At 48.1% G+C, this 284,402-nt stretch overlaps 4 protein-coding genes across 12 annotated transcripts; 2 read left to right on the top strand and 2 right to left on the bottom strand.

Annotated features, from left to right (window-relative positions):
* Window positions 1–6,560: 6,560 nt before the first annotated feature.
* Window positions 6,561–44,957, bottom strand: TRIM23 (tripartite motif containing 23). Of its 2 annotated transcripts, XM_038765550.1 has the most exons (11): window positions 44,830–44,956; window positions 37,604–37,766; window positions 27,297–27,418; window positions 24,753–25,031; window positions 19,045–19,227; window positions 17,710–17,925; window positions 16,763–16,897; window positions 13,356–13,485; window positions 13,166–13,276; window positions 10,540–10,664; window positions 6,561–8,837 (listed from the first exon to the last, which is right to left on the bottom strand). In XM_038765550.1, the coding sequence occupies exons 1-11, from the start codon at window positions 44,908–44,910 to the stop codon at window positions 8,658–8,660; spliced, it is 1,725 nt and encodes a 574-aa protein (XP_038621478.1). In that variant the 5' UTR covers window positions 44,911–44,956; the 3' UTR covers window positions 6,561–8,657. The 2 variants fall into 2 exon arrangements, with proteins under 2 accessions (XP_038621478.1, XP_038621479.1); XM_038765551.1 differs by lacking the exon at window positions 24,753–25,031 and having other exon boundaries at window positions 44,830–44,957.
* A 3,193-nt stretch (window positions 44,958–48,150) lies between these two features.
* On the top strand, window positions 48,151–99,462 carry TRAPPC13 (trafficking protein particle complex 13). 7 transcript variants are annotated; one of them, XM_038765538.1, is made up of 13 exons: window positions 48,151–48,183; window positions 72,401–72,469; window positions 73,605–73,704; window positions 77,600–77,684; window positions 79,058–79,185; window positions 80,703–80,775; window positions 81,195–81,239; window positions 87,846–87,863; window positions 90,323–90,456; window positions 94,646–94,844; window positions 95,161–95,261; window positions 95,396–95,546; window positions 99,255–99,462. In XM_038765538.1, exons 2-13 carry the CDS (start codon window positions 72,403–72,405, stop codon window positions 99,360–99,362), a joined length of 1,209 nt encoding a protein of 402 aa, XP_038621466.1. In that variant the 5' UTR covers window positions 48,151–48,183; window positions 72,401–72,402; the 3' UTR covers window positions 99,363–99,462. The 7 variants fall into 7 exon arrangements, with proteins under 7 accessions (XP_038621466.1, XP_038621461.1, XP_038621460.1 ...); XM_038765533.1 differs by lacking the exon at window positions 48,151–48,183 and adding an exon at window positions 50,283–50,505 and having other exon boundaries at window positions 79,070–79,185; XM_038765532.1 differs by lacking the exon at window positions 48,151–48,183 and adding an exon at window positions 50,283–50,505.
* Window positions 99,463–105,530: 6,068 nt separating this feature from the next.
* On the bottom strand, window positions 105,531–147,861 carry SGTB (small glutamine rich tetratricopeptide repeat containing beta). 2 transcript variants are annotated; one of them, XM_038765794.1, is made up of 11 exons: window positions 147,828–147,861; window positions 143,664–143,794; window positions 132,719–132,822; window positions 122,576–122,645; window positions 119,053–119,152; window positions 115,896–116,000; window positions 112,969–113,107; window positions 112,742–112,804; window positions 111,108–111,145; window positions 110,653–110,736; window positions 107,861–107,972 (listed from the first exon to the last, which is right to left on the bottom strand). In XM_038765794.1, exons 2-11 carry the CDS (start codon window positions 143,761–143,763, stop codon window positions 107,861–107,863), a joined length of 915 nt encoding a protein of 304 aa, XP_038621722.1. In that variant the 5' UTR covers window positions 143,764–143,794; window positions 147,828–147,861. The 2 variants fall into 2 exon arrangements, with proteins under 2 accessions (XP_038621723.1, XP_038621722.1); XM_038765795.1 differs by lacking the exon at window positions 147,828–147,861 and having other exon boundaries at window positions 105,531–107,972; window positions 143,664–143,763.
* A 568-nt stretch (window positions 147,862–148,429) lies between these two features.
* Window positions 148,430–225,477, top strand: NLN (neurolysin). Its single transcript, XM_038765923.1, has 13 exons — window positions 148,430–148,640; window positions 155,911–156,170; window positions 160,221–160,369; window positions 179,792–179,899; window positions 186,008–186,110; window positions 188,386–188,546; window positions 192,713–192,848; window positions 196,401–196,767; window positions 200,683–200,884; window positions 211,600–211,786; window positions 212,666–212,794; window positions 216,863–216,999; window positions 225,087–225,477. The coding sequence occupies exons 1-13, from the start codon at window positions 148,600–148,602 to the stop codon at window positions 225,219–225,221; spliced, it is 2,115 nt and encodes a 704-aa protein (XP_038621851.1). The 5' UTR covers window positions 148,430–148,599; the 3' UTR covers window positions 225,222–225,477.
* Window positions 225,478–284,402: the final 58,925 nt, after the last annotated feature.

Below are 284,402 nucleotides of genomic sequence, written 5' to 3'. Positions count from 1 at the left end.
CAAAGGAAAAAAAAAACAAAACATGAGTAACCACTTAAGTAAGCATGTAGTAAGCGTTATGTAAGTGAAGTACTTGACAAAGACCATGAAATGCAAAGGAAAAAAAAACAAAACATGAGTAACCACTTAAGTAAGCATGATGTAAGAAGTACTTGACAAAGACCATGAAATGCAAAGGAAAAAAAAACCAAAACATGAGTAACCACTTACGTAAGCATGTAGTAAGCATGATATAAGTGAAGTACTTGACAAAGACCATGAAACGCAAAGGAAGAAAAAACCAAAACATGAGTAACCACTTTGTAGTAAGCATTATGTAAGTGAAGTACTTGACAAAGACCATGAAATGCAAAGGAAAAAAAAAACAAAACATGAGTAACCACTTAAGTAAGCATGTAGTAAGCGTTATGTAAGTGAAGTACTTGACAAAGACCATGAAATGCAAGGGAAAAAAAAAACAAAACATGAGTAACCACTTTGTAGTAAGCATTATGTAAGTGAAGTACTTGACAAAGACCATGAAATGCAAAGGAAAAAAAAGCCAAAACATGAGTAACCACTTAAGTAAGCATGTAGTAAGCGTTATGTAAGTGAAGTACTTGACAAAGACCATGAAATGCAAAGAAAAAAAAAAACAAAACATGAGTAACCACTTAAGCATGTAGTAAGCGTTATGTAAGTGAAGTACTTGACAAAGACCATGAAATGCAAAGGAAAAAAAAACCAAAACATGAGTAACCACTTAAGTAAGCATGTAGTAAGCGTTATGTAAGTGAAGTACTTGACAAAGACCATGAAACGCAAAGAAAAAAAAAACAAAACTTGAGTAACCACTTACGTAAGCATGTAGTAAGCATGATGTAAGTGAAGTACTTGACAAAGGCCATGAAACACAAAGGAAAAAAAACCCAAAACATGAGTAACCACTTTGTAGTAAGCATTATGTAAGTGAAGTTCTTGACAAAGACCATGAAATGCAAAGGAAAAAAAAACCAAAACATGAGTAACCACTTAAGTAAGCATGGAGTAAGCATGATGTAATTGAAGTACTTGACAAAGACCATGAAATGCAAAGGAAAAAAAACCCAAAACATGAGTAACCACTTAAGTAAGCATGTAGTAAGCATCATGTAAGTGAAGTACTTGACAAAGACCGTGAAATGCAAAGAAAAAAACAAAAAACAAAACATGAGTAACCACTTAAGTAGGCATGTAGTAAGCATGATGTAAGTGAAGTACTTGACAAAGACCATGAAATGCAAAGGAAAAAAAAACCAAAACATGAGTAACCACTTTGTAGTAAGCATTATGTAAGTGAAGTACTTGACAAAGACCATGAAATGCAAAGGAAAAAAAAAAACCAAAACATGAGTAACCACTTAAGTAAGCATGTAGTAAGCGTTATGTAAGTGAAGTACTTGACAAAGACCATGAAATGCAAAGGAAAAAAAAACAAAACATGAGTAACCACTTAAGTAAGCATGATGTAAGTGAAGTACTTGACAAAGACCATGAAATGCAAAGGAAAACAAAACCAAAACATGAGTAACCACTGAAGTAAGCATGTAGTAAGCATGATGTAAGTGAAGTACTTGACAAAGACCGTGAAACACAAAGGAAGAAAAAACCAAAACATGAGTAACCACTTAAATAAGCATGTAGTAAGCATGATGTAAGTGAAGTACTTGACAAGGACCATGAAATGCAAAGGAAAACAAAACCAAAACATGAGTAACCACTTAAGTAAGCATGTAGTAAGCGTTATGTAAGTGAAGTACTTGACAAAGACCATGAAATGCAAAGGAAAAAAAAAACCAAAACATGTGTAACCACTTAAGTAAGCATGTAGTAAGCATGATGTAAGTGAAGTACTTGACAAAGACCATGAAATGCAAAGGAAAAAAAAAACAAAACATGAGTAACCACTTAACCATGTAGTAAGCATTATGTAAGTGAAGTACTTGACAAAGACCATGAAATGCAAAGAAAAAAAAACCAAAACATGAGTAACCACTTACGTAAGCATGTAGTAAGCATTATGTAAGTGAAGTACTTGACAAAGACCGTGAAACGCAAAGGAAAAACAAAACAAAACATGAGTAACCACTTAAGTAAGCATGTAGTAAGCATGATGTAAGTGAAGTACTTGACAAAGACCGTGAAATGCAAAGGAAAAAAAAAAACAAAACATGAGTAACCACTTAAGTAAGCATGTAGTAAGCATGATGTAAGTGAAGTACTTGACAAAGACCATGAAACGCAAAGGAAGAAAAAACCAAAACATGAGTAACCACTTAAGTAAGCATGTAGTAAGCATTATGTAAGTGAGGTACTTGACAAAGATCACGAAATGCAAAGGAAAAAAAAACCAAAACATGAGTAACCACTTAAGTAAGCATGTAGTAAGCGTTATGTAAGTGAAGTACTTGACAAAGACCATGAAATACAAAGGAAAAAAAAACCAAAACATGAGTAACCACTTAAGTAAGCATGTAGTAAGCGTTATGTAAGTGAAGTACTTGACAAAGACCATGAAACGCAAAGGAAAAAAACACCAAAACATGAGTAACCACTTAAGCATGTAGTAAGCGTTATGTAAGCATGATATAAGTGAAGTACTTGACAAAGACCATGAAATGCAAAGAAAAAAAAACCAAAACATGAGTAACCACTTAAGTAAGCATGTAGTAAGAGTTATGTAAGTGAAGTACTTGACAAAGACCATGAAATGCAAAGAAAAAAAAACCAAAACATGAGTAACCACTTAAGTAAGCATGTAACAGTGCTTTGCGCACAGTAAGCGCCTACCAGATACCATTATTATTATTAAGACCATGAAATGCAAAAAAAAAAAACCAAACCTGAGTGACCACTATAAGTTAACACTTAAAGACCGCGAAATGCAAAAAACCCAAAACACGAGTGACAAGCGGACGCGGACAGGTCCGCCCCATGGGAGCTGGAAGGCGGCATCTGCGGGGGGAGAGGAGAATCATCATCAATCGTATTTATTGAGCGCTTACTATGTGCAGAGCACTGTACTAAGCGCTTGGGAAGTACAAACGGGCAACATCTAGAGACAGTCCCTACCCAACAGTGGGCTCACAGTCGAAAAGAATAATAATAATAATAGAATAATAATGATGATGATGGCATTTGTTAAGCGCTTATTACGTACAAAGCGCTGGGGGAGATACAGGGTAATTAGGTTGTCCCACGTGGGGCTCACAGTCTTCCCATTTTACGGATGAGGGAACTGAGGCCCAGAGAAGTGAAGGCAGAGGAGGGAGAGCGAGCGTAGGGGCAGGAATAATAATAATAACAACAATAATAATAATGGCATTTATTAAGCGCTTACTATGTGCAAAGCACTGTTCTAAGCGCTAGGGAGGTTACAAGGTGATCCCCCCCTTCTTACCTCCTTCCCTTCCCCACAGCACCTGTATATATGTATATATGTTTGTACAGATTTATTACTCTATTTATTTTACTTGTACGTAGCTATTCTATTTATTTTATTTTGTTAGTACGTTTGGTTTTGTTCTCTGTCTCCCCCTTTTAGACTGTGAGCCCACTGCTGGGTAGGGCCTGTCTCTATATGTTGCCAATTTGTACTTCCCAAGCGCTTAGTACAGTGCTCTGCACATAGTAAGCGCTCAATAAATACGATTGATGATGATGATGACCTCAACCCAAGAACAGGGAAGCGGAGAGTCCGGCAGGAGCTGGGCCGAAGGAGGGATGGCGGGGCCAATCCGATGGAAGTTTTCCGCCGCCGCAGATGGTTCCCCCTCCGTCCGTCTGCTGCTCCTTCCTCCCCGGAGGATTTTCGGGCAAGCGGGTGGCGGGCTGGGGCGCCGAGACCCCGTCCCCCCAGTTAGTTGTGGAGTTAGTCCCATCATCATCATCATCAATCGTATTTATTGAGCGCTTACTATGTGCAGAGCACCGTACTAAGCGCTCGGGAAGTCCAAATTGGCAACATATAGAGACGGTCCCTACCCAACAGTGGGCTCACAGTCCCACAAACTCTACATTAAGACAAATATATAAAACGATAAATTACAGATATATATAGTTACCCACACAGAAGCAGCAAGGGTTCGCGTTTGTGGTGACCCGACAAAGTCTTCCAGACGGTGAGCCCTCTGTCGGGTAGGGACTGTCTCTATACGTTGCCAACTTGGACTTCCCAAGCGCTTAGTCCAGTGCTCTGCACACAGTAAGCGCTCAATAAATACGACGGAATGAAAGAGACGGCTCGAGCCAGGCGGACGCCAAGAGCCCAACCGGCAATCACTGTACATGTACGATACAGAAGAGTTGGGAGACACGTGCTCTGCCCCCAAGGAGCTTAGTCGAAAGACTTCCATTCATTCATTCAGTTGTATTTGTTGAGCGCTTACTGGGCAGAGCACTGTACTAAGCGCTTGGAAAGTGCAATATGGCAATAAAGAGACCATCCCTGCCCACAACAGGTTTACAATCTAGAGGGGGGGAGCCTCCAAAACCCACACCAGCCCCGTGTTCCCGTCCCGCCAGTACTTCCGACTCCTCTCCCTTCCGTGTCGCCTAAGTATTTGGCTCTGTACCCTCTAAGCGTGTGGAATTAGCCCCCCAGCACTTAGGAACATAGCCAAAATTTATATTAATGTCTAAGTATTTGGCTCTGTACCCTTTAAGCGTGTGGAATCAGCCCCCCAGCACTTAGGAACATAGCCAAAATTTATATTAATGTCTGTATTTGACTCTGTACTCTTTAAGCGTGTGGAATTAGCCCCCCAGCACTTAGGAACATAGCCAAAATTTATATTAATGTCTGTATTTGACTCTGTACTCTTTAAGCGTGTGGAATTAGCCCCCCAGCGCTTAGGAACATAGCCAGAATTTATATTAATGTCTGTCTCCCCGGAAAACTCACGGGCAGGGAACTCCGCTCTCCCAAAGGCCGAGAACAGCGCTCCGCACCCAATAAATAGGCCCTCAAATAGCACTGACTTGGAGAGATGGACAATAGAAATAAATTACAGACATGTCCGTGGGGCCGAGGGGTGCATAGCAAGCGCTTAAAGGGTATCGATCCAAACCCATAGGTGATGGGAAGCAGCGTGGCTCAGTGGAAAGAGCCCGGGCTTTGGAGTCGGAGGTCATCGGTTCAAATCCCGGCTCCGCCACTTAATAATAATAATAATAATAATAATGGCATTTATTAAGCGCTTACTATGTGCAAAGCACTGTTCTAAGCGCTGGGGAGGTTGCAAGGTGATCAGGTTGTCCCCCGTGGGGCTCACAGTCTTAATCCCCATTTTGCAGCTGAGGCACAGAGCAGTGAAGCGACTTGCCCAAAGTCACACAGCTGACAGTTGGCAGAGCCGGGATTTGAACCCATGACCTCTGACTCCAAAGCCCGGGCTCTTTCCACTGAGCCACGCTGCTTCTCCGCTTAGCTGCGTGACTTTGGTCAAGTCACTTCGCTTCTCTGTGCCTCGGTTCCCTCATCCGTAAAATGGGGATGAAGACTGTGAGCCCCAAGTGGGACAACCTGATCACCTCGTAAACTCCCCAGCGCTTAGGACAGGGCTTTGCACATAGTAAGCGCTTAATAAATGCCATCATCATCAGAAGGGTTTGAAGGGGGTGGGGGAGAGGGAAGGGTCTGTGGAAGAGTGATCGGTCGCCCCTAAAAAGTCTCTTCCTTACACGGAAACTTTCCTTCTTGCCCTGGGCAGTCTCTTAACTTCATCAGCACTCTCTTTGATTGGGCCTTTGATTGGATTTTGCTGGTTTCCGAGCCCAATTCCCGCTTTGGGAAGGACCGCGGACGAGTCCCTTAACTGCTCTGGGCCTCGGCCTCCTCGTCTGGAAAAACGGGGATCGATACCTTCCTCTGACTGAAGCAGGGTGGCCTAGTGGAAAGAGCGTGGAGAGTCCAAAGGACCTGGGTTCTAATCCCACCTCCCGCGTCCCTTAGCCATTCTGCGACTCATTGTGTAAAATGGGGATTAAGACCGTGAGCCCGACGTGGGCCGTGTTCAACCTGATCAATTTGTATCTCCCCCAGTTTTGGAGCAAGGCGCCTCGGAGACCTTTCACCCTATCCCCAGAGTTGAAGGACTCCCTAAATACTGCTTTTAATTCACTCTTTCCCTAAACTGGGTCCACTAATTTGCTTACCGTTGAAAACCGGCCGAAAAAGCGGAATGGTTTGGGTAAGACTAAATTGACAATTGGGAGAGAATATTAACCAAGGTGCAAAGAAACGGATTTAGGTATTGCCAAAACAGGGCTCAAAACCTGTTTCTTTTTTTAAAAAAATACACACACTTCATGTAGTTTCTAACCAGGTTTCAAGCAGAGAGAGAAATACGGTTGAATCCTCTTTAAAAAAAAATACACACACTTCATGTAGTTTCTAACCAGGTTTCAAGCGGAGAGAGAAATACGGTTGAATCCTCTTTAAAAAAAAAAATACACACACTTCATGTAGTTTCTAACCAGGTTTCAAGCAGAGAGAGAAATACGGTTGAATCCTCTTTAAAAAAAAATACACACACTTCGTGTAGTTTCTAACCAGGTTTTAAGCAGAGAGAGAAATACGGTTGAATCCTCTTTTTAAAAAAAAAAAAATACACACACTTCATGTAGTTTCTAACCAGGTTTTAAGCAGAGAGAGAAATACGGTTGAATCCTCTTTTTTTAAAAAAAAAATACACACACTTCATGTAGTTTCTAACCAGGTTTTAAGCAGAGAGAGAAATACGGTTGAGTCCTCTTTTTTTTAAAAAAAAATACACACACTTCATGTAGTTTCTAACCAGGTTTTAAGCAGAGAGAGAAATACGGTTGAATCCTAACTTAACAGTAACAAGTTAAAAATGTGAATTACAAAGTGAAAACCGAAGAAACGAGCTTATACGTTACAACCAAAGCAGTATTAAATTCACAACGACAAACCTCTGCGCCTATCGGGGATAAAGCAAACACTCCAAGGGTTCACTGGCAAACGCGATGTCTACTTTCACAGTTACCGACACCTTTCCCATATTAAATAATTTACATGTTTCGAATAATACTTTTATGTCACCGAGCTACACGCGTGGCGGAGCTGTGCTGTGAGCCGGCCGGGTGACTACAAGGGTTACTCCAACGCGCGTTCCCTGTGCTCTCTGGACGCTCGGGCGGGAGGAATAAAAGCCGCGGAGGCTTTTTCCAACGGAAAGATTTCATCCCGGGACGCTGAGGGAGAACGTTGGACCCCGCGGTGTGATCCCGGCTAGCGGGAGCTGGGCCTGGAGCTGTGAGGGTGGGAATAAAAACAAGGCTTCGGCCTGAAGGATCCAGGCAAAGCCAAGGAGGCAAAAGTGGGGAGGGAAATGACAATTCCGTTTATACACCTTTAAAAAACATGCATCCAAAGCCCGGGAACAACCTCGAAATCAACTCCTTTTCAAAGTTTTACTCAGAACGCTATAAGACGAGTTTCAGACGTGAACGTTTTCAATGGTTTCCTCGCAATACGCCAGCCTTTTCTGACTGCTTTCCCGAGCGTGTGTTTTCAAGAACGACTTCGCAACTAGAGACGGGCTCCTAGATTTCTGCCGGCGGTTTGGACCGTTGGTATTTCTGCCAATGGCCGTCTGTCGCTTTGCTATCGATTTTTGTTTTCCCCTCCGCCAGAGGAATAAAATTGCTAAATGACCCGGAGGAGCCTTTGGGAAGTAGAAGCAGTTTGTGTAATGGCTCGACTCCGGTCCTGATAGCAGCGCTGAGTTTGCTGTATTTTAATCGCTGCCCGCGGCACGAAGAAACCGCGTTTCTGGGGGTTCCCGGGTGAAAAAACGGGGGGTTGCTAGCTGGATGGAAGAACCGGGATATAAAGATAGGGGAACCCAGCTTTAGAGGTAGGCCCAGGCCGAGCAGCGAACATCACCAGGTCCTCCCGGGTCAGAGAGAGGGGTTCTGGTCCGGCCGCCTGGTCGAGCCAACCCCGGGGTACATCCCAACTCCACTAAAATCCCCTTCGTCGCTGGTGACCGAGGTCCGCGGTGTAGCCGCACGCTTTCGGCAAGAATCGCTATCAAATGGAGGAAGCTTTCAGGTTAAGGGTGTGTTTTCTAGTGTTGAGGAATTCCCATCCCGCTGGACGGTGTAAAGGGAGGCGGAGGGGTCCCGCACGCGACAAGGTGGATCCCCCGGGAGCGTCGGGGCTGCCCCTTTCTCGTTAGTGTCGCGGCCCAGGAACAGAGGAAGCAGCAAGGGGTTCGGAACAATGACAGCCCTCTTTCTCCTCCTCCTTCAGAGGGAGACTAGGGCCTCCAGGTTTGGAAGCCTTTCTCCTTCAGTGACCTCTCCGGTTCGGCGCATCTGCTGGCTCAGGGCATTCGGAAAACCAAACCCGAGGCCCAAGCCCTTTCCGTGTTTGGGAATCCCAGGCCCTCCCGGGATCAGGTCCCACCCCTCCGGTAGCAGCGAGAGAAAAGACGGTCGCGCCGCGCCGAATTCCCCACGAGCCGCCGATCAAACCCCTCTCTTGAGTGAGTACGCCCCCGCCCCGCCACGTTACCTGTCACGTTGGAGACATTGGACTTCTTAAAACTACCTAGTACGTGCAAAGAACAGCTCGCCGCGAACTTTAAAGCCCCCGCTCCGGCTGAGAACTACGCCACGTCCAACACGCCGGCGGCCACGAGTTGCCTCGAAAGCCAGTCCAGTCCTTCGTAGAGGCCCATGCCGCTGCGGGCATCGCAGCCTTGGATATACCAGCTCCGCCCGCAGCACAGTTTGTGGAGACTGAGCAGTTCTGTGATTTCTTCCACGGACAGGGCCCCCGCCACGTCCTGGAAGAAAAGAAGGGAAGCCCGTCCCGGCCCTCAGGGTTTGCCTGGGAGGAATTCCTCGCCGGCCCGCTCCCCCGGCCCCCAGTCGGATCGCGAGCTAGTCAGGGCGAGCAGATGGGCAGGCCGGTGCCCTGGCCCCAAAATGCCATTTTCATTTAACCTGCCTTCTCCCATGGCTGTCTGGACTCCGCTTTACTTCTCTGTGCCTCAGTTACCTCTTCTCTAAAATGGGGTATATAACTGTGAGCCCACGTGGGGCACGGACTGTGTCCAACCTCATGACTTTACAGCTACCCTGGCACTTAGGACAGTGCCTGGCACACATTAAGCGCTTAAAAAAAAAAAAATGTTAGTGTCGCGGGCTGGGTTCCCAGAGCGGATAGGGTTTGGTGGTTTGGACACCCAGAGGGTCTCAGAGCAGTTAAGGTTCGGGGGTCCTAGAACAGCTGGGCTTGGGGGGTCTGACCTCTAACCTGGTAAAACATTACGCGGAACGATGTGGTTCTCTAATCACCGCTAAAATCCACGCACTTAATGAACCAACTGGAAAAACTGGCCAACTCCTGCAAGCTGGGGGCGGGAAGAAAGGCTTCTCCGACACATCGAAGGCAATGCAACTTGAATTCAGGGGACGACTCCCTGGATCACTTGAGCGCTCGTGGTGATAATAATAATGATAATGATGGCATTTATTAAGCACTTACTATGTGCAAAGCACTATTCTAAGCGCTGGGGAGGTTACAAGGTGATGAGGTTGTCCCATGGGGGGCTCACAATCTTCATCCCCATTTTAGAGAGAGGGAACTGAGGCCCAGAGAAGTGAAGTGACTTGCCCAAAGTTACACAGCTGACAATAGGCGGAGCCGGGATCTGAACCCACGACCTCTGACTCCAAAGCCTGGGCTCCTTCCACTGAGCCACGCTGCTTCTCAAAGGCAATAATAATCATAATCATGGCATTTATTAAGCACTTACTACGTGCAAAGGACTGTTCTAAGCACTGGGGAGGTTACAAGGTGATCAGGTTGTCCCATGGGGGCGCTCACAATCTTAATCCCCATTTTACAGACGAGGTAACTGAGGCCCAGACAAGTTAAGTGACTTGCCCAAAGTCACACAGCTGACAATTGGAGGAGCCGGGATTCGAACCCATGAGCTCTGACTCCAAAGCCCGGGCTCTTTCCACTGAGCCACGCTGCCTCCCCAGTAATAACAATAGTGGTATCTGTTAAGCGCTTACTATGTGCAAAGCACCGTTCTAAGCGTTGGGGAGGTTACAAGGTGATGAGGTTGTCCCATGGGGGGCTCACAGTCTTAATCCCCATTTTCCAGATGAGGTCACTGAGGCCCAGAGAAGTTAGGTGGCTTGCCCAAGGTCACACAGCTGCCAAGCGGCAGAGCCGGGATTCGAACCCATGGCCTCTGATTCCCAAGCCCTCGCTCTTTCCACCGAGCCAAGGGTTCTTTTCGAGCGCCGCGGAGCCCTTCGCGGGAGTCCATCGTCCCCTTTCCCACTCGGAGGGCCGAGCGCAGCGCGAGACGGACACCGGTGCCGACGGGCCGCTAAATGATCGATGGCGTCTACTGAGCGCAGAACCCTGTATTCAGCGCCTGGGAGGGTACATTATAGCAGACTCGGCAGGCACATCCCCTAATTATTGGGAGGGTGGGATGTGGCCTCGCCCCCCGCCCCCGTCAGTACCTGCTTGTTGGCGAAGATGAGGAGCAGGGCGTCCCGCAGCTCCTTCTCGGTGAGCAGCTTGGCGAGCTCGCTGTGGGCCTCGCTGACCCGGTCTCGGTAACTGCTGTCGACGACGAACACGACGGCTGCCGAGACAAGCGTCCACCCCGGACGGGGAGGGTCAGCCTTGCTTAATAAATACGACTGAATGAATGACTCCCCACAGCACATATGTATCTATCTGTATACATCTGTAATTTATTGCTTTATCTATTTGTCTTAGTGTCTGTTTCCCCCTCTAGACCGTGAGCTTGTTGTTGGGTAGGGACCGTCTCTAGATGTTGCCAACTTGGACTTCCCAAGCGCTTAGTACGGCGCTCTGCACACAGGAAGCGCTCAATAAATACGACTGAATGAATGTCTGTCTCCCCCTCTAGACCGTGAGCTCGTTGTTGGGTAGGGACCGTCTCTAGATGTTTCCAACTTGTACTTCCCAAGCGCTTAGTGCAGTGCTCCGCATGCAGTAAGCACTCAATAAATACGACTGGATGAAAGACTCCCCACAGCACATATGTATCTATCTGTATAGATCTGTAATTTATTGCTTTATCTATTTGTCTTAATGTCTGTCTCCCCCTCTAGACCGTGAGCTCGTTGTTGGGTAGGGACCGTCTCTAGATGTTGCCAACTTGGACTTCCCAAGCGCTTAGTACAGTGCTCCGCACGCAGTAAGCGCTCAATAAATACGACTGGATGAAACACTCCCCACAGCACATATGTATCTATCTGTATATATCTGCAATTTATTGTTTTATCTATTTGTCTTAATGTCTGTCTCCCCCTCTAGACCTTGAGCCCATTGTTGGGTAGGGACCGTCTCTATATGTCGCCAACTTGTACTTCCCAAGTGCTTAGTATGGCGCTCTGCACACAGGAAGCGCTCAATAAATATGACTGAATGAATGACTCCCCACAGCACATATGTCTCTATCTGTATAGATCTGTAATTTATTGCTTTATCTATTTGTCTTAGTGTCTGTTTCCCCCTCTAGACCGTGAGCTTGTTGTTGGGTAGGGACCGTCTCTAGATGTTGCCAACTTGGACTTCCCAAGCGCTTAGTACGGCGCTCTGCACACAGGAAGCGCTCAATAAATACGACTGAATGAATGTCTGTCTCCCCGCAAGACCGTGAGCTCGTTGTTGGGTAGGGACCGTCTCTAGATGTTGCCAACTTGGACTTCCCAAGCGCTTAGTACAGTGCTCCACACACAGTAAGCGCTTAATAAATATGACTGAATGAATGACTCCCCACAGCACAAATGTATCTATCTGTATATATCTGTACTTTATTGCTTTATCTATTTGTCTTAGTGTCTGTCTCCCCCTCTAGACCGTGAGCTCGTTGCTGGGTAGGGACCATCTCTATATGTCTCCAACTTGGACTTCCCAAGCGCTTAGTACAGTGCTCTGCACGCAGTAAGCGCTCAATAAATACGACTGGATGAAACACTCCCCACAGCATATATGTATCTATCTGTATATATCTGCAATTTATTGTATCTATTTGTCTTAATGTCTGTCTCCCCCTCTAGACCGTGAGCTCACTGCTGGGTAGGGACCGTCTCTGTATGTTGCCAACTTGTACTTCCCAAGCGCTTAGTACAGTGCTCCGCACGCAGTAAGCGCTCAATAAATACGACTGAATGAATGAATGAATGAATGAAACGCTCTAAACTTCAAAATCACATGGAGCAGTCGGGGCACTGCCACCCCTGCCCTTCGTTACTTTCTGCTCGCCACCGGGCTGCCGGCGACGGCTTTCGGACAAGACTGAAGCGGGATGGGATGCGGAACTGAAGCGGGATGGGATGCGGAACTGAAGCAACTTGAACCCATTTCGCACAAGACGGGAGGTCTGAAAAATGACCGCTTCGACAGAAATATTTCCCATGACAGAAATCCCAGAGTGTTTTCAAAATCTCTTGGGCCTCTACCAACAGCGGGGGGTACAAGTCATTCTGGACCAAATGCATCACGAAAAATACAACCCTGATGCATCATGCCCTGCTCTTATCCTCGTTGTTGGGTAGGGACCGTCTCTACGTGTTTCCAACTTGGACTTCCCAAGCGCTTAGTACAGCGCTCCGCACGCAGTAAGCGCTCAGTAAATACGACTGAATCAATCGTATTTATTGAGCGCTTCCTGTGTGCAGAGCACTGGACTAAGCGCTTGGGAAGTCCAAGTTGGCAACATATAGAGACCGTCCCTACCCAACAGTGGGCTCACAGTCTAAAAGGGGGAGACGGAGAACCAAACCAAACATACTAACAAAATAAAATAAACTGGGTTTGAGCGGCTATCTTTCTACCACACTTAATATGGATCGTCTGGGGCTGGTTTTCAGGGTCATCAAATTGAGCAATGAAGAACACACCGCACGTCACAGGTGATAGTGTAAAAGCACAGCGGACTCTTTCGCGTCTACTTCCTCCCTCCCTCAACTTTTAAAAAGAAAAAATGGACACCGTCATCGATAACGTCTTTCTAGTAGCTACGTATCACCGTCATTGGGCCACCCGTCTGGGGTTGGGAGAAGGCAGCCCGGAGGGAGCGAGGTGGAAACAGAAAGGTCGAGCCAGTCCTACCTTGGGTGTTGAGGTAATAATGCTTCCACAAGGGCCGGAGCTTGTGCTTCCCTCCTACGTCCCAAATCGTGAATTTTAAATTTTTATACTCCACCGTTTCCACGTTGAAACCTGTCGGGAGACAATTTCAAGCCGTAGTTTCGTCGCGACCGGCGCGGAGGCGTACGAAGCGGCCGGCCCTCCTGCTTACCGATGGTTGGAATCGGCTGCATGAACTCATCCTGCTTCAGCTTGAACAGAATGGTGGTCTTTCCGGCACCGTCTAAGCCCAGCGTGACCACCCGAATTTCCATCTTGGGCCCAATGTGGACTCGGTTGTCCTGCAACGGGAGAAGGCCGAGGGTTTACGGAGGCCTGAAACGGTGGGCTTCCCCGGCCCCGGGTTTTGCCTTTCTCGGTGGAAAGGTCCCCGTCGCATTAAAAAGGGCGAGAACGAATTTCGAGCTGCCGCTCCCGGGGCTGCGGCCTTCTTTCGCCGGAGCCCGCTCTATATCCTGGTATTCCCGCCCCCATCTTCCATGTCTTCGGGCTCCAACCCCACCCGGGTCCATCCTCTCCGTTGGCAGCGGGGACGGTAACTATGACCGTCAGGAGTCCTGGGAGTCGGGGTCTCCCCCAGCGCTGCGGAGCTGAGGGCGGCCGGAGCCGAGGGCGGGAAAGGGAGCTGGAATCACCGCTCCCGGGATCAACCGGGATCGAGAGGCCACGTGAGACTTGCCCACTGCCTACGGCCTGGACGAGCCCTGCCACTCTTGAGAAGCAGCGTGGCTTGGTGGAAGGAGCCTGGGCTTAAGAGACAGAGGTCGTGGGTTCTAATCCTAGCTCCGCTACCGATCAGCTGTGTGACTAGGGGCAAGTCACTTGACTTCTCTGGGCCTCAGTTCCCTCATCTGTAAAATGGGGATTAAGGCTGTGAGCCCCACGTGGGACAACCTGATTACCTTGTAATAATAACAATAATAGCCTGCTGTTGGGTAGGGACCGTCTCTATATGTTGCCAACTTGTACTTCCCAAGCGCTTAGTACAGTGCTCTGCACACAGTGAGCGCTCAGTAAATACGATTGAATGAATGAATGGGTGACTTATAATAATGATGGCATTTATTAAGTGCTTACTACGTGCAAAGCACTGTTCTAAGTGCCGGAGAGGTTACAAGGTGATCAGGCTGTCCCACAGGGGGCTCAGAGTCTTAATCCCCATTTTCCAGACGAGGGAACTGAGGCCCAGAGAACTGAAGTGCCTTGCCCCAAGTCACCCAGCTGACAATTGGCAGAGCCGGGATTTGAACCCACGACCTCTGACTCCAAAGCCCGGGCTCTTTTCCACTGAGCCACGCTGCTCCTCATATCATCATCATCATCATCAATCGTATTTATTGAGCGCTTACTATGTGCAGATCACTGTACTAAGCGCTTGGGAAGTACAAATTGGCAACATATAGAGACAGTCCCTACCCAACAGTGGGCTCACAGTCTAAAAGGGGCAGACAGAGAACAAAACCAAACATACTAACAAAATAAAATAAATGTCTACCCCAGCACTTAGAACAGTGCTCGGCACGTAGTAAGCGCTTTACAAATGCCATCGTCATTATTATTACTATTATGATTATTAGGGGATTGGGGATTCGGATCACCCGGCCTCACAGCTGAAGCATCGCCTTAAACACTCAAGCGCTTAATAAATGCCATTATTATTAGCTGATGCTCCCAGGTGGTCACCTACTTGTTTTGTCACCTGTCTACATGTTTGGTTTTGTTGTCTGTCTCCTCCTTCTAGACTGTGAGCCTGCTGTTGGGTAAGGACCGTCTCTATACGTTGCCGATTTGTACTTCCTAAGCGCTTAGTCCAGTGCTCTGCCCGCAGTTGGTGCTCAATAAATACGGTTTGAATGAATGAAATATGGGACAAAGAGGGAAGGTACCTCATTTGCACGGAGGCTGTGGTGACCCTCCCAACAGGGCGACTGATCAGACACAGAGACCCCGCTGGGCCCAATCTCCTCAAGAGCATCGCGGGATTCAGAGGAAAAGCGGCCCCGCTCACGGTCCGGTCCATCCCGGCTGGGATCAGCGGGAGAGGGAGCCGAGGTGGGGGAGAATGGCCAGCTCTGCTCGGGGGCTCAGACCTTCAAGGGGCTCAATAAGCGCTTAGAACAGTGCTTTGCACATAGTAAGCGCTTAATAAACGCTATCATTATTATTATTATTATTACTAATAAACCCGCGGTCTGTTCCGCCACCGTCGGGGAGGGGCCTGACCCGGGAGTTGGCTCGGCTGAATCCCGCGAAGCCCAAACCGAGGCCTTTAAAAACAGGACGCCCCGAGCTGCTACGGAAATGTGAATTCTGGGAACCAAAAAGACCACAACTCGGAAGAGACCGTGTCAAGTGAGTCTTTTAGACTGTGAGCCCATTGTTGGGTAGGGACTGTCTCTATATGTTGCCAATTTGTACTTCCCAAGCGCTTAGTACAGTGCTCTGCACATGGTAAGCGCTCAATAAATACGATTGATGATGAAGTGAGGGCGACCCGGACGGGCCCTTTGGCCGGGATTCCTTAAAACGGCACTCTTGGGAAGAAATCCGGCAGGGAGGAACGGCTAAAATAGAGCACGAATGACTCAGAAGTAGCAGATAGCAGTGCTCCTGAGAGTCCCGGCTCCTGAATCAATCAATCAATCAATCGTATTTATTGAGCGCTTACTGTGTGCAGAGCACTGGACTAAGCGCTTGGGAAGTACAAGTTGGCAACATATAGAGACAGTCCCTACCCAACAGTGGGCTCACAGTCTAAAAGGGGGAAGACAGAGATACGTGCATACATATACACCTGTATATATGTATGTACATATTTATTACTTTATTTCACTTGTACATATCTATTCTATTTATTTTATTTTGTTGGTATGTTTGGTTTTGTTCTCTGTCTCCCCCTTTTAGACTGTGAGCCCACTGCTGGGTAGGGACTGTCTCTATATGTTGCCAACTTGGGCTTCCCAAGCGCTTAGTACAGTGCTCTGCACACAGTAAGCGCTCAATAAATACGATTGATTGATTAATTGATGGAAGGGACATCAGCTGGACTTTCTGCCTGGGAAGGACTGACAATTCTGGTTAGACGGACCCCCTTTCCATCCCGAAAGAAAACAGTGGCGCTTTTCAAAAGCCTCTCACGATTCAGAACAGTGACTCTCCTCAAGCCTGGGCTCTCACGGTTTTGAGGGGGAGACAGACGTTAATAGAAATAAATAAATTACAGATTGTATAAAAGCGCTGCAGGGCTGGGAGGGGGGATGAATAAAGGGGGCAAATCAGGGCAATGGGGGAAGAAGAAAGGAGGGCTTAGTCACGGAAGGCCTCTTGGAGAAGCACGTAACCCCCACGTGCTCGGAGAACTGAGTAGCTGCCAGCCCAGCACTGCGTAATTTAAAATGTGCTTTCAGCCTTATATTGAAAAGATTGCAATAAAGCCTGGAAAAATTCATTTACAACAACACATGAATGCACATTTACAGATAGAAGGAAAGCCAAATCATCTGTAAATAAATACCTCATGACCTCCGATACTGGGTAGCCGGCGCTAAAACATTATACCTTGGTGAATGTGACGGGAATGCTGGCATCCAACTGTATGTGATCTGCAAGCTCGGTGAATTGCTGCTGCTGTTTCTGCAACGTTTCGAGTAATCTCGTAATTTCCTGTTTGGCCAAAACTACTCTGCAGTCATCCTAGAACAGACACAGAAACAGAGGACCATTTTACTGTTTGACCAAAAAAGAAAAAGGTGTGGGGAGGGGGGCGGGCAGAGGAGAGGCTTAAATTGCCCCGATATATTAAAGGTTCGTTCAAGCGCTTAGTACAGTGCTCTGCACACAGTAAGCTCTCGGTAAATATGATTGATTGATTTAAATGTCCAGCACAATGAATTCGCTCTGCTACTTATTTTCCGGACCATCTCGTTGGGACGTTGAGAGAAACCGTCTCGTAGGAGCTCGGTTGAGGGAAGCAGCGTGGCTCAGTGGAAACAGCCCGGGTTTGGGAGTCGGAGGTCACGGGTTCGAATCCCGGCTCCGCCGCTTGTCAGCTGTGTGACTTCGGGCAAGTCACTTCACTTCTCTGGGCCTCAGCTCCCTCATCTTTAAAATGGGGATTCAGACTGCGAGCCCCCCGTGGGACAACCTGATCACCTTGGAACCTCTGCTTTGCACATAGTAAGCGCTTCATTCATTCATTCAATTGTATTTATTGAGCGCTTTCTGTGTGCAGAGCACTGTACTAAGTGCTTGGGAAGTACAAGTTGGCAACATATATTCATTCATAAATGCCATCATTATTATTACAGGGGCGAAGAGGCAAGTTTTCCTCAAGTCGGCCTCTCTCCTGAAATTCCTCAGGTTGGAGTCTGTCAGTTAGGGACGGCCTAGGGAGCCCGGCGGCGCTAGCAGATGGTTTGTGTTTTTTTCCTGAGCATTTCATCGTCACTTGTGGGGGGATGGAAGGGCGCCCAGCACACGGGCCTTCGCCCATGTCGCCCGCTTACCTGCTGCAGCGTCTTTTCACAGTGGAGACAGGCTGCTGAAACCTGGGACAGCAAGATGGTCATGTCTTCCTGCTGCTGCCTGAGCCAGATCAGCTTCTCCCGCACGTGGGCGTCCACCACGCTCAGGGCCATCTCCTCCTGGCGACACAGGGTCTCGTGGAGGTCCGAAAAGTAGGCCCGGACGCACGAGCGGGCACTCTCCGCGGTCCCCGGGACCTGCACGGAATTCGCCTTTTCATCATCAACATCATCAATCGCATTTATTGAGCGCTTACTGTGTGCACAGCACTGGACTAAGCGCTTGGGAAGTACAAGTCGGCAACATATAGAGACGGTCCCTACCCCATAGTGGGCTCACAGTCTAAAATTCCTTTAGCCTTTAATTCCCATTTTGTGAAATACCTTTACCCGTCTGCCTTTGCCCTTTGGACAACTCAGGGTTTAATCAGTCACCCTGCGGAGCTACGGAGCACATTGCATTGCAGTCTGTGGTTCGTCTTTTCAATCGATCTCAATCAATGGTATTTATTGAGGATTTACTCTGTGTGTTCGGGAGAATACAATGGGATTAGGAGACACGTTCCCTGCCCGCAAGGAGCTGACAGACTAGAGACGAGCTTGCACCTCCTTCTCCTTCTAGAAGGGAAGAGGTTCCCGAATCCAATCCTCCTACAAAAACAGCTTTAATTGAGAAAGGGGAAATAAATTTATTTATTTTACTTGTACATATTCTACTCATTTTATTTTGTTAATATGTTTTGTTTTGTTCTCTGTCTCCCCCTTTTAGACTGTGAGCCCACTGTTGGGTAGGGACCGTCTCTATATGTTGCCAACTTGTACTTCCCAAGCGCTTAGTACAGTGCTCTGCACACAGTAAGCGCTCAATAAATACGATTGAATGAATGAATGAATGAAAGAGAAAAAATATCTCACATGCTCCGTATGGGCCATTCTGATTCCGTCTTCCACGATTTGCTCTCCCCCTTCTAGACTGTGAGCCCACTGTTGGGTAGAGACCGTCTCTATATGTTGCCAACTTGGACTTCCCAAGCACTTAGTGCAGTGCTCTGCACACAGTAAGCGCTCAATAAATACAATTGAATGAATGAATGAATGAGAAAAAATATCTCATGTGCTCTGTATGGGCCACTCCGATTCCGTCTTCCACAATTTGCTCTCCCCCTTCTAGACTGTGAGCCCACTGTTGGGTAGGGACTGTCTCTATATGTTGCCGACTTGGACTTCCCAAGCGCTTAGTACAGTGCTCTGCACACAGTAAGCGCTCAATAAATACGACTCAATGAATGAATGAATGAAAGAGAAAAAATATCTCACGTGCTCCGTATGGGCCATTCCGATTCCGTCTTCCACGATTTGCTCTCCCCCTTCAATGTGCTGGACGATCCCCACGAGCTTTCGGGAATACTCCGAGATCTCCTCGGTAAAGGTCCGGATGCAGTGAGCCATATCCAGAATGGACGCCCGGATCTGGTTGGCTTCGGGTTCCAACACGGAATGCTAGAGGAAGCGACGGCAAATATACAAACAAATGTATATATGTTTGTACATATTTTTTTACTCTATTTATTTATTTTATTTGTACATATCTATTCTATTTATTTTATTTTGTTAGTATGTTTGGTTTTGTTCTCTGTCTCCCCCTTTTAGACTGTGAGCCCACTGTTGGGTAGGGACTGTCTCTATATGTTGCCAATTTGTACTTCCCAAGTGCTTAGTACAGTGCTCTGCACATAGTAAGCGCTCAATAAATACGATTGATGATGATGATGTGAAACGGCCCAAGCCGCCATCCCCGATTCACGCCGAAGATGGTGGCGGAGTATCACACAGCCGCTGTCTGCTACGATTCTGCCCCATTATGATTATGATATAATTGTATTATATCATAATCATATATCACATATCATAATCATTATTATAATTATGCTTCAGTCATGGTGGAAAAGGGGACCCTCGGGCGGCTAAGCTGAGGTAGATGATGTGCCCCTAGCTTTATTTCTATTTATTTTGACGACTTGACTTCTGCCACGTGTTTTGTTTCGTTGTGTGTCTCCCCCTTTTAGACTGTGAGCCCGCTGTTGGGTAGGGACTGTCTCTATATGTTGCCAACTTGGACTTCCCGAGCGCTTAGTACAGTGCTCTGCACACAGTAAGCGCTCAATAAATACGATTGATTGATTGGTTGATTCAGTCACGGTAGAAAAGGGGACCCTCGGGCAGCTAAGCTGAGGTAGATGATGTGCCCCTAGCTTTATTTCTATTTATTCTGACGGCTTGACACCTGTCCACATGTTTAGTTTCGTTGTGTGTCTCCCCCTTTTAGACTGTGAGCCCGCTGTTGGGTAGGGACTGTCTCTATATGTTGCCAACTTGGACTTCCCGAGCGCTTAGTACAGTGCTCTGCACACAGTAAGCGCTCAGTAAATACGACTGATTGATTGGTTGATTCAGTCACGGTAGAAAAGGGGACCCTCGGGCGGCTAAGGTGAGGTAGATAATGTGCCCCTAGCTTTATTTCTATTTATTCTGATGACTTGACACCTGTCCACATGTTTTGTTTCGTTGTGTGTCTCCCCCTTTTAGACTGTGAGCCTGCTGTTGGGTAGGGACTGTCTCTATATGTTGCCAACTTGGACTTCCCAAGCGCTTAGTACAGTGCTCTGCACACAGTAAGCGCTCAATAAATACGATTGATTGATTCAGTCACGGTAGAAAAGGGGACCCTCGGGCGGCTAAGCTGAGGTAGATGATGTGCCCCTAGCTTTATTTCTATTTATTTTGATGACTTGACACCTGTCCCCAAGTTTTGTTTCATTGTGTGTCTCCCCCTTGTAGACTGTGAGCCCACTGTTGGGTAGGGACTGTCTCTAGATCATCATCATCATCAACCAAGCTGTATTTGATTTCAGAGAGCAGAGATAATCAATCAATCAATCAATCGTATTTATTGAGCGCTTACTATGTGCAGAGCACTGTATTAAGCACTTGGGAAGTCCAAGTGGGCAACATCTAGAGACGGTCCCTACCCAACAGCGGGCTCACAGTCTAGAAGGGGGAGACAGACAACAAGACAGAACATATTAACAAAATAAAATAAATAGAACAAATCTGCACAAATAAAGAGTAATAAATACGTACAAACATATATACATTCATTCATTCATTCAATCAATTGTATTTATTGAGCGCTTACTGTGTGCACAGCACTGTACTAAGCACTTGGGAAGTACAAGTTGGCAACGTATAGAGACGGTCCCTACCCAACAGCGGGCTCAGGCGCCGCCACGTGCCTGCGGTGTGACCTTAGGCCAGTCACTTCTCTGTGCCTCAGTTCCCTCATCAGCACAATGGGGATTCAATACCCATTTTCCCGCCTATTTAAACTGCAAGCCCCATGTGGGGCCTCATTATCTTGTTTCTATCCCTGCGCATTGAGCGCTTACTGCATGCGGAGCGCTGTACTAAGCGCTTAGGAAGTCCAAGTTGGTGACGTCTAGAGACGGTCCCTACCCAACAACGAGCTCACGGTCTAGAGGGGGAAACAGACATTAAGACAAATAGATAAAGCGATAAATTACAGATATATACAGATAGATACATATGTGCTGTTGGGAGTCATTCATTCAGTCGTATTTATTGAGCGCTTACTGTGTGCAGAGCACTGTACTAAGTGCTTGGGAAGTCCAAGTTGGCAACGTACAGAGACGGTCCCTACCCAACAACGAGCTCACGGTCTAGAGGGGGAGACAGACATTCATTCAGTCGTATTCATTCAGTCGTATTTATTGAGCGCTTCCTGTGTGCGGAGCACTGCACTAAGTGCTTGGGAAGTCCAAGTTGGAAACATATAGAGACGGTCCCTACCCAACAACGAGCTCACGGTCAATCAATCAATCAATCGTATTTATTGAGCGCTTACTATGTGCAGAGCACTGTACTAAGCGCTTGGGAAGTACAAATTGGCAACACATAGAGACAGTCCCTACCCAACAGTGGGCTCACAGTCTAAAAGGGGGAGACAGAGAACAGAACCAAACATACCAACAAAATAAAATAAATAGGATAGAAATGTACAAGTAAAATAAATAAATAAATAAATAGAGTAATAAATATGTACAACCATATATACATATATGTATATATACATATATGTATATATACATATATACATATGGTCTAGAGGGGAAGACAGACATTAAGACAAACAGATAAAACAATAAATTACAGATAGATACAGATAGATACAGATAGATACATATGTGCTGTGGGGAGTCATTCATTCAGTCACATGTATTGAGCACTTCCTGTGTGCGGAGCGCTGTACTAAGCACTTGGGAAGTCCAAGTTGGCAACGTCTAGAGACGGTCCCTACCCAACAACGAGCTCACGGTCTAGAGGGGGAAACAGACATTAAGACAAATAGATAAAACGCTAAATTACAGATATATACAGATATATACATATGTGCTGTGGGGAGTCATTCACTCAGTCGTATTTATTGAGCGCTTACTGTGTGCAGAGCACTGTACTAAGCGCTTGGGAAGTCCAAGCTGGCAACGTCTAGAGACGGTCCCTACCCAACAACGAGCTCACGGTCTAGAGGGGGAGACAGACATTCATTCAGTCGTATTTATTGAGCGCTTCCTGTGTGCGGAGCACTGTACTAAGCGCTTGGGAAGTCCAAGTTGGCAACATCTAGAGACAGTCCCTACCCAACAACGAGCTCACGGTCTAGAGGGGGGAAACAGACATTAAGACAAATAGATAAAACGTTAAATTACGGATATATACAGATAGATACATATGTGCTGTGGGGAGTCATTCATTCAGTCGTATTTATTGAGCGCTTACTGTGTGCGGAGCACTGTACTAAGCGCTTGGAAAGCCCAAGTTGGCAACATCTAGAGACGGTCCCTACCCAACAACGAGCTCACGGTCTAGAGGGGGAGACAGACATTAAGACAAATAGATAAAACAATAAATTACAGATCTATACAGATAGATTCATATGTGCTGTGGGGAGTCATTCATTCAGTCGCATTTATTGAGCGCTTACTGCGTGCGGAGCACTGTACTAAGCGCTTGGGAAGTCCAAGTTGGCGACGTCTAGAGACGGTCCCTACCCAACAACGAGCTCACGGTCTAGAGGGGGAGACAGACATTCATTCAGTCGTATTTATTGAGCGTTTCCTGTGTGCGGAGCACTGTACTAAGCACTTGGGAAGTCCAAGTTGGCAACGTCTAGAGACGGTCCCTACCCAACAACGAGCTCACGGTATAGAGGGGGAAACAGACATTAAGACAAATAGATAAAACGCTAAATTACAGATATATACAGATAGATACATATGTGCTGTGGGGAGTCATTCACTCAGTCGTATTTATTGAGCGCTTACTGTGTGCAGAGCACTGTACTAAGCGCTTGGGAAGTCCAAGCTGGCAACGTATAGAGACGGTCCCTACCCAACAACGAGCTCACGGTCTAGAGGGGGAGACAGACATTCATTCAGTCGTATTTATTGAGCGCTTCCTGTGTGCGGAGCACTGTACTAAGCGCTTGGGAAGTCCAAGTTGGCAACATCTAGAGACGGTCCCTACCCAACAACGAGCTCACGGTCTAGAGGGGGGAAACAGACATTAAGACAAATAGATAAAACGTTAAATTACGGATATATACAGATAGATACATATGTGCTGTGGGGAGTCATTCATTCAGTCGTATTTATTGAGCGCTTACTGTGTGCGGAGCACTGTACTAAGCGCTTGGAAAGCCCAAGTTGGCAACATCTAGAGACGGTCCCTACCCAACAACGAGCTCATGGTCTAGAGGGGGAGACAGACATTAAGACAAATAGATAAAACAATAAATTACAGATCTATACAGATAGATTCATATGTGCTGTGGGGAGTCATTCATTCAGTCGCATTTATTGAGCGCTTACTGCGTGCGGAGCACTGTACTAAGTGCTTGGGAAGTCCAAGTTGGCGACGTCTAGAGACGGTCCCTACCCAACAACGAGCTCACGGTCTAGAGGGGGAGACAGACATTCATTCAGTTGTATTTATTGAGCGTTTCCTGTGTGCGGAGCACTGTACTAAGCGCTTGGGAAGTCCAAGTTGGAAACATCTAGAGACGGTCCCTATCCAACAACGAGCTCACGGTCTAGAGGGGGAGACAGACATTAAGACAAATAGATAAAACAACAAATTACACATATATACAGATAGATACATATGGGCTGTGGGGAGTCATTCATTCAGTCATATTTATTGAGCGTTTACTGTGTGCAGAGCACTGTACTAAGCACTTGGGAAGTCCAAGTTGGCAACATCTAGAGACGGTCCCTACCCAACAGCAAGCTCACGGTCTAGAGGGGGAAACAGACATTAAGACAAATAGATAAAACAATAAATTACAGATAGATACATATGTGCTGTGGGGAGTCATTCATTCAGTCATATTTATTGAGCGCTTCCCATGTGCAGAGCACTGTACTAAGCGCTTGGGAAGTCCAAGTTGGCAACATCTAGAGCCGGTCCCTACCCGACAACGAGCTCACGGTCTAGAGGGGGAGACAGACATTAAGACAAATAGATAAAACGCTAAATTACAGATATATACAGATAGATACATATGTGCTGCGGGGAGTCATTCATTCAGTCGTATGTATTGAGCACTTCCTGTGTGCGGAGCACTGTACTAAGCGCTTGGGAAGTCCAAATTGGCAACATCTAGAGACGGTCCCTACCCGACAGCGAGCTCACGGTCTAGAGGGGGAGACAGACATTAAGACAAATAGATAAAATGACAAATTACAGATATATACAGATAGATACATATGTGCTGTGGGGAGTCATTCATTCAGTTGCATTTATTGAGCACTTCCTGTGTGTGAAGCGCTGTACTAAGCGCTTGGGAAGTCCAAGTTGGCGACGTCTAGAGACGGTCCCTACCCGACAACGAGCTCACGGTCTAGAGGGGGAGACGGATGAGGGGGTAGAAGGGGGGGGAAGAGCGTTACCTTATGGCCTTGGTGTTTCCCGTACTCTTTGCAGACACAACACATGAGGGGGCTGGCCTGGCACCCTTCCTCCAGGCACACAAATTCAATGGCGTGCACCTGGTGCTGGGGGCACAGGGTCTTCTCGTGGGGTTTGTCTGCCAGGGGGACCCTCCGGTGCTTGGCCAGCGTCTTGGTCGAGTGAGTCAGCTGGGAGCAGTGGGCACACAGGTGCGTGGCGCACACGGTGCAGTACACGGACGCCACGTGGGCCTCGTCTTCGTCGCAGCGCACGACGCTCTGGCGGGGCGGGCGGGGGAGAGAGAGACCCACGCGTTCAGAACCCAACGGCCGCCGGGAAACCAACCACCCCAATCGGCCCCCAAAACGGACCCGCCCCCACCCCCGCGCTGTGTACGGCTCAGCGGAAAAGAGCCCGTACTTTGGAGTCGGAGGTCGTGGGTTCAAATCGCGGCTCCGCCAATTGTCAGCTGGGTGACTTCTCTGGGCCTCATCTGTCAAATGGGGATGAAGACTGGGAGCCCTCCCGTGGGACAACCTGATCACCTTGGAAGCTCCCCAGCGCTTCGAACGGTGCTTTGCGCATTGTAAGCGCTTAGTAAATGCCATTATCATTATTATTTCGTGGCTCACAGTTCCCCCACCTGTAAAATAGGGATGAAGACTGGGAGCCCCCCGTGGGACAACCTGATCACCTTGGAAGCTCCCCAGCGCTTCAAATGGTGCTTTGCGCATTGTAAGCGCTTAGTAAATGCCATTATCATTACTATTATTATTTCGTGGCTCACAGTTCCCCCATCTATAAAATAGGGATGAAGACTGGGAGCCCCCCGTGGGACAACCTGATCACCTTGGAAGCTCCCCAGCGCTTCGAACGGTGCTTTGCGCATTGTAAGCGCTTAGTAAATGCCATTATCATTATTATTATTATTTCGTGGCTCACAGTTCCCCCATCTGTAAAATAGGGATGAAAACTGTGAGCCCCCCGTGGGACAACCTGATCACCTTGGAAGCTCCCCAGCGCTTCGAACGGTGCTTTGCGCATTGTAAGCGCTTAGTAAATGCCATTATCATTATTATTATTATTTCGTGGCTCACAGTTCCCCCATCTGTAAAATAGGGATGAAGACTGGGAGCACCCCGTGGGACAACCTGATCACCTTGGAAGCTCCCCAGCGCTTCGAACGGTGCTTTGCGCATTGTAAGCGCTTAGTAAATGCCATTATCATTATTATTATTTCGTGGCTCACAGTTCCCCCATCTGTAAAACAGGGATGAAGACTGTGAGCCCCCCGTGGGACAACCTGATCACCTTGTAACCTCCCCAGCGCTTAGAACAGTGCTTTGCACATAGTAAGTGCTTAATAAATGCCATTATTATTATTATTATTATTATTATTACCTTGGAACCTCCCCAGTGCTTAGAACAGTGCTTTACAATCAATCAATCAATCAATCGTATTTATTGAGCGCTTACTGTGTGCAGAGCACTGGACTAAGTGCTTGGGAAGTACAAGTTGGCAACATGGATAGAGACGGTCCCTACCCAACAGTGGGCTCACATAAATGCCATCATTACTATTATTATTATTATCTGCTCGGGCAGGTATCCTGGAACAGAAATTAATTCATCTCTATTTTTACTTGTGCATGTTTACTATTCTATTTATTTTATTTTGTTAATATTCATTCATTCATTCACTCAATCATATTTATTGAGCGCTTACGGTGTGCGGAGCACTGTACTAAGCGCTCGGGAAGTACAAGTTGGCAACATATAGAGACAATCGCTACCCAACAGTGGGCTCACATAAATGCCATCATTATTATTATTATTATCTGCTCAGGCAGGTATCCTGGAACAGAAATTTATTCATCTCTATTTTTGCTTGTGCATGTTTACTATTCTATTTATTTTATTTTGTTAATATTCATTCATTCATTCATTCAATCATATTTATTAAGCGCTTACTGTGTGCAGAGCACTGGACTAAGCGCTTGGGAAGTACAAGTTGGAAACATATAGAGACGGTCCCTACCCAACAACGAGCTCACGGTCTAGGGGGGAGACAGACATTAAGACAAATAGATAAAACAATAAATTACAGATAGATACAGATAGATACATATGTGCTGTGGGGAGTCATTCATTCAGTCGTATTTATTGAGCGCTTACTGTGTGCGGAGCACTGTACTAAGCGCTTGGGAAGTACAAGTTGGAAAAATACGACAATGAATGAATGAAGTACCTGAGACATAGTTAAGTGCTTAACAAATACCGTAAAAATAATAATAATTATTATTATCACTGCTATCATTTATTTGCCAATTTGTACTTCCAAAGCGCTTAGTACAGTGCTCTGCCCATAGTAAGCGCTCAATAAATATGATTGATGATGATTTGAAAAAACAGGTGGGGGAGAGAGTTTCTGTAACCCCCTTTGGGCGCCGAAAAGCCCCGGTTTCACGTTTCCCGGCAAATCCACCTCTACTTTTGCTGAGTATTGGGAAAATGAAAGCATTCGAGTTAGGCCAAGTCAGTACCTCTCCGGATATCCCAATCGCTTCCTCCACGGTTCCGTACTGACCGACGGGGCCATTCTGGAGCCGTTCCAGAAGTTCCAGCAAGGCGAAATTCTTTTTCAAACCCCACACGCCGGAATCTCCTAATGGTAGGAGGAAAGAAAACCAGTTAAGCCACCGAACGCCCACATCTTTTACCCCATCATCACCAGTGGAATTTACTGAGCGCTTACTCTGTGCAGAGCACTGTACTAAACGCTCGGGCGAGGACAATGCAACACACTCGGTAGGCACGCTCCCTTCCCGCAGCGGAACGGTAAAAAGCAGCGTGGCTCAGTGGGAAGAGCCCGGGCTTGCGAGTCGGAGGTCGTGGGTTCTAATCCCGGCTCCAGCACTTGTCAGCTGGGTGACACCGGGCAAGTCACTTCGCTTCTCTGTGCCTCAGTTACCTCGTCTGTGAAATGGGGATTAAGACGGTGGGCCCCTCACGGGACAACCTGCCTCGTATCTACCCTAGCGCTTAGAACAGTGTTTGGCACATAGTGAACGCTTAACAAACACCATCATCAGTGACTTTAACAGTCCAGAGGGAGAGACAGAAATTGATGTAAATAATTTGATATAATAATAATAATGATGGTATTTGTTAAGCGCTTACTATGTGCAAAGCGATATGTAATTTAAAGATCATCATCATCATCAGTCGTATTTATTGAGCGCTTACTATGTGCGGAGCACTGTACTAAGCGCTTGGGAAGTACCAATTGGCAACATCTAGAGACAGTCCCTACCCAACAGTGGGCTCACAGTCTAAAAGGGGAAGACAGAGAACAAAACCAAACATACTAACAAAATAAAATTAATAGAAAGATGCGCACCTAAGTACTGTGGGGTTGAGGGTGGGGCGAATATCAACTGCCCAAACGGAGAGGGAGCTGGGGAAAACAGGGCTTAATCACGGAAGCCCTCTTGGAGGAGATCAATCAATCGTATTTATTGAGCACTTACTGTGTGCAGAGCACTGTACTAAGCGCTTGGGAAGTACAAGTTGGCAACATATGGAGACAGTCCCTACCCATGACCTTAATAAGGCTTTGAAGGTGGGGAGTGCGGGGGTGACGGGGTATACGGAGCGGGAGAGATTTCAGCAGATATGTGGCGGGGTTGGGATTACAATGAATAACTCCCCACAGCACATATGTATCTATATATATCTGTAATTTATTGTTTTATCTATTTGTCTTAATGTCTGTCTCCCCCTCTAATAATAATGTTATTTATTAAGCACTTACTGTGTGCAAAGCACTGTTCTAAGCGCTGGGGAGGATACAAGGTGACCAGGTTGTCCCACGGGGGGCTCACAGTCTTAATCCCCACTTTACAGATGAGGGTACTGAGGCATAGAGAAGTGAAGCGACTTGCCCAAAGTCACACAGCTGACAATTGGCAGAGCTGGGATTTGAACCTACGACCTCTGACTCCAAAGCCCGGGCTCTTTCCACTGAGCCACGCTGCTTCTCTAAGTATCTGTCTGTATCTATCTGTAATTTATTGTTTTATCTATTTGTCTTCATGTCTGTCTCCCCCTCTAGACCATGAGCTCGTTGTTGGGTAGGGACCGTCTCTAGATGTTTCCAACTTGGACTTCCCAAGCGCTTAGTACAGTGCTCCGCACACAGTAAGCGCCCAATAAATACGACTGAATGAATGAATGAACCCAGGTCCTTCTGACACCCAGGCCCGTGTGATCGGACGCCGTTCCTCTCCCACTCGGGACGCCCACTCTCAGAAGGAGGGAGAGGGGGTGTTTGATTCCCATTTCACTGGCAAGGAAACTGTGGCACGGAGCAGTCAAGTGACTTGCCCGAGGTCACACAGCAAGCCAGTGGTAGGGCTGGGATGGGGACTGGATTCCCAATCCCGGGCTCTTCACGCTAGGATTCTCTCTCTCTCCTCATCTGCCTCACCAGTTGTTCTCCGACCGGTCTCCGGACAACGGGTGAGCACGTGGCGGCTCGTTCCGTTCTTCCCTCCTCGTGCTCCTGCCTCTTTCCCAGTTTTCACGCCTCCGTAGGCATCCGGAGGTCTCCCGATCCCGCAGCCTCGGCATACAGCCCCGCACTCCCTTTCCTGCTCCAAACCCACGCTGCCAGGCTCCTTCCACGGGTCTCTCCTCGGAGGCCGAAGCCCCTGAGAAGAACACTATTACTCTATTTATTTATTATATTACTCTATTTATTTATTTATTTTCCTTGTCCGTATCTATTCTATTTATTTTATTTTCTTAGCATGTTTGGTTTGGTTCTCCGTCTCCCCCTTTTAGACTGTGAGCCCACTGTTGGGTAGGGACCGTCTCTAGATGTTGCCGACTTGGACTTCCCAAGCGCTTAGTCCAGTGCTCTGCACAAAGTAAGCGCTCAATAAATACGATTGATTGATTGATTGGCCAGATCCTCTCCCTCTGCCCTTAAACTCGGCTGATGGGACGAATCCCCTTATTCGGAGTAGGCTGAAATTCCATCATGGCCATCATTCCCGGTTAAAGAGAGGCTGGCTCTGGTTAGAGGCCTCTGCGGCCGAAGGAGTTGCCTCTCTGGGGTCCCTGGGCCGAATGTGGCCCACTAAAGGGCTCCAGTGAGCGCTCAATAAATACAATTGATGATGATGATGATGATGATGACGACGAAGGCCGAGAGTGGGGTCGCCGGCTCCCGCCCCTGCCCTCGGCCTTTCAGGGTCACCCAAATTTGGGAGTGGAACGGTTTGGCGCGTAAGAAGCAACGGTTTGAGAAGCAGCGTGGCTCGGTGGGAAGAGCCCGGGCTCTGGAGTCCGAGGTCAGGGGTTCAAATCCCGGCTCTGCCGATTGTCAGCTGTGTGACTTTGGGCAAGTCACTTTAACTTCTCTAGGCCTCAGTTCCCTCATCTGTGAAATGGGGATGAAGACTGTGAGCCCCATGTGGGACAACCTGATCACCTTGTATCCCCCCAACGCTTAGCACAGTGCTTTGTACGTAGTAAGCGCTTAACAAATACCATCATTATTATTATTATCCAACCTCCATCCAACCTCTGGGCCAGAGGGCACCTCGATCCCTAAACTCCAGATGAACTGGAAGCAGAGTGGCCTAGTGGATAGAAGCCGGGCCTGGCCGTCAGGAGGACTTTGGTCCATTCATTCATTCAATCAATCGTATTTAGTGAGCGCTTACTGTGTGCAGAGCACTGTACGAAGCGCTTGGAAAGCACGATTCGGCAACAAAGAGAGACAATCCCTGCCCAGATGGGCTCACAGTCTAGAAGGGGGGACACAGACATCAAAACAAGTCAAGAGGCATCAATAACATCAATATCAATAAGTAGAATTATAGATATATGCACATCAAAACAAGTAAATGGGCATTCATTATAAACAGAATTACAGATATGTGTGTATATATATATATATACACACACACAAGTGCTATGGGGTGGGGGCGGGGAGTAGAGCAAAGGGAGCAAGTTGGGGTGATGGGTTCTATTCCCAGCTCCGCCACTTGTCTGCTGGGCGACCTTGGGCAAGTCACTTCACTCCTCTGGGCCTCAGTTTACCTCAAGTCACTTCACTCCTCTGGGCCTCAGTTTACCTCATCCAAAAAATGGTGATTGAGACTGTGAGCCCGACATGGGACAGGGATTGTGTCCAAACCGATTTCGCCTGTATCCACCCTAGTGCTTAGTACATTGCCTGGCACATAGTAAGCGCTTAACGAATACCATAAAAAAAAAAAAAAACAGTTAAGGGGTGCCCAGGGAGAGGGGGACATGGCCGAACTGGGGACGACAGGGTCCAGGGCCCACCACCACATGTAACAGCGGAAGGAAAGCGGGGGCAGCCTCACACACCCAAAAACTTCCAGCCGCCGAATCTCACCGTTCTAAAAAATCTTAAGAGAATGAGCCAGCTTCCTCAGCTTCTCTTAATAATAATAATAATAATAATAATAGCATTTATTAAGCGCTTACTATGTGCAAAGCACTGTTCTAGGCGCTGGGGAGGTTACAAGGAGATCAGGTTGTCCCACGGGGGGGGGCTCACAGTCTTCATCCCCATTTTCCAGATGAGGGAGCTGAGGCCCGGAGAAGTGAAGTGACTTGCCCATAGTCACCCAGCTGACAATTGGCAGAGCCGGGATACGAACCCACGACCTCTGACTCCAAAGCCCGGGCTCTTTCCGCTGTGCCACGCGGCTTCTCTGCTCTACAAAAAGCCAACGGCCTCCGACGGGAAAGACTGGGTAAGCAAATGAAGGGCAGAATTCTTGGTGTTCCCCGGGAGTCCGGTAATTTTCCCATTTCTACGCTGGCGGTCGTTTCGACGTGGCGGCTTGAAAACGTTACCCTGGGATGCCTTGTGGAGCATAAATCTGATTGCCGTTTGGGATGCGAATGGCTTCAACTCCTCTCCCAATAAATGTACAAAAGGGTTATTGAGGGGGGGAAAAGGGGGACGGTTCTGGAGCCAAGGCCTCCGGCACTCTAGAGGTTACGGTCTCAAAAACTAAGCTTTCTCTTTGCTGGACTGGAGCCCGAACTCTTTTGGGTGTGTTCCATGTCAAATACAGTTATCATCATCAATCGTATTTATTGAGCGCTTACTATGTGCAGAGCACTGTACTAACCGCTTGGTAAGTACAAATTGGCAACATACAGAGACAGTCCCTACCCAGCAGTGGGCTCACAGTCTAAAAGGGGGGAGACAGAGAACAAAACCGAACATACTAACAAAATAAAATAAATAGAATAGATATGTACAAGTAAAACAGAGTAATAAATATGTCCAAACATATATACATACATACAGGTGCTGTGGGGAAGGGAAGGAGGTAAGAAAGGGGGGATCATCATCATCATCATCATCATCATCATCAATCGTATTTATTGAGCGCTTACTATGCGCAGAGCACTGTACTAACCGCTTGGGAAGTACAAATTGGCAACATACAGAGACAGTCCCTACCCAGCAGTGGGCTCACAGTCTAAAAGGGGGGAGACAGAGAACAAAACCGAACATACTAACAAAATAAAATAAATAGACTAGATATGTACAAGTAAAATAAATAGAGTAATAAATATGTCCAAACATATATACATATATACAGGTGCTGTGGGGAAGGGAAGGAGGTAAGAAGGGGGGGATCATCATCATCAATCGTATTTATTGAGCGCTTACTATGTGCAGAGCACTGTACTAGGCGCTTGGGAAGTACAAATTGGCAACATATAGAGACAGGCCCTACCCAGCAGTGGGCTCACAGTCTAAAAGGGGGAGACAGAGAACAAAACCAAACGTACTAACAAAATAAAATAAATAGAATAGCTATGTACAAGTAAAATAAATAAACAGAGTAATAAATCTGTACAAACATATATACATATATACAGGTGCTGTGGGGAAGGGAAGGAGGTAAGAAGGGGGGGATCACCTTGTAACCTCCCTAGCACTTAGAACAGTGCTTTGCACATAGTAAGCACTTAATAAATGCCATTATTATTATTATTATTATTATTGTTATTATTATTATTATTATTATTATTACAGGGCACTAAGGCTGCACTCCCACGTGGACTGGAGTTAGTCTCCAAAATGAGATATGGCCATGGAGCAAAAGACACTTTACACACCACCCAAAACCCACCAACCTTTGGACGAGGCACAGCGCGTAGCGGTGCCAGAGAAAAAAAAAATGAATCTTTCAAGTCTGTTTTGTTTTGTTGTCTGTCTCCCCCCTTCTAGACCGTGAGCCCGTTGGGGGGTGGGGACCGTCTCTAGACGTTGCCGACTTTTCCTTCCCAAGCGCTTAGTACAGTGCTGTGTGCCCAGTAAGTGTACGTGCTCAATAAATATGATTGAATGAATGGTACCTTAAAAATGGTACCTGTTTGAAATATTTCCAAAATACTATGAGCGTCAATGAATCAATCAATCAATCATATTTACTGAGCGCTTACTGTGTGCAGAGCACTGTACTAAGCACTAGGGAAGTACAAGTTGGCAACATATAGAGACAGTCCCTGCCCAACAGTGGGCTCACAGTCTAGAAGGGGTAACCCTAAAACAACCTTTCTAATTGGGTGGGGACCGTCTCTAGATGTTGCCGACTTTTCCTTCCCAAGCGCTTAGTACACTGCTGTGCGCACAGTAAGCGCTCAATAAATACGATTGAATGAATGAATGGTACCTTAAAAAGATACCTATCCTGTTTGAAATATTTCCAAAATACTATTAGCATCAATGGATTAATGAGTAACCCTAAAACAACCTTTCTAGGTGGGTGGGGACCGTCTCTAGATGTTGCCGACTTTTCCTTCCCAAGCGCTTAGTACAGTGCTGTGCGCACAGTAAGCGCTCAATAAATATGATTGAATGAAAGAATGGTACCTTAAAAAGATACATATCCTGTTTGAAATATTTCCAAAATACTATTAGCATCAATGAATTAATGAGTAACCCTAAAACAACCTTTCTAGGTGGGTGGGGACCGTCTTTAGATGTTGCCGACTCTTCCTTCCCAAGCGCTTAGTACAGTGCTGTGCGCACAGTAAGCGCTCAATAAATACGATTGAATGAATGAATGGTACCTTAAAAAGATACCTATCCTGTTTGAAATATTTCCAAAATACTATTAGCGTCAATGAGTAACCCTAAAACAACCTTTCTAGGTGAGTGGGGACCGTCTCTAGATGTTGCCGACTTTTCCTTCCCAAGCGCTTAGTACAGTGCTGAGCGCACAGTAAGCGCTCAATAAATACGATTGAATGAATGAATGGTACCTTAAAAATGGTACCTGTTTGAAATATTTCCAAAATACTATTAGTGTCAATGAATTACTGAGTACCAACCTTTCTAGCTGATGTTTTAAACTTGGAAATAATGAGATCTAAGCATATTTAGCCTTGGGAGCCTTCTGCTTTCAAGGACAGCTGTTCCCCACTTGCAGTGCAATGAAAACATTAGGAGAGAGTCACAAATGACCTCATTGTCCTTTCATCATTTTTAATTGATGGAGGCCGTTAATTTATCAGTACAGGAAACATCAGACATGAAAACACCGCTATTAAATCGGATTCATATCCTCGTGGAATTATTTGCTTTTAAACTGAGTCAACTGCAATAAATATTCTTTTATTTGATTAACGTATTCCCCGACGTCTGCACAACACAAACAACAACTAAATACCTCAGAGACGAGACTGCAACCTCAGAACTGAAACTCCTGCACTGGCGAAGGTTCAAAGACTACCATTCTTACTGAAAATCCAGAGTTGTTTTTATATTTTTTTCTCATCCTTCTTGTACCCAGATTATTAGGCATTATGACGCTTGAAGAGGAAGATGATTTTCCAGTAACGAGCAGCGCCACGCACAGCGCTTAATAAATATTCGTAACGATAATGAGAGCTCACTTGCAGTGCAATGAAAACATTAGGAGAGAGTCACAAACGACCTCATTGTCCTTTCATCATTTTTAATTGATGGAGGCCGTTAATTGATCAGTACAGGAGACATCAGACATGAAAACACCGCTATTAAATTGGATTCATAGCCTCGTGGAATTATTTGCTTTTAAACTGAGTCAACTGCAATAAATATTCTTTTATTTGATTAACGTATTCCCCGACGTCTGCACAACACAAACAACAACTAAATACCTCAGAGACGAGACTGCAACCTCAAAACTGAAACTCCTGCACTGGCGAAGGTTCAAAGACTACCATTCTTACTGAAAATCCAGAGCTGTTTTTATATCTTTTTCCCATCCTTCTTGTACCCAGATTATTAGGCATTATGACGCTTGAAGAGGAAGATGATTTTCCAGTAACGAGCAGCGCCACGCACAGCGCTTAATAAATATTCGTAACGATAATGAGAGCTCACTTGCAGTGCAATGAAAACATTAGGAGAGAGTCACAAACGACCTCATTGTCCTTTCATCATTTTTAATTGATGGAGGCCGTTAATTGATCAGTACAGGAGACATCAGACATGAAAACACCGCTATTAAATTGGATTCATAGCCTCGTGGAATTATTTGCTTTTAAACTGAGTCAACTGCAATAAATATTCTTTTATTTGATTAACTTATTCCCCGACGTCTGCACAACACAAACAACAACTAAATACCTCAGAGACGAGACTGCAACCTCAAAACTGAAACTCCTGCACTGGCGAAGGTTCAAAGACTACCATTCTTACTGAAAATCCAGAGCTGTTTTTATATCTTTTTCCCATCCTTCTTGTACCCAGATTATTAGGCATTATGACACTTGAAGAGGAAGACGATTTTCCAGTAACGAGCAGCGCCACGCACAGCGCTTAATAAATATTCGTAACGATAATGAGAGCTCACTTGCAGTGCAATGAAAACATTAGGAGAGAGTCACAAACGACCTCATTGTCCTTTCAGCATTTTTAATTGATGGAGGCCGTTAATTGATCAGTACAGGAGACATCAGACATGAAAACACTGCTATTAAATCGGATTCATATCCTCGTGGAATTATTTGCTTTTAACTGAGTCAACTGCAATAAATATTCTTTTATTTGATTAACGTATTCCCCGACGTCTGCACAACACAAACAACAATTAAATACCTCAGCAACGAGACTGCAACCTCAGAACTGAAACTCCTGCACTGGCGAAGGTTCAAAGACTACCATTCTTACTGAAAATCCAGAGTTGTTTTTATATTTTTTTCTCATCCTTCTTGTACCCAGATTATTAGGCATTATGACGCTTGAAGAGGAAGATGATTTTCCAGTAACGAGCAGCGCCACGCACAGCGCTTAATAAATATTCGTAACGATAATGAGAGCTCACTTGCAGTGCAATGAAAACATTAGGAGAGAGTCACAAACGACCTCATTGTCCTTTCATCATTTTTAATTGATGGAGGCCGTTAATTTATCAGTACAGGAGACATCAGACATGAAAACACCGCTATTAAATCGGATTCATATCCTCGTGGAATTATTTGCTTTTAAACTGAGTCAACTGCAATAAATATTCTTTTATTTGATTAACGTATTCCCCGATGTCTGCGCAACACAAACAACAACTAAATACCTCAGAGACGAGACTGCAACCTCAGAACTGAAACTCCTGCACTGGCGAAGGTTCAAAGACTACCATTCTTACTGAAAATCCAGAGCTGTTTTTATATTTTTTTCCCATCCTTCTTGTACTCAGATTATTAGGCATTATGACACTTGGAAGAGGAAGACGATTTTCCAGTAACGAGCAGCGCCACGCACAGCGCTTAATAAATATTCGTAACGATAATGAGAGCTCACTTGCAGTGCAATGAAAACATTAGGAGAGAGTCACAAACGACCTCATTGTCCTTTCATCATTTTTAATTGATGGAGGCCGTTAATTTATCAGTACAGGAGACATCAGACATGAAAACACCGCTATTAAATCGGATTCATATCCTCGTGGAATTATTTGCTTTTAAACTGAGTCAACTGCAATAAATATTCTTTTATTTGATTAACGTATTCCCCGATGTCTGCGCAACACAAACAACAACTAAATACCTCAGAGACGAGACTGCAACCTCAGAACTGAAACTCCTGCACTGGTGAAGGTTCAAAGACTACCATTCTTACTGAAAATCCAGAGTTGCTTTTATATCTTTTTTCCCATCCTTCTTGTACCCAGATTATTAGGCATTATGACACTTGAAGAGGAAGACGATTTTCCAGTAACGAGCAGCGCCACGCACAGTGCTTAATAAATATTCGTAACGATAATGAGAGCTCACTTGCAGTGCAATGAAAACATTAGGAGAGTCACAAACGACCTCATTGTCCTTTCATCATTTTTAATTGATGGAGGCCGTTAATTTATCAGTACAGGAGACATCAGACATGAAAACACCGCTATTAAATCGGATTCATATCCTCGTGGAATTATTTGCTTTTAAACTGAGTCAACTGCAATAAATATTCTTTTATTTGATTAACGTATTCCCCGACGTCTGCGCAACACAAACAACAACTAAATACCTCAGAGACGAGACTGCAACCTCAGAACTGAAACTCCTGCACTGGCGAAGGTTCAAAGACTACCATTCTTACTGAAAATCCAGAGCTGTTTTTATATCTTTTTCCCATCCTTCTTGTACCCAGATTATTAGGCTTTATGACACTTGAAGAGGAAGACGAGTTTCCAGTAACAAGCAGCGCCACGCACAGCGCTTAATAAATATTTGTAACGATAATGAGAGCTCGGAGAGTTGATGGGAAGGTCTGAAAAGCAAACAGAGGTGGAAAAGTTGGACATACCGAGCTCCGTCACCTGTCGGTCGAAAGGGCAGCGAATTGCTCTCCCGTGGAGAGGAAGTCGGGTGAGGCAGTCGTGACAGACAGTGTGGCCGCACAAAAGCAGCCGGGGAACTTTGTCTCCTTGCAAGGAGAATACATCTTCACAAACACCACATTCCAGCACCTAGAAAATGAGGGGGGAAAAAGGTTGGGATTCATTTTCGATATACTTTCGACGTAAAAAAAAAAAAATCGTGCCACTTTTTGGGCGGGTTTACATCTTTACACGGAGACCAGGGAAACTGGCTAACGGCAAGATGACGTCTCCAAGGGAAGCAGCACGGCCTAACGGACAGAGCACGGGCCTGAGGGTGAGGAGGACCTGGGTTCTAATCCCGGCTCTTCTGCCACTTGTGTGCTGTGTGACCTTGGGCAAGTCACAGCTTCTGTGGGCCTCGGTTCCCTCATCTGTCAAATGGGGATTAAGACTGTGAGCCTCACGTGGGACAGGGATTGTGTCCAACCCAATTTGCTTGTATTCACCCCTCCCCTCCCTCAAAGAGCATAGTACCGTGCCTGGCACATGGTAAGCGCTTAATAAATACCAGAATTATTATTATTGTTAGGAGGCCTTCCCAGACTGAGCCCCCTCCTTCCTCTCCCCCTCCCCATCCCCCCGCCTTACCTCCTTCTCCTCCCCACAGCACCTGTATATATGTATATATGTTTGTACGGATTTATTACTCTATTTATTTATTTTATTTGTACATATTTATTCTAATCATTTTATTTTGTTAATATGTTTTGTTCTCTGTCTCCTCCTTCTAGACTGTGAGCCCACTGTTGGGTAGGGACCGTCTCTATATGTTGCCAACTTGGACTTCCCAAGTGCTTAGCACAGTGCTCAGCACACAGTAAGCGCTCAATAAATACGATTGATTGATATTATTTGTACATATTTATTCTAATCATTTTATTTTGTTAATATGTTTTGTTCTCTGTCTCCCCCTTCTAGACTGTGAGCCCACTGTTGGGGAGGGACCGTCTCTATATGTTGCCAACTTGGACTTCCCAAGCGCTTAGCACAGTGCTCTGCACGCAGTAAGCGCTCAATAAATACAATTGATTGTATTTGTACATATTTATTCTAATCATTTTATTTTGTTAATATGTTTTGTTTTGTTCTCTGCCTCCCCCTTCTAGACTGTGAGCCCACTGTTGGGTAGGGACCGTCTCTGTATGTTGCCAACTTGGACTTCCCAAGCGCTTAGCACAGTGCTCTGCACACAGTAAGGGCTCAATAAATACAACTGTATTTGTACATATTTATTCTAATCATTTTATTTTGTTAATATGTTTTGTTTTGTTCTCTGCCTCCCCCTTCTAGACTGTGAGCCCGCTGTTGGGTAGGGACCGTCTCTAGATGTTGCCAACTCGGACTTCCCAAGCACTTAGCACAGCGCTCTGCACACAGTAAGCGCTCAATAAATACGACAATGAATGAATGAATCTCACACTCACATTGGCAGTGCTGTGTGGGTATTTCTGCTGCTTTGCAACTGGCCCTTTTCGGCACTCCACCGGCCCTGTCTCCGAGGGAATCAATCCGTGGTATTTATTGATCGGTTACTGGGTGCAGGGCACTGTACTAAGAGTTCGGGAGAGAACAGCTCTGCACACAGTAAGCGCTCAATAAATACGATTGAATGAACAGCACCGTAAATTAGATCGACACGATCCCTGCCCTCCATCAGCACACAATCTGACAAGACACTGAAATAGACAGGAGAAGCAGCAAAGTATAAAACAGCGCCGACCCCCCCCCGCCCAGGGGCTTCCACTCCATTCGGCAGCGGAAACGAAAACAAGGATAATAGGAAAAGAAGTTCAAATCTATCCGGATGGAAACCGCTAGAGGTATACAGAAATCAATCAATCAATCAATCATACTTATTGAGCGCTTACTGTGTGCAGAGCACTATACTAAGCGCTTGGGAAGTCCAAGTTGGCAACATATAGAGACAGTCCCTACCCAACAGTGGGCTCACAGTCTAAAAGGGGGAGACAGAGAACAAAACCAAACATACTAACAAAATAAAATAAATAGAATAGATATGTACAAGTAAAATAGAGTAATAAATATGCACATACATATATACAGGTATTTACAACAACAGAAATATACAAACAACAAATTCATAGGTGCTGGGAATAGAAAGGAAAAATATAGAAGTGAGCCCACTGTTGGGTAGGGAACGTCTCTATGTGGTGCCAACTTGTACTTCCCAAGCGCTTAGTCCAGTGCTCTGCACACAGTAAGCGCTCAATAAATACGATTAATTGAGTGATTGATTGATAGAAGTGCTAGTGTTGGTGCTGGATGGACACGACTGGGAAACGAGAACGAATAAGGGAAGGCGCTCAGAAGGAGGATTTCCAAAGAGCTTTAAAGAGGAGGGGAAGCTGAGGGCTGGTAGTCTGGGGGGGACATAGGTGCCAAATGTTTTCGTTCTAGGGTGACAAAGGGGTAGGGATTTGTTTTGATGCTATTGATACCTATTTGTTTGGTTGTCTTTCTCCCCCCTTCTAGACTGTGAGCCCGTTGTTGGGTAGGAATCGTCTCTATTGCCGTATTGTACTTTCCAAGCGCTTAGTCCAGTGCTCTGCACACGGTAAGCGCTCAATAAATACGACTGAATGAACGAACGGACGACTGGGCGGCGACGAGGAGGTCAGCAGGGCAGAGAGCCGCCACTCTGGAGCTTTCGGTCCTGATCGGAAACGATCGGGTCATCATCATCATCATCAATCGTATTTATTGAGCGCTTACTGTGTGCAGAGCACTGTATTAAGCGCTTGGGAAGTACAAGTTGGCAACATATAGAGACAGTCCCCCCCCACCTTGTCCCTCTCTCCATCCCCCCCATCTTACCTCATTCCCTTCCCCACAGCACCTGTATATATGTTTGTACATATTTATTACTCAATTTATTTTATTTGTACATATCTATTCTATTTATTTTATTTTGTTAGTATGTTTGGTTTGTTCTCTGTCTCCCCCTTTTAGACTGTGAGCCCACTGTTGGGTAGGGACTGTCTCTGTATGTTGCCAATTTGTACTTCCCAAGCGCTTAGTACAGTGCTCTGCACATAGTAAGCGCTCAATAAATACGATTGATGATGAGGATGAGTCCCTACCCAACAGTGGGCTCACAGTCTAAAAGGGGGAGACAGAGAACAAAACCAAACATACTAACAAAATAAAATAAATAGAATAGATACGTACAAGGAAAATAGAGTAACAAATATGTACAAACGTATATACATATATACAGGTGCAGTGGGGAAGGGAAGGAGGTAAGATGGGGGGTCACGGCGGAGATCTGAGATGAACCAGATTGAGAAAGAGTTCGGCTTCCAAAAGACGTCAGGGCCACCGGCCTGAGGGGTCCCACCAAGGACGCGCCAATATTTGGGGGAGCGGGGGGAGTTTGGGGTGGGAGAATTGAGAGCGAGGCCCAGATGGATGGTAACCTGGCGAAGGAGTGAGGTGTGGAAGCTGAGATAGAGGAAGAAAGCGGAGGAAGAGAGTTTCTGCTTGAAGGGGATGGAGATTTCTCGGGCATATATATACTTTGCAACCGCATTCACCGTGTAAGTACACTGCACCCCAGAAAAACTTAAAAATACTTCCCCAACTTACCACAATAAGATGGTTACTAAGATGCTTATTTTTAAAGTCCCAGACCCTGGAAAAACTACAGCACGGAACAAAAGGGGGAGGGAAAAAACCAACGGGAAAAACAAACTGGACGCATTTCTTCAACCTAACATAACCTCCGCAGGTTTAAAAGAGGAAGTCATCAAAATTAGAGCCTGCGAGCACCCGCTGAAAAGCAACACCGTCAGGATTGGAGAGTCTCTTGAATATTTCAAACCAACACCCAGCACCCCAACAACTCAAATTGCAAATGGACAACTATCGCACTGTAAATAAACTTTTAAAAGGGGAAAAAAAATCCCTTAAGTATTTGTTAAAGTTTTGTTTCCAAAGCCCATCTTACCGGATTTGACTTAGATCTGACAGAGCCTACAGTTTATATAAAATGCTCTATCATCGCTGGATAAAAATTTGACCTTCCGTACTCACCGCCCCCCAAGTTCCTCAAAACCATTTAAAGAATGTGTAAATGTCTGTCTGAATTGTGTTATTCCTCAGGCAGGCAAGACGGGAGATGATTTCTTCCTTCAATCCCGGCCCTGACACTCGTCCGCTGTGTGACCCTGGGCAAGCCACTTCACTTCTCTGTGCCTCAGTTCCCTCATCTGTAAAATGGGGCTGGAGACTGTGAGCCCCACGTGGGACAACCTGATCACCTTGTCTCCCCCCGCCCCCGCCCCCCGGCGCTTAGAACAGTGCTTGGAACATAGTGAGCGCTTAACAAATACTACAGTTATTACTATAATAATGATTATTATTCTCTAGGCCTCAGTTCCCTCATCCGTCAAATGGGGATGAAGCCTTTGAGCCCGATGTGGGACAGCCTGATGACCTTATATCTACCCCAGCGCTTAGAACAGTGCTTGGCACCTAGTAAACGCTTAACACATACCATTATTATTATTATTATTTTGTGGGCCTCAGTTTCCTCATCTGTAAAATGGGGATGAAGCCTGTGAGCCCCACGTGGGACAACCTGATGATCCTGTTTCTACCCCAGCGCTTAAAACAGTGCTTGGCACCTAGTGAGCACTTAATATCACAATTATTATTATTATTCTGTTGTGCCTCAGTTCCCTCATCTGTCAAATGGGGATGGAGACTGTGAGCCCCCCATGGGACAACCTGATCCCCTTGGAACCTCCTCAGAGCTTGGAACAGTGCTTGGCACATAGTAAGCGCTTAATCAATGCCATCATTATTATTATTATTATTCTCTGGTCACCTTGTAACTCTAGAACAGTGCTTGGCACATAGTAAGTGCTTAATCAATGCCATTATCATTATTACTATTATTCTTTTGTGCCTCAGTTCCCTCATCTTTAAAATGGGAATGGAAACTGTGAGCGCCCCGTGGGACAACCTGATCACCTTGGAACCTCCCCAGTGCTTAGAACAGTGCTTGGCACATAGTAAGCGCTTAATCAATGCCATTATTATTATTATTATTATTATTCTTATTATTCTCTGGGCCTCAGTTCCCTCATCTGTCAAATGGAGATGGAGATTGTGAGCCTCCCGTGGGACAACCTGATCACCTTGGAACCTCCCCAGTGCTTAGAACAGTGCTTTGCACAAAGTAAATAAGCACTTAATCAATGCTGTCATTATTATTATTACTCTCTGGGCCTCAGTTCCCTCATCTGTCAAATGGGGATGAAGACTGCCAGCTCCCCCTGGGACAACCTCACCACCTTATAACCTCTCCAGCGCTTAGAACAGTGCTTTGCACATAGTAAGCGCTTAATAAATTCTATCATTACTATTGTTATTATTATCTGGGCCTCAGTTCCCTCATCTGTCAAATGGGGATGAAGACTATGAGCCCCCGGTGGGACAACCTGATCACCTTGTATCCCCCTCCAGTGCTTAGAACAGTACTTGGCACATAGTAAGCGCTTAATCAATGCCATCATTATTATTATTATTCTCTGGGATCAATGCTATCATTATTATTATTATTATTCTCTGGGCCTCAGTTCCCTCAGTTCATGGGTTCAAATCCCAGCTCCGCCAATTGTCAGCTGTGTGACTTTAGGCAAGTCACTTAACTTCTCTGTGCCTCAGTGACCTCATCCGTAAAAAACGGGGATTAAGACTGTGAGCGCCCCGTGGGACAACCTGATCACTTTGTAACCTCCCCAGTGCTTAGAACAGTGCTTTGCACATAGTAAGCGCTTAATAAATACCATCATCATCATCATCATCTGTCAAATAGGGATGAAGACTGTGAGCCCCTCCTTGGGACAACCTGACCACCTTGGAACCTCCTCAGCACTTAGAACAGTGCTTTGCACATAGTAAGCGCTTAATAAATGCTATTATTATTATTATTATTATTATTATTATTCTCTGGGCCTTAGTTCCCTCATCTTCAAAATGGGGATGGAGATTGTGAGCCCCCCGTGGGACAACCTCATCACCTTGGAACCTCCTCAGCCATTAGAACAGTGCCTGGCACATAGTAAGCGCTTAATCAATGCCATCATCATCATTATTCTCTGGGCCTCAGTTCCCTCATCTGTCAAATGGGGATGAAGACCGTGAGCCCCCCGTGGGACAACCTGATCACCTTGGAACCTCCTCAGCGCTTAGAACAGTGCCTGGCACGTAGTAAGCGCTTAATCAATGCCATCCTCATTACTATTATTATTCTCTGGGCCTCAGGTTCCCTCATCTTTCAAATGGGGATGGAGACTGTGAGCGCCCCGTGGGACAACCTCATCACCTTGAAACCTCCTCAGCGCTTAGAACAGTGCCTGGCACATAGTAAGCGCTTAATCAATGCCGTCATTATTATTATTATTATTCTCTGGGCCTCAGTTCCCTCATCTTTAAAATGGGGATGGAGACTGTGAGCCCCCCGTGGGACCACCGGATCACCTTGGAACCTCCTCAGCGCTTAGAACAGTGCTTGGCACATAGTAAGCGCTTAATAAATTCTATCATTATTATTGTTATCATTATCTGGGCCTCAGTTCCCTCATCTGTCAAATGGGGATGAAGACTGTGAGCCCCCAGTGGGACAACCTGATCACCTTGTATCCCCCTCCAGTGCTTAGACCAGTGCTTTGCACATAGTAAGCACTTAATAAATGCTATTATTATTATTATTATTACTCTCCGGGCCTTAGTTCCCTCATCTGTCAAATGGGGATGGAGACTGCGAGAGCCCCGTGGGACCACCTGATCACCTTGGAACCTCCTCAGCGCTTAGAACAGGGCTTGGCACATAGTAAGCGCTTAATAAATTCAATCATTATTATTGTTATTATTCTCTGGGCCTCAGTTCCCCCATCTGTCAAATGGGGATGAAGACTATGAGCCCCCCCATGGGACAACCCCAGCACCTTGGAACCTCCTCAGCGCTTAGAACAGTGCCTGGCACATAGTAAGCGCTTAATCAATGTCATGATGATGATGATGATGATGATGATGATGGGGAGGCCAGGGCGGCCATGACGGGCCTGAGAGGAGGAGGAGGAAGGAGGGGGAAGGAGGCGGCGGAGGGTCGAGGTCTCCTCACCTTGACGGCGGCCGCGGCCCTGCCGCCCACCCTGGCGCCATCGGGCCCCGCTCCGGCCCTGCCGACAAGCAGGGCGGCCATCCCGGCGGCAGCGCCCCCCGCCCACCTCCGCCGTCGCCGCCTCAGGCAGCGACGACGACAGCGGGGCGGGCCGAGGGGGTGGAGAAGGCCGCACTTCCGGCCACGCACGCGCGCTTCCGGTCACGCACGCGCGCGCCCTGACCGACCGTTAGCGGGGCCCGGAGCATGCGCAGTAGGGGCGGCTCCCATGGCGGGCCGACCTCAATGGCGGCCGCTGAGGGAAGCAGTAGGAAGGGCCTGTTTTCGCCTTGTTCGCCCCGTAAACCCGCCCAAAAAGCTCACAAAAGTGGCTCAGTAGAAAGAGCTCGGGCTTGGGAGTCTGGTCATGTGTTCAAATCCCGATTCTACCAATTAGCTGCGTGACTTTAGTCAAGTCACTTAACCTCTCTGGGCCTCAGTGACCTCATCTGTAAAATGGGTGACAACCTGTCACCTTGTAATCTCCCCAGCGCTTAGAACAGTGCTTTGCACATAGTAAGCGCTTAACAAATGCCATCATCATCATTATTATTCTATTCTCTGGCCTCAGTTCCCTCATCTGTAAAATGGGGATGAAGACTGTGAGCCCCCCCCATGGGACAACCTGTCACCTTGTAATCCCCCCAGCGCTTAGAACAGTGCTTTGCACATAGTAAGCGCTTAACAAATGCCATCATCATCATTATTATTATATTCTCTGGGCTCAGTTCCCTCATCTGTAAAATGGGGATGAAGACTGTGAGCCCACCATGGGACAACCTGTCACCTTGTAATCCCCCCAGCGCTTAGAACAGTGCTTTGCACATAGTAAGCGCTTAACAAATGCCATCATCATCATTATTATTCTATTCTCTGGCCTCAGTTCCCTCATCTGTAAAATGGGGATGAAGACTGTGAGCCCACCATGGGACAACCTGATCACCTTGTAATCTCCCCAGCGCTTAGAATAGTGCTTTGCACATAGTAAGCGCTTAACAAATGCCATCATCATTATTATTCTACTCTCTGGCCTCAGTTCCCTCATCTGTAAAATGGGGATGAAGACAGTGAGCCCCCCCATGGGACAACCTGTCACCTTGTAATCCCCCCAGCGCTTAGAACAGTGCTTTGCACATAGCGCTTAACAAATGCCATCATCATTATTATTATTCTATTCTCTGGCCTCAGTTCCCTCATCTGTAAAATGGGGATGAAGACTGTGAGCCCCCCCCGAGGGACAACCTGATCACCTTGTAATCTCCACAGCGCTTAGAACAGTGCTTTGCACATAGAGCTTAACAAATGCCATCATTATTATTATTATATTCTCTGGCCTCAGTTCCCTCATCTGTAAAATGGGGATGAAGACTGTGAGCCCACCATGGGACAACCTGATCACCTTGTAATCTCCCCAGCGCTTAGAATAGTGCTTTGCACATAGTAAGCGCTTAACAAATGCCATCATCATTATTATTCTACTCTCTGGCCTCAGTTCCCTCATCTGTAAAATGGGGATGAAGACAGTGAGCCCCCCCATGGGACAACCTGTCACCTTGTAATCCCCCCAGCGCTTAGAACAGTGCTTTGCACATAGCGCTTAACAAATGCCATCATCATTATTATTATTCTATTCTCTGGCCTCAGTTCCCTCATCTGTAAAATGGGGATGAAGACTGTGAGCCCCCCCATGGGACAACCTGTCACCTTGTAATCTCCCCAGCGCTTAGAACAGTGCTTTGCACATAGTAAGCGCTTAACAAATGCCATCATTATTATTATTCTATTCTCTGGCCTCAGTTCCCTCATCTGTAAAATGGGGATGAAGACTGTGAGCCCCCCCCCCATGGGACAACCTGTCACCTTGTAATCTCCCCAGCGCTTAGAACAGTGCTTTGCACATAGTAAGCGCTTAACAAATGCCATCATCATTATTATTATTCTATTCCCTGGCTTCAGTTCCCTCATCTGTAAAATGGGGATGAAGACTGTGAGCCCACCATGGGACAACCTGTCACCTTGTAATCCCCCCAGCGCTTAGAACAGTGCTTTGCACATAGCGCTTAACAAATGCCATCATTATTATTATTATATTCTCTGGCCTCAGTTACCTCATCTGTAAAATGGGGATGAAGACTGTGAGCCCCCCATGGGACAACCTGATGACCTTGTAACTTCCCCAGCTCTTAGAACAGTGCTTTGCACATAGTAAGAGCTTAATAAATGCCATTATTATTATTATTATTATGTCACTTCACTTCTCTGGGCCTCAGTTCCCTCAGCTGTAAAATGGGGATGAAGCCTGTGAGCCCCCCCGTGGGACAACCTCATCACCTTGTGTCCCCCTCCAGCGCTTAGAACAGTGCTTTGCACATAGTAAGCGCTTAACAAATGCCATTATTATTATTATTATTATTAAGGGAAACATTGTGGTTCAGTGGGAAGGGCACAGGCTTGGGAGTCAGGTCATGTGTTCAAACCCCAACTCTACCAATTAGCTATGTGACTTTAGGCGAGTCACTTCACTTCTCTGGGCCTCAGTTCCCTCATCTGTAAAATGGGGATGAAGCCTGTGAGCCCCCCGTGGGACAACCTGATCACCTTGTGTCCCCCTCCAGCACTTAGAACAGTGCTTTGCACATAGTAAGCGCTTAACAAAATGCCATTATTATTATTAAGGGAAGCGTCGTGGCTCAGTGAGAAGAGCACGGGCTTTGGAGTCAGAGGTCGTGGGTTCAAATCCCACTCCGGCCACTTGTCAGCTGTGTGACTTTGGGCAAGTCACTGAACTTCTCTGGGCCTCAGTTCCCTCAGCTGTAAAATGGGGATGAAGCCTGTGAGCCCCCCATGGGACAACCTGATCACCTTGTTTCCCCCTCCAGCGCTTAGAACAGCGCTTTGCACATTGGGGAAGCAGCGTGGTTCAGTGGAAAGAGCCCGGGCTTTGGAGTCAGAGGTCATGGGTTCAAATCCCACTCCTGCCACTGAGCTGTGTGACTTTGGGTAAGTCATTGAACTTCTCTGGGCCTCAGTTACCTCATCTGTAAAATGGGGATTAAGACTGTGAGCCCCCCCCCTTGGGACAACCTGATCACCTTGTAACCTCCCCAGCGCTTTGAACAGTGCTTTGTACATAGTAAGCGCTTAATAAATGTCATTATTATTATTATTATTATAGTAAGCACTTAACAAATGTCATTATTATTATTATTATTATTAAGGGAAGCAGCGTGTCTCACTGGGAAGAGCACGGGCTTGGGAGTCAGAGGTCATGCGTTCAAATCCTGACTCTACGAATTGTCAGCTGTGTGACCTTGGGTAAGTCACTTCACTTCTCTGGGCCCCAGTTCCCTCATCTGTAAAATGGGGGTGAAGACTGTGAGCCCCCCGTGGGGCAACCTGATCACCTTGTAACCTTCCCAGCGCTTAGAACAGCGCTTGGCACTTAGTAAGCGCTTAACAAAATGCCAGCTAGTTTGTCCCGACTGGCTTCCGTAGCGGCTGAGGCAGACAGATTCATTCATTCATTTGATCGTATTTATTGAGCGCTTACTATGTGCAGAGCACTGGACTAAGCGCTTGGGAAGTCCAAGTTGGCAACATATAGAGACGGCCCCTACCCAACAACGGGCTCACAGTCTAGAAGGGGAAGACAGACAACAAAACAAAACGTATTAACAAAATAAAATAAATAGAATAAATATGTACAAATAAAATTAATAGAGTAATAAATACGTACAAATATATACATATATACAGGTGCTGTAGGGAGGGTGAGCCCGCTGTTGGGTAGGGACTGTCTCTATCCAGCGCTTAGAACAGTGCTTTGCACATAATAAGCACTTAACAAATACCAACATTATTATTATTATTATTATATGGGCAAGTCACTTCACTTCTCTGGGCCTCAGTTCCCTCATGTGTAAAATGGGGATTAAGACTGTGAGCCCCCCGTGGGACAACCTGATCACCTTGTAACATCCCCAGCGCTTAGAACAGTGCTTTGCACATAGCAAGTGCTTAATAAATGCCATTATTATTATTATTATTATTATTATGTTGTCAACTTGTACTTCCCAAGCGCTTAGTACAGTGCTCTGCACACAGTAGGCGCGCAGTGAATACGATTGAATGAATGAATGAGGTGAGGAGGGGGAGAGAAAGGAGGGGGCTCAGTGTGGGAAGGCCTCCTGGAGGAGGTGAGCTCTCAGTAGGGCTTAGAAAGGATCTGGTTTGACCCAACCGGCCCCCGTAGCGGCTGAGGCGGACGGATCATCCCCCGGGCCTGGAATGCCCCCAATCCCTCTGCCCATCCGCCAAGCTCGCTCTCTTCCTCCCTTCAAGGCCCTGCTGAGAGCTCACCTCCTCCAGGAGGCCTTCCCACACTGAGCCCCTTCCTTCCTCTCCCCCTCGTCCCCCTCTCCATCCCCCCCATCTTACCTCCTTCCCTTCCCCACAGCACCTATATATGTTTGTACATATTTATTACTCTATTTATTTTACTTGTACATATCTATTCTATTGATTTTATTTTGTTAGTATGTTTGGTTTTGTTCTCTGTCTCCCCCCTTTTAGACTGTGAGCCCACTGTTGGGTAGGGACCGTCTCTATATGTTGCCAATTTGTACTTCCCAAGCGCTTAGTACAGTGCTCTGCACATAGTAAGAGCTCAATGAATACGATTGATGATGATGATGATGATGATATCTATTCTACTTATTTTATCCTGTTAGTATGTTTGGTTTGTTCTCTGTCTCCCCCCTTTTAGACTGTGAGCCCACTGTTGGGTAGGGACCGTCTCTGTATGTTGCCAATTTGTACTTCCCAAGCGCTTAGTACAGTGCTCCGCACATAGTAAGCGCACAATAAATACGATTGATGATGATGATGATGATATCTATTCTATTTATTTTATTTTGTTAGTATGTTTGGTTTGGTTCTCTGTCTCCCCCTTCTATACTGTGAGCCCACTGTTGGGTAGGGACTGTCTCTCTATGTTGCCAATTTGTACTTCCCAAGTGCTTAGTACAGCGCTCCGCACATAGTAAGCGCTCAATAAATACGATTGATGATGATGATGATGATATCTATTCTATTTATTTCATTTTGTTAGTATGTTTGGTTTGGTTCTCTGTCTCCCCCCTTTTAGACTGTGAGCCCACTGTTGGGTAGGGACCGTCTCTATATGTTGCCAATTTGTACTTCCCAAGCGCTTAGTACAGTGCTCCACACATAGTAAGCGCTCAATAAATACGATTGATGATGATCTAGTTTGTTCCAATCGTCCTCCTTAGCGGCTTGAGGCGGACGGATCTAGTTTGTCCCGAACGGCCTCCGTAGCGGCTTGAGGCGGATGGATCTAGTTTGTTCCGAACGGCCTCCGTAGCAACGGAGGCGGACGCACCTAGTTTGTCCCGAACGGCCTCCGTAGCGGCTGAGAAGGACGGATCTAGTTTGTCCCGGACGGCCGCCGTAGGGGCAGAGGCGGACGCACCTAGTTGGTCCCGACCGGCCTCCGTAGCGAATGAGGTGGACGCACCTAGTTTGACCCGAACGGCTTCCGTAGGGGCTGAGGCGAAGGGCCGCCGGCCAAGATGGAGGTCAACCCGCCCAAACAGGAGCACCTGTTGGCGCTGAAAGGTAACGTCCGTCCGTCCGTCAACAGCCCCGGGGCTCTTCTCTATAGGGACCGTCTTTAGATGTTGCCAGCTTGTTCTTCCCCAGCGCTTAGTCCAGTGCTCTGCATCATCATCATCAATCGTATTTATTGAGCGCTTACTGTGTGCAGAGCACTGGACTAAGCGCTTGGGAAGTCCAAATTGGCAACATATAGAGACAGTCCCTACCCAACAGTGGGCTCGCAGTCTAAAAGGGGGAGACAGAGAACAAACCCAAACATACCAACAAAATAAAATAAATAGGATAGGTATGTACAAGTAAAATAAATAAATAAATAGAGTAATAAATATGTGTAATAAATATAAATAAATAATAAAAATAAATAAATAAATATGTGTAATAAATAAATATTATTCTGCACGCAGTAAGCGCTCAGTAAGTACGATCGATGATGGAGTCTCCGGGGCGGGGGGCGATGAGGGCCTGGACAGCGAGAAACGCCGCAGAGACACCAGCATCGTCTGGAAAAGGGGGATTCGTTCATTAATGCTGCCAGTTCATGAATCTGGAAAGCGGGGATTCATTCATTAATGCTGCCATTTCATGAATCTGGAAAGTGGGGATTCGTTCATTAATGCCAGCTCATGAATCTGGAAAGTGGGGATTCATTCAATAATGCTGCCAGTTCATGAATCTGGAAAGCGGGGATTCATTCATTAATGCTGCCATTTCATGAATCTGGAAAAGGGGGATTCGTTCAGTAATGCTGCCAGTTCATGAATCTGGAAAGCGGGGATTCATTCATTAATGCTGCCAGTTCATGAATCTGGAAAGCGGGGATTCATTCATTAATGCTGCCAGTTCATGAATCTGGAAAGTGGGGATTCATTCAATAATGCTGCCATTTCATGCATCTGGAAAATGGGGAGTCATCGCTCTCTTCCTCCCTTCAAGGCCCTGCTGAGAGCTCACCTCCTCCAGGAGGCCTTCCCACACTGAGCCCCTTCCTTCCTCTCGCCCTCTCCACCCCCCTTCTTACCTCCTTCCCTTCCCCACAGCACCTGTATATATGGATAGATGTTTGTACATATTTATTACTCTATTTATTTTACTTGTACCTATCTATTCTATTTATTTTATTTTGTTAGTATGTTTGGTTTTGTTTTCTGTCTCCCCCCTTTTAGACTGTGAGCCCACTGCTGGGTAGGGACTGTCTCTATATGTTGCCAATTTGTGCTTCCCAAGCGCTTAGTACAGTGCTCTGCACATAGTAAGCGCTCAATAAATACGATTGATGATGATGATGAGGATGATTCATTCAATAATGCTGCCATTTCATGAATCTGGAAAATGGGGATTTATTCAATAATGCTGCCATTTCATGAATCTGGAAAGTGGGGATTCATTCATTAATGCTGCCAGTTCATGAATCTGGAAAATGGGGATTCGTTCATTAATGTCGCCAGTTCATGAATCTGGAAAGTGGGGATTCATTCAGTAATGGTGCCATTTCATGAATCTGGAAAATGGGGATTCATTCATTAATGCTGCCATTTCATGCATCTGGAAAGTGGGGATTCATTCAATAATGCTGCCATTTCATGAATCTGGAAAGCGGGGATTCACTCATTAATGCTGCCATTTCATGCATCTGGAAAGTGGGGATTCATTCATTAATGCTGCCATTTCATTCACTCGTATTCATTGAGCGCTTACTGTGTGCAGAGCACTGGACTAAGCGCTGGGGAAGTACAAGTTGGCAACATCTAGAGACGGTCATTCATTCAAGCGTATTGAGCGCTTACTGTGCGCAGAGCACTGCACTAAGCACTGGGGAACTACAAGTTGGCAACATAGAGAGACGGTCGTTCATTCATTCAGTCGTATTTTTTGAGCGCTTACTGTGCGCAGAGCACTGGACTAGGCGCCTGGGAAGTACAAGTTGGCAACATATAGAGACGGTCATTCATTCACTCATTCATTCAATCATATTTCTTGAGTGCTTGCTGTGCGCAGAGCACTGTACTAGGCACTTGGGAAGTACAAGTTGGCAACATCTAGAGACGGTCATTCATTCACTCATTCATTCAATCGTATTTATTGAGCGCTTACTTTGTTCAGAGCACTGCACTAAGCGCCTGGGAAGTACAAGTTGGCAACATCTAGAGACGGTCATTCATTTATTCATTCATTCAATCGTATCTATTGAGCGCTTACTGTGCGCAGAGCACTGTACGAGGCGCTTGGGAAGTACAAGGTGGCAACATATAGAGATGGTCATTCATTCAGTCGATCATATTTATTGAGCGCTTACTGTGCGCAGAGCACTGTACTAGGTGCTTGGGAAGTACAAGTTGGCAACATATAGAGACGGTTATTCATTCACTCATTCATTCACTCATTTCTTGATCGCTTACTGTGCGCAGAGACCTGGGCTAGGCGCTTGGGAAGTACAAGTTGGCAACATCTAGAGACGGTCATTCATTCACTCATTCATTCAATCGTATTTATTGAGCGCTTACTGTGTTCAGAGCACTGCACTAAGCGCCTGCCAAGTACAAGTTGGCAACATCTAGAGATGGTCATTCATTCACTCATTCAGTGGTATTTATTGAGTGCTTACCGTGTGCAGAGCACTGTACTAGGCGCTTGGGAAGTACAAGTTGGCAACATATGGAGATGGTCATTCATTCATTCGATCGTATTTATTGAGCACTTATTGTGTGCAGAGCACTGTCCTAGGTGCTTGGGAAGTACAAGTTGGCAACATATAGAGATGGTCATTCATTCATTCAATCGTATTTACTGAGGGCTTACTGTGCGCAGAGCACTGCACTAAGCGCCTGGGAAGTACAAGTTGGCAACATCTAGAAACGGTCATTCATTCATTCAATCATACTTATTGAACGCTTACTGTGCACAGAGCATTGTACTAGGCGCTTGGGAAGTACAAGTTGGTAACATATAGAGACGGTCATTCATTCATTCAATCGTATTTATTGAGCGCTTACTGTGTGCAGAGCACTGGACTAAGCGTTTGGGAAGTACAAGTTGGCAGCATATAGAGACGGTCATTCATTCCTTCATTCATCCATTCAGTCATATTTATTGAGCGCTTACTGTGCAAAGCACTGCACTAAGCGCCTGGGAAGTGCAAGTTGGCAACATATAGAGACGGTCATTTATTCACTCATTCATTCAAGCGTATTTATTGAGAGCTTACTGTGCGCAGAGCACTGTACTAGGCGCTTGGGAAGTACAAGTTGGCAACATATAGAGATGGTCATTCATTCAATCGTATTTATTGAGCGCTTACTGTGTGCAGAGCTCTGTACTAGGCGCTTGGAAAGTCTAAGTTGGCAACACCTAGAGACGGTCCCTACCCAACAGCGGGCTCACAGTCTGGAAGGGGGAGACAGACGACAAAACAAAACATATTAGTAAAATAAATAGAATAGTAACTTCTCTGTGCCTCAGTTCCCTCATCTGTGAAGTAGGGATTAAGGCTGTGCTTAATCTTCCCAGCGCTTAGAACAGTGCTTTGCACATAGTAAGCGCCTAATAAATGCCATCATCATTATTATTATTACCATTACTGCTCTCTCCGGCCCCTTTCACCCCGGCTCCGGCAACCTCACCCGACTGGGCCACCTTCTCTCCTGGCCTTTAATCAATCAATGAATCAATCAATCGTATTTTATTGAGCGCTTACTGTGTGCAGAGCGCTGTACTAAGCGCTTGGGAAGTACAAGTTGGCAACATGTACAGACGGTCCCTACCCAACAGTGGGCTTAGTCCTCCCGCTAGCCCGTCTGCTCCCTCCCAAGCGTTTAGTACCCAGGTATCCGTTCAATAGCATCAACTAGTCGGCAAACATTCATTCAGTCGTATTTATGGAGCGCTTACCGTGGGCAGGGCACTGTACTGAGCGCTTGGGAAGCAGAAACACGCAATCGATCCCAGTCGGAGGCTGCCGTGCCGTTCCGGGGGAGAACGCGTGCTGTGTCTGGAAGTCTGTCGGGGCATCCTTAATCATCATCATCAACCGTATTTATTGAGCGCTTACTGTGTGCAGAGCACTGTACTAAGCGCTCGGGAAGTCCAACTTGGCAACGTATAGAGACGGTCCCTACCCAACAGTGGGCTCACAGTCTAAAAATCCTCGATCCTCGGTGTCGTCCACCAGCCTGGAAGTCGCTTCTGCCCCAGCAGGGAGGTGCCCAAAAAGTACCCCCCCGCCGAGCCGGGGGGTTTGCGTCCAGTACAGCAGGAGTTGTGTTGGGAGCCGTGGACCAGCTGCGGTGGCGGACGAGAGCGTTTTCAAGTACCTCTCGGCCGCTCCCGCTTCTTCCCAGACTGAGCCCCTTCCTTCCTCTCCCCCTCGCCCCCCTCTCCATCCCCCCATCTTACCTCCTTCCCTTCCCCACAGCACCTGGATATATGGATATATATTTGTACATATTTATTACTCTATTTATTTATTCTACTTGTCCGTATCTATCCTATTTATTTTATTTTGTTAGTATGTTTGGTTTTGATCTCTGTCTCCCCCTTTTAGACTGTGAGCCCACTGTTGGGTAGGGACCGTCTCTCTATGTTGCCGATTTGTACTTCCCAAGCGCTTAGTACAGTGCTGTGCACATAGTAAGCGCTCAGTAAATACGATTGATTGATTCTAAGAGGAGAAACCCCGTCGGTCCCGTCAGAGAAGCAGCGCGGCTCAGCGGAAAGAGCCCGGGCTTTGGAGTCGGAGGTCGTGGGTTCAAATCCCCCCTCCGCCCCCTCTCAGCTGGGTGACTTTGGGCCAGTCACGTCACTTCTCTGGGCCTCAGTTCCCTCATCTGTAAAATGGGGATGAAGACTGTGAGCCCCCCGTGGGACAGCCTTGTAACCTTCCCAGCGCTTAGAACAGCGCTTTGCACAGAGTAAGCGCTTAACAAACGCCATCGTCATTATTATTATTCGGTTGCGCGTTCGAGGTTGCGCTTTCACGAGCCGGGTGCTGATCGGGGCGCGTTCCCGGGCTCCCGTCGCGAACGCGGTCGGGGCTTTCTCAGCGGGAGCGGACGACAGCGCTTAGTCCAGTGCTCCGCACGCAGTAAGCGCTCGATTGAATGAATGAATGAATGAATGACGCAGGGGAACTGCCATCAATCAATCAATCAATCGTATCGAGCGCTTACTATGTGCAGAGCACTATACTAAGCGCTTGGGAAGTCCAAGTTGGCAGCATATAGAGACGGTCCCTACCCAACAAGCATTAACTACCCTACCCAACAGGCAATTCAAGCGCTTAGTACAGTGCTCTGCACATAGTAAGCGCTCAATAAATACGATTGATGATGATGAACAGCGGGCTCGCGGTCAGTTGAGCGCCGAACCTTGCACTGAGCGAAACTCGCGCTGGGCTGCCCGTGCCTCGATGGCACTGCCCGGGGGGCCGGGACGCGCGGACGTTTTTCCGGCATCACGTCGCCCTCGATCCGGACGCACAATTCCACGGTGACACCGCTGTCGGCGAAATTCCCCTACGAGAGCATCCGTCTGCCTCGCCGCCGACCTCTCCCCCACATCCTTAGAGCAGTGCTCAATCAATCAATCAATCAATCGTGTTTATTGAGCGCTTACTGTGGGCAGAGCACTGGACTAAGCGCTTGGGAAGTCCAAGTTGGCAGCGCTTAGAACAGCACTTTGCACATAGTAAGCGCTTAATAAATACCATCATTATTATTTTCATCATCATCATCATCAATCGTATTTATTGAGCGCTTACTATGTGCAGAGCACTGTACTAAGCGCTTGGGAAGTACAAATTGGCAGCGCTTAGAACAGCACTTAATAAATGCCATCATTATTATTATTATCATCAGCAATCGTATTTATTGAGTACTTACTGTGGGAGAGCACTGGACTAAGTGCTTGGGAAGTACAAATTGGCAGCGCTTAGAACAGCGCTTTGCACATAGTAAGCGCTTAGTAAATGCCATCATTATTATTATCATCAGCAGCAGCAGCAATCGTATTTATTGAGTGCTTACTGTGGGCAGAGCACTGGACTAAGCGCTTGGGAAGTACAAGTTGGCAGCGCTTAGAACAGCGTTTTGCACATAGTAAGCACTTAATAAATGCCATCATTATTATTATTATCATCATCAGCAGCAGCAATCGTATTTATTGAGCGCTTACTGTGGGCAGAGCACTGGACTAAGCGCTTGGGAAGTCCAAGTTGGCAGCGCTTAGAACAGCGCTTTGCACATAGTAAGTGCTTAATAAATGCCATCATTATTATTATCATCATCAGCAGCAGCAATCGTATTTATTGAGCGCTTACTGTGGGCAGAGCACTGGACCAAGCGCTTGGGAAGTCCAGATTGGCAGCGCTTAGAACAGCGCTTTGCCCATAGTAAGCGCTTAATAAATGCCATCATTATTATGATTATCCTGGAACATCCTCCTCATATTTACTATTCTATTTATTTCGTTCACAATGTGCATCTAGCTGTCGTTGTATTTGTTCTGACAGCTCGACACCCTTCCACGTGTTTGGTTTTGTCGTCTGTCTCCCCCCTTCTAGACCGTGAGCCCGTCGGTGGGTTGGGACTGTCGCTTTACGTTGCCGACTTTTCCTTCCCAAGCGCCTAGTACAGTGCTGTGCACACAGTAAGCGCTCAATAAATATGACTGATTGATTGATTGATTCACTTCTCTGGGCCTCATTTCCCTCATCTGTAAAATGGGGAAGAAGACCGTGAGCCCCCCGTGGGACAACCTGACCGCCTTGTAACCTCCCCAGCACTTAGAATAATAATAATAATAATAATAATGGCATTTATTAAGCGCTTACTATGTGCAAAGCACTGTTTTAAGCACTGGGGAGAGTACAAGATGATCAGGTTGTCCCCTGGGGGGCTCACAGTCTTCACCCTCATTTTACAGATGAGGTCACTGAGGCCAGAGAATAGACTAATAATAATGATGGCATTTGTTAAGCGCTTACTATGTGCAAAGCACTGTTCTAAGCGCTGGGGAAGTTACAAGATGATCAGGTTGTCCCACGGTGGGGCTCACAGTCTTCATCCCCACTTTACAGATGAGGTCACTGAGGCCCAGAGAAGTGAAGTGACTTGCCTAAAGTCACGCAACTAATTGGTAGAATCGGGATTTGAACACATGACCTGACTCCCAAGCCCGAGCTCTTTCTACTGAGCCACTTTTGTGAGTTTTTTGGCGGGTTTACAGGGCGAATAAGGCGAAAGCGGGCCCTTTCTACGCCTTCCCTCAGCGGCTGCCATTGAGGTAGGCCCGCCATGGGACCTTGCGCATAGTGAGCGCTTAATAAATGCCATTATTATTAATTGGCGGAGCTGGGATTAGAACCCACGGCCTCTGACTCAATCAATCGATCGGATTCATCGAGCGCTTCCTGCGTGCAGAGCGTTTGGGGAGTCCAAGTTGGCAACATCTAGAGACGGTCCCTACCCAACAGCGGGCCCGAGCGCGGGCTCTCTGCACTGAGCCGCGCTGCCGAGGCGCTCAGTAAGTACCATCGGCTGGTAAGGCGGGAGAGTGAGCGTGTCGTATTCGTACCCCGCTGTAGGTCGCGTTCCCTCCTGATCGGTGCCCGCCGTGGAGGGGAAAACGAGGCCCCGCCGCCCCCTCCCTCCCTCCATCCGTCCCGAGGATGGCCGCGGAGGTCATCGTGCACCACCGGCCGGGCGAGGCGGCGGATCCCGCCCGCTTCCAGAGGATGGCCGAGGAAGCGGTCGGGGCCTTTCCCGCGCGGCCGGCCGGGAAGTTCACACCCTGGTTCCCGGGCGGGCCGGACGCGCGGCCCCTCAAGCCTCAGCGGTCGCCGCCGCCCGTCGCGGAGGAGGACGCCCGGCCCCCCGAGCCGCCCGGCCCGGCGTCCGCGGCCGGACCCCGCAGCTACGACTGCACGGACCACCTCCTTGAATTCCGGCCCGACGTGGCGAAGAGGCGGCGGCTCGGCCGGGCCCGGACGGAGGGGGACCGCGGCCGGCCCGGTCCCCCGGCCCCGAAGCAGCTGACACGGTCCTGGAGCATGTCCGGCCCCAGGAGCCGCCCCGGCCAAGCCACGTTTGGCCTTTCCGAAGGACTGCGGAGCCGTTTAGCGGGGCTCCGGCTGCATTTGCTCAGCCGGGCCCGGTGGACCGTGGAGCCGTCGGCCTGCGGCGGCCAGGCGCTCGAGGACGTTTGGGTGAAGCTGAACCGGCTCATCAGGCGCGGCCAGCTCCCCTCCTGCAACGCCACCATCCAGAGGCCCGTGGGCCAGATATGGGTGTTCTGCGACCTCGGCTGCTGCGAATACGTAGGGAACCTTCTCAGAGGACGGTTAGACCTCACTGGAAGGATGAATTTGTTCGTGCATAAACACGGAGTCATTTTTAGCATGTAATTCATTCGTTCATCCATCGTTTTAGACTGTGAGCCCACTGTTGGGTAGGGACCGTCTCTCTGTGTTGCCAACTTGGACTTCCCAAGCGCTTAGTACGGCGCTGTGCACACAGTAAGCGCTGAATAAATACGATTTATTCAGTCATATTTATTGAGCGCTTACTGTGCGCGGAGCACTGTACCAAGCGCTTGGGAAGTCCAAGTTGATTGCTCTTTAAATGTCGGCGGGAGTCCAGACAGATGAAATCTCTGGGTCTTCCTGGGGAAATCCAAGGTGCTCTTTTTTTAACCAACTTGTACTTCCCAAGCGCTTGGTACAGTGCTCTGCGCACAGTAAGCGCTCAATAAATACGATTGAATGAATCAATCGTATTTATTGAGCGCTTACTGTGCGCAGAGCACTGTACCAAGCGCTTGGGAAGTCCAAGTTGATTGATCTTTAAACGTCGGCGGGAGTCCAGACAGATGAAATCTCCGGGTCTTCCTGGGGAAATCCAAGGGGGTCTTTTCTTAACCAACTTGTACTTCCCAAGCACTTGGTCCGGTGCTCTGCACACAGTAAGCGCTCAATAAATACGATTGATTCATTCCTGGAGCGTGTCCGGCCCCAGGAGCCACCCTGGCCAAGCCGCGTTTGGCCTTGATTGATTCATTCAATCGTATTTATTGAGCGCTTACTGTGCGCAGAGCACCGGACCAAGCGCTTGGGAAGTCCAAGTTGATTGATCTTTAAATGTCGGCGGGAGTCCAGACAGATGAAATCTCTGGGTCTTCCTGGGGATATCCAAGGTGGTCTTTTTTTTAACCAACTTGTACTTTCCAAGCGCTTAGTACAGTGCTCTGCACACAGTAAGCACTCAGTAAATACGATTGATTGATTCATTCAGTCGTATTTCTTGAGCGCTTACTGTGTGCAGAGCAAGCGCTTGGGAAGTCCAAGTTGATTGATATTTAAATGTCGGTGGGTGTCCAGACAGATGAAATCTCTGGGTCTTCCTGGGGAAATCCAAGAGGGTCTTTTTTTAATGCCCGTGCGAGTGAATAAACTGGAAAATGAGTTGGATTTTAGCACGCGTTTCTCCCGTAGTTGCTACGAAAAGGAGAGTTATCGGACCGCTTACAGCGTGCGGAGCACCGTAGTTAGCATTCGGGCAAGGCAGACACGATCCCAGCCCTCAAAGGGTGAATAAACTGGAAAATGAGTTGGATTTGAGCACTCGTTTCTGCCGTAGTTGCTACGAAAAGGAGAGTTATCGGACCGCTTACAGCTTGCGGAGCACCGTAATTAGCATTCGGGCGAGGCAGACACGATCCCAGCCCTCAAAGGGTGAATAAACTGGAAAAGGAGTTGGATTTGAGCACATGTTTCTCCCGTAGTTGCTAGGAAAAGGAGAGTTATCGGACCGCTTAGCATTCGGGTGAGACAGACACGATCCCAGCCCTCAAAGGGTGAATAAATTGGAAAACGAGTTGGATTTTGGCACGCGTTTCTCCCGTAGTTGCTACGAAAAGGAGAGTTATCGGACCGCTTACGGCATGCGGAGTTAGCATTCGGGCGAGGCAGACACGATCCCAGCCCTCAAAGGGTGAATAAACTGGAAAAGGAGTTGGATTTTGGCACGCGTTTCTCCCGTAGTTGCTACGAAAAGGAGAGTTATCGGACCGCTTATGGCGTGCGGAGTTAGCATTCGGGCGAGGCAGACACGATCCCAGCCCTCAAAGGGTGAATAAACTGGAAAAGGAGTTGGATTTTTAGCACGCGTTTCTCCCCTAGTTTCTACGAAAAGGAGAGTTATCGGACCGCTTAGCATTCGGGCGAGGCAGACACGATCCCAGCCCTCAAAGGGTAAATAAACTGGAAAACGAGTTGGATTTGAGCACGCGTTTCTCCTGTAGTTGCTAGGAAAAGGAGAGTTATCGGACCGCTTAGCATTCGGGCGAGGCAGACACGATCCCAGCCCTCAAAGGGTGAATAAACTGGAAAACGAGTTGGATTTTAGCACGCGTTTCTCCCGTAGTTGCTACGAAAAGGAGAGTTATCGGACCGCTTACAGCGTGCGGAGCATCGTAGTTAGCATTCGGGCGAGGCAGACACAATTCCAGCCCTCAAAGGGTGAATAAACTGGAAAATGAGTTGGATTTGAGCACGTGTTTCTCCCGTAGTTGCTAGGAAAAGGAGAGTTATCGGACCGCTTAGCATTCGGACAAGACAGACACAATCCCAGCCCTCAAAAGGTGAATAAACTGGAAAATGAGTTGGATTTGAGCACGTGTTTCTCCCGTAGTTGCTAGGAAAAGGAGAGTTATCGGACCGCTTAGCATTCGGACGAGACAGACACGATCTCAGCCCTCAAAGGGTGAATAAACTGGAAAATGAGTTGGATTTTAGCACGCGCTTCTCCTGTAGTTTCTACGAAAAGGAGAGTTATCGGACCGCTTACAGCGTGCGGAGCACCGTAGTTAGCATTCGGGCGAGGCAGACACGATCCCAGCCCTCAAAGGGCGTGGCTCGATGGGAAGAGCCCGAGCTTTGGGGTCAGAGGTCATGGGTTCCAATCCCGGCTCCTCCACTTGTCAGCTGGGTGACTTTGGGCAAGCCACTTCACTTCTCTGGGCCTCAGTTGCCTCATCTGGAAAATGGGGATGAAGACTGAGAAGCGGCGTGGCTCAGTGGAGAAAGAGCCCGGGCTTCGGAGTCAGAGGTCATGGGTTCGAATGCCAGCTCTGCCGATTGTCAGCTGGGTGACTTTGGGTGAGTCACTTCAATCAATCAATCAATCAATCGTATTTATTGAGCGCTTACTGTGTACAGAGCACTATACTAAGCGCTTGGGAAGTACAAGTCGGCAGCCTATAGAGACGGTCCCTACCCAACAGCGGGCTTACAGTCTAGAAGGGGGAGACAGAGAACAAAACCAAACATACTAACAAAGTAAAATAAATAAATAAATAAATAAATGCACTTCACTTCTCCGGGCCTTAGTTGCCTCATCTGTAAAATGGGGGTGAAGACTGCGAGCCTCCCGTGGGGCAACCTGATCACCTTGTAACCTCCCCGGCACTGATAACGGTGCTTTGCACATAGTAAGCGCTTAACAAACGCCATCATCATCATCATCCAGGTCGCTGGGCCTGGAGGAGGCCGCCGGAGCGATGACTCGTGACTTGTCGTTCCGATCGACCACATGCCTGCTGTGTGACCTTGGGCAAGTCGCTTAACTTCTCGGCGCCTCAGTTCCCTCATCTGTAAAATGGGGATGATGACTGTGAGCCCCACGCGGGACAGCCTGATCACCTGGTCAACTTCTCTGTGCCTCAGTGACCTCATCTGTAAAGTGGGGATTAAGACTGTGAGCCCCATGTGGGACAACCTGATCACCTTGTCACCTCCCCAGTGCTTAGAACAGTGCTTTGCACAGAGTAAGCGCTTAATCAATCAATCAATCGTGTCCAGTCCATTGCCTCGCAACCAGCGGCCCCTCAATCTCCGCATTGTTACCCGGCTACCGAGCCGGTGGCGGCACGGAAACTCTGTAACCCTCAGCGTCTTCCAGGAGCCGCTGCGGCCCCGGGCCGAAGAAGGGCAGCTGGCCGTCTGGAATTCCCAAACGGGAATTTTGTCGTCCGTCTCCCCCTTCTAGACCGTGAGCCCGCTGTTGGGTAGGGACTGTCTCTAGATGTTGCCAACTTGGACTTCCCAAGCGCTTAGTACAGCGCTCTGCACACCGTAAGCGCTCATTAAATACGAATGAATGAATGCCCTGTGGCCCGAGGGGCCTGGACCCACGGAGGTCACGCGATGGGAGATTTTCGTCCGACGGAAGCCGCCAGGAGGTTGCGCTTTTCCCGGCCGGACGTTGTCCGGCCCGGCTCCCGAGCAACCGAAAGGCAAGATCCGAACGGAGGCCGGCGGGAGCTCTGGAGATGATAACGGCGTCGAGTTTCGCGCCCACCCGAAGGCCCCCTCGCCGCCTTGGAAATCGGCATCCTTCCCGGGATGCCGGGTGACTTCTCGAAGAGGGTCGTCGAGTCCCATTCCGGGCCAAACCGCGTCCAACGGCCAGGCGGGATCGTCGCCGATGGGATCTCGGTGTTCGCCCGGGCTTTGAGGGCGAGGGTCAACCCTCCCCACCCAAGCCGGGCTAGGCCGTCAGTCGAGCTTGAGGCGAAGTGGCGAGGACGGTGCTCTGCACACAGTAAGCGCTCAATAAATACGATTGAATGAATGAATGAATGAGTACTTTGAAGGAGGAACGGACGGACATCTTACTTAGAGCTGGAGGACGGGCGTGACGGGCGGAATCGCCCCCACCTCGAGGGCCCAGCAGTGAGGAGAAGACCCCCTTCTAGACTGTGAGCCCACTGTTGGGTAGGGACCATCTCTATATGTTGCCAACTTGGACTTCCCAAGCGCTCAGTACAGTGCTCTGCACACAGTAAGCGCTCAGTAAATACGATTGATTGAGAGGGGCAGTGCCCTCCTCAAGCCGAGTCTTCCGGCAGACCGTCGGCTTCGGTGGCAGCATCCAAACCCGCGGCCCCGGATGGCCAGCGGGTCGTCTCGGTGTAGGTCTTGCGGGTTTTAGGAACCGTAAATCAGCCTCGTGCCTTCTTTTTTTTTTTCCAAGACCTCTAGTCCGTGAAGCAACCTAGAATTTTCCCCGGCTTAAAAATCCACCGGCAAACGCGGTTGTTGGCGTGTCTTGAGTGGTAGCCTTGTTCGTGAGGCCACGTGTCTTGAGGGGTAGCGTGGTTTGTGAGGCCACCAGCTCTAGGGAGATGTGAAGACATAATAATAATAATAATAATAATAATAATAATGGCATTTATTCATTCATTCATTCAATCGTATTTATTGAGCGCTTACTGTGCGCAGAGCACAGGACTAAGCGCTTGGGACGTACATATGCCGAAGGGGGCCCATAAAAATACAACATTTTATTCCTGTCTCTATTAAGACAGTATACTGATCATTTGAGGATATAAGAAAGAAAAGAAAAGTCAGTGTGTGCCTGGAAAGATGAGGCCAACTGACTAAGACAGACCACAAATGAGCAGCATTGTTTACAACTTGAAAAAATTAACAGTGATAATCACTACATCATCATCATCGTCATCATCAATCGTATTTATTGAGCGCTTACTGTGTGCAGAGCACTGGACTAAGCGCTTGGGATGTACATATGCCGAAGGGGGCCCATAAAAATACAACATTTTATTCCTGTCTCTATTAAGACAGTATACTGATCATTTGAGGATATAAGAAAGAAAAGAAAAGTCAGTGTGTGCCTGGAAAGATGAGTCCAACTGACTAAGACAGACCACAAATGAGCAGCATTGTTTACAACTTGAAAAAATTAATAGTGATAATCACTACATCATCATCATCATCATCAATCGTATTTATTGAGCGCTTACTATGTGCAGAGCACTGTACTAAGCGCTTGGGAAGTACAAATTGGCAACAAATATATACAAATCAAATATATACAGCTGGTATTTCCCTCTCTCTCTCTCTCTCTCTCTCTCTCTCACTCTCACTCTCATCTTAATCGCTTTAATTTTTGGATTTACGTAACTCAGCCAGGACTTCCCCAGATATGCTCAAAATCAAAATATGCTCAAAATAATAATAATAATAATACTGGTGCTTTGTGCAAAGCACCGTTCTAAGCGCCGGGGAGGATACAAGGTGATCAGGTTGTCCCACTTGGGGCTCACAGTCTTAATCCCCATTTTGCAGGTGAGGGAACTGAGGCCCAGAGAAGCGAAGTGACATGCCCAAAGTCACACAGCCGACGAGTGGCAGAGCCGGGATTTGAACCCATGACCTCCGACTCCAAAGCGCGGGCTCTTTCCACTGAGCCACGCTGCTTCTCTCCTAGGGGACACTCCTAGACCCCGCCTGATACACTAGCAGGGATGTCACTGGATCAGGAATTCTAGTAGGTTATCAGCTTCTTGTTTTGGGGGACGGTATCTGATTTGTGGATGGTCATTTGCTTAATAATAATGATAGCATTGATTAATCAATCAATCGTATTTATTGAGCGCTTACTGTGTGCAGAGCACTGTACTAAGCGCTTGGGAAGTACAAGCTGGCAACATATAGAGACAGTCCCTACCCAACAGCGGGCTCACAGTCTAGAAGGGGGTGACAGAGAACAAAACCAAACATACTAACAAAATAAAATAAATAGAATAGGTAGGTACAAGTAAAATAAATAATAAATAAATTAAGCGCTTACTATGTGCAAAGCCCTGTTCTAAGCGCTGGGGAGGTTACAAGGTGATCAGGTTGTCCCACGGGGGGCTGGCAGTCTTCATCCCCATTTGACAGGTGAGGGAACTGAGGCCCAGAGAAGTGAAGTGACTCGCCCAAAGTCACACAGCCGACGAGTGGCGGAGGCGGGATTTGAACCCATGACCTCCGACTCCCAAGCCCGGGCTCTTTCCACTGAGCCACGCTGCTTCTCTAATGGGGTTGCAGCACCAGGGGAAACAGACTTCGTGGAAGAGCCTTTTCGCATCTTCTCCAGTGGAACCTGCCTGAGTCCAGCAAATCCCCCACTTTGATTATTAGGATTTAGCCTGAAAACCTTTCCGTTATAAGAAGTTTAAGTTTTCTTCCTAGTTCACTGCCCCAAATCGATTAGGGAAGCAGCGTGGCTCGGTGGAAAGAGCCCGGGCTTTGGAGTCAGAGGTCATGGGTTCAAATCCTGGCTCCGCCACTTCATTCATTCATTCATTCAATCGTATTTATTGAGCGCTTACTGTGTGCAAAGCACTGGACTAAGCGCTTGGGAAGTCCAAGTTGGCAACATCTAGAGACGGGCCCTACCCGACAGCGGGCTCACAGTCTAGAAGGGGGAGACAGACGACAAAACAAAACATATTAACAAGATAAAATAAATAGAATAAATATGTACAAGTAAAATAGAGTAATAAATATGTACAAACATATATACGTATATACAGGTACTTGCCACTTAGCTGGGTGACTTTGGGCAAGTCACTTCATTCAATCATATTGAGCGCTTACTGCGTGCAGAGCACTGTACTAAGCGCTTGGGAAGTCCAAATCGGCAACATCTAGAGACGGTCCCTACCCAACAGCGGGTTCACAGTCTCGAAGGGGGAGACAGACAACAAAACGAAACATATTAACAAGATAAAATAAATAGAATAAATATGTACAAGCAAAATAAATAGAGTAATAAATATGTACACGCATATATACAGGTACTTGCCACTTGTCAGCTGGGTGACTGGGCAAGTCACTTCACTTCATTCATTCATTCAATCAAACATTTATTGAGCGCTTACTGTGTGCAGAGCACTGTACTAAGCGCTTGGGAAGTCCAAGTTGGCAACTTCTAGAGACGGTCCCTACCCGACAGTGGGCTCACAGTCTAGAAGGGGGAGACAGACGACAAAACAAAACATATTAAAAAGATAAAATAAATAGAATAAATATGTACAAGTAAAATAAATGAATAGAGTAATAAATATGTACAAACATGTATACATATATATAGGTACTTGCCCTTGTCTGCTGGGTGACTTTGGGCAAGTCACTTCATTCATTCAGTCGTATTTATTGAGCGCTTACTGTGTGCAGAGCACTGTACTAAGCGCTTGGGAAGCACAAGTCGGCAACATCTAGAGATGGTCCCTACCCAAGAGTGAACTTACAGTCTAGAATGGGGAGACAGACGACAAAACAAAACATATTAAAAAGATAAAATAAATAGAATAAATATGTACAAGTAAACTAAATAAGTAAATAGAGTAATATGTACATACATATATACAGGTACTTGCCACTTAGCTGCGTGACTTTGGGTAAGTCACTTCCCAAGCGCTTAGTACAGTGCTCTGCACACAGTAAGTGCTCAATAAATGCGATTGATTGATTCTCTGGCCCTCAGTTCCTTCATCTGTAAAATGGGGATGAAGGCCATGAGCCCCCCGTGGGACAACCTGATCACCTTGTAACCTCCCCAGCGCTTAGAACAGTGCTTTGCACATAGTAAAAGCGCTTAATAAATGCCATTATTATTATTATTTCTGAATTCACCCGGGTTCTCCACAGTCGACTCTCGTCAGTCGTCATCAGCTCTAAAGAAGTCAATCCCCTTGCCCCTTCCTACGTCACCTCGCTGCTCTCCTGCTGCATTCTATTTTATTTTATTTTGTTAATATTCATTCAATCGTATTTATTGAGGGCTTACTGTGTGCAGAGCACTGTACTAAGCGCTTGGGAAGTCCAAGTTGGCAACATCTAGAGACGGTCCCTACCCAACAGTGGGCTCACAGTCGTCTAGAATGTTTTGCTTTGTTCTGTCTCCCCCATCGAGACTGTGAGCCCACTGTTGGGTAGGGACCGTCTCTAGATGTTGCCGACTTGTACTTCCCAAGCGCTTAGTCCAGTGCTTTGCACACAGTAAGCGCTCAATAAATACGATTGAATGAATGAGTGAATGTATGATGGATTGCATTACCCCTGTGCCTGGATTTGCAACGTCGATTCACCCCTCCCTCACATATTTACTATTCTATTTATTTTGTTTTGTTAATATGTTTTGTTTTGTTGTCTGTCTCCCCTTTCTAGACTGTGAGCCCACTGTTGGGTAGGGACCGGTTCTAGATGTTGCCAACTTGGACTTCCCAAGCGCTTAGTCCAGTGTTCTGCACACAGTAAGCGCTCAATAAATACGATTGAATGAATGAATGAACCCAGTCCACCCATTTCGCTTTCCCAATGCCACCCCACTCGCTGTTCCTCGATCTCCCGCGGCTCGTCACTGACCTCTTATCCACGTCCTCAAGCGCTGAGCACAGTGCTCTGCACACAGTAAGCGCTCAATAAATACGACTGAATGAAATCCCGCCTCCGGCCTGGAATGCCTTCCCTCCTCATTCCCTAAAGACATTTAGTCTCCCCTCCTTTAAAGCCTTATTGAAGGCCCCTCTCCTCCAAGAGGCCTTCCCTGACCAAGCCTTCATTTCTCTTTTCTCATTTCTCTTCTCCCTTCTGCAGTACCCTGACATGCTCCCTCTGTTCACCTGTCCCTCAACCCCACAGCACTCATGTACATATCCCTGTTCATTATCAATCAATCAATCGTATTTATTGAGCGCTTACTGTCTGTCTCCTCCTCTAAGCTGCGTTTGTTGTGGCAGGGATGCCTACCAGTTTTGTTGTACTGGTAGATGTTGAGCGCTCAATAAATATGACAATGAATGAATTTATTTATTTTATTTGTACATATTTATTCTATTTATTTTGTTAATATCATCAATCGTATTTATTGAGCGCTTGCTATGTGCGGAGCACTGTACTAAGCGCTTGTTTTGTTTTGTTTTGTTTCGTTCTCTGTCTCCCCCTTCTAGACTGTGAGCCCACTGTTGGGTAGGGACCGTCTCTATACGTTGCCAACTTGGACTTCCCAAGCGCTTAGTACAGTGCTCTGCACACAGTAAGCGCTCAATAAATATGATTGATTGATTGATTGATTACTGTGTGCCAGGCACTGCTCTAAGCGCCGGGATGGGTACGAGCAAATGTTGTTGGACGCCGTCCCACGTGGGGCTCGCAGTCTCAATCCCCATTTTTACAGACAAGGGACCTGAGGCCCAGGGGAGTGAAGTGATTCGCCCAAGGTCACCCGGCAGATGAGCGGCAGAGCCGGGATTCGAACCCGTAGAGAAGCAGCGTGGCTCAGTGGAAAGAGCCCGGGCTTTGGAGTCGGAGGTCATGGGTTCAAATGCCGGCTCCACCAATTGTCAGCTGAGTGACTTTGGGCAAGTCACTTCACTTCTCTGGGCCTCAGTTCCCTCATCTGGAAAATGGGGATTGACTGCAAGCCCCCCGTGGGACAACCTGATCACCTTGTAACCTCCCCAGCGCTTAGAACAGTGCTTTGCACGTAGTAAGCGCTTAATAAATGCCATCATTATTATTATTATTATTATTATGACAGTTCCCTCATCTCTAAAATGGGGATGAAGACTGTGAGCTCCATGTGAGACAACCCAACTACCTTGTATCTACACCAGTGTTTAGAACAGTGCTTGGCACATAGTAAGCGCTTAACAAATACCATCATTATTAAATGGGAATCTTATCCCATTTATTCATTCATTCGTCCAATTGAATTTTTTGAGCGCTTACTGTGTGCGGAGCACTGTACTAAGCCCTTAGGCGAGTACGATACAACAATAAACCGAGCCCCCTTTCTCCTCTCCTCCTCCCCATCCCCCCCGCCCTCCCTCCTTCCCCTCCCCACAGCAGCTGTATAGATGTTTGCACAGATTTATTACTCTATTTTACTTGTACATATTTCCTATTCTATTTATTTTGTTAATGATGTGCATCTAGCTTTATTTCTATTTGTTCTGACGACTTGTCCACATGAGCCCCTTCCTTCCTCTCCCCCTCGTCCCCCTCTCCATCCCCCCATCTTACCTCCTTCCCTTCCCCACAGCACCTGTATATATGTTTGTACGTATTTATTACTCTATTTTATTTGTACATATCTATTCTATTTATTTTATTTTGTTAGTATGTTTGGTTTTGTTCTCTGTCTCCCCCTTTTAAAAGGACTGTGAGCCCACTGTTGGGTAGGGACTGTCTCTATGTGTTGCCAATTTGTACTTCCCAAGCGCTTAGTACAGTGGTCTGCACATAGTAAGCGCTCAATAAATGCGATTGATGATGATGATGATGATGTTTTGTTTTATCTTCGTCTCCCCCTTCCAGACTGTGAGCCCGTTGTTGGGTAGGGACCGTCTGCGTTGCCGACTTGTACTTCCCAGGCGCTTAGTCCAGCGCTCTGCACACAGTAAGCGCTCAATAAATACGACTGAACGAATGAATGACCTTCTGCTTCCCAGGCCGGTGCTGTATTATCCACCAGGCCATACTGCTCCTATAGAGTCCGGGAGGGCCTAATGGGACCCAGGAAATACCGGCCCTGCGGGAAGATGAGTGTAACAAAAGAGGAAGCTGAAACCGGGAATGCTTCAAGCCTAACAGTTAATTTATCCTAATTAACAGCGCCCATAAATCCCCATTTTTTTTTAAAGTCCGCAAGACCGGACGTTACCCTTCACGCTGAGAACCCGGAACATCTGAGAGAAAAACGGTCCTAAACATAGCCGCAGCCACGCTCCATCTTCTCATCCCTAGACAGGCTGCGGGCGGCTTCGTGGGGCGGCCTGGGAGTCGAAGGGCCTGGGTTCTAATTCCGGCTCTGCCGCGTGACCCTGGGCAAGTCACTACGCTTCTCTGGGCCTCAGCTACCTCATCTGTAAAATGGGGAGGAAGACTGTGAGCCCCATGGGACAGAGGCTCTGTTCAACTTGATTGCTTCGTATCCACCCCAGTGCTTAGTGCAGTGCATGGCACATAGTAAGCAGTTAACAAATACCACTGTTATCATTATAATTAATAATAATAACTGGTTTAGGCTTCCTCTAGGGTCCCAGTGCTTGTGGCCAATATGTTGCCAATTTGTACTTCCCAAGCGCTTAGTACAGCGCTCTGCACATAGTAAGCGCTCAATAAATACGATTGATTGATTGATGTGGCAAGTGATTACAATCAATCAATCGTATTTATTGAGCGCTTACTGTGTGCAGAGCGCTGTACTAAGCGCTTGGGAAGTACAAGTTAGCAACATATAGAGACAGTCCCTACCCAACAGTGGGCTCACAGTCTAAAAGGGGGAGACAGAGAACAAAACCAAACATACTAACAAAATAGAATAAATAGAATAGATATGTACAAGTAAAATAAATAAATAACTAGAGTAATAAAAGACTGTGAGCCCACTGTTGGGTAGGGACTGTCTCTATATGTTGCCAACTTGTACTTCCCCAGCGCTTAGTACAGCGCTCTGCACACAGTAAGCGCTTAATAAATACGAAGGATTGATTGATTGATCGGAATACTGGCAATGCGCTTTTCCTCGTAGGAGGCTTCGAATTCCTGCAGGTGAAGTGGGCTCTCATTTGCCTTCAATCGATCAGTCGATGCTATTTATCAATCAATCGATCAATCGTATTTATTGAGCGCTTACTGTGTGCAGAGCGCTGTACTAAGCACTTGGGAAGTCCAAGTTGGCTACATATAGAGACGGTCCCTACCCAACAGTGGGCTCACAGTCTAGAAGGGGGAGACAGAGAACAAAACCAAACATACTAACAAAATAAATAGAATAGATATGTACAAGTAAAATAAATAAATAATTAGAGTAATAAAAGGCTGTGAGCCCACTGTTGGGTAGGGACCATCTCTATATGTTGCCAACTTGTACTTCCCCAGCGCTTAGTACAGCGCTCTGCATACAATAAGCGCTCAATAAATACGATGGATTGATTGATTGATTGGAATACTGGCAGTGCGCTTTTCCTCTTAGGAGGCTTCGAATTTCTGCAGGTGAAGTGGGCTCTCATTTGCCTTCAGTTGATGCTATTTATTGAGCGCTTACTATGTGCCGAACACTGTACTCAGCGCTCGGGCAAGTATAGTACCACAGAATTAGCAGATCCGTTCCCTGCCCACAACGAGCTTGCAGTCTAGAGGGATTATCTTGCCTTGGGACTACCCGAGTGATGTGGTTTTGAGCGGCCGCAGGCGAGAGACGGTGTAGACGTTCTCTCGCCCTCCATTCGTTCAGTCGTATTTATTGAGCGCTTACTGTGGGCAGAGCACCGTACTAAGCGCTTGGAAAGTCCAGTTCAACAGTAAAGAGAGACAATCCCTGCCCACACGGGGTTTACAGTCTAGGATTGCCAGACACCCTTGCTAAGAGAAAGTCAACAGAGCAGTGCGGACGATCCCATTCGGAAACTTGTTCCCGCGTCTTCTCTGATGGAGGGAAGCCTTCCCTGACTGAGCCCTCCTTTCCTCTGCTCCCACTTATTATTATAATGACATTTATTAAGCGCTTACTATGTGCAAAGCACTGTTCTAAGTGCTGGGGAGGTTACAAGGTGATCGGGTTGTCCCACATGGGGGCTCACAGTCTTCCTCTTCATTTTACATGTACATATCCTATTTATTTTGTTAATATGTTTTGTTTCGTTGTCTGTCTCCCCCTTCTAGACTGTGCTCCCTTTATTCATTCCCCCCTCCCTCAGCCCCACAGCATTTGTGTCCATAACTGTCATTTATTTATTTCTACGAACGTCTGTCTCCCCCTCTAAACTATAAGCTCGTTGCGGAAAGGGGATGCGTCTTGTTATGTCGTTGTACCGGACTCTCCCAAGGTCTTAGTACGGTGCTCCGCACACAGTAAGTGCTCCATAAATACGATTGAAAGGACTGAAAGTGGTTTTCCCCCTCCGGTGATTCAAACCGGGCACTCGCTGCTGCTGAACGATGGATTTGGTCCTCCTCTTAGCGATGTCATTAGGAGGGGCTCGTCAACGGGCCCGAAGCCATCGCCCGAATGGTTCCTAACTTTTCCCTCCGGCTTTTCTGAATTTGCAGTGATGCGGCTAACCAAGCCCACGCTTTTCACCAATATTCCAGTGACCTGTGAAGACAAAGACTTACCGGGTATGTCCCTCCGTCCCGCCCCGCTCTGCGAGGTGATGTTTTGAACCCGCGTGCCGCATAGACGGCCGCGGTTCATTAGATTTTGAACTCTCGGGATGCGTCCCGGTTCGCGTGGGTGCGGTGGGTCTCCCGGTGGACCGCTCGTCTCGGAATCTGCCCAATCCCCTCGCGAACCTGCCGATATCCTCGGGATATGTCCCGGTTCACGTGGGTGCGATGGGTCTCCCGGTGGACCGCTCGTCTCGGAATCTACCCGATCCCCCCGTGAACCCGCCGATATCCTCAGCTGCAGGACGTCCTCCTGAACAACTTCCATGCGCCTCCCCCTTGTTGGGTGAAATTTCCTTTTTTTTTTTAGACCTTCTCCCCCCCGCCCCAGCTTCCCCTTGTCTTTGGGCTCGGGATATGCCCGACAACAATGATCTTTTCCGTCCACCGTCTTCACGGTGCCGTCAATTTCAGCCCCGATTCTTCCTTGCCACCGCCATTCCAGACTGAAGAGCCCAAATCCCTTTCATTCCTCCCACTCCAGCGCCTTAATAATAATAAATAATAATGATGGCATTTGTTAACCGCTTACTATGTGCAGAGCACTGCTCTAAGCGCTGGGGGGATTACAAGGTCCCACATGGGCCTCAGTTTTAATCCCCATACTATACTTGCCCAAGCGCTCAGTACAGTGTTCGGCACATAGTAAGCTCTCGATAAATAGCACCGACTGATCGATTGAAGGCAAATGAGAGCCCACTTCACCTGCAGAAATTCGAAGCCTCCTAAGAGGAAAAGCGCACTGCCAGTATTCCAATCAATCAATCAATCCATCGTATTTATTGAGCGCTTACTGTGTGCAGAGAGCTGTACTAGGCGCTGGGGAAGTACACGTTGGCAACATATAGAGACGGTCCCTACCCAACAGTGGGCTCACAGTCTTTTATTACTCTAGTTATTTGTTTATTTTACTTTCCACTGAGCCTCGCTGCTTCTCCTTCTCCGTAGCGAGCGGCCCCACGGCGACTCGAAGGGACCCGAGGGCCGTCCGTCGAAAATTCCCTGCCGTTTCTCCCGTTTCTTTCGCCCCTGAATTGAAGCGGCGTCGGGGTGGTTTTGACACGCGGGTAACCCTCCGTCCCCGCAGGCGATCTCTTCAATCAGCTCATGAGGGAGGACCCTTCCACCGTCAAGGGGGCAGAGACGCTGATGCTGGGCGAGATGCTCACCCTGCCCCAGAACTTCGGGTGAGACCAGAATGTCTGGCGCGGTCGGCGAGCCCCGTCCTTGGCCTCGACTGGCAGCGGGCGGAGTCGGCAGGGGCAAGCGCTTAGTACGGTGCTCTGCACACAGTAAGCGCTCAGTAAATACGATTGAATGAATTGGATCCTATTGAAGGGGTCGCGAGTGGCCCCCCGAGCGAGAGGTGGGCACGGCGGGCCTGGCTGGGCTCCATCCCGGCACCGTCGGCCACCCTGCGGGTCCGCCGTGACCCATGGTGGTTCTCCGCAGCGGGGGGAAAGGAGAAGCTTTTATTATAATGGCATTTATTAAGCGCTTACCATGTGCCAAGCACTGTTCTCAGCGCTGGCGAGGTTACAAGGTGATCAGGTTGTCCCACGGGGGGCTCACAGTCTTCATCCCCATTGTACAGATGAGGGGACTGAAGCACAGAGAATAATAATAATGATGGCATTTATGAAGCGCTTACTATGTACAAAGCACTATTCTAAGCGCTGGGAAGGTTACAAGGAGATCAGGTGGTCCCACGGGGGGCTCACAGTTTTAATCCCATTTTACAGATGAGGTCACTGAGGCCCAGAGAAGTGAAGTGACTTGCCCAGAGTCCCCCAGGTGACAAGTGGCGGAGCCGTGGTTTGAACCCACGACCTCCGACTCCAAAGCCCGGCCCCTTTCCGCCGAGCCACACTGCTTCTCCCAGAGAAGTTAAGTGACTTGCCCAAAGTCACACAGCTTTCTTGCCGGCCCACTTGCTTTATCGGGCCGTCAAACACGCGGTGCCCCGGCCGAGTGGGGAGCGCTGTAGTAAGCGCCTAGATGAAAGACACCACCCCTACACTCAAGGAGCTGACGGTGGGAAGCGGGAGATGGAAGGGCATGATTATTTGACATAGAGAGGGAGCAGGAGAAATCATCATCATCATCATCAATCGTATTTATTGAGCGCTTACTGTGTGCAGAGCACTGTACTAAGCGCTTGGGAAGTACAAGTGCTCGAGGCCGTAAGCTCCTCGAGCAGGCGCGTGTGGATTTTCCCCGTGAGTTTTTGTACGGTGCTTGGCACTCGGTGGGTGATGAAAATTGTTCACAACAGGAGTTTGGCAGGGTAGCCAGATAAACGACTTTTCATCCCCGTAAATCGAAAAGACGAACAAGCGCCCGACTGCCTACTAGGTGCCTCAAGCGTGTCGGATGTTGAGCGGGAAAGAAATTACCGGGACAAATGATTCCAGCCCGGTTTCTGGTCCACGGCGGAGAGAGACTAGCAGGACCACCCTCAACCCCACAGCACTTACGCTCGTACCTTCCGATGGCTAAATTATTTCCGTTAATATCCGTCTCCCCCTCGAGACTGAAAGCTCGCTGTGGGCACATAGGAAGTGCCCGATAAGTAACGTCGATTGATTTATTGATCGATCGACCGATGAGTTTAAAAAGAGAAAGGAACATTGGCAGCAGACGCAGCCGGAGGTGAAGGCTCCCAGACTGAGCCCCTTCCTTCCTCTCCCCCTCGTCCCTCCTTCCCTTCCCCACACCACCTGTATATATGGATATATGTTTGTACATATTTTTTTTTACTCTATTTATTTATCTATTTTATTTGTCCATATCTATTCTATTTATTTTATTTTGTTAGTATGTTTGGTTTTGTTCTCTGTCTCCCCCTTTTAGACTGTGAGCCCACCGTTGGGTAGGGACTGTCTCTAGATGTTGCCAATTTGTACTTCCCAAGCGCTTAGTCCAGTGCTCTGCACACAGTAAGCGCTCAATAAATACGATTGATGATGATGATGAAGGCCGGGACGGAGTGGCTCTCCCACGCCCGTTAACGTTGCAGCTGTTGACCGCCTGCCCTCCTCCTTCGTCCGGGAGGGTTGAGGATTTGTTTGGGAAGACGCAGAGGGCAGCTTCCCGTTCCTAAAATCAACCGATCGTATTTATTGAGCGCTTACTGTGTGCAGAGCACTGGACTAAGCGCTTGGGAAGTACAAGTTGGCAACATAAAATGACGTTCCCTCCCAATCTACCGAGGCCCAAAGCCACCCACTCCCCCGATTCAGGGTCAGGGCCCTGAGTCGTACCGAGGGGCTGAAAGGGACGGAGAGGGTGGTTCCCGGAGGGGAGATTATAATGATAGCATTTATTAAGCGCTTACTATGTGCAAAGCACCGTTCTAAGCACTGGGGAGGTTACAAGGGGGGCTCACTGTCTTAATCCCCGTTTCGCGGATGAGGTCACTGAGGCACAGAGAAGTTGTGACTTGCTCAAAGCCGCACAGCTGGCAATTGGCGGAGCCGGGATTTGAACCCATGACCTCGGACTCCAAAGCCCGGGCTCTTTCTACTGAGCCACGCTGCCTCTCGCCGGATTGTGTCGGACTCCCCCAAGCACTTAGTACAGTGCACTGCCCACAGTAGGCACTCGGTAAATACCATCGATCGATGGACTGATTGGTGGTGGGGGGAAAAACACCACCTCTAAATGTCCAGGTTATCTTTCCGGCAACGGATGATGCGTTCGGGAGCTCTGGAGACTTGAGGAGTTTAGAACAGTTCTTTGCACATAGCAAGCGCTTAATAAATGCTATTATTATTATTATTATTGTTGTTATTATTATTGTTATTATTATTATTTCTGGTTCTCCACAGTCGACTCTCGTCAGTCGTCATCAGCTTTAAAGAAGTCAATCCCTTTGCCCCTTCCTACGTCACCTCGCTGCTCTCCTGCTGCTTTCTATTTATTTTATTTTGTTAATAGGTTTTGTCTTTTAGACTGTGAGCCCACTGTTGGGTAGGGACCGTCTCTGTATGTTGCCAACTTGTACTTCCCAAGCGCTTAGTCCAGTGCTCTGCACACAGTAAGCGCTCAATAAATACGATTGATTGATTGATTGATTGTTTTGTTCTCTGTCTCCCCCTTCTAGACTGTGAGCCCACTTTTGGGTAGGGCCGTCTCTAGATGTTGCCAGCTTGGACTTCCCAAGCGCTTAGCACAGTCTGTGCACACAGTAAGCGCTCAATAAATACGATTGATTGGACTTCCCAAGCGCTTAGCACAGTGCTCTGCACACAGTAAGCGCTCAATAAATACGATTGAATGAATGAATGAATGAGGTGGCGTCCCAGCGAATGCCAGTGATTGATTGAAGCCGTCTCTTATTCATTCATTCATTCAATCGTATTTATTGAGCGCTTACTCTGTGCAGAGCACTGTACTAGGCGCTTGGGAAGTGCAAGTTGGCAACATCTAGAGACGGTCCCTACGTCTTAGTTATCAGGCGGCGCCTGCGATTTAGAGAAAGCTAACTCCAAAGCAGGAATCGTGGGAGCGGGTGGCTGGGAGGTGACACGGTTTGAGAAACCGCAAGCCGCCGTCCCCTGAATCCTCCCGGACAAGGGTCAGGGCCGCACGCGCGGCCGGATCTCGGATCCCAGCTATCCCCGCCGCGTCCGGGGAGGCCGGCCGAGGCGGAGGGGAAGCGGTGGCGATGTACTGAGCGCGATGCCCCAGCGCTTAGAACAGTGCTTTGCTTATAGTAAGCGCTTAACAAATGCCATCATTATTACTATTATAGGGAGGGTCTGAATCGCAGCCGCATCTCACTTATTTCTCTTAACATGCGGCCTAGGTCTTTTAGTTCTACGAGTGCCCAAAAGTTCACTCCCTAACCATTCTTAACCAGTCCTTATCACATCTTCTAAACCGTGAGCCCGCTGTTGGGTAGGGACCGTCTCGATATGTTGTCAACTTGTACTTCCTAAGCGCTTAGTCCAGTGCTCTGCACACAGTAAGCGCTCAATAAATACGATTGAATGAATGAATGAACCAGGCCGAGCTCCCCGCGCTCTTGGAACTGCCGCAAGGACTGGACCTTGACCCGAAACGCCTTTTCCCCGACAGGAACATCTTCCTGGGAGAGACCTTTTCCAGCTACATTAGCGTCCACAACGACAGCAGCCAGATGGTCAAGGACATCCTGGTCAAGGTGAGTGGCCATCAGCTGGAATTCTAGCCTGTCAGCCCGCTGTCGGGTAGGGACCCTCTCTATATGCTGCCAACTTGTCCTTCCCAAGCGCTTAGTCCAGTGTTCGGCACACAATAAGCGCTCAATAAGCTTCAAGGCTGTCCATCCCCTCGCCCCCTCCTACCTCACCTCCCTTCTGTCCTTCTCCAGCCCAGCCCGCACCCTCCGCTCCTCCGCCGCTAATCTCCTTACCGTACCTCGTTCTCGCCCATCCCGCCATCGACCCCCGGCCCACGTCCTCCCCCGGGCCTGGAATGCCCTCCCTCCGCCCATCCGCCAAGCTAGCTCTCTTCCTCCCTTCAAGGCCCTGCTGAGAGCTCACCTCCTCCAGGAGGCCTTCCCAGACTGAGCCCCTTCCTTCCTCTCCCCCTCGTCCCCCTCTCCATCCCCCCGTCTTACCTCCTTCCCTTCCCCACAGCACCTGTATATATGTATATATGGTTGTACATATTTATTACTCTATTTATTTATTTATTTATTTATTTTACTTGTACATTTCTATCCTATTTATTTTATTTTGTTGGTATGTTTGGTTCTGCTCTCTGTCTCCCCCTTTTAGACTGTGAGCCCACTGTTGGGTAGGGACTGTCTCTACGTGTTGCCAATTTGTACTTCCCAAGCGCTTAGTACAGTGCTCTGCACATAGTAAGCGCTCAATAAATATGATTGATTGATTGATTGACTGATTGAATAAGCTCTGGGAGAAGCAGCCTGGCCTAGTAGATAGAGCCAGCCCAGGCCTCGGAGTCGGAAGGACCTAGGTTCAAATCCCGGCTTCGCCCCTTGTCTGCCGCCGGACCTTTCATTTCTCTGGGCCTCAGTTTCCTCATCTGTGAAATGGGGATTAAGACTCGGAGCCCCACGCGGGCCAGCAGCCGTGTCCAACCCGATTTGCTCGTATCCACTCCGACGCTCAGGGGAGTGCGTGGCACACGGCAAGCGCTTAACCAGTACCACAATTATGATTATTACCACTTCGTTCCTTCTTCCCGGGAGGAGTTTGTTTCTTTTCTTCCTTCGGCGTTCGGTTGGACCGTCTCCCATTTCCTGGGGGGGCCTGCCGCACGGTCGTTCGGTTCGGTTTGAACGCTCTGGGACCGCCTGTTAACGTGGCACTCGATTCCTGCCGGTGGCGAAGGCAGGATGGCGCCGCCGCAGTCTCCAGCGGCCCCGGATACGCGACCATTGCCAGTGAAGATTGCATGGCCGGGGGGAGTCCAAATAGTTAGATAAGCGGGAGGAGGGAAGGATGAAGTCCTCTGTGGCAAAAGACAGTTCAGAAATCGGTCTCTTATAACTCGCGGGGTGGGGTGGTGTTCTCACCCGCTCTCCAGGCCGACCTGCAGACGAGCTCCCAACGCCTGAACCTGTCGGCGTCCAGTTCTGCGGTGGCCGAGCTGAAGCCGGACTGTTGCATCGACGATGTCATCCACCATGAAGTGAAAGAAATTGGGACGCACATGTAAGGGCTTTGTTTCCCCGCTTTTCCTTTCAGGCAGCGGGCTTCCGCGGAGAGCGGCGTGGCCCAGTGGAAAGAGCCCGGGCTTGGGAGCCAGAGATCTAATCCTGGCTCTCTCACTTGTCGGCTGTGTGACCTTGGGCAAGTCACTCAGCTTCTCTGGGCCTCAGTCTTCTCATCTGTAAAATGGGGATCCAATACCTGTCCTCCCTCCTAATTAGACTCACGGGGGACAAGGACTTTGTCCAGCCTGATTTCCTAGGATCTACCCTAGTACTGAGTGCAGTGCTTGGTACAATCATTCATTCAATCGTGTTTATTGAGCGCTTAGTGTGTGCAGAGCACTGTACTAAGCGCTTGGGAAGGACAAGGAATCAATCAATCAATCAATCGTATTTATTGAGCGCTTACTATGTGCAGAGCACTGTACTAAGCGCTTGGGAAGTACAAATTGGAAGGAAGCATGCATTCCGGTCCCAGCTCCGCCCCAACTTGCTGTGTGGCCTTGGGTGGGTCTCTTAACCTCTCTGGGTTTGTTTCCTAATCAGATGGGGCTAAGTGGTGTAAAGTTGCCTCAAAAAATTCAGTGTTATTGTTGTCATTCTTGTTTTGAGATTTGCCCAAAACATTCAGTTCATTCAATCGTATTTATTGAGCACTTACTGTGTGCAGAGCACTGTACTAAGCGCTTGGGAAGTACAAGTTGGCTCTTTGTGGGTGGGAATCGTGCCTATCAGCTCTACTATATTGTACTCTCCCAAGTACTTAGGACAACGTCTTCTAGACTGTGGGCCCACTGTTGGGTAGGGACCGTCTCTATATGTTGCCAACTTGGACTTCCCAAGCGCTTAGTCCAGTGCTCTGCACACAGTAAGCCCTCAATAAATACGATTGAATGAATGAATGAATGAATGCATAGTAAACCCTCAGGAAATACCACTGATTGATTGATTGATTATGTAAGCATCTTAGAGATCTTGAGGGACCCATATCTTGACTGTGAGCCCACTGTTGGGTAGGGACCGTCTCTATATGTTGCCAACTTGGACTTCCCAAGCGCTTAGTACAGTGCTCTGCACACAGTAAGCGCTCAATAAATACGATTGAATGAATGGATGAATGAATGCATAGTAAACCCTCAGGATATACCACTGATTGATTGATTGATTATGTAAGCATCTTAGAGATCTTGAGGGACCCATGTCTTGACTGTGAGCCCACTGTTGGGTAGGGACCGTCTCTATATGTTGCCAACTTTTACTTCCCAAGCGCTTAGCACGGTGCTCTGCACACAGTAAGCGCTCAATAAATACGATTGATTGATTGATTGATTGATTTCCCATTAAACAGCTCAGCTTCTCAGATGAAGTGGAAGAGTTGCCTCACCCTTTTGACCTCCTGCTAAGAAAGGCCAAACGTGCCGGTTCAGAGGTGATGCGAGGCGCTCAATGCAGCGCTCGGTACGCGGTAGGCGTTCAATAAGTACGACTGAATGGTTGGTTGCCCTGCCTGTCTTTCAGCCTGGTCTGTGCAGTCAGCTACACCACGCAGAGCGGGGAAAAGATGTACTTCAGGAAGTTCTTCAAGTTCCAGGTATGAAGCGGAAGGGTCTGGCGGCCGCGATGGCCTGCTTTTCTTGGCCCGCGCCAGGGTAATCGAGTGAGAGGGGAAGAGGATCCGCCTTGGAGGGATGACGGGCTTAACGGTGCTCAGCGCTTAGAATAATAAGCGCTTAATAAATGCCATTATTATTATCTGCTCCCCTCTTCCCGGGATGCCCCTCCCTTGCCGCGGCGCAAAGCAGCCACTTGGTAGCCATCGGAGAAAACGGTCTCCGGACCGTCCCGGGCCATCGTCTCGATCCTCCTCCCCTCGGGAAGGAGAATCGGGTTCGATTTGCGGGGAAGCTCTGAGGCCGCAGCTGCGGCGGCTTAGAGGTCAAGCTCCGGCCCGAGAGGTGGATTAGGAAAGACAGCCCTCTCGCTCATCCGCGTTCTTTTTTTTTTCGCCAGGTTCTCAAGCCCCTTGACGTGAAAACCAAATTTTACAATGCCGAGGTAAGCGTCGGATTCTCCCCACCCCTAGCGCCCTTTCAGAGTGATCGGGCAGAGTGGGAAAGGTTTCATTTCAACGGCAAAATCTCAATAGATTGAACAGAAAATCAGGCATTCCCCCCCCCCCCCGCCGCCCTCCCCCGCTTTCAAATAATAATATAATGATGGTATTTAAGCGCTTACTATGTGCAAAGCACTTTGGATCACTTTGCCGCACTAATTATCGGTGGAAAGCAAATGTCCGTTCAATCAAAGATCAGTAATCCGGACACCAGGGCTCCAAAATCAGCTGCTTCCGCTTCCAGTTTTCGGTTCCCTGAATGTGGACCACATCTCTCGGGGAGAAGGTTTACGTTTTGACGTCCAGTTTGCAGTTCCTCGTTCCCTTGTCGTGAAGCCCGACTTGCCTTTTCGTAGACTGCTCTGTAACTTTACCTGCTTTAGAGATTAGGAGGGCCAGCTGTAATCCTAACAAATGGAGTAAATCCCATCCACGGATCCAGATTGAAAGCCCGGTAGCTTTTGGAGATCAGCCGACTCCGGAGCGATTCTTCAAGGTGCTCCGTGGAGAATGTAATGTGGAAAACCATACTAAACAGACGCTGGGATGGTCACCCCTTCCGGGGAGACCCCCGGGATTGGCAGGACTCCTGCTGAGAACAGAAGGGAAGCCAGATCTCTCTCCCGGACATCCGGGCTCCAGGCCGGACCGTAGCTCCTCTCCCGGGCACCGTTGGAGGGAAATACCCCAACACGCAAGGAGAGGGAGGGTTTTTTCTGGGAATAAGTGGACGGGAGAAGGAAGGAAGGCGTTGTGTGGCGGAGGGAGAAAGAAGGAAGCGGTGGGAAGCCTGAGTCTCCGGGAAACCGGGGCGGGATTACTGGTCCTTCATTCGATTGTATTTATTGAGCGTTTACTGTGTGTGAAGCTTGGGAGAGTACAATATAACAATAAGCAGACACATTCCCTGCCCACAACGAGCTCACAGCCTTGGGGGGAGACATTAATAAAAAAATAAATTACAGATATATAAATGTGCTGTGGGGCTGGGAGGGAGGATGAATGGAGGAGCAAGTAAGAGCGGCGCAGAAGAGAAGAGGGCTCAGGGAAGGCTTCTTGGAGGAGATGGGCCTTCAATAAGGTTTTGAAGTGGGGGAGAGCAATTATCGGTCCGATAGGAGAAGGGAGGGCATTCCAGGCCAGAGGTAGGACGTGGGCGAGAGGTCGGCCGTGAGGCAGACGAGTCGGAGAAGCAGCGTGGCTTAATGGAAAGAGCCCGGGCCTTGGGAGTCAAGAAGTCGTGGATTCGAATCCCAGCTTTGCCTCATCAGCTGTGTGACTTTGGCCAAGTCACTTCACTTCTCTGTGCCTGTTACCTCATCTGTAAAATGGGGATGAAGATTGGGAGCCCCACGTGGAACAACCTGATTACCTTGTATCCACCCCAGCGCTTAGAAGAGTGCTTGGCACGTAGTAAGCGCTTAACAAATACCATCATGATTATTATTATTGGAGGTACAGTGAGGTGGTTACTGTTGCCAGGCAGGGACCGACATCCAAGCTGCCACTGGGCTGCTCCGAGCACTTGTCCGATCCAGTCCATTCAATCGTATTTATTGAGCGCTTACTGTGTGCAGAGCACTGGACTAAGCGCTTGGGAAGTCCAAGTTGGCAACATATGGAGACGGTCCCTACCCAACAGTGGACTCACAGTCTAGAAGGGGAAGACAGAGAACAAAACATATTGACAGAATAAAATAAATAGAACAAATATGTACAAGTAAAATAAATAAATAGAGTAATAAATCTGTACAAACATATATACAGGTGCTGTGGGGAAGGGAAGGAGGTAAGGCGGGAGGGATGGAGAGGGGGACGAGGGAAGAGAGCTAGCTTGGCAGATGTGCGGAGGGAGGGCATTCCGGGCCACGGGGAGGACGTGTGCCAGGGGTTGATGACGGGACAGGCGAGAACGAGGCATGGTGAGGAGGTTAGCAGCAGAGGAGCGGAGGGTGCGGGCTGGGCTGGAGAATCAATCAATCAATCAATCGTATTTACTGAGTGCTTACTGTGTGCAGAGCACTGTACTAAGCACTTGGGAAGTCCAAGTTGGCAACATATAGAGACAGTCCCTACCCAACAGTGGGCTCACAGTCTAGAAGGGGGAGACAGAGAACAAAACCAAACATACTAACAAAATAAAATAAATAGAATAGATATGTACAAGTAAGATAGAGTAATAAATATGTACAAACATATATACATATATACAGATGCTGTGGGGAAGGGAAGGAGGTAAGATGAGGGGGATGGAGAGGGGGATGAGGGGGAGAGGAAGGAAGGGGCTCAGTCTGGGAAGGCCTCCTGGAGGAGGTGAGCTCTCAGTAGGGCCTTGAAGGGAGGAAGAGAGCTAGCTTGGCAGATGGGCAGAGGGAGGGAATTCTGGGCCCGGGGGAGGACGTGGGCCGGGGGTTGACGGCGGGATGGGCGAGAACGAGGTACAGTGAGGAGGTGAGCGGCAGAGGAGCGGTGGGTGCGGGCTGGGCTGGAGAAGGAGAGAAGGGAGGGGAGGTAGGAGGAGGCGAGGGGATGGACAGCCTGGAAGCCGAGAGGGAGGAGTTTTTGCCTGATGTGTAGGCTGACTGGCAGCCACTGGAGATTTTTGAGGAGGGGAGTAATGTGCCCAGAGCGTTTCTGGACAAAGACAATCCGGGCAGCAGCATGAAGTATGGATTGAAGTGGGGAGAGACACGAGGATGGGAGATCAGAGAGAAGGCTGATGCAGTAGTCCAGGCGGGATAGGATGAGAGCTTGAACGAGAAAGAGAGAAAGGAGGTGAGGTAGGAGGGGGCGAGGGGATGGACAGCCTTGAAGCCCAGGGGGAGGAGTTTCTGCCCGATGCATAGGTTGATTGGTAGCCACTGGAGATTTTTGAGGAGGGGAGTAACATGCCCAGAGCCGCCTTGACAACTGCATCAGCCTCAGTCAGCGCTATTTACTGAGTACTTAACTATGTCCGGAGTACTGCACTAAGCGCTTGGGAGAGTGCGATACAACAGAATTAGCAGGCGCGCACCCTGCCCATAACGAATTTACAGTCTAGAGGCGAGCTTACGGTCCGCAGCCTCCTTGCTGACCTCTCGCCTCTCCCCACTCAGTGCCCTTACTTGGCTCTGCTGTCCGGATCGTTTTTCTATAAAAACGTTCAGTCCACTCCCCAAGAACCTCCAGTGGCTTCCCATCCACCCCCGCACCAAACGAACTCATTAGCTGCGGCGTTAAAACGCTCCATCAGCTCCCCCCCACTTACCTGACCTCACCGATTTCCTCCTGCAACAGTCTTCTAGCCTGTGAGCCCACTGTTGGGTAGGGACCGTCTCAATATGTTGCCAACTTGGACTTCCCAAGCGCTTAGTCCAGTGCTCTGCACACAGTAAGCGCTCAATAAATGCGATTGATTGATTGATTGGTACTGAGCGCTTACTATGTGCAGACCGCTGTTCTGAGCACTTGGGAGAGCACAATACAACAGAGTCAGTGGACGAGCTCCCTCCCTGCCACGAGCTTACTTCCCAAGCGCTTAGTACAGTGCTCTGCACACAGTAAGCGCTCAATAAATACGATTGAATGAATGGTAGCAAGCGCTTAATAAACGCCATCATCATTATTATTATTATTTCTGAATTCACCCTGGTTCTCCACAGTCGACTCTCGTCAGTCGTCATCAGCTTTCAAGAGGTCAATCCCCTTGCCCCTTCCTATGTCACCTCGCTGCTCTCCTGCTGCTTTCTATTTATTTTATTTTGTTAATGGGTTTTGTTTTGTTGTCTGTCTCCCCCTTCTAGACTGTGAGCCCACTGTTGGGTAGGGACCGGCTCTAGATGTCGCCAACTTGGACTTCCCAAGCGCTTAGTCCAGTGCTCTGCACACAGTAAGCGCTCAATAAATATGATTGAATGAATGAATGGAGGGGGGAGATGGATATTAAGATAAATTCTGGATATGGACATAAGCTCCGTGGGGTCGAGGATGGGTGAATAAAAGGTACAAATCCAAGTGGAAGAGAAAGGCGGAAGACGGGAGGTAACTTTGTCCCAAAATAGCGTTGTTTTTTTTTTGATGGCATTTATTAAGTGCTTACTATGTGCAAAGCACTGTTCTAAGCACTGGGGAGGTTACAAGTTGATCGGGTTGCCCCATGGGGGGCTCACAGTCTTAATCGCAGCCCCGTTTTACAGACGAGGTAACGGAGGCCCAGAGAAGTGAAGTGACTTGCCCAAAGTCACACAGCTGACAGTTGACGGAGCCAGGATTTGAACCCACGACCTCTGACTCCCAAGCCCGGGCTCTTTCCGCTGAGCCACGCTGCTTCAAGGGCAAACAGAAGGTCCTGGAAAAATAGTAATAATAATGATGATGGTATTTGTTAAGCGCTTACTATGTGCCAAGCGCTGTTCTAAGCGCTGGGGGGGATACAAGGTAATCAGGTTGTCCCACATGGGGCTCACAGCCTTAATCCCCATTTTACAGACGAGGGAACTGAGGCACAGAGAAGTGCAGTGAGCCGGTGGTTGAGTAGGGGCCGTCTCTATATATTGCTGCCTTGTACTTCCCAAGCGCCTAGTACAGTGCTCTGCACACAGCGCTTAATAAATATGATTGAATGAATGACTTGCCCAAGGTCACCCAGCTGACAAGTGGCGGAGCCGGGATTAGAACCCATGACCTCTGACTCCCAAGTCCAGCCTTTTTCCACTAAACCACGCTGCTTCTGCTAAAAAGGGCAGCCGGGTGGTGTAGTGAATAGAGCAGTGGCTGGGGCTTATCATCATCAATTGTATTTATTGAGCGCTTACTATGTGCAGAGCACTGTACTAAGCGTTTGGGAAGTACAAATTGGCAACATATAGAGACAGTCCCTACCCAACAGTGGGCTCACAGTCTAAAAGGGGGAGACAGAGAACAAAACCAAACATACTAACAAAATAAAATAAATAGGATCGATATGTACAAGTAAGATAAATAAATAAATAGAGTAATAAATATGTACAACCATATATCCATATATACAGGTGCTGTGGGGAAGGGAAGGAGGTAAGACGGGGGGGATGGAGAGGGGGACGAGGGGGAGAGGAAGGAAGGGGCTCAGTCTGGGAGGAGGGAGGCTCAGAAGGTCATGGGTTCTAATCCCGGCTCCGCCACCTGTCTGCTGTATGGCCTTGGGCAAGTTCACTTCTCTGTGCCTCAGTTACCTCACTTGGAAAATGGGGATTGAGATGGTGAGGCCCTTAAGGGACAGGGACTGTGTCCGACTTGATTTGCTTGTATGCACCCCGGCGCTTAGTAAAGTGCCTGGCAAATAATAATAATAATAACAATAACAATAATAATAATAATAATGGCGGCATTTATTAAGCGCTTACTATGTGCAAAGCACTGGTAAGCGCGTCACAAATACCATCGCTAATATCATTATTATTATTATTCTGTATACCTCAGTTATCTCATCAGTAAAATGGGGGTTAAGACTGTGAACCTAATGTGGGACAGGAACTTTGTTCAACCTGACTATGTTATATCTACCCCGGCACTTAGTACAGTGCCTGGCGCGTAGTAAATACTTAACAAATGCCATTTTATTCATATCTACCTATCTATCTATATATACATCTCTATATATATATTTATATCTCTGATATGCCATTATCATCATCATATATATGTATCTAAGATATATATATATATATTTGATGATGATGATGATAATGGCATTTATTAAGCGCTTACTATGTGCAAAGCACTGTTCCAAGCGCTGGGGAGGTTACAAGGTGATCAGGTTGTCCCGTGGGGGGCCCACAGTCTTAATCCCCATTTTACAGATGAGGGAACTGAGGCAAAGAGAAGTGAAGTGACTTGCCCGAAGTCCCACAGCTGACAATTGGCGGAGCTGGGATTTGAACCCATGACCTCTGACTCCAAAGCCCGGGCTCTTTCCACTGAGCCACGCTGCTTCTCTATATAATATAATAATATAATATAATATTACACGATATAATATATAATATTATATATAATATTATATATAGATATCTATATATAGATGTATTATAGAGAGATAGATATATATAGAGAGATAGATATATAAAGAGAGATATATATAGATATATATGAAAGAGGGGTAATCCTTCACCCCCAGAAAGATGACTTGGAGGTTGGCAAAGGCAGGCTGTGGGCTGGAGATGACCAGTTGGGCTGACAGTTTGTCCGTCTCGGGGTTTGTACTTCCCAAGCGCTTAGTACAGTGCTCTGCACACAGTAAGCGCTCAGTAAATACGATTAAATGAAGGAAGGGTGCCCGGTTAGTGCGTGGGTAAAGTCACAGCATCCTGGGGCCTCAAGGAGCCAGGAGGGATCCCGGGGCCCACGAAGGCACAGACCGACCCCTGTCCTTTGCGCGTGTCTACCTCAGTTTCCATTCTCGGGCACTAATGCCGCCGTGCATAGACGGGACCAAAATGCCCGGGCGCATTTTGTTCGGAAGTGCGTCGCCGTCGTCCTCCTTCGTTAACATTTAACGCCGATTTTTCTGTTTTTTATTTTCCCGTTAGAGTGACCTCAGTTCTGTGGTAATTTCATTTATTTTATTAGCGACGAGTCCGCTTCCCTTGGTCTCTTCTAATGGTCTCGGTGCCTCTTAACATCTCTGGAAAAACGCAGTGGGAAAGCAAAGTCGGTTCTGAATCCGCGTCCCCCCGGCACCGTTTGGCCGAAACCTAGAAGTAACCGTTCCAAATTGCGGAGGGTGGATGGAGGCCAGCCTCTTTTAGGGTTGGGGAAGCGCGTCGCCATCGTCCTCCTTCGTTAACATTTAACGCAGATTTTTCTGTTTTTTATTTTCCCGTTAGAGTGACCTCAGTTCTGTGGTAATTTCATTTATTTTACTAGCGACGAGTCCGCTTCCCTTGGTCTCTTCTAATGGTCTCGGTGCCTGTTAACATCTCTGGAAAAACGCAGTGGGAAAGCAAAGTCGGTTCTGAATCCGCGTCCCCCCGCCCCGGCACCGTTTGGCCGAAACCGAGAAGTAACCGTTCCAAATTGCGGAGGGCGGATGGAGGCCTGCCTCTTTTAGGGTTGGGGAAGCGCGTCGCCGTCGTCCTCCTTCGTTAACATTTAACGCAGATTTTTCTGTTTGTTTTTTATTTTCCCGTTAGAGTGACCTCAGTTCTGTGGTAATTTCATTTATTTTACTAGCGACGAGTCCGCTTCCCTTGGTCTCTTCTAATGGTCTCGGTGCCTCTTAACATCTCTGGAAAAACGCAGTGGGAAAGCAAAGTCGGTTCTGAATCCGCGTCCCCCCGGCACCGTTTGGCCGAAACCGAGAAGTAACCGTTCCAAATTGCGGAGGGCGGGTGGAGGCCTGCCTCTTTTAGGGTTGGGGGCATCTGATGCCCTGGGCTGACCCTCCCGTCGGCCGCTCGGCTTTCGAGAAAGACGGGAGCTGTGAGAATTCGGTGCCGGCCCGGCGATGCAGGCCTCGGTAGACCCCACTAGACGGGAAGAAGATCCCTTTCCTCTCCTTGGCCCGGCGGGGCAGTTCGGAGCCGCCTGGATCGGCAGACCCCCGATTTCCGCGTCCCCTTGGAGCCAGCCGGCGGGGGGACGGACCCCGCCTGCTCGCGGGGCGATTCCGACCAACTTCTGCTTCCCCACCGGGCTGCTTCTTTCTCTCTCTCTGTCCCACCCGGCTCTTTCTAAACCCAAGCCGGCAGTCAGCGCCCAGCCGCCCAGTACCTCGGTGGCGTCCCAAACAACGGATGGGTGGGATGCCGACCGAGTCGGTGGGGAAGGGCGAGGGGAGCGATGCCCTGGGCTCCGGTGACACTTGGGGCCTGGGTCTGAGAAGCCCCCAGCGGGCGGACCCCCTCCCTCGGGGTTGGCGCGACCGGGCGGCGCCCGGGGCTGGTTCCCTGGGGGCTTTTCCGGAACGAGGCCTGGGAAACGCTGAGGCGGGGCGAAAGCGGATGACTTGTGCTCCAGTGATCCGAACCCAAGGCACCCGTTAGGAGAGGGCCGGCCGAGCTCCCTAAGGAGAGGAGGCCAGCCTGGGAGCGGGCACGGCCCTCGCTCACCCGTAAGTCTCCATCAAGCTTCAACAGTCAAAGTGTCACCCGTTGCGGCAGTCCCCTGCCCGTGCGTGGGGCCGAGATAATAATGATTGTATCCGCTAAGCGCTTACTATGTGCAAAGCACCGTTCTAAGGGCTGCAAGGTCATCAGGTTGTCCCCCGGGGGGCTCCCAGTCTTCATCCCCGTTTTCCAGATGAGGGAACCGAGGCCTAGAGAAGCGAAGCGACTCGCCCAAAGTCCCACAGCTGACAGTTGGCAGAGCCGGGACCTGAACCGACGACCTCCGACTCCAAAGCCCGGGCTCTCTCCGCTGAGCCGCGCTGCTTCTCTGGAAAAGCCAAGTCGGTCCTCGGGAATCACAGAGTGAACCCCGGGCGGAGTAGCGGGGCGCTTTGGTGATCGATCAATCCATCAATCGTATTTATTGAGCGCTTACTGTGTGCACAGTACTGTGCTAAGCGCTTGGGAAGTCCAAGTTGGCAACATAGAGAGACGGTCCCTACCCAACAGCGGGCTCGCAGTCCGCGTCAACCCGCGGCCGGCCGCCTCGGCGGGGCCGGAGCCCGATCTCGGCTTCCCACCTGGGTTTTGGCTTGGTTTTTTTGCTCGGTGGGCGTCCGCTTTTGGGCCCCCCGGTTTGGCTGCCGGTTTTGGTTCTTCCGCCCCGCCTTCCCCCCTTCTTTTTCGAAACGGGTCAACCGGCCCGGGAGGGGAAGCGCCCGCGTCCCGGGCTCGCCGAGAGAGCGAGGCTTCTCCCCCCCGTCCATCGTCAGCTGGGGCCCGACCTCTCCGCTCCCAGGGTCCGCGCTGGGATGCTCGCTGCCGGCTTTCTCGCACTAATCGCCGCCGTCGCCTTGATTTGCAGGCTGAACTAATCACACCCGGGGGGGTTGAGCGGGGCGGCCCCCTCCCCGAGCGCGCCCCCGTAGCCGGCCTCTCCTCTCTTGCCGCCCCCGCAGACCGACGAAGTCTTCCTCGAGGCGCAGATCCAGAACATCACCACGTCCCCCATGTTCATGGAGAAGGTTTCCCTGGAGCCTTCCATCATGTACAACGTCACCGAGCTGAACGCCGCCAGTTTCGGCGGACGAGGGTGAGGACGCCGGGGGGCCCGCGGGCGTCCCCGCGGCAGCTCGGCTTCGGCTCATCGGGCCCGTTGGCGCATCAGTAGGTCGACCGTAATTATCGAGCGCTTACCGCATGCGCTGTGCTAAGCGCCTGGGAGGGCGCAGCGTGTCTGCTCCTCTGTTGAAGAGAAGCGGCGGCGTGCCTCAGTGGAAAGAGCCCGGGCTTTGGAGTCAGAGGTGGTGGGTTCAAATCCCAGCTGCCCCACTTGTCAGCTTTGGGCAAGTCGCTTCACCTCTCTGGGCCTCAGTTCCCTCATCTGGAAGACTGTGAGCCCCCCGTGGGACCGCTTGATCACCTTGTAACCTCCCCAGCGCTTAGAACAGTGCTTTGCACATAGGAAGCGCTTAATAAGTGCCATCATTATCATTATTATTGGGCCTGTTTGCCCATCAGTAGGTCAACCGTAATTATCAAGCGCTTACCGTGTGCGCTGTCCTAAGCGCCTGGGAGAGTGCAGTGTGTCTGCTGTTCTACTGAAGAAGAGAAGCAGTGTGGCTCAGTGGAAATCAATCAATCATCAATCGTATTTATTGAGCGCTTACTGTGTGCAGAGCACTGGACTAAGCGCTTGGAGCCCGGGCTTTGGAGTCAGAGGTCCTGGGTTCAAATCCCGGCTCCGCCACTTGTCAGCTGGGTGACTTGGGGCAAGTCACTTCATCATCATCATCATCATCATCAATCGTATTTATTGAGCGCTTACTGTGTGCAGAGCACTGTACTAAGCGCTTGGGAAGTCCAAATTGGCAACATCTAGAGACAGTCCCTACCCAACAGTGGGCTCACAGTCTAAAAGGGGGAGACAGAGGACAAAACCAAACATACTAACAAAATAAAATAAATAGAATAGATAGGTACAAATAAACTAAATAAATAAATAAATTCACTTCTCTGGGCCTCAGTTCCCTCGTCTGTAAAATGGGGGTGAAGACTGTGAGCCCCCCGTGGGACAACCTGATCACGTTGTAACCTCCCCGGCGCTTAGGACAGTGCTTTGCTCATAGTAAGCGCTTAATGCCATCATCATTATTATTATTATTATTATTGTACTCTCCCTAGTGCCTAGTAGAGTGCTGTGCACACAGTAGGCGCTCAATACAGAGGACCGACTGAGTGGGCTCTGATGATTCTGAACCCCTTAACAATCCCCAGCCGGAGCCGGAGTGGAGAACGGGGGCGACGGGACCCCCGAGGTCCCTGCAGGGGAGGCCTGGGTTTTCTTTTCTTTTTTGTGGTATTTGTTAAGCCCTTCCGATGCGCCAGGCACTGTACTGGGGTATCTCTCCGCTGTATCCACTCAGGTAGATACGGGTTGAACTCAGTCCCTGTCCCACCTGGGATTCACAGTCTTAATCCGCGGCTCGGTGGAAAGAGCCCGGGCTTGGGAGTCGGCGGTCATGGGTTCGAATCCCGGCTCCGCCACATGTCTGCCGTGTGACCTCGGGCAAGTCACTCCACTTCTCTGAGCCTCAGTGGCCTCATCTGTAAAATGGGGGTGAAGACCGTGAGCCCCATGTGGGACAACCTGATCACCTTGAATCCCCCCCCAGTGCTTAGAACAGTGCTTCGCGCATAGTAAGCGCTTAACAAATGCCGCCGTTATTATTAGTATTTTACGGATGAGGTCACTGAGGCCCAAAGAAGTGAAGTGACCTGCCCAGGGTCAAACAGCAGAGCAGTGGTGGAGCCGGGATTAGAACCCAGGTCCTTCTGACTCTCAGGCCGACGGCGGGGCCCGCTTCGTGGCTCGACCCGGGCTCCGGCGCCCAAGCCACTGTTTTTTTAATTTTTATGATAGCGTTTATTAAGCGCTTACTATGTGCAAAGCACTGTTCTAAGCGCTGAATGGCACCCACAAGATCCGGATAGCATTTATTAAGCGCTTACTATGTGCAAAGCACTGTTCTAAGCGCTGAATGGCACCCCCAAGATCCGGATGGGCGAGGCGGGGGGCCCTCGGCCGGGCGTCCGCGGCCCGTCCCTGGGGGTTCCCCGGCCTACGAGACTGGCACGGAAGCCCCCCCGGGATCCCGTCTCATGGGCAAGGCGGGCGCTGATGTACAGATAGTGGGAAGCGCTTAGCACAGTGCCCTGCACACAGTAAGCGCTCAATAAATACTATTGAATGAAAGGAGGGGGAAGAATGCGAAAGCGGATGGTTGCCTGAATATGCCAGGAGAGAATAGCAGAATCAGCATTTTTTTTTAGTGGTATTCGTTAATAATAATAATAATAATAGCATTTGTTAAGTGCTTACTATGTGCAAAGCACTGTTCTAAGCACTGGGGAGGATACAGGGTGATCAGGTTGCCCCACGTGGGGCTCACAGTCTTCATCCCCATTTTCCAGATGAGGGAACTGAGGCCCAGAGAAGTGAAGTGACTTGCCCAAAATCACACAGCGGACAAGTGGAGGAGCCGGGATTTGAACCCACGACCTCTGGCTCTCAAGCCCATGCTCTTTCCACTGAGCCACGCTGCGTTAAGCATTTACTATGTGTCGGGCGCTGTACTAAACGCTGGGGTAGGCACAAGCTAATCAGGTCGGACTCCATCCCTATCCCTGAGAAGCAGCGTGGCTCAGTGGAAAGAGCCCGGGCTTTGGAGTCAGAAGTCATTCATTCATTCATTCAGTCATATTTATTGAGCGCTTACTGTGTGCAGAGCACTGTACTAAGCGCTTGGGAAGTCCAAGTTGGCAGCATATAGAGACGGTCCCTATCCAACAGTGGGCTCACAGCCTAGAAGGAAGGTCATGGGTTCAAATCCCGGCTCTGCCACTTGTCAGCTTTGTGACTTCGGGCAAGTCACTTCACTTCTCTGGGCCTCAGTTCCCTCATCTGTCAAATGGGGATGAAGACTGTGAACCCCTTGTGGGACAACCTGATCACCTCATAACCTCCCCAGCGCTTAGAACAGTGCTTTGCACATAGTAAGCACTTAATAAATGCCATCATTATTATTATTATCCCACGTCGGGCTCATATTCTTAACCCTCATTTTACAGATGAGGTAACTGAGGCCCAGAGAAGTGATGTGACTTGCCCAAGGTCGCAAAGCAGACGAGCGGTGGAGCCGGGATTAGAACCCAGGTCCTACCGACTCCCGGTTCCAGGTTCTATCCATTAGGCCACGCTTCTTCTCCTGTCTCATTTCTACCCACCTGACGATTCATTCATTCATTCAATTGTATTTATAGAGCGCTTACTGTGTGCAGAGCACTGTACTAAGCGCTTGGGAAGTCCAAGTCGGCAACATATAGAGACGGTCCCTACCCAACAGCGGGCTCACGGTCTAGAAGATCCTGTAAGGGAGGTAGAAAGGTGGGAATTATTATTCCCCCGATGAGGACGTGAGGTTCAGGGAGGGCCAGTGAGTTGCCCGAGGTCCCGCACGCAGCAGCGGGCCGGTGGTGGGGCTCAGATTCATTCATTCATTCACTCAATCGTATTTATTGAGCGCTTCCTGTGTGCAGAGCACTGTACTAAGCGCTTGGGAAGTCCAAGTTGGCAACACAGAGAGACGGTCCTTACCCAACAGTGGGCTCACAGTCTAATCAATCAGTCAATCAATCAATCGTATTTATTGAGCGCTTACTATGTGCAGAGCACTGTAGTAAGCGCTTGGGAAGTCCAAGTTGGCAACACAGAGAGACGGTCCTTACCCAACAGTGGGCTCACAGTCTAATCAATCAGTCAATCAATCAATCGTATTTATTGAGCGCTTACTATGTGCAGAGCACTGTACTAAGCGCTTGGGAAGTACAAATTGGCAACATAGAGAGACAGTCCCTACCCAACAGTGGGCTCACAGTCTAAAAGGGGGAGATGGAGAACAAAACCAAACATACTAACAAAATAAATAGAATAGATAGGTACAGTAAAATAAATAGAGTAATAAATATGTACAAACATATATACAGGTGCTGTGGGGAAGGGAAGGAGGTAAGATGGGGGGGATGGAGAGGGGGATGAGGGGGAGAGGAAGGAAGGGGCTCAGTCTGGGAAGGCCTCCTGGAGGAGGTGAGCTCTCAGCAGGGCCTTGAAGGGAACGCGATAGCAGGTCCTCCGGCTTCCAGACGGTCGCCCCGCCACCCCTCCACGGTGCCCGCGGGGCGTCCCCCCCAGGACCCCGGTCGGCGGCCTCTTCTCCTTCTAGGGTGTCGACGTTCGGAGCCCGGACCTATCTGCAGCCCCTGGACACCCGCCAGTACCTGTACTGCCTGAAACCCAAGCGGGAGTTTGCCGAAAAGGCCGGCGTCATCAAGGGCGTCACCGTCATCGGGAAGCTGGACATCGTGTGGAAAACCAACCTGGGAGAGCGGGGCCGGCTGCAGACCAGCCAGCTCCAGAGGATGGTGAGGAGGGAGGGAGCAGGGATGGGGCTCCGCGGCGGCGAGGAGGAGGGGATGGGGCGCCTCTCCGGGAGGACGGACCCTCGCCGTCCTCCTCTGGGCTCGGTCGGGACGGGGACCGGCGGGAAAAGCGACGGAGTTGCGGGGAAGGGGCAGCGGGAGCGGACGCCCTCCGTCCCGCGCGGTCGTCCGGAGTTGTACTTCCCGAGCGCTCGGTGCGGTGCTCTGCACACAGTAAGCGCTCAGTAAATACGATCGATGATGATGAGGAGCGTGACAACCGACTGCGGGCCGCGGGGGCCGTCTCCCGTCCGCACAGGCCCCGGGCTACGGCGACGTGCGGTTGGCCCTGGAGACCGTCCCGGACACGGTCACGCTGGAAGAGCCGTTCCACATCACTTGCAAAATAACCAACTGCAGGTAACGTCCGGGCGCGAGCGCTGGGCCGCGGGAGGGAATTGCCCTCGCGGTCCCCTCCGGGTCCGCGTCCTCCCGGCCCTCCTCCTCGGAGCGGGCCCAGGCCGGACCGGACCGCGGGTTTCCGTCCCCTTCAGCAGCGAGAGGACGATGGATCTGGTCTTGGAGATGTGCAACAGCCGTTCCGTCCACTGGTGCGGGGTCTCCGGCCGCCAGCTCGGGAAGCTGAGTCCCAACTCGTCGCTCCACCTGGCCCTCACCCTCCTGGCCTCCGTGCAGGGCTTGCAGGTAGGAGGAGGAGGAGGAGAGGGGTCTTGGGGCCGGCCCCCAGTTTCCTGGGAGAACTCGCACCCGCCGCCCCGCCCTCTCCCCCCTCCCTGCCTGTGCGCGGCACGTTCGTTTAACGCTATTCCCGAGGCGGCTGCTTGGGAAGGCATCCCCAGCGCGAGTCTGTCCATCGATGGATAAGGGCAGGGTGGACAGGGATAATAATAATAATAATAATAATGATGACGGTATTTGTCAAGCACTTACTACGTGCGAAGCACCGTTCTAAGCGCTGGGAGGGTACAGGGCGATCAGGTTGTCCCACGTGGGGCTCCCAGTCTTCATCCCCATCTGACAGAACTTGTACTTCCCAAGCGCTTAGTACAGTGCTCTGCACACAGTAAGGGAAGCAGCGCGGCTCAGTGGAAAGAGCCCGGGCTTTGGATTCAGAGGTCATGGGTTCCAATCCCGGCTCCGCCACTTGTCGGCTGTGTGACTTTGGGCGAGTCACTTCACTTCTCTGGGCCTCAGTTCCCTCATCTGGAAAATGGGGGTGAAGACTGTGAGCCCCCCGTGGGACAACCTGGTCACCTTGTAAACTCCCCAGTGCTTAGAACGGTGCTTTGCACATAGTAAGTGCTTAATAAATGTCATTATTATAAGCACTCAATAAATATGATTGATTGATTGATTGACAGATGAGGGAACTGAGGCCCAGAGAAGTGAAGTGACTGGGATTAAGACTGGGAACCCCGTATGGGCCAGGGACTGTGTCCAACCCAATTGGCTTATATCCATCCCAGCGCTTAGTACAGTGCCCAACACATAGTAAGCACTAGCGTGGCTCAGTGGAAAGAGCCCGGGCTTGGGTATTTATTGAGCACTGTGTGCAGAGCATTGTACTAAGCGCTTGGGAAGTCCAAGTTGGCAACATATAGAGACGGTCCCTACCCAACAGTGGGCTCACGGTCTAGAACAGAGGCCGTGGGTTCTAATTCCGCCTCCGCCACTTCATTCATTCATTCATTCATTCAGTCGCATTGATTGAGCGTTTACCGTGTGCAGAGCACTGGACTAAGCGCTTGGGAAGTCCAAGTTGGCAACATATAGAGACGGTCCCTACCCGACAACGGGCTCACAGTCTAGAAGGGGGAGACAGGGGCAGCCACTTGTCTGCTGTGTGACTTTAGGCAAGTCACTTAGCTTCTCTGTGCCTCAGTGACTCCGGCTGTAAAATGGGGGTGCAGACTGTGAGCCCCGCGTCGGATGACCTGCTCACCTGATATCTACTTCAGCGCTTAGAACAGTGCTTGGCACATAGGAGGTGCTTAATAAATACCTGGGGATGCAGGCTGTCACATAGTAGGTGCTTAATAAATACCTGGGGATGCAGACTGTGAGCCCCACATCAGATGATGTGCTTGCCTGATATCTACTCCAGCGCTTAGAACAGTGCTTGGCACATAGTAGGTGCTTAATAAATACCTGGGGATGCAGACTGTGAGCCCCGCGTCGGATGACGTGCTCGCCTGATATCTACTCCAGCGCTTAGAACAGTGCTTGGCACATAGTAGGTGCTTAATAAATACCTGGGGATGCAGACTGTCACATAGTAGGTGCTTAATAAATACCTGGGGATGCATACTGTGAGCCCCACATCAGATGATGTGCTCGCCTGATATCTACTCCAGCGCTTAGAACAGTGCTTGGCACATAGTAGGTGCTTAATAAATACCTGGGGATGCAGGCTGTGAGCCCCACGTCGGATGACCTGCTCTCCTGATATCTACTCCAGCACGTAGAACAGTGCTTGGCACATAGTAGGTGCTTAATAAATACCTGGGGATGCAGGCTGTGAGCCCCGCGTCGGATGACATGCTCGCCTGATATCAATCAATCGTATTTATTGAGCGCTTACTGTGTGCAGAGCACTGTACTAAGCGCTTGGGAAGTACAAGTCGGCAACATCTGGAGACAGTCCCTACCCAACAGTGGGCTCACAGTCTAAAAGGGGGAGACAGAGAACAAAACCAAACATACTAACAAAATAGAATAAATAGAATAGATATGTACAAGTAAAATAAATAGAGTAATAAATATGTACAAACATATATCCATATATACAGGTGCTGTGGGGAAGGGAAGGAGGTAAGATGAGGGGGATGGAGAGGGGGGCGAGGGGGAGAGGAAGGAAGGGGCTCAGGCTGGGAAGGCCTCCTGGAGGAGATAGGCCTGATATCTACTCCAGCGCTTAGAACAGTGCTTGGCACGTAGTAGGTGCTTAATAAATACCTGGGGATGCAGACTGCGAGCCCCGCGTCGGATGACCTGCTCGCCTGATATCTACTCCAGCACTTAGAACAGTGCTTGGCACGTAGTAGGTGCTTAATAAGTACCTGGGGATGCAGACTGCGAGCCCCGCGTCGGATGACCTGCTCGCCTGATATCTACTCCAGCGCTTAGAACAGTGCTTGGCACATAGTAGATACCATCATTGTTAATTATTATTATCAACAAATGCCATTTGAGATTGGTTTTTTATTTTAATGGTGTCATTCATTCATTCAGTTGTATTTATTGAGTGCTTACTGTGTGCGGAGCACCGTACTAAGCGCTTGGGAAGGACAAGTTGGCAACATCTAGAGACGGTCCCTACCCAACAACGAGCTCATGGTCTAGAGGGGGAGACAGACATTAAGACAAATAGATAAAACAATAAATTACAGATATATACAGATAGATAGAGAAGCAGCATGGCTCAGTGGAAAGAGCCCAGGCTTTGGAGTCAGAGGTCATGGGTTCAAATCCCGGCTCCGCCAATTGTCAGCTGGGTGACTTTGGGCAGGTCACTTCACTTCTCCCTCATCTGTAAAATGGGGATGAAGACTGTGAGCCCCCCGTGGGACAACCTGGTCACCTTGCATCCTCCCCAGCGCTTAAAACAGTGCTTTGCACATGGTAAGCGCTTAACAAATACCATTATTATTAGAGGGGGAGACAGACATTAAGACAAATAGATAAAACAAGAAATTACAGACAGATACATATGTGCTGTGGGGAGTCATTCATTCAGTCGTATTTATTGAGCGCTTACTGTGTGCGGAGCACTGTACTAAGCGCTTGGGAAGGACAAGTTGGAAACACACAGAGACGGTCCCGGTTAAGCGCTTTGCTATGTATCAAGCACCGTTCCGACCGTTGGGATACATAGAAGAGAAGCAGGTTGGACACAGTCTAAGGAGGAGGAAGGACAGGCATCGAATCCTGTATATATGTATATATGTTTGTACGTATTTATTACTCTATTTTACTTGTACATATCTATTCTATTTATTTTATTTTGTCAGTATGTTTGGTTTTGTTCTCCGTCTCCCCCCTTTTAGACTGTGAGCCCGCTGTTGGGTAGGGACCGTCTCTAGATGTTGCCGATTTGTACTTCCCAAGCGCTTAGTGCCGTGCTCTGCACCCAGTAAGCGCTCAATAAATACGATTGATGAGGAATCCCCATTGGGCCCCCGAAGAAACGGGGGCCCAGAGAAGTTAAGCGGCTTCCCCCGGGCCCCACAGCAGAGCTGGAGTGAAAGCCTCGGTCCCCCGGCTCCGCGAATCGCGCTCGACCGGCCGCTGGTCGAGACGGTTCCCCTTCACGGAGCCGCCCTTACCGGCGAATCCGCGATCCCTCCGTCTCCGTCACCCCGCGATCCCTCCGTCTCCCCCTCCGTTCCCCAGAGCGTCTCCGGGCTGAGGCTGACCGACACGTTCCTGAAGAGAACCTACGAATACGACGACATCGCGCAGGTCTGCGTGGTGTCTTCGGCCGCCGGAGGGGAAGGCTGAGGACCAAGGCCGCCTCTCTCCCAGCGCTTCTCCCCGGGCGGGTGCCCGCCAGGCGCCCACCGAACCGCGGCCGGTCCGGCGGAGCGGGCTTGGGGACGGCCTCGGGAGACTCCGTGGCAGACCCGGGGTAGCTTGCCGTCTTTGCCGTATGTTGGTTTTTAAAGAGAAACGTCTACGCTGGTTTTATTTAAAAGGGGACAATAAACGCTAATGCCACCTTTTAATATCTACCGCACACACAACCCCGTTTTTGGTTCCTGGGCTCCCTCGGAGTCCAAGGTAGGTTTTTCTTGGACGGGTGTGAACGTGATACAACGCTGGTTTTATTTCAAACGGGGCAATAAATGCTAATGCCGCCTTTTAATATCTACCGCACACACGACCCCATTTTTGGTTCCTGGGCTCCCTCGGAGTCCAGGGTAGGATTTTCTTGGACGGGTGTGAACGTGATACAGCGCTGGTTTTATTTAAAACGGGACAATAAGCGCTAATGCCGCCCTTTAATATCTACCACACACACGACCCCATTTTTGGTTCCTGGGCTCCCTCGGAGTCCAAGGTAGATTTTTCTTGGACGGGTGTGAACGTGATACAGCGCTGGTTTTATTTAAAACGGGACAATAAGCGCTAATGCCGCCCTTTAATATCTACCACACACACGACCCCATTTTGGGTTCCTGGGCTCCCTCGGAGTCCAAGGTAGATTTTTCTTGGACGGGTGTGAACGTGATACAACGCTGGTTTTATTTAAAACGGGGCAATAAATGCTAATGCCGCCCTTTAATATCTGCTGCACACACGACCCCGTTTTGGGTTCCTGGGCTCCCTCGGAGTCCAAGGTAGATTTTTCTTGGACAGGTGTGAGCATGACAAAACGCTGGTTTTATTTAAAACGGGACAATTAATGCTAATGCCGCCTTTTAATATCTACCGCACATACGACCCCATTTTTGGTTCCTGGGCTCCCTCGGAGTCCAAGGTAGATTTTTCTTGGACGGGTGTGAACGTGATACAACGCTGGTTTTATTTAAAATGGGGCAGTAAACGCTAATGCCACCTTTTAATATCTACCGCACATACGACCCCATTTTTGGTTCCTGGGCTCCCTCGGAGTCCAAGGTGGATTTTTCCTGGACGGGTGTGAACGTGATACAACGCTGGTTTTATTTAAAACGGGACAATAAGCGCTAATGCCGCCGTTTAATATCTACCGCACACAGGACCCCGTTTTGGGTTCCTGGGCTCCCTCGGAGTCCAAGGTAGATTTTTCCTGGACGGGTGTGAACGTGATACAACGCTGGTTTTATTTAAAAGGGGACAATAAACGCTAATGCCGCCCCTTAATATCTGCCACACACACGACCCCGTTTTTGGTTCCTGAGCTCCCTCGGAGTCCAAGGTAGAATTTTCTTGGACGGGTGTGAACGTGATACAACGCTGGTTTTATTTAAAATGGGACAATTAACGCTAATGCCACCTTTTAATATCTACCGCACACACGACCCCGTTTTGGGTTCCCGGGCTCCCTCGGAGTCCAAGGTGGATTTTTCTTGGACGGGTGTGAACGTGACACAACGCTGGTTTTATTTAAAACGGGACAATAAACGCTAATGCTGCACTTTAATATCTGCCACACACACGACCCCGTTTTTGGTTCCTGGGCTCCCTCAGAGTCCAAGGTAGATTTTTCTTGGACAGGTGTGAACGTGACAACGCTGGTTTTATTTAAGACGGGACAATAAAGGCTAATGCCGCCCTTTAATATCTACTGCACTCACGACCCCGTTTTTGGTTCCTGGGCTCCCTCGGAGTCCAAGGTAGATTTTTCCTGGACGGGTGTGAACGTGACACAACGCTGGTTTTATTTAAAACGGGACAATAAACGCTAATGCCGCCCTTTAATATCCGCTGCACACACGACCCCGTTTTTGGTTCCTGGGCTCCCTCGGAGTCCAAAGTAGATTTTTCTTGGATGGGTGTGAACGTGACACAACGCTGGTTTTATTTAAAACGGGACAATAAACGCTAATGCTGCACTTTAATATCTGCCACACACACGACCCCGTTTTTGGTTCCTGGGCTCCCTCAGAGTCCAAGGTAGATTTTTCTTGGACAGGTGTGAACGTGACAACGCTGGTTTTATTTAAGAGGGGACAATAAACGCTAATGCCGCCCTTTAATATCTACCGCACACACGACCCCGTTTTGGGTTCCTGGGCTCCCTCGGAGTCCAAGGTAGATTTTTCTTGGACGGGTGTGAACGTGCTACAACGCTGGTTTTATTTAAAATGGGGCAATAAACGCTAATGCCGCCCTTTAATATCTACCGCACACACGACCCCGTTTTGGGTTCCTGGGCTCCCTCGGAGTCCAAGGTGGATTTTTCTTGGACGGGTGTGAACGTGACACAACGCTGGTTTTATTTAAAACAGGACAATAAACGCTAATGCCGCCCTTTAATATCCGCTGCACACACGACCCCATTTTTGGTTCCTGGGCTCCCTCGGAGTCCAAAGTAGATTTTTCTTGGGTGTGAACGTGATACAACGCTGGTTTTATTTAAAACGGGGCAATAAACGCTAATGCCGCCCTTTAATATCTACCGCACACACGACCCTGTTTTGGGTTCCTGGGCTCCCTCGGAGTCCAAGGTAGATTTTTCTTGGACGGGTGTGAACGTGCTACAATGCTGGTTTTATTTAAAACGGGACAATAAAGGCTAATGCCGCCTTTTAATATCTACCACACACACGACCCCGTTTTGGGTTCCTGGGCTCCCTCGGAGTCCAAGGTAGATTTTTCTTGGACGGGTGTGAACGTGATACAACGCTGGTTTTATTTAAAACGGGACAATAAGCGCTAATGCTGCCCTTTAATATCTACCGCACACACGACCCCGTTTTGGGTTCCCGGGCTCCCTTGGAGTCCAAGGTAGATTTTTCTTGGACGGGCGTGAACGCGATACACGGCAAAGAGAAACAGGGCGGCCTAGCGGGTAGAGCACGGCCTTGGGAGTCAAAGGGTCCGGGTTCTAATTCCGGCTCCGCCGCCTGTCCAGTGCGTGACCTTGGCCGAGTCACTCAGCTTCTCTGTGCCTCGGTTCTCTCGTCTGTAAAATGGGGGTTCAGACCGTGAGCCCCGTGTGAGAAGCAGCGTGGCTCAGTGGAAAGAGCCCGGGGTTTGGAGTCATAGGTCATGGGTTCAAATCCCGGCTCCGCCACTTGTCAGCTGGGTGACTCTGGGCAAGTCACCTTCTCTGTGCCTGTTATCTTTTTTTTTTAATGGCATTTATTAAACGCTTACTATGTGCAAAGCACTGTTCTAAGCACTGGGGAGGTTACAAGGCGATCAGGTTGTCCCACGGGGGGCTCACAGTCTTCATCCCCATTTTACAGATGAGGGAACCGAGGCCCAGAGAAGTTGTGACTTGCCCAAGGTCACCCAGCTGACAATTGGTAGAGCTGGGATTTGAACCCATGACCTCTGACTCCCAAGCCTGTGCTCTTTAATAATAATAATGGTGGCATTTATTAAGCGCTTACTCTGTGCAAAGCACTGTTCTGAGCGCTGGGGGAGGTTACAAGGTGATCAGGTTGTCCCACGGGGGGCTCACAGTCTTCATCCCCATTTTCCAGATGAGGGAACTGAGGCCCAGAGAAGTTGTGACTTGCCCAAAGTTACACAGCTGACAGTTGGCAGAGCTGGGACTTGAACCCATGACCTCTGACTCCCAAGCCTGTGCTCAATAATAATAATAATAATAATAATGGTGGCATTTATTAAGCACTTGTGAGAAGTGAGGCTCACAGTCTTAATCCCCATTTTCCAGATAACTGAGGCCCAGAGAAGTGAAGTGACTTGCCCAAAGTCACCCAGCTGACAAGTGGCAGAGCCGGGATTAGAATCCACGACCTCTGGCTCCCAAGCCCGGGCTCTTTGCACTAAATAATAATAATAATGGCATTTGTTAAGCGCTTACTATGTGCAAAGCACTGTTCTAAGCGCTGGGAGGGATACACGGTGATCACGTTGTCCCACGTGGGGCTCTCAGTCTTCATCCCCATTATACAGGTGAGGTAACTGAGGCTCAGAGAGGTGAAGTGACTTGCCCACGCTGCTGCTCTGTGGTATTTATTGAGCGCTTAGCAGGGGCGGAACACTGTAGTAAGCGCTTTGGGAAAGAACAATACAACAGAGGTGGCAGACATGCTCCCCTGCCCATGAGTTATGGCATTTCTTGGCATTATTATATGTTGCCAATTTGTACTTCCCAAGCACTTAGTACAGTGCTCTGCACATAGTAAGCGCTCAATAAATACGATTGATGATGATTTATTCAGTGCTTACTCTAAGCTAAGACTCGGGTAGGAATGAGATAATGGAGAAGCAGCGTGGCTCAGTGGAAAGAGCCCGGGCTTTGGAGTCAGAGGTCATGGGTTCCAATCCCGGCTCTGCCAATTTTCAGCTGTGTGACTTCGGGCAAGTCACTTCACTCCTCTGGGCCTCAGTTACCTCATCTGTAAAAAGGGGATGAAGACCGTGAGCCCCCACTGTGGGACAACCTGATCACCTTGTAACCTCCCCGGCGCTTAGAACAGTGCTTTGCACATAGTAAGCGCTTAATAAATGCCATTAAAAAAGAAAAAAGACATAGGCCCTTTCCCACGCGGGGCTCAGCACCTAAGAGGGAGAGCAATAATAATAATGATGGTTTTTGTTACGTGCTATGTGCCAAGCACTGTTCTAAGCACTGGGGTAGATACAAAGGTAATTAGGTTGTCCCACGTGGGGCTCACAGTCGTAATCCCCATTTTATAGATGAGGTAACTGAGGCACAGAGAAGTGAAGCAACTTGCTTAAAGTCACACAGCTGACAAGGGGCGGAACCAGGATTAGAATCCACGACCTCTTACTCCCAAGCCCGGGCTCTTTCCACTAAGCCACGCTGCTTCTCAATAATGGTATTTGTTCAGTGCTTACTATGTGCCAAGCACTGTTCTAAGCGCTGGGGGGATACAAGATAATCAGGTTGTCCCATGTGGGGCTCACAGTCTTCATCCCTATTTTCCAGATGAGGGAACTGAGGCCCAGAGAAGTGAAGTGACTAGCCCAAAGTCACCCAGCTGAAGAGTGGCAGAGCTGGGATTAGAACCCATGACCTCTGACTCCAAAGCCCGGGCTCTTTCCACTGAGCCACACTGCTTCCCTAGGATCTTCTCCCCATTTTTCAAGTGAGGACACTGAGGCTCAGAGCGGTGGAGGTCACAGAGCAGGCCACGGCCAGGACCGGGACTAGAATTCAGGTCCCTGGACACTCAGAAGGCCGAACTATTTTGGCAAACCAAGAAAGGGAATGCATGTTTAGAGCTTTCTATGGAAGCAGCGTGGCTCAGTGGAAAGAGCCCGGGCTTTGGAGTCAAAGGTCATGGGTTCAAATCCTGGCTCCGCCAACTGTCAGCTGTGTGACTTTGGGCAAGTCACTTCACTTCTCTGGGCCTCGGTTCCCTCATCTGGAAAATGGGGATTAAGTCTGTGAGCCCCCCGTGGGACAACTTGATTACCTCGTCTCTACCCCAGTGCTTAGAACAGTGCTTTGCACATAGTAAGCTCTTAATAAATGCCGCCATCATCATCATCATCTGTAAAATGGGGATGAAGACTGTGAGCCCCCTTTGGGACAACCTGTCTTGTAACCTCCCCAGCGCTTAGAACAGTGCTTTGCACATAGTAAGTGCTTAATAAATGCCATCATCATCATCATCTGTAAAATGGGGATGAAGACTGTGAGCCCCCTTTGGGACAACCTGTCTTGTAACCTCCCCAGCGCTTAGAACAGTGCTTTGCACATAGTAAGTGCTTAATAAATGCCATCATCATCATCATCATCATCATCATCATCTGTAAAATGGGGATGAAGACTGTGAGACCCCTTTGGGACAACCTGTCTTGTAACCTCCCCAGCGCTTAGAACAGTGCTTTGCACATAGTAAGCGCTTAATAAATACCATCATCATCATCATCTGTAAAATGGTGATGAAGACTGTGAGCCCCCTTTGAGACAACCTGATTGTCTTGTAACCTCCCCGGCGCTTGGAACGGTGCTTTGCACGTAGCAAGCGCTTAATAAATGCCATCATTATTAACATTTAACTCAAAGAAGAGGTGAAGAAGCCTTCAACGCATACTTGTTTATTACTTTCCGTGAGAAACTGGCGTCTAAAATGAGAGCGATATTTACTTGAAAGAGTGGCTTTCCGCTAACTGGAACCACCGGTATGAAATGTTCTCGTAGTGCAAAATAAAGTGCAGTTAGTGTAAAACCAGAAAGTCGGGCTTTCCTCATCCAGAACGATTAAGTGAAATAATGACCAAGCACAACTGTTTAGCCGCTGTAGAGGCAGTTTTTTTCGTCCACTTGTACACCAATCACATACGTTTGCTATTGTGTGATCCTTCTGTCTTTTCCCTAATTTCATTTAGTGAGCTTGGGGGGACAAGGGTGGAACTGCTACCTTTGTGTGGTTTTGGGGTGACTAGAAAGCATCATCTGTTCACTCGTGAAAGGCGGGGACCTTCACACCCCTCTGGCCAGAGCCAAATGCTGTAAAAACAGCAGCGTGAGAAACGAGGGGCGTTCTCCCCGTACACGCTGCAGATGAGAAATTTGGTACAGATCAAAATGGTTACAAAAAGCACGGCCGCACCTCGCGTCCCGGAGCCGCCGGGTTTCACGGACCTGACCCGTCCGCCCGTCTTGATCCCGCATCACTAAGTCGTTGGAAAGCGGAAACATCTTTGCAGAGAGATGAGTGAAAAACGTGTGACGGGGAACGTGGCTGAAGACGGGCGGGCAACGGGTCTCGGGGTTTGACCGGTTAGCGCTGGAATAGGATTGAATGATTATTAGCGGCAGTGGGGGAGACGAAGTGGGTCGGGGTTCGTTTCATGGCTTTTTGATACGTCTGAAGGGTAATCACTTCTAATTCGGTATTTTGGTATACTCTTACCGGACATTTTTCAGCAGGATCAAGCCCCGGCCTCTCGCTTCTCCCCCAGGGACTTGCCGTCGGGGAAGGGCTCAGTCACCCGGGGCAAGGGGGAGGCCGCGAGAGGGGTCATAGTCGGGACGGGAGACCCAAAGCCACTGAGTTAGGAAGGGGTCGGGGTTCCTGTCTGCAAAATGCCCTGAGCGTTCATCCAGCTCCAGATTGTCCCCGCGTGACGCGGACAAGGACCGCCTCCCTCTCTTTCCCGCCTAGAAACTACTGGATCTCTGGCTTGTCTCTCCTTCTCCGCCGTCAGTCTTTTCCCCTGCTGAAAGCGGAGAGTCTGAGGTCCCGGGTGGGGAAGTTGTCCCAGGCTTTGCTCTAGAACTTGCTCTCTAAAGTGCTTTGTCCTCTTCCCCGGTTGCCCATCCGTCCCGAGGCCCCGGAGGGCAGTCGGCACTGGGACGTGAACCCCAACTGGGCCCCCGTCCGCCGAGCGAGGCTGCTTCTTGGAGCGAAACTACCCCTCCGGCCCCTCCAACCCTTCTACTCCCCTCATTTCCTGCCCCCTTCCCCACCCAACCCTCAGTGGAAACCTTGGTCTCCGGGAGATCGGGCCGAAGAAGAGGAGACACGGACTCTGACATCGGGGCGGGACAGCTACCCCTAAAATTGTTTCAAATCCACCGTGAGCTCAAAAAATCGATCCCGATCGGAGCCGAATGAAACGCACTTGGGAAATCCTTAACCGAGCGAGGGTTGATTGACTTGGCCGTGACAACTCGCTTTCGGTTCGGTTCGAAGGCGGGCCGCCCCGGCCGGGTGTCTGCCGCTCGTCGAGGGGGCTGTGTGGACTCCCTTAATTCCGTGGCCCAGCAGCCCTCTACGCTACGACGTGGGGTCGGGGGGACCGACCCCCTCGGCCCTTCTTCCTGGCCTCTACCTCCCCTCCTTCCTCCCGTTCAGCTTTCTCCCGCCAACTTCTCTTTCTCAGCCACCCCTCCCTCCCTCGATGGCCCGGGGTGATGACGGCCAGGAGACCGGAGGATCGACGCTCGTTTACCTGGGGTGCGGGGAGGCTCAGAAATCAGAGACTCCCACTATGACGGGAACAGAGCCCCGGCCCGGCTTTAGTAGAAGGGGAGAGGCTGAGGCCTGACGTCCACTACGACCCGGAGCGGGGGCTGGAGCTTGGATGGTGGTGGGGGCGGGCTCACGTCCTCTACAGCGGTGGCGACACTGCACTGCACAGACACGGGGAGGGGGCGACTCGATTTTCTAACGGACCGATCGGACCGAACGAACGCATGCCGGGCTCCTTCCCCGGCCCCAGCCGCGGCGCTGACACACGTGCTCGGGACCGATTCTTGGTTCTCTTCGCCGCCAAAGGGAGCACGGTGGGGCTGGCGACCGTCCGCGGCGGGGGCTCCGGGGGAGGGGGTCGGGGGGGGGGGGGTAAGGGAGAGGACGGGGGAGAGGAGGAGGAGGAGGAGGAGGAGGAGGGGGAACGGATCAGGAGTGCTCGGCCGCGCTGCCGCTGAACGATCGGCTTCGGACGTGGTTACGCAGCTGCTCTATGAGCTCGGGGTTCTGCTGCTGGATCTGCTGGGCAAATTGCTGCCCCCTGCGAGGACGGAGGAGGCAGGATGCCCGTCAGCGCTCTGCCCGCGGGCAGGACCACCGCTTACGGGAAACCAATTATAATAATAATAATAATGACAGTATTTGGTAAGCGCTTACTATGTGCTAGAGAAGCAGCGTGGCTCAGTGGAAAGAGCCCGGGCTTCGGAGTCAGAGATCATGGAGACGAGTTATAATAATAATACTACTAACGATGGTATTTGTTAAGCGCTTACTATGTGCTAGAGAAGCAGCGTGGCTCAGTGGAAAGAGCCCGGGCTTTGGAGTCAGAGATCACGGAGACGCATTATAATAATAATACTACTAATAGTAACGAAGATATTAAGCGCTTACTATGTGCTACAGAAGCAGCGTGGCTCAGTGGAAAGAGCCCGGGCTTCGGAGTCAGAGATCATGGAGATGAGTTATAATAATAATACTACTAATGATGGTATTTGTTAAGCGCTTGCTATGTGCTACAGAAGCAGCGTGGCTCAGTGGAAAGAGCCCAGGCTTCGGAGTCAGAGATCATGGAGACAAGTTATAATGATAATACTACTAATAGTAACGATGGTATTTGTTAAGCGCTTACTATGTGCTAGAGAAGCAGTGTGGCTCAGTGGAAAGAGCCCAGGCTTTGGAGTCAGAGATCATGGAGACGAGTATAATAATAATACTACTAACGATGGTATTTGTTAAGCGCTTACTATGTGCTAGAGAAGCAGCGTGGCTCAGTGGAAAGAGCCCGGGCTTTGGAGTCAGAGATCACGGAGACGAGTTATAATAATAATACTACTAATAGTAACGACCGTATTTGTTAAGCGCTTGCTATGTGCTAGAGAAGCAGCATGGCTCAGTGGAAAGAGCCCGGGCTTCGGAGTCAGAGATCACGGAGACGAGTTATAATAATACTACTACTAATAGTAACAACGGTATTAAGCGCTTACTATGTGCTAGAGAAGCAGCGTGGCTCAGTGGAAGGAGCCCGGGCTTTGGAATCAGAGATCATGGAGATGAGTTATAATAATAATACTACTAATGATGGTATTTGTTAAGCGCTTGCTATGTGCTAGAGAAGCAGCGTGGCTCAGTGGAAAGAGCCCGGGCTTCGGAGTCAGAGATCATGGAGACGAGTGTAATAATAATACTACTAACGATGGTATTTGTTAAGCGCTTACTATGTGCTAGAGAAGCAGCGTGGCTCAATGGAAAGAGCCCGGGCTTTGGAGTCAGAGATCATGGATTCAAATCCCGGCTCCGCCACTTGTTGGCTGTGTGACTTTGGGCAAGATACTTCACTTCTCTGGGCCTCAGTTCCCGCATCTGTCAAATGGGGATTAAGACTGTCAGCCCCCTGTGGGACAACCTCATCACCTTGTAACCTCCCCAGCGCTTAGAACAGTGCTTTGCACATAGTAAGCGCTTAATAAATGCTATCATTATTATTATAATTAAGCACTGTTCTAAGCACTGGGGGGAATACAAGGTGATCAGGTTGTCCCACGTGGGGGCTCACCCTCTTCATCCCAATAATAAAAATGATGGCATTTGCTAAGCGCTTACTATGTGCAAAGCACTGTTCTAAGCGCTGGGGGAGATACAAGACTTCTAGACTGTGAGCCCTCTGTTGGGTAGGGACCGTCTCTATATGTTGCCAACTTGTACTTCCCAAGCGCTTAGAACAGTGCTCTGCACAAAGTAAGCGCTCAATAAATATGATCGATGATGATGATAAAAATGATGGCATTTGCTAAGCGCTTACTATGTGCAAAGCACTGTTCTAAGCGCTGGGGGAGATACAAGACTTCTAGACCGTGAGCCCACTGCTGGGTAGGGACCGTCTCTATATGTTGCCGACTTGCACTTCCCAAGCGCTCAGTACAGTGCTTTGCACACAGTAAGCGACAACCTGATCACCTTATACCCCCCCAGCGCTTAGAACAGCGCTTTCCACATAGTAAGCGCTTAACACACACCATCGTTATTATTATTATTCTCCGTTCCAAGTGATCTCATTCCCATTTTACAGGTGGGGAAACTGGGATCCGGAGAGGTTCAGTGCCTCATCTTAAATCCCACAGGAGCGCTAGGATTAGCAGCCGGGCCTCCCTCTCCCAGACGCCTCTCTGCTGGAGGCCACGGGGAAAAGGGGCTCGGGGAGGCCGGGCAGTGGGGCTCGGGATGCCATCGGGCCAGGCCCCCACAGCGGAAAGCGCCCGGGCTTTGGAGTCGGAGGTCACGGGTTCAAATCCCGGCTCCGCCAACTGTCAGCTGTGCGGCTTTGGGCAAGTCGCTTCACTTCTCTGGGCCTCAGTGACCTCAGCTGGAAGATGGGGATGAAGACCGGGAGCCCCCCGTGGGACAACCTGATCCCCTTGGAACCTCCCCAGCGCTCAGAACAGTGCTTTGCACATAGTAAGCGCTTAATAAATGCCATCATCATTATTATTATTATCTAACTCGGGCACGGCGAAGCCCGGGCCGGCCTCCGTGGGTAGCGCAGACCCAAGCCGGCCCCCTCTGGACGGGCAGCTGGGAGGGCGGGCTCGGATCCGGCTCCGGTTAGCCCGAGGGGGCGGCCTGCGATTCCCCGCGGTCGACTCCCGCCGGCGCTCAGAACGGCGCTTTGCACATAGTAAGCGCCTAACAAAGGCCATCGGCATCATCAAACGGGCGGCACTTACGCTTGGATGAGGCTGGACAGATCCGTCAGGCCCCCGACGCCGGCAGCCGGACCCCCGATAGCGTTGGTCATCATCCCGGACATCCTACAACGGGCAAAGAGCTTCCGATGGTCCCGGGACTCTTCCGGGCCGTGGGATTTGGGAAAGAGGCCCCACACCTGCTCCCAAACCACAGGGCTGGAGGAGCCTGGGAGAGACGGCCCTCCCGCGCTCCCTGACAAACACAGAGTGGGAAGGGGCCGGGGCCGCCCCCCACCCCCAAATTCCAAGGTGACGTATTTAATCCCAACCCCTGGAGACACATTTCCCAGTCAGTCCCTGGAAGCAGAGGAGATCCGTTCCCACGGAGGCAGCTGGGCAGCAAAGAAACACCCGCAGGGCCCGGGATGAGCTAACCATCGATCAATCCATCAGTGGGATTTACGGAGCGCTGAGGACAGGTGGCAGATACTTACAGCTGCTGCACTTGAGGATTCTGCACCAAACTTGCCGCCTAGAAGACGCAAAAACAACGACAATAATAATAATTGTAGTATTTAAGCGCTTACTATGCGCCAAGAACTGTTCTAAGCACTGGGGTAAAAGATAATCAGGTTCCACATGGGACTCACAGTCTAAGTACAAGGGAAAACACATACTCAATCCCCACTTGGCAGCTGAAGGAACTGAGGCACAGAGTGAAGTGTCCAAGGTCACACCGCACATATGTGGCGGAGGTGGGATTAGAACTCGGGTCCTCTGACCCTTGCTCTTTCCATTAGGCCTCACTGCTTCCCTAGGGACACTGGAGGGAGAGCCAGAGAGGACCCAGGGAAAATCCAGAGATCCCGAGCCCATTAACGGAAAGGAGTAACCATGTAGATGAAAGTATCAGGGCCGAGACGGTCACTCAGACTGGGGTTTGTTTTATTTTTGTTGTTGTTAAATGATATTTGCTAAGTGCTTATTCATTCATTCATTCAATTGTATTTATTTATTCATTCAATCGTATTTATTGAGCGCTTACTAGGTGCAGAGCACTGGACTAAGCGCTTGGGAAGTACAATTTGGCAACATATAGAGACGGTCCCTACCCAACAACGGGCTCACAGTCTAGAAAGGGGAGACAGACAACAAATCAAAACACGTGGACAGGTGTCAAGTCATTCATTCATTCAATCGTATTTATTAAGCGCTTACTGTGTGCTAGAGCACTGTGCTAAGCGCTTGGGAAGTACAAGTTGGCAACATATAGAGACGGTCCCTAACTGACAGCAGGCTCACAGTCTAGAAGGGGGGAGACAGACGACAAAACAAAACATGTGGACAGGTGTCACATCATCAGAATAAATAGAAGTAAAGCTAGATTCATTCATTCAGTCGCATTTATTGAGCGCTTACTGTGTGCAGAGCGCTGTACTAAGTGCTTGGGAAGTACAAGTTGGCAACATAAATACGATTGAATGAACGCATCTTACCTCCTTCCCTTCCCCACAGCACCTGTATATATGTTTGTACATATTTATTACTCTATTTATTTATTTATTTATTTTGCTTGTACCTATCTATTCTATTTATTTTATTTTGTTAGTATGTTTGGTTTTGTTCTCTGTCTCCCCCTTTTAGACTGTGAACCCACTGTTGGGTAGGGACTGTCTCTATATGTTGCCAATTTGTACTTCCCAAGCGCTGAGTACAGTGCTCTGCACATAGTAAGCGCTCAATAAATACGATTGATGATGATTCTCATTCTAAACCAGAAGCCAGGCCCGGTACAACCATCCTTTCCCCACGAGGTGTGGGGCCGACTCGGCCCGTCTTCCAAGAGAAGGGGCTTGCCTAGTGGATCGAGCCCGGCCTGGGACCTGGGTTCTAATCCCGGCTCCGCCACTTGTCTGCCGGGTGACCTTGGGCAGGTCACTTCACTTTTCCGGGCCTCAGTTAGCTCCTCCGAAAAACGGGGGTGAAGACTGTGAGCGCCACGTGGGACAGGGACCTGTCGCGATGAGCGTGGCGTCTACCCCGACGCCGAGGATGCGGTAAGCGCCCGACAAATACCAATCGTCGTCCTCAGGGCCGTGAGGCCGGGGAAGGGAGGAGGCCCACTCACCATGCTGATGAACGCCGGGTTGTTGATCAAGCTGGCCATGTCAAAGCTCAGTCCTGTTCCTGTCTGCAAAGAGATCCGGCCGGAAAAATCACCCCATTCAGAGCAGCTACTGGACGCACTTAAAGGGGGGGAAATACACACATACACACCACAGAGGGACAGCAAACACACACACACACAAAGGCAGGTGCCCACACCAAGGCCCAAGGACGGCGGGAAGAACTTACAGGGCTCGACACCTCCCTCAGTTTCTGCTCGGCGATTTTCAAGTTCGACTTGTAGGAGTCGTTTTCCGGGTCGAGAGCCAGGGCTTTTTGGTAACTGGCGATGGCCTCCTCGTACTTGTTCATGGCGGTCAAGGCCAGCCTGAGGAGCACAGACCCAGTTGGCGGCGCCCAACATTGCCAAGATCCACCCTTTCCTCTCCATCCCAACCGCTACCCTGCTCGTTCAAGCTCTCACCCTATCCCGTCTGGACTACTGCACCAGCCTTCTCTCTGATCTCCCATCCTCGTGTCTCTCTCCACTTCAATCCATACTTCACGCTGCTGCCCGGATTATCTTTGTCCAGAAACGCTCTGGGCGTGTTACTCCCCTCCTCAAAAATCTCCAATGGCTACCAATCAATCTGCGCATCAGGCAGAAACTCCTCACCCTGGGCTTCCAGGCTGTCCATCCCCTCGCCCCCTCCTACCTCCCGTCCCTTCTGTCCTTCTCCAGCCCAGCCCGCACCCTCCGCTCCTCCACCGCTAATCTCCTCCCCGTCCCTCGCTCTCCCCTGTCCCGCCATCGACCCCCGGCCCACGTCCTCCCCCAGGCCCGGAATGCCCTCCCTCTGCCCCTCCGCCAAGCTAGCTCTCTTCCTCCCTTCAAGGCCCTGCTGAGAGCTCACCTCCTCCAGGAGGCCTTCCCACACTGAGCCCCTTCCTTCCTCTCCCCCTCGTCCTCCTCTCCATCCCCCCCATCTTACCTCCTTCCCTTCCCCACAGCACCCGTATATATGTATATATGTTTGTACATATTTTTTACTCTATTTTACTTGCACATATCTATTCTATTTATTTTATTTTGTTAGTATGTTTGGTTTTGTTCTCTGTCTCCCCCTTTTAGACTGTGAGCCCACTGTTGGGTAGGGACTGTCTCTATATGTTGCCAATTTGTACTTCCCAAGCGCTTAGTACAGTGCTCTGCACATAGTAAGCGCTCAATAAATACGATTGATGATGATGATGATGATGATGATGACATCCTGCAGGAGAACCACTGATTCCAAGGCCAGCGGGCCAACGGCGGCGACTGTTTGGGCGTCGGAAGCCCCTCCAAGCCGGATGCAAGTTGTCCGGCCTTGCTGGGGGCTTCCGGCCGCGGCAGCCAGTGTTGAGGGGCCACCCTCCCACGCGGCCCCCGGCGCCGCTGCCCCCTCCCCATGCTGCTGTCCCTCTATTAGACTGTGAGCCCACTGTTGGGTAGGGACTGCCTCTCTATGTTGCCAACTTGGACTTCCCAAGCGCTTAGTACAGTGCTCTGCACACAGTAAGCGCTCAATAAATACGATTGATTGATTCTGACGTCTCTGCTACGAGCATCTTACTCCCATCTTTCCCACAGTGCCCCCTTCTAGACTGTGAGCCCGTTGTGGGCAGGGATTGTCTCTATTTCTTGCCAAATTGTACTTCGCAAGCGCTGTCCGGTGCTCTGCACACAGTAAGCGCTCGATAATAATAATGATGATGGCATTTATTAAGCGCTTACTATTTGTTGCCAAATTGTACTTCGCAAGCGCTGTCCGGTGCTCTGCACACAGTAAGCGCTCGATAATAATACTAATGAAGGCATTTATTAAGCGCTATTTGTTGCCAATTGTACTTCGCAAGCGCTGTCCAGTGCTCTGCACACAGTAAGCGCTCAATAATAATAATGATGATGGCATTTATTAAGCACTTACTATTTGTTGCCAATTTGTACTTCGCAAGCACTGTCCTTTGCTCTGCACACAGTAAGCGCTCAATAATAATAATAATGATGGCATTTATTAAGCACTTACTATTTGTTGCCAAATTGTACTTCGTAAGCGCTGTCCGGTGCTCTGCACACAGTAAGCGCTCAATAATAATAACGATGATGGCATTTATTAAGCACTTACTATTTGTTGCCAATTTGTACTTTGCAAGCGCTGTCCGGTGCTCTGCACATAGTAAGTGCTCGATAATAATAATAATAATGATGGCATTTATTAAGCGCTTACTATTTGTTGCCAAATTGCACTTCGCAAGTGCTGTCCGGTGCTCTGCACACAGTAAGCACTCAATAATAATAATGATGATGGCATTTATTAAGTGCTTACTATTTGTTGCCAAATTGTACTTTGCAAGCGCTGTCCGGTGCTCTGCACACAGTAAGCGCTCAATAATAATAATGATGATGGCATTTATTAAGCGCTTACTATTTGTTGCCAAACTGTACTTCGCAAGCGCTGTCCGGTGCTCTGCACACAGTAAGCGCTCGATAATAATGATGATGGCATTTATTAAGCGCTTACTATTTGTTGCCAAATTGTACTTCGCAAGCGCTGTCCGGTGCTCTGCACACAGTAAGCGCTCAATAATAATAATGATAGCATTTATTAAGCGCTTATTATTTGTTGCCAATTAGTACTTCGCAAGCTCTGTCCGGTGCTCTGCACATAGTAAGCGCTCAGTAATATTAATAATAATAATGATGGCATTTATTAAGCACTTACTAGGTGCAGTGCACTGTTCTAAGCGCTGGAGAGGTTAGAAGGTGATCAGGTTGTCCCATGTGGGGCTCACAGTCTTAATCCCCATTTTCCAGATGAGGTCACTGAGGCCCAGAGAAGCGAAGTGACTTGCCCAAAGTCACCCAGCTGACAAGCGGCGGAGCCGGGATTTGAACCCAGGACCTCGGACTCCAAAGCCCGGGCTCTTTCCACTGAGCCGCGCTGCTTCTGCTTCGATACGACTGAGTGGATGGATGAAGGCGCCAGGGCCAGAGTTTTGCTCCGGGCAACGGGCTCCTTGGAAAACTGCGCTCTGGCAGTCCACCTGGATCAATTCCCATCCCTCCGGGCCCGTGGACACCTTCCCGGCAGGCTCCTTATCCCTCCCGGTACCTTAGGAGACGGACGAAAACGTACCCCATTCTCCCGTAGGCCTTGCTGTACTTTGCGTCTATTGCTATCGCTCTCTCGCAGTCCTTGATGGCTTCCGTGTAGCGGTTCAGCTTACTCTGAGCTGCAGCCCTACGGAGGCAATGAGATCAAAATCAATCAATCAATCAGTCGTATTTATTAAGCGCTTACTGTGTGCAGAGCACTGGACTAAGCGCTTGGGAAGTCCAAGTTGGCAACATCTAGAGACGGTCCCTACCCAACAGTGGGCTCAGAGTTTAGACCCCGAAGGTCGGAGCGTCTCAGCAACCTTGGACGACACAGACGCTACTGGCGTGGCTCAGTGGAAAGAGCACGGGCTTGGGAGAAAAAGGTCAAGGGTTCGAATCCTGACTTGTCTGCTGCGTGACCTTGGGCGAGCCACTGAACTTCTCTGTGCCTCAGTTACCTCCTCTGTAAAATGGGGGGTGAAGACTGTGAGCCCCACGTGGGATGACCTGATCACCTTGTATCCCCCCAGCACTTAGACAGTGCTTTGCACATAGTAAGCGCTTAACAAATGCCATTATTATTATTCATTCATTCATTCATTCAATCGTATTTATTGAGCGCTTACTGTGTGCAGAGCACTGGACTAAGCGTTGGGAAGTACAAGCTGGCAACATCTAGAGACGGCCCCTATCATCATCATCATCAATCGTATTTATTGAGCGCTTACTGTGTGCAGAGCACTGGACTAAGCGTTGGGAAGTACAAGCTGGCAACATTTAGAGACGGCCCCTATCATCATCATCAATCGTATTTATTGAGCGCTTACTGTGTGCAGAGCACTGTACTAAGCGCTTGGGAAGTCCAAGTTGGCAACATCTAGAGACGGTCCCTACCCAACAGCGGGCTCACAGTCTAGATACAGTGCCTGTCACATTGTAAGCACTTAACAAGTGCCGTTATCATGATTATTTCGCATGAGAAGCAGCATGGCTCAGTGGAAAAAGCATGGACTTTGGAGCCAGAGGTCATGGGTTCGAATCCATCTACTAAGTACTAAGCGCTTAGTACAGTGCTCTGCACATAGTAAGCGCTCAATAAATACGATTGATGATAGAAGGGGGAGACAGACGACAAAACAAAACATGTGGACACGTCATCAGAATAAATAGAAGTAAAGCTAGATTCATTCTTTATTATTACTACGTGAGGCTGGCTTGAAAATGACGCATCATCGCCGGGATTCGTTGAGCACCTACTGGGCGCGGAGCACTGGCCCGGATGTGATGATGATGATGGTATTTGTTAAGCGCTTACTATGTGCAAAGCACTGTTCTAAGCGCTGGGGGGGATACAAGGTGATCAGGTTGTCCCACAGGGAGGCTCACAGTCTTAATCCCCATTTGACAGATGTGGGAACTGAGGCTCAGAGAAGTTAAGTGACTTGCCCGAAGCCACACAGCAGACATGTGGTGGAGCCAGGATTCGAACCCATGACCTCTGGCTCCCAAGTCCATGCTTTTCCCACTGAGCCATGCTGCTTCTCATGTATAATAATCATAATAAGGGCATTTGTTAAGTGCTTACAACGTGACAGGCACTGTATTAAGCGCTGGGGTGATCCAAACAAAACCGGTCGGACACAGTCTGTGTCCCACATGGGGCTGACACTCTTCAATCAAGAAATCAATCGTATTTATTGAGCGCTTACTGTGTGCAGAGCACTGGACTAAGCGCTTGGGATGTCTGAGAGAAAGAAGATCTGCCGGGGCCATGGGGATGATGTGGAGTGGTCAGTCAATCGATCGGATTTATTGAGCGCTTACTGTGTGCACAGCACTGGACTAAGCGCTTGGGATGTCTGAGAGAAGATCTGCCGGGGCCACGGGGATGATGTGGAGTGGTCAATCAATCGATCGGATTTATTGAGCGCTTACTGTGTGCAGAGCACTGTACTAAGCGCTTGGTCCTGGGCCCACCAGTGACCCTGCTCCTCGTCCCCGACCTGAGCCAGGGTCCACGGGCCCCTCTCTCACCTCTCCAGTGAAGAAAAAAAGATCATCCCGATCCAGTCACAAAACCAATCGCCCCCAGCCCCACGGGCCCCCGGAAAAGACACCGTCATCCGCGGTGGTGGACGGCCCTGCTTGATTCGCGGTGTCGATCTCATGCCTTTTTTTGTTATTTGTTAAGCGTTTACTATGTGCCAAGGACTTCTCTAAGCGCTAGGATAGATAAAAGTTAATCAGGTCGGACACAGTCCACCTCATCATCATCATCATCATCATCAATCGTATTTATTGAGCGCTTACTATGTGCAGAGCACTGTACTAAGCGCTTGGGAAGTACAAATTGGCAACATATAGAGACAGTCCCTACCCAACAGTGGGCTCACGGGTCTAAAAGGGGCTCACAGTCTTACTCCCCATTTTAGAGAAGCAGCGTGGCTCAATGGAAAGAGCCCGGGCTTCGGAGTCGGAGGTCGTGGGTTCAAACCCCGGCTCCGCCCACTGTCAGCTGGGTGACTTCGGGCAAGTCGCTTCACTTCTCTGGGCCTCAGTTCCCTCATCTGGAAAATGGGGATTAAGACTGTGAGCCCCACGTGGGACAACCTGATAACCTTGTATCTATCCCAGCACTTAGAACAGTGCTTGGCACATAGTAAGTGCTTAACAAATACCATCATCATTATTATTATTATTACTATAGCACACATTTTCCTTAACACAGGGTTTATCAGGAATTAAACCTCTGCATTGTCAGAGAAGCGAGAGAACAGGTCCAAATCCAGTAATCCTGTGTACTCAAAGGCGACTTTGCCAACTTTGAAGTTGTGGCCGGACAGACAGGCCAACGCGGAACCCAAGGCCCCAGCCACCTCGGGACCCCGCACAGCCCGTCCCTTGCTGTGTCGAAAGATTTTTAGACTGTGAGCCCACTGTTGGGTAGGGACTGTCTCTATATGTTGCCAAATTGTACTTCCCAAGCACTTAGTACAGTGCTCTGCACACAGTAAGCGCTCAATAAATACGATTGATGATGATGATCTGTGGTTCCGTTATAACCCCCAGCCCTCGTGCAAAGCCCGGACTGGAAATCTCCCCACAGCCCAAGACGTTCAAAGCTCAGACCGGACCCTCCCATCGACGTGGGTCCCCATTCCCCCCCGGGGTCCGCAGAGAAGAGCCCGACTTACCGATTGCAGTAGTAAACCGCGTTCTTTGGGTCCAGCTCGATGGCCTGGGTGTAACAGTCCACCGCCGCCCCGTAATTCTCTTCCTTCATGTGGTTATTTCCTGCAGGGGGGAGAAAGTGGAGCGGCATCACGCGGGGAAGACGGGGAGGCTGAGTGTGGGGCTGGGGGCAGGCGGTGGCCAGGCGGATTGATTCCCTTTCCGGACAGGAATGCCCGAATGGTCATCCCGCAGCGGTCCTGGCGGGTCTCTCGTCTCAGGGGTGGGGTTTCCCTTGGTGAGATTCTGCCCGGCCTCAGGCCACGGGCAGCTTCCCCTACAACTTCCCGTCCCGAGCGAGGCCCGGAGAGCGGGGCAGAGGCCTCCGGATAGGGTCCCGGGGATGACAGTACTCCTCACCCTCGGCTTCAAGGCTGTCCATCCCCTCGCCCCGTCCTACCTCACCTCCCTTCTCTCCTTCTCCAGCCCAGCCCACACCCTCCGCTCCTCTGCCGCTAATCTCCTCACCGTTAGGCCTCGTTCTCGCCCGTCCCGCCGTCGACCCCCGGCCCACATCATCCCCCTGGCCACATCCGCCAAACTAGCTCTCTTCCTCCCTTCAAGGCCCTACTGAGAGCTCACCTCCTCCAGGAGGCCTTCCCAGACTGAGTCCCCTCCTTCCTCTCCCCCTCTCCATCCCCGCCACCTTACCTCCTTCCCTTCCCCACAGCACCTGCATAGATGTATATATGTTTGTATGGATTTATTACTTTATTTATTCATTTTACTTGTACACATCTATTCATTTTATTTTGTTAATATGTTTTGTTTTGTTGTCTGTCTCCCCCTTCTAGACTGTGAGCCCACTGTTGGGTCGGGACCGTCTCTATATGTTGCCAACTTGGACTTCCCAAGCGCTTAGTACAGTGCTCTGCACACAGTAAGCACTCAATACAACCGATTGATTGACAGTAACGACGACAATCTCTCCGCTTGAGGAGGCGGTGGCAGCCAGGACGCCCCCCGCCCACCCCTCAGGAGACCCCTGGGGCCCGGCCAGCCACAAGCTGCATCAAGGCCTGCCTTCCGCTCCGGAGGACTGTCTAGGCGGTAAGTGTGAGAGACTCTCCCCAGACTCACCCGTTCAGCCCTGTGGGGGGTCAAAATGAGGCTGGTCTGACCGAAAGAGTTCGGACGGGGAGGCCCAAGTGGGGCCCAGTCAGGCCAGAGAGCGAGAAACAAGGAAGACCTTCCTGGACAGGAATGCCCGAGTCCTGCCTTCTCAAAGCACTCAAACCCGGCAGCCTTTCCTGATTTTTCCGACTTCCTGTGGGGCGAGTCCGCATCCAGGGGACTGGGACCCCGCCTTTCACTTCTCCTGAATAGGACGGCCCCTAGTTCAGGAAGCGCTCGGCAGGAAGCCCGTCCACAACCGGGGAGAGTGACACTGTTGACTGAAACCCTTGAACAGACGATGAAATAGGCCTGAGCCCTGCACCTCGGGGATGCTTTCCCTAGCCCGCCGCTTCCTTGGAAACTGGGTGGGAAGGAGGGCAGTATCCTAGGCCGGGGTGGGAAGGGATGGTGGGTGGGAACCCTTGGGGGCTCCGGAGGTCACTGCTGTCTGACTGGGTAGGAGTGGTTCAAACATCAGGAAAGCTATAATAATAATAATAAATTATTACTATATTACTATTATTATCACTGTTATTATTTATTTATTTATTTTACTTGATTTTATTTTGTTAGTATGTTTAGTTTTGTTCTCTGTCTCCCCCTTTTAGACTGTGAGCCCGCTGTTGGGTAGGGACTGTCTCTATATGTTGCCAGTTTGTACTTCCCAAGCGCTTAGTACAGTGCTCTGCACACGGTAAGCGCTCAATAAATACGACTGATGATGATGATGATGATGGTGAAGTTCCTCCGCGCCCGGGGGCCAGGGAGGAGGAGATCCTGGCAGAGGGGCAATGTGTTTTCGCGCCAGCCGCCCCTCCCTTCCTGGATCCGAGCCGTCCAGTGGCCCGAGCCTGGCCAGGGTTTGCTTCCCCAGGGCAGATTTCCCTGAGAAACAGCACGGTGTTGTGCCTAGAGCACAAGCCCGGAAATCAGAAGGTCATGGGTTCTAATCCTGGCTCCGACACGTGTCTGCTGTGTGACCTTGGGCAAGTCGCTTCACTTCTCTGGGCCTCAGTTACCTCATCTCTAAAATGGGGATTGAGACTGTGAGCCCTATGTCCAAACAGGGACTGTGTCCAACCTGATTTGCTTGCATCCAGCCCAGTGCTCAGTACGGTGCCGGGCACATAGTAAGCGCTTAACAAGTACATCATTAGTATTATTACTGTTTCTACTCAGAGAAGCAGGGTGGCTCAGTGGAAAGAGCACAGGCTTTGGAGTCAGAGGTCAGGGGTTCAAATCCCGGCTCTGCCACTTGCCAGCTGTGCGGCTTTGGGCAAGCCACTTTATTTTTCTGTGCCTCAGTTACCTCATCTGGAAAATGGGGATGAAGACTGTGAACCCCAATGGGACAACCTGATCACTTTCATTCATTCATTCAATCGTATTTATTGAGAACTTACTGTGTGCAGAGCTCCGTACTAAATGCTTGGGAAGTACAAGTTGGCAACATATAGAGACGGTCCCTACCCAACAGTGGGCTCACAGTAACCTCCCCAACGCTTAGAACATTGCTTGGCACGTAGTAAGCGCTTAATAATTGCCATCATCATCACCATTACTCGGAGAATCTCTTCGCCCGGAGTGTTCCCACGGTTTCCGGAGCCCGAGAGGATTGAGCCTGTGGCCTGCAAGAGGCTGTGCTGGAAGGGACGCCTGCTTTTCCGTGCTCTCCCAAGGGCCCACGGAACCCACATTCCCCTTGGGCCACCGTCACGACGGGAGAGAACCCGCTGTTGGGTGGGGACCGTCTCTCTATGTTGCCAACTTGGACTTCCCAAGCGCTTAGTACAGTAAGCGCTCAATGCGACTGAATGAAAGCTCTCCCACCTCCGCCCCGCCAATGTCCGACTCTGCCCTGAAAATCCAGGCCATGGCCTGGGTGGACAGGAACGGCATGAATTGCGGACAGCACGGAAAGGGGAGGGAGACAAAGTGGGAAGGGGGAGAGGGGCCGGGGAAAGATGATGATGATGATGATGATGATGATGATGATGGCATTTGTTAAGCGCTTACTATGTGCAAAGCACTGTTCTAAGCGCTGGGGGAGGTTACAAGGTGATCAAGTTGTCCCACAGGGGGCTCACAGTTTTAATCCCCATTTCACAGCTGAGGTAACTGAGGCACAGAGAAGTGAAGCGACTTGCCCAAAGTCACACAGCTGACAGTTGGCAGAGCCGGGATTTGAACCCATGATCTCTGACTCCAAAGCCCGTGCTCTTTCCACTGAGCCACGCTGCTTCTCCGTCGAGCTTCTCTCCCCCTCCTCTTCGCACGTCCCCGAGGTACCTCCGAGTTTCAGGCAGCCTCTCCCAGGAGTTGCGACTTGGAAAACAAAGCACAATTATTCCCTCTTTGGCCTTAACTCACCTTCATCCTTCAGCTGGTCAGCTTTTTCCACATCTTCTGGCAGAGAGTTGGAGAGGGGCAGAATGTCATTCTGAAACGGAGAGAAATGAAAGAGACCAGTGGGAACAAGGAAACGGTTGCTAAATCTGGAGGCCACCAACGGGTTCCCGGGGCTGCCCTGAAATCTAGAAGGGGCCCAAGAGCCGAGGATCCCGCTCCCATTTCCCGTTTCGACGAGGGGTGAACGTGGACTCCGTGCTGGGGCCGGGGCCACACAGGAAATGGCTGTGGCCCGGGTGCAACTTGGGGAAGCTTGAAATTTTCCACAAATTTTCCACACAGACTCGCCTTCCCTAAAGGACGACAAGAATAGCAACCTGGTGGGCCTTTATTATTCTCTTCATCCTTTCCCAGACGCGTCTGACTCTAGACCTGGAGATAATATGATCCCCTCAGCATTTCGATTCATTATATATCATAACAGAACTAGGACCAAAGGAAGATTTTGCTCACCACGGGGGAAACGGCATATTTACCAAGAAGCACAGAGCCAGTGTTTGAAATATTATGGGCATATCTGAAATTTCTTTATATTAATGTCTGGCTCCCCCTCTAGATTGTAAGCTCGTTGTGGGCAGAGAATGTGTCTTTTTATTGTTACATTGTACTCTCCCAAGCGCTTTTTACCAAGAAGCATGGAGCCAATGTTTGAAATGTTATGGGCATATCTGAAATTTCTTTATTTATATTAATGTCTGGCTCCCCCTCTAGATTGTAAGCTCGTTGTGGGCAGAGAATGTGTCTTTTTATTGTTACATTGTACTCTCCCAAGCGCTTTTTACCAAGAAGCACAGAGCCAATGTTTGAAATGTTATGGGCATATCTGAAATTTATTTATATTAATGTCTGGCTCGGCAGAAAATGTGTCTTTTTATTGTTACATTGTACTCTCCCAAGTGCTTTTTATCAAGAAGCACAGAGCCAATGTTTGAAATGTTATGGGTATATCTGTAATTTCTTTATATTAATGTCTGACTCCCCCCTCTAGATTGTATGCTTGTTGTGGGCAGAGAATGTGTCTTTTTATTGTTACATTGTACCCTCCCAAGTGCTTTTTACCAAGAAGCACAGAGCCAATGTTTGAAATGTTATGGGCATATCTGTAATTTCTTTATTTATATTAATGTCTGACTCCCCCTCTAGATTGTAAACTCGTGGGCAGGGAATGTGTCTTTTTATTGTTACATTGTACTCTCCCAAGCACTTTTTACCAAGAAGCACAGAGCCAATGTTTGAAATGTTATGGGCATATCTGAAATTTATTTATATTAATGTCTGGCTCGGCAGAGAATGCGTCTTTTTATTGTTACATTGTACTCTCCCAAGTGCTTTTTATCAAGAAGCAAAGAGCCAATGTTTGAAATGTTATGGGCATATCTGTAATTTCTTTATATTAATGTCTGACTCCCCCCTCTAGATTGTATGCTTGTTGTGGGCAGAGAATGTGTCTTTTTATTGTTACATTGTACCCTCCCAAGTGCTTTTTACCAAGAAGCACAGAGCCAATGTTTGAAATGTTATGGGCATATCTGAAATTTCTTTATTTATATTAATGTCTGACTCCCCCTCTAGATTGTAAACTCAGGGGCAGAGAATGTGTCTTTTTATTGTTACATTGTACTCTCCCCAGCACTTTTTACCAAGAAGCACAGAGCCAATGTTTGAAATGTTACGGGCGTATCTGTAATTTCTTTATATTAATGTCTGACTCCCCCTCTAGATTGTAAACTCGTGGGCAGAGAATGTGTCTTTTTATTGTTACATTGTACTCTCCCAAGTGCTTTTTACCAAGAAGCACAGAGCCAATGTCTGAAATGTTATGGGAATATCTATAATTTCTTTATATTAATGTCTGACTCCCCCTCTAGATTGTATGCTCGTTGTAGGCAGAGAATGTCTTTTTATTGTTACATTGTACTCTCCCAAGCGCTTTTTACCAAGAAGCACAGAGCCAATGTTTGAAATGTTATAGGCATATCTGTAATTTCTTTATTTATATTAATGTCTGACTCCCCCTCTAGACTGTAAGCTCATTGTGGGCAGAGAATGTATCTTTTTATTGTTACATTGTACTCTCCCAAGCACTTTTTACCAAGAAGCACAGAGCCAACGTTTGAAATGTTATGGGCATATCTGAAATTTCTTTATATTAATGTCTGACCCCCTCTAGATTGTAAGCTCGTTGTGGGCAGAGAATGTGTCTTTTTATTGTTACACTGTACTCTCCCAAGCGCTTTTTACCATGAAGTATAGAGCCAATGTTTGAAATGTTATGGGTATATCTGAAATTTCTTTATATTAATGTCTGGCTCCCCCTCTAGATTGTAAGCTCGTTGTGGGCAGAGAATGTGTCTTTTTATTGTTACATTGTACTCTCCCAAGCGCTTTTTACCAAGAAGCACAGAGCCAATATTTGAAAATTTATGGGCATATCTGAAATTTCTTTATTTATATTAATGTCTGACTCCCCCTTTAGATTGTATGCTCGTTGTGGGCAGAGACTGTGTCTTTTTATTGTTACATTGTACTCTCCCAAACAATTTTTTACCAAGAAGCACAGAGCCAATGTTTAAAATGTTACGGGCATATCTGTAATTTCTTTATTTATATTAATGTCTGACTCCCCCTCTAGATTGTAAACTCGTTCTGGCCAGAGAATGTGTCTTTTTATTGTTACAGTGTACTCTCCCAAGCGCTTTTTACCAAGAAGCACAGAGCCAATGTTTGAAATGTTATGGGCATATCTGAAATTTCTTTATATTTATGTCTGACTCCCCCTCTAGATTGTAAACTCGTGGGCAGAGAATGTGTCTTTTCATTGTTACATTGTACTCTCCCAAGCGCTTTTTACCAAGAAGCACAGAGTCAGTGTTTGAAATGTTATGGGCATATCTGAAATTTCTTTATTTATATTAATGTCTGACTCCCCCTCTAGATTGTAAACTCGTGGGCAGAGAATGTGTCTTTTTATTGTTACATTGTACCCTCCCAAGCGCTTGGTTCAGTGCTCTGCACACAATAAACGCTCAATAAATAGGACTGATTAAAATGCTGAACCAGGCAGGAGCAGTTATCCATCCATTAGCACTCGGCAGTTTCAAACACTGATAAAATGTGGGACTTGCCCTGATTCAGAATACAAAGAATCTTTGTGTACACTGAGAAAGGAGTGAAGGGGAAATGATAATAATTGACAATAATAATAATAATTATGGCATTTATTAAGCGCTTACTACATGCAAAGCACTGTTCTAAGCGCTGGGGAGGTTACAAGGTGATCAGGTTGTCCCACTGGTGGCTCTCAGTCGTAATTCCCATTTTACAGATGAGGTAACGGAGGCCCAGAGAAGTGACGGGACTTGCCCAGAGTCACACAGCTGACAGTTGGCGGAGCCGGGATTTGAACCCATGACCTCTGGCTCCAAAGCCCAGGCTCTTTCCACTGAGCCATGAGGACCCGAGTGAGGGTCACGGAGGGAAACAGAACGGCCTGGACACACCTGGGAAAGAGTGTCCATGCATCTGTTAGGCTTCAGGATCCTGCGAATTTAGGTCTGAGCTACCGGCAAAACTGGGCAGATATAGTCCTGAGAACGCATGAATCAATCAATTAATCGTATTTATTGAGCGCTTACTGTGTGCAGAGAAGAGAGAAATCCTCCTTCAAAAGTCAGGATCGAATATCCTGAGGAGAATGGTCCATCCTAATGAAGTCAGCAGATGGTAAGCCCCTTGAGGGAAGGGAGTGTGTGTATCGCTATCATTCATTCATATTTATTGAGCGCTTACTGTGTGCAGAGCACTGTACTAAGCGCTTGGGAAGTACAAGTTGGCAACATATAGAGACGGTCCCTACCCAACAGTGGGCTCACAGTCTAGAAGGGGGAGACAGAGAGCAAAACATATTAACAGAATAGAATAAATAGAATAAATATGTACAAGTAAAATAGAGTAATTAATACGTACAAACATATTCATTCATTCATTCAATCGTATTTATTGAGCGCTTACTGTGTGCAGAGCACTGTACTAAGCGCTTGGGAAGTCCAAGTTGGCAACATCTAGAGACGGTCCCTACCCAACAGAGGGCTCACAGTCTAGAAGGGGGAGACAGAGAACAAAACAAAACATATTAACAGAATAAAATAAATAGAATAAATATGTACAAGTAAAATAGAGTAATACGTACAAACGTATTCATTCATTAAATCGTATTTATTGAGCACTTACTGTGTGCAGAGCACTGTACTAAGCGCTTGGGTATCACTGTATTCTCCCCAGTGCCTGGAATACCAGTTAAGCGCTCAATAAATGTCCCTTGGGTGACTGATTGCGGTCTTCCCTGACTCCTTCACTGCCAGGCCTACTGAAAAGAGTTTGGGTCCGAGAGTCAGAGGACCGGGTTTTAATCCCAGCGCAACCCCTGCTGTTTGACCCCAAGTAAGTCAATGAACCTCTCTGGGCCTCGGTTTCCTTGTGCAAAAAATGAGAGTAATCCCACTCTTCCCCTACCTCTCAGGGATGTTGCGAGCACAAAATGAGACAACTGAGGTCAAAGTGCTTTGAAAAAATAAAAGCAAGTGCCACACACAGGCAACGGGTCATTAGTCATGTCTGCTGTGCGACCTTGGGCAAGTCACCTAACTTCTCTGAGCTTCAGTTACCTCATCTGTAAAATGGGGATTATGACTGTGAGCCCCATGTGGGACAAACTGATCACCTTGTATCCCCCCCAGCGCTTAGAACAGTGCTTTGCACATAGTAAGCGCTTAATAAATGCCATTATTATTATTCATTTCATTCTCTGCCCTCTGTGTAGTAATAATAACAGCGATGGATTTGTTAAGCGCCTACTATGTGCAAAGCACTGTTCTAAGCACTGGGGGGATACAAGGTGATCAGGTTGTCCCACGTGGGGCTCACAGTCTTCACCCCCATTCTCCAGATGAGGTAACTGAGGCTCCGAGAAGTTACGTAATAATGATGGCATTTCTTAAGCGCTTACTATGTGCAGAGCACTGTTCTAAGCGCTGGGGGGGGATACGAGGTGATCAGGTTGTCCCACGTGGGGCTCACAGTCTTCACCCCCATTCTCCAGATGAGGTAACTGAGGCTCCGAGAAGTTAAGTAATAATGATGGCATTTGTTAAGCGCTTACTATGTGCAGAGCACTGTTCTAAGCGCTGAGGGGGATACAAGGTGATCAGGTTGTCCCATGTGGGGCTCACAGTCTTCACCCCCATTCTCCAGATGAGGTAACTGAGGCTCCGAGAAGTTACGTAATAATGATGGCATTTGTTAAGCGCTTACTATGTGCAGAGCACTGTTCTAAGCGCTGAGGGGGATACAAGGTGATCAGGTTGTCCCATGTGGGGCTCACAGTCTTCACCCCCATTCTCCAGATGAGGTAACTGAGGCTCCGAGAAGTTAAGTAATAATGATGGCATTTGTTAAGTGCTTCCTATGTGCAGAGCACTGTTCTAAGCGCTGAGGGGGATACAAGGTGATCAGGTTGTCCCATGTGGGGCTCACAGTCTTCACCCCCATTCTCCAGATGAGGTAACTGAGGCTCCGAGAAGTTACGTAATAATGATGGCATTTGTTAAGCGCTTACTATGTGCAGAGCACTGTTCTAAGCGCTGAGGGGGATACAAGGTGATCAGGTTGTCCCATGTGGGGCTCACAGTCTTCACCCCCATTCTCCAGATGAGGTAACTGAGGCTCCGAGAAGTTAAGTAATAATGATGGCATTTGTTAAGTGCTTCCTATGTGCAGAGCACTGTTCTAAGCGCTGAGGGGGATACGAGGTGATCAGGTTGTCCCACGTGAGGCTCACAGTCTTCACCCCCATTCTCCAGATGAGGTAACTGAGGCTCCGAGAAGTTGAGTAATAATGATGGCATTTGTTAAGCGCTTACTATGTGCAGAGCACTGTTCTAAGCGCTGAGGGGGATACGAGGTGATCAGGTTGTCCCACGGGGGGCTCAAAGTCTTCACCCCCATTCTCCAGATGAGGTAACTGAGGCTCCGAGAAGTTAAGTGACTTGCCCACGGTCACACAGCAGACATGTGGCGGAGCTGGGATTCGAACCCATGACCTCAGACTCCAAAGCCCATGTTCTTTCCACTGAGCCAGGCTGCTTCTCTATAGTTAACTGTGCTATTAACTCAGTGCTCACTCTGTGCTAAGCACTGGGGAACATACAAGAGAATAAGATGGAACAAAATTCCTGGCCCACTCGGGACTCACAGTCCAAGAGGGAGAGCGGGGAGCTTCTCTCCACTTCTTCAGTTGAAGAAACCGATGTATATACGTTTGTGTGTATTTATTACTCTATTTATTTATTTTATTTGTACATATGTATTCTATTTCTTTTATTTTGTTAATATGTTTGGTTCTGTTCTCTGTCTCCCCCTTCTAGACTGTGAGCCCACTGTTGGGTGGGGACCGTCTCTATATGCTGCCAACTTGTACTTCCCAAGCGCTTAGTACAGTGCTCTGCACACAGTAAGCGCTCAATAAATACGAATGAATGAATGAATGATGCCCAGCGAGGCATAAATCTAATATTACCATTGGCAGGAACAGAAAAGAGAGGCAGCGTGGCTCAGTGTAAAGTGCACAGGCTTTGGAGTCAATCAATCAATCAATCGTATTTACTGAGCACTTACTGTGTGCAGAGCACTGTACTAAGCACTTGGGAAGTACAAATTGGCAACATATAGAGACAGTCCCTACCCAACAGTGGGCTCACAGTCTAGAAGGGGGAGACAGAGCACAAAACCAAACATACTGACAAAATAAAATAAATAGAATAGGTATGTACAAGTAAAATAAATAAATAAATAAACAGAGTAATAAATAGAGTAATAGAGTCAGAGGTCAGGGGTTCAAATCCCGGCTCCGCCAACTGCCAGCTGTGTGACTTTGGACAAGTCACTTCACTTCTCTGGGCCTCAGTTCCCTCAGCTGTAAAATGGGGATTAAGACTGTGAGCCCCCCGCGGGACAACCCGATCACCTTGTAACCACCCCAGCGCTTAGAACAATGCTTTGCACATAGTAAGTGCTTAATAAATGCCATCATTATTATTATTAGAAAGGGATTCTGAAAACAGGATAACCCAGAGGAAAGCAGGCAGAGCAGAGCCCCTGCCAAATAACAGACACACAATGGCATCTTTTTTTATGGTATTTCTTAAGTGCTTACTATGTGTCAAACGCCGTTCTCAGCTCTGGAGCGGGAACAAGTTAATTAGGTTGGGCACAGTCCCTGTCCCGCACGGTGTTCACAGTCTTAGTAACAGGGACAACAGAGAAGTTATGTGACTTGTCCAAGGTCACACAGCAAGCAACTGGAAGAGCTGGGATTAGAACCCAGGTCCTTCCGACTCTCAGTCCCACGATCTATCAACTAGGTCACGCTCCTTCTCTTACAAAATACACAAAAATCAACCCTCCCGGGTAGCACGTTCCAAAATATAGACTGAGTCGCAACAGGTCATCACATAAATGCCATCACATATCATCATCATCAGTCGTATTTATCGAGCGCTTACTGTGTGCAGAGCACAGATATGTTGCCAACTTGTACTTCCCAAGCGCTTAGTACAGTGCTCTGCACACAGTAAGCGCTCAATAAATAAATAAATTGATTGATAAATGCCCCTAACTGAACTGGAGAGTGGCAGAACTGGGAGTGAAAGTCTTTAGAAACATTTATAGAGATGCACTGTTTCAGGAACTATATCCTTTCGGGTTGTTTCATTTACCTGTATTTTTTAAGCGGTGATGCAGATGATAGAAATGGGGTTAAACTCGGTAAGGGCTAAAAAGCCACAACTGAACAAATAAATAATAGCTGAGCTGACCTTTCCCTCCAGGGAATTTCCCACCCAAGGGCTGATCCCAAAGACTCGCTCCATCCGCTCACCTGCACCTTGAAAGAAATAGCTCAGCGGAAAGGGCCGGAAACTAAAAGTCAAAAGACCTGGGTTTTAGTTACACCTTTGCTTCTGGCCTGCCCTGAGACCTTGAGAAAGTCACTTACCCTCTTCTGGGCTTTAGTCTGTAAAATGAGGATGAGGCACTTGCTCTCCCTACTTCTCTGACGGCGGACAGTACCCAATCTAATAATAACAATATTTGCTAAGCGCTTACTATGTGTCAAGCACCGGGGAAGACGCAAGATAATCCGGTCACGGTCCCTGCCCGGTACGGGAATCACAATCCAAGTAGAAAAGAGAACGGGTTTCGATTCCCCATTCGGCTTGTCTGTGCCCGAGCACTTAGCACAGCACTGTAAGCACTTAGTAAAAATATTAAGGGGAAAGAAAGTCGCTTAGTGAGGCGCAGCAACCTGTCCCGGTTGGATCTCAGCGGGAGATCACTCCATTTTTCCAGTCACGGGCAGGAGGGAAACAAAATGGCTCAGTGGCAGACAGTAAGCGCTCAATAAATACGATTGGTGATGATGATGATGACACTGTGTGGCGATCAGCCACACAATACGATTGCGATACGATTACAATCAGTAATTGTACTGCATTACAATCAGTAATACGACTGATGAGCAGCTGGGTCTAGAAAGAACTCACGCTCAAAGCCGCGGTGAAAAATGGACGGCGGCGGTGAGGGGGTCAACAAAATTTCTGACGGGCCGACGCTGTGAAAAGGACAGGGGGGGCCTTGTTCTTAGAGGCCTGAAAAGGGGCCATTGTGCTCCTGCCCCCTGAGGAATCAATCAATCAATCGTATTTATTGAGCGCTTACTATGTGCAGAGGAAGGCAGCACCCCGAGAGCCCGCCGTTCAGACAGCTTCTACCATTTCACTTGTTAGATGACAAGCTCGAGGGCATCATTTCTTTTGTGCGTTCCCCTTGTGCCTTAAGACAGGGCTGGCACACGCTAAGCCTTCCAGAGACTCTACTGAAGGCGCCGATTCATTAAGGGACAAAGATCAGGGACAACGTGATCACCTTGTAATCTCCCCAGCGCTTAGAACAGTGCTGTGCACCTAGTAAGCGCTTAACAAATACCAACACTATTATTATTATTATTACCAGGGCCTCCTCCTCCTCAAGTGCCTAACTTGAAGCAGCATGCTGTAGCGGACAGAGCCTGGGCCCGGGAGTCGGAAGGTCGTGGATTCTAATCCCGGCTCCGCCACTTATCAGCTGGGTGACTTTGGGCAAGTCACTTCACTTCTCTGGGCCTCAGTTACCTCATCTGTACGACGGGGATCGGGACTGAACGCCCCACGTGGGACAGGGACTGGGTCTAAAACGATTTGCTTGTACCAACCCCGCACTTAAAACGGTGCCGGCACAGAGTTAAGTGCTCAACAAATTCATTCATTCATTCAATCGTATTTACTGAGCGCTCGCTGTGTGCACAGCACTGCACTAAGCGCTTGGGAAGTCCAAGTCGGCAACGTATAGAGAAAGTCCCTACCCAACAACGGGCTCACGGTCTAGAAGGGGGAGACAGACAACAAAACATGATGCCATTGTTATTATTAGTAATAATAATAGTTAGCAACATATTATTATTACTGTTGTTATTATTATTACTAATAATATTATTATATTAGCAATCATATAATAATTAGTAATAATATTATATTAGTAATAATGCTATTACTAATAATGACAGTAATGATAATATGTTGCTAACGGACTCCCCAAGCGCTTAGTACAGTGCTCTGCACACAGTAAGCGCTCAATAAATACGATTGAATGAATGAATGAATGAATGAATAATAATAATAATAATCACTTCCCCTGGGGAGGCAGTTTACATTCACACAGAGGATCTGGCCAACCTCGGGATAATATTCTATTTATTTTATTTTGTTAATTTGTTTTGTTTTGTTGTCTGTCTCCCCCTTCTAGCCTGTGAGCCCACTGTTGGGCTCTCTATATGTTGCCAACTTGGACTTCCCAAGCGCTTAGTACAGTGCTCTGCACACAGTAAGCGCTCAATAAATACCATTGAATGAATGAACCCACACGGCTGCCGTGGAGCTGACTGTCCCCGACCCCGAAAGATGTCCCCCCCGGGGGGATCCCAGATGAATGAGGCGAAGATGACACGGGGCTCACCTTGCAGAACGAGTTGGTGAACATTTCCATCAGGGGCTGGCCCACTGCCAGGTCACTGTCTTCTGGGCTGATCTTGAAAACCGTCTCCAAGCACTGAATCGCAACTTAAAAAACACAAAAACGAAAGCAGCAGAGGGGGAAGGGAGAAATAAAGCGACAACGTCAGGACCTTCAATCCATCGATGGTATTTATCGAGCGCTTACTATGAGCGGAGCATTGTACTAAGTGCTTGGGAGACCGCAATACAAGACTTAGCCGACACGTTCCCTGCCTTTATTTATTTATTTTATTTGTACAGATTTATTCTATTTATTTTATTTTGTTAACATGTTCTGTTTTGTTGTCCGTCTCCCCCTTCTAGACTGTGAGCCCGCTGTTGGGTAGGGACCGTCTCTCTAAGTTGCCAACCTGGACTTCCCAAGCGCTTAGTACAGTGCTCTGCACACAGTAAGCGCTCAATAAATATGATTGAATGAATGAACGAATGCCTTCAAAGAGCTTACAGTCTGGAAGGGGAGAAAGACGTTGCTATAAATATGTGGGCTCTTTTAGACTGTGACCCACTGTTGGGTAGGGACTGTCTCTATGTGTTGCCAATTTGTACTTCCCAAGCGCTTAGTACAGTGCTCTGCACATAGTAAGCGCTCAATAAATACGACTGATGATGGTGATGATGATGGAAGGGGAGAAAGACGTTGCTATAAATATGTGGGCTCTTTTAGACTGTGAGCCCACTGTTGGGTAGGCACTGTCTCTATATGTTGCCAACTTGTACTTCCCAAGCGCTTAGTACAGTGCTCTGCACACAGTAAGCGCTCAATAAATACGATTGATGATGATGACATAACGTAATGGTACGTACCTAAGTGGGTTCTAATCCCGGCTCCCCCACGTGTCTGCTGTGTGATTTTGGGCAAGTCACTTCACTCCCTTTAGACTGTGAGCCCGCTGTTGGGTAGGGACTGTCTCTATATGTTGCCGACTTGTACTTCCCAAGCGCTTAGTACAGTGCTCTGCACACAGTAAGCGCTCAATAAATACAATTGAATGAATGAATGAACGAATGCCTTCGAAGACTACAGTCTGGAAGGGGAGAAAGACGTTGCTATAAATATATAACGCAACGGTATGTACATAAGTGGGTTCTAATCCCGGCTCCCCCACGTGTCTGCTGTGTGATTTGGGGCAAGTCACTTCACTTCTCTGTGCCTCAGTTCCCTCATCTGTGGAATGGGGATGAGGACTGTGGGTCCCGCGTGGGACAACCTGATTACCTTGGATCTACCCCAGGGCTTAGTGATTGGTAGATAGTAAGCACTTAACAAATACCATTATTATTATTATTATTGTTACATAAGTACTGTGGGGCTGGGAGTGAGGGGGAAGAGCAAACGGAGCAAGCTGGAGCGCCGCAGAAGGGAGTGGGAGGTGAGGAAAAGTGGGGCTTCTTGGAGGAGAGGGGCCTTCAGGGAGGCTTTGAAAGTTGGGAGAGTAATTATCCGATATGAGCAAGAAGAGCGTTCCAGGTCAGAGGCAGGACGCGGGCCAGTGGTCATCATCATCATCATCATCAATCGTATTTATTGAGCGCTTACTATGTGCAGAGCACTGTACTAAGCACTTGGGAAGTACAAATTGGCAACATATGGAGACAGTCCCTACCCAACAGTGGGCTCACAGTCTAAAAGGGGGAGACAGAGAACAAAACCAAACATACTAACAAAATAAAATAAATAGGATATGTACAAGTAAAATAAATAAATAAATAAATAGAGTAATAAATATGTACAAACATATATACATATATACAGGTGCTGTGGGGAAGGGAAGGAGGTAAGATGGGGGGATGGAGAGGGGGATGAGGGGGAGAGGAAGGAAGGGGCTGAGTGTGGGAAGGCCTCCTGGAGGAGGTGAGCTCTCAGTAGGGCCTTGAAGGGAGGAAGAGAGCGAGCTTGGCGGATGGGCAGAGGGATTGGGGGCATTCCAGGCCCGGGGGATGACGTGGGCCGGGGGTCGATGGCGGGACAGGCGAGAGCGAGGTACAGTGAGGAGATTAGCGGTGGAGGAGCAGGGGGTGCGGGCTGGGCTGGAGAAGGACAGAAGGGAGGGGAGGGAGAAGGGGGCGAGGGGATGGACAGCCTTGAAGCCCAGGGTGAGGAGTTTCTGCCTGATGCGCAGATTGATTGGTAGCCACTGGAGATTTTTGAGGAGGGGAGTGATATGCCCAGAGCATTTCTGGACAAAGACAATCCGGGCAGCAGCGTGAAGTATGGATTGAAGTGGGGAGAGACATGAGGATGGGAGATCGGAGAGAAGGCTGGTGCAGTAGTCCAGACGGGATAGGGTGAGAGCTTGAACGAGCAGGGTAGCGGTTGGGATGGAGAGGAAAGGGTTATGGGGAGAGAGACGAGTCAAAGTACAGTGAGAGGGTGGGAGTTAGATGGGAGTCTAGAATATGCTCAATAAATATGACTGACTGACTCCTAGCTAGGTGTCTGGGATAGGAAAATCTAAAGCTAATGTTTGGAGTATAAGCCCCCACACTCGGGCTGGGTTGTAGTAGAAGAGCAGACTTGCGGACTGTGAGCCCGCTGTGGGCAGGGACTGTCTCTACTTGTTGCTGAACTGTCCTTCCCAAACGCTGAGTCCAGTGCTCTGCACACGGTAAGCGCTCAATAAATACGACTGAATGAATAAGTGCCGTGGGATCTGTGGGATCTCCCGTTAAGTGCCGTGCAATCTTCACCCTTTCTCGTACAGGGGAGTCATCCAGCTGAGGCTGGGGGAAAACGGGCCGGCGGCTGAGACGGTTGCGTTCAGAGGCCCGCTGTGCCCGGAAAGGGCTCGTAGGCTTTTGTGCCACCTCAGATGGCATCTCCGCAGAAAGCCTCGGGCCACATTCACCACCGGATCGACTTCCTGAGCACCAGCTCACATACGTATCTCCTTTTCCTCCTTCCGCCTCCTGTCCGAAAAGTATTTTAGGGTCTGTACCCCCGGCGAGACCATAAGACAGAGCCCGGGCTTTGGAGTCACAGGTCCTGGGTTCAAATCCCAGCTCCGCCAACTGCCGGCTGGGTGACTTTGGGCAAGTCACTTCACTTCTCTGGGCCTCAGTTCCCTCAGCTGGAAAATGGGGATAAAAACTGTGAGCCCCCGTGGGACAGCCTGATCACCTTGCACATAGTAAGCGCTTAACAAAAACCATCATTATTATTATCTTAAGGTCCTTGAGAGCAGGGGTTATGTTTACTGACTACTGAATAATAATAATAATAATAATAATGGCATTTATTAAGCGCTTACTATGTGCAAAGCACTGTTCTAAGCGCTGGGGAGGTTATGTTAACTGACTACTGAATAATAATAATAATGGCATTTATTAAGCGCTTACTATGTGCAAAGCACTGTTCTAAGCGCTGGGGAGGTTACAAGGTGATCAGGTTGTCCCACAGGGGGCTCACAGTCTTAATCCCCATTTTACAGATGAGGGAACTGAGGCCCAGAGAAGTGAAGTGACTTGCCCAGCGTCACACAGCTGACAATTGGCAGATCCGGGATTCGAACCCCTGACCTCTGACTCCAAAGCCCGGGCTCTTTCCACTGAGCCACGCTGCTTCTCTCTCAGGTGTTTAATATAGCATTCAGCAACCAGTTGGTGCTCAATAAATATGACTGATTGACTCCTAGCTAGGTGTCTGGGATAAGAAAATCTAAAGCTAATGTTTGGAGTATAAGCCCCCACAGTCGCCTGCTCCCTAGATTGTAAACCATTCATTCATTCATTCATTCAATCGTATTTATTGAGCGCTTACTGTGTGCAGAGCACTGTACTAAGCGCTTGGGAAGTACAAGTCGGCAACCACTGTACTAAGCGCTTGGAAAGTACAGGTTGGCAACATATAGAGATGGTCCCTACCCAACAGTGGGCTCACAGTCTAGAAGAGTGGGCTCCCAGTCTAGAAGACTTCTCTCTCTCTGGGCCTCGGTTAGCTCATCTGTAAAATGGGGATGAAGACTGTGAGCCCCGGTTGAGATAGGGACTCGGTCCAACTTGATTAACTTATATAATAATAATAATGATAGCATTTATTAAGCACTTCCTATGTGCAAAGCACCGTTCTAAGCGCTGGGGAGGTTACACGGTGATCAGGTTGTCCCACGGGGGGCTCACAGTCTTCATCCCCATTTTACAGATGAGGGAACTGAGGCCCAGAGAAGTGGACTTGCTCAGAGTCACACAGCTGGCAACTGGCGGAGCCGGGATTTGAACCCCTGACCTCTGACTCCAAAGCCCGGGCTCAGAGAAGTGGACTTGCCCAGAGTCACACAGCTGGCAATCGGAGGAGGCGGGATTTGAACCCCTGACCTCTGACTCCAAAGCCCGGGCTCAGAGAAGTGGACCTGCCCAGAGTCACACAGCTGGCAATTGGTGGAGGCGGGATTTGAACCCCTGACCTCTGGGTTCTAATCCCGGCTCTGCCACTTGTCTGCTGTGTGACCTTGGGTAAGTCACTTCACTTTTCTGGGCCTCAGGTACCTCATTTGTGCAATGGGATTGACCCCTTCTAGACTGTGAGCCCGCTGTTGGGTAGGGACCGTCTATATATGTTGCCAACTTGGACTTCCCACGCGCTTAGTGTGGTGCTCTGCACACAGTAAGCGCTCAAAAAATACGATTGAATGAATGAATGAATGAATAGCTCTCTTCCTCCCTTCAAGTCCCTACTGAGGGCTCACCCCCTCCAGGAGGCCTTCCCACACTGAGCCCCCTTTACCCTCTCCTCCTCCCCATCCCCCCCGCCCTACCTCCATCCCCTCCCCACAGCACCTGAATAGATGTTTGTACTTCCCAAGCGCTTAGTCCAGTGCTCTGCACATAGTAAGCGCTCAATAAATACGATTGATGATGATGATGATGATGATGACTCCGAGGCCCGGGCTCTTTCCACTGAGCCGCTGAGCTGCTTATATCTACCCTGGAGTCCCTGGCACATAGTAAGCGCTTAACAAATACCCCCACCCTGCCCCTCAAAAAGATATTGTGCGGTTACTGTGTGCCGAACACTGTATTAGGTATTTGGCAGAGGACAATACGGTAGGTTTGGTAGACGTGAACCCAACCCAATCTGGGCCTTCCCTCCTTAGACTTGGAGTTCCTTGACAGGAATCCTGGGCCTTGTTCCTTGAGCGATGGGGTGTCCCGTTGGAGACCCCAGCCGGTGCTCGGCGCCCAATCCGGACCACCGAGGCACTGCAGCACCGAGGCAGCGTGGCGCAGTCAGTGGCTGGAGCAAGGGTCACGGGTTCCAATCCCAGCTCCGCCACTTTTCTGCTGCGTGACCTTGGACCAGTCACCTTCACTTCTCTGCGCCTCATCTGTAAAACGGGGATTAAAACTGGAGCCCCACGCGGGACAGGGACTGTGTCCAACCCGATCTGCTTGCATCCACCCCAGTGCTTAGTACAGTACCTGGCACTTAGTAAGCACTTAAATATCATAATCATTATTATTACTATTATTACACCGACCCCTTGCTGGGAGCCTGGGAAAATACGACGGATGTAAAAGGCACCATCCCTGCCTTTAGGGACCCTCTCGTCTTTGAAATCACGGGACAGGGACTGTGTCCAACCCGATTTGCTTGCATCCACCCCAGTGCTTAGTACAGTACCTGGCACTTAAACATCGTAATCATTATTATTACTATTATTACACCGACCCCTTGCCGGGAGCCTGTGAAAATATGACATATGTAAAAGGCACCATCCCTGCCTTTAGGGACCCTCTCATCTTTTTCAATCAAATTGAAATCATACACATGAAAAGGGTCTGGAGACATCAACTATTTGACAGAGTTTCATAATGCTGGGTAAAGCAGTCAGAAGACTCCTATTTCTGGCAGAACGTCTCACCAAAAATAGGATCTGATACTTCAGTGAAAATGTGCGACTGGGTTTTCTCAGCCCGTGTTCCCCTAGAAGCACCAAATCCCCTTCTGAAAGAGAGCCCTCTCTGCTGAAACGACGGCAGGGTACAGTGCTCTGCACATAGTAAGCGCTCAATAAATACGATTGATTGATTGATTGATTGTTCCCCAGCCACGGAGGCCATCCCTCCTCTGGACCTCCCAACGATCTTCCTTCCTTCTCCTGGTTAAACCAGAGAGAGAGGCTCAAAAGGGCCTGATTTCAGCACACCAGTTGCTAACGTGCATTTTTTTTTATGGAATATGTTAAGCACTTACTAAGTGCCAGGCATTGTACTAAGCACTGGGGTGGATACAAACTGATCAGACTGGACCCAGTCCATGTCTGACAAGAGGTTCACGGTCTTAATCCCCATATTACAGATGAAGTGAAGCAGAGGAGTGAAATGACTTACCCAAGGTCACACAGCAGACGAGCGGCAGAGCCGTGATTAGAAACCAGGTCCTCTAATTCCCAGGCTTGGGCTCTACCCATTAGGCTGGGCTGCTTTTGACAGCAGCATGGGACTGGCAGCTAAAAGACCCGGCTTCCAGTCAATCAATCAATCGTATTTATTGAGCACAATCGTATTTATTGAGCGCTTACTGTGTGCAGACTGGCTCTGCCGCTGACCCGCTGAGCAAATCTCTCGACTTCTTGACTGTGACTTCTTGAAAATCTCCCCCTTCTAGACCATGAGCCCACTGTTGGGTAGGGACCGCCTCTCTATGTTGCCAACTTGGACTTCCCAAGCGCTCAGTCCAGTGCTCTGCACACAGTAAGCGCTCAATAAATACGATTGATTGATTGATTGACCTTTGTTTCCCCATCTGTAAAATGGGGAGGGGAAATAACCCTTCCTTCTCATTCACTTGCAGGGATGTTGTCAGGATGAAATGAGATAATGGAGGAGAAGCTTTGGAAAAATAACAGGTAATACAAAGTCACAGGATTTATTATTATTACTATTATTATAGTAATAATAATCAATCAATCGTATTTATTGAGCGCTTACTGTGTGCAGAGCACTGTACTAAGCGCTTGGGAAGTCCAAGTTGGCAACATATAGAGACAGTCATCATCATCATCACCATCAATCGTATTTATTGAGTGCTTACTGTGTGCAGAGCACTGTACTAAGCGCTTGGGAAGTCCAAGTTGGCAACATATAGAGACAGTCATCATCATCATCATCAATCGTATTTATTGAGAGCTTACTGTGTGCAGAGCACTGTACTAAGCGCTTGGGAAGTCCAAGTTGGCAACATACAGAGACAGTCCCGACCCAACAGTGGGCTCACAGTCTAAAAGGGGGAGACACAGAACAAAACCAAACATACTAACAAGATAAAATGAGTAGAATAGATATGTACAAGTAAAATAAATAAATAAATAATGACAGTGATAATAATAGTAATATAGTAATAATTTATTATTATTATTATAGCTTTCCTGATGTTTGAACCACTCTCACCCAGTCAGACAGCAGTGACCTCTGGAGCCCCCCAAGGGTTCCCACCCACCCACTGGGTGGTCCACCGCTTTCTCTCCTTAGAGGAAAGGTGGTGCAGAATGGAAGATGAGCCGGTTTCTTGTTATAATTCATCCTGGCTATTGCCCCAACCCCCTCTCAGGTCACACCCGGAGAGTTTCCAGTCCTCTACCAGTCTTGACTACGGGAGGGAGAGTCAAGCAGAGGCCTACCCACTCCATTCCTAGCTTGGCAGTGGCTGGCGAGTGGAAGCCCATCGGCTACAAGTCAAAACTCACCCGTGACGGGCAGCGGCGGCCCGGGAGAGAGTCAAAGGCCGTGACTCAAGTTTACCGCACGGGAGGCGGCAACGGTCAACCGCTTTTGGGTTTCGACCAAGAAAACTCTATGGATCCACGACCAGAACGAACGCGGGTGGAGGCGGGACGTTCTGGGAGCGATGTGTCCGTGGCGTTGCTATGGATCGGAGATGACGACAGCGTAAGACACGACTGCCCCAACGCCATAATTAAATCTGATAAGCAGGGAAGCCAGCCACCTGCCACGTCCCACGGCCGTTTGCACGAAGGAAGACGACCTCAAGAAAGCGTGGGACATTGCCATGAGAACAATCCTCCACAGCACGTGGGCAGTCTGCCGAACCCTAAATTGATAGGACAATTCCAATCCTTTTAGGGGCAGAGGGTATTCACGAGGGAAGAGACGGGGAAGGAGGGTGAGACAGATGGAGAAAGGGGGACATTCCCCTTTAGTTGCTTTCTATATTGCTACAGCGCAAACCACACAACATCGGCACAAATCACCCAAACCTTCATGACTCTGTGGGTCTATCTCGCCGCCGACCTCTCGCCCACGTTCTGCCTCTGACCCGGAATGCCCTCCCTCCTCATATCTGATAGACATCATCATCATCATCATCAATCGTATTTATTGAGCGCTTACTATGTGCAGAGCAATGTACTAAGCGCTTGGGAAGTACAAATTGGCAACATATAGAGACAGTCCCTACCCAACAGTGGGCTCACGGTCTAAAAGGGGGGAGAACAAAACCAAACATACTAACAAAATAAAATAAATAGAACAGACAATGACTCTCCCCAGCTTCAAAGTCTTATTGAAGACACACCACTTCCAAGAGGCCTTCCCCGTCTAAGCCCCTCCTTTCCTCTTCTCTCACTCCCTTCTGTATGGCCCTGATTTGGTCCCTTTCTTCATTCCCCCTCCCGGTCCCAAAGCACCTATATACATGCCTGTCATTTATTTATTTCTATTGTCTGCTCCCCCCCAGCTAGACTGTAAGCCCGTTGTGTGCAGGGAGTGTGTTTATTTTTGTGCTGTAGTCTCCCAAGCACTAAGTACAGTGCTCCGCAAACAGTAAGTGCTCAATAAACACGATCCAAGGAATGAGAAGCAGTGTGGCCTAGTGGGAACAGCATGTGCCTGGAAGTCGGAAGGACAGAGGTTCTAAACTCATGTCCTAATCACAGCTTTGCCACTTGTCTGCTGTGTGTGACCTTAAGCAAGTCAATGAACTTCTGTGGGCCTCAGTTCCCTCATCTGTAGGATGGGGATTAAAACTGTGAGCCCTACGTGGGACAGGGACTATGTCCAACTGGATTAACTCGTATCTACCCCAGCGCTTAGAACAGTGCCCGGCACATCGTAAGCGCTTAACAAATATGATTATTTTGATGACGAAGAATGAGTGCCATTTCTGGATCAGCACCGGTCCATCCGACTCAGAGACACCACGATGTCCTCCTGTATAACAACCTCTCCGCCTCTCCCCTCTTTATTTCTTTCTCTTCCTCAGGGAGCCAGCATGCGCTTAGTACAGTGCTCTGCATACAGTAAGCGCTCAATAGATAGCACTGATTGACTGACTCTCCATCAGTGAGCCAGCATGGACCATCCAACATTCCTGACTCTCCCGTCTCCATCCCTGACTCTCCTCCAGTGATCCAGGATGAACCACTCATCTACAGATCCATCCAAACCCCTGTGGAACCTGCTAGTGTTTCTGGCTGTGGGAATGGATTTAATGTTTTCACCCCTTGTTGGGTGAAAAGAGTTTCACCGTGCTGGTTTTGAATCTGCCATCTTGGCTTTGGTGATGAGGGTTTTCACGAACAATGAGGCTGTTTTGCCCTGACAGTACCCTTCAGGAATACTAATTTCAATCCTGTCCCCTTTCAGTCTGCCTTTCTCCAGACTGAAGAATCCATAATCTTTCTTCCTATAAAAGCATCTCAATCGCTCTGATCATCTCGGTTACCATTCTCTGTCCCTTCTTCAGCCCTATTTCCGGAACCCAGCAAAGAAATCGCCAACCTGAGTCTCCACGGCGTGGTCATTTTCCTACCTGAGCCATTTTTCCAAGGAAGATTTTTACCGGTCTCCTTGCAACTTTCCCTAACAGTCTTGAAAATCTGGCAAATCGGATGGCTTGGTTATAAATTGGGTCCGTCTCTAAGAAGCTTTGATTTGCGCAAGAGAAACTGTCATAACAAGTGAAATGTGTTTATTCTGCCCTAAACTCTGGTTCACATTACACTCAGTTCTCCCAAAACATGGGCATTATGTCCTGACATTAAGGAAAAGTCTCAGCTCCACAGCACTTATGTACATGTCCATAATTTAACAATATTAATGTCCGTATCCCCCTCTAGACAATGAGCTCGTTGGGTCTACCAACTGTATTATGTTGTATGCTCCCGGGTGCTTAATACAGTGTCTGCACCCAGTAAGCGCTCAATAAATACTATCGATTGAACCCTCAAGTTGGCATACGCGTGCCTTGACCAGTGCCACAGATTTACAGATTCTAGTTTTTAAGCACTCCGTCATCCGCATACCCATCGTCACATTCTCTTTTCCTTTCTAACTGTAAATTATTTTGTGTCTTTTCCCAACTCAACTATAGGCTCCCTGAGGCCAGGGATTGTATTTCCTAACTCTATTGGACTCTCCCAGCGCTCAGTCCGGTGCCCTGCAACCAGTATGTGCTCAAGAAACACAACCAACTGACATCGCTGTGAGCCCGTTGGGTGGGGATCGTCTCTATATGTTGCCAACTTGTACTTCCCAAGCGCTCTGCACACAGTAAGCACTCAATAAATACGACTGAATAAATGAATCACGTTCTAGCCAGAAAGTCGCGCAGTGGAAAGAACATTCCCAATTCCTCTACCCAAAAACACTTAGCCAAAGCATATGCTATAGAAGAACTTGACCGTCCCTTCTTGGAAGGCCAACAAAACGTTCGGGGTTTGCCCAAATGGAAACCTGTGGCACGACAGGATACGTCCGCTGCCTGATTCCAAATTGCGAGCCCCCTGAGGTCCCCGCCTGAGTATTCCTTCCCGGCGCTTAGTCTGGGGCTCCGCACACAGCAAGCCCTTCATAAATACAATGACCACCTGTTGAGAATCCCGAGGCAAACCACTAAAAGACAGCCGGAGACGGGATAGGCCGTGAATTACCTTCCAAGCTCTCTTGTTCGTCGGAAGTGTAGCTGCCCATCTGGCTCTGCTCCCGGAGGAAATGGACGACGGCAAACACCAGGCGTTTGACGGATGACATTTTACCAATCTTCAGGAGGACTTCCCCTACGCTAAGAAAGACGGAAAGATTACTTACTTTTCCTGTCTGATGCCCCCTCTATGCACCCTCTCTGATAAAAACCAAATCGTGCTTGAAAATCACTTGAACAGGCATCTGAGGATTTCATCATCACAGGGGAACTCGAAGCTTAAAAGAATAATTTACTGAATTTCTTTCCTAACCTGTAAGCGCTTAACAAATACGATTATTTTGATGATGAAGAATGAGTGCCATTCCTGATTTACATTTGGAGGCCAGCCAGGTCTTTTCCTGTCTGATGCCCCCTCTACGCACCCTCTCTGATAAAAACCAAATCGTGCTTGAAAATCACTCGAACAGGCATCTGAGGATTTCATCATCACAGGGGAACTCGAAGCTTAAAAGAATAATTTACTGAATTTCTTTCCTAACCTGTTCCGATATACATTTGGGGGCCAGCCAGGTCACCGAAGCCTTTCTCAAGGCAGCATAATTAAAGCGTGCCTTTGGGGCTGGAATTTGGCCCCTCTCTTCCAACAGGAAGACCTAGCTCTGGGGACTATTTAATAATAATAATAATAATAATAATAATAATAATAATAATAATAATAATAATTATAATAATAATGGCATTTGTTAAGCGCTTACTATGTGCAAAGCACTGTTCTAAGAGCTGAGAAGGTTACAAGGCGATGTCCCACGGGGGGCTCACAGTCTTAAACAGATGAGGGAACTGAGGCCCAGAGAAGTGACATGCCCAGAGTCACACAGCTGACAATCGGCGGAGCCGGGATTTGAACCCATGACCTCTGACTCCAAAGCCCGGGCTCTTTCCACTGATTTCTGCCTCAATATGCAGAACGCCGTGCCCTCGGCACAAACCCGAGATCAACAGCTTTCTGCTGACTCAGAAGGTGACTGGCATGGGGCATCACCTCGATTTTGAGCGTAATTACTTTGACAAAAATATCGATAAACTTTCAGGTATTTTTTTTTTTTAACAGGATGGGAAATGGTCACCGTCTGTGCTTTGGGAAGGCCCCTCAATTCCAACAGGTAAAAGAATAGGATGTGATGCTCGTGAGGGGCCAGGAATGTGTCTGCCACCTTACATACTGTACTCTCCCAACCATCATCATCATCAATTGTACTTATTGAGCGCTTACTACGTGCAGAGCACTGTACTAAGCGCTTGGGAAGTACAAATTGGCAACATATAGAGACAGTCCCTACCCAACAGTGGGCTCACAGTCTAAAAGGGGGAGACAGAGAACAAAACCAAACATACTAACAAAATAAAATAAATAGGATAGATATGTACAAGTAAAATAGAGTAATAAGCGCTTAGTGCAGTGCTCTGCCCCCAGTAAGCCCTCAATAAATACGACTGACTGACTGATGAAGACGGCAAGCCCGTAACAGTACCAATGTCTGATCATCGATCAACCCTATTTGAGCACTTACTGCTCGGGAGAGTCCCGGCCCAGGACGAGCTCACTGTCTAGAAGGAGAGGCAGACATTCATATAAATAAATAAATCACGGATATGTACACAGCAGTCGGGAGAGTCCCTGCCCAGGACGAGCTCACGGTCTAGAAGGAGAGGCAGACATTCATATAAATAAAAAAATCACGGATATGTACATAGCAGTCGGGAGAGTCCCTGCCCAGGGCGAGCTCACGGTCTAGAAGGAGAGGCAGATATTCATATAAATAAATAAATTACAGATATGTACATAAGTGCCGTGGGGCTGAGGAAAGGGAGACTCCAGGGAGCTGATCCTAGGCTCTTCCTGACGTATTTACATAACTGCCTGAATCCCTCCACTGTAAACACCGCCATATCTTCCACCTCTCTCCCTCCCCTCCGGCCCTAAAAGGATGCCAGGGATGGCAAGATCTTCGCATCGGATGGGGTCAACGGCTCCTGCCAAGGTGATGCCCACCCCCCCTCTGCTCTTAAGGGATCAAAACAGGAGACGTGGCTCCATGCCAACTGTCTCGGTGGCCTCTCCTTTCCCCGACACCCATCCGGCCCGCTCTCCCGGATCCCTAATTCATAGATTCGATCGTGTTAATCGAGCAGAGCGTTGTGCTAAGCGCTTGGGCAAGTACCATACAACAATTAACAACAGACACATCAATGGTAGGGCTGTGGTACCCACGACCCCTGGACCGTGGTATCCAAGGGGGGGAGGAAGGACCAGCTCCAGGGGGGCAGGAGGAGGGGCAGAACGGGCTCTAGGGAGGCAGGACAGCGTGGCTTAGTGGAAAGAGCCCGGGCTTGGCAGTCAGAAGTCGTGGGTTCTAATCCTGACTCCGCCACCTGTCTGCTGTGTGGCCTCGGGCAAGCCACTTCACTGGGCCTCGGTTACCTCATCGGTAAAACGGGGATGACGACTGCGAGCCCCACGTTAGACAACCTGATTACCTTGTGTCCAGCTCAGCGCTTAGAACAGTGCTTGGCACACGGTAAGCGATTAATACCTTTTTTTCCCCTTCTAGACTGAGAGCCTGTTGTTGGGCAGGGATTGTCTCTATCTGTTGCCGAATTGGACTTTCCAGGCGCTTAGTCCAGTGCTCTGCACATAGTAAGGGCTCAAGAAATAGGATTGAATGAAGGAATGAAAGGACCGGCTCCAGGGGCGAAGGCCTGGTGCGGGGGGGGGGTCAGGAGGAGGGCAGGAGGAGGGCGGGGGTCCCCGGGGAGCTTGGAGGGGCAGATGGGGCTCCCCATCAGCATGGCTCAGTGGAAAGAGCCCGGGCTTTGGAGTCAGAGGTCATGGGTTCAAATCCCGGCTCCGCCAATTGTCAGCTGTGTAACTTTGGGCAAGTCACTTCACTGGGCCTCAGTTATCTCATCTGGAAAATGGGGACCAAGACTGTGAACCCACACAGTGGGACAACCTGATCACCTTGTAACCTCCCCAGCGCTTAGAACAGTGCTTTGCACGTAGTAAGTGCTTAATACATGCCATTATCATTATTATTATCCCCGGGCTGCGGGGCATGGGGAGGAAAAAGACGAGGAGGAAGAGGAGGGGGCGGAGGAAGAGGAGAAAGATGAGGAAGGAGCAGGAAGGAGAAGGGAGGAGGGAGAGGAGGAAGGAGAAGGAAGAGGAGGAGGGAGAAGGAAGGAGAAGGAAGAAGAGGAGGAGGGAGAGGAGGAAGGGAAGGAATAGGAGGAAGAGAAGGAATAGGAGGAAGAGAAGGAAGCGGAAGAAGGAGGAGGTAGAGGAGGAGGACGAAGATAAGGAAGGAGAAGGAAGGAGGAAAAGGAGGAAGAGGAGGAAGGAGAAGGAAGAGGGGAAGGGAGAAGGTAGAGGAAGAAGATGAAGAAGGAGGAGGAAGAAGAGGAGGAGAAGGAAGAGAAAGGAGAGGAGGAGGAGGAGGGAAGGGGAAGAGAAGGAAGGAGAAGGAAGGAGAAGGGAGGAGGAGGAGGAGGAGGAAGAGGAGGGGGAAGGAAAAAGAGGAGGAGGTAGGGGAGGAAGATGAAGGAGGAGGAGGAAGAAGAGGAGGAGAAGGAAGAGAAAGAAGAGGAGGAGGAGGGAAGGGGAAGAGAAGGAAGGAGAAGGAAGGAGAAGGGAGGAAGAGGAGGAAGAGTAGGGGGGAAGGAAAAAGAGGAGGAGGAGGAGGAGAAGAGGAAGAGAAGGAAGAGGATAAAGAGGAGAAGGTAGGGGAGGAAGATGAAAAAGGAGGAGGAAGAAGAGGAAGAGAAGGAAGAGGAGAAGGAAGAGAAAGAAGAGGAGGAGGAGGGAGGGGGAAGAGAAGGAAGGAGAAGGGAGGAGGAGGAGGAAGAGGAGGGGGGAAGGAAAAAGAGGAGGAGGAGGAGAAGAGGAAGAGAAGGAAGAGGATAAAGAGGAGAAGGTAGGGGAGGAAGACGAGAAAGAAGAGGAGGAGGAGGGAGGGGGAAGATGAGGAGGAGGAAGAGGAGGGGGGAAGGAAAAAGAGGAAGAGGAGAAGAGGATAAAGAGGAGAAGGTAGAGGAGGGAGGAAGAGGTGTGAAGATGGCCCCAACGGTGTCCCACTTAGGGCGGCAGCCCCGGGCGGGGCCGGCTCCTTACCGGGCGGCGGAGGAGGAGGAGGAGGAGGAGGAGGAGGAGGCGGCGGAGGAGGAGGAGGCGGAGGAGGAGGAGGAGGCGGAGGCCCCTGAGGCGCGGCGGTCCCTCACCTCCGGCCCCACAACCAGACCGTTGAGCCCACAGCTCGCGACCCCCGCACGGACCCCAGGCGCATGCGCCCTCACCCGCCCTCCCCTCAGGGCCGCGTCGCGCGCCCCCGGCCCGGCCCCGCGCGCATGCGCCTTCACCCGCCCTTCCCTAACGGGCGCGTCGCGTGCCCCCGGCCCGGCCCCCCGCTCCTGCGCCCTCACCCGGCCTCCCCTCAGGGGCGCGTCGCGCGCCCCCGCCCAGGCCCCGCGCGCGTGCGCCTTCACCCGGCCTCCCCTCAGCAGCGCGTCGCGCGCCCCCGGCCGGACCCCGCGCGCATGCGCCTTCCCCCTCCCTTCCCTCAGGGGCGCGTCGCGCGCCCCCGTGCCGGCCCCTCGCGCATGCGCCCTCACCCGGCCTTCCCTCAGGAGCGCGTCGCGCGCCCCCGGCCCGGCCCCGCGCGCATGCGCCCTCCCCGGGCCTCCCCTCAGGCGCGCGCGGCCGGCACGTGGGGGCCTGAGGAGAGGACGAGGAGGCGCCTCCCGCCGCAGCGGAACCATTCACTCATTCAGTCAGTCTGTCATTCATTCATTCAGTCGTACTTATTGAGCGCCTACTGTGTGCAGAGCACTGGGCTAAGCGCTCGGGAAGAGCAGCGGCAGCAGGGCCGGCCGTGCCCGCCCTCCTCATGCTCGCCCGGGGCATCCCGGCGCTGCGAGGCCTCCACAGGTACAGGCCCGACGCCCCCTCATTCATTCATTCATTCTTATTTATTATTAATTTATTAATGTATATTAATTTTTATTTATTTTTATTTCGTTTTTATTTATTTATTCACTCAGTCAATAATAATAATGTTGGTATTTGTTCAGCGCTTACTATGTGCTGTGTACTCTGTACTATGTACTCCTTCCCTTCCCCACAGCACCTGTATATATGTATATATGGTTGTACATATTTATTACTCTATTTATTTATTTATTTTACTTGGACATATCTATCCTATTTATTTTATTTTGTTGGTATGTTTGGTTTTGTTCTCTGTCTCCCCCTTTTAGACTGTGAGCCCACTGTTGGGTAGGGACTGTCTCTAGATGTTGCCAATTTGTACTTCCCAAGCGCCTAGTACAGTGCTCTGCACATAGCGCTCAATAAATACGATTGATGATGATGATGATGATATATGTTTGTACATATTTATTACTCTATTTATTTTATTTGTACATATCCTATTTATTTTATTTTGTTAGTATGTTTGGTTTTGTTGTCTGTCTCCCCCCTTTTAGACTGTGAGCCCACGGTTGGGTAGGGACTGTCTCTATGTGTTGCCAATTTGTCCTTCCCAAGCGCTTAGTACAGTGCTCTGCACATAGTAAGCGCTCAATAAATACGATTGATGATGATGATGATGATTAAGACTGTGAGCCCCCCCCCCCCGTTCCTCTCCCCCTCCTCCCCCTCTCCATCCCCCCGTCTTACCTCCTTCCCTTCCCCGCAGCACCTGGATATATGGATAGATGTTTGTGCATAATAATAATAATGGCATTTATTAAGCGCTTACTATGTGCAAGGCACTGTTCTAAGCGCTGGGAAGTTACAAGGTGATCAGGTTGTCCCACATGGGGCTCACAGTCTTAATCCCCATTTTACAGACGAGGTCACTGAGGCCCAGAGAAGTGAAGTGACTTGCCCAAAGTCACCCAGCTGACAGTTGGTGAAGCGGGGATTTGAACCCATGACCTCTGACTCCAAAGCCCATGCACTTTCCACTGAGCCACGCTGCTTCTCTATTTTTTTTATTTGGATGGCATTTATTAAGCGCTTACTATGTGCAAAGCACTGTTCTAAGCGCTGGGGGGATACAAAGTGATGAGGTTGTCCCACGTGGGGCTCACAGTCTTCATCCCCATTTTACAGATGAGGGAACTGAAGCCCAGAGAAGTGAAGTGACTTGCCCAAAGTCACACAGCTGACAAGTGGCGGAGCCGGAATTTGAACCCATGACCTCTGACTCCAAAGCCCGTGCCCTTTCCCACTGAGCCACGCTGCTTCTCTATTTATTACTCCATGTATTTATTTATTTATTTTACTTGTACATATCTATTCTAGTTATTTTATTTTGTTAGTATGTGTGGTTTTGCTCTCTGTCTCCCCCTTTTAGACTGTGAGCCCACTGTTGGGTAGGGACCGTCTCTATATGTTGCCAACTTGGACTTTCCAAGCGCTTAGTTCAGTGCTCTGCACACAGTAAGCGCTCAATAAATACGATTGATTGATTGATATTTGTTCAGCGCTTACTATGTGCAAAGCACTGTTCTAAGCGCTGGGGTATTCATTCATTCAGTCATACTTATTGAGCGCTTACTGTGTGCAGAGCACTGGACTAAGCGCTTGGGAAGTCCAAGTTGGCGACATATAGAGATGGTCCCTACCCAACAGCAGGCTCACAGTCTAGAAGATACAAGGTGATCAGGTTGTCCCATGGGGGGCTCCCAGCCTTCATCCCCATTTTCCAGATGAGGGAACTGAGGCCCAGAGAAGTGAAGTGACTCACCCAAAGTCACACAGCTGACAAGGGGTGGAGCCAGGATTAGAGCCCATCACTTGAGAAGCAGCGTGGTTCAGTGGAAAGAGCACGGGTTTGGAGTCAGAGGTCGTGGGTTCAAATCCCTACTCCGCCACATGTCTGCTGTGTGACCTTGGGCAAGTCACTTAACTTCTCTGAGCCTCAGTTCCCTCATTTGTAAAATGGGGATTAAGACTGTGAGCCCCACGTGGGACAACTTGATCACCTTGTATCCCCCTCCCCAGCGCTTAGATCAGTGCTCTGCACATAGTAAGCGCTTAACAAATGACATCATTATTATTATTATTACAGGGTAATCAGGTTGTCCCACGAGGGGCTCACAGTCTTCATCCCCATTTTACAGATGAGGGAGCTGAGGCCCAGAGAAGTGAAATGACTTGCCCAAAGTCCCACGGCTGACAAGTGGCAGAGCCGGGATTTGAACCCACAGCCTCTGACTCCAAAGCCCCGGGCTCTTTCCACTGAGCCACGCTGCTTCCCATTCATTCAATCTTATTTATTGAGTGCTTACTGTGTGCGGAGCACTGTACTAAGCGCTTGGGAAGGACAAGTCGGGAACATATAGAGACGGTCCCTACCCAACAACGGACTCACAGTCTAGAAGGGGGAGACGGACAGCAAAACAAAACATGTAGACAGGTGTCAAGCTTATAATAATGACGGTATTTGTTAAGCGCTTACTATGTGCCAGGCACTGTACTCAGTACTTTCATTCATTCCGTCGTATTTATTGAGCACTTACTGTGTGCGGAGCACTGTACTAAGCGCTTGGGAAGGACAAGTCGGCCGCCTGTAGAGACGGTCCCTACCCAACGACGGGCTCCCAGTCTAGAAGGAGACGGATGACAGGACAAAACATGTGGACAGGTGTCAAGCTTATAATAATAATAATAATAATAATGGCATTTATTAAGCACGTACTGTGTGCCAGGCACTGTACTCTCTACTTTCATTCATTCCATCGTATTTATTGAGCACTTACTATGTTCGGAGCACTGTACTAAGCGCTTGGGAAGTCCGAGTCAGCCACCTATAGAGACGGTCCCTACCCAACGACGGGCTCCCAGTCTAGAATGGGGAGACAGATGACAAATCAAAAGATGTGGACTGCTGTCAAGCTTATAATAAGGACCATATTTGTTAAGCGCTTACTACGTGCCAGGCACTGTACTCTGTACTTTCATTCATTCCATCGTATTTATTGAGTGCTTACTTTGTGCGGAGCACTGTACTAAGCGCTTGGGAAGAGCAAGTCGGCCACCTATAGAGACAGTCCCTACCCAACGACGGGCTCCCAGTCTAGAAGGGGAAGACAGACAACAAAACAAAACATGTGGACAGGTGTCAAGCTTATAATAATGACCATATTTAAGCGCTTACTATGTGCCAGGCACTGTACTCTGTACTTTCATTCATTCAGTTGTATTTATTGAGTGCTTACTATGTGCGGAGCACTGTATTAAGCGCTTGGGAATTCCGAGTCGGCAACCTATAGAGACTGGGGGCCCTATAGACCGGCTCCCAGTCTAGAAGGGGGAGACAAACAACAAAACAAAACATGTGGACAGGTGTCAAGCTTATAATAATGACGGTATTTGTTAAGTGCTTACTATGTGCCAGGCACTGTACTCTGTACTTTCATTCATTCAATCATATTGATTGAGCGGTTACTGTGTGCAGAGCACTGGACTAAGCGCTTGGGAAGGAAAAGTCGGCAACATCTGGAGACGGTCCCTACCCAACAAGTCTAGAAGGGGGAGACATACAACAAAACAAGTAGACAGGTGTCAATACTATCAGAATAAATAGAATTATAGCTATGTATTCCTTCATTCAGTCGTACTTATGGAGCGCTTACTGTGTGCAGAGCACTGTACTAAGCGCTTGGGAAGTACAAGTCGGCAATTATATAGAGACGGTCCCTACCCAACAATGGGCTCACAATCAATCAATCAATCAATCGTATTTATTGAGCGCTTACTGTGTGCAGAGCACTGTACTAAGCGGTTGGGAAGTACAAGTCGGCAATTATATAGAGACGGTCCCTACCCAACAATGGGCTCACAATCAGTCAATCAATCAATCGTATTTATTGAGCGCTTACTGTGTGCAGAGCACTGTACTAAGCGCTTGGGAAGTACAAGTCGGCAATTATATAGAGACGGTCCCTACCCAACAATGGGCTCACAATCAATCAATCAATCAATCAATCAATCAATCGTATTTATTGAGCGCTTACTGTGTGCAGAGCACTGTACTAAGTGCTTGGGAAGTACAAGTTGGCAACATATAGAGACAGTCCTTACCCAACAGTGGGCTCACAGTCTAGAAGAGTGGGCTCACAGTCTAGAAGGGGGAGACACACAACAAAACAAAACATGTAGACAGGTGTCAAAATCGTCAGAACAAATAGAATTAAAGCCGTATGCACATCATTAACAAAATGAATAGAATAGTAAATTTGTACAAGTAAAATAAGTAGAGTAATAAATCTGTACATGTAGAGAGAGAGGTGCTGTGGGGAGGGGAAGGAGGTAGGGCGGGCGGGGGGATGGAGAGGAAAAAAGGGGCTGAGTGTGGGAAGGCCTCCTAGAAGAGGTGAGCTCTCAGTAGGGATTTGAAGGGAGGAAGAGAGCGAGCTTGGCGGATGGGCAGAGGGATTGGGGGCATTCCAGGCCCCGGGGAGGACGTGGGCCGGGGGTCGATGGCGGGACAGGCGAGAGCGAGGTACGGTGAGGAGATTAGCGGCGGAGGAGCGGAGGGTGCGGGCTGCGATGGAGAAGGACAGAAGGGAGGGGAGGTAGGAGGGGGCGAGAGGATGGATGGACAGCCTGGAAGCCCAGGGTGAGGAGTTTTTGCTTCATGCGAAGGTTGACAGGCAACCCCTGGAGATTTTTGAGGATGACAGGCCATCACTCTTCCCACCTTCAAAACCTTATTGATAATAATAATAATTTTGGTATTTGTCAAGCGCTTACTATATGCCAAGCACTGTTCTAAGCGCTGGGGGAGATACAAGGCAATCAGGTTGCCCCACATGGGGCTCGCAGTCTTAATCCTCATTTTCCAGATGAGGTCACTGAGGCACAGAGAAGTGAAGTGACTGGCCCAAGGTCACCCGGCTGATAAGTGGCGGAGCTGGGATTAGAACCCATGACCTCTGACTCCCAAGCCTGCGTTCTCTCCACTGAGCCACGCTGCTTCTCTTGATTATTAAAATCACATCTCCTCCAAGGGGCCTTCCCCGATTAACCCCTCTTTTCCCTGAACCCCTCTCCCTTCTGTGCCTTCTATGCATTCGCATCTGTGTGCTTTAAACACTTAATAATAATAATAATAATAATGATAGCATTTGTTAAGTGCTTACTCTATGCAAAGCACTGTTCTAAGCACGGGGGGGATACAAGGTGATCAGGTTGTCCCACATGAGGCTCACGGTTTTAATCCCCATTTTACAGATGAGGTAACTGAGGCTCAGAGAAGTTAAGTGACTTGCCCAAGATCACACAGCAGACATGTGGTGGAGCTGGGATTCGAACCCATGACCTCTGACTCCAAAGCCCGTGCTCTTTCCACTGAGCCACGCTGCTTCTCTACTTGATATCCACCCTATCCTCAGCCCCACAGCACTGACGGACAGACCCGTGATTTATTTATTTTAATATCTGTCTCTCCCTCTAGGCCGTAAGATCCTTGAGGCCGTGAACATGCCTGAAGTGCTCAGTACAACCCTCTGCACACAGTAAAAAGCTCAATCAATCAATCAATCGTATTTATTGAGCGCTTACTGTGTGTAGAGTACTGTACTAAGCGCTTGGGAAGTACAAGTTGGCAACATATAGAAAATACCATTGATCATTTGACAGAAGAGAGAGTAGAATATCCTGCAGGATTACTGATGATTTTTTTTAAAATCTTTAGAGAATTGAGCCAATTTAAACATTCAAGTAGTAACTCTTGCCGCATGTTTCCAAGGGAAGAGTGAAGTTAGAAAAAGTCCCATTGGCATAATGAAATGTTTAAATTGTGGTTTTCCTTAGGATGAGGGTGAATATTAATTATTCAGGAGCCGGTATTGATTGCATTTTTGAAACAACATTTATTTTGGTGTGTCCTTGGGTCTCACTTGTACTTCCCAAGCGCTTAGTACAGTGCTCTGCACACAGTAAGCTCTCAATAAATACGATTGAATGAAATGAATGAATGAACTTGGCTTCATTTGGTGAGGATTTAATCAATCAATCAATCGTATTTATTGAGCGCTTACTGTGTGCAGAGCACTGTACTAAGCGCTTGGGAAGTACAAGTTGGCAACATATAGAGACAGTCCCTGCCCAACAGCGGGCTCACAGTCTAGAAGGGGGAGACAGAGAACAAAACCAAACATATTAACAAAATAAAATAAATAGACTAAATATGTACAAGTAAAATAAATAAATAAATAGAGTAATAAATCTGTACAAACATATATACAACTTGATCACCTTGTAACCTCCCCAGCACTTAGAACAGTGCTTTACACATACTAAGCACTTAATAAATGCCACTATAGAGAAGCAGCATGGCTCAGTGGAAAGAGCACGGGCTTTGGAGTCAGAGGTATATATGGAGTCACCTGTATATATGTTTGTACGTATTTATTACTCTATTCATTTTATTTGCACATATTTATTCTATTTATTTTATTTTGTTAATATGTTTTGTTTTGTTCTCTGTCTCCCCCTTGTAGACTGTGAGCCCACTGTTGGGTAGGGACCGTCTCTATATGTTGCCAACTTGGACTTCCCAAGCATTTAGTCCAGTGCTCTGTACACAGTAAGCGCTCAATAAATACGATTGAATGCATTAGCTTAGTACAGTGCCCGGCGCATAGTAAATGCTTAACAGAAAAGCTAACAGTCTAGAGGGGGAGACAGGTGGTAATATGAATAAACAATTTACAAAGAAACCTCATGGGTGGCTTACGTTTTTCTGTGCTGTGAAAGTCTGCTGGGAAGGTGTTTTTTATTCCAAATCACCTGTGAAAACAGTTTACAGGTGTTGGCGGATCTGGAGAAGCAGCGTGGCTCAGTGGAAAGAGCCCGGGCTTTGGAGTCAGAGGTCATGGGTTCAAATCCCGGCTCCACCAATTGTCAGCTGGGTGACTTTGGGCAAGTCACTTGACTTCTCTGGGCCTCAGTTCCCTCATCTGGAAAACGGGGATGAAGACTGTGAGCCCCCGTGGGACAGCCCGATCACCCTGCAACCTCCCCAGCGCGTAGAACAGTGCTGTGCACATAGTAAGCACTTAATAAATGCCATCATAAAGAATCAGCTTGGAAATCTCCATTGGACTAAAAAAAACGTACCTTTCTCACCCACGAGTTGTTGCCCAGGGATGTTCATTGCAGTCCTTTGTCCGATCCCTTTCAGAGCCGGCGGTTCCACGTTCCTACTAAGAATGACGCTAGGACGAGGCAGCCCGGCCAGCCTCCAGGTGATTTCTTCCCGTTCGGCGGCCAGCGGGAACTTCTTAAAATGGGACCTCACCCCTGAGCAGATCGAGGCCAGAACTGAAGCCCTGATTGTGCAGACCAAGCGGGTGTACGACACCGTTGGAAGGCTGGATATCGACCAAGTCACCTATGAAAACAGTTTACAGGTGTTGGCGGATCTGGAGGTGAAGTATGCAGGTGAGGGGAGGAACGAAGTAGGAGAGAGGAAGGGTTCCTCTCTCGGGGTGACACAGGAGCATCGTCTGCCTTGGTCTCGTAAAACGTCTGGTCCATTTGACAGCCACGACAGTGCGGGTAACTGTGGTTCAGGGTGGCTGAATAATCATCCCGGAGCGCAGTCCCTCCTCTCAGCTTTGGCCCGGGGTGGATCTTTCCGGCCCATCTCTCATCTTTGTTTTGTTCTCTGTCTCCCCCTTTTAGACTGTGAGCCCACTGTTGGGTAGGGACTGTCTCTATATGTTGCCAACTTGTACTTCCCAAGCGCTTAGTACAGTGCTCTGCACACAGTAAGCACTCAATAAATACGATTGATTGATTGGTAGACAACCCATGTCGAAGACATGAGTTCTTAAGGACCAACTTCCACCTGCCTAGACCTGTGTTCAGAGAAGCAGCGTGGCTCAGTGGAAAGAGCCCGGGCTTTGGAGTCAGAGGTCACGGGTTCCAATCCCGGCTCCGCCACTTGTCAGCTGTGTGACTTTGGGCAAGTCACTTCACTTCTCTGGGCCTCAGTTCCCTCATCTGTAAAATGGGGGTTAAGACTGGGAGCCCTCTCACCCCTCCCTCAGCCCCACAGAACTTATGTACGTATCCCCCCCTTTATGTATATCAATGTCTGTCTCCCCTTCTAGACTGAAAGCTCCTTGTGGGCAGGGAACTTGTCTGTCAACTCTGTTATGCTGTACTCAGCGTGGCTCAGTGGAAAGAGCCCGGGCTTTCGAGTCAGAGGTCATGGGTTCGAATCCCAGCTCTGTCACATGTCTGCTGTGTAACCTGGGGCAAGTCACTTCCCTTCTCTGTGCCTCAGTTACCTCATCTGTAAAATGGGGATTAAGACTGTGAGCCCCCAGTGGGACAACCTGATCACCGTGTAACCTCCCCAGCACTTAGAACAGTGCTTTGCACATAGTAAGTGCTTAATAAATGCTATGATTATTATGATTATTCAGAGCTCACCTCCTCCAGGAGGCCTTCCCAGACTGAGCCCCCTCCTTCCTCTCCCCTTCCCCATCCCCCGCCTTACCTCCTTCCCCTCCCCACAGCACATGTATATGTGTTTGTATGTATTTATTACTCTATTTATTTTACTTGTACATATTTATTCTATTTATTTTATTTTGTCAATATGTTTTGTTTTGTTGTCTGTCTCCCCCTTCTAGACTGTGAGCCCACTGTTGAGTAGGGACCGTCTCTGTATATTGCTGACTTGTACTTCCCAAGCACTTAGTCCAGTGCTCTGCACACAGTAAGTGCTCAATAAATACCATTGAGTGAATGAATGAATGAGTAGATAATAATAATAATGGTATTTGTTGATGATGATGATGGTATTTATTAAGCACTTACTATGTGCCAAGTACTGTTCTAAGTGCTGGGGTAGATCCAGGGTAATCAGGATGTCCCACGTGGGGCTCACCCTTTTAATCCCCATTTTACAGATGATGCAACTGAGCCACAAAGAGCAAGGTTTGAGGGAGAGCGAGGAAAGGAGCCTTGCTTTAACATACGTATTTCCTTTCCCCCAGCCCGACCTCTGCCATCCCGTTCCCCGCCACCCTGCTCGTCTAGGACCTAGATCCGTCTTCTCGACTGTGAGCCCACTGTTGGGTAGGGACCGTCTCTCTATGTTGCCAACTTGGACTTCCCAAGCGCTTAATACAGTGCTCTGCACACAGTAAGGGCTCAATAAATGCGATTGAATCCGTCAGTCACCTGCCCTGCGGGGTGCAGAGCGGCGTCGTTAGAACCCATGACCTTCTGACTCCTACGCTCTCAGGCTCTTCCCACTACGCCGTGCTGCTTCCATGTACTGGAATTATTGTTATTATTATTACAGAGAAGCAGCGTGGCTCAGTGGAAAGAGCCTGGGCTTTGGAGTCAGAGGTCATGGGTTCAAATCCCGGCTCCGCCGATTGTCAGCTGTGTGACTTCGGGCAAGTCACTTCACTTCTCTGGGCCTCAGTTACCTCATCTGTAAAAGGGGTATTAAGACTTCCCAGACTGAGCCCCCTCCTTTGTCTCCTCCTCCTCCGCCTCCCCATCCCCCCCGCCTTACCTCCTTCCCCTCCCCACAGCACCTGCATATATATATATATATATATATATATATATATATGTATATATACATGTTTGTACGGATTTATTACTCTATTTTATTTGTACATGTTTATTCTATTTATTTCATTTTGTTAATATGTTTTGTTTTGTTGTCTGTCTCCCCCTTCTAGACTGTGAGCCCACTGTTGGGTAGGGACCGTCTCTAGATGTTGCCAACTTGGACTTCCCAAGCGCTTAGTCCAGTGCTCTGCACACAGTAAGCGCTCAGTCAATATGATTGAATCATCATCATCAATCGTATTTATTGAGCGCTTACTGTGTGCAGAGCACTGTACTAAGTGCTTGGGAAGTACAATTTGAATGAATGAATGAATGAGAGTAGCAAGATGAGGTTTGGGGGGGATGGGGTCAAGGTGAGGGACTGCTTTAAAGCCAGTGGTGAGGAGTTTTTGTTTGATGTGGAGGTGGATGGGCAACCAGTGGAGTTTTTGAGGAATGGAGTGATACGTTCTGAACGTTTTTGTAGAAAAACCATCCAGGCAGCAGAGTCAAGTGGGGACTGGAGTGGGGAGAGACAGGAAGCTGGGAGGTCAGCAAGGAGGCTGATGCAGTAATCCAGTTGGGTTAGGATGAGTGACTGTGGCATAAGATTGTACGATACTCACCATGGGATTGTCAACTTCCGTGGTATGTTCCCCAGTACCTAGGAAAAGGCTCTGCACGGAGGTTTAATAAGTACTACTGATGATGATGGTGATAAGATTAATTTGTCAATCGCATCCCCATTGGGAGGCAACATGAATGGCCCAGGGGAAAGAATCAATCAATCAATCAATCGTATTTATTGAGCGCTTACTGTGTGCAGAGCACTGTACTAAGCGCTTGGGAAGTACAAGTTGGCAACATACAGAGACAGTCCCTACCCAACAGTGGGCACTCAGTCTAAAAGGAGGAGACAGAGAACAAAACCAAACATACTAACAAAATAAAATAAATAGAATAGGTATGTACAAGTAAAATAAATAGAGTAATAAATATGTACAAGCATATATACATATGTACAGGTGCTGTGGGGAAGGGAAGGAGGTAAGATGCGGAGGATGGAGAGGGGGACAATATGGGTCTAGTAATTGAGAGACTCAGATTCCTATCCTATCTCTGTCACTGCTTATTTTGTGACAGTTCACCTGTCTGGGCCTCAGTTTCCTCATCTGCAAAATGGCCGTTTTGAGGACGGAAATGAGGTAAACGAGGTGAAAGCACTGTATGAGAAGTAAAACGTTCTACATCTGCGAGGTAGAAAATACTGTTAATTGCAAAAATATTGTGCAATTGATGTAGGAACATTTCTATCACCAGAGCTTGGCACCAAGTCCTTCTTGACAGCCTACAAACTTGGATTTTGTTGAGTGATCTAGATTATTTTAGTAGCTTCAGAGGATCTAGATCAGAGGTGCCCAGGAACCTTAAGTCCACTTTGTAGGTTTTCCCCCCACAGACTGGTCTCCCCATTCCCGTCATCCCTGAGCCCCTTATAGTATTTAAGCCCTGAAGTTATGACTTTGGTGCATCAAGACCGTGAGTTTTATCGCCCTCTGAAGTGGCACCACACAGCTCTTCTCCTATGGATAAAAGAGAATTGACAAGAAATCTGTCAATATGTATATATGTTTGTACATATTTATTACTCTATTCTACTTGTACATATTTATTTATTTTATTTTGTTAATCTGTTTTGTTTTGTTGTCCGTCTCCCCCTTCTAGACTGTGAACCCGCTGTTGGGTAGGGACCGTCTCTATACGTTGCCAACTTGTACATCCCAAGCGCTTAGTACAGCGCTCTGCACACAGTAAGCGCTCAACAAATACGATTGAATGAATGAATGAAGAAATCAAGGGGTGTCCATCGAACCCGACTCAGAGAGCGGACTTTATTCTTTTCTCCGACAGTGGAAAGGAGCATCTTGGACTTTCCCCAGCACGTCTCCCCCGACAAGGATGTGCGATCGGCAAGCACGGAAGCAGATAAGCGACTTTCCAGTTTCGACGTCGAGATGAGCATGAGAGAAGACGTCTTTAAGAGGATTGTTCATCTTCAGGTAATGGGTTTAAGACAGACGCTCGTTCAGATGCCAGCGGGCTTGGACCGGAGCATGTCCAAAGGGAAAAGAGCCGAAATCCTGTTTTTGGAGTCTCTCTGCTCCCACCGATCATATTCTTGGGCTTCTCCCGTCCTTGGCTCACGCTGATCGTAACCGTACGTTTCTCTCCCGCCCTCCACTCCCGCCGGCATAACCTTGTGTGTCGAATCCTCTCCTTGTATCCATTATAACCCTGGATTTCTACCATCCTCGATTCACGGCGATCATAACCTGAGGCTTCTACCGTCCTCAACGTGTCGAGCGTTGAGTTGGTAATTAAGTGGGCCCCAGTCGGAATCTAAAAACTCGAAGTAAAATATTCCCTGTCAGATACGTAAAGGACGGTGTCCTCCAGAAGTTTCATTTTCCTTTAATTTCAAAGCTGGTCTCCCGAGTAATGAGGCCACATTCGCTGAAACCAGTCAGAAAGGTCAGGGCCTCAACTCTGCTCTTTTCACAATGTGTTGTCTTTGTTTTTTTGGGTCTTTTGAGGTGACACTTGTGGTGCCGGGAGCCAAGATCTCTCTTTGTAGAAGTGATCCGTTTAGATCGGTTCAGAAATGAGAAGCCTACAATTTAACCGGCGAGAAATAAGACGTAAATTGAGGGCTATACCCTAGTTGAGAGAAAATAGCTGTAAATAGTAGAAATAGGTAAATGAGTAAATTGATAATGAAGAAACCGATTAGACCATGTGTGCCGAGGTGGGGGATGGGATGAGGTGGCCAAGGAGGCTGATGGGGTGAGTGAGAGAATAATAATAATAATAATAATAATAATGACATTTATTCAGCGCTTACTATGTGCAAAGTGCTGGGAAAGTTACAAGGTGATCAGGTTGTCCCACGGTGGGCTCACAGTCTTAATCCCCATTTTACAGATGAGGGAACTGAGGCCCAGAGAAGTTAAGTGACTTGCCCAAAATCACACAGCTGACAAGTGGATTTGAACCCATGACCTCTGACTCCAAAGCCCGGGCTCTTTCCACTGAGCCACGCTGCTTCTCAGAGAAGACCTGGAGGAGGCAGCTTTCTAAGGAGGCTATGAAAAAAGGAGTGGAATGTGGTTGGGTCAAGGGGAGGGGGGATTACATTTCTGCCGCGGAGGGTCAGGGCGGGCAAGGAGGAAGCGATAGGAGCAAAGATCACGAACTGGGGCCAAATGGGAGATGAGGGGAAACCAGGGGATGACGATGATGGAAATTTTTCCCTGAAGTCCGTCGATGTAACCCAATTGGTGTTTCCGGGGGGGGGGGGCCTGGAAACCAGGGGAAATGTCTTCCCTTTCTTTCAGTGACCTCAATTCCTCACTCTCGGCTTCAAGGCTGTCCATCCCCTCGCCCCCTCCTACCTCACCTCCCTTCTTTCCTTCTCCAGCCCGCACCCTCCGCTCCTCTGCCGCTAATCTCCTCGCCGGGCCTCATTCTTGCCCGTCCCGCCGTCAACCCCTGGCCCACGTCCTCCCCCTCCCTCCACACATCCGCCAAGCTCGCTCTCTTCCTCCCTTCAAAGCCCTACTGAGAGCTCACCTCCTCCGGGAGGCCTTCCCACACTGAGCCCCCTCCTTCCTCTCTCCCTCCCCATCCCCCCCCTGCCTTACCTTCTTCCCCTCCCCACAGCACCTGTATATATGTATATATGTTTGTACAGATTTATTACTCTATTTTACTTGTACATATTTATTCTATATATTTTATTTTTTTAATATGTTTTGTTGTCTGTCTCCCCCTTCTAGACTGTGAGCCCGCTGTGGGTAGGGACCGTCTCTATATGTTGCCAACTTGGACTTCCCAAGCACTTAGTACAGTGCTGTGGGTAGGGACCGTCTCTATATGTTGCCAACTTGGACTTCCCAAGCGCTTAGTCCAGTGCTCTGCACACAGTAAACGCTCAATAAATACAATTGAATGAGTGAATGAATGAATAAATAAAATGGGGATTGAGACTGTGAGCCCTATGTGGAACAGGGACTGGTCCAACCTGATTTGCTTGTTACCACCCCAGCACTGAGTACAGTGCCTGGCACATAGTAAGCGCTTAACAAATACCACAATTATTCCCCACTTCCAGTCTGTAAACCCACTGTGGGCAGAGAATGTGTCCGTTTATTGTAACATACTCTCCCAAGAGCTTAATAATAATAATAATAATGGCATTTGTTAAGCGCTTACTCTGTGCAAAGCACTGTTCTAAGCGCTGGGGAGGATACAAGGTGATCAGATTGTCCCACGTGGGGTTCACAGTCTTCATCCCCATTTTCCAGATGAGGGAACTGAGGCCCAGAGAAGCGAAGTGACTTGCCCAAAGTCACCCAGCTGACAATTGGCGGAGCCGGGATTTGAACCCATGACCTCTGGCTCCCAAGCCCGGGCTCTTTCTACTGAGCCACCCTGCTTCCCGTGGCTTGGCTTAGTACGGTGCTTAGCTTCCCAGCTTAGTACAGTGCCCTGAACCCAGTAAGCATTCAATACATATCAGTGCTTAGAATGGTGCTTTGCACATTGTAAGCGCTTAATAAATGCCATCATTATTATATGATTGAATTACAGTCCTAGGGGAGAGAACCCTGAGGGGTGTACATTGGTTTCATGCCTTCCTAGCTGTGTATTCCAGTGTTCAGTTCTTCTAGACTGTGAGCCCACTGCTGGGTAGGGACCGTCTCTATATGTCGCCAACTTGTACTTCCCAAGCGCTTAGTCCAGTGCTCTGCACACAGTAAGCGCTCAATAAATATGATTGATTGATTGATTGATTCAGTTGGGTTTCCCGTGGCCCTAACTAAATGTATCAGGAACTTGTGAGAGAAACACCCGGGAATTTTGCAACCCAGACCGGAGTCACGGATTCAGTCTTCCCCTTCCTCTTAATTTTGCCAAGTCTCCCATTTCCTTGGTCTTCGTCGTAGCTGGAAATAACTAGGTGCCTACAATGTGATAAGTGAAGTGACTTGCCCACAGCAGGTAGGAGCTAGGATTAGAACCCAGGTCCTCCTAGGCCAGCAATTATGACATTTATTAAGTGCTTACCATTATTATTGTTACTGAGCTATATTTTCTGTAAGTGCAAGAAAATAAGGCCATTGGAAGGAATTGCTGTTTATTCTGAACTCTTGTTTATTTATGATATTTAATGACATTTTTGTATGGGATGCCGCACTTCCATTATAAATCCATCCACAAAATGGACAATTTTTTTCTTGAGGCTTAAAACTAATGGGTTTTTGTATTTTGTTTCATCCACGTTTGCTGTTCAGATGAGCCTATTTGACAGTGTTAACCCCTTCTTTAGAAATCATTTAGATTCCACCCTTTTCTGGAATACAACAGTGGCTTTAAAGGTGTGAATCTTTGAGTTACTAGGCAAGATTAATTGCTGGAGTAATAATCAATCCATCAATCATATTTATTGAGCGCTTACTGTGTGCAGAGCACTGTACTACTACTAATAATAATTATGGTATTTGTTAAGCACTTATGTGCCAAGCACAGTTCTAAGTGTGAGCAGAGTCTGAGATCAGTGAGAACTAGATGTGAAATTGAAATAGTTCTGGAAACACTCTAATTGCTTTCTCTAATTTCTAGACTTCTAGTCTTCTAGGCATCTAGACTGTGAGCCCGCTGTTGGGTAGGGACCATCTCTGTATGTTGCCAACTTGTACTTCCCAGGCGCTTAGTACAGTGCTCTGCACACAGTAAGCGCTCAATAAATACGATTGATTGATTGATTAATTGATCTCCCCCGCCTTACCTCCTTCCCTTCCCCACAGCAACTGTATATGTGTATATATGTTTATACGTATTTATTACTCTATTTATTTATTTTACTTGTACATATTTATTCTATTTATTTTATTCTGTTAATATGTTTTGTTTTGTTCTCTGTCTTCCCCCTTCTAGACTGTGAGCCCACTGTTGGGTAGGGACTGTCTCTCTGTGTTGCCAACTTGGACTTCCCAAGCGCTTAGTACAGTGCTCTGCACACAGTAAGCGCTCAATAAATACGATTGAATGAATGAGTGAATATGTTTGTACGTATTTATTACTCTATTTTACTTGTACAAATTTATTCTATTTATTTTATTCTGTTAATATGTTTTGTTTTGTTCTCTGTCTCCCCCTTCTAGACTGTGAGCCCACTGTTGGGTAGGGACCGTCTGTATATGTTGCCAACTTGGACTTCCCAAGCGCTTAGTCCAGTGCTCTGCACACAGTAAGCGCTCAATAAATACGATTGAATGAATGAATATGTTTGTACGTATTTATTACTCTATTTATTTTACTTGTACATATTCTATTTATTTTATTCTGTTAATATGTTTTGTTTTGTTGTCTGTCTCCCCCTTCTAGACTGTGAGCCCACTGTTGGGTAGGGACCATCTCTATATGTTGCCAACTTGGACTTCCCAAGTGCTTAGTCCAGTGCTCTGCACACAGTAAGCACTCAATAAATACGATTGAATGAATGAATATGTTTGTACGTATTTATTACTCTATTTTACTTGTACATATTCTATTTATTTTATTCTGTTAATATGTTTTGTTTTGTTGTCTGTCTCCCCCTTCTAGACTGTGAGCCCACTGTTGGGTAGGGACCGTCTCTATATGTTGCCAACTTGGACTTCCCAAGCGCTTAGTCCAGTGCTCTGCACACAGTAAGCGCTCAATAAATACGATTGATTGAATGAATGAATGAATGATTCAGGGCGCACCACACAGCCTGGTGGAGCTGACAATCTAGTGTCTTGAGCCAGGAAGTGAAATGGGAGAATCATTTTCGATTGAGCTGATTTCCACACCTGGTCTCTTTCAAAACAGCGCTGTTTGTTGCCAGCCTGTGCTCAATCAATCAATCGTATTTATTGAGTGCTTACTGTGTGCAGAGCACTGTACTAAGCGCTTGGGAAGTACAAGTTGGGCTGTACGAGAGAGTACGAGCTGTGCTCGTGTTTCAGTGTCAGGACACCGGGGCGAACTGCCACCTGGAAGTTCACCAGCAGTCTGGCTTTTGCTCCTGTCCTTCCTCGGTTTGGATAAAAATGAAATGAATGGAAATCCTGCCAGGATCACTACCGGCCAGCTGAAGGCCTTTCTGCTCTTGACCGGGGGATGAGTCCCTCAGGCGATGGCTCTGTACATCATCATCATCAATCGTATTTATTGAGCGCTTACTGTGTGCAGAGCACTGTACATTCCTCATCTCTTCCTTCTCCAAATATTTCACTTTCTCCTGGAGTTACATAGCGTGCGCATATCTCCGGATACGAGATAATCAGGTCGGAGACCGAGACTATCTTGTACCCGTCCCAGCGTTTAGTACGTGGCAGCGTGGCTCAGTGGAAAGAGCCCGGGCTTTGGAGTCCGAGGTCATGGGTTCCAATCCCGGCTCCGCCAATTGTCAGCTGTGTGACTTTGGGCCAGTCACTTCACTTCTCTATGCCCCTGTTACCTCATCTGCAAAATGGGGATCAATCAATCAATCAATCATATTTATTGAGCGCTTACTGTGTGCAGAGCACTGGACTAAGCGCTTGGGAAGTACAAGTTGACAACATATAGAGATGGTCCCTACCCAACAGTGGGCTCACAGTCTAGAAGGGGGAGACAGAGAACAAAACCAAACATATTAACAAAATACAATAAAGCGAATAGATATGTACAAGTAAAATAAATAAATAAATAGAGTAATAAATATGTACAAACATATTTACATATATACAGGTGAGATTAAGACTAAGATTAAGACTGTGAGCCCCCCGTGGGACAACCTGATCACCTTGTATCCCCCCAGTGCTTAGAACAGAGCTTTGCACACAGTAAGTGCTTAATAAATGCCATTATTATTATTGTTATTTAATGAATTAATGGCTCCTACTCTATCCTAATCCTCCTCGACCTCTCAGCTGCCTTCGACACTGTGGACCACCCCCTTCTCCTCAACACGCTATCCAACCTTGGCTTCACAGACTCCGTCCTCTCCCGGTTCTCCTCTTATCTCTCCAGTCATTCATTCTCCGTCTCTTTTGCGGGCTCCTCCTCCCCCTCCCATCCCCTCACTGTGGGGGTTCCCCAAGGTTCAGTGCTTGGTCCCCTTCTGTTCTCGATCTACACTCACTCCCGTACGACTGAATGAATTTAATCATATTTATTAAGCGCTTTCTGTGTACAGAGTACTGCACTGAGCGCTTGGGAAAGTACAATACAGTAGTGATTCTCCCTGCCCACAGCGAGCTCACAGCCTAGGAAGGGGAGACAGACAGCAATCCAAATAAATAAAAGTACAGATGTACATAAGTGGAGTGGGGTTGGGAGATGGGGAAGAGCAAAGGGAGTCCGGGTGACGCAGAAGGGAGGGGGAGATGAGGAAAAGTGGGGCTTATCATCATCATCATCAGTCGTATTTATTGAGCGCTTACTATGTGCAGGGCACTGTACTAAGCGCTTGGGAAGTACAAATTGGCAACATATAGAGACAGTCCCTACCCAACAGTGGGCTCGCAGTCTAAAAGGGGGAAGGCCTCTTGGAGGAGATGGGCCTTTGGTAAGGCTCTGGAGAGCGGGGAGAGTCATTGTCGGATTTGAGGAGGGAGGGCGGGCCGGGATCGGCAGCGAGACAGAACGAGTTGGAATAGTTTCATCAATCAATCAATCAATTGCATTTATTGAGCGCTTACTGTGTGCAGAACACTGTACTAAGCGCTTGGGAAGTACAAGATGGCAACATATAGAGACAGTCCCTACCCCTCAGTGGGCTCACAGTCTAAATGGGGGAGACAGAGAACAAAACCAAACATACTAACAAAATAAAATAAATAGAATAGATATGTACAAGTAAATAAGTAAACAGAGTAATCACAAATCACCAAACCCTAAAGTGGTGGATAACAGCGGGGCTCAGTGGAAAGAGCCCGGGCTTTGGAGTCAGAGGTCAGGGGTTCAAATCCCAACTCCGCCGATTGTCAGCTGGGTGACTTTGGGCAAGTCACTTCACTTCGCTGGGCCTCAGTTACCTCATCTGGAAAATGGGGGTGAAGACCGTGAGCCCCATGTGGGACAACCTGATCACGTTGTAACCACCCCAGTGCTTAGAACAGTGCTTTGCACATAGTAAGCGCTTGATAAATGCAATTATTATCATTATTAACAGATGACATGAAATCCTATATTTAACTTGCCTCAATTCTCCAACCTTTAGTACTCTGTCAGCCACTCTGTTGTATTGGATTCTCCCAAGCGCTTAATACAAAGCTCTACACATAGTAAGCGCTCAGTAAATACCATTGATTGATTGATAAGGTCCTTTCTCCTCCCTCCCTTCTCCCCACCGATATTCTCCCTTAGCGCAATTCTGAGTTGATGACCTTGAATAGCATGCTTACGATGTGGTTATTTCTAACACTAAATCCTCTTTATCATTACCAAATTTTTGAGTAATAATAATAATGATGATGGCATTTATTAAGCGCTTACTATGTGCAAAGCACTGTTCTAAGCACTGGGGAGGTTACAAGGTGATCAGGTTGTCCCACAGGGGGCTCACGGTCGTAATCCCCATTTTACAGATAAGGGAACTGAGTCCCAGAGAAGTGAAGTGACTTGCCCAAAGTCACCCAGCTGACAATTGGTGGAACCGGGATTTGAACCCATGACCTAAGACTCCAAAGCCCGGGCTCTTTCCACTGAGCCATGCTGCTTCTCCGGCCAACAGAAAGTGCCTGGGTGGTTACTTTTATGTAAGTGAATCGAAGGTGTCTGATGATGAGAATAGCAGTTATTCATTCATTCATTCATTCATTCAGTCGTATTTATTGAGCGCTTACTGTGTGCAGAGCACTGTCCTAAGCGCTTGGGAAGTACAAAATGGCAACATATAGAGACGGTCCCTGCCCAACAGCGGGCTCACAGTCTAGAAGGGGGAGACAGGCAACAAGACAAAACATAGTAACAAAATAAAATAAGTAGAATAAATATGTACAAATAAAATAAATCAATAAATAGAGTAATAAATACGTACAAACAGTTACCTGCTACTGGGCTTGCAAGCTTTGGCTGAATTTCCTCTGGAGGGCTCTTATACTCTGAAGTCCTAAAGGCCTAAGAATTAGCTCTTAAATACTTTAAACAGACTTGCCGGTCGTTTTCTCGGCAATACTCGAAGGGAAATTTTAAAATCATAATGCCTGAATAGGACTTTGATTATCTTTGAAAGCAGGGCTGAGTACCTTAGGCTGAAGATAACTGGTTTAATAAGAAAAAGCCACTGTGTGGCATTCTTGGCTTCTGAAGAGAGAGTCTTGGCTTCTGAATTGGGAATGAGGTTGCTGGAGAAAACATTGAAGTTTTAAGGTAACGGGATGTGGAGTGTTTAAAAAAAGAGCATAACATTGCCAGAATTGATGGAGTACCAGAAGTCGGAATTCCTGCGGTAATTGAGGCAAGGTAAATACAGGATTTTATGTCGTCTGTCATCCACCACCCATTAGTAGAACAGAGGGAAAGGAAATATTAATAATCAGCTCTGAGAAATAGAGCATAAGTGATAGCCCATCTCCCGGTGGCTTTCTGTGGCCCTAACTGAGGCCTAAGGCCTTGGGCTTGGGAAAGAAGAGGATCTGCTTGGCGGGGGAGGATCCTTTCTTTTCTTTCAATCGTATTTATTGAGCGCCTACTGTGTGCAGAGCACTGTACTGAGTGCTTGGGAAGTACAAGATGGCAATGTATAGAGCCAGTCCCTACCCAACAACGGGCTCACAGTCTAGAAGGGGGAGATGGACGACAAAACACAACATGTGGACGGGTGTCAAGTCATCAGAATAAATAGAAATAAAGCTAGGTGCACATCGCTAACAAAATAAACAGAATAGGAAATATGTACGTCAAATAAATAGAGTAATAAATCTGTACAAACCATTCATTCATTCATTCAATCGTATTTATTGAGTGCTTACTGTGTGCAGAGCACTGTACTAAGCGCTTGGGAAGTCCAAGTTGGCAACATATAGAGACAGTCCCCACCCAGCAGCGGGCTCACAGTCTAGAAGGGGGAGATGGACGACAAAACAAAACATGTGGACAGGTGTCAAGTCATCAGAATAAATAGAAATAAAGCTAGGCGCACATCGCTAACTAAATAGAATAGAAAATATGTACAAGTCAAATAAATAGAGTAATAAATCTGTACAAACATTCATTCATTCAGTCATATTTATTGAGCGCTTACTGTGTGCAGAGCACGGTACTAAGCGCTTGGGAAGTCCAAGTTGGCAACATATAGAGACAGTCCCCACCCAACAGCGGGCTCACAGTCTAGAAGGGGGAGACAGACAACAAAACATAGAAACCAAATGAAATAAATAGAATAAATATGTACAAGTAAAATAAATAGAGTAATAAATATGTACAAATATATATACAGGTGCTGTGGGGAGGGGAAGGAGGTAAGGCGGGGGGGATGGGGAGGAGAGGGAGAGGAAGAAGGGGGCTCCTCTTCCACCCCTGCCTTCTTCTGTCGGAAATCGTTAATTCTAAGGGAGATGACGGGTCTCTAAAATCAAGAAACTCCTCTGCCTTTGGAGCCGTAGATTGGGTCTGTAAGTGCCTTTTCCACCCTGGAGGGCTCCAGTTTTATAGAGAAATAAATACGATTCAGTAAATTCATTCAATAAATACGGCTGAATGGAAGAAATCTGCTTCTTACATTACCTGGCGAACTGAGCAGTTGAGCCTTATTCATTCATTCATTCAATCATATTTATTATCATCATCATCAATCGTATTTATTGAGCGCTTACTGTGTGCAGAGCACTGTACTAAGCGCTTGGGAAGTCCAAGTTGGCAACATATAGAGACGGTCCCTACCCAACAGTGGGCTCACTGTCTAAAAGGGGGAAGTGAAGTGACTTGTCCAAAGTCACCCAGCTGACAATTGGCAGAGCGGGGATTTGAACCCATGACCTCTGACTCCAAAGCCCGGGCTCCTTCCACTGAGCCACGCTGCTTCTCACGCTGCTATACTTAGAGCTACCGTGAGCGCTACCGTGTGCAGAGCACTGTACTAAGCGCTTGGGAAGTACAAGTCAGCAACATATTATTCTGCCAAAGGCATAATAATAATAATAATGAAGATGGCATTTATTGAGCACTTACTGTGTGCAGAGCACTGTACTAAGCGCTTGGGAGGTACAAGTCAGCAACATATTATTCTGCCAAAGGCATAATAATAGTAATAATAATGATTATGGCATTTATTGAGCACTTCCTGTGTGCAGAGCACTGTACTAAGCACCTGTGAAGTACAAGTCAGCAACATAATAATAATAATGTTGGCATTTGTTAAGCGCTTACTATGTGCAAAGCACTGTTCTAAGTGCTGGGGGGATACAAAGTGATCAGGTTGTCCCACGTGGGGCTCACAGTCTTAATCCCCATTTTACAGATGAGGGAACTGAGGCTCAGAGAAGTTAAGTGACTTGCCCAAGGTCACACAGCAGATGTGGTGGAGCCGGGATTCGAACCCATGACCTCTGACTCCAAAGCCCGTGCTCTTTCTGCCAAAGGAATAATAATAATGATGGCATTTATTAAGCGCTTCCTATGTGCAAAGCACCGTTCTAAGCGCTGAGGAGGTTACAAGGCGATCAGGTTGTCCCACGGGGGGTTCACAGTCTTAATCCCCATTTTCCAGATGAGGTCACTGAGGCCCAGAGAAGTGAAGTGACTTGCCCAGAGTCACACAGCTGACAACTGGCGGAGCCGGGATTTGAACCCGTGACCTCGGACTCCAAAGCCCGGGCTCTTTTCACTGAGCCACGCTGCTTCTCGAAGAAGGAAGAGCAAGGTGCGAGGCGGGGAGCGAACAGGCGCTTCGGCCCACAAAGAAATTCATGGAGTCCTCAGAGAAGCAGCGAGGGCTAGCGGATAGCGAAAGGGCCCGGGACCTGGGTTCTAATCCTGACTCCGCCACTTGTCTGCTGTTTGACCGTGGAGAAGTCACTTCAATTCTCTGGGCCTCAGTTATCTCAGCTGTAAAATGGGGAGGAAGACTGTGAGCTCCATGTGGGATGTGGACTGTGTCCCTGCTGATTACTTTGTATCTACCCCTGCGCTTAGAACAGTGCCTGGCACATAGTAAACTCTTAACAAATACCACCAACAAAGAAAATAAAAATGCTTTTGACCGGGCCATCCAAGTAGAGGTGTCCTGAATATCCTGAATGTCCCCCACCGCCTTACCTCCTTCCCTCCTTCCCCTCCTCACAGCACCTGTGTATATGTATATATGTTTGTACGTATTTATTACTCTATTTATTTATTTAATTTGTTCATGTTTATTCTATTTATTTTGTTTTGTTAATACGTTTCGTTTTGTTGTCCGTCTCCCCCTTCTTGACTGTGAGCCCGCTGATGGGTAGGGACCGTCTCTAGATGTTGCCAACTGGGACTTCCCAAGCGCTTAGTACAGTGCTCTGCACACAGGAAGCGCTCAGTAAATACGATTGAATGAATGAATGAATCTACCCCAGCACTTAGAACAGTGCTTGGCACATAGTAAGCGCTTAACAAATACCACCACCGAAAAAAAAAATAAAGCTTTTGACGGGCCATCCAAGTAGAGGTGTCCTGAATGTCCCCCCAACCTTACCTCCTTCCCCTCGCCACAGCACCTGTATATATGTATATATGTTTGTACGGATTTATTACTCTATTTATTTTATTTGTACACGTTTATTCTATTTATTTTGTTTTGTTAATATGTTTCGTTTTGTTGTCCGTCTCCCCCTTCTAGACTGTGAGCCCGCTGATGGGTAGGGACCGTCTCTAGATGTTGCCAACTTGGACTTCCCAAGCGCTTAGTACAGTGCTCTGCACACAGTAAGCGCTCAGTAAATACGATTGAATGAATGAATGAATCTACCCCAGCACTTAGAACAGTGCTTGGCACATAGTAAGAGCTTAACAAGTACCACCACCAAAAAAAAATAAAGCTTTTGACGGGCCATCCAAGTAGAGGTGTCCTGAATGTCCCCCCAACCTTACCTCCTTCCCCTCCCCACAGCACCTGTATATATGTATATATGTTTGTACGGATTTATTACTCTATTTTATTTGTACATGTTTATTCTATTTATTTTGTTTTGTTAATATGTTTCGTTTTGTTGTCCGTCTCCCCCTTCTAGACTGTGAGCCCGCTGATGGGTAGGGACCGTCTCTAGATGTTGGACTTCCCAAGCGCTTAGTACAGTGCTCTGCACACAGTAAGCGCTCAGTAAATACGACTGAATGAATGAATCTACCCCAGCACTTAGAACAGTGCTTGGCACATAGTAAGCGCTTAACAGATACCACCACCGGAAAAAAAAAATAAAGCTTTGATGGGCCATCCAAGTAGAGGTGTCCTGAATGTCCCCCCGCCTTACCTCCTTCCCCTCCCCACAGCACCTGTGTACTTGTATATATGTTTGTACGGATTTATTACTCTATTTTATTTGTACATGTTTATTCTATTTATTTTATTTTGTTAATATGTTTTGTTGTCCGTCTCCCCCTTCTAGACTGTGAGCCCGCTGATGGGTAGGGACTGTCTCTAGATGTTGCCAACTTGGACTTCCCAAGGGCTTAGTACAGTGCTCTGCACACAGTAAGCGCTCAGTAAATACGATTGAATGAATGAATGAATGAATCTACCCCAGTACTTAGAACAGTGCTTGGCACATAGCAAGCGCTTAACAAATACCACCACCGAAAAAAAATAAAAAAGCTTTTGACGGGCCATCCAAGTAGAGTTGTCCTGAATGTCCCCCCACCGCCTTCCCTCCTTCCCCTCCCCACAGCACCTGTGTACATGTATATATGTTTGTACGTATTTATTACTCTATTTTATTTGTACATGTTTATTCTATTTATTTTAGTTTGTTAATATGTTTTGTTGTCTGTCTCCCCCTTCTAGACTGTGATCCCGCTGATGGGTAGGGACCATCTCTATATGTTGCCAATTTGGACTTCCCAAGCGCTTAATACAGTGCTCTGCACACAGGAAGCGCTCAATAAATACGATTGAATGAATGAATGAATGAATCTACCCCAGCACTTAGAACAGTGCTTGGCACATAGTAAGCGCTTAACAAATACCACCACCAAAAAAAAAAGCTTTTGACGGGCCATCCAAGTAGAGGTTTCCTGAATGTCCCCCCCATCTTACCTTCTTCCCCTCCCCACAGCACCTGTATATATGTATATATGTTTGTACGGATTTATTACTCTATTTTATTTGTATATGTTTATTCTATTTATTTTATTTTGTTAAAACATTTCATTTTGTTGTCCATCTCCCCTTTCTAGACTGTGAGCCCGCTGATGGGTAGGGACCGTCCCTAGATGTTGCCAACTGGGACTTCCCAAGCGCTTAGTACAGTGCTCTGCACACAGTAAGCGCTCAGTAAATACGACTGAATGAATTAATGAATCTACCCCAGCACTTAGAACAGTGCTTGGCACATAGTAAGCTCTTAACAAATACCACCACCAAAAAAAAAAAAAAAAAAGCTTTTGACAGGCCATCCAAGTAGAGGTGTCCTGAATGTCCCCCCCGCCTTACCTCCTTCCCCTCCCCACAGCACCTGTGTACATGTATATATGTTTGTACGGATTTATTACTCTATTTTATTTGTACATGTTTATTCTGTTTATTTTATTTTGTTAATATGTTTTGTTGTCCGTCTCCCCCTTCTAGACTGTGAGCCCGCTGATGGGTAGGGACCGTCTCTAGATGTTGCCAACTTGGACTTCCCAAGTGCTTAGTACAGTGCTCTGCACACAGGAAGCGCTCAATAAATACGATTGATTGATTGAGTGAGTGACTTCTAACATTCCCAGATTCCCATGGGCAGAGCCAGCAGGGCACAGGGAGCTTGGAGACCTGGAATGGGCTTCTTGAGAGCCCAGAATATTCTGGCAAATCCCATCACCCACCCCCTCTTCCCCCTTTCCCCTTCCCAAACACACAGACGCACCCAAGTGGAACAAAATCCTTTTGGGCCTGACGTACGGACCCCAGATTCGGTTTTAATGGGGACGAAAGAAGATTTTATTAATTTTTTTTTCCCCGAAACGGGGGCAGGGGAGAGGAAGAAGCCTGGAAGAAAACCCCCACCCTGAAGTAAATAGGGTAACAGAGCTCTTTCAGCTTTTGAGAAATTAGGGGGCTTTCTCATTCAGTCCGGGATCCGGTTCTGTCTTCTCTAATGACACCACACTGCCTCCTTTATTTTATTTTCCACAATGGGTTCAGTCTGGCCGGGCTCACGGAGCTGGTTTCCTGAATCCCGAGGAACAGTCTTGTGTTATTCTGTTTCGCAGAAAGAGCTCTAGTCATGACTTTCTGAAATCATATCGGTAATTTATCCAGGCACAGTGATTATTTTTATTATTTGCCCTGTGTGTTACAGAGGACCATTAGATTCTTTCTTGCCTCATTATGTGTGTCATGGTCAGCATCTCTTAATATTTTAGGGTTTATTCCGAATTAACCCATCCATTTCCATCCCAAAATACGAGACCCCCCCCCGACACCCAGGCCACAGCTGCCCTGCTGGAACACCATAATAGAACAGTGCTCTGCACATAGTAAGCGCTTAACAAATGCCATTATTATTATTATTAATAACAAGGAGAGTATTTGTTAAGTTGTATTTATTGAGCGCTTACTGTGTGCAGAGCACTGTACTAAGCGCTTGGGAAGTACAAGTTGGCAACAACTTGTCAGCTGTGTGACTTTGGGCAAGCCACTTCACCTCTCTGTGCCTCAGTGACCTCATCTGTAAAATGGGGATTAAAACTGTGAGCCCCCCCAGGGACAACCTGATAACCTTGTAACCTCCCCAGCGCGTAGAACAGTGCTTTGCACATAGTAAGTGCTTAATAAATGCCATTATTATCATTATTATTATTATTATTAAGCGCTTACTATGTGCCAGGCACTATACTAAGCCCCCCACCATCGGCGAGAAGCATCTTTGAAGAGACAGAAGCATCTGGTTCAATGTTTTGGAGCTCTCTTTGGGAGTAGGGTAAAACATACCTAATGTCCACAGTACTGTCAGCGGAAGTACCACCCAAGTATCACCTAATTGCTGCTGGGAGACCTGGAATTTTTTTTGTATTTATTTATTTATTCATTCATTCATTCATTCAATCGTATTTATTGAGCGCTTACTGTGTGCAGAGCACTTTACTAAGCGCTTGGGAAGTACAAGTCGGCAACAGATAGAGACGGTCCCTACTCGACAACGGGCTCACAGTCTAGAAGGGGGAGACAGACAACAAAACGAAACATGCGGACAGGTGTCAAGTCGTCAGAACAAATAGAATTAAAGCTAAATCAGCATCATCATCATCATCAATCGTATTTATTGAGCGCTTACTGTGTGCAGAGCATTGTACTAAGCGCTTGGGAAGTACAAGTTGGCAACACTTAGAGACAGTCCCTACCCAACAGTGGGCTCACAGTCTAAAAGGGGGAGACAGAGAACAAAACCAAACATATTATCATCATCAATCAATCGTATTTATTGAGCGCTTACTATGTGCAGAGCACTGTACTAAGCGCTTGGGAAGTACAAATTGGCAACATATAGAGACAGTCCCTACCTAACAAAATAAAATAAATAGAATAGATATGTACAAGCAAAATAAATAAATAAATAGAGTGATAAATATGTACAAACGTACATATATACAGGTGCTGTGGGGAAGGGATGCACATCATTAACAAAATAAATGGAATAGAAAATATGTACAAGTAAAATAAATAGAGTAATAAATCTGTCCAAACGTATATACAGGTGCTGTGGGGAGGGGAAGGAGGTAGGGTGGGGGGAATGGGGAGGAGGAGGGGAAAAAGGGGGCTCAGTCTGGGAAGGCCTCTTGGAGGAGGTGAGCTCTCAGTAGGGCCTTGAAGGGAGGAAGAGAGCTAGCTTGGCGGATGGGCAGAGGGAGGGCATTCCGGGCCAGGGGAAGGACGCGGGCTGGGGGTCGACTGCGGGATGGGCGAGAACGAGGTACAGTGAGGAAGTTAGCGGCAGAGGAGCAGAGGGTGCGGGCTGGGCTGGAGAAGGACAGAAGGGAGGTGAGGTAGGAGGGGGCCAGGGGATGGACAGCCTGGAAGCCCAGGGTGAGGAGTCTCTGCCTGATGTGCAGATTGATTGGTAGCCACTGGAGATTTTTGAGGAGGGGAGTAATATGCCCAGAGCGTTTCTGGACAAAGATAATCCGGGCAGCAACATGAAGTATGGATTGAAGTGGAGAGAGACACGAGGATGGGAGATCAGAGAGAAGGCTGATGCAGTAGTCCAGACGGGATAGGATGAGAAATCCCGTCTGGACTACTCATTTATTACACATAATGCACGTCATTAACAAAATAAATAGAATAGTAAATATGTACAAGTAAAATAAATTAACATGACCGAGGCTGGGATTTGATTTACCTGAGGCCACCGCAGAGAGCCGAGACCAGACCCCTCTTTGGACCCCAAAGAGGCTGGTCCCCAAGACCAGCGTCCGCCTCCCTCTGACCTTCCTCCGTCCCTCCCTCTCCCGAGCAGCAGCATCATTTTCAGTAACACGGAAGGGCCTGCCGAGAAGGGCGTTACGAAGGAGGGCGACCGGTCCCTGGCCAGCGTCCACCCTTTCCCGAAAACCGAGGAGCCCGGTCTCCGGAGCCCGCCCCACGGCAGACGGCTATGCGGGCGCTGGAGCAAGCCGAATGAAGCACAGAGCGCAAATCACGATATTGTCAGTATTATACGATCCCGGGAGCACTTTCCTGGCCCTGGTTCGGGATGTCTTTGGGCGAACACGCACGGAGACGGGACGCTGGCCCCTCTCCCCGTCCTCACTGGCTACCTCAATTCACCTCAGTGTTGTTGTGGTGACTGTATAGAGTGACTTCTTATTCTGCTTTTAGACTGTGAGCCCACTGTTGGGTAGGGACCGTCTCTAGATGTTGCCAACTTGTACTTCCCAAGCGTTTAGTACAGTGCTCTGCACACAGTAAGCGCTCAATAAATGCGATTGATGATGATGATGAAAGCCCTTTCTCATCAGTTATCTCTCACGCTATCTCCCCCTCACCTCCCGTGCTCGCTCAGGCTAAATTTAGCGCCACGTAACACTTAGGACCAGGGAAGGCTGGGGTGGCGTGGCCGAATCTCAGGGCCTAAAGTGTGGCCTAAAAAGTGTGTAAAGGCCAAGCTACTGACAGTGGGCTCCTTGTGATGACCAAACCGCTCAGATCGGCGTGAGCTTTTTAGACTGGGAGCCCACTGTTGGGTAGGGACTGTCTCTATATGTTGCCAATTTGTACTTCCCAAGCGCTTAGTACAGTGCTCTGCACATAGTAAGCGCTCAATAAATACGATTGATGATGATGATCGGGGTGCGAACAACAGGCGGCTTAAAAAGTACTGAGCCCACTCTTCTAGACCGTGAGCCCGCTGTTGGGTAGGGACTGTCTCTATATGTTGCCAATTTGTACTTCCCAAGCGCTTAGTACAGTGCTCTGCAGATAGTAAGCGCTCAATAAATACAATTGATGATGATGATGATCGGTGTGCAAACAACAGGCGGCTTAAAAAGTGCTGAGCCCACTCTTCTAGACCGTGAGCCCACTGTTGGGTAGGGACTGTCTCTATATGTTGCCAACTTGTACTTCCCAAGCACTTTGTACAGTGCTCTGCACGCAGTAAGCGCTCACTAAATACGATTGATTGATAAGTACCGTTTCGGGAGGGGAAGGTCCAGCGCCTAACTTCAGCATCAGTCTGTCGGGAGTGCAGAAAGGGTGGCTAAACCCCACAGGGCTCCCCGACTCGGGCCGTGCGTTGTTTTCTTTCGGGGGGCCCCCGGCTTGACTCGCCGATGCCACCCCGATTCGGGGAGGGGGAGGAAGAACCATGCACTGTTTAGCCACCTCTCGCAATCACTCACCTCCTCCTCCTCCTCCTCCTCGCGTTCTGGGATTGGGAACAGGAGGAGGAGCTTCCGAGCCCTGGACTCTTTGGAACGAGTGCCGCTCATTCCCTGGGAGCTGATCCCGACCTCCCGGGGACACAGCACTGACTCACCCTTCCCAGAAACCGCTCCCGGACACTGCTTGCTGTGTCCCCCTTCCCTTCGCGTGCCCTTTGTGGTCGGGCCGGGTGACATTTCCCAAAGGCTCCGGGAGCTCCTTTCTGGCCCGGTTTCTGGCTGTCCTTGGGCGAACACGCACGGAGACGGGACGCCGGCCACTCTCCCCATCCCCGCCGGCTACGCTCCCGCCTCTGAATTCGAGCAGGGTGAGCCGACGGTTGAAAATAGAAACTTGGGGATTTGTGACAGAGAACGTGTCCGAAAGAACCCCACCGTGGGAAGGGGTTTCCTCGGGTGACACAGCGCAACTTCATTCATTCATTCAGTCGTATTTATTGAGCGCTTACTGTGTGCAGAGCACTGTACTAAGCGCTTGGGAAGTACAAGTTGGCAACATGTAGAGACGGTCCCTCCCCAACAGTGGGCTCACAGTCTAGAAGGGGGAGACAGACAACAAAACAGAACGTATTAACGGAATAAAATAAATAGAATGAATATGTACAAGTAAAATAAATAGAGTAATAAATACGTATAAACATATATACAGGTGCTGTGGGGAAGGGAAGGAGGTAAGGCGGGGGAGGTGGAGGGGGGAGGAGGGGGCTCAATCTGGGAAGGCCTCCTGGAGGAGGTCCTGGAGAAGCAGCGTGGCTCAGTGGAAAGAGCAAGGGCTTTGGAGTCAGAGGTCAAGGGTTCAAATCCCGGCTCCACCACTTGTCAGCTGTGTGACTTTGGGCAAGTCACTTCACTTCTCTGGGCCTCAGTTACCTCGCCTGGAAAATGGGGATTAATATGTTTTGTTCTCTGTCTCCCCCTTCTAGACTGTGAGCCCACTGTTGGGGAGGGACCGTCTCTACATGTTGCCAACTTGTAGGGACCGTCTCTATACGTTGCCAACGTGGACTTCCCAAGCGCTTCGTACTGTGCTCTGCACACAGTAAGCGCTCAATAGATACGATTGAATGAATGAACGTGGGACAACCTGATCACCTTGTAACCTCCCCAGCACACATAGTAAGCGCTTAATAAATGCCATTATTATTATTATAACGAACACTAAGCCGGGTGAAGGGGGTGGATCTTTTTAAGTCGGGTGCAAGTGACGGGAATTGGGGGAGCGGGTAGAGCGATGCTAACGCGGCACTTGGGCCTCCGGAAGAGACTAAGCTCAGAGCAAGCTGTCCCTTCGCCAGCCGCCCGAGCTGGCGAGGGAACGGGGCCGCTGGGAAAACGGTTCCCGTGTCCTTTCCTTCCAGCAAACGTGTGACCTCGGGAAGGTGAAGCCCGAAGCTAAGCGCTATTTGGAGAAGTCCATTCAGATGGGGAAGAGGAACGGCCTCCATCTGTCGCCCGAAGTGCAGAGCGTGAGTCTGGCGTCCCCCTCCTCCCCAGTCAGTCGGATTTATTGAGCGTTTACTGTTCCACGAAGTTCCACAATTAATATAATCATCATTATCATCCTCTGCACGTGTGTGTCTGCGTGTTGACGTCCAATGCAGTAGCTCATATTTGCCTTTTCCCCTCATTTTTCTTGACTGTTAGACTGTGAGCCCACTGTTGGGTAGGGACTGTCTCTATATGTTGCCAACTTGTACTTCCCAAGCGCTTAGTAAAGTGCTCTGCACACAGTAAGCGCTCAATAAATACGATTGATGATGATGATTGACTCGCTACCTCATGTCCCTTTTATTTCTAAGTGCCTCATTCAGGATCATTCATTCATTCAATCATATTTATTGAGCGCTTACTGTGTGCACAGCACTGTACTAGGCACTTGGGAAGTCCAAGTTGGCAACATATAGTGACGGTCCCTACCCAACAGCGGGCTCACAGTCTAGAAGGGGGAGACAGAGAACAAAACCAAACATATTAACAAAATAAAATAAATAGAATAGATAGGTACAAGTAAAATAAATAAATAGAGTAATAAATATGGACTGAGGCAACGGCTAGGGCCTCCTCCGATCCGCTTCACGTCGCTAGTAAATCAATCAATCAGTCGTATTTTTTGAGCGCTTACTGTGTGCAGAGCACTGGACTAAGCGCTTGGGAAGTCCAAGTTGGCAACGTATAGAGACAGTCCCTACCCAACAGTGGGCTCACAGTCTAAAAGATCTAAAAATCTTTAAAAAAAAGATTTAAAAATCTTTAGATCACAGTCTAAAAATCACCAGCCCGGCAGCCCGGGCAGAGCCACGACTTCGGATGCGTAGTCCCGCGGTCGGACTTAATAATATAATGATAATAAGGATATCTGTTAAGCGCTTACTATGCACCAGGCACTTTACTAAGCGCTGGGGTGGATACCAGCAAATGGGGATGGGCACAGTCCCTGCCCCGTGTGGCGCTCACAGTCTCACTACCCATTTTACAGAGGAGGGAACTGAGGTACGGGGAAGTGAAGTGACTTGCCCAGGGTCGCACAAGAGACAAGCAGCAGAGCCGAGATTAGATCCCATGACCTTCTGATTCCCAGTCCCCGGCTGCGTCCACTGTGCCCCGTTCATCATCATCATCATCAATCGTATTTATTGAGCGCTTACTATGTGCAGAGCGCTGTACTAAGCGCTTGGGAAGTACAAATTGGCAACATATAGAGACAGTCCCTACCCAACAGTGGGCTCACAGTCCCCGTTGCTTCTCTTATGTCCCTAGATAGTCACGGGGGGTGTTGGGCCGCTTCAAATAGATAGATAGAAATCTATCGAATAGATAGGTTTTGCGAGTAAACACTAGTTCTGTATTTTTTAATTTGGTTAAAATCGGATTAGGGGGAAAGCAGCCGTCTTAGGACGCTTTAGTTTTTTCTCAGCGCTTTCGTAGACTAGCCCACGTGACTGTCGTGTCTTCGGAAGCGCGCCTTTTTGCAGAGGACGCAAGTGGCTGACCAGGCAAAGTCTAAGAGGAGGAGGAAAACCGGCCCACTTCAAAAATGAAACGTAACTTCAATATCTAAAGCTTTAAAAAAAAAAAGACGGTTATAGCTTCACATGGCAGCAGGATGTAGTGGATGGAGCCTGGGCCTGAGAGTTGGAATAATAATAATGATGATGATGGCATTTATTAAGCACTTACTATGTGCAAAGCACTGTTCTAAGCACTGGGGAGGATACAAAGCGATTAGGTTGTCCCACGTGGGGCTCACAGACTTAACCCCCATTTTAAAGATGAGGGAACTGAGGCCCAGAGAAGTCAAGTAACTTGCCCAAAGTCACCCAGCTGACAAGTGGCGGAGCCGGGATTTGAACCCATGACCTCCGACTCCAAAGCCCAGGCTCTTTCCACTGAGCCACGCTGCTTCTGGTTGGAAGGTCATGGGTTCTAATCCTGGCTCTGCCACTTCTCTGCGTGTGAGCTTGGGCAAGTCACTTCACTTCTCAGTGCCTCAGTTACTTCATAATAATAATAATGATGGCATTTATTAAGCGCTTACTATGTGCAAAGCACTGTTCTAAGCGCCGGGGAGGTTACAAGGTGATCAGGTTGTCCCATATGGGGCTCACAGTCTTAATCCCTGTTTTACAGATGAGGCAACTGAGGCCCAGAGAAGTGAAGGGACTTGCCCAAAGTCACACAGCTGACATGTGGCGGAGCCGGGATTTGAACCCATGACCTCCGACTCCAAAGCCCGGGCTCTTTCCACTGAGCCACACTGCTTCATCTGTACAATGGGGTTTGAAACGGTGAGCCCCACCTGGCTCAGGGATGGTGTTCGACCCGATTTGCCTGTATCCACCCCAGCGCTTAGTACAGTGCCTGGCACATAGTAAGTGCTTAACAAATACCACTGTTATTATTTTTGCTATTTTATGGATCACCAAAGGAGCAGAATTAGGGTGTGTATTAAGCACTTAAGTGCGGAGCATTGTGCTCAGCCCTGGGCAGAGTCCAAGAGAAGCAGATCCGTCACAGCCTGACCCCAAACAAGGATCTAAATGGTGAAAGACACGTACAAAGAACCGTAAGCATCCTATGACGACGGTCAGAGTACCCTGCTTTCTCGTAATCGGATCAACCGGAGCAATCAATCAATCAATCATATTTATTGAGCGCTTACTATGTGCAGAGCACTGTACTAAGCGCTTGGGAAGTACAAATTGGCAACATAGAGAGACAGTCCCTACCCAACAGTGGGCTCACAGCAGAAACCCTGAAGCCAAGAGCGATTTCTTGGTTTTGTTGGGCGTATTGGTGAGTCAACAAGTGGGGTTCATACTGTACTTCCCAAGCGCTGAGTACAGTGCTCTGTACGCCGTAAGCACTCAATAAATATCATTGAATGAATGCTGCACAACTAGCGTGGTCCAGTGGACAGAGCATAAGCCTGGGTTCCCCCTTCTAGACTGTGAGCCCACTGTTGGGTAGGGGCCGTCTCTATATGTTGCCAACTTGGACTTCCCAAGCGCTTAGTACAGTGCTCTGCACACAGTAAGCGCTCAATAAATACGATTGATTGGGTGTCGGAGGACCTGGGTTCTAATCCCGTCTCTGCCAATTGCTTGCTGTGTGACCTTGGGCCGGTCGCTTCAGTTCTCTGGGCCTCGGTTACCTCATCTGCAAAATGGGGATTGAGAAGGTGAGCCCCACTTGGGACAACCTGATTACCTTGTATCTACCCCAGCGCTTAGAACAGTGCTTGGCACATAGTAAGTGCTTAACAGATACCATCATTATTATTATTATTCCCTTTTCCATGCCTCCATTTAAATGGGGTTTAAATCCTACTCCCTCCTATTTGGACTGGGAGCACCAGGGTCTGTGCTCCCAGTCTATGTATATATAGATATCTATATATAGATAGATAGATAGATCGATATCTATATATATACACACACACACATATACATGCATATATAATATACAATATATAATATATATGTATATATGTATGTACATATAATATATATGTATTATATATGTATATAGGTATGTATATATACGTATATATGTACTATATGCATAGATATGTTTGTACATATTTATTACTGTATTTATTTTACTTGTACATATTTATTCTATTTATTTTATTTTGTTAATATGTTTTGTTTTGTTGTCTGTCTCCCTCTTCTAGACTGTGAGCCCACTGCTGGGTGGGGACCGTCTCTATATGTTGCCAGCTTGGACTTCCCAACGCTTAGTACAGTGCTCTGCGCACAATAAGCGCTCAATAAATACGATTGAATGAATGAAGGAATGAATGAATGACTTGAGTGATTTGTATCTATCCCAGCTCATAGAACAGTGCTTGACAAATGCCATCACGAGAAGCAGCATGGCTCAGTGGAAAGAGCATGGGCTTTGGAGTCAGAGGTCATGGGTTCAAATCCTGGCTCCGCCAACTGTCGGCTGTGTAACTTTAGGCAAGTCACTTAACTTCTCTGCTCCTCAGTTACCTCATTTGTAAAATGGGGATTAAAACTGTGAGCCCTCCATGGGACAACCTGATCACCTTGTAACCTCCCCAGGGCTTAGAACAGTGCTTTGCACATAGCAAGCGCTTAACAAATACCATCATCATCATCATCATCACGGTCACCATCATCATCAAAGCGACACATTCCAGTTGCCCTGTGGCAGCTTCCTGAGACATTTCTTCCCCGGGCATCCATGCGTGATAGACAGTAAGGTAGAGAGGCAGCGTTGCTCAGCGGAAAGAGCCCGGGCTTTGGAGTCAGAGGTCATGGGTTCAAATCCCAGCTCTGCCACTTGTCAGCTGGGTGACTTTGGGCAAATGACTTAACTTCTCTAATCCCGTCTCTGCCAATTACTTGCTGTGTGACCTTCGGCCGGTCGCTTCAGTTCTGTGGGCCTTGGTTACCTCATCTGTAAATTGGGGATTGAGACGGTGAGCCCCATTTGGGACAACTGTCAGCTGTGTAACTTTCGGCAAGTCACTTAACTTCTCTGTGCCTCAGTTACCTCATCTGTAAAATGAGGATTAAAACTGTGAGCCCTCCATGGGACAACCTGATCACCTTGTAACCTCCCCAGGGCTTAGAACAGTGCTTTGCTCATAGTAAGAGCTTAATAAATGTCGTCATTATTATTATTATTGTCAGCTTGGGATGCCTAAAGCAGAGAGATTCCTCGGAGTCATACAGCGCCCTGGCTGCACCAGGGCCAGGATTCCCCTTCAGTGCTGCCAGGGAAGGAGAAATTGGGTTTGGAGAGAGAGAGAGGGAGGGAGAAAAGGGGGAAGAAAACCCGGGGACCCGGATCAGGACTCGAGTTCTGATCCCAGACCCCAGGCGAGTCGCTCCGTCTCTCTGGGTCTCTGTGAAACGGGGAAAATACTCGCCTCTCCCTAGCCCGCGGGGATAAAATGAGGTACGTAACGGAAAAAGCACTTTGGAAGAGTAAAAACGTTTAGCAGGCGCAAGGTCCGTGCAAGCACAGCTGTTATTTCAGTCAGTCAATCAATCAATCAATCGTATTTATTGAGTGCTTACTGTGTGCAGAGCACTGTACTAAGCGCTTGAGATATAGATATGAAAATTCAACAATCTTGAAATAATGTCACTAGTCATTTCCCTGTATACTAATAGATACGTGCAATATAATTGAGCCATTTAATGAGCCATTTCCCACTTCATGGTTCGTCTCAACTAACTGCCTTTTAATAGCCGCCACTAAAGCTGTTCGCAGGCGCAGAATACTGTGTCGAGCATTCCGCGGTGATCCGATCCATCTCCCACATGGTTCATTCATTCATTCAATCATATTTATTGAGTGCTAACTGTGTGCAGAGCACTGTACTAAGCGCTGGGGAAGGACAAGTTGGCAACATATAGAGACGGTCCCTACCCAACAGCGGGCTCACAGTTCACGTTTCCTTTCCTGTTTCTCGTTTCATCAGTCTTTCTCCACCCCGCCGAGACAAGTAGGGAGTTTCCCAAAAGGCGGCCGTGCCGATAATGAGGTAGCGGATTTCATTTGGACGCTTAACTAAGAGAGAAAGCAAATGATCTCCGTAGACTTGACCTCACCCAAAAGGGCAGGGTTTCAAACGCTTCCCGGAGAGAAAGTTTTCCGTGGCACCTCAGAAAGGGGTGCCAGGATCTTTTCACTGTTCCTTTCATCCATTCATTCATTCAATCATATTTATTGAGCGCTTACGGTGTGCAGAGCACTGTACTAAGCGCTGGGGAAGTACAAGTTGGCACCATATAGAGACGGTCCCTACCCAACAGCGGGCTCACGGTTCACGTTTCCTTTCCCGTTTCTCGTTTCGTCAGTCTTTCTCCACCCTGCCAAGACAAGTAGGGAGTTTTCGAAAGGCAGTCGTGCCGATAATGAGGTAGCGGATTTCAGTTGGATTCTTAACTAGGAGAGAAAGCAAAAGATCTCCATAGACTTGACCTCACCCAAAAGGGCATAGTTTCAAACGCTTCCCAGAGAGAAAATTTTCCGTGGCACCTCAGAAAGGGGTGCCAGGATCTTTTCACTGTTCCTTTCCTTTTCCTGCAATCCAGGAAATTAAATCGATGAAGAAGCGGATGAGTGAACTTTGTATAGACTTCAACAAAAACCTTAATGAAGAGAACAGCTTCCTCACGTTCTCCAGGGATGAACTTGGTAGGCAATCGATCAGTCGTTGTTATTTATTGAGTGCCGAACACTATACTGGGAAGCAGCAGGGCCCGGGGGTCGGAGGTCGTGAGTTCTATATCCCTGCTCCGGCACGTGACGGCCGTGTAACCTTGGGCAAGACACTTCATTCATTCGTTCATTCATATTTATTGAGCGCTTACTGTGTGCAGAGCACAGTACTAAGCGCTTGGGAAGTACAAGTTGCCGACAGAGACGGTCCCTACCCGACAGTGGGCTCACAGTCTAGAAAGGGGAGACAGAGAACAAAACTTCACTTCTCTGTGCCTCCGTTGCCTCATCTGTAAAATGGGGAGTAAGACTGTGAGCCACATGTTCATTCGTTCAATCGTATTTATTGAGCGCTTACTGTGTGCAGAGCACTGTACTAAGCGCTTGGGAAGTCCAAGTTGGCGACATATAAAGACGGCCCCTACCCAACAATGGGCTCACAGTCTGGAAAGGGGAGACAGACAACAAAACTTCACTTCTCTGTGCCTCCGTTGCCTCATCTGTAAAATGGGGATTAAAACTGTGAGCACATGTTCATTCGTTCAATCGTATTTGTTGAGCGCTTACTGTGTGCAAAGCACTGTACTAAGCGCTTGGGAAGTACAAGTTGCCAACAAATAGAGACGGTCCCTACCCGACAATGGGCTCACAGTCTAGAAGGGGGAGACAGACAGCAAAACCAAACATATTAACAAAATACAATAAATAGAATAGTAAATATGTACAAGTAAAATAAATGAATAAGTAAATAAATACATAAATACAGCTCCGTAAAGGAAAGGGGTACCTCAGTCTCGTCTATCTCATCGCTCAGGCCCTGCCTCTGGCCCGGAATTCATTCAATCGTATTTATTGAGCGCTTACTGTGTGCAGAGCACTGTACTAAGCGCCTGGGAAGTACAAATTGGCAACATATAGAGACAGTCCCTACCCAACAGTGGGCTCACAGTCCTCTTGGAGGAGATGCGCCTTCAACACAATGATCCCACCCCTGTCCCTAAGCCTGTGGGACCAGCCCGATTACCATGTATCTAGTAAGCACTTCACAATTGTTGTTCTTCTTCTTATTATGCGCTTGAGAGAGTACCGTGTAACCGAGTTGGTAGACCTATCCCTGCCTGCAGTGAGCTTACATTTTAGCAGGGGGACTGTATACGTATTTTCCTTTTGAAGCGCAGCGGGTTAGGGTTAGGTCTCTCTCTTGCAAAACAGTCTCGAAGAGCCCGGGCTTTGGAGTCGGAGGTCATGGGTTCAAACCCCGGCTCCGCCAGTTGTCATCTGTGGGACTTTGGGCAAGTCCCTTCACTTCTCTGGGCCTCAGTTCCCTCATCCGGAAAATGGGGATTGAGACTGTGAGCCCCACGAGGGACAACCTGATCACCAGCGCTGAGAACAGTGCTTTGCGCCTAGTAAGCGCTTAACAGATGTCATCAGAGAAGCAGCGTATCTCAGTGGAAAGAGCCCGGGCTTTGGAGTCAGAGGTCATGGGTTCGAATGCCGACCCCGCCACATGTCTGCTGTGTAACCTTGGACAAGTCACTTAATTTCTCTGAGCCTCAGTTACCTCATCTGTAAAATGGGGATTAAGATTGTGAGCCCCATGTGGGACAACCTGATCACCTTATATCCTCCCCAGCGCTTGGTACAGTGCTTTGCACATAGTAAGCGCTTAACAAATGCCATTATTATTATTATATGTGTCACTGTTTCAAGTCTAAATCCTTCCTGCTGCAACCCAGCCTGATTCTGATTCCTCTGATTCTGATCTGAGTCTGTCTCTCTCTCTCTTTTTTGTTGTTTACTTAATTTTATAGTACACCCTGCAGAAGAGGCACTCAATTCTGGGCCTTATTTACAATACCTGTTGAAAGAATTAGTATTTTCTAATGTCCGCTCATCAAATTCTCCCGCTCCCTTCTGCGCCGCTCTTACTCGCTCCTGCATTCACCCTCCCTCCCATCCCTACAGCACATTATGTATATGCTGTATATATCTATAATTTATATTAATGTCTGTCTAACCCTCGACTGTGAGCTCGTTGTGGGCAGGAATGTGTCTGTTTGTTATATTGTATTCTCCCAAGTGCTTAGTACAGTGCTTGCTCACAGTAAGTGCTCAATAAATACAATTGAATGAATGCATCTTTTTTTTAAAAAAGGAATGCACCGTTCAGTACAAAGGAAACCCATTTTTGAAGGCGGGGAATTAAATTTAAGGCAAAACTTGTTCCTTTTTTTGTTTTTTTTAACAGGTTCTCTTCCTGATGATTTCATCGACAGCTTAGAAAAGGTGGAAAATGGCAAATATAAAGTTACCTTGAAATATCCCCACTACTTTCCGGTCATGAAAAAGTGCTGCGTCCCAGAAACCAGAAGGAAGATGGAGCTTGCTTTTAACACCAGGTGCAAAGAGGTACCAAGAGTTGCTCTGGTTTAGCATTGCTCAGTAATAATAATTATGATGGCATTGATTAAGCGCTTACTCTGTGCAAAGCACTGTTCTAAGCGCTGGGGAGGTAACAAGGTGATCAGGTTGTCCCACGGGGGGCTCACAGTCTCAAGCCCCATTTTTTACAGATGAGGTAACTGAGGCACAGAGAAGTGAAGTGACTTGCCCAAAGTCACACAGCTGACAAGTGGCGGAGCCGGGATTTGAACCCTTGATCTCTGACTCCAAAGCCCGGGCTCTTTCCACTGAGCCACGCTGCTTCTCATTGCCGATTTAGGGGAGCAGGGCTGTTGGCGTTGGTTTCATTTATTCATTCAATCGTATTTATTGAGCGCTTACTGTGTGCAGAGCAGAGGTCATGGGTTCAAATCCCAGCTCCGCCAATTGTCAGCTGGGTGACTTTGGGCAAGTCACTTCACTTCTCTGTGCCCCAGTTACCTCATCTGTAAAATGGGGATTAAGATTGTGAACCCTGCCGTGGGGCAACCTAATTACCTTGTTACCTCCCCAGTGCTTAGAACAGTGCTTTGCACATAGTAAGCGATTAATAAATGCCATTATTATTATTACTAAGCGCTTACTATGTGCAAAGCACTGTTCTAAGCACTGGAAAGTCGGCAGCATATAGAGACGGTCCCTACCCAACAGCGGGCTCACAGTCTAGAAGGGGGAATGAATGTCTTCTAGACTGTGAGCCCACTGTTGGGTAGGGACGGTCTCTATATGTTGCCAACTTGGACTTCCCAAGCGCTTAGTACAGTGCTCTGCACACAGTAAGCGCTCGATAAATACGATTGAATGAATGAATGAATGAAGCGTGGATTGTGCCCAGTTTGGGCAATGGAGTTTTTTTTGCCATGATGATAATAATAATAATAATAATAATTGGCATTTATTAAGCGCTTACTATGTGCAAAGCACTGTTCTAAGCGCTGGGGAGGATACAGGGTGATCTGGTTGTCCCACGTGGGGCTCACAGTCTTAATCCCCATTTTACAGATGAGGTAACTGAGGCCCAGAGAAGTTAAGTGACTTGCCCAAGATCACACAGCAGACATGTGGCGGAGTCGGGATTCGAACCCATGACCTCTGACTCCAAAGCCCGTGCTCTTTCCATTGAGCCACGCTGCTTCTCTTCCATGCCAGGGGCAGGCGAAGTGGTGAAGTCCCCTTTTCACCCCCCGGCCCTGTGCCCTCTGTGGTTTGGAGGAGAGAGTGGCAGAGTCTGTAGCCCAGGACCACGGTCCAGTTTGCCAGGCAAGATAATCAGAATTATTAAACATATTATTATTGTGTTAAATGCTTAGAGAAGCAGCGTGGCTCAGTGGAAAGAGCCCGGGCTTTGGAGTCAGTGATCACGGGTCCAAATCCCGGCCCCGCCAATTGTCAGCTGGGTGTAGGGACCGTCTCTAGACGTTGCTGACTTGTAATTCCCAAGTGCTTAGTACAGTGCTCTGCACACAGTAAGCACTCAATAAATACAATTGAATGATTGAGTTTGAGGCTGAAGGTGGTCCAATCCCATAGAGATGAAATCGTCAAACAAGAATAAGAATAATAATGATGGCATTTATTAAGCGCTTACTATGTGCGAAGCACTGTTCTAAGCGCTGGGGAGGTTCCAAGGTGATCAGGTTGTCCCACGCGGGGGCTCACGGTCTTAATCCCCATTTTCCAGATGAGGTCACTGAGGCCCCGAGAATCAATCAGTCGTATTTATTGAGCGCTTCCTGTGTGCAGAGCACTGTACTAAGCGCTTGGGAAGTACAAGTTGGCAACATATAGAGACGGTCCCCACCCAACAATGGGCTCACAGTCTAAAAGAAGCGAAGTGACTTGCCCAAAGTCACACAGCCGACAGTTGAAGTACAAGTTGGCAACATATAGAGACAGTCCCCACCCAACAATGGGCTCACAGTCTAAAAGAAGCGAAGTGACTTGCCCAAAGTCACACAGCCGACAGTTGGCGGAGCCGGGATTGGAACCCCTGACCTCCGACTCCAAAGCCCGGGCTCTTTCCACTGAGCCACGACTGTACGGATAAATAGATAAACAAAAGTATCTGTGTACCCGATTGCTGCATATAGGGTCAGGAGATCAACAAGCATGGCCCAGATTTGTTGCCACTACTGTTGGGGAGCCCCTCTCATTCACTCATTCATTCAGTCGTACTTATTGAGCGCTCACTGTGTGCAGAGCACCGTACTCGGGTTGTAACTGGAGCGTTTCCAGTCCTCTCCCAGTCTCCGCTACGGGAGGGAGAGTCAAGCAGCGGCCTGCCCATTCCATTCCTAGTTTGGGCAGTGGCTGGCGAGTGGAAACCACTATTTTATTTTGTTAATATGTTTGGTTTTGTTCTCTGTCTCCCCCTTCTAGACTGTGAGCCCGCTGCTGGGTAGGGACCGTCTCTAGATGTTGCCAACTTGGACTTCCCAAGCGCTTAGTACAGTGCTCTGCACACAGTGAGCGCTCAATAAATACGATTGATTGATTGATTGTACTTCCCAAGCGCTTAGTACAGTGCTCTGCACACAGTGAGTGCTCAGTAAATATGACTGAAGGAATGAGTGCTCTGCACACAGTAAGCGCTCAATAAATACGATTGATTGATTGATTGTACTTCCGAAGCGCTTAGTACAGTGCTCTGCACACAGTGAGTGCTCAATAAATATGACTGAAGGAATGAGTGCTCTGCACACAGTAAGCGCTCAATAAATACGATTGATTGATTGTACTTCCCAAGCGCTTAGTACAGTGCTCTGCACACAGTAAGCGCTCAATAAATACGATTGATTGATTGGAAGGGAATCTGCTACAAGTCAAAACTCCCCTGTGCTGGGCAGCGGAGACTCAACTTTACCGCACGGAACCGGGCAGTGGTCAACCGCTTCTGGATTTTGACCGAGAAAACTCAATCAATCGTATTTATTGAGCGCTTACTGTGTGCAGAGCACTGTACTAAGCGCTTGGGAAGTCCAAGTTGGCAACATATAGAGACGGTCCCTACGCAACAGCGGGCTCACAGTCTAGAAACCGTTTCTAGAACAATTGCAGACGGAGAGTGGAGTCTTCTGAGAGAGATGCGTCCGTGATCCATTCAGTCAACCTGTATATATGTATATATGTTTGTACATATTTATTACTTTATTTATTTTACTTGTACATATCTATTCTATTTGTTTTATTTTGTTAGCATGTTTGGTTTTGTTCTCTGTCTCCCCCTTCTAGACTGTGAGCCCACTTTTGGGTAGGGACCGTCTGTATGTGTTGCCGACTTGTACTTCCCAAGCGCTTAGTCCAGTGCTCTGCACACAGTAAGCACTCAATAAATACAATTGATTGATTGATTGATTGAGTCATATTTATTGAGCGCTTACTATGTGCAGAGCACTGGACTAAGCACTTGGGACGTACAAGTTGGCAACATCTAGAGACGGTCCCTACCCAGCAGCGGGCTCACAGTCTAGAACTGGGAGACAGAGAACAAAACAAAACATATTAATAAAATGAATAGAATAAATATGTACAAATGAAATAATAAATAGAGTAATAAATCCATACAAACATCTATACAGGTGCTGTGGGGAGGGGAAGGAGGTAGGGTGGGGGGGATGGGGAGGGGGAGAGGAAGGAGGGGGCTGAGTGTGGGAAGGCCTCCTGGAGGAGGTGAGCTCTCAGTAGGGATTTGAAGGGAGGAAGAGAGCGAGCTTGGCGGATGGGCAGAGGGAGGGAATTCCGGGCCAGGGAAAGGACGTGGGCCGGGGATCGACGGCGGGATGGGCGAGAATGAGGCCCAGTGAGGAGGTGAGCGGTGGCAGAGGAGCGGAGGGTGCCGGCTGGGCTGGAGAAGGACAGAAGGGACGGGAGGTAGGAAGGGGCGAACCTCCCCCTCCGTGATGTCGCCGAGGGTCGGAAACGACTCCCCGGCAAAAGACAAGACTGACGGGAAGGGAATTCTGTGAGCCGAACCTAGCCAGCCTGGTGTTCCCTCCCAGCGCAATATTAAAGCTTCTTTTCAAGGAGCCCCACGGGGGACATCAGCTTGAGCTGAAATAGCTGCTGCTTCTTAATGGGTTTGTCTTCTATTAATTATCGCTTTTCTGGGGGGTTGTTTTTAATTCGATTCTTAGGAGAACACCAAGATCCTTCAGCAGTTGCTTCCTCTCCGCGCCAGGGTAGCAGAGCTGCTTGGCTACCACTCCCACGCCGACTTTGTTCTGGAGGTGAACACCGCGAAGAGCACCAGTCGTGTCGCTACCTTCCTGGGTTCGTTCTGGCGGATGTTCCTACCCATCAATCGTATTTATTGAGCGCTTACTGTGTGCAGAGCACTGTACTAAGCGCTTGGGAAGTACAAGTTGGCAACATATAGTGACGGCCCCTACCCAACAGTGGGCTCACAGTCTAGAAGGGGGAACCCAGGCTCCGCCTCATTTCCCTCCCTCCGCGTTCATTTGGTTTCCGCGGTTCCCAAGCGCTTAGTACAGTGCTCTGCACACAGTAAGCGCTCAATAAATACGATTGATTGATTGCTTGATTGATTCCCGTTACTGAAACTGCTTTCACGGGGCCAGGTGGCTCCAAGGGGAGGAAAACAAGCCAACAGTAGCCCCCTTCTGGGGCGAGTCTCTTCATTTCCCCGTGCCTCAGTTTCCTCATCTGTAAAACGGGGGCTAAAGTCGTGTTCTCCACTTATCACTGGGAACCTCACGTGGGACAGGGATTGGGGCCGACTTGATTACCTGGTGTCTCTCTAAGGTTCAGTTCAGTGCTTGGCACATGGTAAGTTCATCCCTTCAGTCATATTTATTGAGTGCTTACCGTGTGCCAAGCACTGTACTAAGCGCTTGGAGGAGTACCCTATAACAATAAACAAGAGAAGCAGCATGGCTCAATGGAAAGAGCCCGGGCTTTGGAGTGAGAGGTCGTGGGTTCAAATCCCAGCTCTGCCAATTAATAATAATAATAATAATGGTATTTGTTAAGCGCTTACTATGTGCAAAGCACTGTTCTAAGCGCTGGGGAGGTTTCAAAGTGATCAGATTGTCCCACGGGGGGGCTCACAGTCTTCATCCCCATTTTACAGATGAGGCAACTGAGGCCCAGAGAAGTGAAGTGACTTGCCCAAAGTCACACAGCCGACAGTTGGTAGAGCCGGGATTTGAACCCACGACCTCTGACTCCAAAGCCCGGGCTCTTTCCACTGAGCCACGCTGCTTCTTATATAGAGAGAGAGATAGAGGTAGAGATAAACAGACAGACAGACAGATAGTGTATAGTATGTATGTGTATGCATCATACATATATGATATATATCATCATTATTATTATTATTACTAGATAGACTAGTATAGTATATATGTACACTATATATGCTATATAGTATAGTACACACACACACATACTATATACTATACTGGGGATTAAGACTTTGAGGCTCACGTGGTTCAACCTGATCACCTTGTATCCGCCCAGCGCTTAGAACAGTGCTTTGCACGTAATAAGCGCTTAACAAATACCATCATTTACTTCTTTATTTTTTATTTCTATGCCCAGCTTTGTATAAGGAGGGGGGTAGATACAAGCTAATCAGGTCCCACCCGGGGCTCACAGTCTAAGTAGGGGAGAGAACCGGGTTGAATCCCCCTTTTGCAAGTGGGGGAACGACGGCCCAGAGAAGCCAAGTGACTTGCCCAAGGTCACAGAGCAGGGAAACAGGCGCAGCCAGGATTAGATCCCAGGGCCTCTGACTTCCATAGATTCATTCATTCATTCATTCAGTCGTATTTATTGAGTGCTTACTGTGTGCAGAGCGCTGGACTAAGCGCTTGGGAAGGACAAGTCGGCAACAGAGAGAGACGGTCCCTCCCCAGCAATGGGTTCACAGGCAAGAAGGGGGAGACAGACAACAAAACGAACTATATTAATGAAAGAAAATAAATCGAATAGTAAATATGTACAAGTCAAATAAATAGAGTATTAGGTACAAGCATCTATCCAGGTGCTGTGGGGAGGGGAAGGAGGGGGCTCAGTCAGGGAAGACCTCCCGGAGGAGGTGAGCTCTCAGTAGGGCTTTAAAGGGAGGAAGAGAGCAAGCTTGGCGGATCAATCAATCAATCAATCATATTTATTGAGCGCTTACTGTGTGCAGAGCACTGGACTAAGCGCTTGGGAAGTCCAAGTTGGCAACATACAGAGACAGTCCCTACCCAACAGTGGGCTCACAGTCTAGAAGGGGGAGCCAGAGAACAAAACCAAGCATATTAACAAAATAAAATAAATAGAATAGATATGTACAAGTAAAATAAATAGAGTAATAAATATGTACAAACATATATAATAATAATAATAATGGTATTGTTAAGCGCTTACTATGTGCAAAGCCCTGTTCTAAGCGCTGGGGAGGTTACAAGGTGATTAGGTTGTCCCACCGGGGGGGGGGCTCACAGTTTTAATCCCCGTTTTACAGATGAGGGAACTGAGGCCCAGAGAAGTGAAGTGACTCGCCCAAAGTCACACGGCTGACAGTTGGCGGAGCCGGGATTTGAACCCATGACCTCTGACTCCAAAGCCCGGGCTCTTTCCACCGAGCCACGCTGCTTCTCTTTTTCTATCTATACATATATACAGGCGGATGTGCGGAGGGATGACATTCCAGGCCCCGCCCGGGCTCTTCCCACCGGGCCCCACCGTTTCCTAGAGCTAACCTAATCACCATCATCAACATCAATTGTATTTATTGAGCGCTTAGTGTGTGCAGAGCACTGTACTAAGCGCTTGGGAAGTCCAAGTTGGCAACATCTAGAGACAGTCCCTACCCAACAGTGGGCTCACAGTCTAAAAGGGGGAGACAGAGAACAAAACCAAACATACTAACAAAATAAAATAAATAGAATAGAATAAAATAAATAGAATAGAGTAAAATAAATAGAATAGAATAAAATAAATAGAATAGAGTAAAATAAATAGAATAGAATAAAATAAATAGAATAGAGTAAAATAAATAGAGCTAACGACCCGTAACGCGGCAGCTGATCTTGGACCTGAAGAAGAAAGAATGCGCAGAGCGGGGCTTGGAATACAACGGGAAAATCAACGCTTGGGATCTGCATTATTACATCATCATCAATCGTATTTATTGAGCGCTTACTGTGTGCAGAGCACTGTACTAAGCGCTTGGGAAGTACAAATTGGCAACATATAGAGACAGTCCCTACCCAACAGTGGGCTCACAGTCTAAAAGGGGGAGACGGAGAACAAAACCAAGCATACTAACAAAATAAAATAAATAGAATAGAATAGAATGAATAGAATAGAGTAAAATAAATAGAATAGAATAAAATAAATAGAATAGAGTAAAATAAATAGAGCTAACGACCCGTAACCTCTCGTGTTTGCCCTCGCAGATGACTTAAGCAAGAAGCTCAAACCTTTAGGGGAGGAGGAGCGGCAGCTGATCTTGGAGCTGAAGAAGAAGGAATGCTCAGAGTGGGGCTTGGAATACGACGGGAAAATCAACGCTTGGGATCTGCATTATTACATCATCATCAGTTGTATTTACTGAGCGCTTACTATGTGCAGAGCACTGTACTAAGCGCTTGGGAAGTACAAATTGGCAACATAGAGAGACAGTCCCTACCCAACAGTGGGCTCACAGTCTAAAAGGGGGAGACGGAGAACAAAACCAAACATACTAACAAAATAAAATAAATAGAATAGAATAGAATAAATAGAATAGCGTAAAAGAAATAGAATAGAATAAAATAAATGGAATAGAGTAAAATAAATAGAGCTAACGACCCGTGTTTGCCCTTGCAGATGACTTAAGCAAGAAGCTCAAACCTTTAGGGGAGGAGGAGCGGCAGCTGATCTTGGAGCTGAAGAAGAAGGAATGTGCAGAGCGGGGCTTGGAATACGACGGGAAAATCAACGCTTGGGACCTGCATTATTACATGACCCGGGTGGAGGAACGCAGGTTCTCCATAGACCAGGAGCAACTGAAGGAGTACTTCCCCATCGAAGCGGTCACGGAGGGCCTGCTGACCATCTACCAGGAGCTGCTGGGGCTGTCTTTCGAGCGCGTGGCCGACGCCGGCGTTTGGAACGAGAGCGTTACCCTCTACGCCGTGAAGGATAAGGCTTCGGGGGAGACCTTAGGACAGTTTTACCTGGACCTCTACCCAAGGTAGCCCTCCCGTCCACCGTCCTGGGCCTTCAGGTTTGCCGGGGGCGGGGGAAGCCTCAGCTTTAATTGGAATCGGCGGCTTGAGAGCACGAGGGGCAACCCGAGCTCTTCATTCATTCATTAATCCAATCGATCAATCGTATTGATTGAGCGCTTACTGTGTGCAGAGCACTCTAGTAAGCGCTTGGGAAGTCCAAGTTGGCAACATATAGAGACGGGCCGTACCCAGCGGTGGGCTCACAGTCTAGAAGGGGGAGACGGACGACAAAACAAGGATCATTCACTAAGGAGTCATGTAGGGAGGTAGAGCAAAACATTCGTACACGCTCCCACGTGTGCATACGAACACGTACACACACACGCAAGCACCCAGGAAGGGAATGGCAGGAGAGAAGACAAACAAACCTCTACTTTTTTTTGTTTTTCCCTGTGCTCAAGAGCACTGGAGCTCAGCCCCCGACCACTCTTCTAAAAAGGGAAAAGCACACGACAAACTTGCGGGCTTCCAGCGTAAGTCTCTGACCCGGCTTCTGGCTTGGAGCCGGAGGAGAATAATAATAATAATAATAATAATAATGGCATTTATTAAGCGCTTACTATGTGTAGAGCACTGTTCATTCATTCATTCATTCAGTCGCATTTATTGAGCGCTTACTGTGTGCAGAGCACTGTACTAAGCGCTTGGGAAGTCCAAGTTGACAACATCTAGAGACGGTCCCTACCCAACAACGAGCTCACGGTCTAGAGGGGGAGACAGACATTGAGACAAATAGATAAAGCAATAAATTACAGATGTATACTGATAGATACATATGTGCTGTGGGGAGTCATTCATTCAGCCGTATTTATATTGAGCGCTTCCTGTGTGCGGAGCGCTGTACTAAGCGCTTGGGAAGTACAAGTTGGAAACACACAACACGCTGTTCTAAGCGCTGGGGAGGTTACAAGACTGTTAAGACTGTTACAAGAGAAGCAGCATGGCTCAGGGGAAAGAGCCCAGGCTTTGGAGTCAGAGGTCACGGGTTCAAATCCCGGCTCCGCCAATTGTCAGCTGGGTGACTTTGGGCAAGTCACTTCACATCCCTGGGCCTCAGTTCCCGCATCGGGAAAATGGGGATGAAGACTGTGAGCCCCCCGTGGGACAACCTGATCACCTTGTAACCTCCCCAGCGCTTAGAACAGTGCTTTGCACATAGTAAGCGCTCAATAAAAGCCATCATTATTATAAGACTAAGACTGTTACAAGACTGTTACAAGACGGTTAAGACTGTTACTGTTAAGACTTTTACAAGACTGTTAAGACTGTGAGCCCCATGTGGGACAGGGACTGTGTCCAACCCAACTATCTTGTACCTATCCCAGCACTTAGTACAGTGCCTGGCACATAGTAAGCGCTTAAGAAATACTGCCGTTATCATCATCATTATTATTATTATTATTATTATTATTATTATTACAAAGCAATGAGGTTGTCCCACAAGGGGCTCACAGTCTTAATCCCCATTTTCCAGATGAGGGAACTGAGGCCCAGAGAAGTGAAGTGACTTGCCCACAGTCACACAGCTGACAATTGGCGGAGCCGAGATTTGAACCCGTGACTTCGGACTCCAAAGCCCGGGCTCTTCCCACTGAGCCACGCTGCTTCTCTGTAGAGAAGCAGGGGAGAGACAGAGCGAAACGTCTCAGCCCTCCATCCCCAATTCCGGGACGTTTTTTGTGGGCATTTGCCTTCGTCAGAATTAGAACAGTGCTCTGCACATAGTAAGCGCTTAATAAATGCCATTATTATTATTATTAATTGGAAGATGAATCATTTTATGTGTTGGTTGCCCGTGCAACGTGAATGTATGTTTGTTATGTTGCCAACTTGTACTTCCCAAGCGCTTAGTTCAGTGCTCTGCACATGGTAAGCGCTCAATAAATACGACTGAATGAATGAATAAATGAAAGTACAAAAAAATAGGGGTAACAAACGGCCTCGTTGTATAGAAATAGGATAGCTATACTTTAAAGAAGAAAGTTTGAAGTGGAGTGGAATGAGCCCAGTAATTTGGATAATTGGGGGATAAAAACGGGAATGTATGTTGGTTTGTTTTTAACACCATTTTACTACCTCGTGTCAATGTGGGTGACTCGGTATGGCCGCCAAACTTGGATTTAGCTTCCTGCAGTCTGTAGCGGCCCGCCTCTCCCTGAATCCCTACGGGATGGCCTGAAATTCCGGGAAATGCCTTTCTGCCTCGCTGTTCTCTCCTTGATCCTTCAAGCACGTGCGCTGGGGCTTTGCTAAGCCCTGCCCAAGTGGAGTATTCCCTTTGTCAGGCAAAGATTTCCTTGCTTGAGTGGCAGAAGGGAGAGCAGGGAGAGAAAAGGCTATGGGGTCTGGGGTGGGGAGGTCATGAATTCTGAATTCGAGGACTCCAAATAATAATAATAATAATAATAATAATAATAGTAATGATGATGCGCAAAGCACTGTTCTAAGCGCTGGGGGGGATACAAGGTAATCAGGTTGTCCCACAGGAGACTCACAGTCTTAATCCCCATTTTCCAGAGGCCCAGAGAACTGAAGTGACTTGCCCAAAGTCACCCAGCTGACAATTGGCGGAGCGGGGATTTGAACCCACGACCTCTGACTCCAAAGCCCGGGCTCTTTCCACCGATGCGGTTTTCCCGTTGGCAAAAATTGAATGGGCTTTGCCTCGGAAATAACAGGGATGGTATTCAGATTGGGTTTGCAGGTGGAATAGGGGGGATACTACTCTTCATTTCAGTAATAATAATAACGATGGTATTTGTTAAGCGCTTACCACGTGCCAAGCACTGTTTTAAGGGCTGGGGGGTGTACAAGGTAATCAGGTGGCCCCACGTGGGGCTCACAGTCTTAATCCCCATTTTCTAGATGAGGGAACTGAGGCCCAGAGAAGTGAAGTGACTTGCCCAGAGTCACCCAGCTGACAATTGGCGGAGCGGGGATTTGAACCCATGACCTCTGACTCCAAAGCCCGGGCTCTTTCCACTGATGCGGTTTTCCCGTTGGCAAAAATTGAATGGGCTTTGCCTCGGAAATAACAGGGGTAGTATTCAGATTGGGTTTGCAGGTGGAATAGGGGTGATACTACTCTTCATTTCAGTAATAATAATAACGATGGTATTTGTTAAGCACTTACCATGTGCTAAGCACTGTTCTAAGCACTGGGGGGTATGCATGGTAATCAGGTGGTCCCACGTGGGGCTCACAGTCTTAATCCCCATTTTCTAGATGAGGGAACTGAGGCCCAGAGAAGTGAAGTGACTTGCCCAGAGTCACCCAGCTGACAATTGGTGGAGCCGGGATTTGAACCCATGATGATGATGGTATTTGTTAAGCGCTTACTATGTGCAAAGCACTGTTCTAAGCGCTGGGGGGATACAAGGTGATCAGGTGGTCCCACATGGGGCTCACAGTCTTAATCCCCATTTTCCAGATGAGGGAACTGAGGCCCAGAGAAGTGAAGTGACTTGCCCAAAGTCACCCAGCTGACAAGTGGCGGAGCCGGGATTAGAACCCACGACCTCTGACTCCCAAGCCCGGGCTCTTTCCACTGAGTCACGCCGCTTCTCATTCAGATATCGAAACAGCCTGGAGTGAGAGTATCGAACGCAATGGCTCGGCGCGTATATTTTTTTCTTTCCCCTCCCCACCCTCCGAAAGCCGAACCAAATGCAGTAAGCGCCCCCGGGTTGTCCCGAACCGTCACCCTCGTCTTTCCGCGCCACGGGCTCCCAAGCGTAGGGACCGTTAGTCCAGTGCTCTGCACACAGTAAGCGCTCAATAAATACGATTGAATGAATGAATGAATGAAAGAGAGCCCCAGGAAGCGGGGTGTCGGGGTTTCGGCCCCCGCGGCTCACCGGGCTCTCTCGCGGCTCCAGGGACGGGAAGTACGGCCACGCGGCCTGCTTCGGCCTCCAGCCCGGCTGCCTCCTTCCCGACGGGAGCCGCCTGATGTCCGTGGCCGTCCTGGTGGTGAACTTCTCGCAGCCGGCCGCCGGCCGCCCCTCCCTGCTGCGCCACGACGAAGTGAGGACCTACTTCCACGAGTTTGGCCACGTCATGCATCAGATCTGCGCCCAGGTGAGCGGCGTCAGGGTCCTTCGCTGCCATCCATCCCCTCACCCCCTCCTCCCTCACCTCCCTTCTGTCCTTCTCCAGCCCGTCCCGCACCCTCCGCTCCTCCGCCGCTAATCTCCTCACCGTACCTCGTTCTTGCCTGTCCCGCCATCGACCCCCGGCCCACGTCCTCCCCGGGGCCCGCAGTGCCCTCCCTCCGCACCTCCGCCAAGCTCGCTCTCTTCCTCCCTTCAAAGCCCTACTGAGAGCTCACCTCCTCCAGGAGGCCTTCCCACACGGAGCCCTCTTCTTCCTCTCAATCAATCAATCAATCGAGTGCTTACTGTGTGCAGAGCACTGTACTAAGCGCTTGGGAAGTACAAGTCGGCAACAGATAGAGACGGTCCCTACCCAACAGCGGGCTCACGGTCTAGAAGGGGGAGACAGAGCACAAAACAAAACATAGTAACAAAATAAAATAAATAGAATAGATCCCCTCCCCATCCCCCCGCCTTACCTCCTTCCCCTCCCCGCAGCACCTGTATGTATGTCTATATGTTTGTACGGATTTATTACTCTATTTTACTTGTACATATTTATTCTATTTATTTTATTTGGTTTATATGTTTTGTTGTCTGTCTCCCCCTTCTAGACTGTGAGCCCGCTGTTGGGTGGGGACCGTCTCGATATGTTGCCAACTTGTACTTCCCAAGTGCTTAGTACAGTGCTCTGCACACAGTAAGCGCTCAATAAATACGATTGAATGAATGAATGAATGTACAGATTTATTACTCTATTTGACTTGTACATATTTTCTGTTCTATTTATTTTGTTAGCCATGTGCACCTAGCTTTATTTCTATTTATTCTGATGACTTGACACCCGTCCACATGTTTCGTTTTGTCATCTGTCTCCCCCTTCTAGACTGTGAGCCCGTTGTTGGGTAGGGACCGGCCCTATATGTTTCCATCTTGTACTTCCTAAGCGCTTAGTACAGTGCTCTGCACACAGTAAGCGCTCAGTAAATACAATTGAATGAATGAATGAATCTCATTTCCTCTTTGAATCCAAGTGCCCACATTGGGAGCGCCTTGTGGGGCAGGGACTGTATCCAATCTGATTAATAATAATAATGATAGCATTTTATTAAGTGCTTACTATGTGCAAAGCACTGTATTAAGCGCTGGGGAGGTTACAAGGTGATCAGGTTATCTACCCCAGTGCTTGGCACAGAGCACTTATCAAGTACCAGAATTATTATAATTATTATTATTATTATTGCTGTGCATCTCCAAATGCATTCATTCATTCATTGTCGTATTTATTGCACGCTTACTGTGTGCAAAGCACTGTACTAAGTGCTTGGGAGAGGACAACAACAGACATATTCCCTGCCCACAATGAGCTCACAGTCTAGAGGGGGAGACAGACATTATTATTATTGTTATTACATATATACGTAAATAAATAACGTCTATATCAGATTGATATATATATATAATTATATATATTATATGTAATGCATATTTACAGATATATATGTGTATAACCTCCCCAGCACTTAGAACAGTGCTTTGCACATAGTAAGCGCATAACAAATACCATCACTATTATTATTATTATTATTATCTATAATATAGATAGAAGAAGCATCGTGACTCAGTGGAAAGAGCCCGGGCTTTGCAGTCAGAGGTCATGGGTTCAAATCCCGGCTCCGCCGATTGTCAGCTGGGTGCCTTTGGGCAAGTCACTTCACTTCTCTGGGCCTCAATTCCCTCATCTGTAAAATGGGGATTAAGATTACGAGCCCCCCCCCCCCCCCCCTCGCCGGGACAACCTGATCACCGTGTAACCTCCCCAGCTCTTAGAACAGTGCTTTGCACATAGTAAGCGCTTAATAAATGCCATTATTATTATTATCAGCCTCCTTGCCGACCTCCCCGTCTCCAGTCTTTCCCCATTCCAATCCCTACTTCACTCTGCCGGCCAAATCGTTTTTCTACGAGAATGTTCAGTCCAGGTTTCCCAACTCCTCAAGAACAGTGCTTTGCACATAGTAAATGCTTACTAAATGCCATTATTATTATTATCAGCCTCCTTGCCGACCTCCCCGTCTCCAGTCTTTCCCCGTTCCAGTCCCTACTTCAGTCTGCCGGCCAAATCGTTTTTCTACGAGAACGTTCAGTCCACATTTCCCTACTGCTCCAGGACCTCCGGTTTTTGCCCAGCCCACCCTCTTCATTCCTCTATCGCTGTATCACGATCTCGTCTAGCTCGCCACCGACCTCTTAGCCACATCCTCCCTCTGGCCCGGAACGCCCTCCCTCTTCATATCTAGCGGATAATCACTCTCCCCTCCTACAAAGCCTCACTGAAGGCCCATCTCCTCCAGAAGCCTTCCCTAACTAAACCCTCATTTTCTCTCCTCGCATTCCCTCCTGCATCACCCTTGCACTTGGATTTACTCCTTTTTTTCACCCCTTCCTCCTCCTCACAGCAATATAATAATAATAATAATAATAATAATGGCATTTATTAAGCGCTTACTATGTGCCAAGCACTGTTCTAAGCGCTGGGAAGGTTACAAGGTGATCAAGTTGTCCCACAGGGGACTCACAGTCCAAAAGCCTTCCCCAACTAAACCCTCGTTTTCTCTCCTCACATTCCGTCCTGCATCACCCTTGCACTTGGATTTACTCCTTTTTTTCACCCCTTCCTCCGCCCCACAGCGTTACAATAATAATAATAATAATGGCATTTATTAAGCGCTTACTATGTGCCAAGCACTGTTCCAAGCACTGGGAAATTTACAAGGTGATCAGGTTGTCCCACGGGGGGCTCACAGTCCAAAAGCCTTCCCCAACTAAACCCTCGTTTCCTCTCCTCACATTCCCTCCTGCATCGCCCTTGCACTGGGATTTACTCCTTTTTCTCACCCCTTCCTCCACCCCACAGCATTACAATAATAATAATAATAATGGCATTTATTAAGCGCTTACTATGTGCAAAGCACTGTTCTAAGCGCTGGGAAGTTTACAAGGCGATCAGGTTGTCCCACGGGAGGCTCACGGTCCAAAAGCCTTCCCCAACTAAACCCTCGTTTCCTCTCCTCACATTCCCTCCTGCATCGCCCTTCCACTTGGATTTACTCCTTTTTTTCACCCCTTCCTCCGCCCCACAGCATTACAATAATAATAATAATAATGGCATTTATTAAGCGCTTACTATGTGCCAAGCACTGTTCTAAGCGCTGGGAAGGTTACAAGGTGATCAGGTTGTCCCACGGGGGGCTCACAGTCCGAAAGCCTTCCCCAACTAAACCCTCGTTTCCTCTCCTCACATTCCCTCCTGCTTCGCCCTTGCACTTGGATTTGCTCCTTTTTTTCACCCCTTCCTCCGCCCCACAGCATTACAATAATAATAATAATAATGGCATTTATTAAGCGCTTCCTATGTGCCAAGCACTGTTCTAAACGCTGGGAAGGTTACAAGGTGATCAGGTTGTCCCACGGGAGGCTCACGGTCCAAAAGCCTTCCCCAACTAAAGCCTCATTTCCTCTCCTCACATTCCTTCCTGCATCGCCCTTGCACTTGGATTTGCTCCTTTTTTTCCACCCCTTCCCCCGCCCCACAGCATTATAATAATAATAATAATGATAATAATAATGGCATTTATTAAGCGCTTACTATGTGCCAAGCACTGTTCTAAGCACTGGGAAGTTTACAAGGTGATCAGGCTGTCCTACGGGGGGCTCACGGTCCAAAAGCCTTCCCCAACTAAACCCTCGTTTTCTCTCCTCACATTCCCTCCTGCTTCGCCCTTGCACTTGGATTTATTCCTTTTTTTCACCCCTTCCTCCGCCCCACAGCATTACAATAATAATAATAATAATGGCATTTATTAAGCGCTTACTATATGCCAAGCACTGTCCTAAGCGCTGGGAAGGTTGCAAGGTGATCAGGTTGTCCCACGGGGGGCTCACAGTCTTAATCCCCATTTTACAGATGAGGTAACTGAGGCACAGAGAAGTGAAGTGACTTGCCCAAAGTCACATAGGTAAGTCAATTGATCAATGGAATCTACTGAGCGCTTACTACATGTAGAGCGCTGCACTGAGCGCTTGGGAGGTGGTGGACACGTTCCCTGCCCACAACGAGCTCACGGTCTAGAGGGGGAGACAGATGTGAATATAAAGTGATTACGGATCCGTAATCAATCCGTAATCCCGCCCTGACTACTGGATCAGAAGCAGCGTGGCTCAGTGGGAAGAGCCCGGACTTTGGAGTCAGAGGTCATGGGTTCAAATCCCCGCTCCGCCAATTGTCAGCTGTGTGACTTTGGGCAAGTCACTTCACTTCTCTGTGCCTCATTTACTTCATCTGTAAAATGGGGATGAAGACTGTGAGCCCCCCGTGGGACAACCTGGTCACCTTGTTACCTCCCCAGTGCTTAGAACAGTGCTTTGCACATAGTAAGCGCTTAATAAATGCCATCATTATTATTAATTGGCAGAGCCGGGAGGTGAACCCATGACCTCTGACTCCAAAGTCCGTGCCCTTTTCCGCTGAGCCACGCTGCTTCTGATCCAGCGGTCAGGGCGGGATGACGGATTGATTACGGATCCGTAATCAATTTATATTCACGTCTGTGTCCCCCTCTGGACCGTGAGCTCGTCGTGGGCGGGGAACGTGGCCACCACCTCCCAAGCGCCCAGTGCAGCGCTCTGCACGTAGTAAGCGCTCAGTAAATTGCATCGAGCAATTGACTTAGAGTGGGCACATCTCGTCCGGCTCTGGGCGAGAGCCCCCCACGGCCATCTCCGCCGGAATCTACCCCGATACCCCCTGCTCACACTGGGCTTCCCAGCCTCAGTCTCCCCGAAAAGCCCAACGGAGACCAGGTGGGAGGGAGCCAAGGCGCCAACCATCACCTCCTCCTGTGAGCTCACCTCCTCCAGGAGGCCTTCCCAGACTGAGCCCCTTCCTTCCTCTCCCCCTCGCCCCCCTCTCCATCCCCCCATCTTACCTCCTTCCCTTCCCCACAGCACCTGTATAGATGTATATATGGTTGTACATATTTATTACTCTATTTATTTATTTATTTTACTTGTACATTTCCATCCTATTTATTTTATTTTGTTGGTATGTTTGGTTCTGTTCTCTGTCTCCCCCTTTTAGACTGTGAGCCCACTGTTGGGTAGGGACTGTCTCTATGTGTTGCCAATTTGTACTTCCCAAGCGCTTAGTACAGTGCTCTGCACATAGTAAGCGCTCAAGAAATACGATTGATTGATTGATTGATCACCAGCCCGAGGTTCATAGAGGGGAAACCGCGATGGAGAAGCCATAGTTCCCTCCCCCGTGGCCTTTTTGGGCACTTAGTAGTCCCCAAACTCTCCCCCAAGAACCGGCATCCGTCTCCCCTGGAGCAGCGTGGCTCAGTGGAAAGAGCCCGGGCTTTGGCGTCAGAGGTCATGGTTCAAATCCCGGCTCCGCCACTCGTCAGGCTGTGCGACTTCGGGCAAGTCACTTCTCTGGGCCTCAGTGACCTCATCTGTCAAATGGGGATGAAGACTGGGAGCCCCCCGTGGGACAATCTGATCACCTTGTAACCTCCCCAGCGCTTAGAACAGCATATAGTAAGTGCTTAATAAATGCCGTTATTATTATCGTAAGCGCTTAACAAATGCCATTGTTATTATTATTATTAAGGGAAGCAGCGTATTTCAGTGGGAAGAGCATGGGCTTTGGAGTCAGAGGTCATGGGTTCAAATCCCGGGTCCACCAATTGTCAGCTGTGTGACTTTGGGCAATAATAATAATAATAATGGCATTTATTAAGCGCTTACTACGTGCAGAGCACTGTTCTAAGCGCTGGGGAATTTACAAGGTGATCAGGTTGTCCCACGTGGGGCTCACAGTCTTCATCCCCATTTACTTAACAAGTCACTTAACTTCTGTGGGCTTCAGTGACCTCATCTGTAAAATGGGGATGAAGACTGGGAGCCCCCCAGGGGACAATCTGATCACCTTGTAATAATAATAATAATAATAATGATGGTATTTGTTAAGCACTTACTATGTGCAAAGCACTGTTCTAAGTGCTGGGGGGGGTACAAAGTGATCAGGTTGTCCCATGTGGGGCTCACAGTCTTAATCCCCATTTTACAGATGAGGGAACTGAGGCCCAGAGAAGTGAAGTGACTTGCCCAAAGTCACACAGCTGACAATGGGCAGAGCTGGGATTTGAACCCATGACCTCTGACTCCAAAGCCCAGGCTCTTTCCACTGATAATAATTTTGGTATTTGTTAAGCGCTTACTGTGTGCAAAGCACTGTTCTAAGCACTGGGGAGGATACAAGGTGATCAGGTGGTCCCATATGGGGCTCACAGTCTTAATCCCCATTTTCCAGATGAGGGAACTGAGGCCCAGAGAAGTGAAGTGACTTGCCCAAAGCGGCGGAACCGGGATTTGAACCCACGACCTCGGACTCCCAAGCCCGGGCTCTTCCCACTGCTTCTCTAAATGCAGACTGGGTGAAGACTGGGAGCCCCCCGTGGGACAATCTGATCACGTTGTAACCTCCCCAGCGCTTAGAACAGTGCTTGGTCTAGACTACTCTATTTATTTATTTTACTTGTACATATCTATTCTATTTATTTTTATTTCACGAGAAGCAGCGTGGCTCAGTAGGAAAGAGCCCGGGCTTTGGAGTCAGAGGTCATGGGTTCAAATCCCGGCTCCACCAATTGTCAGCTGTGTGACTTTGGGCAAGTCACTTAACTTCTCCGGGCCTCAGTTCCCTCATCTGTAAAATGGGGATTAAATCTGTGAGCCCCACGAGGGACAACCTGATCACCTTGTAACCTCCCCAGCGCTTAGAACAGTGCTTTGCACATAGTAAGCGCTTAACAAATGCCATTATTATTATTATTATTATTTCGTTAATATGTTTTGTTTTGTTCTCTGTCTCCCCCTTCTAGACTGGGAGCCCGCTGTTGGGTAGGGACCGGCTCTAGATGTTGCCAACTCGGACTTCCCAAGCGCTCAGCCCAGTGCTCTGCGCACAGTAAGCGCTCAATAAGTACGATGGAATGAATGAATGACTCGAGCCGCTGAACTGGGTGACTTTCACTGAGGCCGAGGACTCGGGCGGCGGGGGTGATGAGTAGTCTAGAAAGGCATGTATCGAATAAACATAACCGGATGAGGGCTGGGGAGGGGAGGGGAGGTTGGGATCCGATTGCCGGCCGGGATTTACGCGTCTCTTTGTTTGGAGAGGAACATTCTTTCAGGAGACGCCTTGGCTCTCGGCGGTCATTATTTATTTTAGGAGAGACGTACGGATAAGTCGCGTCGGGATCAGAAGCTTCCTGACGGTTTCTCAGGCTTTTGGAGGGCTGGAAATCCGGAGACGCTCACTCTACGCTGTCCGGGGGATATTTTCCCTACCGGCTCCCCACTGGAAAAACCCCAGGTTCACTCATTCATTCAGTCGTATTTATTGAGCGCTTACTGTGTGCAGAGCACTGTATTAAGCGCTTGGGAAGTACAAGTTGGCACCGTATTCATTCATTCAATCGTATTTATTGAGCGCTTACTGTGTGCAGAGCACTGTGTTAAGCACTTGGGAAGTACAAGTTGGCAACATATTCATTCATTCAGTTGTATTTATTGAGCGCTTACCGTGTGCAGAGCACTGTATTAAGCATTTGGGAAGTACAAGTTGGCACCGTATTCATTCAATCGTATTTATTGAGCGCTTACTGTGTACAGAGCTCTGTATTAAGCACTTGGGAAGTACAAGTTGGCAACAATATTCATTCATTCAGTTGTATTTATTGAGCGCTTACTGTGTGCAGAGCACTGTATTAAGCGCTTGGGAAGTACAAGTTGGCACCATATTCATTCATTCAGTCGTATTTATTGGGCGCTTACTGCGTGCAGAGCTCTGTATTAAGCACTTGGGAAGTACAGGTTGGCAACAATATTCATTCATTCAATCGTATTTATTGAGCGCTTACTGTGTGCAGAGCACTGTATTAAGCGCTTGGGAAGTACAAGTTGGCACCATATTCATTCATTCAATCGTATTTATTGAGTGCTTACTGTGTGCAGAGCACTGTATTAAGCACTTGGGAAGTGCAAGTTGGCAACATATTCATTCAATCGTATTTATTGAGTGCTTACTGTGTGCAGAGCACTGTATTAAGCGCTTGGGAAGTACAAGTTGGCAACATATAGAGACGGTCCCCGCCCAACAGCGGGCTCACCATCTAGAAGAAGCAGCGTGGCTCAGTGGAAAAAGCCCAGGCTTTGGAGTCAGAGGTCATGGGTTCAAATCCCGGCTCCGCCAATTGGCAGCTGTGTGACTTTGGGCAAGTCACTTCACTTTCCTGGGCCTCAGTTCCCTCATCTGTAAAATGGGGATTAAGACTGTGAGCCCCCCGTGGGACAACCTGATCACCTTGTAACTTCCCCAGCGCTTAGAACAGAGCTTTGCACATAGTAAGTGCTTAATAAATGCCATTATCATTATTATTATTATTATTTGGGCCTCAATTCCCTCATCTGTAAAACGGGGATGAAGACTGTGAGCCCCACGTGGGACAACCTGATCACCTTGTATCCCCCCAGTGCTTAGAACAGTGCTTTGCACGTAGTAAGCGCTTAACGAATACCATCATTATTATTATTAGAAGGTTGACCCCATCCGCCTTTGGAGGGACCCACCCTCCTACTTGCTTGCTCCGAAGGCTTCGGTTCCTCCTCACGGAAGCGACACGGGGCCGGCACCCGGGATTCGCCCGCATCCCGCCAGCGAGCGCCGTGGTTTTCTCATCTGTAAAATGGGGGCAGTTAAACCTTAGCTCTCCCTCTCTCACGGGGCTGTTGTGAGAAGAAAAATGATATGATCGGGGCAGAAGCGCGCTGGACCCTGCCGTCAGGTCCGGTTCCTCCAGGCCGGGGAAGTTGGCAGCCCACGGGGCGTCTCTGCGCCTGATGTGTCGAAGGCTCCTTCAGTCAATCAATCGTATTTATTGAGCGCTTACTGTGTGCAGAGCACTGTACTAAGCGCTTGGGAAGTCCAAGTTGGCAACATAGAGAGACGGTCCCTACCCAACAGTGGGCTCACTGCTCTATCGCTGCCGAGCGCCCGGTGTTTAACCAGAGAAGCACCTCCTTCCCTTCCCCACAGCACCTGTATATATGGATATATGTTTGTACGGATTTATTACTCTATTTATTTATTTTACTTGTACATATCTATTCTATTTATTTTAGTTAGTTAATATGTTTTGTTTTGTTGTCCGTCTCCCCCTTCTAGACTGTGAGCCCACTGTTGGGTAGGGACTGTCTCTAGATGTTGCCAGCTTGCACTTCCCAAGCGCTTAGTCCAGTGCTCTGCACACAGTAAGAGCTCAATAAATACGATTGATTGATTGATAGAGCACAGGCTCCGCCGCTTCTCTGCTGTGTGATCTTAGGCAAGTCACTTCGCTTCTCGGTGCTTCAGTTACCTCATCTGTAAAATGGGGATTGAGACGGTCAGCCCCACGTGGGACGTGGACCGCGTCCAACCTGCTTATCATATATCTGCCTGGCACATAGTAAGCGCTTAACAAATGCCACAGTTATTATTATTATCATCTCCTCCATACCTCATTCTGTAAAGTGGGGATGGAGACTGTGAGCCCCATGTGAGACAGGGACTGTGTCCAACCCGATTTGCTTGTATTCATTCATTCAGTCGTATTTGTTGAGCGCTTACTGTGTGCAGGGCACTGTATTAAGCACTTGGGAAGTCCAAGTTGGCAACATATAGCGACTGTCCCTACCCAACAGTGGGCTCACAGTCTAGAAGGGGGAGACAGACAACAAAACAAAACATATTAACAAAATAAAATAAATAGGAAGCAGGCTGCAAAGCTCGGCTCCCTAGAATTCATTTATTCATTCATTCAATCGTATTTATTGAGCACTTACTGTGTGCAGAGCACTGTATTAAGCGCTTGGGAAGTCCAAGTTGGCAACATATAGAGACGGTTCCTACCCAACAGTGGGCTCACAGTCTAGAAGGGGGAGACAGAGAACAAAACAAAACGTATTAACAAAATAAAATAAATAGGAAGCAGGCTGCAAAGCTCGGCTCCCTAGAATTCATTCATTCATTCATTCAATCGTATTTATTGAGCGCTTACTGTGTACAGAGCACTGTATTAAGCACTTGGGAAGTCCAAGATGGCAACATATAGAGACGGTCCCTACCCAGCAGCGGGCTCACAGTCTAGAAGGGGGAGACAGAGAACAAAACAAAACATATTAACAAAATAAAATAAATAGGAAGCAGTCTGCAAAGCTCGGCTCCCTAGAATTCATTCATTCATTCATTCAATCGTATTTATTGAGCGCTTACTGTGTACAGAGCACTGTATTAAGCGCTTGGGAAGTCCAAGTTGGCAACATATAGAGACGGTCCCTACCCAACAGCGGGCTCACAGTCTAGAAGGGGGAGACAGAGAACCAAACAAAACATATTAACAAAATAAAATAAGTAGAATAAAAATGTACAAGTCAAATAAGTAAATAGAGTAATAAATCCGTACAAACATATGTACAGGTGCTGTGGGGAAGGGAAGGAGCGCTTAGTATAGTGCCTGTCACATAGTCGGCACTCATTAAGTACTATTGATTGATTGATTATTATTATCGACCACCCACCCGTTCGCCTTCCAGACCGATTTTGCTCGCTTCAGCGGCACGAACGTGGAGACGGACTTCGTGGAGGTGCCTTCCCAGATGCTGGAGAATTGGGTGTGGGACCCCGAGTCCCTCCGCCAGCTCTCCAGGCATTACAAGGACGGCAGCCCCATCCCAGACAACCTCCTGGACAACCTCGTGGCATCCAGGCTGGTCAACACAGGTAGGCCCCGGAATCCTAGCAAAGGAAGCGCTCCGGAACATCCCGGGGTGCGATTCCCAACGCCGTTTGAGGTCGGGCGGGGGTTCCCACGAATGCCAGGGGAAGACCTGTATATATATGTATATGTTTGTACATATTTATTACTCTATTTTATTTGTACATATCTATTCTATTTATTTTATTTTGTTAGTATGTTTGGTTTTGTTCTCTGTCTCCCCCTTTTAGACTGTGAGCCCACTGTTGGGTAGGGACTGTCTCTAGATGTTGCCAATTTGTACTTCCCAAGCGCTTAGTCCAGTGCTCTGCACATAGTAAGCGCTCAGTAAATACGATTGATGATGATGATGATGATGACTCCTGCCCTCCCGGAGCTAGAGCCCTGCAGCGATCGATGGGAGAGGGATCAACGCTGCAGCGGACAAGTGGCAGAGCCGGGATTAGAACCCACGACCTCCTGATTCCCGGGCCTGGGCTCGGGATCCGATTGCCGCACTGCAATCGGGAAAAAAACGGGGCTCACGTTGCCTGCCTTTCCAGCTTCCAAGCTTGTTAGGAGGACAGAGTGAGGTCATGGATGGGACATGGGACATGGGATGGGACATGCTTAGTACAGTGCTCTGCACATAGTAAGCGCTCAATAAATGCGATTGATGATGATGATGAAAGCCCGGGGCAAAATGAAAGCACTCTCCAAATTCAAGCCGGTAGTCGTAGATACTGTTGTTAGGTTTTCTTGTCTTTCCCTTTAAATATGGACTGAGGAGTTGGGAGCGGTGGCCCGTGGGCATTCCGGTTTGTGGGAAGCGGGAGCGGGGTTGGCTCCCCGAGTGGTTTTCCAATGGCTCTGGAGCCCACGCGTGGACGCTCGCTCCCCGTTAGGGCTGCTGACCCTGCGGCAGATTGTTCTGAGCAAAGTGGATCAGTCTCTTCATACGAACACATCGCTGGACTCCGCGAGCGAGTACGCCGAGCTCTGCCTGGAGATCCTCGGGATTTCGGCAACTCCAGGTACGTGCCGGTTTTTGTCCCCGTGTCCTCCGAGGGGTCTCATGGCTGGGGAGGAGGAGGGAAAGGAAGAGCGTGTGTGCCTGTCAAATGACTTTCTTAAGTTCTCATTTCGACATTCGGGGCCTGGATGGTTCGGATAGTGGCCCTTGGCGGGGCCGAGGGAGGAGGCAACGGCAGTTGTTGAGTGCTTCGCACATAGTAAGCGCTTAACAAATACCATCGTTATTATTATTTGGCTTTACTACAGATGGGCAGAGCCAGGAGAGGACAGCTCTTCCATTCATTCATTCATTCATTCAATCTCCCCCTCGTCCCCCTCTCCAACCCCCCATCTTACCTCCTTCCCTTCCCCACAGCACCTGTATATATGTATATATGTTTGTACGTATTTATTACACTATTTATTTTATTTGTACATATCTATTCTATTTATTTTATTTTGTTAGTATGTTTGGTTTTGTTCTCTGTCTCCCCCTTTTAGACAGTGAGCCCACTGTTGGGTAGGGACTGTCTCTATATGTTGCCAATTTGTACTTCCCAAGCGCTTAGTACAGTGCTCTGCACATAGTAAGCACTCAATAAATACGATTGATGATGATGATGATGATGATGTTCTAAGCTCTGGATGTGCAAAGCCCTGTACTGTACTATTTGTTTATTTTACCTGTACATATTTATTCTATTTATTTTATTTTGTTAATATGTTTTCTTCTAAGCTCTGGATGTGCAAAGCACTGTACTGTACTATTTATTTATTTTACCTGTACATATTTATTCTATTTATTGTATTTTGTTAATATGTTTTCTTCTAAGCTCTGGATGTGCAAAGCACTGTACTGTACTATTTATTTATTTTACCTGTACATATTTATTCTATTTATTGTATTTTGTTAATATGTTATCTTCTAAGCTCTGGATGTGCAAAGCACTGTACTGTACTATTTATTTATTTTACTTGTACATATTCTATTTATTTTGTTACTATGTTTTGTTTTGTTGTCTGTCTCCCCCTTCTAGACTGAGCCCGCTGTTGGGTAGGGACCGTCTCTAGATGTTGCTAACTTGGACTTCCCAAGCGCTTAGTACAGTGCTCTGCACACAGTAAGCGCTCAATAAATACGATTGAATGAATAATACTAAGCACTTGGGAGAGTACACCCTAACAATAAACAGACACATGGAAATATGTTTGTACGTATTTATTACTCTATTTATTTATCATCATCATCATCAATCGTATTTATTGAGCGCTTACTATTTATTTTACTTGTACATATCTATTCTATTTTATTTTGTTAGTATGTTTGGTTTTGTCTCCCCCTTTTAGACTGTGAGCCCACTGTTGGGTAGGGACTGTCTCTAGATGTTGCCAATTTGTACTTCCCAAGCGCTTAGTACAGTGCTCTGCACACAGTAAGCGCTCAATAAATACGATTGAATGAATAATACTAAGCACTTGGGAGAGTACACCCTAACAATAAACAGACACATTTCCTCCCCACGATGGGCTTGCAGTCTAGAGGGGGAGACAGACATTAATAGAAATAAATCAGTTACCGATATGTGCGTATAAACGCTGTTAGTCCGGGCAGGGGGGTTGAATAAAGGGCGTAAGTCAGGTCGACGCAGAAGGGAGTGGGAGAAGAGGAAAGGAGGGCTTAGTCAGGGAAGGCCTCGTCTCTATATGTTGCCAACTTGTACTTCCCAAGCGCTTAGTACAGTGCTCTGCGCACAGTAGGCGCTCAATAAATACGATTGAATGAATGAATGAGGAGGTGGGCTTTCAATTAAGCCTTCAAAGCGGGAAGGAGTCATTGTCTGTCGGATCTGAGGAGGGAAAGCATTCCAGGCCAGAAGACGTGGGCGACGGGTCAGCGGCAGGAAAGAGGAAATATGTTCGTACATATTTATTACCCTATTTATTTATTTATTTATTTTACTTGTACATATCTATTCTATTTATTTTATTTTGTTAGTATGTTTGGTTTTGTCTCCCCCTTTCAGACTGTGAGCCCACTGTTGGGTAGGGACCGTCTCTAGATGTTGCCAATTTGTACTTCCCAAGCGCTTAGTACAGTGCTCTGCACACAGTAAGCGCTCAGTAAATACAATTAAATGAATGAATGAGGAGGTGGGCCTTCAATTAAGCCTTCAAAGCGGGAAGGAGTCATTGTCTGTCGGATCTGAGGAGGGAAAGCGTTCCAGGCCAGAAGACGTGGGCGACGGGTCAGTGGCAGGAAAGAGGAAATATGTTTGTACATATTTATTACTCTATTTATTTATCATCATCATCATCAATTGTATTTATTGAGCGCTTACTATTTATTTTACTTGTACATATCTATTCTATTTATTTTATTTTGTTAGTGTGTTTGGTTTTGTCTCCCCCTTTTAGACTGTGAGCCCACTGTTGGGTAGGGACTGTCTCTAGATGTTGCCAATTTGTACTTCCCAAGCGCTTAGTACAGTGTGCTGCACACAGTAAGCGCTCAATAAATACGATTGATGATGGTTGATGATGGTTGAAGCAGCGTGGCTCAGTGGAAAGAGCGCGGGCTTTGGAGTCAGAGGTCAAGGGTTCAAATCCCGGCTCTGCCACTTGTCAGCTGTGTGACTTTGGGCAAGTCACTTCACTTCTCTGGGCCTCAGTTCCCTCATCTGTAAAATGGAGATTAAGACTGTGAGCCCCACATGGGACAACCTGATCACCTTGTATCCTCCCCAGCGCTTAGAACAGTGCTTTGCACATAGTAAGCGCTTAATAAATGCCATCATTATTATTATTATTATTATGAGGAGATGGAGGGACCGGGTTATAGAGAAGCAGCGTGGCTCAGTGGAAAGAGCCCGGGCTTTGGAGTCAGAGGTCATGGGTTCAAATCCCGGCTCTGCACATTGTCAACTGTGTGACGTTGGGCAAGCCAGTTAACTTCTCTGTGCCTCAGTTACCTCATCTGTAAAATGGGGATGAAAACTGTGAGCCCCCCATGGGACAACCTGATCACCTTGTAACCTCCCCAGTGCTTAGAACAGTGCTTTGCACATAGTAAGCGCTTAATAAATGCCATTATTATTATTATTATTATTAGACGAGTGAAGTCCTGTGGGCTGGGTTATAGAAGGAGGGGGCAAGGTGAGGGCCAAGCCTGGGGGCTGGGGGATGGCCGGTTTGGCCCCTGAGAGCGCGCAGAGGTGGGCGGACCTCAGAATTTCCCGGGCGCCTGATGGGTGGGCACTTGGAGCCATTCGTCGCTTTGACAGTGCCACCGGCCTGCAGCCCGAGCCCTAGATGGGACAGAAAGGGAGGGATTAATCAATCAATCAGTCAATCAATCGTATTTATTGAGCGCTTACCGTGTGCAGAGCACTGGACCAAGCGCTTGGGAAGTCCAAGTTGGCAACACGTAGAGACGGTCCCTACCCAACAGTGGGCTCACGGTCTAGAAGGGGGAGACAGAGAACAAAACCAAACATATTAACGAAATAAAACAGAATAGATATGTTCAAAGTAAAATAAATAGAGTAATAAATATGTACAAACAGATATACACGTATACAGGTGCTGTGCTCTGCACACAGGAAGCGCTTAATAAATACAGTTGAATGAATGAATGAATGTTTGTACAGATTTATTACTCTATTTATTTGACTTGTACATATTTTCCATTCTATTTATTTTGTTAGCGATGTGCACCTAGCTTTATTTCTGTTCATTCTGATGACTTGACACCCGTCCACATGTTTTGTTTTGTCGGCCGTCTCCCCCTTCTAGACTGTGAGCCCGTTGTTGGGTAGGGGCCAGCTCTAGATGTTGCCACCTTGTACTTCCCAAGCGCTTAGTCCAGTGCTCTGCACACAGTAAGGGCTCAATAAATACGATTGAATGAATGAATGAAGGAAGGAAGGAAGGGAAGGAGGTAAGACGGGGGGATGGAGAGGGGGACGAGGGGGAGAGGAAGGAGGGGGCTCAGTCTGGGAAGGGGTACGGGGGTAGTCAGGCGAACTCAGCCATTGTGGGGGCCCAGATCCCAACCCAAGCCGCGACTTTAAGCACGCCTTGCTCCCCAGGAACAAATATGCCGGCGACCTTTGGACATCTGGCAGGCGGCTACGATGGCCAGTATTACGGATACCTCTGGAGCGAAGTGTTTTCCATGGACATCTTCTGTAGCAGCTTCCAACGAGAAGGATTGACGAATCCCGAGGTAGGGAGTTTCCTCTGGGGCGCCCGCTCTCCCCCCCACATCATCTCTTCTCCCCGTTTCTGAGTGGGAGCACAATGGCCACCCCCGTCGCAATCACAGGGGGGCCGGGGAGCGCTTTTCGCTTCTTCAGAGGCCCCCGTCTCCCAAGATCATCGCACGTCCAAGGCGGCGGATTGCCGGGTGAAGTGATTAATACTTCTGCAGTCCATTCCCACTCATTAACGTTCTGTTACGTCGCATGATCAACATTTTAAAGCTCCATTTTGGACCCCCTTGGGCGTACTTCCCAAGCGCTTAGTACAGTGCTCTGCACACAGTAAGCGCTCAATAAATACGATTGATGATGATGATCACAGGGGCTGGTTTTGCCACGTGCCCCTCGGCCCTCTGGTTTTGCAGGAGGGTGGGATTATGAGAAGCAGCGTCGTGTATTGGATAGACCACGGACTTGGGAGTCAGAACGTCATGGATTCTAACCCTGGCCCTGCCACCTGTCTGCTGGGTGACCTTGGGCAAGTCACGTCACTCCCCTGTGCCTCAGTTCCCTCATCTGGAAAATTGGGGATTGAGACAGTGAGCCCCGCATGGGACGGGGACCCGATTTGCTCGTATCCACCCCAGTGCTCAGTACAGTGCCTGGCACATAGTAAGCGCATAACATATACCGTCATTACTGTTATCAGTATTATTGGGGGAGGAGCGAGAGCATCTTCCCACAACGCTGCACAGCCCTGGGGCATCCAGCTAATTTCCCTCTCTCTACAAGGAAACCTCTCCTCTCCCGTTGTTTTCTTTTTAATGGCTTTTTGTTAAGTGCTTACTATTTGCTAGGCACTGTCCTAGCCACTCTGGTTGATACAAGCTAATCATGTTGGACACAGTCCCCGTCCCACGCGGGGCTCGCTGGCTTAATCCCCATTTTCCAGATGAGGTAACAGGCCCAGAGAAGTGAAGTGACTTGCCCCAGGTCACCCAGCTGACAGTTGGCGGAGGCAGGATTAAAACCCAGATCCTCCTGACTCTTAGGCCTGGGCTCTAGCTATTAGGCAGTGCTGCTCCCTCCAACACCGTGGTGAGGCAGGAATCCCATGCCGCTCTTCTTCCTAGGCCTCGTGGCCCACAGGGCCCTGTGAAGTGTGCTGACATCATTCATTCATTCATTCAATCAATCAGTCAATCAATCAATCAATCAATCGTATTTATTGAGCGCTTACTGTGTGCAGAGCACTGTACATCGAGCTGTTGAGCTGTCGGTCTTTGCATCCCTGCCCCGGGGCTTTCCCTAGGGTCGTCCCAGTCTGCCTTCTGACCGAGGCGGGGGCTTCGTATTTATTACTCTATTTATTTTATTTGTACATATTTATTCTATTGATTTTATTTTGTTAATATGTTTGGTTTTGTCGTCCGTCTCCCCCTTCTAGACTGTGAGCCCGCTGTTGGGTAGGGACCGTCTCTAGACGTTGCCAACTTGCTTAGTGCAGTGCTCTGCACACAGTAAGCGCTCAATAAATACGATTGAATCATCATCATCATCATCAATCGTATTTATTGAGCGCTTACTATGTGCAGCGCACTGTACTAAGCACTTGGGAAGTACAAATTGGCAACATCTAGAGACAGTCCCTACCCAACAGCGGGCTCACAGTCTAAAAGGGGGAGACAGAGAACAAAACCAAACATACTAACAAAATAAAATAAATAGAATAGATATGTACAAGTAAGATAAATAAATAGAGTAATAAATATGTACATACATATATACAGGTGCTGTGGGGAAGGGAGGGAGGTAAGATGGGGGGGATGGAGAGGGGGAGAGGAAGGAAGGGGCTCAGTCTGGGAATGAATGAACCCCACCCGGGCGGCCCCAGCTGAGCGGAGGGCACGGAGGGGAGACGGATCTTCTCCGAACTCGGTCCGCGGGGGATTCGGGGCAAGTCTCCCCACGGCGGCCGAACAAAGGGCCCTTTCTGGTGGGATCGGCAGCTCCGGCTCAACCGAGGCTCCCTAAAAGATTTCCTCAGGCCGCCCGAGAAGCCGAGTTGCAGCTTGACCACTGACCTTCAAGCGTTCCGGCGGCGGAGAGTGAATTTGTCGGCACCCGGGTGGGCACGGTGCCGGGCATGGACGCCTCCGGATCCTGCCCTTTGGGGGTTCCCGATCCAGTGGAGGGATGGAAGGGCAGACTGAACAGACCCCGATGGGCCCCTCTCCCACTGGCCCTCTTTCCCTATCCTCTTGCCAGCTGGGGATGAGCCGAGCTTCCTCTCCCGACCCCCTGGCAAGCTCACCGGTTGCCAGCCAGGTGGACTGTTGTTCTTCATTGAATATTTTGATTCAAGCAACAATCATCCTCCCTCCTCCTGTTCTTTCCCCTGTTCTTCATTCCGAGCTGGCCGGGCCCCAGAGCAGTCGAGCCATCCGTCGTATTTATTGAGCGCTTAATGTGTGCAGAGGACCGCACTAAGCTCCTGGGAGTCGGTAGGCGGTCCCTGCCCACTGTATTAAGCGCTTGAGAAGCAGCGTGGTTCAGTGGAAAGAGCCCGGGCTTTGGAGTCAGAGGTCATGGGTTCGGATCCCGGCTCCGCCACCTGTCTGCTCTGTGACCTTGGGCAAGTCACTTAACTTCTCTGAGCCTCAGTTCCCTCATCTGTAAAATGGGGATTAAGACTGCGAGCCCCACGTGGGACAACCTGATCACTTTGTATCCCCCCAGCGCTTAGAACAGTGCTTTGCACATAGTAAGCGCTTAACAAATGCCAACATTATTATTATTATTATTGTTATTGGGAAAAGACGTTACAACAGAGTTGGCAAACACGCGTCCTGTGGTTCTAAATGATTCCTCCTTCGGTTCAAGTTTGCTGCTAACGAAAATGTTGGTATTTAAGCGCTTACTATGTGCCAATCACTGTTGTAAGCACTGGGGTAGACTGTGAGCCCACTGTTGGGTAGGGACCGTCTCTATATGTTGCCAACTTGTACTTCCCAAGCGCTTAGTAAAGTGCTCTGCACAGGGTAAGCGCTCAACCCGGCTCTGCCACTTGTCAGCTGTGTGACTTTGGGCAAGTCATTTCACTTCTCTGGGCCTCAGTTCCCTCATCTGTAAAATGGGGATTAAGACTGTGAGCCCCCCGTGGGACAACCTTGATCACCTTGTATCCCCCCCAGCGCTTAGAACAGTGCTTTGCACATAGTAAGCGCTTAATAAATGCCGTTATTATTATTAATAAATACAATTGAATGAATGAATGAATGACTGACTACAAAGTCATCAGGTTGTCCCACGTGGGGCTGACAGTCTTCATCCCCATTTGACAGATGAGGTCACTGAGGCCCAGAGAAGTGAAGTGACTTGCCCAAGGTCACACAGCTGACAAGCAGCAGAGCCGGGATTAGAACCCACGACCTCCGACTCCCGAGCCCGGGCTCTGTCCACTGAGCCACGCTGCTTCTCTGCCGAAGCTTTCGATTGGAGCCACAATAGCTATGTTTATCTAGAAGTTTAAATAAATAAACTGGATTAATGTAGTTAATATAAATAAATGAACTTGAGGTATGTACGTAAATGCTGTGAGGCTTGGGGGAGGGCTGAATAAAGGATGCACCTTCAAGTGTAGAGCAGGGAATGGTTTTCGTCCCAAACAGTTTGGGAGTTTGAACTGCGGTCCAGCCTTGAGTGCGATGATGGAGCTGCTTGGTCCCTGGGCTCCATTCCCCTCTCCTCCTCCCACCTTTTCTCCCGAGCGGGGCCCGAAGGCCCTCAATCAATCAATCAATCAATCAATCGTATTTATTGAGCGCTTACTGTGTGCAGAGCACGGTACTAAGCGCTTGGGAAGTACAAGTTGGCAACAGCCACCACCCCCACGGCCCCCAAGCCGCCCCACTGGCATGGAAAAGGGAATAATAATAATAATGATGGTATCTGTTAAGCACTTACTATGTACCAAGCACTGTTCTAAGTGCTGGGGTAGATACAAGGTAATCAGGTTGTCCCAAGTGGGGCTCACCTTCTCAATCCCCATTTTGCAGATGTGGTAACCGAGGCCCAGAGAACTGAAGCAACCAGCCGAAGGTCACACAGCAAGCAATTGGCAGAGATGGGATTAGAACCCAGGTCCTCTGACACCTAATCAATCAATCAATCAATCAATCGTATTTATTGAGCGCTTACTGTGTGCAGAGCACTGTACTAAGCGCTTGGGAAGTACAAGTTGGCAACAACCACCCCCCCCCACGGCCCCCAAGCCGCCCCACTGGCCGGCGGCCAGAGCAGCCCAGGGTCGGGCGGTCGACGGACTGCCCTGCAGCTGCATGGTATTTAGTGAGTGCTTACTCTGTGCAGAACACCATACTAAGCGCTTGGGAATGGATATTACAGCAGAGTGGGCGGATATATTCCCAGTGGTTTGAAATGATTGCTTTCCTCCTTTGGGTTCAGGTTTGCTGCGGCACCTTATGATTCAAGCAACAATCATCCTCTCTCCTCCCTTCTCCCCCCTCCTTCCTCTCCCTCTTCCTTCTCTCCCACTTCCTTCTCTCCCTCCACCTCCTCCCCCCCTTTCCTCCCTCCTTCCTTCCTCCCCGTCATCCCCCTCTCCATCCCCCCATCTTACCTCCTTCCCTTCCTCACAGCACCTGTATATATGTATATATGTTTGTACATATTTATTACTCTATTTATTTTGCTTGTACATATCTATTTATTTTATTTTGTTAGTATGTTTGGTTTTGTTCTCTGTCTCCCCCTTTTAGACTGTGAGCCCACTGTTGGGTAGGGACTGTCTCTAGATGTTGCCAACTTGGACTTCCCAAGCGCTTAGTATAGTGCTCTGCACAAAGTAAGCGCTCAATAAATACGATTGATTGATTGATTGATCCCCCTCCTCCCTTTCTGCCCTCTCCTCTCCTCCTTCTCCCTCCTCTCCCTCCTCCTTCCCCTTCCCATCTTCCTCTCCCTCCACTCCCTGCTCTCTCTTCTTTCCCTCCTCTTTTCCTCTTTCTCCTCCTCCTCCTCTCTCTTCTGCTTTCTTCTTTCTCCTCCTCCCCCTCCTCCTTTCCCTCCTCTTTTCCTCTTTCTCCTCCTCCTCTCCCTTCTCCTTTCCTCTTTCTCCTCCTCTCCCTCCTCCTTTCCCTCCTCTTTTCCTCTTTCTGCTCCTCCTTTTCCTCCTCCTTTCCTTTCTCCTCCACCTCTTCCTCCTCCTTTCCTTACTCCTCCACCTCCTCTCTCTCCCTCCTTTCTTCCTCTTTATTCTCCTCCTCCCCGCCTTCTTCCTTTTTTCCTCTTCCTCTTCATTCTCTTATTCTTTCCAAGTGTCTTCCTTCTCCTCCTCCCCTCCTCATCCTCACGCCTCTTTTGTGAGTGAAAATTCTCCCTCTGGCGACTCTGTGGCTGAGTACGCAACCGAGTCACCTCCTGGCAAAATGCCCTTGAGCTCCACGTTCTCACCCCGAGCCCCTTCCTCAAGCCAGCTCTTTGGAGAAGGGGAAAAAACCCGACCTCCCGCAGCCCCCTCCCCATCCCCAGAAGGGCTTCAGGCTGGCCGGCTCAAAATCTCATTGCGGAGGAAATGAAACTAATAAGAGCCCATTGCTCCGTAATTCAGGAAATTGAATAAGCCTGTTGGAGTTTGGACACAATTGGGAAGCTCAATCTGGATCGAACCCCATATGGTGAACCTGCTTTGAAATGGCCTTGCCTCGCTCACCAATCCTGGCCCTTCTTCGTTCCTGGGAGACCGACATTCCTGCCTGAAGCTCTGGGCCCTGAGGCTTTAGCAGATTTGGTGGATTTACCCCTGCCCTTCCCAATTCCCCCCTCTGAATCTGCCATATTCTATTTATTTTATTTTGTTAGTATATTTGGTTTTGTTCTCTGTCTCCCCCTTTTAGACTGTGAGCCCACTGTTGGGTAGGGACTGTCTCTAGATGTTGCCAACTTGGACTTCCCAAGCGCTTAGTACAGTGCTCTGCACACAGTAAGCGCTCAATAAATACGATTGATTGATTGATTGATTAGTAATCCTCTCCCCCGCCCTCTCTCGCTATCTCACTCACCGCTTTTCCTGGTCCACGCCACCCGCCAACTTTTAACTTTTAGAGAAGCAGCGTGGCTCAGTGGAAAAGAGCCCGGGCTTTGGAGTCCGAGGTCATGGGTTCAAACCCCGGCTCTGCCACTTGTCAGCCGTGTGACCTTGGGTAAGTCACTTCACTTCTCTGGGCCTCTGTAAAATGGGGATGAAGACTGTGAGCCCCCCGTGGGACAACCTGATCACCTTGTAACCTCTCCAGCGCTTAGAACAGTGCTTTGCACATAGTAAGCGCTCAATAAATACGATTGATTGATTGATTGATTGCCTCAGTTACCTCATCTGTAAAAAATGGGGATTAAGACTGTGAGCCCCACGTGGGACAGCCTGATCACCTTGTATCCCCCCCAGTGCTTAGAACAGTGCTTTGCACATAGTAAGCGCTTAACAAATACTATTATTATGATTATTACAGTGCTCTGCACACAGTAAGCACTCAGTAAAGGGCTCATCTGATGTACAGTTACTCTCCCCCACTTCAAAGCCTTATTGAAGGCCTGTCTCCTCCCAGAGACCTTCCCTGACTGAGCCCTCCTTTCCTCTTCTCCCCATCCCTTCTGCATCACCCTGACTTGCTCCCTTTTTCATCCCCCCTCCCAGCACTTAATAATAATAATAATAATAATAATAATGGCATTTATTAAGTGTTCACTATGTGCAAAGCACTATTCGCACCTGTGTACATATCTGTCGTTTATTTATATTAATGTCTGTCTTTCCCCCTAGACTGTCTGACCCTCATTTTGGGTAGGGAATGTATCTGTTTATTGTGTTGCACTCTCCCAAGCGCTTAGTACAGTGCTTTGCACACAGTAAGCGCTCTGTAAATACGATTGAATGAATGAATGAATGAGTACCACTGATGGATGGATGAAGCGCTCTGAATGAGAGAGCAGAGTTCAGACACCCCGCCCTTTCTTTAATAGTATTTGCAGGACGCAAAGAGAAGCAGCGTGGCTCAGTGGAAAGAGCCCGGGCTTGGGAGTCAGAGGTCATGGGTTCGAATCCGGGCTCTGCCACATGTCTGCTGTGTGACCTTGGGCAAGTCACTTAACTTCTCTGAGCCTCAGTGACCTCATCTGTAAAATGGGGATTAAGATTGTGAGCCCCACGTGGGACAACCTGGTCACCTTGTATCCCCCCCAGTGCTTAGAACAGGGCTTTGCACATAGTAAGCGCTTAACAAATGCCATTATTATTATTATTATTATGCGCCAGGCACTGTACTAAATGCTAGGGTAGACACAAGCTAATCAGGTGGGCCCCAGTCCATGTTCCACGTGGGGCTCCAGTCTTAATCCCCATTTTACAGGTGAGGTAACTGAGGCCCAGAGAAGCCAAGTGACTTGCCTGAAGTTAAGGTCACACCAGTGGCCAGTGGCGGAAGCCGAGATTAGAAACCAGGTCCTCTGCTTCCCGGGCCCGTGCTCTATCCGAAAGGCCACTCCGCTTCGTAGTAAAGTGTTTATGACAGTGTGGGATAGCGATGTGGTGTGACTGAGGAATCCTGCCCATTCCAGGAGGAGGCAGGAAAGCCGGCGCTCACCCAACCACAAAGAAACCGACAAAACCCACCAAGGTACCAAAGTCGGCAGCATAGAAACCTAGGAAAGGTATGCTGCAAACACTCATTTATTCATTCATTCATTCAATCGTCTTTATTGAGCGCTTACTGTGTGCAGAGCACTGGACTAAGCGCTTGGGATGTACAAGTTGGCAACATAGAGAGACGGTCCCTACCCAACAGCGGGCTCACAGCCTAGAAAAGCAACTCACACTCGCCAAGAAAAGACGTTTACTCGTCTTGGAGAGGGTCACCGCCGAGAGGGATTGGAACCAACCGCGTTAAACCCGGACCGCCTTGGAGGAGGAGGTGGATTTAGGAAGCTAGAAGGAGGCGGATTTTGCTAAAGGGGAAGGGGCCGGGCGTCCTCCTTAGAGCCGGCCTTCAGGGAGTGGCGGTGACAAACCCTCACACGGAACTCTTTCTCGTACTAGGTGGGAATGAAATACCGAAACCTCATCCTGAAACCCGGGGGATCCGTGGACGGCATGGACATGCTTCGGAATTTCTTGAGCCGCGAGCCAAACCAGAAAGCGTTCTTAATGAGTAAAGGATTGCACGCCGTGTAGACCTGGGATTCTTTTGTAGCAGCCCCTGTCTGATGGACAGCCTGGCCGGAGGGAGTTTGGCAGCCCGAAGATCAGGGTTGGCTGGTTTCGTCACGGTGTGTTCTTTTTTTTAAATTCGTTTTTAAAGCTGAATGGCCAGAAAGCTATCACCCCAGGACGGACCCGGAAGAAATCTGTTGTGCTTTAGAAGCACACGTAAATGTCGTGGTGGATTTTTTTAAATATATATATATAAATATACATACAGAAAATTTGATGAGTCTGTTTTGGATTTAACGAAAACAGTCTGGTTCACGTTCCCCGGGTGAGGGTCGAGAGTTTCTCCACGGAAAACTCCCTGCCTTCTGCGTTTTGAGGATCGCACCCTTAATCCGTCTCTGCGGTTTTGCTGTTACGGTTTTCCGGTCACGATGAGTGGATGTTCCTGCCGTTCCTTCCCCTTGCGAGTGCTCTGCACATAGTAAGCGCTCAATAAATACGATTGATGATGAGTGTTTCCCTCGGGGCCAAAACCGGCCTACGCTGCCGTGGAGGTCCAGAGCCTCGGGTTTTCCCCTCACGCGGGGCTCCCCCCACCCACGCTGTTTCCATCACCCCTCTCTGCTTGGTCACGCCGGGCGCCTCCTTGAAGGTTTGACACAAGCCACCTTTTTTGATACCCTCCATCCCCCCACCTCCCTCTGTCTTCCCACCTCCACCTCATCCTGAAGCTTCCCCAGCCGCGTAGCGCCCAGGAACAATTCCTGGACCACGTCTACCTTAGCTTAAGGGAAGTCCAGCCCCAGCTTTCCAAACCGTACGCCCCGGGCCGCTCAGAGCATCGCACTGCAGAAGCCCAAGTGGAGAGGCTTGTGGAATTGTTTTCCATCACGGCGCACGCCTGGCCGCGAGTGAGTCAATAATAATGATAACTGTGGGATTTGTTGAGCCCTTACTGTGTGCAGAGCACTGTACTAAGGCACTCTACTTACTCTACATAGCAAGCGCTCAACAAACCCCACAGTTTGCTATGTGCCAGACACTCTACTTAAAGTAGAGTGTCTTAGTACAGTGCTCTGCACGCAGTAAGCGCTCAATAAATACGATTGAATGAATGAATACTAAGCGCCGGGGTGGATACAAGCAAATCGGATTGGACGCAGCCCCTTTCCCGTGTGGGGCTTCACTGTCTCAATTTACATTTTCCAGATGAGGTAACTGAGGCACAGAGAAGGTAAGTGATCCGACTGCGTTGACCCCCGGGTTGACCGGAGGCTGAGCCTAAAGACCTTCCACTCATCCTCTGCGGTCAGTCGCCCTGACACCCCACGTCGAAACCCGCCGGCTCGCGATACCCAAGAGACTGACTCGCGACGCACAAACCTGGGGGGTCCCTTGGCTCCAAAACCGGGGGCCGGGCCCAGGGATTCAAGGTTACGAGGCTGCTCGCGTTTTTCACAAAGCCAAATAAATGGCGCGTTTTGTAAATGTGAACACATTATTTATTTTCTATTTTCTATTTATGCTATGTATTTCATTTTGTTAATATGTTTTGTTTTGTTCTCTGTCTCCCCCTTCTAGACTGTGAGCCCACTGTTGGGTAGGGACCGTCTCTCTATGTTGCCAACTTGGACTTCCCAAGCGCTTTGTACAGTGCTCTGCACACAGTAAGCGCTCAATAAATACAATTGAATGAATGAATGAATGACCAGAGTCACACAGCTGATAAGTGGCAGAGCCGGGATTAGAACCCATGACCTCTGACTCCCAAGTCCGGGCTCTTTCCACTGAGCCACGAACGGTGGTGGGAGGCAGAGGGGTGGGCGGGCACCGGATGTAAAGGTTTGGAGTCCTCCCAACCCCCTGGTCTTCCCACAGGCACTTATCCAAGAGGAATTATCCTCTGGGCAAACATACAGCCTCGACTGATCCGCAGACTCAGTGAGTTCGCTCAGATCCCCTGGAAGCTCTGCCCTCGTCTCCGTCCCTTCGGCCAACCCAAAAGTCTTGGAAGATTGCTTGAACTCATTCATTCGACTGTATTTATTGAGCGCTTACTGTGTGCAGAGCACTGTACTAAGCGCTTGGGAAATACAAGTTGGCAACTGTAAACGGGGATGAGCCCTTTTAGACTGTGAGCCCACTATTGGGTAGGGACTGTCTCTATATGTTGCCAACTTGGACTTCCCAAGCGCTTAGTCCAGTGCTCTGCACACAGTAAGCGCTCAATAAATACGATTGATGATGATGATGGGTGTAAGCGCTCAATAAATACGATTGATGATGATGATGATGGGTTCAGTGATCGGCGAGGCGAGAGAGAGAGAGAGAGGCTGGGGACGGAAAGCCTGAGTTTTATATCAAATTTATTCCGCGAGGCCAATTGAATTTGTGTAATTGTTTAGGCGCAATGGATTGAACTTCCCTTTCGGGAGGAATATAATCAATTAGCAATATTAGAGCTTCCCTACACGGGAGGAACACAAGCATACGTTAATCGCGCATGGGTGAGGCGGCTAGCTCCCACCCGTGTGCACTTCCCGCTCGGGAAGAATCCACTTACTTTCCCACATGGGAGGAATTCCTTCCATTCCCCGCGCACGTGGTGGGCGGCTAGCTCTCACCATGTGCTCTCCCTCCGTGGGAGGGATCCACTGATGATTCCCATCAGCAGCGGGGTACCAGGGTCCCACCCCCGAGACACTCACCCGTCCCGCGGCCCGGAGCGGGCGTCTGGCCTTCTTGGCAGAGAAAGACACGTGGGTTGCTGCCGCTGCTGCAGCAGTTGGTCCTCCTGCTGCTGCGTGTCTTGGTGTTCTGACCCCGAAGGTCAGAGGGGACAGGTATTTATCGCCTGTGCTCCTCGGCCATTCCAGCTTTCGGCCTCAGTCTATCCAATCTGTGCCCTTCCCCCTCCTCCGTACCTAATTGGATTGGCACGGGGGCCAGGGACACCGTTCTAAGCGCTGGGGAGCTTACAAGGTGATCAGGTTGTCCCACAGGGTGGGCTCACAGTCTTACTCCCCATTTTACGGGTGAGGGAACTGAGGCACAGAGAAGTTCATTCATTCATTCATTCATTCAATCGTATTTATTGAGCGCTTACTGTGTGCAGAGCACTGGACTAAGCTCTTGGGAAGTCCAAGTCGGCAACATATAGAGACGCTCCCTACCCAACAGCGGGCCCGCAGCCTAGAAGGGGGAGACAGAGAACAAAACATATTAACAAAATAAAATAAATAGAATAAACATGTACAAATAAAATAGAGTAATAAATCCATACAAACATATATACATCTATACAGGTGCTGTGGGGAGGGGAAGGAGGTAAGGCGGGGGGAATGGGGAGAGGAAGGAGGGGGCTCAGTGTGGGAAGGCCTCCTGGAGGAGGTGAGCTCTCAGTAGGGCTTTGAAGGGAGGAAAAGAGCTAGCTTGGCGGATGTGCGGAGGGAGGGCATTCCGGACCAGGGGGAGGACGTGGGCCGGGGGTCGACGGCGGGACGGGCGAGAACGAGGCCCAGTGAGGAGATTATTGGCAGAGGAGCAGAGGGTGCAGGCTGGGCTGGAGAAGGACAGAAGGGAGGTGAGGTAGGAGGGGGCGACGTGATGGACAGCCTTGAAGCCAAAGGTGAGGAGTTTTGCCTGATAAAAGTTGTGACTTGCCCAAAGTCAACCAGTAAAAGTCAATGGAGGTGTAAATCTGTGTCCCGAGAGTGAAGGGAGAGGCTTGGGGCTGACTGTAAGCCAGAGTATGGGGAAGGGCTACACACGTGTTTGGGGGGTGGGGGCAGAAGATAGGGGCGTAGGGTGTTGGCCCTTGGGGGGCCAAGTATAGTCAGGGAGTTTTCCCATCCTCCAGTTGGCAAGGGACAGGGGAATCGCCCTTTCCCTGAAACTCCGGCTGCCCCCATGTCCTGGGGCTCGCCAGAACACTTTGAGCCGGGTCTGGAATTGAGCCGGGCGCTCAATAAATACGATTGAATGAATGATTGGAGCCTTTGGCCCAGCGGAGAGGGCGGGGGCATCCAGCTGCGGGCACCCCAGGTAGACCCGAGGTGAGGAGGGAGATCATGGGCGGCCACGGGCGGGAGCGGTGCAGGCGGGGAAGACGCGGCCTGGGCCCGGACCCTCCGGGGGGGAAAGCGTTGGGCAGAGGGAGCCTCTGGTGAGGGTCTCTCCGGGGCGGGCAACCCGCTGCCCGTGCCACCGAGAAGAACTGGTTCACAGCCCCGCTGGACACTGTGAGCCCACTGTTGGGTAGAGACCGTCTCTATATGTTGCCAACTTGGACTTCCCAAGCGCTTAGTACAGTGCTCTGCACACAGGAAGCGCTCAATAAATACGATTGATTGATTGATTGATTGGACACTCTCTCCCCGGGACCCCTGGAGAGGGTTCTTTTCTGTTTAGACCAAGAGAAATAGCATGGCCTAGTGGATAGAGCACAGGCTTGGAGTCAATCAATCAATCAATCAATCGTATTTATTGAGCGCTTACCGTGCGCAGAGCACTGGACTAAATGCTTGGGAAGTCCAAGTTGGCAACATATAGAGACGGCCCCTACCCAACAGTGGGCTCACAGTCTAGGAGGGGGAGACAGACAACAAAACAAAACATATTAACAAAATAAAATAAATAGGATAGAAATGTACAAATAAAATAAATAGAGTAATAAATACGTACAAACGTATATTATATACATCTATACAGGTGCTGTGGGGAAGGGAAGGAGGTAAGGCGGGGGGGAGGAGAGGGAGAGGAAGGAGGGGGCTGAGTGTGGGAAGGCCTCCTGGAGGAGGTGAGCTCTCAGTCGGGCCTTGAAGGGAGGAAGAGGAGTCAGAAGGTTCTGGGTTCTTGTCTGCTGTGTGACCCTGGGCGAGTCACTTCACTTCTCCGTGCCTCAGTTCCCTCATCTGGAAAATGGGGATCGAGGCCGTGAGCTCTATGTGAGACTGTGTCCAACGCGATAATCTTGTATCTCCCCCTGTGCTTAGAACAGTGCCTGGCCCAGAGCAACCGCTTAATAAATACCACAATTATTATTATTGGGATCGCTTCCTGCGCATACCTAGCCCATCAGCAGGCCGAAAGCCACCGGCAAGCTCTGAGCCAGTGACCTGAAGCAGCGGTCCCTCTCTCTGTGTGGGACCCCTAGGGATGGGGGAACATTCCCTTCTATCAATCAATCATCATCATCATCAATCGTATTTATTGAGCGATTACTATGTGCAGAGCACTGTACTAAGCGCTTGGGAAGTACAAATTGGCAACACACAGAGACAGTCCCTACCCAACAGTGGGCTCACAGTCTAAAAGGATAAGCATGGGGGAAGGAAACTGATGGTCAGGAGTTTCCGTTGGAAGCAGAGATAGATAAGTAACCCTCGGAGGTGATTGAGGGAGGGGGAGATCAATCAATCAATCAATCAATCGTATTTATTGAGCGCTTACTGTGTGCAGAGCACTGTCCCAAGCGCTTGGGAAGTCCAAGTTGGCAACATATAGAGCCTGTCCCTACCCAACAGTGGGCTCACATCTCCTGTATATACGTATATATGTTTGTACATATTTATTACTCTATTTATTTATTTTGCTTGTACATATCTATTCTATTTATTTTATTGTGTTAGTATGTTTGGTTTTGTTCTCTGTCTCCCCCTTTTAGACTGTGAGCCCAATCGTATTTATTGAGCGCTTACGGTGTGCAGAGCACTGGACTAAGCGCTTGGGAAGTCCAAGTGGGCAACATATAGAGACGGCCCCTACCCTACTTCTAGACTGTGAGCCCACTGTTGGGTAGGGACCATCTCTATATGTTGCCAACTTGGACTTCCTAAGAGCTTAGTACAGTGCTCTGCACACCGTAAGCGCTCAATAAATACGATTGAATGAATGAATGGGGGGGGGGGGTGCAAATCAGGAGCTTCCCCGACATGGATTTGGTTCCATCCCCGTGGCGGCAAAACCTAAGACGTCTCCCCTACTCCAGAATCCCACACTTCTCCCACCTTCTGGACTCTCATCCTCTAGACTGTAAGCCTGTGGGTGGGACACGTGTCTACCGACCCTGTTGAATTTGTGCTCTCCTAAGCGCTTAGTGAAACGCTCTGTACACATTGAGCACTCAGTAAATACCGTTAATTGATCTTGCACTCCTCACCGCCCGTCTCTTCCCCGCCTCCCTCTTTCTCTCTTCCCTTGTCACCCTTTTCCCGCCTCCCCCCCAGTTATAAATACTCTTTAAAAGAAGCAAACTTGATTGCAGCTAACTCTGAGCGCGTTCAAGGGGGGCTCGTTGGGAATATTCCCGGGCACTGAGCGTGTGAGTGACCAGTGGAGAGCCCGGGCTTTGGAGTCAGAGGCCACGGGTTCCAATCCCGGCTCCGCCAGTTGTCAGCTGGGTGACTTTGGGCAAGTCACTTAACCTCTCTGGGCCTCAGTTCCCTCATCTGTAAAATGAGGATGAAGACTGTGAGCCGCCCCCCCCGTGGGACAACATGATCGCCTTGTAACCTCCCCAGCGCTTAGAACAGTGCTTTACACATAATAAGCACTTAATAAATGTCATCATTATTATTATTATCCAAGCCCCACCATCCAGTTGTTTTTAGTCCCAAAGAAGTGTTTTTATCATCCCAAGAACTTTCCTGGTAATCAATCAATCAATCAATCAATCAATCATATTTATTGAGCGCTTACTGTGTGCAGAGCACTGTACTAAGCGCTTGGGAAGTACAAGTTGGCAACATACAGAGACAGTCATTATCATCATCAATCGTATTTATTGAGCGCTTACTGTGTGCAGAGCACTGTACCAAGCGCTTGGGAAGGCCAAGTTGGCAACATATAGAGACAGTCCCTACCCAACAGCGGGCTCACAGTCTAAAAGGGGGAGACAGAGAACAAAACCAAACATGCTAACAAAATAAAATAAATAGAATAGATATGTACAAGTAAAATAAATAGAGTAAGAAATATGTACAAACATATATCCATATATACAGGTGCTGTGGGGAAGGGAAGGAGGTAAGATGGGGGGATGGAGAGGGGGATGAGGGGGAGAGGAAGGAAGGGGCTCAGTCTGGGAAGGCCTCCTGGTAGAGTAGATCATCATCATCATCAATCGTATTTATTGAGCGCTTCCTATGTGCAGAGCACTGTACTAAGCGCTTGGGAAGTACAAATTGGCAACATATAGAGACAGTCCCTACCCAACAGTGGGCTCACAGTCTAAAACGGGGAGACAGAGAACAAAACCAAACATACTAACAAAATAAAATAAATAGAATAGATATGTACAAATAAAATAAATAAATAAATAGAGTAATAAATATGTACAAACATATATACATATATACAGGTGCTGTGGGGAAGGGAAGGAGGTAAGATGGGGTGGATGGAGAGGGGGACGAGGGGGAGAGGAAGGAAGGGGCTCAGTCTGGGAAGGCCTCCTGGTAGAGTAGATTTCCCTGCCCCCAAGAAAATTTTGGTTCCAATCAATCAATCGTATTTATTGAGCGCTTACTATGTGCAGAGCACTGGACTAAGCGCTTGGGAAGTACAAATTGGCAACATATAGAGACAGTCCCTACCCAACAGTGGGCTCACAGTCTAAAAGCTTCCAAATGGGGTGGGAGGATTGGGTTTCAAGTCAATTGACTGGAGACTATCCAGTATTATAAAGACAGGAGTAATCGGTTGCCCACCTCGTGGGTAGATCGCCACTCCAGAGAGTTCTTCCTCTACATAAACCAGGCCCTCTGGGAGACGAGGAGAGATGGAGAGGTGACCCGTCTTAAGAGAAAAGTTGAAGAAGAGGGCACCCTCCTCAGAGATTCAATTCCTTCCACCGTCTGGAAAAAGTCACTCCGGCCATCTGCTCCCCCTCTCCAAATTCCCTCCAACCCTTCTGTTGGCTTTCTCGGTTATTTGATTGTGAAACCAAAGCTTCGGGCCCGAAGCTGCGGCACCCGGTCGCCCTGGCAACCCGAGCTTTTTTAAACAAGTGGTTTCTTTTCATTTTTCAGCACGGTTTAGTGGGGCCGTTTAGGATTCTTTGGGAGGGGTGCAATCCTTGCTGCATTCAGGAGCGTTTCTCCAGCCCAGCAGCCGGAGAGCCCCAAGAAGGAGCAGCGGGCACAAAACGATGACCGTCCTCCACGTTCTCCGCCTCGTTCGCCCATCAGGAGACATCAAGACATTTGTATATATGTTTGTACATATTTATTACTCTATTTATTTATTTTACTCGTACATATCCATTCTATTTATTCTATTTTGTTAGTATGTTTGGTTTTGTTCTCTGTCTTCCCCTTTTAGACTGTGAGCCCACTGTTGGGTAGGTACTGTCTCTAGATGTTGCCAACTTGAACTTCCCAAGCGCTTAGTACAGTGCTCTGCACACAGGAAGCGCTCAATAAATACGATTGATTGATTGATTGATTGATCAAGGCACGTGTTAGACCCGCAAGATGCAGGACTGGCTTCAATAGACCTGAAGAATAAATGGTGGTTATACTGTAGATTGTAAGCATGTCGTGGGCAGGGAACGTGTCTACTAACTCTGTTGTACTCATAATAATAATAATAATGGCATTTATTAAGCGCTTACTACGTGCAAAGCACTGTTCTAAGCGCTGGGGAGGTTACAAGGTGATCAGGTTGTCCCACGGGGGGCTCACAGTCTTCATCCCCATTTGGTAACTGAGGCCCAGAGAAGTGAAGTGACTTGCCCAAAGTCACACAGCTGACAATCGGCGGAGCCGGGATTTGAACCCGTGACCTCTGACTCCAAAGCCCGGGCTCTTTCCACTGAACCACACTGCTTCTCTAAGTGTTAAGTGCTTACTATGTTCCAGGCACTGGTCTAAGCACTGGAGGAGATTCAAGTTCATCAGGTTGGACAAAGTCCCGGAAGAGGCTCACAGTCTTCATCCCCATTTTACAGAGAGAACTGAGGCACAGAGAAGTTTGAGGACTTAATAATAATAATAATGGCATTTGTTAAGCGCTTACCATGTGCAAAGCACTGTTCTCAGCACCGGGGGGATACAAGGTGATCAGGTTGTCCTACGGGGGGCTCACAGTCGTAATCCCCATTTTACAAATGAGGTAACTGAGGCTCAGAGAAATTAAGTGACTTGCAAGGTCACACAGCAGATGTGTGGGGGAGCTGGGATTCGAACCCATGACCTCTGACTCCAAAGCCCGGGCTCTTTCCACTGAGCCACGCTGCTTCTTACTCAAGGACAAGGGGCAGAGCCAGAATGAGAACCCAAGTCCTCCGGCTTCCAGAGCCAAGCTCTCTCCTCTAGGCCACAACGTGTCTCTTGTTTTTATCGGGCTCTCCCAACTGGCCTGTTTAGCGCTCTGCCCTCGGCTGTCTCCCAGTAAATAATAATAATAATAATAATAATAATGATAATAATAATAATAACGGCATTTATTAAGCACTTACTATGTGCCGAGCACTGTTCTAAGCGCTGGGGAGGTTACAAGGTGATCAGGTTGTCCCATGGGGGGCTCACAGTCTTCATCCCCATTTTACTGATGAGGTCACTGAGGCCCAGTAAATGTTCTTATTGATGATGATGGCGAGGTCCAGAGCTACAGAAATGTCCCAGGCCGGGATTTCGCCCGCCGGCGTCGAGTCATGTTTTTAAAATGGAGACTAGAATAATAATGGCATTTGTTAAGCGCTTACTATGTGCAGAGCACTGTTCTAAGCGCTGAGGGGGAATACAAGGTGATCAGGTTGTCCCACGTGGGGCTCACAGTCTTAATCCCCATTTTACAGATGAGGTAACTGAGGCTCAGAGAAGTTAAGTGACGTGCCCAAGGTCACACAGCAGACATGGCGGAGCCGGGATTCGAACCCATGACCCCTGACTCCAAAGCCCGGGCTCTTTCCACTGAGCCACGCTACTTCCCTCTAGAACTCTAGAGCATGAGCTATGAGCCCCCCTCCTCCACGCCTCCCTCCTGCTCCGTATTTTTGGCTGGGTGGGTGGAGGGAGAATCCCAAATGCCAGGTCTATTTTTGCTGGATTTTTCATCCCAGATGTCTGCTGCCAGAGCATTTAATGTTTGTGGGATAAACAGATGAAACTTGTGTTGGTCCTAACAATGCCATCCCTGTTCCAAAGAAGCACGTGGCCCTCTCCCTTCTTGGAAGGAGCCAGTTTTGCTCTCACCCAGAGCCTGCCTCAACGATTTTTTTTTATATTTGTTAAGCGCTTACTATGTGCCAGGTACTGTACTAAGCGCTGGGGTAGATAATGATGGCATTGATTAAGCGCTTACTCTGTGCAAAGCACCGTTCTAAGCGCTGGGGGAGATACAATAATCATAAGAATGATAGCATTTATTAAGCGCTTACTATGTGCAGAGCACTGTTCTAAGCGCTGGAATGCTGGAAATTCCCCAAAGTCACACAGCTGACAAGTGGCGAAGCTGGGATTTGAACCCATGACCTCTGACTCCTAAGCCCGGGCTCTTTCCACTGAGCCACGCTGCTTCTTAATTAGGCCACTCATTGATGGTATTTGTTAAGCGCTTACAAAGCACAGTTCTGAACGCTGGGGGAGACGCAATAATAATAATAATGGTATTTGTTAAGCGCTTACTATGTGCAAAGCACTGTTCTAAGCACTGGGGAGGTCCTCAGGTTGTCCCATGGAGGGCTCAGAGTCTCCATCCCCATTTTACAGATGAGGGAACTGAGGCCCAGAGAAGTGAAGTGACTTGCTTAAAGTCACACAGCTAAGTGATGTAACCTAATCATCATCATCATCATCAATCATATTTATTCAGCGCTTACTATGTGCAGAGCACTGTACTAAGCGCTCGGGAAGTACAAATTGGCAACACATAGAGACAGTCCCTACCCAACAGTGGGCTCACAGTCTAAAAGGGGGAGACAGAGAACAAAACCAAACATACTAACAAAATAAAATAAATAGAATAGATATGTATAAATAAATAAAATAAATAAATAGAGTAAAAAAATATGTACAAACATATATGCATATATACAGGTGCTGTGGGGAAGGGAGGGAGGTAAGATGGGGGGATGGAGAGGGGGACGAGGGGGAGAGGAAGGAAAGGGCTCAGTTGGACGCGGTCCCCGTCCCACATGGGGCTCACAGTCTTAATCCTCAATTTACGGATGAGGTCAATGTCACCCAGCAGACAAGCGGCAGAGTCGGGATCAGAACCCAGGTCCTTCTGACCTCTGGGTCTGTGATCTACCCACTAGGCCACACAACTTCTCATTTCTGGGATAACCGTTCAGTACGCAGTCAGGGAATTTTAACCAATGTTTAAAGGGAGGGATGGGCGGATCCTGGGTCTGGGCCCCGATGGGAACTGGCCCCCGCCGCTGTCTCTCGCTCCCAACTGAAAATAAATTTCTAATAATAATTGCGGTATTTGTCGAACTCCTACTATGTGCCAGGCACTGTACTAAGCGCTGGGGTGGTTTACCCTAATCAAGTCCCTGTCCCACATGGGGGTCCCAGTCTTAATCTCCATTTTACAGGTGAGGTAACTGAGGCCCAGAGAAGTTGTGACTCATCCAAGGTCACACAGCAGTCACGTGGAGGAGAGAGGATTAGAACACAGGTCCTCCTGACTCCAGACCCGTGCTCTATCCACTAGGCCACCCTGCTTCCCCATTTGTTTTCTGTCTCCCCCTTCTAGACTGTGAGCCCGCCGTTGGGTAGGGACCGTCTCTATATGTTGCCAACTTGGACTTCCCAAGCGCTTAGTCCAGTGCTCTGCACACAGTAAGCGCTCAATAAATACGATTGATTGATTGATTGCTTGATTGATCCTCTCCCCCATCAGCCCGGGCTTAGAGAGCTGGTGAACACAACCACCCCCCGGGGCAGCTGGGCTGGTGGCCATTGGACTTCTTAGAGAAGCAGCGTGGATTAGTGGAAAGAGCACAGGCTTGGATGTCAGTGGACCTGAGTTCTAATCCCGGCTTCATTCATTCATTCGTTCATTCAATTGTATTTACTGAGCGCTTACTGTGTGCAGAGCACTGGACTAAGCGCTTGGGAAGTCCAAGTTGGCAACATATAGAGACGGTCCCTACCCAACAGCAGGCTCACAGGCTAGAAGGGGGACAGCAAAACAAAGCATGTGGACAGGTGTCATCAGAATAAATAGAAGTAAAGCTCGATGCACATCATGAACAAAATAAATAGAATAGTAAATATGTACAAGTAAAATAAATAGAGTAATAAATCTGTACAAACACTTGTCTGCTGTGTGACCTTTCAGGAGGCCTTCCCAGACTGAGCCCCCTCCTTCCTCTCCCCCTCCTCCTCCTCTCCATCCCCCCCGCCTTACCTCCTTCCCTTGCCCACAGCACCTGTATATATGTATACGTGTTTGTACGGATTTATTACTCTATTTATTTATTTTACTTGTACATATCTATTCTATTTATTTTATTTTGTTAATATCTTTTGTTTTGTTCCCTGTCTCCCCCTCCTAGACTGTGAGCCCACTGTTGGGTAGGGACCGTCTCTATATGCTGCCAACTTGGACTTCCCAAGCGCTTAGTCCAGTGCTCCGCACACAGTAAGCGCTCAATAAATACGATTGATTGATTGATTGTACATATCTATTCTATTTATTTTATTTTGTTAATATCTTTTGTTTTGTTCCCTGTCTCCCCCTCCTAGACTGTGAGCCCACTGTTGGGTAGGGACCGTCTCTATATGCTGCCAACTTGGACTTCCCAAGCGCTTAGTCCAGTGCTCCGCACACAGTAAGCGCTCAATAAATACGATTGAATGAATGAATGACCTTGGGCAATCCACTTAACTTCTCTGTGCCTCAGTTCCCTCAGCTGGAAAATGGGGATGAAGACTGTGAGCCCCACGTGGGACAACCTGATCACCTTGTATCCCCCAGCGCTTCGCACATAATAAGCGCTTAACAAATTATTATTATGGGGTGGAGCTGGAATATGAACCCACGACTTCTGACTCCAAAGCCCGGGCTCTTTCCACTGAGCCACGCTGCTTCTCTGTTTAGCCTAAGGGAGAGACAAAATTATCTGGAGAACGTGGGACCCTTCCCCACTCCTCTTGGGGGTGGGGACCGGTGACCCCATTTAAGGTCCAAGCGTCTGCTGGGGCTCTGAAAGCTTTTATAGGGGATTCTGTCCGGCCTGTCGGTCCGTCCATCCCTTTTCCCCCTCTGCCCCCGCGGAGGGCAGGATCCCATTCCCCCCGGAGCCTTTCATCCCAGTTCTTTCCCGCGGAACAGCCTGGCAGTGTGCTCTGCCAGGGGGCTGCAGCTCTTGAACAAATGAAAATGGGTGCCAGCGCGCCAGTGGCCGGTCATTCTGACCTCCGCTCGACTCGGAGGTTGGGACGGAGGGAACCACACGGCCGGTTTAAACTACCCTGTCCCCATACTGGCCTCTCGGGAGAGAAGGGGCCCCAACTCCATAGCACGCTCTTCCATCCATCCGTCGTATTTATTGAGCGCTTACTGTGTGCGGAGCACTGTACTAAGCGCTTGGGAAGGACAAGTTGGCAACATCTAGAGGCAGTCCCTACCCAACAGTGGGCTCACAGTCTAAAAGGGGGAGACAGAGAACAAAACCAAACATACTAACAAAATAAAATAAATAGATATGTACAAGTAAAATAAATAGAGTAATAAATATGTACAAACATATATACATATATACAGGTGCTGAGGAAGTTACAAGGTGATGAGGTTGTCCCACGGGGGGCTCACCCTTCCCCTGCTCTGCTACAAGAGGCGGGGTGGATAGGAAGGGGGAGGAGGGGGCTGAGTCTGGGAAGGCCTCCTGGAGGAGGTGAGCTCTCAGTAGGGCCTTGAAGGGAGGAAGAGAGCGAGCTTGGCGGATGGGCGGGGGGAGGGCATTCCGGGCCAGGGGGAGGACGTGGGCTGGGGGTCGGCGGTGGGACGGGCCAGAACGAGGCACGGTGAGGAGTTGAGCGGCGGCAGAGGAGCAGAGGGTGCGGGCTGGGCTGGAGAAGGACAGAAGGGACGGGAGGTAGGAGGGGGCAAGGGGATGGACAGCCTTGAAGCCCAGGGTGAGGAGTTTCTACCTGATGCGTAGGTTGATTGGTAGCCACTGGAGATTTTTGAGGAGGGGAGTAACATGCCCAGAGCGTTTCTGGACAAAGACAATCTGGGCAGCGGCGTGAAGTATGGATTAAAGAGGGGAGAGACAGGAGGATGGGAGATCAGACTTCACTCTGGGTCCCCTGCAATTCTCCATCTGCACCCACTCCCTTGGAGAACTCATTTGCTCCCACGGCTTCAACTCCCACTCTACACGGATGATACCCAAATTTACATCTTCAGCCCTGATCTCTCTCCCTCTCTGCAGTCTTGCATTTCCTCCCACCTTCGAGACATCTCTACTTGGATGTCCTCCCGTCACCTCGAGGTTAACGAGTCCAAAACAGAACTTATCTTCCCACCCAAACCCTGTCCTCCCCCTGACTTTCCCATCACTCAAGACAGCAAGCACCACCGTCCGTCCTTTCTCCCAAGCCCTTGACCTTGGCGTTATGCTTGATTCCCCTCGCTCGTTGAACCCACATATTCAATCCATCACTAAATAGTCGATTCCACCTCCGCAGCATCGCTAAAACCCGTCCTTTCCTCTCCATCCAAGCTGCTACCACATGAATCCAATCACTTATCCTATCTCACCTTGACTACCGTACCGGCCTCGCGGCTGACCTCCCAGCCTCCTGTCTTCCCACACTCCGGTCCATACATCTGCGCATCAGGCAGAAACTCCTCACCCTGGGCTTCAAGGCTGTCCATCCCCTCGCCCCCTCCTACCTCACCTCCCTTCTCTCCTTCTACAGCCCAGCCCGCACCCTCCGCTCCTCCACCGCTGATCTCCTCACCGTACCTCGCTCTCGCCTGTCCCGCCATCGACCCCCGGCCCACCTCATCCCCCGGGCCTGGAATGCCCTCCCTCTGCCCCTCCGCCAAGCTAGCTGTCTTCCTCCCTTCAAGGCCCTGCTGAGAGCTCACCTCCTCCAGGAGGCCTTCCCAGACTGAGCCCCTTCCTTCCTCTCCCCCTCGTCCCCCTCTCCATCCCCCCCATCTTACCTCCTTCCCTTCCCCACAGCACCTGTATATATGGATATATGTTTGTACATATTTATTACTCTTTATTTTACTTGTACATATCTATTCTATTTATTTTATTTTGTTAGTATGTTTGGTTTTGTTCTCTGTCTCCCCCTTTTAGACTGTGAGCCCACTGTTGGGTAGGGACTGTCTCTATATGTTGCCAATTTGTACTTCCCAAGCGCTTTGTACTGTGCTCTGCACACAGTAAGCGCTCAATAAATACGATTGATGATGATGATGATGATCACTCTGCTGGCTGCCCGGATCATTTTTGCACAAAAACGTTCAGGCCATGTTTCTCCACTCCTTATGAAACTCCAGTGGTTGCCCATCAACCTCAGCAAACAAAGGCTCCTCATCATTTCCCCCAAAGCATTCAATCACCTCTCCCCCTCCTACTTCCCCTCGCTTCTCTCCTCCTACCCAGCCCACACAGCTCGCTCCTCTAGTACTAACTTTCCACTGCACCTTGATCTCATCTGTCTCACAACAGTCCTCTCGCCCACATCCGACCTCTGGCCTGGAAGGCCCTCCCTCCTCAAATCCAACAGACAATGACTCTCTCCCTCTTCAAAAAGCCTTATTGCTTTGCCCCTTCCTTCCTCTCCCCCTCGTCCCCCTCTCCATCCCCCCATCTTACCTCCTTCCCTTCCCCACAGCACCTGTATATATGTATATATGTTTGTACAGATTTATTACTCTATTTATTTATTTATTTTACTTGTACATATCTATTCTATTTATTTTATTTTGTTAGTATGTTTGGTTTTGTTCTCTGTCTCCCCCTTTTAGACTGTGAGCCCACTGTTGGGTAGGGACTGTCTCTATATGTTGCCAATTTGTATTTCCCAAGCACTTAGTATAGTGCTCTGCACATAGTAAGCGCTCAATAAATACGATTGATGATGATGATGATGATTGAAGGCCCATCTCCTCCAAGAGGCCTTCCCTAACTCAGCCCTCCCTTTTTCTCCCTTCTGCGTCGCCCTGACTCGCTCCCTTCGCTCCACATCCCTTCCCAGCCCCACCGCACTTATGTACGTATCTGTCATTTTTATATATATTAATGTCCGTCTCCGCCGCTAGACTGTAAGCTCATTGTGGACAAGGAATGTATCGGTTTATCGTTGTATTGTTCTCTCTCAAGAGCTTAGTTCAGTGCTCTGTATGCAGTAAGAGCTCAATAAATACCGCTGAACGAATAAATTACTCTTTTAGACTGTGAGCCCACTGTTGGGTAGGGACTGTCTCTATATGTTGCCAATTTGTATTTCCCAAGCACTTAGTATAGTGCTCTGCACATAGTAAGCGCTCAATAAATACGATTGATGATGATGATGATGATTGACGGCCCATCTCCTCCAAGAGGCCTTCCCTAACTCAGCCCTCCCTTTTTCTCCCTTCTGCGTCGCCCTGACTCGCTCCCTTCGCTCCACATCCCTTCCCAGCCCCACCGCACTTATGTACGTATCTGTCATTTTTATATATATTAATGTCCGTCTCCGCCGCTAGACTGTAAGCTCATTGTGGACAAGGAATGTATCGGTTTATCGTTGTATTGTTCTCTCTCAAGAGCTTAGTTCAGTGCTCTGTATGCAGTAAGAGCTCAATAAATACCGCTGAACGAATAAATTACTCTTTTAGACTGTGAGCCCACTGTTGGGTAGGGACTGTCTCTATAAGTTCCCAATTTGTACTTCCCAAGCCCTTAGTACAGTGCTCTGCACATAGTAAGTGCTCAATAAATACGATTGATGATTGATGATGACTCGAATGGGGAGAGACAGGAGGCTGGGAGGTCAGCAAAGAGGCTAATGCAGTAACTGTGGTAGCAGTTTAAATGGAAAGGAAAGGGCGGATTCTAGTGATGGTGTGAAGTGGGGAGTGCTCTGCATACAGTAAGCGCTCAATAAATACGATTGAATGAAAGAATGATGGTATTTTAGTGATGGGTTGAATAGGTGGGTCGAATGAGAGAGAGGCATCAAGGATATAATAATAATAATAATAATGTTGGTATTTGTTAAGCGCTTACTATGTGCAAAGCACTGTTCTAAGCGCTGCGGTAGATACAAGGTAATCAGGTTGTCCCACTTGGGGCTCACAGTCTTCATCCCCATTTTCCAGATGAGGGAACCGAGGCCCAGAGAAGTGAAGTGACTTGCCCGAAGTCACACAGCTGACAAGTGGCGGAGCCGGGATCTGAACCCACGACCTCTTGACTCCAAAGCCCGTGCTCTTTCCACTGAGCCACGCTGCTTCTCTGAGGAGGACACCAAGGTTGCGGGCTTGTGAGACAGGAAGGATGGTGGTGCTGTCTACAGTGATGGGAAAGTCAAGGGGAGGACAGGGTTTGGGGGGGAAGATAAGAGAGTTCTGTTTTGAACTCGTTACCCTCGAGGTGATGGGAAGACGTCCAAGTCGAGATGTCTTGAAGATGGGAGGAAATGCAAGGCTGCAGAGAGGGAGAGCGAGCAGGGCTGGAAATGTAGATTTGAGTGTCATCCGTGGAAAGGTGGGGATTTGAAGCCATGGGAGCAAGTGAGTTCTCCAAGGAAGTGGGAGGAGATGCGGAATAGAAGGTGACACAGAACTGAACCTTGAGGGACCCCCACAGTTAGCGGGTGAGAGGCAGAGGAGCAGCCCGCAAAGGAGACTGAAAAAGAACAACAGCCCGGGCTTTGGAGTCAGCGGTCATGGGTTCAAATCCCGGCCCCACCGCTTGTCAGCTGGGTGACTTCGGGAAAGTCACTTCACTTCTCTGTACCTCAGTTCCCTCATCTGGAAAATGGGGGATGAAGACTGTGAGCCCCCCGTGGGACAACCTGATCACCCTGCAACCTCCCCAGCGCTTAGAACAGTGCTTTGCACATAGTAAGCGCTTAATAAATGCCATTATTATTATTTTTATTATTTATTGTACTGTACTCTCCCAAGTGTTTAGTACAGGGCTCTGCACCCAGTAAATGCTCAGTATATACGACTGACTGGCTAACTGGCTTATTATATGTAAAACGCTGGGGTAAACATGGTGCAGTGGAAAGAGCCCGGGCTTTGGAGTCAGAGGTCGTGGGTTCAAATCCCGGCTCTGCCGCTTGTCAGCTGGGTGACCTCGGGAAAGTCACTTCACTTCTCTGTACCTCAGTTCCCTCATCTATAAAATGGGGATGAAGACTGTGAGCCCCCCGTGGGACAACCTGATCACCCTGCAACCTCCCCAGCGCTTAGAACAGTGCTTTGCACATAGTAAGCGCTTAATAAATGCCATTATTATTATTATTATTATTTATTATTGTACTGTACTCTCCCAAGTGTTTAGTACAGGGCTCTGCACCCAGTAACTGCTCAATATATATGACTGACTGGTTAACTGGCTTACTATATGTAAAACACTGTTCTCGACGCTGGGGTAGACATGGTGCAGTGGAAAGAGCCCGGGCTTTGGAGTCAGAGGTTGTGGGTTCAAATCCCTGCTCTGCCGCTTGTCAGCTGTGTGACTATGGGCAAGTCACTTCACTTCTCTGGGCCTCCGTCCCCTCATCTGGAAAATGGGGATGAAGACTGTGAGTCCCCCGTGGGACAACCTGATCACCTTGTAACCTCCCCAGCGCTTAGAACAGTGCTTTGCACACAATAAGCGCTTAACAAATACCATCATCATAATTATTGTTATTATTATTATTGTAACCTCCCCAGCGCTTAGAACAGAGCTTTGCACATAGTAAGCACTTAAGAAATGCCATCATTATTATTATTATTGTTTGTTAAGCACTTACTTTGTGCCAGGCACTGTACTATGTGCTGGAGTAGATACAAGATAATCAGGTGGACACAGTCCACGTCCCACGGGGGGCTCACAGTCATTTTACAGATGAGGTAACTGAGGCGCAGAGAAGGGAAGTGACTTCAGTGGATAAATGGGGGAGTCTGGATTAGAACTCGGGTCCCTTTGACTCTGAGACCCGTGTTCTACCTATTAGGCCACTTTTTGCCCTGAAAGCTGAGGAAACAAGCGACAGGATGCCCATCCCTACAACCTCTATTTCTCCCTTTCCCACCCGCCTTATCGAGTTCTATCCAGGCCGCCTCCGGTCTGCAGTTGCTTTGGATGGTACCCGTTAGGCGCATACTGGGTGCCAGGCGCCATACTAAGCGCCGGGAGAGGTATGGAGTTGGGCGTCATCCCTGTCCCACATCGGGCTCTCCATCTTAATCCCCAGTTTACACACGAGGGAACCAACACGTAGAGAAGCGATGTGTTCCACGGTCCCTCGGGAGAGCAGCGGCAGAGGCAGGATTAGAACTCAGGTCCTTCTGGCTCCCAGGCCCGGGGTCTACCCCCCGGGCCAAGGTGCATCTCGAGGTCCGGGGCCTAGAGGCGGGGCGGTCTAGCCAATAGCCCTCGGGAGACAGGAGGAGGATGGACGGCGGCATATAGCACCACTGGGCACAGCGCCCCGTTGTAAGCACCGCGGAGAGGACGACAGTAGCCCGAGAACATATATATATATGTACATATGTATATATATATATATATGTATGTGTGTGTGTGTATGTATATATATATATATGTATATATGTATATATGTGCATGTATATATGTATATATGTTTGTACATATTTATTACTCTACTTTACTTGTACATATCTATATACATATCTGTATATATGTATATATACATATACCTGTACACATATGTGTATATATACATATATGTGTGTATGCATGTATATACACACATGTATATGTATATATACACATATACATGTATATATGTGTATATATATACAATTACACATATGTATATGTGTGTACATATATACATATATACACACATATATATATATATATATATTTAGTACAGTGCTCTGCAAACAGTAAGCGCTCAATAAATACGATTGATTGATTGATTGATTGAGAAACGCCCCCTGTCAATCAATCAATCAATCAATCAATCATCAATCGTATTTATTGAGCGCTTACTATGTGCAGAGCACTGTACTAAGCGCTTGGGAAGTACAAATTGGCAGCATATAGAGACAGTCCCTACCCAACAGTGGGCTCACAGTCTAGAAGGGGGAGACAGAGGACAAAACCAAACATACTAACAAAATAAAATAAATAGAATAGATAGGTACAAGTAAAATAAATAAATAAATAGATTAATAAATATGTACAAACATATATCCATATATACAGGTGCTGTGGGGAAGGGAAGGAGGTAAGATGCGGGGGATGGAGGGGGGACGAGGGGGAGAGGAAGGAAGGGGCTCAGTCTGGGAAGGCCTCCTGGAGGAGGTGAGCTCTCAGTAGGGCCTTGAAGGGAGGAAGAGAGCTAGCTTGGCGGATGGGCAGAGGGATTGGGGGCATTCCAGGCCCGGGGGAGGACATGGGCCGGGGGTCGATGGACATGCACATCCCGCAGAGAAGTTAAGTGGCTTGCCCAAGGTCACACAGCAGACGTGTGGCGGAGTCGGGATTCGAACCCATGGCCTCTGACTCCAAAGCCCGTGCTCTTTCCACTGAGCCATGCTACTTCTCTGTAATTTATTGGGCGCTTACTTTGTACGGAGCACTGTACTAAGCGCTTGGGAGAGTGCCCTAGAATAATAAATGAACATAATAATGATAACATAATAATAAATGAAACAGCGTGGCTAAGTGGAAAGACCTGGGCTTTGGAGTCAGAGGTCGTGGGTTCGAATCCCGACTCCGCCACATGTCTGCTGTGTGACCTTGGTCAAGTCACTTAACTTCTCTGAGCCTCAGTTCCCTCATCTGTAAAAACGGGGATGAAGACTGTGAGCCCCACGTGGGACAACTCAATCACATTGTATCCCCTCCCCCCCCCCAGCGCTTAGAACGGTGCTTTGCACATAGTAAGCACTTAATAAATGCCATCATTATTATTATTATTATATTCCCTACCCACAACGAACTTGCAGTCTGCAGGGGCGGGCATGGGCTTTGGAGTCAGAGGTCATGGGTTCAAATCCCAGCCCCACTGATTGTCCTCTGTGTGACTTTTGTTGTCCGTCTCCCCCTTCCAGACTGTGAGCCCGTTGTTGGGTAGGGACCGTCTCTAGATGTTGCCGACTTGTACTTCCCAAACACTCAGTACAGTGCTCTGCACACAGTAAGTGCTCAATAAATACGATTGAATGAATGAATGAATGTTTTCAAGTAGATGTAAGTACAGGATCACGCTGCTGTTTATTGTTTTGGCTTGTCTTCACCTGCTTCTTCATTAGAGTTTACTTCACCAGCTGCTTCTCCCAGACAGCTATGGGACATTCGGGCTCCTGCGTCAGGGAATTATCCAAGCATCACTGAATCATCCCAAAACGGACCTTCCCCCCGCGGGGGCAGCTTCCACTGGCAAATATCCAAATCTGCTCTCAGGGGCCCCAGGGCCATCCCTCTGGGTTCACAGTAGGTTAAGATTTGGGTGAGAGATTCACGCCTGAGTGGTTTGGCGAGCGGGCAGTCAATCGGTGACGGAATACTGGACGACTGATTTCATTCATTCATTCATTTATTCAATCGTATTTATTGAGCGCTTACTGTGTGCAGTGCACTGTACTAAGCGCTTGGGAAGTACAAGTTGGCAACATATAGGGACGGTCCCTGCCCAACAACGGGCTCACAGTCTTGCCCATCCGCCAAGCTCGCTCTCTTCCTCCCTCCAAGGCCCTGCTGAGAGCTCACCTCCTCCAGGAGGCCTTCCCAGACTGAGCCCCTTCCTTCCTCTCCCCCTCGTCCCCCTCTCCATCCCCCCATCTTACCTCCTTCCCTTCCCCACAGCACCTGTATTTGTACATATTTATTACTCTATTTATTTCTTTATTTATTTATTTTACTTGTACATAGCTATTCCATTTATTTTATTTTGTTAATATGTTTGGTTTTGTTCTCTGTCTCCCCCTTTTAGACTGTGAGCCCACTGTTGGGTAGGGACTGTCTCTATATGTTGCCAATTTGTACTTCCCAAGCGCTTAGTTCAGTGCTGTGCACATAGTAAGCGCTCAATAAATGCGATTGATGATGAGGATGATAGAAAGGAGAGACAGACAACAAAACAAAACGTGTGGACGGGTGTCAAGTCATCACAGTAAAGGTCACATTTGTTTGAAAATGACCTTTAGGCTTGTGGTTTGGAATAAGTTAAATGGGCCAGGATGCTCCATGAACCTCTTGCTCATGGGAAACTTGTTTAACTAGTTGGGAGAAGACCAGGGTAGGAAGAAGGCTCATTTTCGGTTTTCTTTGCCATCTTCCAGCTGGAGAGATAAGGGCCTGGAAAAAATTCCGTGCATTTCCTCGGTCCTCGGCCTCACCCGGGAAAAGACCGAAGTCAGGCCGAGAAGTTCTGGCTCTTGAAACCCCTGGTCCTGCCGATCCATCAGTCAATCCATCAGTGGCATTTACTGAGCGCTTCCTGTCACGCCGGGGCAAGGCTGCCCTGCGAGGTTCTCCCTGGGGACGGCCAGAGATGGGCGAGGATGGGATCCAATCCCTAAAGTCGTCTCACGGCAGAGGGGGTGTCCATAATCAGGGAGTAGAGTTCAATCAATCAATCAATCGTATTTATTGAGCGTTTACTGTGTGCAGAGCACTGTACTAAGCGCTTGGGAAGTACAAGTTGGCAACATATAGAGACAGTCCCTACCCAACAGTGGGCAAACAGTCTAAAAGGGGGAGACAGAGCACAAAACCAAACATACTAACAAAATAAAATAAATAGAATAGATATGTACAAGTAAAATAAATAAATAAATAAATAAATAAATAGAGTAATAAATATGTACAAACATGTATCCATATATACAGGTGCTGTTTGGAAGGGAAGGAGGTAAGATGGGGGGGATGGAGAGGGGGACGAGGGAGAGAGGAAGGAAGGGGCTCAGTCAGGTTGTTAAAACCTGAGTTGTTAAAATCAGTCAGGTTCTTAACTGTACTTAATTTCCCCTGCCGCTCAAGGCCACAGAAATGTAACCTGCAAAGCCCATGGCTCATTTTGGGGAGAGGGGACTGTGAATTTGTGTAATAAGGTGACCGATTGGAGGAGAGGGAGGGTTGTTTTCGTTGGTGTCTTTGTAGCCGTTGCTGGAATATTTTATTTGAAGTTCACCATTTTGCTCTGAAGCAAAACGAGGAAAGATTCATTCATTCAATATCCTATTTATTGAGCACTTACTGTGTGCAGAGCACTGTACTAAGTGCTTGGGAAGTACAAGTTGGCAACATATGGACAAGTTGAGACAACCAGGACAGAATGAGACAAATTAAAAAAAAAACCCCACAAACACCAGTCAATATTTAATCTTATCCACAGCGTTCAAGAAAAATGTCCAAGCCGCAGATCCTGTTCTGTTTCAGCCCCGGACTTTGGTGGCGGGTGACAGATTGTAAGCTCCTCAGAGACAGAGGCCTTTACTTCTCTGGCATTTACTTCACTGGGAAGCAGCATGGCACATACATTCAATCGTATTTAATGAGCGCTTACTGTACTAAGCGCTTGGGATGTCCAAGTTGGCAACATACAGAGACGGTCCCTACCCAACAACGGGCTCACAGTCTAGAGGCAGTGGGAAGCAACATGACGTAGTGGATAGATCACAGTCCTTGGGGTTAGAAAGTCATGGTTTTTTTTTTTTAACGGCATTTATTAAGCGCTTACTATGTGCAAAGCACTGTTCTAAGCGCTGGGTAGGTTACAAGGTGATCAGGTTGTCCCACGGGGGGCTCACAGTCTTCATCCCCATTTTACAGATGAGGGAACTGAGGCCCGGAGAAGTTAAGTGACTTGCCCAAAGTCACACAGCTGACAAGTGACGGAGCCAGGATTTGAAACCATGACCTCTGACTCCAAAGCCCGGGCTCTTTCCCACTGAGCCACGCTGCTTCTCTGGTTCTAATGCCCGCTCCGCCACTTGTCAGCTGTGTGACTTTGGGTAAGTCACTTCACTTCTCTGGGCCTCAGTTACCTCATCTGTAAAATGGGGATTAAGACTGTGAGCCCCACGTGGAATAACCTGATTAGCTTGTATCTGCCCCAGCGCTTAGAAGAGTGCCTGGCAGATAGTAAGTGCTTCACAAATACCATCATTATTATTATTAAGTGCTTAGTATAGTGTTCTGCACACAGTAAGCGCTCGATAAATACGATTGAATGAATCTGTAAAATGGGGATTAAGACTGGGAGCCCCGTGTGACACAGAGATTGTGTCCAACCTGATTAATCAATCGATCAATCAATCGTATTTATTGAGTGCTTACTGTGTGCAGAGCACTGTACTAAGCGCTTGGGAAGTACAAGTTGGCAACATATAGAGACGGTCCCTACCCAACAGTGGGCTTACAGTCCAAAAATGATTAGATTAGTCTAGGTTAATGTGTATCTACCCCAGTGTATAGAACATAGTAAGTGCTTATTATTATTATTACATTTTCCAGTCACCTAGAACAGTTATTTGCATCCACCAGGCTCCCAATCCAGTGCTCTGCTCCCAGTAAGCTTCCAGTCCAATGTTCTGCATCCAGTTCAGTGTCCTCTGCCACCAAACAACATACAGCATCACAAATGCAAAGTAACATCATTTAGCGCGGTGCGAACCAAAAACATCCCCTCTTTCTCCATAACTCAAGTTAAGATTCAATCAATCAATCAATCAATCAATCGTATTTATTGAGCGCTTACTGTGTGCAGAGCACTGTACTAAGCGCTTGGGAAGTCCAAATTGGCAACATATAGAGACAGTCCCTACCCAACAGTGGGCTCACAGTCTAAAAGGGGGAGACAGAGAACAAAACCAAACATACTAACAAAATAAAATAAATAGAATAGATATGTACAGGTAAAAATAAATAAATAGAGTAATAAATATGTACAAACATATATACATATATCCAGGTGCTGTGGGGAAGGGAAGGAGGTAAGATGGGGGGACTGGAGAGGGGGAGGAGGGGGAGAGGAAGGAAGGGGCTCAGTGTGGGAAGGCCTCCTGGAGGAGGTGAGCTCTCAGTAGGGCCTTGAAGGGAAGAAGGCCAAAAGTCCTCCTTGTCCGGCCTGGACCCCCACCGGAGGAGAGGCGGGAAACGGACAGATGGTCGGAATCCGGAAGGTTTTCGGACGGACCGCCGGAATCCGGAAGGTTTTTGCCGTCTTGTTTCTAGCCGGTAAGAGGGAAAGTAACCAGAGCTCACCCCCGCTCCGGGAGGAATGTGACCTACAGAGATCGGTGGGCCGGCGGGGCCGGGTCCTGTTCTGCCAGATAGTAATAATAATAATAATGACATTTATTCAGCGCTTACTATGTGCAAAGCACTGTTCTAAGTGCTGGGGAGGTTACAAGGTGATCAGGTTGTCCCACATGGGGCTCACAGTCTTAATCCCCATTTTACAGATGAGGTAACTGAGGCAAAGTCCAAAGTCACCCAGCTGACAATTGGTGGAGCCGGGATTCGAACCCATGACCTCTGATTCCAGAGCCCGGGCTCTTTCCACTGAGCCACACTGCTTCTCTATAAGCAGTGACCTAAGATGGTTTTCTGTCCCTGCGCTTCCCGTGCCGCACCTGTTTCCCTGCCCGTCCTCCCCACCGCCTCATCCCTGGTCCCAACTGGCAGGACGGGCACCGTCCTCGTGGCCTTGGGGAACTCAGTGCTGATTTTTTATTTTCTTAGTCTGTCAGTCAGTCGGTCAGTCAGTCAGTCAATTGTGCTTGTTAAGAAACAGCATGGCTTGGCGAGAAGCAGTGAGGCCTAGTAGATAGAGTCATTCAATCCTATTTATTGAGCGCTTACTGTGTGCAGAGCACAGTACTAAGCGCTTGGGAAGTACAAATCGGCAACACATATATGTTAACATATGTTATATGATATATATGATTATATCATATATATATGGTTATATATATGGTTATATCATATGGTTATATGATATATGTTAACATATATCGGCAACATATATATATCGGCACATATATATTGTGTGACTTTGGGCGAGTCACTTCACTTCTCTGTGCCTCAGTGACCTCATCTGTAAAATGGGGATTAAAACTGTGAGCCCCCCGTGGGACAACCTGATCACCTTGTAACCTCCCCAGCGCTTAGGACAGTGCCTTGCATGTAGTAAGTGCTTAACAAATGCCATCATTATTATTATATAGAGAGGGTCCCTACCCAACAACAGGCTCGCAGTCTAGAAGGGGGAGACTGACAAGACAAAAGACGGGTTGGGAGTCAGGAGGACCTGGATTCTAATCCCGGCTCCACCATGTGTCTGCTGGGTGACCTTGGGCAAATCACTTAGAGAAGCTGAGTGGCTCAGTGGAAAGAGCCCGGGCTTTGGAGTCAGAGGTCATGGGTTCAAATCCTGATTGTGGGCAAGTCACTTCATTTCTCTGGGCCTCAGTTCCCTCATCTGTAAAATGGGGATGAAGACGGTGAGCCCCCCGTGGGACAAACTGATCACCTTGTAACCTCCCCAGCACTTAGAACGGTGCTTGGCACTTAGTAAGCGCTTGATAAATGTCATTATTATTATTATTAGGTCTACTAAGGCTGTTGTACCGGACTACCTTAAGTGCTTAGTACAGTGCTCTTCACATAGTAAGTGCTCAATAAACCCTAGCCCTACTTCATATGTGAGCCCCGTGTGGGAAAGGGACTCAAGGAATGTGTCCAACCTGATTGACTCATACTATTTCAGCGCCTGGAGCCGTGTTTGACATGAGAAGCACTAAAATACCATTAATAAAATACGACTGCTTGCTTCTCATGTCCCTGTCTGTAATTTATTTATTTGTATTAATGTCTGCCTCCCCGTCTAGACTGTAAGCTCATTTTTGGCAGGGAATGTGTCTGTGTATTGCTTTATTGTACTGTCCCAAGTGCTCGATAAATCCGATTGAATGATTGATTGATTGAGCGCTTACTGTGTGCAAAGCTCGCCATTTCCGGAGTTGTCCTGAGGATGAAAATTTCGCCGGCTCTGTCCGATTATGGGGTGGGAAAAGTCGTTGGGCCCTGGATTGGGAGAGGGGGAGTTGGGCTAGTATCCGGGAGTGTTACACTCCAGGGTGGCCCATCCTAGCCAGTCCACAGCTCTGGGGTCACCCGAGGACCATGCACTTAGTACAGTGCCTGGCACATAGTAAGCGCTTAACAAATACCCCAGTTATTAATATTGCAGAGCGTCCTCCTACGCTTCCCTTCCCTGGCTTAGACTGAACCCCGGGGCCTCAGTGTTTCTGCCCTCTTCTCCCTTCCCCCAAATCGAGGCCTCTCCTCTCCTCCTTCCCCCTCATCTCCCTCCCACGGCAAAATTTCAACAGCCATCCCCACTTTCTACCCAAATTCTCGCCTTCCCTCTTCTGACAGAGGCAACTTGGAGAAAGAAGGGAATGGCTCGAAAAGAAAAACGCCAAAGAAATCTGACATCCGAGTATTTATTACAGCCCGTATTAAGAACTTACTAAGGGCTGATGGAGCTACGAGGCTCTCAGATCGGATTCGATCCAAAATGAGGAAACTGAGTCCCAAAGAGGTTAAATAATAATAATAATTGTGGTATATGGTTAAGTGCTTACTTTGTACCAGGCACTGTACTAAGTGCTGGGGTAGATACAAGGTGATTGGGTTGGACACCGTCCCTGTCCCATGTAGGGCTCGCCATCTTAATCCCCATTTTACGATGAGGTCACTAAGGCACAGAGAAATGAAGTGACTTGCCCAAGGTCACACAGCAGATAAGTGGTGGAGCCAAGATTAGAACTCATGTCCTTCCGATTCCCAGACCCATGCTCAATCCCCTATTCATTCACTCATTCATTCGATTGTATTTATTGAGCGCTTACCGTCTGCAGAGCACTATACTAAATGCTTGGGAGAGTACAGTACAACAATAATCAATCAATCAATCATATTTATTGAGCGCTTACTGTGTGCAGAGCACTGTACTAAGCGCTTGGGAAGTCCAAGTTGGCAACATATAGAGACAGTCCCTACCCAACAGTGGGCTCACAGTCTAGAAGGTCATGGGTTCAAATCCCACCTCTTCCAACTGTCAGCTGTGTGACTTTGGGCAAGTCACTTAACTTCTCTGGGCCTCAGTTCCCTCATCTGTAAAATGGGGATTAAGACTGTGAGCCCACCTTGGGACAACCCGATCACCTTGTAACCTCCCCAGCGCTTAGAACAGTGCTTTGCACATAGTAAGCACTTAATAAATGCTATCATTATTATTATTATTATTCAGTAAGGCTTTGAAGGGGGTGAGAGAGAGTAACTGTCAGATTAGAGGAGGGTGGGCATTCCAGGCCAGAGGCAGGACGTGGGCCCGGGGTCGGTGACGAGATAGAGGAGAAGGAGCAGGAGGAGCAGCGTGGCTCAGTGGAAAGAGCCCGGGTTTTTGGAGTCAGAGGTCATGGGTTCGAATCCCGACTCCCCCACATGTCTGCTGCGTGACCTTGGGCAAGTCGCTTAACTTCTCTGAGCCTCAGTTCCCTCATCTGTAAAATGGGGATTAAGCCTGTGAGCCCCACGTGGGACAACTTGATCACCTTTTACCCCCCCCCCAGCGCTTAGAACAGCGCTCTGCACATAGTAAGCGCTTAACAGATGCCATTATTAAACAAATGCCGTTATTATTATTATTATTAAGGAGGCTCAGTGGGAAGGTTAGCATTAGAGAAGTCAAGTGTGCAGGCTGAATTGCCATAGGAGAGTAGAGAGGGGGCAAGGTGATGGAGAGCTTTGAAGCCGATGGCGGCAGTTAGGCCTCGCTCCTCCTCCTCATCAATCGTATTTATTGAGCGCTTACTATGTGCACAGCACTGTACTAAGCGCTTGGGAAGTACAAATTGGCAACATCTAGAGACAGTCCCTACCCAACAGTGGGCTCCTGTTCCCCAAGGTCACACTAGAGGCCAGTGGCCGAGCAGGGACCAGTTCCTGGGCGTCCGGACTCCTGGGGCCATCCTTTTTCCTCTCAGCCAGGTGACTTTCAGCCAATAATTCCTCCCCACCCCCAGGCTACCTCCGGGGAAACCCCTTGCTCATCTTCCCCCTAACCTGGAGCGTGCACCTTCTTCATATCTGACAGCAAACACTCTCCCCATCTTAAAAGTCTTATTGAAATCACATTTTTTATGACATTTATTAAGCGCTTACTATGTGCAACGCACTGTTCTAAGCACTGGGGGGGATGCAACGTGAACAGGTTGTCCCACGTGGGGCTCACAGTCAATCCCCATTTTACAGATGAGGGAACTGAGGCTCAGAGAAGTTAAGGGACTTGCCCAAGGTCACACAGCAGACATGTGGTGGAGCCGGGATTCGAACCCATGACCTCTGACTCCAAAGCCCGGGCTCTTTCCACTGAGCCACGCTGCTTCTCTAAAGAAGCAGAACATTTCCCTCAAGAAGCTTTCCCCTCCTAACCTCATTTCTTCAGTCGTATTTATTGGGCACTTTCGGGGCGCAGAGCACGGAGCTAAACACTTGGGAGGATACAATTTAACGGACACATTCCCTGCCCTCAACGCGTTTACAGTTAGAGGGAAAAGACCGTCTACCCCAGATGGGACATGAACCCATAAATCCTGGTTTGTTGTCTTCCTGTGTTACTTATGTTTGTGGGTGCAGCGTGGGTCAATGGAAAGAGACCGGGATTTGGAGTCAGAGGTCATGGGTTCAAATCCCTGCTCCACCACCTATCAGCTGTTTGAGTTTGGGCAAGTCACTTCACTTCTTTGGGCCTCAGTTACCTCATCTGTAAAATGGGGATGAAGACTGTGAGCCCCCCGTGGGACAACCTGATCACCTTGTAACTTCCCCAGTGCTTAGAACAGTGCTTTGCACATAGTAAGAGCTTAATAAATGCCATTATTATTATTATTATTAGTATGTCACTTCACTTCTCTGGGCCTCAGTTCCCTCAGCTGTAAAATGGGGATGAAGACTGTGACCCCACCGTGGGACAACCGGATCACCTTGTTAACCTCCCCAGCGCTTAGAACGGTGCTTTGCACATAGTATGGAAGGAGCGTGGCTCAGTGGAGAAGGGCACGGGCTTTGGAGTCAGAGGTCATGGGTTCGAATCCCAGCTCCGCCACATGTCTGCTGTGTGACCTTGGGCAAGTTACTTAACTTCTCTGAGCCTCAGTTACCTCATCTGTAAAAAGGGGATTAAGACTGTGAGCCCCATGTGGGACAACTTGATCACCTTGTATCCACCCCCAGCGCTTAGAACAGTGCTCTGCACATAGTAAGCGCTTAACAAATGCCATCATTATTATTATTATAGTAAGCGCTTAATAAAATACTATCATTATTATTATAATTAAATGAGTTCCACTGGCTTCTGCAAAGCTCCAGAATCAAGTCACGGCTCCCTTAGTCATTTCACTGGGTGGTCTCGCGCTTCACCGGAGTCGCCATGGAACTGAAAACACAGTTGGGCCTGTGCTGGGGGAGCTGCCAACGAGCAAGGCAGCAGCCTCGTCCTTGATGTCTAATTAGGCTTGGCCATGACATGGGGTTTCACCAATGATTAGCTAATCGCAGGGGTTCAGGCTGGACATTTTTGAGCGGGTTCTGGTTCGCTCTCCTGCTGTGGAAGAGCCGGCCATGTTGTCGGTATCATCTTCCGGGAATGGTGAATTTTTGTTGTTTTTATGGTATTTGGTAACTCCTCACCCAGGGCTTCAAGGCTGTCCATCCCCTTGTCCCCTCCTACCTCACCTCCCTTCTCTCCTTCTCCAGCCCAGCCGGCACCCTCCGCTCCTCCGCCGCTAATCTCCTCACCGTTAGGCCTCGTTCTTGCCTGTCCCGCCATCGACCCCCGGCCCACCTCATCCCCCAGGCCTGGAATGCCCCCAATCCCTCTGCCCATCCGCCAAACTAGCGCTCTTCCTCCCTTCAAGGCCCTGCTGAGAGCTCACCTCCTCCAGGAGGCCTTCCCAGACTGAGCCCCTTCCTTCCTCTCCCCCTCGTCCCCTTCTCCATCCCCCTCATCTTACCTCCTTCCCTTCCCCACAGCACCTGTATATATGGATATATGTTTGTACATATTTATTACTCTATTTATTTATTTATTTATTTATTTTACTTGTACATATCTATTCTATTTATTTTATTTTGTTAGTATGTTTGGTTTTGTTCTCCGTCTCCCCCTTTTAGACTGTGAGCCCAATGTTGGGTAGGGACTGTCTCTATATGTTGCCAATTTGTACTTCCCAAGCGCTTAGTACAGTGCTCTGCACATAGGCAGCGCTCAATAAATATGATTGATTGATTGATTGATTGTGCCAGGCACTGTTCTAAACATGGGGAGAGATACAAGCTAATCAGCTTGTACCCAGTCCACATCCCACAAGGGATCCCACATCCCACATCCAATCTCAATCCCCATTATTACTTCTAGACTGTGAGCCCACTGCTGGGTAGGGACCGTCTCTATATGTTGCCAACTAGGACTTCCCAAGCGCTTAGTACAGTGCTCTGCACACAGTAAGTGCTCAATACATACTATTGAATGAATTATTACTCTTATGGTGTTTGTTGGTGCTTACTGTTCAATCAATCAATCAATCAATCAGTCGGCACTACCATCCTTCCCGTCTCACAAGCCCGCAACCTTGGTGGCACGCACTCCATGACGGCTGGTAGGGTGAGCATCGGCAGAGGAGGGATGCAGGGCAGAACATCTCTGAGATCTCGATAGCGACCGATGCCACTGGGATTCACTGGGATTCTCCACGCGGTGAAGCGTCGTGGCGGCCGGACTCAGAGAGGGGTCTGGAGTGTTGACCAGTACTAAATCACCAGAAAAATGCTTCAGTGGTTCTACAACAGTTTCCTCAGTCTTGTTAAAAGCTTCCTTGGCATTCATTCATTCATTCAATCATAGTTATTGAGCGCTTACTGTGTGCAGAATACTGGGAAAGTACAGTTCAGCAACAAATAGAGACAATCTCAGCCCACAAGGGGCTCACAGTGTAGAAAGGGGGAGACGGGCATCAGAAAAAAAATAGGCATCAATGGCATCCATATAAATCAATAGAATTATAGATATATACACATCATTAATAAAATTAACAGAATAATAAATATGTACATATATACAAAAGTGCTGTGGGACACAGAGCAGAGGGAGAGAGTAGGGCTGATGGGGAGGGGAGGAGGAGGAGAGGAAAAGGGGGGCTCAGTGTGGGAAGGCCTCCTGGAGGAGGTGAGCTCTCAGTAGGGTTTTGAAGGGAGGAAGAGAGCTAATTTGGCGGCTGTGCGGAAGGAGGGCATTCCGGGCTAGGGGAAGGACGCGGGCCGGGGGTGGACGGCGGGACGGGCGAGAACGAGGCCCGGTGAGGAGGTGAGCGGCGGCAGAGGAGCGGAGGGTGCGGGCTGGGCTGGAGAAGGACAGAAGGGAGGGGGCAAGGTGGTGGACAGCTTTGAAGCCGAGAGCGAGGAGTTTTTTGCATCATTCGAAGGTTGATAGACAACCACTGGAGATTTGGTTGCCTCTCAACCACAGGAAGGAAATGTTTAAAACTCTGTTGTTGTTTGTGTTATTTGTTAAATGCTTACTTTGTGCCGAGCACTGTTCTGAGCGCTGGATTAGATACAAGTTAATCAGGTTGGACACAATTGGAGAAGCAGCGTGGCTCAGTGGAAAGGGCCCAGGCTTTGGAGTCAGAGGTCAAGGGTTCAAATCCCGGCTCTGCCAATTGTCAGCTGGGTGACTTTCTGTACTACATTGGAGAAGCAGTGTGGCTCAGTGGAAAGGGCCCGGGCTCTGGAGTCAGAGGTCAAGGGTTCAAATCCCGGCTCTGCCAATTGTCCCCTGTGTGACTTTGGGCAAGTCACTTCACTTCTCTGGACCTCAGTTCCCTCATCTGGAAAATGGGGATTAAGACTGTGAGCCCCACATGGGACAACCTGATTACCTTGTATCACCCCCAGAGCTAAGAACAGTTTATTTATTTATTTATTTTATTCTATTTATTTATTTTATTCTATTTATTTATTTATTTTTTATTTTATTTGTACATATTTATTCTATTGATTTCATTTTGTTAATATGTTTTGTTTTGTTCTCTGTCTCCCCCTTCTAGACTGTGAGCCCACTGTTGGGTGGGGACCGTCTCTATATGTTGCCACCTTGGACTTCCCAAGTGCTTAGTACAGTGCTCTGCACACAGTAAGCGCTCAATAAATACGATTGAATGAATGAATGGATGAACAGTGCTTTGCACATAGTAGGCACTTAAATACCATCATTATTACTACATGGGGCTCACAGTTCAAGTAGGAGGGAGTGGGATTTAATCCCCAGTTTACAGATGAGGCAACTGAGGCACAGAGAAGTTAAGTCCCTGCCCAAGGTCACAGATTAGAACCCAGGCCCTCCAATTCCCAGGCCCGTGCTCTTTGCTGCTTCTCAAACCGGCTTTTAAAGGAGAACACTGTAGGAGGAAAAGTTGGGTGAGGAGGTATCCGGACCCCAAAACGGCTCTGTGCATCGGGGACGAAGCAGGACCCCATTTCTGGAGGCCGAGCAGGAACAATCTAGTCGGAACCTGTTGTGTTGGCACCGTCCGTTAGCCGAGAATAATGCTTCCCCAGAAATGCCAGCCGGCCAGCCCGGCCTCCCAAATAGTTTTTACAGCTTCTATTTAGGCCAAACAAATTAACCATGGAACAACCGCTAATCCCCAGAAGGCCACGTGAGCCTCAGTGGAGATGACTGCGCTTTAGAGCCTGAAAGCAGTGTCAAAAGGCAGATTTTCTTATCCTTCTCAATAGCACGCACGTCTTCAGCATTTTCAACGTCCATTGTAGCCCTGTTGGTGGTCCAGTGTTCTCCCTCCTGGTATCATCAATCGTATTTATTGAGCGCTTACTGTGCGCAGAGCACTGTACTAAGCGCTTGGGAAGTACAAGTTGGCAACGTATAGAGACGGTCCCTACCCAACAGAGGGCTCACAGTCTAAAAGGTATGTAGTAAGAGCTTAATCAATCAATCAATCAATCAATCAATCGTATTTATTGAGCACTTACTGTGTGCAGCCCACTGTACTAAGCGCTTGGGAAGTACAAGTTGGCAACATCTAGAGACAGTCCCTACCCAACAGTGGGCTCACAGTCGAAAAGGGGGAGACAGAGCACAAAACCAAACATACTGACAAAATAAAATAAATAGAATCGATATGGACAAGTAAAATAAATAAATAGAGTAATAAATGTGTACAAACATCTATACATATACACAGTCTCAGCAGCAGCAGCAGCGGCGGCGGCGGTATCGTCGCTAGCAGGCATTCCATCCCCATTTTACAGATGAGGAGACTGAGGCACAAGAAATGCTAAGTGATTTGGTCCAGGCCTCATCTCAGGCAAGTGGTGGAGCCAGGGCTGGAATCCAGGTCTAATGATAATAATACTAATAATAATAATAATCATCATCATCATCATTATCATCATCATCTCTAGACTGTGAGCTTGCTGTGGGCAGGGAATGTGTCTGTTGTAGCATTGTACTCTCCCAAGTGCTCAGTACAATGCTTTGCAAACAGTAAGCACTCAATAAATATAATTGAATGACTAATAATAATAGTTCAGTGCTCTGCAAACAGTAAGCGCTCAATAAATATAATTGAATGACTAATAATAAGAGTACAGTGCTCTGCACACAGCAAGCACTCAATAAATACGATTGAATGAATAAATGAAATAATAGTAACGGTATCTGTTAAGCACTTACTATGTGTCAAGCACTGTTCTAAGCGTTGGGGGACATAAAAACTAATCGGGTTGGACACAATCCCTTGTCTCACATAGGGCTCACAGTCTTCATCCCCATTTTACAAATGAGATAACTGAGGCACAGAGAAGTTAAGTGACTTGTCCAAGGTAATACAGCCGACAAGTGGTGGAGCCGGGATTAGAACCCAGGTCCTTCTGACTCCCGGGCCCGGGCTCTTTCCACTTTCATTCATTCATTCAATCGTATTTACTGAGCGCTTACTGTGTGCAGAACACTGTACTAAGCGCTTGGGAAGTCCAAGTTGGCAACATCTAGAGAAGGTCCCTACCCGACAGTGGGCTCACAGTCTAGAAGGGGGAGACAGACAACAAAACGAAACGTATTAACAAAATAAAATAAATAGAATAGTAAATATGTGCAAGTAAAATAAATAGAGTAACAAATCTGTACAAACATATATACAGGTGCTGTGGGGAGGGGAAGGAGGTAGGAGGAGAGGAAAAAGGGGGCTCAGTGTGGGAAGGCCTCTTGGAGGAGGTGAGCTCTCAGCAGGGCCTTGAAGGGAGGAAGAGAGCTAGCTCGGCGGATGGGCAGAGGGAGGGCATTCCGGGCCCGGGGGAGGACGTGGGCCGGGGGTCGATGGCGGGACAGGCGAGAACGAGGCCTAACAGTGAGGAGATTAGCGGCGGAGGAGCGGAGGGTGCGGGCTGGGCTGGAGAAGGACAGAAGGGAGGTGAGGTAGGAGGGGGCGAGGGGATGGACAGCCTGGAAGCCCAGGGTGAGGAGTTTCTGCCTGATGCTCAGATTGATTGGTAGCCACTGGACATTTTTGAGGAGGGGAGTAACATGCCCAGAGCGTTTCTGCACAGAGATGATCCGGGCAGCAGCATGAAGTATAGATTGAAGTGGGGAGAGACAGGAGGATGGAAGATCAGAGAGGAGGCTGATGCAGTAGTCCAGACGGAATAGGATGAGAGATTGAACGAGCAGGGTAGCGGTTTGGATGGAGAGGAGAGGGCGGATCTTGGCGATGTTGTGGAGGTGAGACCGGCAGTTTTTGGTGACGGCTTGGATGTGAGGGATGAACGAGAGAGCGGAGTCAAGGATGACACAAAGGTTGCGGGCTTGTTAGACTTAACCATGCTCCTGTCAGCCAGCTCCTCTGCTCTTACCACGAGGCCTCGCTGCCCCTCTATCATCAGTTCCACCATGCAGGGTCTCAGGAATCGGGTTCATCCTCAATCAATCGATGATATTTATTGAGCGCTCCTCCCTACTCTCTCTCTCTCTCTCCCTCTCTTCCCCTAATCTCTCTCTCTCTCTCTCCCTCCTCCCTTTCCCTAAAATGGCCCCTCTGCTTCTCCAGGTGGAGTGTAAAGCATGGGATATTGGTTTGGGATTTTATTCTCTCAGTAACCCCATGGTTTTGATCCTTAGGAAATTCAGCACAGTCTGGGAAGAGGTCCGGTTTGGGACTTCTAGGGCCTTGGACAAGTCACTTGACCCCTCTTGGCCTCAGTTTCCTCCTCTGTACGATGGGGAGAACGAGCCCTATCCCACAGTGATGTTTTGAGGACAAAATGAGATCACTGGAAGTGAAAGTGCTGGGGAACAATTAAGAAAAAAAGCAGCACTCTCCAATTACAAGGACTTATTATTCACGGGTTAGACCCGAGGCTTCAAACAAGAACGTGGCCTGAAACTTTATACGCTGAGACACCGAAAGGCTATTTCTGTCCCCGAAGAGCAGAGGGTCACTGACCAGTGTCAGCTGCTGCTCGCGGCAAGAGCCAAACTCTCCGGACGGTCTGAGGTAAGACACCAAGGTTGCCAACTTGTACTTCCCAAGCGCTTAGTACAGCGCTCTGCACACAGTAAGCGCTCAATAAATATGATTGATGATGATGATGAGGTAAGAGGAGGACCGTTTCCCCATATCCATGGCTGGAGAGGCCACACAACCTATGGAAAGCGTCAGTGCTTCCCCTCCCTGGCTCCTCGGCCGCATGAACTGGTTGATGACTTCTAGACTGTGAGCCTGCTGTTGGGTAGGGACCATCTCTATATGTTGCCAACTTGGACTTCCCGAGCGCTTAGTACAGTGCTCTGCACACAGTAAGCGCTCAATAAATATGATTGAATGAACGATGATGACGATGATGGCATTTATTAAGGGCTTACTATGTGCAAAGCACCGTTCTAAACGCTGGGGAGGTTACAAGGTGATCAGGTTGTCCCATGGGGGGCTCCCAGTCTTCATCCCCATTTTCCAGATGAGGTAACTGAGGCCCAGATAAGTGAAGTGACTTGCCCGAAGTCACGCAGCTGACAATCGGCGGAGCCGGGATTTGAACCCATGACCTCTGGCTCCAAAGCCCGGGCTCTTTCCACAGCAGGTTCAAACCAGCGAGATCTTTTAGACTGTGAGCCCACTGTCTTTTAGACTGTGAGCCCACTGTTGGGTAGGGACCGTCTCTATATGTTGCCAACTTGGACTTCCCAAGCGCTTAGTGCAGTGCTCTGCACACAGTAAGTGCTCAATAAATACAATTGATTGATTGATTGATTGATTGATTGACCTGGTTCATGAGACAAGCATGACGGCAGGGCGGACTTTCGGCTCAAGGCTCTGGGGTCGGCCACCATCTTGAAGGCAGTCAGTTTGTGAACGTCAAGCCGGGCCGTGATCCTGCCCGGAGCGGTTGACGCCAAAACATTCCCGCTGTGTTTGTCGATCCTTCGGCCCCAGGCTTTCCCCATTCCCGGGGCTTCACCTGAGACCCCGGAACCCTGTCCCATCCGCCTTGAGTAGAAACCAAGTTGTCCCGGCCTGTAGATGGGACGTCTCAGTCTCTGGGAAATCTGCCTCTGCCGCCCCACCACATGCGTGGCTCAATGGAAAGAGCCTGGGCTTTGGAGTCAGAGGTCATGGATTCAAATCCCAGCTCCGCCAATTGTCAGCTGTGTGACTTTGGGCAAGTCACTTCACATCTCTGGGCCTCAGTTACCTCATCTGTACAATGGGGATTAAGATTGTGAGCCCCCGCGGGACAACCTGATCACCTTGTAACCTCCCCAGTGCTTAGAACAGTGCTTTGCACATAGTAAGTGCTTAATAAATGCCATCATCATTATTATTATTCTCTGGGCCTCAGTTACCTCATCTGTACAATGGGGATTAAGACTGGGAGCCCCCCGTGGGACAACCTGATCACCTTGTAACCTCCCCAGCTCTTAGAACAGTGCTTTGCACATAGTAAGTGCTGAATAAATGCCATTATTATTATTATTATTCTCTGGGCCTCAGTTACCTCATCTGTTAAAAGGGGATTAAGATTGTGAGCCCCCCGCGGGACAACCTGATCATCTTGTAACCTCCCCAGTGCTTAGAACAGTGCTTTGCACATAGTCAGCGCTTAATAAATGCCATCGTTATTATTATTATTATTATTATTATTATTATTATTATTCTCTGGGCCTCAGTTACCTCATCTGTACAATGGGGATTAAGATTGTGAGCCCCCCGTGGGACAACCTGATCATCTTGTAACCTCCCCAGCGCTTAGAACAGTGCTTTGTACATAGTAATCGCTTAATAAATGCCATCATTATGACTATTATTATTATTATTATTATTCTCTGGGCCTCAGTTCCCTCATCTGTAAAATGGGGATTAAGATTGTGAGCCCCCCGTGGGACAACCTGATCACCTTGTAACCTCCCCAGCACTTAGAACAGGGCTTTGCACATAGTAAGCGCTTAACAAATACCACCATTATTATTATTATTATCATTATTGGAAGAGGGAGCCAGGCGGTCTAGAGGAAAGAGCTCAAGACTGAAAGTCAGGAGTCAGAAAAACCAGGGTCTCGTCTCGGCTCTGCCTTTGGCCTCCTAATGCGACCTTGGTGAGGTCACTACTCTGGGCCTCCATTTCCTCATCGTACGATGGGGAGAAAATCAATCAATCAATCAATCAATCAATCGTATTTATTGAGCGCTTACTATGTGCAGAGCACTGTACTAAGCGCTTGGGAAGTACAAATTGGCATCACATAGAGACAGTCCCTACCCAACAGTGGGCTCACAGTCTAAAAGGGGGAGACAGAGAACAGAACCAAACATACCAACAAAATAAAATAAGTAGGATCTCCCTCCCTCTTAGATTGTGAGCTCCAGGTAGGACAGAGATGGAATCCAATTCTTTCATATCTACCCCAGTGTTTAATGTCTTTTCTTTTATGCTGCGGTGTTGTTTACGATCCATAGCGACACCACCCCCGGCCCACGTCCTCCCACGGGCCTGGAATGCCCTCCCTCCGCCCATCCACCAAGCTCGCTCTCTTCCTCCCTTCAAGGCCCTATGGAGAGCTCACCTCCTCCAGGAGGCCTTCCCACACTGAGCCCCTTCCTTCCTCTCCCCCTCGTCCCCCTCTCCATCCCCCACATCTTACCTCCTTCCCTTCCCCACAGCACCTGTATATATGGATATATGTTTGTACATATTTATTACTCTATTTTACTTGTACATATCTATTCTATTTATTTTATTTTGTTAGTATGTTTGGTTTTGTTCTCTGTCTCCCGCTTTTAGACTGTGAGCCCACTGTTGGGTAGGGACCGTCTCTATATGTTGCCAACTTGTACTTCCCAAGTGCTTAGTACAGTGCTCTGCACACAGTAAGCACTCAATAAATACGATTGATAATGATGATGATAATGGATATGACCTCACAGTCCTTCTGTAGATGGTGCCAGGGAACAAAGATTAGACAGTGGGCTCTCAGGGACTAGAGAGAGTCAGGGATGAAAAGTATTTATATATATATATATTATTTTCTTTAATTATTGTAAAAATATTTCTCTGTGGGCCTGAGACAGTCAGGGTTTAGGAACATTTCCAACTGACCATATGTCTTCATTACCGTACCACCTACCTGACATTCCCAAGCATTACCTATCAGATGCCAAGACTGGTCGCCATATATCTTGGGATAGTTTTGATGAATACCTCCTGACGTCTGTACAAAAATGTCCTATTAAGGGAGGCAGCGAGTATCCGTCACCCTCATTGGATTCTAAGCTCCTCGAGGGCAGGTATCGTATCTTTAACTTTGGTTATTCCCAAGAATGTTGGGTAGCAGCGTGGATCAGTGGAAAGAACACGGGCTTTGGAGTCAGGGGTCATGGGTTCGAATCCCACCTCCTCCACATGTCTGCTGTGTAACCTTGGGCAAGTCACTTAACTTCTCTGAGCCTCAGTTATCTCATCTGCAAAATGGGGATTAAGACTGTGAGCCCCACATGGGACAACCTGATCACCTTGTATCCCCCCCAGCACTTAGAACAGTGCTTTGCACATAGTAAGTGCTTAACAAATGCCATTATTATTATTATTATTATTATTATGTTCTTCACCTGGTAGGATTCATCATCATCAATCGTATTTATTGAGCGCTTACTGTGTGCAGAGCACTGTACTAAGTGCTTGGGAAGTACAAGTTGGCAACACATAGAGACAGTCCCTACCCAATAGTGGGCTCACAGTCTAAAAGGTTTCCAGTGGATTGCTCGGTAGCCAGTGATAAAAATTATGGTATTTGTTAAGCACTTATTATGTGCCAGGCACTGTACTAAGCACTGAGGTGGATGCAAGTAAATTTGGTTGGACACAGTCCCTATCCCACGTGGGGCTCACAGTCTTAATCCCCTTTTTACAGATGAGGTCACTGACGATGATGATGATGATGATGGCATTTATTAAGCGCTTACTCTGTGCACAGCACTGTTCTAAGCGCTGGGGAGGATACAAGGTGATCAGGTTGTCCCACATGGGGCTCACAGTCGTAATCCCCATTTTACAGACGAGGTAACGGAGGCACAGAGAAGTTAAGGTGACTTGCCCAAGGTCACACAGCAGACAAGTGGCAGAGCCGGAATTAGAACCCATGACCTTATTTTGTTAGTATGTTTGGTTTTGTTCTCTGTCTCCCCCTTTTAGACTGTGAGCCCACTGTTGGGTAGGGACTGTCATCATCATCAATCATATTTATTGAGCGCTTACTATGTGCAGAGCACTGTACTAAGCGCTTAGCACTGTCTCTATACGTTGCCAACTTGTACTTCCCAAGCGCTTAGTACAGTGCTCTGCACACAGTAAGCGCTCAATAAATACGATTGATGATGATGACCTTCTGACTTCCAAGCCCATTCTCTATCCACTAGGCCATGCTCCTTTCTGCACTGTACTAAGCTCTTGGAAAGTACAATTCAGCAATAAAGAGAGACAATCCCTTGCCACAACAGGCTTACAGTCTAGAAGGGGGGAGACAGACCTCAAAACAAGTGAACAGGCAACAATATAAATAAATAGAATTATAGATATATACACGTAAAAACAAGTGTGAGTGGTGGATTTGAGGAGGGAGGGCACTTGAGGCCAGAAGTAGGACGTGGACTATACAAACAGGAGGTCCAGTGCAGTGCTTTGCACCCAAGAGGGGCTCAATATCATCAGTGGTATTTATTGAGCGAGTGCTTCTGTTTGCAGAGCACCCGTAATAGCATTTGGGAGAGTACAATGCAGCAGAATTTGAACAGTGCTTGGCACATAGTAAGCACTTAACAAATACTATAATCATTAATTATTATTAGGAGAATTGGCTCTCTGACCACAGTGAGCTTACAGGCTAGAGTCCGGGAAACACTGTTGAATAAATGCTAAAACATCCACTTGGAAATCTGCTTTTTAAAATGAAAAGGAAATGTGCCGGGCTACTCCGAAATGGGAAACGAAACTGAACGTTTGCGAAAACTCTTTACGCTGTGCCTATTCATATAAAAATGGTGAATTAGCTCATCGTGGGCAGGGAACGTGCCTATCCGCTCTGTTGTATTGAACTTTCCCATACGCTTAGTACAGTGCTCTGTGCTTTTAGACTGTGAGCCCACTGTTGGGTAGGGTCTGTCTCTATATGTTGCCAACTTGTACTTCCCAAGCACTTAGTACAGTTCTCTGCACACAGTAAGCGCTCAATAAATACGATTGATTGATTGATTGATTGATTGACTGATTGATTTACTTGTACATATCTATTCTATTTATTTTATTTTGTTAGTATGTTTGGTTTTGTTCTCTGTCTTCCCCTTTTAGACTGTGAGCCCACTGTTGGGTAGGGACCGTCTCTATATGTTGCCAACTTGTACTTTCCAAGCGCTTAGTACAGTTCTCTGCACACAGTAAGCGCTCAATAAATACGATTGATTGATTGATTGATTGATTTACTTGTACATATCTATTCTATTTATTTTATTTTATTAGTATGTTAGGTTTTGTTCTCTGTCTCCCCCTTTTAGACTGTGAGCCCACTATTGGGTAGGGACTGTCTCTATATGTTGACAACTTGTACTTCCCAAGCGCTTAGTACAGCTCTCTGCACCCAGTAAGCGCTCAATAAATACAATTGCTTGATTGATTGATTGATTTACTTGTACATATCTATTCTATTTATTTTATTTTGTTAGTATGTTTGGTTTTGTTCTCTGTCTCCCCCTTTTAGACTGTGAGCCCACTGTTGGGTAGGGACTGTCTCTATATGTTGCCAACTTGTACTTCCCAAGCGCTTAGTACAGTTCTCTGCACACAGTAAGCACTCAATAAATACGATTGATGATGATGATGATGATTGCTCTGCACACAATTAGCGCTCAAAAATTACGACTGAATGAGTGCCCCATGTCACTTAATTTTCCTAGCTCTTTTACAAGCATTTCACTTTATTCTGCTGGGTTGGAAGCAGCCTGGAGTAGAGCTAGGCAAAAATGGGGTCTGCCTGAAAGAATTTATGCTTCTTATTTAACGTGACTCCTTACTTCCAGTTCTAAAAACCTAAGGAAGTTTTTGGCAAGTGGATAGGAACAGGTTCTACCCCAACTTAATCTCCCGAGACTGACGAGACCACTATAGCGCAGTTCTCCGGGAACAGCTGGGAAAGGTTATGTGACATATATCACCTTACATTCGGGTGAATAAGGTGAAGGGTCTTATTTTATCTTTGGAGGCCCAACGTGCCTGGTTTTATGACGTTCGGGGCGCCGAAAGCTTAAATCTTCAGGCCCCGAAGCGTGTGTTGGTGACCCATGGCCATACGTCCACTTAGCTCTGCTGGAGCTTCTGCTTGTACTTCCCAAGCGCTTAGTACAGTGCTCTGCACACAGTAAGTGCTCAATAAATATGATTGATTGATTGGAGCGTGGGCCTTCACCTTGCTGCCCTTCGGCTAGAATGGTATTCGGGAACTTCATTCCGACGACGTGATTCCGTTCGGATTTACAGCGCGCCTACATGTCGGAGGACGGACAGCGCCGGAGAAGAATAATAATAATGATGATGGCAGTTCATTCCTCCATTCGGTTGGGTTTATTGAGTGCTTCCTGTGTGCAGAGCACTGTACTAAGCTCTTGGGAGAGTATGAGAAGCAGCGTGGCTCAGGGGAAAGAGCCCGGGCTTTGGAGTCAGAGGTCACGGGTTCAAATCCCGGCTCCGCCACTTGTCAGCTGTGTGACTTCGGGCAAGTCACTTCACTTCTCTGGGCCTCAGTGACCTCATCTGGAAAATGGGGATGAAGACTGTGAGCCCCCCGGTGGGACAACCTGATCACCTTGTAACCTCCCCAGTGCTAAGAACAGGGCTTTGCACATAGTGAGCACTTAATAAATGCCATTATTATTATTATTATTATTATTATGCAACAGTAAACAGAAACAACTGAATTACAAATCAAAACTCACCCATGCTGGGCAGCAGCGGCCCAGGGGAGAGTCGAGGGTGGATCGATTTGACTGCTTAGACAATGGTAAACCGTTTCTGGATTTTGACCAAGGAAACTCATGGGTTCTAATCCCGTCTCTTCCACTTGTCTGCCGTGTGACCTTGGTGGAGTCACTTTACTTCGCTGGGACTCAGTTCTCTGGAAAATGGGGATCAAGACTGTGAGCCCCACGTGGACAGGGACTGTGTCCAACCCAGTTTGCTCGTATCTACCCCGGTGCTTAGTGCAGTGCCTGGTACAAAGTGCTCAGCAAATACCATAATAATAATTATTATTACTATAAAAATAAATGACATAAATGACCGATATGTACATACATAAGTGTTGTGGGGCTAGGAGTGGGGGATGAATAAAGGGAGCAGGTCAGGGTGACGCAGAAGGGAGTGGGAGAAAAAGAAAGGAGGGCTTAGCCCGTTAATGGGGGCATAACTTTTCTCATCATGGCTGGCTATGAGCAAGATAAGCTGCATGTCCTAGCAGATAGAGGTTGATGCACGGTGGTTCGGTTGTCCCACGTGAGGGTCACGGTCTTCATCCCCATTTGGCGGATGGGGTAACTGGGGTCCGGGGGAGTGAGGTGACTTGCCCAAGGTCACCCAGCTGACAGGTGGCGGAGCAGGGATTCGAACCCATGACCTCTGACTCCAAAGCCCGGGCTCTTTCCACTACGCTGCTCCTCCGTCAGAGGGGGTGATTGGGGGTAAACTAAGTAGTCCTGGTGAATGTGTGTGCCCACAGCCATACACCTCTCTCCCTCTTTGCACCCGTCCCCAATTCCCCTCCCCAGACCTCCTCTGCATATGCGTATCTATGTTTGTTATATGTATATATGTTTGTACATATTTATTACTCTAGTTATTTATCTTACATGTACATATTTGTTCTATTTATTTTATTTTGTTAATATGTTTTGTTGTCCGTCTCCCCCTTCTAGACTGTGAGCCTGCCGTTGGGTAGGGACCGTCTCTAGATGTTGCCAACTTGTACTTCCCAAGCGCTTAGTACAGTGCTCTGCACACAGTAAGCGCTCTATAAATATGATTGAATGAATGAATGAATGAATGAATAGAGCCCAGACTGAGCCCCCTCCTTCCTCTCCCCCTCGTCCCCCTTACCATCCCCCTCTCCTTACCTCCTTCCCCTCCCCACAGCACCTGTATATATGTATATATGTTTGTACGGATTTATTACTCTATTTTATTTGTACAGATTTATTCTATTTATTTTATTTTGTTAATATGTTTTGTTTTGTTCTCTGTCTCTCCCTTCTAGACTGTGAGCCCACTGTTGGGTAGGGACCGTCTCTCTATGTTGCCAACTTGGACTTCCCAAGCACTTAGTACAGTGCTCTGCACACAGTAAGCGCTCAATAAATATGACTGAATGAATGAATGAATGAATAGAGCCCGGGCCTGGGATCTGGGTTCCAGTCTTGGCTCTGCCACTTTTCTGCTGTGGAACTTTGGACAAGGCACTTCACTGCTCCGTGCCTCAGTTCCTTCATTTGTAAAATGGGGATTAGCTTGCATCTACTCCAGCACTTAGTACAATGCCCGGCCCAGAGTAAGTGCTTAACAAATACCATTAAAAAAAAACCCCAAAAAGCAAGAGGTCAGTGGCTCATTCCTATTCATTCATTCATTCAATCATATGCTTCGTAGAGTGCTCTGCAATTCATCACTCGATCATATTTTTTGAGCACTTACTGTGTGCAGAGCACTGTACTAAGCGCTTGGGAAGCAAAAGTCGGCAACATATCGAGACAGTCCCTACCCAGCAGTGGGCTCACAGTCTAGAATGATCAGGATCCTGAGCGTCTAGTACAGTGCTCTGCACACACTAAGTGCTCAAAAAATACAATCGAGTGATGAATTGCGGAGCACTCTACGAAGCACTGGGAATAATGTTGATACACACGATCCCTTGCCTACAAGGAGCTTACAGTCAAGAGGGGGGAGAAAGACACTCAAATTCATTCATTCATTCAATCGTATTTATTGAGCGCTTACTGTGTGCAGAGCACTGTACTAAGCACTTGGGAAGTACAAGTTGGCAACATATAGAGACGGTCCCTACCCAACAGTGGGCTCACAAATACATTCTAGATAGGGGAAATGGATTTGTACAAAGTGCCGTGGGACTGAGGTGGGCTGGGAATAAAAGAGGGGTACACACGCACCCAAGGTGGTAGGTGACAATCAATCAATTAATCAATCGTATTTATTGAGCGCTTACTGTGTGCAGAGCACTGTACTAAGCGCTTGGGAAGTACAAGTCGGCAACACATAGAGACAGTCCCTACCCAACAGCGGGCTCACAGTCTAGAAGGGGGAGACAGAGAACAAAACCAAACATACTAACAAAATAAAATAAATAGAATAGATATGTACAAGTAAGATAAATAAATAAATAGAGTAATAAATATGTGCAAACATATATACATATATACAGGTGCTGTGGGGAAGGGAAGGAGGTAAGATGGGGGGATGGAGAGGGGGACGAGGGCGAAGAGTGTGGGGAAATGAGGGGTAAATCACACTTGGAGATGTGATTTTAGAAGTGCTTTGAAGATGGGGAGAGAGCTGGTCTGTCACATCATCATCATCATCAATCGTATTTATTGAGCGCTTACTGTGTGCAGAGCACTGTACTAAGCACTTGGGAAGCACAAATTGGCAACATATAGAGACAGTCCCTATCCAACAGTGGGCTCACAGTCTAAAATGTGAAAGGGAGGGGAATTCTGGTACAGAGGAAGGACGTAGGTAAAGGTTGGATCCATCTGTAATTTATTTTAATGTCCATCTCCCCCTCTAAATTGTAAGTTCCGTGCGGGCAGAGAGCACATCTATGGACTGTAATGTACTGTGCCCTCCTAACTGCTTAGTAGTGTGCTCTTCGCTCAATAAGGGCTCAGTAAAATAGCATCGGTCGATGGATTGACGGCTGAGATTGTGGTATCGTGAGAAATCAGGGGTTCGAGAAGCGAAGTGTGTAGATTGGGTTGTATTAGGAGACCAGCGAGGTGATCATCATCATCATCAATCGTATTTATTGAGCGCTTACTATGTGCAGAGCACTGTACTAAGCGCTTGGGAAGTACAAATTGGCAACATATAGAGACAGTCCCTACCCAACAATGGGCTCACATGGAGAGTGCCTTCGAGCCTTAAACACAAGGTGGACGTGAAAATGTTTATAACCAGATTAATCAATGTTTATTAACCAGATTAATCAAAATAAACAATTCAATGTGCAATTAAATGATCATTTAGGTGCCAGGGTTGATGATAATAATAATAATAATGATGATGATATTTGTTAAGCGCTTACTACGTGCAAAGCACCGTTCTAAGCACTGGGGAGGTTACAAGGTGATCAGGTTGTCCCCCGGGGGGCTCCCAGTCTTAATCCCCATTTTCCAGATGAGGTCACTGAGGCACAGAGAAGTGAAGTGACTTTCTCAAAGCCACACAGCTGACAGTAGAAGGAGCTGGGATTTGAACCCATGACCTCTGACTCCAAAGCCCGGGCTCTTTCCACTGAGCCTGTACATAAATACCCAAGGGTTAAAAACGGTTGGTGGTTTTTATCAGTTTGGGGTGCAAGGAAGGCTGGTTGGGGAAGGTGGGATTTGAAGATGGGGAGGGAAGTTGGCGGGGCGGAGTCAGAGGTCATGGGTTCAAATCCCGGCTCCACCACTTGTCAGCTGGGTGACTTTGGGCAAGTCACTTCACTTCTCCGGGCCTCAGTTCCCTCATCTGTCAAATGGGGATTAAGACTGTGAGCCCCCCGTGGGACAACCTGATCACCTTGTAACCACCCAAGCGCTTAGGACAGTGCTTTGCCCATAGTAAGCGCTTAATAAATTCCATCATTATCCTTCTGCTTATTAGTGAAGAAAGTCGTATTCCAAACCTTTAATTATCTATCACGGCCTCCTCAGCGAGATCGGTGTCAGAGCTGGAGCTCATGTTCAAGGTTTGTCAATCTCCTTATTACAAAATCGGTTTTTACAGGATGTGGATTTTGGCCGATTGAAGGAGAAAGTTCTGCCCTTTAGAGGATTATACGGATTTCAGTAAACAAGCAGAAGGCCGTGAATGAAAAGCGAGGTTTTCTTAACCTTAACCGAATTTGAGGTGTGAATTGGTGTCGTTAAAAATCAGTTGGGGATTTTTCTTCTTTATACTCTTAAGGGCATTGTCTTTGGATAAAGCGGTACGATCTTTAGGTAACGATGTCCACATTCCCAGTTGGATTTAAAAAACCATTTGATATGTTCTTATCTATAGCCTCATCGGGTGCATGAATAAAGGATGAAAATGCGTTCTGACACTAATCGTGGAAGCAGGTCGTTGAATAGAAGGCGCTTGTTAGCAGGAAGTTGGCTAACCAGTTAAACTGGTGCTATCTGCACAAACAAGCAGTGCGGCTCAGTGGAAAGAGCCCGGGCTTTGGAGTCAGAGGTCATGGGTTCAAATCCCAGCTCTGCCAATTGGCAACCAACAATTGGGGATGAAGACTGTGAGCCCCCCAAGGGACAGCCTGATCACTTTGTAACCTCACCAGCCCTTAGAACAGTGCTTTGCATGTAGTAAGTGCTTAATAAATGCAATTATTATTATTATTATTATTATTATGGGTTCAAATCCCGGCTCCGCCAATTGGCAGCTGTGTGACCTTGGGCAAGTCACTTAACTTCTCTGGGCCTCAGTTACCTCATCTGTAAAATGGAGATGAAGACTGTGAGCCCCCCGAGGGACAGCCTTATCACTTTGTAACCTCACCAGCCCTTAGAACAGTGCTTTGCACATAGTAAGCGCTTAATAAATGCAATTATTATTATTATTATTATTATTATTATGGGTTCAAATCCCGGCTTAGCCAGTTGGCAGCTGTGTGACCTTGGGCAAGTCACTTAACTTCTCTGTGCCTCAGTTACCTATGTGCACACCACTGTTCTAAATGCTGGGGAGGTTACAAGGTGATCAGGTTGTCCCACATGGGACTCACAGTCTTAATCCCCATTTTACAGATGAGGTAACTGAGGCACAGAGAATAATAATAATAATAATAATAATAATAATAATAATAATAATAATAATGATGGCATTTATTAAGCACTTGGGAAGTACAAGTTGGCAACATATATTCATTCATTCATTCATTCAATCGTATTTATTGAGCGCTTCCTGTGTGCAGAGCACTGTACTAAGCGCTTGGGAAGTACAAGTCGGCAACATATAGAGACGGTCCCTACCCAACAACGGGCTTACAGTCTAGAAACGGGCTCACAGCTATAACGAGTGTTTAGTACAGTGCTCGGCACACAGTAAGAGCTCAGTAAATACAACTGAATGAACAATTATCATTATTACTATTATCAAGCAACATATAGAGACGGTCCCTACCCAACAACGGGCTTACAGTCTAGAAACGGGCTCACAGCTATCTCGAGTGTTTAGTACAGTGCTCGGCACACAGTAAGTGCTCAGTAAATATAACTGAATGAACAATTATCATTATTACTATTATCAAGCAACATATAGAGACGGTCCCTACCCAACAGTGGGCTTACAGTCTAGAAACGGGCTCACAGCTATCCCGAGTGTTTAGTACAGTGCTCGGCACACAGTAAGTGCTCAGTAAATACAACTGAATGAACAATTATCATTATTACTATTATCAAGCAACATATAGAGACGGTCCCTACCCAACAACGGGCTTACAGTCTAGAAACGGGCTCACAGCTATCTCGAGTGTTTAGTACAGTGCTCGGCACACAGTAAGTGCTCAGTAAATATAACTGAATGAACAATTATCATTATTACTATTATCAAGCAACATATAGAGACGGTCCCTACCCAACAACGGGCTTACAGTCTAGAAACGGGCTCACAGCTATCTCGAGTGTTTAGTACCATGCTCGGCACACAGTAAGTGCTCAGTAAATACAACTGAATGAACAATTATCATTATTACTATTATCAACCCAAATTGTACGCTTAAAGAAAGCACTACCAGCGAATACCGTCCTGGTCCAGTTTTTAATTTCACTCAGAAAACCACCACCTTTCAACCTCTTGGCATCAGTGAGCGGCAAATGGGAACTGCAATGTAAAGGTGCGTATTTGTCCCAGGGCTGCTGGTTTTTTCTTGGGTTTTTTTTTTTAAATGGTATCTATTAAACATTTATTCTGCACCAGGCACTGTGCTGAGCGCTGAGGTAGATCCAAGCCATTCAGGTTGGACACAGTCAGTGTCCCACGTAGGTCTTACAGTTTCAATCCCCATTTTACAGATTCATTCATTCATTCATTCAATCGTATTTATTGAGCGCTTACTGTGTGCAGAGCACTGGATTCAGCACTTGGGAAGTCCAAGTTGGCAACATAGAGAGACGGTCCCTACCCAACAGCGGGCTCACAGTCTAGAAGGGGGAGACAGACAACAAAGCAAACCATATTAACAAAGTAAAATAAATAGAATAATGAGATCATCAAGGCACAGAGAATCAATCAATCGTATTTATTGAGCGCTTACTGTGTGCAGAGCACTGTACTAAGCGCTTGGGAAGTCCAAGTTGGCAACATATAGAGACAGTCCCTACGCAACAGTGGGCTTTGTTCAAAGGGTTCAAATCCGAGTTCTGCCACTTCATTCATTCATTCAAATCGTATTTATTGAGCACTTACTGTGTGCAGAGCACTGTGCTAAGCGCTTGGGAAGTCCAAGTCGGCAACATATGGAGACGGTCCCTACCCAACAACGGGCTCACAGTCTAGAAGGGGGGAAGGCGGGGGTCTAGGGATTACTCAGAGTCAGGGAATCCCCTCAATCTCTTGAATGACTCCTGAAAACCGAGGGGGAAAGTGAGTAATAATAATAATAATAATAATAATAATAATAATAATAATAATAATGGTATTTGTTAAGCAGTTACTATGTGCAAAGCACTGTTCTAAGCATTGGGGGATACAAGGTGATTCAATCATATTTATTGAGCGCTTACTGTGTGCAGAGCACTGTACTAAGCGCTTGGGAAGTACAAGTTGGTAACATATAGAGACGGTCCCTACCCAACAGTGGGCTCACAGTCTAGAAAGGTGATCAGGTTGTCCCACGTTGTGTTCACAGTCTTAATCCCCATTTTACAGATTGTCAGCTGTGTGACTTTGGGCAAGTCACTTAACTTCTCTGGGCCTCAGTTCCCTCATCTGTCAAATGGGGATTAAGACTGTGAGCGCCCCATGGGACAACCTCATCACCTTGTGACCTGCCCAGTGCTTAGAACAGTGCTCTGCACATAGTAAGCACTTAATAAATGCTATCATTATTATTATTATTACTATTATTAAGTGAAGTGACAACGCCGTTCAGGCGAAGGTTCAGGCCGCGGCGCTTCATAACCCCGAACGCAGACCGGACGGGAACGCCTACGAGTTCGGCTTTAATTGTGATAATCATATGGGAGCCGGACAGGTTAAAATTAGCAATGCCTCTAATTTGCGATTTCAAACAAAATTACTTCCTCGTCCCCCTCGGGGCAGGAGCACAGGAGAACCAACAGGGAATGTTCAGTAACTAACGCTGGAAAGAGGCAAGAGGGTCTGGGAGAATCGAGGGCTTTGAAATTTCCAACAGTGAAATTTCCAACAGTGTTAATCAGCGGCGGATTCAAAAAGTCCCAGGCCCATGAGAAGCAGCGTGGCTCAGTAGGAAAGAGCCCGGGCTTTGGAGTCAGAGGTCATGGATTCAAATCCCGGTTCCACCAATTGTCAGCTGTGTGACTTTGGGCAAGTCACTTAACTTCTCCGGGCCTCAGTTCCCTCATCTGTAAAATGGGGATTAAATCTGTGAGCCCCACGAGGGACAACCTGATCACCTTGTAACCTCCCCAGCGCTTAGAACAGTGCTTTGCACATAGTAAGCGCTTAATAAATGCCATTATTATTATTATTATTATTATTATTATGAAGCCACTTTTCATTCATTCAATCGTATTTATCGAGCCCACTCGATGATCTCATTATTCTATTTATTTTACTTTGTTAATATGGTTTGTTTTGTTGTCCGTCTCCCCCTTCTAGACTGTGAGCCCACTGTTGGGTAGGGACTGTCTCTAGATGTTGCCAACTTGGACTTCCCAAGCGCTTAGTCCAGTGCTCTGCACACAGTAAGCGCTCAATAAATACGATTGATTGATTGATTGATTGAGCACTTACTGTGTGCAGAGCACTGGACTAAGCGCTTGGGAAGTCCAAGTCGGCAACATCTAGAGACGGTCCCTACCCAACAGCGGGCTCACAGTCTAGAAGGGGGAGACGGACAACAAAACAAAGCATATTAACAAAATAAAATAAATATGAAGCCACGAGACCGTAAACTCCCTGGAAGGCAGGTTCTGTGTCTTTTTCTTCTGTTGTACGGTGTTCTACAAACAGGAAGCGCTCAATAAGTAGCATTTTTTAATGGTACTTAGCACTGTCCTAAGTGCTGGGGTAATAATAATAATAATGATGGTATTAATTAAGTGCTTACTATGTGCAAAGCACTGTTCTAAGCGCTGGGGAGGTTACATGGTGATCAGGTTGTCCCACGGGGGACTCATTCACAGTCTTCATCCCCATTTTCCAGATGAGGTAACTGAGGCCCCGAGAAGTGAAATGATTTGCCCAAAGTCACACAGCTGACAAGTGGCGGAGTCGGGTAGCAATTTTTTTTATGGTATTTGGCACTGTCCTAAGTGCTGGGGTAATAATAATAATAATAATGGTATTTATTAAGTGCTTACTATGTGCAAAGCACTGTTCTAAGCGCTGGGGAGGTTACATGGTGATCAGGTTGTCCCACGGGGGGCTCACTCACAGTCTTCATCCCCATTTTCCAGATGAGGTCACTGAGGCCCCAAGAAGTGAAGTGACTTGCCCAAAGTCACCCAGCTGACAAGCGGCGGAGTCGGGATTTGAACCCATGACCTCTGACTCCAAAGCCCGGGCTCTTTCCACTGAGCCGCGCTGCTTCTCTACAAGATGCAAGATAATCAGGGACACAGTTCCAGTCCCCCAAGGAGCTCTCGATCCAAGGTGGAAGGAGGAGGATTTAATCCCCATTTTCCAGATGGGGTGACTGAAGCCCAGAGAAATGAAACGACTTGCCCGAGGTCCCCCAGAAAAGGGGCAGACCCTGGATTCGAACCCGGGCTCTCCGACTCCAAGGCCTGTTCTCTTTCCGCTCGGTTACCCTGCTTCCCCTGGTTGCGGGTTCGAATCCTGGCTCTACCACTTCTCAGCTGTGTGACTTTGGGCGAGTCGCTTCCCTTCTCTGGGCCTCAGTTCCCTCATCTGGAAAATGGGGATTAAGACTGGGAGCCCCACGTGGGACAACCTGATAACCGAAGCAGCGTGGCTCAGAGGAAAGAGCCCAGGCTTTGGAGTCAGAGGTCATGGGTTCAAATCCCGGCACCACCAACTGTCAGCTGTGGGACTTTGGGCAAGTCACTTCACTTCTCTGGGCCTCAGTGACCTCATCTGGAAAATGGGGATTAAAGCTGTGAGCCCCCCCGTGGGCCAACCTGATCATCTTGTAACCTCCCGAGCGCTTAGAACAGTGCTTTGCACATAGTAAGTGCTTAACAAATACCATTATTATTATTGTACCTACCCCAGCGCTTAGAACAGTGCTTGGCACATAGTAAGCGCTTAACAAATACCATCATTATTATTATCATTATTCCCCACACTGCTTGACTGACTGATGGATTATTTTCCCGAGTGCCTTCCCCACACTACGCAGAAGTAAAGCACTTTGTACTTAGCAGACCCCCAGAACAGGACTCTGCTTACAATAAGTGCCCAGTACAGTGCTCTGCCCCCAGTAAGCGCTCAGTAAGTACCATTGATTGATCGGTTGATTACTTCCCCTAGTACACTGTCCACAAGTGGTGTAAGTAAAGCCCTTTGGTAATTAGTAGGCGTCCAGAACGGGGCTCTCAATTCATTCATTCAATCATATTTATTGAGCGCTTACTGGGGGCAGAGCACTGTGCTAAGCGCTTGGAAAGCACAATTCAGCGACAGAGACAATTCCTACCCTCAGTAATAATAATAATAATAATCTTGGTATTTGTTAAGCGCTTACTAGGTGCCAAGCACTGTTCTAAGCGCTGGGGCAGATACAAGGTCATCAGATTGTCCCACGTGGGGCTCACAGTCTTCATCCCCATTTTCCAGATGAGGGAACTGAGGCCCAGAGAAGTGAAGTGACTTGCCCAAGGTCACACAGCTGACTAGTGGCGGAGCCGGGATTTGAACCCATTATTATTATTATTAAATACTATTCATTATGATGATGATGATTGAGTTGGCCTGGTATGGGGATTGTCCGATTTGCTATCATTCCTTCTCACTCAATTTAAAAATTCTCCCTCTACCTTCCTTCAGAAGAGGAAACATGGGAAACCAAGCCTTATCACTGGCGGCCTGGAAAAACTGGCTCATCCGATACTCTCTCCCAAAGGAAGCGGAAGTTTTAATGGCTTTAGGGGGGCTTTATCCCCTCCCTAAACTACTGATGAAATTGGCTAATGTTTATGGCCTAATTGGCTGAAAAAGCCTGCCTGTGAAGAGAAGCAGTGTGGCTCAGTGGAAAGAGCCCGGGCTTTGGAGTCAGAAGTCATGGGTTCAAGTCCCGGCTCCACCAACTATCAGCTGGGTGACTTTGGACAAGACACTTCTCTGGGCCTCAGTTACCTCATCTGGAAAATGGGGATTAAGACTGTGAGCCCCCCGAGGGACAACCTGATCGCCTTGTAACCTCCCCAGCGCTTAGAACAGTGCTTTGCACATAGTAAGCGCTTAATAAATGCCAGCATTATTATCATTATTATAAGCCTGTTGCTTAGCGGAAAGAGCCCGGACTGGGGAGTCGGAGGTCGTGGGTTCTAATCCTGACTCGGCCGCTTGTCAAGCTGTGTGACTTTGGGCAGGTTCATTCATTCAATCATATTAATTGAGTGCTTACTGTGTGCAGAGGACTGTACTAAGCGCTTGGGAAGTACACGTTGGCAACATCACTTCGCTTCTCTGTGCCTCAGTTACCTCATCTGTAAAATGGGAATTAAAACTGTGAGCCCCAGGTGGGACAACCTGATAGCCTTGTATCTACCCCAGCGCTTAGAAGAGTGCTTGGCACATAGTAAGCACTTAACAAATATCATAATCATCATCATCATAATCCTGGCAATCCCGTCGGTGATCACCATTAACATTCGCCCTCACTTTTACCCCAATTCATTCATTCATTCAATCGTATTTATTGAGTGCTTACTGTATTCATTCATTCATTCAATCGTATTTATTGAGCGCTTACTGTGTGCAGAGCACTGTACTAAGCACTTGGGAAGCACAAGTCGGTAACAATTAATACCCATTCAAAGCCCTACTGAGAGCTCACCTCCTCCAGGAGGCCTTCCCAGACTGAGCCCCCTTTTTCCTCTCCTCCTCCCCATCCCCCCACCCTACCTCCTTCCCCTCCCCACAGCCCCTGTATATATGTTTGTACAGATTGATTACTTTATTTATTTTACTTGTACATATTTACTATTCTATTTATTTTGTTAATGATGTGCACCTAGCTTTATTTCTATTTATTCTGATGACTTGACACCTGTCCACATGTTTTGTTTTGTTGTCTGTCTCCCCCTTCTAGACTGTGAGCCTGTTAGGAAGGGACTGTCTCTCTCTGTTGCCGACTTGTACTTCCCAAGCGCTTAGTACGGTGCTCTGCACACAGTAAGCGCTCAATAAATACGATTGAATGAATGAATGAATCTCCATGCTGCCCGTTGCTGTAGTTGCAGAGGCAGCAGCATCCAACAAGGATGTTGCCAACTTGTACTTCCCAAGCGCTTAGTACAGTGCTCTGCACACAGTAAGCGCTCAATAAATACGATTGAATGAATGAATGAATCTCCATGCTGCCCGTTGCTGTAGTTGCAGAGGCAGCAGCATCCAACAAGGATGTTGCCAACTTGTGCTTCCCAAGCGCTTAGTACAGTGCTCTGCACACAGTAAGCGCTCAATAAATACGATTGAATGAATGGCAGGTGCTACTGTTAATTTGGGGGCTGTCCCAGGAGCCCCACTTTTTGAATCAATCAATCAATCAATCAATTGTATTTATTGAGCACTTACTGTGTGCAGAGCACTGTACTAAGCGCTTGGGAAGTACAAGTTGGCAACATACAGAGACGGTCCCTACCCAACAGTGGGCTCACAATGGTCGGAGCAGATGCGAGAAGGGTAAAGGGTCCCTAAAATCAGAATTCTTCCATTTGAAGAGGAAGTGTTTTGGAGATGCAGTAATCAATCAATCAGAAGTATCTATTGAGCACCTCCTGTGTGCCGAGAACTGCACAAGACTTTGGAGTAGAACAGTAGACATGGTCCCCACCCTCAAGGAGCTTACAGTCTAACTGGAGAGACAGACACAAAACACTTTACAGGTAGAAGAAGAGGAAGGGAAAACTCTCCCCGCCTTCAAACCCTTATTGAAGACCCTTCTCCTCCAAGAGGACTTCCTTAAGCCCTCCTTTCTGCTTCTCCCACTCCCTTCTGCATCGCCCTGTCTTACTCCCTTTATTCACCCCCCTCCCCAGCCCCACAGCACTTATGAACATAGCCGTAATTTATTTATTTACGTTAATGTCTGTCTCCCAGACATTAATAAAAATAAATAATAAGCATTAATAAGCAGGGACTGTGTCTGCTTACTGTTCTCTCGTACCCTCCCAAGAGCTTAGTACAGTGCTAGTAAGCTAATAAGCAATCAATAAATAAGAAAGAAAGAAAGGAAGGAAGAAAGCAGGGTATGTGTCAGCTTATTGTTCTCTTGTACTCTCCCAAGAGCTTAGTACAGTGCTAGTAGGCTAATAAGCACTCAATAAATAAGAAAGAAAGAAAGAGACAGAGAGAGAGAGAGAGAGGAAGGAAGGAAGAAAGAAAGGAAGGAAGGAAGGAAGGAAGGAAGGAAGGAAGGAAGGAAGGAAGGAAGGAAGGAAGGAAGGAAGAAAAAGGAAGGAAGGAAGGAAGGAAGAAAAAGGAAGAAAGGAAGAAAAAGGAAGGAAGGAAGGAAGAAAGAAAGAAAGAAAGAAAGAAAGAAAGAAAGAAAGAAAGAAAGAAAGAAAGAAAGAGAAAGAAAGGAAAGGGGGGAGAGAGAGAAAAAGAAAGAAAAAGAAAGAAAGAAAGAAAGAAAGAAAGAAAGAAAGAAAGAAAGAAAGAAAGAAAGAGAAAGAAAGGAAAGGGGGGAGAGAGAGAAAAAGAAAGAAAAAGAAAGAAAGAAAGAAAGAAAGAAAGAAAGAAAGAAAGAAAGAAAGAAAGGAAGAAAGGAAGAAGGAAGGAAGGAAGGAAGGAAGGAAGAAAAAGGAAGGAAGGAAGGAAGGAAGGAAGGAAGAAGACGGCAGGAAGGAAGGAAGGAAGGAAGAAAGAAAGGAAGGAAGGAAGGAAGGAAGAAAGAAAGAAAGAAAGAAAGAAAGGAAGGAAGGAAGGAAGGAAGAAAGAAAGAAAGAAAGAAAGAAAGAAAAAGAAAGAAAGAAAGAAAGAAAGAAAGAAAGAAAAAGAAAGAAAGAAAGAAAGAAAAAGAGAGAGAGAAAGAAAGAAAGAAAGAAAGAAAGAAAGAAAGAAAGAAAAAGAAAGAAAGAAAGAAAAAGAGAGAGAGAAAGAAAGAGAGAGAGAGAAAGAAAGAAAGAAAGAAAGAAAGAAAGAAAGAGAAAGAAAAAGAAAACGTAGCTGAGGGAGCGTTGAAATAGCAGGATGTGCATGGACAGAAGCACTACCGGTGAGACGGGGAGTGCAAAAATGCAGATCTGGAGTGAAAGTGCTGAGGTGGAAGATGAGGTCTATGACCCGAAGAGAGGACAACTTCATCAGGGAAGGGCTCCCGGAGGAGGTGAGACTTCAAAAGGGCCACATGGACAGGGAGGGCCGGAGGCCGGCAAAGGGCCCCCTCAGACGCCACTGCGGGCATCCCTCCAGCTGGCCGGGGGACCGCTGCCTCGGGAGGCCCGGCCCGGCCCGGCCCGGCCCGGCCACCCTCACCACCCGGGGAAGAGAAGAGAGGGCCGCCTCTTGAGGAGAAGATGCTCTGGGGGGAATGGGAGGTGAGGAGGGAGACGTGGAGACGGCCCCAGGGGCGGCCAACAACAAACCCACGGGGCACAACATCTACAACAGGGGTACATGGCAGCGGTCAGGTCCTGTGGGGCCCGCATCGGCCTGTCCTGCCACTCCCGCGGGTGACCAGCTCTGCCCGTCAGGTGCTCTTTCGTTCACTAAATCGTATTTATTGAGTGCTTACTATGTGCGGAGAGCACTCTACTAAGTGCTTGGAAAGTACAAAGTAGAGAAGCAGCGTGGCTCAGTGGAAAGACTCCCGGGCGCTTGGGAGTCAGAGGTCATGGGTTCTAATTTTGGCTCTGCCACCTGTCTGCTGTGTGTGACTTTGGGCAAGTCACTTCACTTCTCTGGGCCTCAGTTCCCTCATCTGGAAAATGGGGATGAAGACTGCGAGCCCCACGAGGGACAACCTGATCACCTTGTATCTACACCAACGCTTAGAACAGTGCTTGGCACATAGTAAGTGCTTAACAAATACCAACATTATCATTATTATTATTACAGTTCGGCAACAGAGACAGTCCCTACCAAGAACGGGCTCACAGTCTAGAAGCTCTTAGTACAGCCAAGGTCGCTCAACAGACGTGGCAGAGCCGGGATTAGAACCCAGGCCCACGCTCTATCCACTAAGCCACGCTGCTTATTGAGCACTTACTGTATGCAGTAAGTTCCTCTCCAAGACAGAGTCACTTTTCAACCCACCGGGACAGGGTGTCGGTTTCTTCGTTTCTGTTGGGCACACTCAGAAATCATCCAGCCGATCCAGCTGACAATTTCGTCAGCCTGACCTCCCCAGCGCTTAGAACAGTGCTTTGCACATAGTAAGCGCTTAACAAATGCCATTATTATTATTACTGTTATTATCAAGCGCTTAGTACAGTGCTCTGCACATAGTAAGCGCTCAATAAATACGATTGATGATGATGATTATCCCAAGTTTAGCTTCCCGGCTGATGCTTTTAGACTGTGAGCCCACTGTTGGGTAGGGACCGTCTCTATATGTTGCCAATTTGTACTTCCCAAGTGCTTAGTACAGTGCTCTGCACATAGTAAGCGCTCAATAAATACGATTGATGATGGTGCTGTTTTCTTCTGACACAGACAGCAGGTAAGATGCACAATGGGAATAATGGTGATGGTGATGGTATGTGGGACACGGTCCCTGTCCCACAGTGAGGCTCACAGTCTTAATCCCTATTTTGCAGAAGAGGAAAATGAGGCCCAGAGAAGTGAAGCGACTTGCCCAAGATCACGCAGGAGACAAGCGGCGGAGTC

The sequence above is a fragment of the Tachyglossus aculeatus genome, chromosome 23 (assembly GCF_015852505.1).
Source record: "Tachyglossus aculeatus isolate mTacAcu1 chromosome 23, mTacAcu1.pri, whole genome shotgun sequence".
NCBI lineage: Eukaryota > Metazoa > Chordata > Mammalia > Monotremata > Tachyglossidae > Tachyglossus > Tachyglossus aculeatus.
Note: the sequence above shows the minus strand (reverse complement) of the source record. Positions and strands in the feature narration are given on the sequence as shown.

Bases quoted from the DNA above. Each gene is read 5' to 3' on its own strand.
- TRIM23 (XM_038765550.1), bottom strand. From the start codon at position 44,910: ATGGCCGCCCTGCTTGTCGGCAGGGCCGGAGCGGGGCCCGATGGCGCC. The intron at 17,926-19,044 runs GTGAGATATTTT...AATTCCGTGCAG, and splicing joins GAATGGCCCATACGGAGCAC to GTCCCGGGGACCGCGGAGAG. The intron at 10,665-13,165 runs GTAGGACTGGCT...TTGTCTCGGCAG, and splicing joins TTATTACCTCAACACCCAAG to CCGTCGTGTTCGTCGTCGAC.
- TRAPPC13 (XM_038765532.1), top strand. From the start codon at position 50,460: ATGGAGGTCAACCCGCCCAAACAGGAGCACCTGTTGGCGCTGAAAG. The intron at 50,506-72,400 runs GTAACGTCCGTC...CTGAATTTGCAG, and splicing joins GCACCTGTTGGCGCTGAAAG to TGATGCGGCTAACCAAGCCC. The intron at 80,776-81,194 runs GTATGAAGCGGA...TTTTTTCGCCAG, and splicing joins GGAAGTTCTTCAAGTTCCAG to GTTCTCAAGCCCCTTGACGT.
- SGTB (XM_038765794.1), bottom strand. From the start codon at position 143,763: ATGTCATCCGTCAAACGCCTGGTGTTTGCCGTCGTCCATTTCCTCCGG. The intron at 119,153-122,575 runs GTGAGTTAAGGC...TCCCCCCTGCAG, and splicing joins TGACCAGCTGAAGGATGAAG to GAAATAACCACATGAAGGAA. The intron at 107,973-110,652 runs GTAAGTGCCGCC...CCGTCCTCGCAG, and splicing joins CTGTCCAGCCTCATCCAAGC to GGGGCAGCAATTTGCCCAGC.
- NLN (XM_038765923.1), top strand. From the start codon at position 148,600: ATGCTCGCCCGGGGCATCCCGGCGCTGCGAGGCCTCCACAG. The intron at 188,547-192,712 runs GTACCAAGAGTT...TTCGATTCTTAG, and splicing joins TTAACACCAGGTGCAAAGAG to GAGAACACCAAGATCCTTCA. The intron at 211,787-212,665 runs GTAGGCCCCGGA...GCTCCCCGTTAG, and splicing joins ATCCAGGCTGGTCAACACAG to GGCTGCTGACCCTGCGGCAG.